The sequence below is a fragment of the Notamacropus eugenii genome, chromosome 6, assembly GCF_028372415.1.
Source record: "Notamacropus eugenii isolate mMacEug1 chromosome 6, mMacEug1.pri_v2, whole genome shotgun sequence".
Lineage (NCBI taxonomy): Eukaryota > Metazoa > Chordata > Mammalia > Diprotodontia > Macropodidae > Notamacropus > Notamacropus eugenii.
The window spans coordinates 200,867,452-201,155,809 of record NC_092877.1 but is presented as its reverse complement, the minus strand read 5'-3'; the positions used below and the strand labels follow the sequence as shown (position 1 = coordinate 201,155,809).

Sequence of the window (288,358 nt, the reverse complement as noted above, 5' to 3'; positions counted from 1 at the left end):
AAATAATATACACTTATGTCACTCTCTGTTGGCTTACCCAATCAGGGTATCAGCTCAGAATTCTTTCCTGTCATAGAAATTCATTCATTGAATCAACAATATTCATTGAGTACCTATATTGTGCAAGGTCCTGTAGTATTAGGCACCATGCCATTCACACTAAGAGGACCTGGATGATGACATAAAATTTCTCCCAACCTTTGGCATTCCATTGTAAATGACAGCTCCCTGAAGAGTTTCCATTCAGATTTGCTTTAACTGGCACGTTAAGACTTACAAATTATTTCCTTTACCACAATCCTAGAGTACAAGTATTATTCTCCCCACTTTATAGCTAAAGAAACTGAGGGCCCAAAGACCAAGTGACTTTTCAACAGTCACACAGCTGGTGTCTAGTTGCAAGTCCATAGACCTTTCCCCTGCCACAACACTCCTATAATCTACAAGGAGAGCACAGATCATCCAAACAGGTTTTCTCTCTTCCCTCATTTCTGTTCTAAGGAGCATAATGCTCTTTCCAGTCTTTCCAAAGAACATGATACTCCTAGCAAAGTTCCATGGAGAAGCTATTTTCTCTAAGCCATAGTCAGTTAAATATTAACTTCCTGTTCAGGGCCAAACTTTAGCATCTTATTTTCTAAGAGGGAAGAAAGTTTGGTCAGTTTTGTTCTAAGGTATGATGACAGTCCTGGCACCCACCCTAAATGTATTCTAAAAAAAAATTGTCCTCCTGAGCAAGTTGCCTCTGTGAAACAAATCACTAATTAGCATGACTTTTACATTAACTTCCTTCACCAAAAAAACTAATATTTTAATGATGAAAGGGCAAGTATGATGGCTTCTAGGAGTATAATTATTAATGGCAAATTAATATGAATCCCAAAGCAGAACTCATCACAGCAGAAATGCATAAGTTACCCTGATGTTTGACATTTGTAAGGTATACAAATGACAGGAAATAAAACGACTTCTTGAATGTAGCAACCTGAGTGACTTGTGGTTGGCTTTCATCTACTCATCCTTTCACAGTGGATGCAATACTTTTCATACAACAATAGATTGGATCCCTAAGATGACATATGATATCATAGCATCCCAGAATCCTAGAGTGGGAAGGGAACTTGGAGATCTCTAATGATGTACCCACCTACCAACATCTGGGCTTTAAGAAGACACAGGGAAAAGCTAAATGATTCCCAAGTGTCCTGACTCTGACTACCTCTAACTTACAAATACGTTGATAGGCTATATTAAAAATGTGTGCCCAAATTATAGATCTGGTTTCTGGAATAGCCCTCATTGAAATCCTTGTGATAAAAACCTAATTATGTATGACTCTTGGACTCTGTGATTTTAAATAACTAAGGAGCACTCCTTGAAAATCCACAAGGAAAAAAACAATCTCACTTTGATTGCCTTTGTAACTCCATAGGATGTTTTTGACCCTGTGTTGTTATATTGGTGCTAGTGAAAAAAGTGAAATTCAACCCTTAAATACAAGCTTGTTATCTTTTCTTCTTATAGGACCTTTCAAAAGACTGTCAAACAAGTTTCCTGGTATGGTAAAAATTCTTAGTTAAGGATGGCTCTTCCTGCCCAAAAGGAGGTGAATAACTGCCCTCTCAATCACTGAGTGATTGTGTTGACCTCTGGGCCACGCTACCAAAGGGCAATTATCATCAGCAAAGAGAGTGAAAAAATAAAGCTGGATTCAGAACAAGAAGAGGCTTTTCCTACGTGATCCTGGGCATGTCATTTAAGCTAATAGAATTAGATATTTAGAAACAGAAGGAATATATAATCTAACCTCTGTCATTTAATCTATGAGGAAATTGAAGTCCTAAAGGAGAGGTTACACAGGTAATAAATGGCACCAGATTTGAACCTAGGAGTCTCCAACTCCAAATTATATTTTTGTTGTTAATTTGTTTCAGTCACTCATGTCTGATTCTTCATGACCCCATTGGGTGTTTCCTTGGTAAAGATACTGGAGTGATTCGCTATTTCCTTCTCCTTATGAGAAAAACTGAGGCAAATAGGGTTAAGTGACTTGCCCAAGGTGACACAGCTAGTAAGTGTCTGGGATCAGATTGGAACTCATGAAGACGAGGTTAACTGCTCTAAGCCTAGCGCTCTAATCCACCTAACTGCCCAAATTATTTACTTTTAAAGAAAAATGAGCGATGTGTCTAGTGAAAGTGAGGAAATTATTACAAGTGAGAAAGCCTCTGTTTCCTCATCTGTAAAATTAAAGTGTTGGACTTCTGACCTTAAAGGTCCATTCTAGCTCTAGAACTATGATTCTACCCCTCATGCTAACTTATACTCTAAGATCAGATATTAAGTCTCAACTCTGCCACTTGTATGAGGCAGCTAAGTGGTACAGTGGATGGAATACTGGGTCTAGCTAGAATTTAAAAGATCTGAGTTCAAATCCTGCTTCAGATACTTACTGAGCTGTGTGACTTTGGGCAAATCACTTAACTTCTTTCTGACTCACTTTCATCAACTGTAAAATGAAGATAATAACAGTACTTACTTATTAGGGGTGCTGTGAGGATCAAATGAGATAATGTTTATAAGGTGCTTGGTATGTGCCTGGCCTGTTTTAGGTACTACATAATGCTAACATTTTACCTTTGGGTGATCTTGGGAAATTCATTTGAGTTCCATTTTCCTCAGTTATAAAATAAAGCTATCATCATATGTCAGAGACAGCCTGGTGCCGTAGATAAGAGTTGACCTTGAAGCTAGCTCTGACATACACTGCCTATTGGTCCCGGACAGGTTACTTAACCTCTCAGTGCCTTCCAGGCAATTCTCCAATACTATGATCAATATAGTGGTACTAACCTGCATTCGTAGGGGAGATTACCTCACCAGGAAGTGTCTATGACAATGAAAACACAGGTCTACTCCTTCAGGGAAAACACACACACACACACACACACACACACACACACATCTGAATTACCCACTTTTCAAAATTATTGGGAAAAAAAGCACATGTAGCAGCCATGATCGTGACCCTCATAGATATAGGAATACCTCACATTTGTACATCACTTTAGAATTTGCCAGAACAACTCTCCAAGGGGGAAAAAATGTATTGATGACACACTTTTAAGTTTAATTTGCATCATGAACATTTTCTCCATCACTTTCTTAAGTCTAGACAACCAATAAAACAATAAATTAAACTGTGACTTATAGTGTTTGCCAATTTCTGAGGTGTGAATACTTGCAAAGAAAATTCAATGGGGAGCCATTTTCAGTCATCCTGATTCATATCTGGCCACTGGATCCAGATGGCTCCAGAGGAGAAAGTGAGACTGGTAACTTTGCATGACCCTGCCTCACTTAAATCCAATTCACTTCTAAATCATAGTATCACCTTCCTGAAGTTATGGTCTTTTTCAAGAACATAGGACAAAGTATAACAACAAGAAAAGTTAACAATCAGCTCAGTTTGAGCTGCTTCCAAGCAGGCCCATCAGGTAACGCAGCATTATTACATTCACTTTGCAGCTAAGCAAAGGGAGGTGTCAAACAATTTGGCCAAAATCACACAACTATTAAATTTAGGAGACAAAACTCAAAGTTAGGTCTTCTTATTCCAAATCCTTTCTACTATAATCCGCACAGAAACTTGAGCTCTTTGCCACTGTGGTTTCTAAACAAATCAATGGATTTATTGCAGAAAAAGACCTTAGGGTTTATCTAGTCCAAAGGAGTCAAATATGCAGCCTGCAGCACTCCTGAGTGCATCTCAAACCAGATTAAAATGTTATTGGGAAAGACTTAACAAAATAAATGAAAATACAACAGAATATAGATAACATTACATTTAAAAACTAAGTCAATATGTGGCCCACTAAGTGATCTTTATGTAAGGATTAGTGGTCCCTGTTTCTATCTGAGTTTGATACCATGGCCAACTTGTCCTTTTACAGATGCGGAACCTAAGACCCATGGGAAGGAAGTGATTTTCCCATGGTCACACACTTATAAATAGCAGAGCAGGAATTCAAGCTTAATTCCTCTGACTCCGGAACCTGTGTTCTTGCTCCTGTACCACTAGACCTCAGAATCATCTACACATAGAAAAGACCCAGAATGTTGCTGGCAAAATGCCTTGACTTTTCCTATGAGGACGTTTAAAAAAAAACAAACCTTCAAACCTATGAAATCCTGACACCTTCTGTACATTGGTAATTACTGTCAGGTGCTACATGGATTTTACTGCTCTCCAGAAACTAGAGTTGAGCACATATGATTAGCTCAAAAAACAAACAGCAAGGTCTCTTTCTATCCCTTGGCACTAGGAACCAGGTATGGTGCCAGATAATTTGAGTCATGTTCCTTTATGCACATCTGGTCATAGTAGCGTGTGTTTTGTTAAGGTTTTCCACACTAGAACCCAAAACCTTGGTGTGTTACTGAGCAACCTTCGCCCTCCTGGTCCAATCAGTTGTCTCAAGGTTTTGTGAATATTCTCAATTTCTACTTTTGGTTTGGGATACACTGCACATAAAGGGGAAGATTGTGCCCTAAGGTTGAGTCCCCCATGCTCTAAATGCTGACCAGGGTTGCCGCTAATGGGGAGTGAAACCAACCCAGTGGAGAGCAAGAAAGAGAGAAGTGAGGCACCCATGATAAGTCCTGATATACCTGATCAGCCTGTGAACAAATAAAAGTTATAATTCCCTTCAAGTTCAATCCAAAGACTTCCTACTTTACAAATAGATGTGGTCCGGCCAGTTGTGGAAGTGTTTTGCTCGCCAATACAGTTATCCTTTCTACACTGTGTGGGTTAGTGGCATGGTGCTCCTCCCCACTTCAATGACCTAGAAAATCCATGTAAAATATTTTGACCCTCCCTTTATGTCAGAGAAGAAGTCTGAATTATCATGGTATTAAAAGATAAAGTATGTTGATATGATGTGATATTATATATATAGTTTGTGCAATCCTGAGTCTCTAAAGTTTTTCTGTGTCATTTGTTGGTCTTTGCTAGTTGTAGGCTGATTCCACAAAATTCCCCCAAAATCTCATTTAATTTCTTATGCCAACTCGCAATATATCAAAACCATGATAGCAAAGTCATGATGTGGAAGGAATAACTGCACTTATTAAACACAAGGTAGGACTTTTATTTGGGGGGAGTGGAGCAACAGAGAAGAGCTAGATGATAAGTGATAATGATAACCCCAAAAAGAAGAAAGAAAAGAATATCCATTCAAATTTTATTTTTAATCCACAAAACAGAACAGGAGGTAATTTAGAAGCAAATGCATTTAAACAGAGTAGTGTTGAAACCTCTATGTAAAATATAATAGGGATTTCACTGGTGTAAGCAACTCCCAGATGTGAAAACCCTCTTTACCATCATAAATTCGTACCATCTCTAAAATGTACAAGTTTAAAGAGATTACCTAGAGAACAGAGAAGTGACTTACCCAAAGGTCAAATCGATAGTCACATCATTGTATTTGTCCTTCGTTCTCAAAGAGGGCCATGACATCAAGATGAGGACATGACTTGCAGTTGATTTTGATTTCAGTGAGGGAGGGCTGTGCAAGGTCACCAACTTCACTTTCTTCTCCTGAGCCATCTGGGTCTATGGCCTGATATTCATCAGGACAACTGGAGATGGCCCAGGATGCAATAGTACACATCAGAGGCAGTCCTTGAGCTCAGGTCTTCCTGGTCCCAAGGCCAGCTGCCTCTAATTAAAAAAGAATGATAAGCTATACCTAACAGAAATTCACAGCTTCATTTAAAAAATTTTTTCTGGTCCCTTTTTTGACATAAGGAAACATTCACATTTCTTTTTTTTTTTTTTTTATTGCCCTTCTTTTTTATTTTTTTTATTTTTATTTTTTTTTATTTTTTATTTTGTAATGTTTAACAATCACTGCCATACAATTGCGATTTTATCCCTCCCCACCTACTCCCCACTACCCTCCTCCCTCCCCACGACTGCATACAATTCTATATAGATTCTACATATACTTTCCTATTGAGTATATTTTCACTATAGTCATGCTATGTAGTCAGACTAAGATAAATGAAAGAAATCGTATAACAAATCAGAACATGATACACAAATACATACACATACACAAACATGATCTGCTACAATATGTGAGTGACTTCCATATTTCTCTCTCTGAGTGTGGCAGGCATTTTGCCTTGAGATCCTCCATTGGGATTTTTTTTTTTGGTAAGAAGTTCTTGTGTTATTACAAAAATCTAAGTCTACCAGAAAAAACTCTCACACACTGTGGTTGTTGCTGTGCATAAAGTTCTCCTGGTTCTGCTCCTTTCACTCAGCATCAGGTCATATAAGTCCTTCCAGGCCTCTCTGAAGTCTTCTTGTTCATCATTTCTTATGGCACAATAGTACTCCATTACATTCATATACCATAATTTATTCAGCCATTCCCCAATTGATGGACATCCCCTTGACTTCCAGTTTTTGGCAACTACATAGAGTGCTGCTATAAATATTTTTGTACATGTGGGACCCTTTCCCATTTTTATGATCTCTTGGGGATACAGTCCTAGTAGCGATATTGCTGGGTCAAAGGGTATGCACATTTTTGTAGCCCTTTGGGCATAGTTCCAAATTGCTCTCCAGAATGGTTGGATGCGCTCGCAGCTCCACCAACAATGAATTAGTGTTCCAACTCTCCCACATCCTCTCCAGCATTTATCATTTTCTTGTTCTGTCATGTTTGCCAATCTTATAGGTGTGATGTGGTACCTCAGAGTTGTTTTGATTTGCATCTCTCTAATCAATAGTGATTTAGAGCATTTTTTCATAGGATTATAGATAGCTTTAATTTCTTCCTCTGAAAATTACCTGTTCATATCCTTTGACCATTTATCAATTGGGGAATGACTTGTATGATTATACATTTGGGTCAGTTCTCTATATATTCTAGAAATGAACATTCACATTTCTTGACAATTATCAAGTTCATAATAATAATATAATAAATTATAATATATATAATAAAATATAATATAATAATAATAATAAATCTGCAATTTAGGAGAACTCTTTAGCTGACCCAAAACTGCCTATGGACAAATATTTCTTACTTTCTTTTTGGTAGGGGAGGCAACGATTAATGAAGGAGAAAGGGAATCTGTTTTCTGTGTGTACTGATGTGTCTATAAGTCTTTTTAAAAAATTTTTAAATTTAAATAGTATTTTATTTTTCCCCAATTACATGTTAAGAAAAATTTTAACATTCACTTTTACAAGATTTAGAGTTCCAAATTTTTCTCCCTCCCTACCCTCCCCTCTTCTGAAAATAGTAGGCAGTTTGACATAGTTTATCCACGTGCTATCATGTAAAACATATTTCCATATTCATCTCATTTGTAGAAAAAGAAACATCTAAAGGAAATAAAATGATAAGAAAGAATAAAGTAAGAGGTAAAAATATGCTTTGATCTGCATTGCCTATGAATATCTTGATACACTGATACCTACAAGTGAGAATGATTGTGTACCACAGGCTGTAACATGGCATCTGGACCGGCAGCTGCTAGAGTCAGCACATCCTTGGATATGTCTTAGACATATGCGACAGATGGCCAGTGAGATTCAATTCAATTATACTAAATGCTTACCATGCAGTGAGAGAGGGCACTGTGCTGGGTATTGATTATACAAATTAAGTTAAATTTTTAAAATTTAATTTAATTTTTAAAAAATTATTTCTCACTTCAAGGAACTTATATTCCACTAGAAAGACAAGGTATACATAAATACATAATATTATATTACTTAATGCATATTATATAAGTGGCATAATAAAAACAAAATCTAGGAGTGAGAACAGCTTGGTTAACAATAATATTAAGCATCATAATAAATGGGGAAGGGGAAGGAGCAATAGTTATTAAGTATCTACCATGTGTCAGGCATTGTGCTAAACAATTCACAAATATTATCTCATTTGACCCTCACAATAACACTAGGAGGTAGGTACTGCTTTGATTGACATTTTAAAGTTGAGGAAGCTGAGTCAAAGGAAGTTAAGTGATTTGTCTAGGGTCATACAGCTAGAAACAATCTGAGTTCAAATATGAAATCAGGTCTTTTTGGTTCTAGGCCCAGTGCCTGATGCTTTATATTACCTAGTTTAACTAAAATGCTCAGGGTAGAGTTGAAAAAACATCCTCCTCTTCCTTGTGACATCATTGTTGTCATCATCATCAATCAGATATTAAAACAGGACATTAACAAGAAGTCAGGAGTATGATGATAGAACTGGATGACCTGTGAAAGAAATACAAAATTAATAAGGATAAAATACAATGAATCCTCTAGTTAAAATACCTAGCATGGTTTAGCAGCACCTATGAAGGTGGAGATGAAGGGGAAGTAGATTCCAGGCATAGGCGAATGACCTGTTGTGAATGCATATAATTAGGATATAGCACGTCCAGTTCAGGAAACACCTGGTTAGTTTGGCTATAATGTAGCATCCATGGAAGAGCTTTATATGGAGCCAGATTGCAGAAGGCCTTAAAAGTTGGGTTCAAGCATTTATAATTTAGAAGCAATGAATAGCCATGAATGGCTCTGAGCAGAATAGTGATGCAGTTAAACCTCTGCTTTAGGAAAATTATTTTTGAACTAATCATATGAGGTCAACTCCAGTTTCAGGAGAGCAGTAAAATCCAAATAGCATCTGACATTAATTATCCATGTGCAGAAGGTGTTAGGATTTCAAAGTTTGAAGATATTTTTTTCAACATCCTCATAGGAAAACTTAGGGCATTGTGCCAGAATAGTCTTTCCTATGTGTAGATGGTTCTGAGGTTTAGTGATATAAGAGAAGGAATGCTGGCTCTGGAGTTAGAGGAACTGAGTTTGAATTCCTGCTCTACTAATTATAAGTGTGTGACCTTGGAAAAGTCACTTCTTCCTTCATTAATTAATTAATTTCTGCATTAATTTCTGCACCTGTAAAATGACAGGGTTGGACTGGATGAATACTAATATCCTTTTCAGCAATAAATTTTCTTGCTTGTTTAGAAAGCACAGTGGCAAAGAGCTCACTTTTGCACTGATTATGGTAGAGAGAGATTGGAGGTAAAAAATCATGGCTTTGAATTCTGCCTCCTAAACTCTTTCTTCATCTTCACTTTCATAGTTGCTGATAAATTCTGCTAGGTATTTTTACTAGAGGACTCCTTGTATTTTATCCTTACATTCATTTTGTATTTCTTTCACAGGTTATCCACTTTTATCGTTGTGCTCCTTACTTCTTGTTAACGTCCTGTACCTGTGGTCACCATCCTGGGATAGTGATTTGCTACCTCCTACAGTTTTATTTTCTATTGGTGTTGTCTTTGTTCCATCATCTCAGTCACATCTGACTCTTCATGACCTCAAGTCAAGTCAACATAAACAACTTAGTAGTTGTGTGATTTGGGCCAAATGATTTAACATCTCAAAATGAGTATCCTAATATCCTGTGAAGGATAGATTTAGATATGAAAAGATCAGGTGGAAAGACAAATCGGGAGGTTGTTACAGGTAAAAAGGCTTGAAATAGGGTGGTAACTAAGTGAAGGTAGAGAAGGATATGGATACAAGAAATACAGAAGTAGAATTGACAAGAATTGGGAATTGGTTGGATATGGGGGTGGTAAGGGAAAGAGAAGAATAAAAAAAACCTCAGGTTTCAACTGGGGTGACTGGAAAGATAGTAATAACCTCAACAGAAATAAGAAGTTTGAAGTAATGATAGATTTAATCAGAAAGAGGATAAGTTCAGGCTTACATATGTTGGGATTTGTCAATAGGACAACCAAGTAAAGATATCAACCAGGAAGCTGAAGACACAGATCTTGAGTTCAGAAGACAGATCAGGGCTGAGTATAGTTGTGTGAGAGTTCCTTCTCTCCTCTCTAAACTATCCTCCATACAGTGGTCCAATTCATATTCCTAAGTATAATTCTGGCCATGTCACTTCCCACCCCAAGAAGCTTTGGTGATTCTTTATTTTTCCTACGATAAAATACAAACTCCTTTTTCTTTCCAGACATTGTTGAAGGTACTCAACCTCGAACACAATCCAGCTGGTCTACTTCCATCTACTGTCTACACACCATTGAACAGATTCTCGCATATTTTAAATACTCTTCCTCTTTACCTTTGTCTCTTGGAATTTCCAGCTCCCTTTAATAATCAATAAACATTTATTAAGTACTCACCATGTGCCAGGCACTGTTCTAAACACTAGGGATACAAATAAGAAAAATAAAGTTAGTCTTTGTCCTCAAGAAGCTTACATACTAATGGGGAAAGACAATCTATAAAAGAAAACTGAAAAGTATGTGCATGCATGAGGTGGGGGTGAGGGGCACGGTACGAGAAGGTACCCTGAACGAGGCATGATGTCTGTGTAGTCCTAACCAAGCAGAGCAGCTAATGGAATGTGAAGAGTTTAGCTAGAGAGTTCTGAGCCCCCTATAAAGTAAGGCTCTCGCAGAATTTATTGCTCCTCCCCCCAGCCCTCTAATCACAGGGAAGAGGCAGCTAAAAGTGTTAGGTGGTATTGACTGGATCCGTCTCCATGAAGGTATGATTTCAGATGACGAGCTTATCCTAAGGGAGGCATGATATTTGTGCAGTGGAAACCAGTCAGAGCAAGTGATGGAAGATAAAGAGCCTCCAAGGCTTATTTCAGGTGTGATCTCCTAAATGAGGGGCCTTTTCTAAGCCTTCACGGTGTCAGTGCTCTTCTCAACTGGTGAAACTACTTCCTGTGTGTGTACTTTGCATTGACTTATCAACTTGCATGTTATATCTCCCCTAATAGAACACAAACTGTCTGAGAGAAGAAATTGTTTTGCTTTTCCTCTGTATCTGACCCTCCTGGCTTAAGAGTGATTATCAATAGTAACTATTGCTGTTTCCCTCCCAGCCTGATGTCTTTCTTTTCATTGCCTCATTAAAGGGGCCATGCCCTGGCTACTTCTTAAACAGGCCTATTCAATGAATGAGCATTACCTCACCCTAAGGGAGTACCTGCAAAGACCTTGGCCTAAAGGGCCCAAGGTCTCCCAGTGCATCCTGGGTCATCTCCAGTCATCCTGATGAATATCTGGTCACTGGATTCAGATGGCTCTGGAGGAGAAGTGAGGCTGGTGACCTGCACAGCCCTCCCTCACTCACAACAAAGTCAAATGCAAGTCATGTCATCATTTCTCTGATAGCATGGTCTTCCAAAGCAATGAAGGGTGAACACAACCCTGTGAGTAGATGCAGCTGCCTGAATGGGGACCCAGCTAGATGGGTAACTCAGTTCCTCCTCTCCTGTCTGCCTCCTCCTCCCCTTCCTTCTCCTCTCCAAAGGAAGGTAAATTTGGATGGCCAAAAGATGCCCAGTTGACTTGGATTTTACTGGCTAGATTCCTTTCCTTCCCTTCCCTTCCCTTCCCTTCCCTTCCCTTCCCTTCCCTTCCCTTCCCTTCCCTTCCCTTCCCTTCCCTTCCTTTCTCTTCCCACTCCAGAACCTTAAACCTGCTGGATTCAGATGGCTCTGGAGGAGAAGTGAGGCTGGTGACTTTGCACAGCCCTTCCTCACTTAAAACAAAATCAAAGTACAAGTCATGTCATCATTTCTCTGATGGCATGATCTTCTTCAGCAATGAAGGATGAACACAACAGCCTAGCACATAGCAGGCATTTAAATACTTATTGAATGGAATTGAAACCCTGAGAACAGCTAACCCTGCTATAGAGAGAGAAGTGAGCCCTGGGTGCATACTTATGCTCGGGAGGTGGGAAATGGATGATGATCCAGTAAAGGAGAAAATAGAAAGAAAAGCCACTCATGTAAGAAGAAAACCAAGAGAGAGAAGTGTTGTTTATGCCAAAGGAGAACAAAGTATCCAGGAGTGGTCTACAGAGATAAAAGCCTGAGAGTTCAAGATCAGTGAGGACTGACAAAATACAATAGAGTAAAAAGTTTTAAGATTATTGATAATCTTTGAGTGAACAGCTTCAATATAGCATTATGTTTATATGCCAGAGTGCAAGGAGTCAAGATAGAGACTGAGTATACGTGAGTTGGTGAATCTTTCTAAGAGTGTGGCAGTGAAAGAGAAAAGATACCATAGCTTGAGGGGACTGCAGGGAATGGGTTTTGTTGTTGTTTTATTTTGTTTTGTTTCATTTGGTTTTAGACGATGGAGTAAGTCTGAGCATATTTGTGGGCATTAAGGGAGAATCTAACGAATGGGGAAAGACTGAACATGGAAGAAAGAGTAAGAAAATAATTAAGGGGGTGAACTCCCAGGGACAACCATCAGGGATGTCTTATGATCAAGGGCACAAGTATAAGGATTAGCCTTGGCAAGAAGAAGGGCTTCTTCAACTTCTGAAATGGGAGCAAAGGAGAAGAGGATGGGTAAAGATTGAGTGTGATTTTTGAGGTTAGAGTAAGGAAGAGAGGAAGTTTTAGATGAATGGACTCAATTTTTCTAATAACGACTCCCAACAATATTATTTTATAAAATTCTTTAATATAATTCTCATTTGTTGAAAGAAGGAGGGCTGTGGGTGGCAGTGGAGGCTTAAGGAGAGAAAAGGTTTTTAATTACTACTGTGAAGACTGTCACAGGGATTCAGTCAGAGAAGAATAGATGTGTTACCATGCAATAGTGTAGACTCAGTTGAGTTTGATAACATTCATTTGGAGAGGACTCACTTAGCACAGTTGTATGACTTCTTCCAGGATTATTCAGCACTTTAGGCATAAGAACAGATAAGGCCATTGGTTCAGGATTGAAGGGACATTAATGACAGTAGGACAAAGGGACCAGAGGTTCAAAAGTGGAGGACAATGTCTTCTTGAACTATTCAACTCTAGTGTAAAAGCTATGAAAGAACATGAGTCAGAGGCATAATGTACTGAGAGAAGAGGAAAGAATGAAAAGACGAGGCTATGGTGAGGATAATATGTAGGTTTAGGAGAAGTGAGGCATAGGGAGAGATCAGAAATCAGAAAATTATCAGAGAGGAATTTCAGAGCAAGTGCTGTTTGGAGTGATGGTGTCTAACACTGTGAACATCCAAGAGAGAGTGGAGATGTAGGTCAAATGAGCTGGATTGGTTGAAAAATTGGAAGGTCAGATTATTCAAAGGGATGTCAATATTAATATTGAAGTTCTTGAGTGTAAGGGCAAGAATTGGATTGGACAGGAAAGCTCTTAGCTAAGTCTAAAATTCTGTGAAAAAAGAAGAGCGATTTGGAAACCAGAATTGAGCAAAGCACAGAATTAAATTAGGACAAGAGTGACCCTTTAAGCCACATTAGCAAAGTCAACTTGTGCCTATAGTTATCTTAAATGCATTCATTCTGTTTTTAAATTTTGTTTTGCTTTTCTTTTTCCTTATTTAAACAGTAAAAAGTCCTTTCCACAAATTCTAAACTTGACTCAACTAGAGTAAAAGATGAAGGGAGACCAAGGAAACCAGGGGGATCAGATCTTCTATATGGAGGCCAGATGTGGTGGCCCCAACAGTGACAGTTGGAACTCCCAGGCAGCTTTGGGCTGCTAGGCCTAACAAGCTGCTAGGCCTAACACAGAGGTGAAAGCAGAGGGAAGGCCAAGAGACAGCTGTGAGCACCATTCCCTTCCTAACTAATGTATTCCCTCATATTAATTTGCAAGGTAATTGTGAAGTTGTGGCTGGCCCTCTGAGCTTTGGGGGACAGAGATTAGACACAAAGGTTCTGGTCATTTCTATGGGGGATTGTCAATGGACTGGGTAATAGATGCCATGAAAATGCATATCAAGCAGATGAGTTGATCCATTAATGGATGGAGAGGGAAAAAAACATTACTAAATATATTTAGATGCATTTAGATTGTTAATCCAATCTGGCAGACTGGATATATATACTGCTCTTTAATTCTGCAAAATGCATTACTCAACCTTAGCAAATGTTAACTAAATAATGGATTCTTATTAAAAATCAGTAATATGCCTCCTCTTTCTCCCTCCCTCATGAATCCCAAGTACTTAAGAGAACATGAAGAACAATTGCTTATAAATACTCATGTATGTAATTATTCATTAATATGGTTTGGTGGGAAAATCCCTGGATCTAGAAGCAGGAGACTGTGGAATTGATTTCCAGCTCTGCTAACACAGTACCTGGGTGACTAACAACAACTCATTTTAGCACTCATTTTCTTTTGTCTAGAGGGACACGAGCTCTTTAGTTTGTTCTAATGCTAAATCCTCTGATCATTTATAGCCTTGAAGACAGTCATCAAGAATCTCTCTCTCTCTCTTTTTTTTTTTTTTTGGTGAGGGAGGACTGAATTTATTTATTTTTAGTGTTTTCCTTTTCTTATTATTATGAACTTGATTCACATCAACAAGCATGAATATTTCCCTACCCAAAGAAAAACAGAAAGAGAAATTTATATGAAACCATGACTCTCCACTAAGTATAGTTTGGCTTTTTGGTTTTTGACATATTTCCACTTTGGTATGGTAGTTTCCACACTAGACCTACTTGTCTGGTCCTTTCTGAATTTCCTTCTGTTTTCTTAGGTTTATTTTTTAATACTTCCTTGACACTCTGTTCCTTTTTTTCTTTCTTCCTTTTTGTCATTATCACTAATCCCCACCACCCATCTTACCTTTCCCTTCAAACCTCTTCTTAAGACTTCCATGGCATCCCCTTTCCCATAGTCTCACCAAAAACTGAAGGCCATTCACCCAGAGTTCCCTCTTCTGTCCTTCCCCTCACCACCGTATCCATTTAACATCATACATTTATTTCTTTCATCACTCCAGTCTCTGATGAAGAGTTTAATCTCCTTAATAAGACCAATTCCTCTACGTTCTCCTTTAATCCCATGTCCTTCCATATTCTCCAGTAGATTACCTGTGCTATAATCCTTACCCTCTAATATTAAGCTTTCCTTATTTGCTTGTTCATTCCCTGCTGCTTAGAAGCACTCCCAATTCTCTCATCCTTGAGAAAAATATCTCAGTAGATCCCACTAGTTATCACTCTATAACTGCTCTCCTCATTCTCACCTAAATTCCTTGAGAAATCCATCTACACTGTCTACATTTCCTTTCTTTTTCTTTGCTTCCAAATCCACTTCTATCTGACTTCTGACTTCACCATTCAACTAAAATTTCTCACTCCAAACTTACCATTGATTTTTTTCATTGCCAAATCTAATAGCCCTTTCTCAATCATTTTTATTCTTAAACTCTTTGCAGCATTGATTATCTTCTTATCTTTCTGCTAATTCTATCCTACCTAGGTTTTCATGACACTGCTTATCCATGGTTCTTTCTACTCATATAACTGCTCCATCTCATTCTCCTTTGTTAGGTCTTCAGTCATGTCATGGCCACCAATTGTGGTGTTTCCTAACATTTCATCCTGGATCAGCTTCTCTTTTATCTCTATACTCTCTCATTTGGTGATTGCATCTGCTCCCATAGGTTCAGTCATCATATCTGTCATCATATCACATTGGTTCTGAAGGAGAGATCAGAGGTGGCAGGTGCTAAGTAGGTAAGCCACTGCTACCACCTCCATCACCAACCATGTTTGGACCATAGTGAAAAGAGGCCTAAGTACAAAGCCCTAGAATCCAAGAATTAGGTGTCCCTCTGACCAACAGTCCTCCTTCATTCCAGCCTGTAAGATTTACCATCCCCACCAATACAACCATCACCAACTGCTGACCACTGATGGGGCAGACAAACATGCCAAACTGAAATAGTAAGGCATACTGAGGGAGAGATAATAAGCATCATATGCCAAGTGGTATTATCATCACTACTAGCTTCCATTGGACCATAGCAAAGACTGCTTGGAACACAGAACCTAAGAATTCTGGAAAGAGTAGTACCCCTATCCTTTGACCACTGCTCTTATTTTCAACCAGACCCCCAAAGCAATCACAGAAGGGAGAAACTCTTGTGGAGATGTGACCTGACAACTGCCATTGCAAGCATCCTACAGAGTCCTTGTTTCCTCAGAAGCCACAGCAGTTGAAGGCCCCCAAAAGAAAATTCTTCCCGCCAAAGTCCTTGGTACTATCAAATAATTCAATATTAAAGACAGATATAGTTTTATTGGTGGAAATTGTATTAAAGTAGATCCATTACCAACTGTTTTGCCACTGTACTCTAAAACTCACTGGGTCTTTCTATCTGACTTGCAGCTGAAACCTCCCATATATATTGTCCCCCATACTAGAATGTGTACATCATGAGAACAAGGACTATCTAATTTTTCTCATTGCATTCTCAGAAGGTAGCAATAGAAAATGTTTAATATAACATGCTTTTCATTCAGTCATTCATTTATTCATTCATTCATTCCATACTGATGACTATCATATCTATATCTAGTCTGTCCCTTGAGCTCCAGCCCAGCCTCACCAGCTTCCTACTGGACATTTCAAACTGGTTGTCCCATGTACAAAACTGAACCCATTATCTTCCTCCCCGCCTTTACTCCCTCTGCCCCAACCATCTCCACTTCCAAACTCTCTTATTACTGTGAAGGGCACCACAATCCTCCCAGTTATGCAGATTTTCAACTCTGTGTTATCTCTGATTCTTCATTGTCATTCACGCTCTTGGTTGCCAAATCTTGTCACTTCTACCTCATGCTATTGTTGTGTAGCAAGTACACAGGTCCCGTAATGAAACCAGAAACGATAGGCTGTCTCAGTCCCAGACACTCAGCTACCTGACTTTGGGGTTTGGGGGTTTCCAGGTCCCCAAAGCAAAAATAGTCCCTGACCTCAAAGATCTTGCATTTTAATGAGGGAGACAACATGTATATAAATAGATACAAAGAAGCAGCATAGAGAGTAGATGGAAGGTAACCTCACAACTGGAAAGACTGTACAAAACTTCCTTCAGAGAGAAGGCATTTGAGATGAGCCTTAAAGGAAACCATAAATATCTAGTGGTAGAAGTAAAGAAGGAGAGCATTTCAGGTATGGATTATGACCAATGTAAAGGAATGATAATGTAAATTAAAGAGTCATTCACTGTGAATATCAACCAGGTCAGCATGGCTACACCACAAAGTGTGTGGAGGAGAGTTATGTATAAGAACATGAAAATGATAAGAAAGAGCCAGCTTTAAATGCCAACAGAGTAGTTTATTTAATCCATAACATTCTCTCTTAGACATTATATACATACGACATCTCTCATATGACATCCTGTAACTCACACACTCCTATAACTCACCAGAAACAACAGTAGTTCAGGCCCTCGTCGCCTCTTGCCTAGACTATCAAAATGGCTTTCTAATTGATTTCCCTTCCTGGTGTCTCATGTCTCCAATCTATCCTACCCACATCTGCTACACCTTTCTAAAGCAAAGCTCTGATATCACCTCACTAATTGATAAACTCCAGTGACTCCTCATTAAAATCAGAATCAAATATCATCAAGGTCCCAAAGTCAGAAAGCTGAGTATCTGAGGCTAATAGTTTTTGGCTTCATCAACGGAAGAGTCTATGTGTTTATTATTCAACATAAGAAATGACATTGTGGGGCAGTGGAATATCTGGAGTTAAAGGACTTGGTACCAAATTCTGACCGTGCTACTTACTACCTGTATAGTCTTGGGCAAGTAATTTTATCTCTCTGGGCCTCAACTTCCTCATCTGTAAAGTGAGAAAGTTGGACTAGGTCACCTTTAAGGTTCATTTCACTCCTAAATCTATGATTCATTATTTAGTAGACTGCCTAGGATATAGTAAGTGCTTAGTAAATACTTTTGATTGATTATAAACCTATATCTTTTTTCCCTTTTGGAGTATCATATTCCAATATTTTCTCTTCTTTATCATAGTTACAACTAAGTCTTGTGTAGGATCCTAACTGCTTCTTTGGTACTTGAACTTTTTCCTTCTGGCTGTTTACAATATTTTTCTTTAATTTATAGGCTCTAGTTTTTGGGATATGACATTTCAGAGGTTATTTTCAAGGGAATTAGCAGATTCTTTCTATTTTTACCTTGACCTCTGACTCTAATAGATCCAAACATTTTCTCTTTTATGACTTCTTGATATGTGATATCCAATATTTTTGTTTGGTTATAATGTTTAGAAAGTCTGAAGATTTTGAAAAGTTATCTCTTCTTGACCTATTTTCCATGTCAGTTGTTTTTGATAGTAACTATCTTATATTTTCTTCTATTTTTGATTTTGTGCTAATATCTTTTGCTGTCTTGTGAAATCATTGAATTTAATTGGCTCCATTTTATTTGTAAGGGAATACATCTTTGGTAAGACTTTTTCACCTTCTCTTCCAAGCTAATAATCTTCCTGTCAATTCTCTCTGCCCTCTGAACTCTAATTTATAATCTTATTTTTGATTATTGTTTTCTTTCTTTCAGCCCTTGTAATAGTCTTTCATCCAAAAAAATTTTTTCCTCTGAGGGAGGCTAGACCTATAGTTGTGAAGTTATTTTGTTTCTGGGTTTCCTCCTTAGACTTTTCCTAACCTATAGTATTTCCTCATTATGTTAGGTGTTTTCTTTTGTTTACTCATATTTTCACCCTCAGTTCTTTGACTGGGATAATGTCCTTGAGCCAATCCCCTCCAGCACTCTTGGATGGATTGGATGGGTCTTGTTTGATCTTGTTCACTTTGTAGTCTGGATGCTGCTACTGTTTTTTTTTTTTAAATTAATTTGTTTGCTTTTAGTTTTCTACAATCACTTCCATAAATCTTAGATTTTCTCCCCTTCCTTCCCCCCTCCCTCCCTGAGACAATGTGCAATCTTACATGAGTTCTACACATACATTCTTACTAAACACATTTTTGCCTCAGTCATGTTGCATAGAAGAATTAAAATGAATGGGAGAAACCATGAAAGAAAACTAAACCAAAACATAACACAAGAGAAAATAGTCTGCTTCATTCTGTGAATGAATTCCATAGTTCTTTCTCTGGGTGTAGATGACATTTTGCCTCAAGAGTCTACTGGAAATGTTTTAGGTCCTCGCATTGCTGTGAAAGGCTAAATCTACCAGAAAAATTCCTCACACACTGTGGTTGTTACTGTGTATAATGTTCTCCTGGTTCTGCTCCTTTCACTCAGCATCAGTTCATATAAGTCCTTTCAGGACTCTCTGAAGTCTTCCTGTTCATCATTTCTCATAGCACAACAGTATTCCATTACATTCATATACCACAGCTTGTTCAGCCATTCCCCAATTGATGGGCATCCCCTCCGTTTCCAGTTCTTGGCCACCACAAAGAGAGCTGCTATAAATATTTTTGTACATGGGGAACCCTTTCCCATTTTTAGGATCTCTTTGGGATACAGTCCTAGAAGTGCTATTGCTCAGTGAAGCGGTATGCACATTTTTGTAGCCCTTTGGGCATAGTTCCAAATTGCTTTCCAGAATGGTTGGATCAGCTCAGAGCTGCACCAACAATGAATTAGGGTCACAACTCTCCCTCATCTTCTCCAACAATTATCATCTTCCTATTTTGTCATGTTAGCCAATCTGATAGGTGTGATATGGTACCTTAGAATTGTTTTGATTTGCTTCTCTCTAATCAATAGTGATTTAGAGCATTTTTTCATATGACTATTGATAGCTTTAATTTTTTCCTCCGAAAACTGCTTGTTCATATCCTTTGACCATTTATCAATTGGGGAGTGACTTGTCTTCTTGTAAATTTGACTCAGTTCTCTATACATTTTAGAAGTGAGGCTTTTATCACAGACACTAGTTGCAAAAATTCTTTCCCAGTTTTCTGCTTTCCTCCTAATCTTGTTGCATTGTATTTGTTTGTACAAAAACTTTTCAATTTAATGTAATCAAAATGATCCATAATGTTCTCTACCTCATTTGGTCAAAAAATTTCTCCATTCTCCATAAATTTAACAAATGCCCTATTCCTTGCTCCCCTAATTTGTTTATAGTATCAATCTTTATACCTAGATCATGTAGCCATTTGAACTTTATTCTTGTGTACAGTGTCAGGCATTGTTCTATGCCCAGTTTCCACCACATTGTTATCCAGTTTTTCCAACAGTTTTTGTCAAATGGTGAGTTCTTATCCCAGAAGCTGGGGTCCTTGGGTTTATCAAAGAGTAGATTGCTATACTCATTGACTACTGTGTCTTGAGTACCTAACTATTCCACTGGTCTACCCTTCTGTTTCTTAGCCAGTACTAAGTGGTTTTGACCAGGAGGATATATCTTCAATCTCCATATTTTGCTCAGTCTCCTAGTGGTCCCCCATATATTTAGAATTCAACTAGACTCTATCTCTTTCTTTGTACAGTGCTCAATCTGAAGTTGGTTCCATCTCCCAGTGGGGATCCATGATCCACCTGGGGAATTGAGAAGTTGTGACTTGTCTAGGGTCACACAGCCAGAATGTATCAGAAGTAGGGCTTGAAACCAGGTCTTTCCAATTGTCTGGCTCTCTCCACTCTACTATAATGACTTTCATACATAGAAGCATATTAAAGTAAATTACTTAAGAATATAACCCCCTCCCGCAACACTGCATAAGCTACATTACCTTATAGCCAAGTTATGAAATAATGTGAATATTTTGTGTATGCTCTGTCTCAACTTGACTTTCTGAACATGCTGCTGTTATGGGTGACAGTACAAAACAAGCAGCAGATGTTAATAGACTTTGAAATCTAAGAACAACCCAACCTGGGACATACCTAGATTTCAATCAAAATGACTTTAAAATGACTGCTCATCCCATTTAAAAATGCTCATCCAGTGACTTCAGCCTTTTAAATCTTCCTTTGAAGGAGCTGACTTGTTCTATTTTCAATCCTTCCTGATTCTTCTGTGACTCCTTTAAACCCCAGACCATTCAATAAGTCAGACATCAATGGTTGCCTTACACTGCCTAATCCTCATATATACGTAACATGTATTCCAAAAGCTACAAAGAGTCTCATTCTTGCATTTTTTTCCCCCTGAAGAGTTCATGAACCCTGATTGCTTTGTCCTTCCATTCCCATAGAACTTCAGAGATTGGAAGCTTTTTAAAACATACACTCCCTTCTGGTGACATCAGCTGATCTCGCTGGTATGTGAGAACGAAGGAGGTCATTGTAAGGCACAGGCCAAGCCGAGGCAGCAGGGATGAGAGGAAGAGAGAGACAAGGCTTGGTAAGAACTGTGAGTGCATTTTTTCCTCTAAAAAAAATAAAACACCAACCTCCTCCTCTTACTGCCCTTCCCCCATTCCTGGCTTTGGCAGAACGTATTATAAGGGTATAAACTTTTCCTCAAGATGAGGCTTATTAATCTGTGGAGCAAAAACTGAACAATACATAGGATTTTTATAAACATTGTTTGTTTGTTTTTATTCTGAACTTAACAAGCAGTAGATAAAATGGATGTTTCCATATACATAGCATAACAAGAGAATTATATATTAAGCTACAGATCTCTATTAGGCACAGCCTATTTTTCTTTTAGATACATAATTAATATTATACAGCAATGTAAATTCAACATTCATATATTGTGTGTGCATATATATATATATATATATATATATATATATATATATATATATATATATATATATATATATATATATGTTAAAGATGCCATCAATTCAATTTTCAAAGCTGTCCTGCTTGCCTAAGATTCTGAACACTACAATTTTCAGAGCCACTCAGTCATATTGGGAAGTCACAAGACTTTTTGGATTAACCACAGATTGCTCATTTAGAAGAAGCCAACCTTCCTGGAAGAAACCAATCTTTGTATCATTAAAGATCATAGGATGATAGATTATAAGCTGGAAAGGAGCTCAAAGACCATCCAGTCTAAGTCCTTCATTCTACACATAGGGAAACTGAGGCTGAGGGAAGGTGTGTTCTACTAGGTCTTATAAATAATAAATATCAGAAGTGAGACTTTAGGAGACTTCTCTTTAGGAGAGAAGCCTGAATTAGCACAAAGTCTGAATTGGAGACCATTTGAAAATAAATACAGAGATTACGTGGCCAGTAAGATAGCTGAATAGATACTTTCTATAAATATCTCTGACCCCCCACCAAACCTTCAAAGAAAGGAATTACATACCAGCTATAATCATTACAGCTGAATCTACAAGATAAGAAAATAAAACTCCTCTCTACAAGGTTAAAACAAAAACAAACTCAAGAATTAACACTGGAAAACTTTAATTCAAGCATCCCTTACCCAAAATCAACTGCATCATGGTAGATGGCAGTGAACATAAGCTAATTCACAGACTTGTGATTCAGGTTCCTTTTATCTTTAACTTCTTTTCTCACTCTTTCCATCTTCTGTCATTCATTGAGACTTGGCACCACAAGCTACACTTTATCTTACTTTTCATTCACTACTCTTGAAGAGGGAGTCAAAATACTCTTTGCTTCCCATTACCATTTCCAGACTCTTCTTCTATCATCATCATCTTGCAACTTCTCCTCCTACAAAATCGATGCTATCCAAATTTGTTACTCAATTTAAGTAGTGCTGGGTCATTATCTGTCCACCCTCAGGTTCTTATCCCGCCGTCTTCAACGAGTCCAGTACTTAGTTTCACAATCTCTTTTTATCCACTAGGAGCCTTCAACATTCTTTTCTGCATCCCCTCAAATGCCCTAACTTCCAATTTCCTTGATTACTCTTTTCTGATAACTTACTCCAACACACTTCAGCTGTACACAGCTGATATTACCATCACCCACAAACATTTCACTTCCATGTTTATACACTCTGAAATTCCTTTTTTTATTGTAATCTTTTATCGTTCCATCTTTCTCTATGCCTTACAAACCCTCACTCTCATGGTAACCTTCTTTCCACCCCTCTGTTATTTTCCAGACAATCACCTGCACTGACTATAGTGTGTGTTCTTCCTTCGTTGCCAAAGAAGACCATGCCATCAGAGAAATAATGACATGACTTGCACTTGACTTTGTTTTGAGTGAGGGAGGGCTGTGCAGGTCACCAGCCTCACTTCTCCAAAGCCATCTGAATCCAGTGACCAGATATTCATCAGGATGATTGGAGATGACCCAGGATGATGCAGTTTGGATTAAATGATTTGCCCAAAGTCACACAGCTAGTGTGTGTCGTGTCTGAGGTGAGATTTGAACTCAGATCCTCCTGATTCCTGCACTGGTGCTCTATCCATTGCACCACCTAGCACTGACTGTATTTTCCTCCTTGACCCCTTAACAAATCATTTCACCTTTATCCTCACTTTCTAATCCCTTGAACTTTTGTGTTATCATTAGGCATTCACTGTCAAACACCAACTCTGGGTTACTCTTACTTTTTTATACCTATTTTTACGCCACTAAACAGGGCTAGAGGAAATTACCAATACATCCTATTCTTTGCCAAAAAGTTATGTTACAAAATCTCAACTGGACACTCACTGAAGCAGAACAATCTTTCTGTACTTGTCTAATCGATTTCTTATCTGACTATAGGGGTTGAGGGAGGATGTTACAAACTTTCTTCTCTTTTCACAAGTCTCCCACAGCATTCCCTACCATCTCATATGAGGACCTTGCCTTATACTTCACCAAAAAGAAGGGTTTTTGAGCTCATTTAGTGCTCCCTCTTCTCTCCTCTTCCTCTCACTTGAGTCAGACATTTTCCCACACTATCTACTCCTTCACTTAGGTCTAAGATGAAGAGGGATCCTTCTCCTTGCCAAGTCAGCTGCCTATACATGTACCCTTGACCCCATCCCATTCAGTCTTCTCCAGTAGATTGCCCCCATTCTCTAATATTTGATCTCCCTACCTATTATGTCCTCCCTTGCTGTTTAAAAATGTACTCATTTCTTTCTCATACTTAAAAAGTCCAAACCCGCCTTCTAATTATTATCCTCTATCCCTTCCCCTTCATAGCTAAACTCACTGAGAAAGCCATCTACACTCAAGGTTTTTACTTATTCTTCTTTTCTCTGTCTGTTCTAAACCCTTTGCAACCTGGTTTTTGACCTCACCATTAAAAAGAAATTACTTTCTTCAAAGTTCCCACTGATTTTCCTAGCTCCCTCCTAAGTCCTTTCCTCTTTCTCTTTTCTAGTCTATCACTTGATGATCTCATCATCTCCCAAGTGTTCACTTATCATCTCTATGCCCATGATGCCTTTCTTCTCACTTTCCTGATTCCTGTCAATCATACTTTTTTATGGTGGTTTTTTTTTCCTTCTGACAATCATCCTTCCAGATTCACATCATCAGTGTTTTCCTTGACTCACCTACACTGTCTCCCCAACCCAACCAATCAGTTGCCAATCTGGTTTCCACAACATGTTTCATATTCATACTACTCCCACAACCACCACCCTTTTACAGGCCATCAACACTTCTTATATGGACTACTGAAATAATATTCTAATTGGTCTCTCTGTCTGAAGTCTCTCCCCATACCGAGACATCCTCTGTAGCTTTCAAAGTGATTTTCCTAAAGCGTAAACAAATAAGGAACCACAAACACCAGTTCCCTCTGTGATCAGCTATATAATATCCTGGCATTTACAGCTCTTTATAACTTGGTCCCTTCCTCCCTTTACAATGCTTTTACACTTTTGTCCAGGGCAGCTAGGTGGTTCAGTGATAAAGCACCAGCCTGAAGTCAGGAAGACTCATCTTCCTGAGTTCAAGTCCAACCTCAAGCACTTACTAGTTGTGTGACCCTGGGGGAGGCACTTAATCCTGTTTGCCTCAGTTTCCTCATCTGTAAAATGAGCTGGAGAAGGAAATGGAAAATCATTCCAGTATCTTTGCCAAGAAAGTCCCAAATGGGGTCAGACATGACTTTAAAATGACTCAAACAACAACAAAAACATTTTTGTCCTCACTCTCTTCCCCCATGCTAAATGACACAGTTATTGGTGACTATTCGTTATTCCTTACACATGCCACTCCATCGCCCATCTTCATATCTTTGGACTGGCTATCCCCTCTTGTCTTTAGCTCCATCCCTCTGTGTTTCCTTCCCTACTTTGCTTCATGAGTCAGTTAGAGCACCACTTTTTACAGAGGGCCTTTCCCACCCTCACCCAGTCATTACTGCCTTCCTTTCAAACATTACTTTCCATTGACACTGTATATAACTTGTAAGGACTTCATTATTTACTTTTCTTTCTTCCCTATTAAAAAGTGAGCTCTTTAAAAGCAAAGGCTATATTTCTTGCCTTTCTCTGTATTCCCTCCACTTAACACCATGCCTGGAACATAATAAATGCTTACTAAATACTTGCTGACTATCTTGCTGACACATGAACATAAGTCAAAAACAAAATCTCTCATTAGCACAAGTATATTTTGTGGGAAAGTGAGAAATGAAGGAGTTGTGGAAGCAGAATATTTATACAGGGCTCAGTGAAGAAAAGGTTGCTACCTCTTTTTGTATTTTTAATTAGGTGGGGAAGGGCTCAGGGAGGAAGTGGGATTTTAATAGCTGTCTGAATGAGGGAAAGGAGGAAGTTTGGTAAGTGTGGGCAGTAGGAGTGGGATGACTATGAAGAAAGATGCAGTGAGTGAATTTGCCTGGGACAAGCTGGAAGTAGGAGGACCAAGGGCATGGAGGTAGTTGGAGTAGGTGGGATAAGAGAACACTCTGTACTTCACCTCCTACTCCCCATACCACTAGTCTCTAGTCATCCTGGAGAAAAATGTGCCTTTGTTGTACTTGAAAGGTGTGCAAGGAAAGATTGATGAAGAGTAGTTAAACAAACAAGTAAATGTTATAACCCTCAGAACCGAAACCAGGCTTGTTGCAACACCACACTGCTGTGTGGTCCATGTGCAAAGGATGCAAGACAGTGAGGGGGCTGTAAAGCAGCTGCTGTCTGGCGTGTTCCCAGAGGGAGAGACTGACTGAGGGGTTGGCTGAAGAAATGCTATTGGGATGCTTCACATCCGAGTTCCAAAGAATGTTGGGTAATCACGGCAGGAGACAGATTGTCACTTTTCAAGGCATAATCTAAGAGCCTCTTGTGGAATCTAACTCTTGTAAGACAGATATGGAAGGCTCTCCCTCCTCCCAGCTTTGAGCCCCTAGCTTTCTCCAAAACTCAATTCAAGGAAACCTCTTCATTCCTAAAGTCGTTCCTGATACTTCCAGGATTACCTCCTAATTACTTTGTGCATACTTATGTGTATATAACTTATTTTCCCCTGATTCCTTGAAATCAGGGATGGTCATTTTTTGACTCTAAATCTGAAATGTCCAGTGTAGTTTTGTGCCTGGCAGAGAGTAGGTGCTTAATAAATGTTTGTTGATTAAATAACAAAAGTAGCATTTATATGGTGCCCTAGGTTTGTGAAGCACTTCACAAGCATGACCTCATTGGATCCTCACAACAGCCCTGTGAGATAAGCACTATGGTTATTACTATTCTCATTTTACAAATTAAGGAAATAGAGGCAGACAGAGGTGAAGTGACTGGCCCAGCTTCAAACAGCTAAGAAGCATCTGAGGTTGGGTTTGAACTTAGGTCTTCTTGACTCTGGCCCGGTGTTCTCTCTACTGTACCACCTAACTGCCTAGTATTGATTGACTAATTGACTGATTGATAAATAGGGTAGCTATATTAGTCTTTTCAGCTATATACAATGCATTTTTAGGAGTATCTGAGAACCATCATGGGGTGGCAGAGAGGGAACTGGATATGATGCCCCAACTCTGCCTAAATCATAGCCTCACTGAGCCTCAGTTTTTTAATCTGTAAAATGGGGCTAATAATACTTGTATTACTTACTTCTTAGGGTTGCTGCAAGGAAAATGTTTTGTAAGTCTTAAAGTTCCAAATAAATATTATTATTATGCACACTATTTCCTTATTTTCTTTCTAGACTCAGATACCAGCTCCTCATGGAACTTTTCCTGTATTTTCCTAAGTAGTTTCTTTGTATTTGTTTATGGCCATATTACATTTCTTTTTTAAAAAATTATTTATTTTCAGTTTTCAACATTTACTTCCACATAATTTTGAATTTCAAATTGTCTGCCCATTTCCTCCCTCCCTCCATCCCAGGATAGCATGTATTCTGATTACCCTTTCCTCCAATCTGCCCTTCCTTCTATCACACCTCCCCATCCTCTTCCCTTCTATTTTTCTGTAGGACAAGATAGATTTCCAAATCCCATTGCTTATATATCTTACTTCCTAGTTGTATGTAAAAACAATTTTTAGGATTCATTTTTAAAGCCCTGAGTTTCACATTCTCTCTCATTCCCCCTCCACACCCATTCTCATTGAGAAGACAAGCAGTTCAATATAGGTTATACATGTGTAGTCATGCAAAACACTTCCATAACAGTCATGTTGTGAAAGACTAATTATATTTCCCTCTATCCTGTCCTGCCTTCTATTTATTCTATTCTCTCCTTTGAACTGTCCCTCTAACAAAGTGTTTGCTTCCAATTACTCCTTCCCCCAATTTGCCATCCCTTCTATTATCTCCCCCTCTCTAATTCCATTCCCCCTGCTTCCCTATAGGGTAGGATAAACTTCTATACCTAATTAAGTATGTATGTTATTACCTCCTGAAGCCAAATCTGATGGAAGGAAGGCTCACTTATTCCTTCTCAGCTTCCCCTTCTTCCCCTCCATTGTAAAAGTTCTTTCTTGCCTCTTTTATGTGAGATTATTTACTACATTCTATCTCTCCCTTTCTCTTCCTCCTATTACATTCCTCTCAACACTTAATTTTCTTTTTCAGATGACATTCAGCTTCATATTCATCTTACCCTGTGCCCTCTGTCTCTCTGTTTCTGTCTCTGTCTCTCTCTCTGTGTCTCTCTCTATGTCTCTCTCTCTGTCTCTCTCTCTCCATATATATACACATATATACACATACATATACATACAAACATATACATATACATAGTCCCTCCAGCTATCCTAATACTGAAAAAAGTCTCAAAAGTTACAAATATCATTTTTCCATATAGGAATGTAAACAGTTCAACATTAGCAAGTCACTTATGGTTTCTGTTTAGTGTTGCCCTTTTCATGCTTCTCTTGATTCTTGTATTTGAAAATCAAATTTTCTGTTCAACTCTGGTCTTTCCAACAAGAATGCCTGGAAGTCCTCTATTTCATTGAAGTTCTATTTTTTCCCTTATTATACTCAGTTTTGCTGGGTAGGTGATTCTTGGTTTTAATCCTATCTTCTCTGACCTCTGAAATACCATATTCCAAGCTCTCCAGTCCCTTAGTGTAGAAGCTGCTAAATCCTGTGTTATCCTGACAGTGTTTCCACAATACCTGAATTGTTTCTTTCTGGCTGCTTGTAATATTTTCTTCTTGACCTGGGAACTCTGGCATTTGGCTACAACATTCTTATGAGTCTTACTTTTGGGATCTCTTTTAGGAGGTGATCAGTGGATTCTTTCCATTTCTATTTTACCCTCTGGTTCTAGAAAATCAGGGCAGTTTTCCTTGATCATTTCTTGAAAGGTGATATCTAGCTTCTTTTTTTAATCACAGCTTTCAGGTAGTCCAATAATTTTTAAATTCTCTCTGCATCCATTTTCCAGGTAAGTTGCTTTTCCAGTGAGATACTTCATACTGTCTTCTATTTTTTTCATTCCTTTAATTTTGTTTTATAATTTCTAAATTTCTCATAAAGTTCTTAGTTTCCATTACTCCATTCAAATTTTTAAGGAGTTATTTTCTTTTGGACCTCTTTTTCCATTTGGCCCATTCTGCTTTTTAAGGTATTCTTCTCCTTATTGGCTTTTGGACTTCTTTTGCCATTTGGGTTAGTCTAATTTTAAAGCTGTTATTTTCATCAGTATTTTTTTGGGTTTCCTTTAGCAAACTGTTGACTTGTTTTTCATTATTTTCTTGCATCACTCTCATTTCTCTTCCCAATTTTCCCTCTCTTTCTCTCACTTGATATTCAAAATCCTTTTTGAGCTCTTCCATGGCCTGAGACCAATTCATATTTTTCTTGGAGGCTTTGGATGTAGGAGCTTTGACTTTGTTGTCTTCTTCTGGTTATATGTTTTGATCTTCCTCATCTCCAATGAGGTAAGAAAATACGTCTTCACTGAGAAAGTAAGAATCTATAGTCTGTTCCTTCCCCTCCACCCCAAGTGCTTATTTTCCTAGCCAATTACTTGACTTTTGAGCTTTTTGTTAAGTGGAGGGCTTCAGAGGCAACTGCCCAGTCAATTATTTGACTGTTGAGCTCTTTGTTAAGTGAGGGGCTCCAGAAGCAACCTCTGCTTCAGCAGTGGCTGCTGCTGCCCTAGGGCTAGTGAGAGACCCTTCTTACTGACCTTCAAAGCCATGGTGTCTGTGTGTTGAGAAGTCTGGAAATTGCAGCTAGCACCAGCAATTTGGTCCCCTGAGGCCTGCTCCAGCTCCTTCCACGCTGGCGTGGCCCATGCTGAACTGTGCTCCCTTCCTGGTGACTTTCCAAATTGTCTGGGGTTGGAAATTTGCTTCAATCTGTCATTTTGTGGCTTCTGCTGCTCTAGAATTTGTTTAGAGTCATTTTTACAGGCTTTTTGAGGGGTTTTGAAGGAGAACTGTAGCAGGTCCCTGCTTCTACTCAGTGTAAAAGCAAGCACCCTGACATACAGAGCAGGGCCTGCTATCGCAAGTTCTTTGATCTGCTTTTCTAAAAAGAAAGGCAACTTTTGAGGCAATCACTTTAATCAAGCACATATATCATTCACTTAGTTTAGGGGAAAATGTCAGCACCCTGAACTTCAGAGAAAAATAGATCACCAGACAGTGCTGCCAGTGCCTGACATAAGCAATACTTACATCACAGATCAACAGACAGATCCAACTGTCTGACCATTACATACATAATTACCAGAGAGATGCACCAATGTCTGGGTTTTCAAACCTGGGGGCTCCTTAGTGGCTGCCCAGTCTCGTCTGGCCAAACAAACATTTCCAATCAGTAAGCCCTGAAGTAAAACCTCACCTCAGAGTATTTATACACTTTTTAGAGCCAGAGGGTATCACAACCCTTCAGAACCAGTGCCTCATTAACAAAAGATGTGGGTCTTCTACAAATCTTCCCCGATCAAACTCCCCTTAATGGGCAGGCCCTTAATTGGTGAGGAATATCTTCTTTAATTACATTATTCAGTCAGAGTCACTTGATTATACTAAAACAAAAAACACACTATCAATACACTCCACCATCTTGGCTCTACCCAAAAGACAGGTTGTATTTCTTTAGCAGAGCATACACTACTTGAGAACTTCCTATTACATAAACTGCCATGTGACCATGGGGAGAGTTAGTCCCCAGCTTCCTTCTCTATGAAATGAAGAGATTGGACATGATAGCTTTAAATCAATCATTAAGCATTTAATATATGTCTACTGTGTGTCAGGCATATATATATGTGTATATGCCAGGACAAAAAAATTATGAGGCAGCCCCTGCCCTCAAGGAGCTTACATTCTATTGGAAGGGGAAAAGAGAGATAAGATACAAGATTCTGTATTAGCAACCACACTAGCACCTGGATTGGGATGCTAGCCCAGGTTCTTTGATCTGTTTTTTAAAGGAGAGACAGCTTCAAAGGGGTCAACAATCTTACTTTAATTACTCAATGCAGACAGATAAGTAGAAAGAAGTGAGTATCCAAGAAAGAATCCAATAGACAGGGCTCCAACTATCTAAACAGAGTAACAGATACCTAATTACCAGACCAGGGAGCGCCAACATCTGAGTTCACAAAGCTAGAGGGCTCCTTAACAATGGCTAACCAGAGTCTCATCTGACCAAATCACAAAGAAACATTCTTCCCATGAGTGAGCCCCAAAGCAAAATACCAGCCTCCCAGTATATAAGGTTTTCAACTAATAGACTGAGAACCAGAAGACATCACAATCCACACGACTCAGTGCCTAATGAGCCCAGTGTCAAAAGGTGTGAAAGGCTTCCTAAAGGCAAACTTCCTTTTAATCCAGTTCCTCTCCTAAGGCAATATAAACCTCCCTAAATCACCTGATGGGCTCTAGGTGACTCAGGATGTGTCACAGCTATGAAGTGGGCTGGAGCTCAAAGCAACAAGACATCTGAGATTGAAATACCTGTGTACTGTTAGACCTGGGAACAGGGCCTATGTTCCAAGGGGAAAAAGCAGCACATGTGGTCATATAGGCCTATTAAGGGACAGGGAAGTTCTTATATTCCATTAACCCTATAGGTAAGTAAATAAAAGATAAATACAAAATAAATAAACACAGTTATTTTCAAACAGTGTGGGGAAGGCCTGGGAAGTCCTCTTGAAGGAAGTAGTATTTAAGCAAAACTCTGCAGTGAGCTAAGTGTTCTAAGAGGTAGAGTTGGGAGGCAGAACTTTGTAGGCTTGGAGGCCAGCCTATGCATAGTAGGAACAAAAGTGAGAGATAAAATGTTTTATATGGAAAACAGGAAGTGGTTGAGTTTGGATGGAATCTAAAATGGGTAGGAAGAAGTAGCATGTATTCAGCTTGTGAAGAGCTTTTGATGCTAAAGAGGTGTTTGTGTTTTATCCTAAAGGTAGTCACCTTGACCTATGTCTTGTCATTGGACTCTGATGACTTTGGAGGAGAGAGTGAGGCTCATGACTCTGCACAGCTCTGCCTCACTTAAATCCAATTTCACTTGCAAGTCAAGACATCACCTTCCTTATGTCACTGGTTCTCTTTGAGGAGGAAGGATGAAACAACAAAGTTAATGGATGACCAGTGAATCCTCTTAAGCATGAGAGTGTCCAGAAATGTCAAACACATAGCCTGTGGGTTGGCCCACAACACTTCCAAGTATAACCTGAATCACTTTAAAATGTAGTCACTATCTGATTTTAAAGTGTTCATCTATTAATTAAAAAAAAAAGAAACATATAAATATGTATGGTTTCCTACGTCAATGTACTGTTGGCAGTTATCTTCATGTACTGTTTAGTGGTTCCCATTTTTATTTGAGTTTCACTGGTATAGTCAGACTTAAGAGTATCAGTTTAGCAGCTACATGGAGAATGGATTGGATCAGGGAGAAACTAAACAGAGGAAAACCATTTAGGAGGCTATAGAAATAGTCTAGGCAAGAGGTCATTTGGGCCTGGACTAGAGCGAAAGGAGGGGCCATATATAATAGAGGTTATGTCAAAGACTCTCATATCTCTAGATATGAGAGGCAGGGGAAAGGAAAGAGTCAGGGGTGATTTGTAGATTGTGAAACTGGGTGATTAGAAGACTGGTGTTACCTTTGACCAAAACAGATAAGGAGGCATTGGTTAGGGAGAAAAAGAATGAGTTCTGTTATGGGAATGTTCAATTAGAGATAGCTACAAGAGACAGCATGACAGAGTATACTGAACATTGGACTTGGAATGAAGAAAATCTGGGTTCAAGTCCTACTCAGACACTTACTAGCTGTGTCATCCCAGGTAAGTTCATTTAACATCTTTAAGCCTCAGTTTCCACATCTATAAAATGAAGTGAACTCAAAGATCTCTCCCAGCTCTAAATCTATGAGTCTGTATTCCAAGTGGAGACAGATGGGAGCTGCAGTAGAAAGAATCCTGGATTTGAGATCAGGGAGCATGGGTTCAAATCCCAGCTCTGCCACTTACTACCTGTAGGGCCCTCCACAAGCCATTTGGCTTTCTAAGGCTTCACTGTCTTCATCTGTGAAATAGAGGGTTGGACTACATTTTATCTTCACAATGCTGAGGAAGGAACTTCAGGGAGTATGTGAATGTGAGTGTGTGTGTATGTGTGTGTGTGTGTGCATGTGTGCATGTGTGTGTCTGTATGCATGTGTGTTTAAAAGGGTGAGAGAGAGAGGGAGGGAGGGAGGGAGGGAGGGAGAGAGAGAGAGAGAGAGATCAGAGACAGAAATAGAAAGAAACAGAGGCAGAGAGAACCTGAAAACTGAGGTGTAGAGACTTTAAGAGAATTGACCCAAATTCCCAGGAAGTCATTGCTGGAGGCAGAAGCAGAATACATGTCTGTTCTAATTGAGATCTTACTTTACTAGAAACGATTTGCTTTGGAGTTCTGCTGGCAAGGAATATGAGATAATATAAAAGATATTTGCAAACATTTGTAAACATGGAACCAGGTTATGCCTTTTTCCCCTCTTTGGTTTTGGGACTTGGTCCTCTGAGTTATCAATCAAGTAAGGCAGCTTGATAGACTTGGAGTCAGAAAGAATTGTATTCAAATCCTGCCTTTGGCAGGAAACCTTGATAAAGTCTTATAATCTCTGTTTACCTCAATTTCCTCATCTGTAAATTGGGTTAGGTAGCACCTATCTCAAAGAACTGTTGTGAGAATCAAATGAGGTAATGTTTATAAATTACTCTATAAACCATATAAATACTATTTTTATTATTTATTATTATTAGTTATTAGTTATTAAGGCCTAATTTCTTTTCATTTAAGCTCTCCTATAAGACTAACATATAGGCTCTTTGTGCATTTTGGGGTATAAAAATCTTCTATTAAAGTCCATTTAACTTTCCTCTTAGAAAATAAAAAAACAACATTCCCAGCAGATAGTATGAAGATTTTTGTAAAGTGCTGGATTAAGGATCATGTTGGTAGCTTATTCACTCATTTATCCTCCCTGAGTGTTTGGAAGGGGAGTCAGGGGTCAGAGCTACATCAGCTGGAGGTGAGATATAGTGGGACAGCTCCAGAAAGGTCATTTTTCCCCACCTTCCCAGCACATAGACCCTATTTTTCCACCACTAATTTTAAAGTGCTCTCCTAAGTCCCTAATTGTGACTATATCCACAGTTGTAATCATCAGGTGTCCCACGATGATGAACTTTCATTTGAAGTTTGGGACTTGTCACCCAGATAGTTTCTTACATTTGGCTCATTTTCTTTTATCTCACCATTTTGACAGTTTGCCGGGAAAAAAAATGCTCCAGTTGTGCCGGAATCTGAAACTTCTGACTGAAATTTCTGACACTGGCATGCCCAAGAGAATTGGAAGGACTCAAATGATGTTATCAAGGACACAGCTGTCACTGACCTCATCACACAAATTCTTCATCTCCTCGTCCTTTGGTGGTCTCTGTTTCTAAATTCTCAGGAAATACTAAACACAGCAAAACAAAGACTTCCCTAGGTGTACATACAATTCTGAGGTGGATTATCATAGACACACAAGAAAAGCTCTCCAGGTGACCAACCCCCTGAAACTTTACTGCTTTACTATAAGAAGATTTCACCAGGTACTCTTGCTCATTTCTGTGAAGATAATTTATCACCTCTACACCTAGGCTATGGGGCAGTTCAGTGGCTTAGTGGATAGTGCACTGGGGCTGGAATCAGTAAGACCTGAGTTCAAATTTGGCCTCACACACTTACTAGCGATGTGACCTTAGATGAGTCATTTAACTTCATGTATGCCTAGCAGGCAGCTAAGTGGCTCAATGGATAGAGTGCTGGATCTGGAGTCAGGAAAACCTGAGTTCAAATTTGGCCTCAGACACTTACTAGATGTGTGACCTTGGACAAGTCACTTAACTCTGTTGGCCTCAGTTTCCTCCTCAGTAAAATGAGCCAGAGAAGGAATGGCAGACCACTCCAATATCTTTACCCAGAAAATTCCAAATGAGGTCATCAAGAGTTGGACACAACTGAATGCGTTATGCTATGAGGGCTAGTTGAAGAACGTCAGCTTGGAAGCATGGGGCATCCCTGTTTGTAAGGACTGTAATCAGCCTTGAACTGTGAAAGGGGTTTAGGGCCTCCTGACAGCTTCAGACTGGAGCTGCTAACTTCCTGCTCTTGAGGATACATTGCCTTGCTTTCCTGTTTGTGGTTAACATGCCTTGTGTGGTTTATTTGAATTTATCAAAAAGAAAAAAACGTTCCTGCACAGTTTGTTTCCATTTGTTAACAGGACATAAGTTTGACTGATTTCTCCCCACTTTTCTTCTGGTTTTGAAATCATCTAGATGTATCCTAAGAATCACAGCCCTCTCCATTAAACCTCTTCCTCTCATTGTTCTGTTATTAATTTAGTTCCTTCCAAGAACAGTCTCTCAGCATTCCCTCTTAAGCAGCTCTTTCCACAGTTTTCTGGACCCTCTGGGATTCCTTGGTATCATGACCAAAGTAAGATAGAGGTGCAGAGCCATACACAACATCCTCCATTTGCCTTCCATCTCCTCTGGTTGTCTGAACGGGGCCATCATCATGTGAATCAGTATCAGAGACCCAGTTTCAGCTGAAGATCATGTTCCAGGTCAGAAAACAAAAGAGCGATTCAGCATGGTGAATGGGAGCTTGCCAGATTTCCACACAACAGATTTCCTTCTTGGAATCTTTTCACTTCTTAAAAATTTTTATTTTATTTTATTTTTTGTATTTAGGATATATTCTAAGAGTAAGGTATTCAGAGGAAAATGAATAATCACCAGCTTTCCCCAGAGTCATTAATCCCCAGTAAGTAAGTGCAGTCCAGCATGAATCTATTAATTCTCCTTACCCAAGTTTTCAGATTTAAAATAAATGTTTGATGTAATACACACGACTACTCTGTTTTAATTAAACAACCTCCCACTGTCTACGTTGGGAAAGTACTTCATCAATCAATACCACCTCCCATCCTCCACAAGAAGGCTTTCAAATTTGTTGTACACACATGGAAACAACCCAAACTGCTCAGTAGTATATTCTTGGCTGCTCCTGGACCTACCCTCAAGTTACAACAGAAATAGCTCTTGCCCTTCTAGTTTCCATTTACAGTGCTGACTTCAGCGGATATAGGATGGGGGAGGGTTAACCTCTTATTATTAATATACTCTACTTACTTCAATTAATATTTGATTTCCTGTGCAATACATGCTAAAGCATCATTTACTTGACAGCCTCAAGGCCCTTTATTTATAATACCTATAGAGATGTGGGCCCTGCTTTCAGCTTATGATTTCAATTTAGTATGAACTGGGCAGGTCATGTCAGCATAATGAGCTTTATCCATAAAATGTGAGGATTATCCTGAAAGTTTCTCCTAGCTCTAACATTCTAGGTGTTTACATTCACCCACATGAAAGCATACTGCCTTCTTAACTCTTTACTAAATAACAGTGAGATGAGTCTTCCTGAGAAAGCTGTTGGTTGGCCTAGAGGATAGATCACTAGGTCTGGAGTCATCTTCCTGAGTTCAAATCTGGCCTCAGACATTTACTAACTGTGTGACTGTGGGCAAATCACTTCACCTTGTTTGCCTCAGTTTTCTCATTTGTAAAATGAGCCAAAGAAGGAAATGACAAACCAATGCAGTATCTTTGCAAGAAAACCCCAAAAGGGGTAAAAAAAAGTCAGATGCAACTAAAAACAGCTGAGCAATAACAATGAGGGAATGAAAGGAAATTGTGTCATCTCTAAAGAGCCAAATACATTGAAAAATAAATCAGTTTTAGAACATGCTTTGACTGTACATCTATGGGACTCCATGTTAGTTTCCAAATTTGTTATTAGGGGAAAAAAGCATCTGGGTAACTTACATGGATGAGTAGCTCAGTCTTTGATATTCAGTTTTTCATCTAAAAAATGGTGAATTATAATACCTACCGCAACCTACCACATAGGGCTACAATGAGATTCACATAAGATAGTATGGGGCATCTTAAAAGTTTTAGTATATTTTATGTGATTTAAGATGTAGCAGCTTAAAATTGCAATGACTTTTGCTGTTATGAACTTAAATAGCTTTGGCTGTTATAGCTTAAATTTCTGAAAATGGCACTAAGACTTTTGGGGTATGCTATGTATTTAAAATGCTTGGCAAAACTTTTAAATGCTATATAAATGTTATTTTGTCCTTTGTTTTTAAATAGGACCAATGACATCACAAGGTGATGTCTTGACTCATTCATGAATTGGATTCACGTGAGGCAGTTGCATAAAATTGTCAGTCTCACTCTCTCTTCCAGACTCATGGAAGTCCAGTGGCAAGACAAAAGTCAAGATGAGTGATGACAGCCTGGGGTACAATGGATAATCTTGGCATCTTGTATGTCTGATCAAGCTCTACATGCTTCAGAGAACCTGCTTCAGCCACCTTCATGGCCTTTGGAACAATTTTTTCCTGTGCATCCATTCTACTGGAGAACATCTTTACATGCTTGGGATAGACATCCCCTTAACTCACTGACAGGTAGGAGGCCTGCTGGTTACCCTCAACTTGGTTGACCCCATCTGTGAGATGGTTTTACCAGAGTGTGGCCACTATGCATGTTACAGTTTTTTGAAATCACCTTTTTGAAGGTGAGAGTTGAGTGACAGGTGGGCAGCAAAAGTGGGTGAGCAGTCCTCACACCAGAGGTTCTTGTCCTCCTTGAACATCTCACACACTCTGTTATATAAATATCATGTGGTATAGGTTCCCAAACTGGTCAATACTGCCCCGCTGAAGGTGCTGGAATGATCCAGGAGGATAGTAGTAGACTGAGGAGCAATGGGGGGGGGGGGGGGGGTATTGAATAAAAATATAGGGGTGGTGAAAGCATAAAGAAAGAAGAAAATTTTGAAAAACTGTTCATACATTTTTCATGTGTTGTGTCACAAAGTTAATGTCATAGTGATTACATTATTTTTCAAACAAACACACAAGCGCAAGCTAAAACTAATCAGTGGTCAAGTGCACCAACAGGTCTTAACAAGCAAGTGTCAGCAGGTGAGCATGTCACGCACTGTCAGGAATTTCAGCATGTGTTGGCAGGAATATGTGCATGTAATGACTTGTTTACAATATGATACAATATGGTTAAATGATGCAAAATTGCATCATCAAATTTCAATGCAGGAAAACTCCCCACAGATTTACAATAAATTACTAAATTTAAGATGCATCATTTTTTAAAAGAATATTTTATATATTTTTTGAAATTACACAAATTTTTTAAAAAGTAAAAGGGTTAAAAAAAAGTAGATTTCCAGGGGGATGCTGAGTAATTGTTTTTTTAAAAGGGAGCAGTAGGCCAAATAAATTTGGGAATCTCTGTGCGAAAACCCATAGGTTGATGACAGTTCTCTTTACAACATCCCTGATAAGTGATCATTCAGCCTTTTCTTTAATGATGGGATTGTCACTCATCTTGGGCAACCCATTGTACTTTTGGACACCTCTTTTAGTAATTGAAGTTCAGATCAGTGGTCTATGAAGTTGGGGCCATGGCATGAACCTAAGAGTGATGGGATCAACCAATCAGAGGTTGAGATGCCACTATCCACTATCTCTATAACTATTCCTAGGACTTACCTCCTTTCATCATCTGCTATACTGCCTCCACAGATGGGCAAACTCCCAACCTCTTCCTTCCTGCCCTATTGTGGGCTCTTTCGGGACATAATCTAACCTCAGCCTTGGCACCTGCATCAGTTGCTGCTCAGGTACCACTGAGAAAATTTCTCACCTTCCCCACCCCCAGCATTCTCACACTGTGTGCTCGAGTCTAAGTGTGCTATGAAATGTTTAAAACCAGCTCCCCTAGGGGTAAAATGTATGATCAATACACTTTTAAGCTTAATCTACAATATTAATATTTTTCTCTATCACTTTCTTAAATCTAATAATCAAATGCTGATTTGCGACATTGGCACATTTCTGATGTATAAATGCTCACACTGAAGATTCAACCATCATCTGATACCAGCATACCCTCAGATCACCTTGTGGCTACAGCAGGCACTCCTTAGCTGGTTCTATGTTCTGGTGCAATGATTAGTGAATAATAACCTACCATCCCTCTTTTCATTTTTCATGGGATAGGTTGAGTCATGAATGGTAAACAGGCATGGATGGGTTTGGATCTGTATAGCATACCTCACCACCTTATTATTTCCCTAAAAGCCACTCCTGCTCTGAATTTCCCTATTTCTGTCAAAGGCACCAGTTCCTCAGCTTTGACGTCATCCTTAACTCCTCATCCCCTCACCAGACAAATTCAATCAGTGTCCAAATATTGTCATTTCTACCTAAAAAAAATCACTTATCACACACTTCTCTCTATTCACCCAGCCACTGCCCCTAATTTAGTCTCTCATCACCTATCACCTGGACTATTCCACGGGATTCCTAATTCTTATCCCTATATTTTTCTCCACTCAAATCTATCCTCCACATAATTGCTAAAATGATTTTTCCTAAGGAGCATATCTAACCATGTCACTTCCCTACTCAATAAACATCAGAGGCTCCCTTTTGACTCTAGGATCAAATACTATTTTACTATTGTTTTGCCCTTTTAAAGCTTATATTCAAAATGTTTTATTTTGTAAACAGATATACTTTGTTTCTGAAGGTGAGAGTTGAGTGACAGGTGGACAGCAAAAGTGGGTGAGCAGTCCTCACACCAGAGGTTCTTGTCCTCCTTGAATATCCCACACCCTGTTACACCAAATATTTCCCAAATATATTATATAAGCAAATATACTTATATAAATAAATACACATGGTATCCCAAAAGTCTTTGTGCAGCTTTAAGCTATTTTTGAGCATATCCCATGTGTATATACTTATACACACACACACACACACACACACACACACACACACACACACACACAATCTTACTCCATCCCCAAAAGTATTAGTGCAGTTTGGAACTATTCAATAGGAAGGAAGAGGGTGGGAGTTTGCATAACTGAGGGAGGCAGGAGAGCTGGAGATTGTGGTTGAAATGAGATAGGCTATTTAATAGCTCTACTAAGACTTTGGAGATATTGTGTGTGTGTGTGTGTGTGTGTGTGTGTGTGTGTGTGTATAAATGTATATACATGGGACGTGATCAAAAATTGTTACCAACAGGGATGTGAGATCAAAAAGTTTGAAGACTATTGACAACAGGAAGACCATCTAGTCTAATTTTCTCATTTTATCTTTGAAACAATGAAAGATTTAATTGCAACAAAATTACAAAGTAAAACAATAGACAAACCAACCCCAGCATTCATTCCTAAATGATGTCACTTTGTCTCTATTTCCCATTTCAGGAGGCCTTAACCCACAGACCATGAACTTGGTTTTAAAAATATTTCAGTAATTGTATTTCAGCATAATTGATACATATTTGGTTTTACAGAATTAGAATAGTATTCTAAGAAGGGGGTCATAGGCTTCACTAGACTTCCCAAGGGGTCCATGAAAGACCCCTAAAAGGTTAAGCACTCCTAAGTAGTCTCCTAAAAAAACTGCTTTTCTAAGATTAATGTGAACCCCTCCTCCCATCATTTTACAGCAAGCAAAACTGAAGTTTAGATAAAATGGCTTGCCCCAAGTCAGACAGCAAGATAGTGGGGAAACTTGCCTTTCTAAGCATCCTGTAGGGATTGTTTCCAGCCAGGTGTGAAACAGACACAGAAGGGAATGATGAAATACATCATCAAGCTGTCTGAAAAGAAAAAAGAGGCAAATAAAGAAATCCAGGTGGTGAATATCCCCTATAATAAGAACCATTTATTTTCCAGAAAAAAAAAATAAAGGCCCCAAACCTCTTTCATGAGGGCTGTCAGGATCCAGTACCAGCTGGCTATGCATTTGGAGAAACTCTTTTTACTACAGACACCTATCAGCTGGGTGGCTACAGGTACATGCCAAAAAACTACGAAATCATCTATCTCAAGATTTTAGAATTTTAGAGCTGGACAAGATACTGGTCTTATCCAATCCCTTATCTTATGTAAACTGAGACTTCAGATTGTCTTCACCCACCAAATCCAGTCGCCAAGTTCTATTTTTTTCCTTCTCATTGTTTTCTGTACCACCCATTCCTCTTACCACCATCTAGGTCCTTATCACTCACCATTTGCCTGTACAGCTACTGCGTCTTCAGTGGTCTCCCCATTTCCAGTTTCTCCCTTCCTCTCCAATTTATTATGTATTTATTATGTCAGACTAAACCTCCCAAAGCACTCTTTTCATCACACCATTTTCCTGTTCCAAACACTTTCCAGTCTCCCTATTGCTTGTCAGATAAAGTTTTGATTACTTAGGCAGTTATAGAGAGATTTCACTTACCCTGGCCTCAACTTACCTTTCCAACCTTTTCCCCCATCACTGTGCTCCAATCTGATCTACAAACTATTCTTGAACATGCTTTGTGCCTTAATAACTCATCTACCAAACTTGGAATGGTATCATTTCCTCCTCTTTACTGGCAGCATGGAACAACGGGAAGACAGCCAAATAGAGGCAGGGGGCCTGGATTCAGATCTTAGCTCTGTCTACAGTTCTGAGACCAGGGTGGGTCTCTTCACTTCTTTGAGTCTCAGTTTCCCCAAAATGAAGGAGTTGAATTAGGTAACACATGAGGTCCCTTACAGCTCTAAATCTATGGTCCTATTATACTCCTACTCCTTTTTTTCTATTGCCAGGTCAAAATCCTGTGGAGAAATGTATGTTGTCTTACAACTCAGAAGTAGGTCAGTTAGTCAACAAGCATATATTCGACATCTACCATGGGACAAGCAGGTAGGGCTGACAAGAGGTGTTTAGGGTAGATACTAATTCTTCCAGAAAAGAAATAGCAAGAGGGTGAACTTTCTATCGAATTTATAACAAACAAATATTTATTATGTTTGTAGAGCACTGTGCTAAATGCTAGGCCGGATACAAAATTTAAATAAGATATGGTTGTTGCCCTCATGGAGTTTGAAATCTAGCACAGAGGGATACGAAGATGCAAAACCAGATAGCTATAACATTAGATTATAAGAAAGGTACAAAACAAAACAAAAAATATTCCATAAGGTCTAAGCAGGAAAGTCATTTATTGTAAGAGGGTTTGGAGATGTTATTTGAACTGAGTTTGAAAGGTCTAATAGGAACTGGGCAGAAACACAGGGAAGGCAAGAGGGTATAGGTTACATTTTGGGGTCTGGAGAATGGTCTAGTTTGCTGGTGTACAGAGTGCAGGGCACTCAGTGATATAAAATAAGGCTGAGTTTGGGTAATTAGAACCTGATAATTTTTGTGTTGGTCTTTCGTTGCCAAAGAAGACCATGCCATCAGAGAAATGACACGACTTGCACTTGACTTTGTTCTGAGTGTGGGAGGGCTGTGCAGATCACCGGCCTCACTTCTCCTGCAGAGTCATCTGAATCCAGTGACCAGATATTCATCAGGATGACTGGAGATGACCCAGGATGCATTGGGAGACCTTGGGCCCTTTAGGCCAAGGTCTTTTCAGGTACTCACTTAGGGTGAGGCAATGCCTATTAAGTGGCCAGGGCATGGCCCCTTTAATGAGGCCAAGAAAAAGAAAGACATCAACCTGATAATTAATTTGATATAAGAGCTACAGAGAGGGAAGACTCACAGATCACTCAAAGGTTTTACTCCTAGGAGACTAAGAGAACGGTGTTGCTATTGACATAAATAATGAGGAGCACCAGGCACAGGAAAAAAAAGCTAGTTTTGCTGTTGGATATGTTGAATAGCTAGGTGGCACAGTGGATAGAGTGCCAGGAAGACTGAGTGAGTTGAAATCCAGGCTCAGACACTTACTAGTTGTGTGACCCTGGGCAAGTCACTTCACCCTGTTTGTCTTAGCTTTCTCATCTGTAAAATGAGCTGAAGAAGGACATGGCAAATGACTCCAGAATCTTTGCCAAGAAAACCCCAAATGGGGTCATGAACAGTTGGACACAACTGAAAGCGACTCAGCTCAACCAAATGTTGAACTTGAGGTGATGTTGAGCAGCAATGTTCTGTAAGCAGTTGGGAAATGTGTGTCCAGAAAAGCAAGATGTTGTCAGACAAAGAAGGGTCTTGCATGTCAAAAGATGACACACTTGACTTAGTAGACTAAAGGGAGCCACGGAGAGCTTTTGAGCAGAGAAAGTCATGGTTCTAGGTACAAGAAAATATAAAAGGGCAGACACTGAAGTCAGGAAAATGTTTGTAATAGTCTTGGCAGGTTTATAATGGGTTACATAAGAAAGGTTTGTAATGGGTATTAGCTGTTGGAATTGAGAGGAGGGGGTGAGTTTGAAATATGCTTCCGAGGTAGAGATAAGACTTGATAATTAGTTAGGGGTAAAAGGTGAAAAAAAAGGAAGAAACAAGTTAATGGTGGGATTTCAAACATAGGAGACTGACAAATGGCAGTGCTACTAACCAAAATAGTCAGAAATGAACGGGACTTAGAGGGCAGGATAATTACTTCCATTTTAGACAGATTGATCTTAAGATGATAGAAGGACATTTACATACAGAGGTAGGCAATTGGAGAGGTTAGTGCTAGAGATGTAGTTTGGGAAGTCTATTTAATTCAATAAAATTCACCAAATATTCCACTGCCTACTATAGCGCAAGACTCTGTGTTAGAACACAAAGTTAAATCATCTCCATCAAAGAGAAATAGGGGCCACTAATTGGTACATAAGGATCCCCATGGGCTGCATGTTAACTTAATTTTAAAATGTAATATTATCTATATTTTATTGCATTTTTATTTGTTAAACTAATTACATTTTAATCTCATTCAAGTCTCATTCAGGAGGGTGGTAGGTCACATGTTGGGGTGGGCATAAATGAGATTGTTAATAGATAGAAATGAAGTGCTAAGGATAGAACCTTGGGGAAAATCCATTTTGAGTTCAAGAAAAGAATGAGAAAGGACAGCTGGAAAGGTAGGAAGAGAACTTGGAAACTGTGTTAAAATCAGTGGAGGATCAATAAGGGTGGAGGCTGAAAAAAGGTGGCCAGTGTAGCTGGGATTAATAAGGGATTAATTAACTATTGGTGGCATTTGAGTTAAGAGACACAAGAAGGAACATAAGGTAGGAGATAGAATACAGGACTTGAAATTGGAAAGTCCAGGAGGCAAATTTTGCCTCAGGCACTGCATGTGTGGTCCTGGGCAAATCACTTAATCTCCGTGAGCCTCAGTTTCTTTCTCTGTAAAACTGGGATAAAAGCTATTACCTTGCATGTTTGTTGTAAGAATCACAGGAGATAATGTATGAAGAAATTTGCCAATCTTAAGGCACGAAATAAATGCCAGCCATCATTGTTATTACCTTAGTTCTTTGTTCACAAAGAACTATTCAGTTTTTCATTAGGATGTCAGTTTTTTTAAGGCAAAGGACCATTATTGTTATTTATACTTACATGGAGAAGGCCACAAATTATGTGAGATGATATAAGAGCATCAGAAGAGTGGCATCCTCAGAGCACAAGTCCCAGGTCAGTTACCCTGCTTGGTAAAACCAAATGTTGATTACTAATAATAACTAGTATTTAAGGTTTACAAAATGCTTTACCTAAGTTATCTCATTTTAACCTCATAACAATCCTGAAAAGTTATTATTATTATAACACCCATTTGACAGAGAGGGAAACTTAGACTCAGAGAGGTTACGACTTGCCTAGGTTTACACAGCTAGTATCTTAGACAAGATTGGAACTCAGGCCTTCTTGAATTTCCAGCTTCAGTACTCTATCCACTGAGCCACCAAGCTACCCAAACTCAACCTTGGAGAAGATATGAAGTGTGGGAGGTTTTTTGTTTTGTTTTTTTGTTGTTTTGGGGTGGAGGTAGAGAACATGAGTATAGAACATTACATGCTCTGTGGCTCTACACCACAATGTCTTGTGGTTTTGCTTGACTGGTTTTTTTGGTTACAAGGATGGGCTTATTTGTCTCATGTGCTGATAATATCTAGAAATGACAGATACATAAGAATAAAAGGCATAGATAAACCTTTTTTGAAAAATAACAAATGTGTCACCCTGTTTTGGCTCTCCCTCACCAAACTATTTTAACGATGATGGGGTACATTTAAAATGCACATAAAGGACAGCCTTGAAGGATGAAAAAACAAGAGACATTGATCCTCCCTAAGAAAATCCCCCAACACACAGGATGACTGCACACAACTCTCAGGTCTTTTAGGTTTTTGTTCTCTCTGTTTCCCTCTTCCTTTCTTCTTTCCCTTTCTCTTCTTTTCTTTCTTTCTTCCTCTCTTTTTTTGTTGTTGACTGTTTTATTTCTTCCCCTTTCTACTGCTTCTGTGATTGGGAGCCTTGAGGGCTGCCTTGCCCTAGAGAGTGGACGTGTAAAAAGTGAGCAGAAATTGACCGAGGGGGATGAGGGGGAATGGAGCAGCTGGACGGTTTACCAAATATGATCAGAGAGGGACCAAATGCCAAGGAGCAGAGCCAAGTGTGTTCTAAAGGGAAGAATGAGTGTGAGAGTCAGTGTGTAACTGGACAGCCCTAGCTGTGGCTGTGGAGGAGGGAATCTGTGCCCTAGCTCCCCTCCACATACACATGCACGCAGTGTGAAAACAAGAGGGTGAGCGCTGCAAGTACAACGTGATTGATTCTTATCAAGGCCCTCCTGGTTGTTTTGTGTCAGCTGCTGGGTTTTTCCATTAGCCTACAGCTTGCTACTGAGATGAATCAAATGTAGTTTGATGAAAGAAAACTGTCTTCTTTATTAGCCCAATAAAATCTTAGAGCTACTCCCTTCCTTCGCTTTAGACCAAGGGTTCTTAACCAGAAGTCCATGAACTTGGTTTTTAAAATATTTTGATATTTGCATGTCAACATAATTTATTTCCTTTGTAATCCTGTGTATTTTACATGATGCATTTCAAGATACTATTCCGAGAAGGAGTTCATAGGCTTCACCAAGCTTGCCAAAGGGGTCTATGACACAAAAATGATTAAGAAACCCCATAGGTCTGACCAGCTATGCTCTGGGCCCTAGGCCACAAGAAGATAAGGACACAAGCCTGGAAGAGCCAAAGAGGATGTGGAAATTGAATGTGGGAACATGTGAAGAAGACAGGCTGGACTGAGGGAATCTATAAGGGATGGCAATCAAAACCAAGAAACAGTTTAGACCCATGCCAGGAAGTGAGGAGAGCAGGAGAAGAAAGAAAACATCATGAAATTGAAGCAAAAAAGGGAGGCTTGCTTCCAGCAGGACAGCTTTTCAAAATCTTCTGGGTACAGCGGGATTCAGGAATGGCAGCCCTGGGCATAGAACTGCTATTAAACTGCTGCAGAGCAGCCAGTGGCCATCCCTAACAGATCCTAGTAGGGGTCATTTCTGATAACTCCATTGATTTCATTTGGTCTCAAATCTCATTGGTTAAGTGACTCTTTTCAGTGAGAGATTCTGCTAAGAGAAATGACTTGGACTTGAACCTGAAAGTGGTTTACATATGTTTTCTCTGCATTGATCAATGTTTTCATTTTGATAGTCCTAATAAGATCTAAACTGCCACTCGATAATAACACTATTGTCCCTTCCAGTGTATGCTCTCATACATTCACTACACTCACCTGCCTGCTTTGCCAAGGTGACTCCCAAGTAATATACACCAACAGAAAACAACCCTTTCCTCCAGACTGCTTTGGCTGGGAGTGGGAAGGCCTGCTACTTCCTTGAGCAAAACAATGAAACTTCTAAGGGGATACAAAAAAAAAAAAAATGCTGATGCCTGAATTTCAGGAAACTTTATACTCCTGCAAAGTGATTGAAGGCACCAGAAAACTTGTCACTCAGAAGAAACAAGGACACTGTGAATGTTTATTTTTTATAATTAACATTTATTTTTAGTTTTCAACTTTCACTTCCATAAGATCTTGAGTTTTAAATGATCTCCCCTTCCCTTTCCTCCCTCCCCCCTTTCCTCCTTCCTCCCCAAGACAGCTTGCAATGTGATACAGACTCTACTTATACACTCATATTAAACATATTTTCACATTAGTCAGAACGTAAAGAAGAATTAGAACTAATGGGAGGAATCATGAAAAAGAAGAGACAAGACAAAGCAATAAAAGAAAAGGAGAGCAAATATAGGCTTCCATCTGCATGTGGACTTCAAAGTTCTTTCTCTGGATGTGGATAGGATTTTCCATTGTGAGTCTTTTGGAATTTTAAAATTCAGGGACACAACAATTCCAAAGATACACAGGGAGGCCAATGAATAAAAATTAATTTTATACAGGATGAATGATTAATGATAGAAACATATAATTTTAAACCCATATTTTACCTTCTTCCAAACAACTATCCTCATTTTGGCCTCTTTCCTCTGACCTGCTCACAACTAATTAAACCCATGACTAGTCACTCCTAATTGAAAGATGGTATCTTTCTTCCCACGAGTGAGGGTAAGGTTTGGATGAGCCATCCTTAATAAGGCTACTAGAGAATACCCAACGCCATCTTCAAGTCATGGTAAGTCTTAACTTTGCCTCTTCTTCCTCACTCAAAATTTCCTGTCATCTGCTAAGTCTTGCCCATGTTATTTCCACCTTATCTCTCTGATCATAAGCTCTCAGGGTCATAAATATAGTTGGAAGGGACCTCAGAGGCCATATGGTTCAAGCTTCTCATTTTATAGATGAGGAAATTGAAACCCTGGAGAAAATTGTCCAATATGACATACAGGTTGTGTGGATTTGAATCCAGGTCTTCTGATTTCAGGGAAAGGGTTCTACCTACTGTACCACACTTCCTTCCTTCAGCACATAGTTCTCAACCATGTTCTTCTCCATGATATCCTCCCAGAGGCAACTTCCTAACAACTTTAAATAGAAGTAGGGAAAAAGACTATGTAACAAGATTCTTGCAAGTGTTACTCACAAACGTATATGCCCAGGGCTCTGGGATTCCTTGTTATTTCCCAGGAACTCTCTTCCCAAAACAGACTTGGAGGAAGAAGGTTCAGAAATACATGATTTGGATAAATGGCATGAGACCAAATCTTATATTATAACTCCTTCTTTAACTCTTCCCTTTACTTTGCCTGCCGCTTCTCCCCTCCACTTTGTCCTTCTCTGCTCACTTTCCAAACTCCATACTTACTTCATTCTCTTTCCCATATCATTCATTCACTCTTTTTCCTCCATCCCATCTTTGCTCATTCTTTCCAAGCTTCCACCCACTACTTCTGAATCATTCTCCTCCTACACTGAACCAACTCAGAAATGCTTAAGCTCACAAAACAAATGCTCTCTTGGCCACCCAAAGTCCTAAGTTTGCTTCACCACAATGCCAGCTCTCTGTCCACTCTTTCCAGCATCATTCCCAGGATAGTTTCCAATTACTCCATGATCAACATCCTCCATGATCTCCTGAACCCTTAAATAGAATGGTAACCGCATGTCCCTTCAGCCTCAGACACCCAGTTGTTACTCCTTCAAAGGCATCCTCAATGTCTGACAACTTGGCATACATGTCCAAGGTAGCATTTGGGGTAATAGTCATTTCCACACTCCCCTCCCTTCTGCCAGTAAGACCTCAACGCTGCCTGTAAGATTCCACATCTCTTCAGCTGCCAAAGGGGCAGGAGCTGATGACCTTAGGAAAGGCTGATGAATCTTGCCTTTCAACCTTCTTCAAGAGCCTGTTTCCTACATTTAATTATCTTTACTGTTAGGAATATTAACTCCCACTATGCAGTTCTGTTGAATTGGTTACCTCCACTTCAGCAGTTTCAGTGCCAAGATGTATCAGCATCAGGTAACCTAGAAGATGTTGCTAGAATGCTAGAGGTGAAATAAAAACTGTCAAGTAAGCAAAGGACTATCCAGCAGCAGTACGCAGGAGAAACATAACAGATATCGATCTATATGAAAATCTTGATGAAGTCCTGAAGTTAAGATAACATCTACTAGATTTTCCCCCAGAACTGGAGCATGCCTAGTTGGTCACCTCTAAGATGGTGCAGTCTCTGAAAGGGCTTTTAAAATATTCTTTTCCTTCTTGAACAGCTGGAGAGCACTGTCCAGAAGGTTAGACCATATGACAATAATCTTATCTAAATGTCCTCCCAACCTCAATCCTCTCCTTATCCCAATCCATCTTCCATGGGGATGCCAAGGGGATTTTTCTTAAATGTAGGTCTGCATCCTGCTCAAAGAGCTCCAGTGACTCCCTATTACCTCCCTAATCAAATATAAAGTACTCTTTTTTTTTTTGCATTTAAAGCTTTTCATAGCTTGGTCTCTACCTTTCCATTTTTCTCACACTACCCCCATCTCCTCCCCACTCTACGATCCAGATGCATTGGTCTATGTAAAGTTTCTCAAATACGATATTCTCATTTTCCAATTCTTATATCTCTGCGCTAGCTGGACTTCCATGCCTGAAATGCCCTCCCTTCTCCCTTCCACCTTCTGTGGCTTCCTTCAACTCACTCAAGTCCTGCACCTTCTGCCTGAGACCTTTCCTGTTAGTGTCTTCCCCTCTCAGATTGCCTTCCATGTACTCTGCATAATCTTGTATGTACCTCATAATTTACACGTTGTTTCCCTCATTATAATATGAGTTTCTTGAGGGCAGAGATCATGGTTTTGTTTGTTTGGTTTTTTGTTTTTGTTTTTGCCTTTGTGTCTTTAGTTCTTAGTACAATGCCTTGCACATAGTTATGTATGCCATAGTAGAGTAGGAGAAAGGAGACCTGGAGTACAATTCCAGCTCTGTCACTTAATCAGCCTTGGCATCTCAGGCTTAGGTTCCCTAGGTCTCAAGATTTTTCATTTTGCCAAATGAGGGGATGGCACAAAATATGCCTTAAAGACTTTTTCTAATATGGTTTACATGACTGCACACATATAGTGTATGTCAAATTGCCTACTGTCTTAGGAAGGGGGAAGGGAAGAAAAGGGAGGAGAAAATTTGGAACTCAACATTTTATAATAAATGAATTGTTTTAACATGTAATTGGAAAAAAATTAAAATACTATTTTTAAAAAGGTAAAAAAAAAAGACATTTTCCATTAATAATTTTTTTCCTCCATATATCAGGAAAAGATTAAGTACCATGAACCAAACCAGTGGATGCTGTTCAGTTGTTCAGCCATGTCTGATGATGTGGACCACAGCACACCAATGCTGGCCATGGGGTTTAAAGATACTGGTGTGGTTTGGCATTTTTTTTTTTGCAGTGGATTAAAGCAAACAGAGGTTAAGTGACTTGCCCAGGGTCATACAGCTAGTGTCTGAGGCCAAATTTTAATTCAGGTTCAATGCTCTATTCACTGAACCTCTGTATCTAGTAGGTGATGAGCATGTAAGAATAATGGTACGCAACTCTTACCTTTTTTAGGTAAGGGATGATTATCCAAAGATGCCTGAACAAAAAAGAAAGTAGAAAGAATACATTAGGATTATTTCCTTATTTCCCAAGCTACAGGATTCATTTCCAAATTTTCCTTGTTGGTATTTTTAATCCTTTGTGCTCCCAACCACTCCCAGAGATGGGATGTTGTTTTCAAGCCTGATGTGTTGACTGGAAGAGGGTATTACCCCCATTCACAGCTGCTTTTTAAATCCCTCATTTTGTGATATAGAGAAAAGCAGCAAAGAAGAGGTCAATTCCCTTTTGGACAGAACCCAAATAAGCATCAGAGCATTGGCCTGACTCTGTAAGAAAGGCTCTGAGCTCTGACATGAGACTGGTGACTTTGCAGTCACTGCCTCTCAACATTTGTCATGAGGGGCTCTGGTGAGGTAAGTGGAGAATCCTATACCTATTTATTGCAGCAGAATTTCTTTCCCTTTTTAAACCTTAAACAACTAATTTTTTTAAATTATCAACTCAACAAATGTCAGCAAACAGGAAAATTTCAATTTACAAAAAACCAGAAAAGATTCTATATGAAATTCTGAACTATTATATGTAATTTTTGAAAAGTATATATCAAAAGTGTATATATTGAAAAGTATATATTCAAAATATATGTATTTTGACAAGTATATATTTGAAAAGTACATATATAATATATCTTAAAGTATATGTAAATATATATTAAACATGGTGGTGACAAAACTGCCCTACTTACCTGTGTCCCCTTCTGAACCTCTTTCTGTTCTCTTCCAGCAGAATTTTCCAGCTTTTTTTTTAAGATAGATTTTTATTTGCATCTTCTGTTTTTAGATCATCTACATTTCTTCGGAGTCAGAAAAACCTGAGTTCAATCCTGGCCTCAGATGTTTTCTAGCTGTGGGACCCTGGACGAGTCACTTACCCATGTTTGCCTTAGTATTCTCATCCATAAAACAAGCTGGAGAAGAAAATGGCAAACCCCTCCAGTATCTTTTCCAAGGAAATCTCCAAAAGGGGTTGTGAAGAATCAGACACAACTAAAAATGACTAAACAAATTCCCCCTCCCCTCTCAGAGAGCTCTCATAGCAGAAAAATAGAAAAACTTTTATCCACACATCAATAGTACATGATATGCATTATCTCACAGAGTCTCTCACGTCTTTGATATCACCATCTTGAACGGTTAAATTCTCCTTAGCAAGGATAGTGCTTTTATATTTATTTGTAAACCTCAGAAGTATCCTTTCCCTCAAACTTGAATTTTGAAACCACAGAAGAGTGAACTGTGAGGGAGGAATGTTTCCCCAGCGCATGGTTTTTAGCTCCTTTGTTTAGTCCAACTGGATTAGTAATGATTGTCCAGGAGGTCTGCCCGCTTCCTCCCCACCACCATCCGTGGACTGGGCAAGGACCCAGAGCCCAGTGAACACTTCCTTCTATTGCCATGATCTCATTAGCCCTTGTTTGCCCCCAGCTTTTCATTCTCATCCCACAAACTAGTGGGAGTTTGAGGTAGAATGATTCTTCCTTGTTCCTCTTCTCCCATCTGGAATGGTTCCAGGAAAGGGCCTGTACCTAACAGAAAGGATTTGAAACGGCTAATAAATGCCCAAGTCTTTTAAAAACCAGATTGCCTGCTGGAGTTACTAATGCAATACTTAGAATGTCACAGCCTATCCAGCTTAATACATTATTCCCTGGTTTCAAAGTATGCCGCCACAGCTCTGTAACTTCACATCCCAATTTCAGGGTCCTGTTGCTCAGTGCTGAGGGTCATCTGGAAGCAGCTCACTAGGGAACACCTCATTTATCTGGCAGCACCAGGGAATAAGTGGTTCGAGTGAATTGTCCAGATAACTGAAACTTACCTCTTTGAGCTCCGATGACTTTCTTTGTGTTAACCGTTGTGGAAGGAAAGCTTTCCAAAGTGGATTACATTACACACTTCCTTGCCTTCTTGATGATTCATAGCCATCTAGGCAATATAAAATGCCGCACTGGGTGGTAATATAGTTCCTGCTTCCCCTTTTAAGTTTCCCTTTTCTCCCCTTGATATTGGGCTGCCACTTGCTTACTTTTTGTGGTTAGTATGCCTGACTCCTTCTCTTCCCACTCCTTTACACCAACTGTTAATTCTGCCACTTCTGTCAATGGGAAGGAACCTTAGGAATCGTTCAGTGGAGTTCCATAACAACATAACATGATAATAGCATTTATATGGTACTTTAAGGTTTGCAAACTGTTTTACAAGGATCTTATTTTTTCTCACTGAAAGGTACAACTATTATCCACATTTTGTAGACGAGAAAACTCAGGCAGATAGAGGTTAACTGACTTGCCCAGGATCACACAACTATGAAGTGTCTGAGGCTGGATTCGAAGTTGGGTCTTTTGGACCCCAGGTCCATCTGTACCACCAAGCTCCCTTGTTGTTGTATTGTTTGGACTATGTTGGATTTAAGTGCGGGAGGGCTGTGCAAAGTCACCAGTCTCACTTTCACCTCTGAAGTCACCTGAATCCAGTGGTGACATATAGATCAGGATTGAAGATAGCACTGGATGAAATGGTTGACCTTGACCTTTTGAAGTTAAGGTCTTTCTGAGTTCTCACTTCGATGGAGGCAGTGTAGTGTAAAGAGAAAAGTCGAAAATCACATAAAATACCTTGAAGGATGTAATAATAAAAATAACCAAGCTCCCTAACTTTACAGCAAAAGAAATTGAGTCCCAGAGAAGTTAAGAACCTTGACCAAGTTTTCAAAGGCAACATGCATTCCACTGTGTGAGATTTTCCAGGCAGGAGAACAGAATGATCCAGCAGTTAAGAAAATGAGTTCAGACTATAATGAGTAATAAAAATTTACTGTGAATAAGACCAACTTTTGCAACATAGGAACTGTGACATTCCAGTTGAATTGTATTTGAATACCATGCATGACAATATAACAAAAATTAGAAGGAAAGCAAGTGACTGAGAAAAAAAATCTTTGTAGCAAATTTCTGTGATATAGGTCTCATTTCTAAAAAATATAGGTAACTGATACAAAGCTATAACCATAGGAACTATTCTCCAAATGAAAATTGGTCAAAGGACATAAACAGGAAGTCTTCAGAGGAAGAAATCTAAGCTATCTATAGCCGTATAAAAAATGGTTCAAATCACTAATAATTAGAGAAATGGCAAATTAAAAACATTCTCAAGTTCTACTTTATATTCCTTAGATTGGTACAGTTGACAAAAAGGGAAAATGATAAATGGTGGAGAGGCTGCAGGAAAACAGGTACATTGAAGTACTGTTGGTGGAGCTGTGACCTGATCTAACTATTCTGGAAAGCAATCTGGAACTATGCCCCAGAAATTACTATACTTTGACACAGAAATAACACTGCTGGGCCTACAGCTCACAGAGATCAAGAGGAAAAGGACCAATAAATACAAAAATATTTATAGAACTGTATGTGTGTGGTGGTGGTGGTGGTGGGGTAGCATGGCAGCAAAGAACTGGAAAGTAAGGTAGATACCCATTACTGGATAAATGGATAAACAGCTAAATTATGGTAGTTGGTGTTTAGTCATTTTATAGTTGTGTCTCTGTGACCCCTTTACTGGATTTTCTTGGAAAAGTACTGGAGTGTTTTATAACTTTCTTCTCCAGCTCATTTTACAGATGAGGAAACAGAGGCAAACACGATTAAGTGACTTGCCCAGGGTCACACAGCTATAAGTGTCAGGCCAGATTTTGACTCAGGAAAAGTAGTATTCCTGACTCCAGGTCTGGCACTCTACCTAGATGTCCCTCAAATTATGGTACTGGAGTTCTATCATGGTGTAAGAAAGGATGAAGGGACATTTTCAGAGATCTGTAAAGTGAAGTGAATAGAAACAAGATATTTTATATCACAACTACAATGTAAAGACAAACTCTGAAAGACTGTAAACGTTCTGATCAATGCAGTGACTAACCATGATTCCAGAGAATTCATGATGAACTTCCTGACAGAGAAATGATAAACAAGACTTGATAAATTCAAGTGCAGACTGAGACACTGTTTACAGACACTGTCAATGTGCCTTTCTTAGCTGTATATGTTTGTTACAAGGTTTTTTTTTTCTTCTTCAATGGAGAGGAAGAGAAAGTGGATTTTTGTTCACTGAAAAAAGTTAAATTAAAAAATATTCTAGAAAACAAAGGCCCTATCATCCTCCTGTCTTTCTAGTTTTCTTATGCTTTGTTCCCCTCCACAGTCTACCTTCCACTGTTGCTTGTCTCCCAGCTGTTCCTTGAACTTTATTTCTGGACTCTGGGCATTTAACATTTTTAAAGTCACAGTGCCTGGCACATAGTAGACTCTCAATACTTTTTTCCTTCTATCTTCCCTTCTCCATGCCTGGAATTCTCTCCTTCCTAATCTCTGTCTTCTGTCTTCCCTACTTCCATTAAGTCCCAGCTAAAAGCCTTTTCTGATCTCCCTTAATGCTAGCAGCTTCTGTTAATTATTTCCAATTTATCATGTATATATCTTGTTCATATATAGTTGTTTAGGAGGCAGTGAATAGGGCACTAGGCCTGGAGTCAGGAATATCTGAGTTCAAATCCAGCCTCACACCCTTGCTATTTATGTGATCTTGGGTATACCACTTAATTTCTATTTACCTCAGAGGCAACTACATGGCTCAATGCTCTGATGTCTGGAGTCAGGAAGACCGGAGTTCAAATTGGGCCTCAGACACTTACTACCTATGTGATCCTGGGCAAGTCCCTTAACTCTGTTTACCTCATTTTCCTCATCTGTAAAATGAGATGGAGAAGGAAATGGTAAACCTCTCGAGTATCTTTGCCAAGAAAACCTCACAAGTGGTATGGTCCACATGGTCATGAAGAGTCTGACACAACTGAAGAACAATAAATATAATTGTTTACATGCTATAACCCCATTAGACTGTGAACTCCCTGAGCCTGGGATCTCTTTTGACTTTCTTATACTAAGTACATAGCGCAGTGACTGGCACATAGTAGGTGCTGAATAAATCCTTCTAAACTGAATTTACCAAGGAAAGATCATATATTAAGCCATCACTGTCTTGGTTTAAGTGAACATACCACAGTAGTGCTAGGGGAACTTAATGTAAGACAAAAGCTGCACAAGATGTACACACATAGATGGGTTGTGATCTGTACTGTGTGCACATTCACAATGTAGTTACTAGTTCTGATTGGCATGTCCCTTCCTGGGAACAACCATTTAAAGAAGGATCTTACCCTTACTTAACCATGTCTGGACTCACTCTCCCACTTCTTAATAGCTAAACTATCTATCCCTGGAGAAATCTCCACCCTAAGATGTGCTCTCCTGATTTGGAAACTCCCTCCTGGGAGGACCATTTTGTTTAGAATCCAGTTATATTTCACCTCACTCACAGGGACTTTTCCTTGCCTGCTGCCTTGCTTCTGTCTGGATATCTTTCTCTAGCCCTGTTAGTCTTGTCGATTTAGTCACATCCAACTCTGTGACCCTATTTGGGGTTTTCTTGTCAAAGATAAAGTGGTTTGCCATTTCCTTCTCCAACTTATTTTACAAAGGAGGAAACTGAGGGAAACAGGGTTAAGTGACTTGCCCAGGGTCACATAGCTAATAAGTGTCTAAGGTCGTATTTGAACTCAGGTCCTTCTGACTCCAGACCCAGCATTCTATTCACTGCACCACCTAGCTGTTCAGCACATGGGTAGTTTTCCCCTTCTGAAAGCTCCTTGAGGATAGGAGCTGTCCTATTTGCTAGTACTGACATTCCTGGTGCTTAGCACTTATTCCGTAAGTACATAATAAACTTAATCTATGCTTGTCAAATGATTAAACTCAATCTATCTACACCTCTTTCTGTCTCCTGTCTAGTATTTGCATTTTAGCTCCAGACCCCAAGTAATGATCTAAGGGAATAATAAACAAGAAAGTGAGAGTATGGCAATTTATAAGGATTGCAAGGTGCTTTACTTGCATTAAGGAAGATATCCTTTCATATCTGGAACACATTCCTCATTTCAGTCTCTGAGAATACTTAGCCTCCTTCAAGACCCAGTCAAACACCATCTTCTATGTTTGGCTTTTCCCAATACCTGTCACTGACCTGCGGCTGTTCATGTCCTCCCTCCAAAAATCATTTTGTATAACATGTATAAGGGAGTGGATAGCGTGCTGGACTCAGAAGTCAGGAAAACTTTAATTCAAATCCTGCTTTAGACACTTCCTTACCTGTGTGACCCTTGGTTAGTCCTTCATCCCCTTTCAGACTAGTTTTCTTCATCTGTGAAATAAGGATAAAAATAGCACCTACATCCCGGGTTATTGTGAGAACCAAATGAAATAACAAAGGCAATGTTCTTTGAAAACCTTAAAGCTCTAAATGAATTCAAGCTATTATCACCATATTGTCATTATATGGTAGATAAGAAATGAATATTAGTGAATCCCAAAGTACCATCTGGATGTCATAGGAAAATTTCATGTTATTATTCACATGATCATAATTCTCCTGGGTTGCCTTCCAGAAGACTGCTACATAAGCCTTTGAATAATCTAGTAGGTTCACAGATGAAGGAAACAGAGATACGTGGACAGGTTGGATGTCTGTCCAATAGTAATCCTTGACCACTTCTAAATGGCATATAGTGACTTTCATTAATTCCCTCCTATGGTTAAAAAAATTTTTTGCTTCCTTAATTTAAGTTTTAAAACAGGTTTCCTTTTCATCATCTTGACAACAATGATATGGTTTGCTTCCTTTAAGTTAGTCTTCAGAGTACTAGCTTCTGAAACAAATCACAGGGTCAGCATTATATTAGTCATTGTTTATTTCTGATTCTAGAAACTTGAATTTTGATGGGCCATTTTATACATATTATATCTGAGAGTCAAGCTGAAGATTGGTAATGCAAGATTTCCATTTTAAAATCACATTTTCCCATTAATGCTTTCTGTGAGATATAAATACACGTGTGAATACATATACTTTTAATGTAAGCTATGTTAAACCTCAAAGATATAATCATGAAATGGGGATTATAAAGTCCAATTATATAGCATTAAGACAATGTTAATATAATTGTCTATCTTTATATCCCCCATGCCTAGCACAGTGCCTTGCATTTCATAAATGTTTAACTGAATTCTAAGAAAAGTTTGACAAAAAAGTCACAATAGAACATAGGTGACATTTGCCATCCTATCTTAATACAGATTATTTAGAGAAATAAAAGACTATTCTATATAACTAGGTAAGTTGAGATTTTAAATAAATGTGGGCTTATCATCATCAAAGATGTCTAATTTCAGTTTCCAAATAGTTGGATTTAATAGCTTATGGAGCTATAATAGCCTTGATCAGGTCCAGGATCTGACTGTAAATGTCTGTACTCAATGAGAAGAGTTTCAGGTGGTAAATGGAGTAAAATAGTGAGGACGTGGAATTCAAGGAATAAATATAGCAGTAAAAGGAAATGTCGGTAGTTATAAAGAACAGCAGGGTTAAAAAAGGTTTTTGTTAATTTTATTTTTTAATCTTTAAAATGGAGTGATCTGAGTATGTTTGGAGACAGCAGGGAAAGTGGAGAAGGGGACATTTATTGGCTAGATGGAGAGGGCTAAGTAACAAGGTCCAAGAAAACGTAGGTGGGCATGGGAAAGAAGGTACAGGTCAAAGGATCATAGATCTATAGCTCAAAGGGACCTCCACCGAGACCTAGTCTAACTGCCTCATTTTACAGATGACAAAACTGAAGCCCAGGAAAAATAAATGATTTACTCTGGTTCAGATGGCGCCAGAGGTGGGATCTGAACCCAGATCTTCTGTCCTCAGAGACAGTGTTCTTTCCACTGTACAAGTGTACCTTTGGAAACAAAGAGGTTAGCCCCCTCTTCATTCTAAACCTATAATCTATGTATGGCTTGTTCCCATCATTCTTGCTGACTTCATACTCTCATAGCCAAAAGCAGTTACTAGCTAGCAAGGCTTGGGGAAGACTTGAGAGGGTGAGGAAAGGTTGGGAACCTAAGGTCCAGCCAGCCCATTGATTCAACAAATATGCATTAAATGCGTCCTATGCCCATATTCTCCAGTTACGCCCAAGGAGAGACATGAAGATGGCTAAACCACAACCAAAGCTCAAGGAAGAATTACGGAAGGGAATCAAGGAACCCCAGAGCAAGGAAGGGAGGGGCTAAAGGTACAAAAAAAGCCAGCGTCTCAAAGGAACGAAAGGCCCTCAGCCAAGAGGAATTTTCATTTTTTGGTGAAGGTCTAGTTCTTAGAAAGTATGATTCCTGTAGAAGAGACTGAACTGAGTAATGGGCTGTAGGGTCCTATTTTCTTAAACTCACAGAAGAAAAAAACATCAATTGGTTTCAAATATAAGTTTAAAGTCCTTCCTTTTTTAGATATCTGGAGGGATAAAGAAAAGGAAGGAAGCAGGGATACCATGGTTCATTGATAAGCTGGAGAGTGTTCAGAGGTATGATAACTTTTCAAATGTTTGAAGGGCTGACATATAAAAGAAGTTGAGCCTTCTTCCATTTGGCCCCAGTGGACAGAATCAGGAGTAAGTTAATTTCTACCAAGGTAGAAGTTGCAAAGAAGCCAATTTAGATGGAAATGCCCAGAAGTAGAATGGACCTCTTCCCCGAGAAGTGCCTGTTCATGACTTTAGATCATCTGTCAATTGGGAAATGGCTCTAATTCTTCTAAATTGGAATCAGTTCCTTATGTACTGGGGAAGCAAGAACTTTTCTACCTCACACCCATCAGACTGACAAAGACAACAAAAAAAAGAATATGACAAATGCGGGGAAGGGCTGTGGGAAAACAGGCACGCAGAGGCACTGTGTGGTGGCCCTGATAACCACTGTGGAAAGCGATTTGGAACCATACACAGGTTATTAAACTGCATACCTTTAGATCAAGTTATACCATGGCTAGGCCCGTATCCTCAAGAGATCAAATACACAGGAAAAGATCCTTATACGTACAAAGATATTTAAAGTAGCTCTTTTTGTGTATCAAAAAACCAGAAACTAAAGGGAGGTCTGTCAACTGAGGAATAGCTGAATAAGTTGTGATGTAAGAAATGAGGAAATAAGTGATGTTAGGGACACAGAAAGACACATGAATTGATGCAGATAAATATGCAAGTACCAGAAAAATTTATACTAAAACATAAATGTTAAAAAAAATGAACCATTTGGAAGATTTTTATAAATTGATAAAAATTGAAATGGGCTGAATTACTTCAGAGGAGAATAATTTCTGCACCAATTTTGAAAGCTGTAAGAACTATGATCCATACAAATGACCATCCATGATTCTAAAGAATTAATGATGAAACATCAATAAATATCTATTAAGCACCTACTATGCACCAGGCATTGTGCTAAACACTAGGGCAAAAGACAGTCCTTGACATCAGGGAGCTTACAGTACTATGGGGGAGAGAACGTGCAAATAAGTTTAAATAAAGCCAACTATATACAGGTTAATTAGGAAATAATAAAGAGGAAAAGCACTGGAATTAAGAGGGTTTGAGGACGGCTTTCTGTAAAAGGGAGGTTTTTTTGTTTTACTTTTTTTGAAGGGAGGTTTTTATTTAGGACTTAAAGGAAGCCGAGGAAATCAGAAGTTGGAGTAGAAGAGTGACAGCATTCCAGGTATGGAGGACAGCTATAGAAAATATTTGTAATGTAAAAACAGAACAAATCAATAAAATTTAAAATAATAAAACTTAAAAAGAAAACCCAAAGCAAAATGGGCTGTCTCAAAGCAGACCCTGGATGGCCACTAGTTGGGTGCGGCATAGTATAGATCTGACTGGATGACCACTGAGATCTCTTCTACCTCTCCAACTTGCCAATGCACCTTTTAGGCAACTGAGGCAGTATGGCACAGTAGAAATACCTAGGTTCAAGTCCTGACTGGTACTCCAGAAGGAGCCGTGTTCCCCTTCACTTATTCTTTTACTCTGATCTCCTTTTCTCCTTCTTCCTCCTTGTCCTGCTCAACCTACTGTACAACCCTTCCCCTTAGCACCCTCTTTAGTTTCCTTGCATGTTACTTTTTCCCTTTAATATGTAAGCTCTTTGGGTCCTGGGACTATCTCCTTCAAATTTGTATTCCCAGCCCTTAGCATATAGTAAATGCTTTTTCTATTAGTTGTATGACCCTGGGCAAGTCACTTAATCTCTACAAGCCTTAGTTTCCTACCTGCAGAAAGATGGAGTTGGACTATTACAGGCAGGGAACCTACGGCTTAGAGGCCACATGTGGCCCTCTAGGTCCTCAAGTACAGCCCTTTGACTGAATCCAAACTTCACAGAATAGGATTTGTTCTGTAATACTTGGACTCAAAGGGCTGCAGTTGAGGACCTAGAGGGTTGAGGCTGCAGGTTCCCCACCCCTGGACTAGATCATCTCTATGGCTATTCCCAGTGCTAATAATATACTGTCAATCACTGAGAGTTAGCATGGTATAGTGGACAGAGAATCAGCCTTGTAGTAAGGAAGTCCCAGGATTAAGTGCTTCTTCTGACACATGCTTGTACTAATAAGGGTATATCACTTAACTCAGTTTCCTCATCTGTAAAATAGGAATAATGGTAGCACCTACTTCACAGAGCTGTTGTGAGGAACAAATTAGATTTTACCCACCCACACCCACACACTAATTCAGACTAAATTCATTAATAAAGACTTCAAAGAATATAGGGTCAGTCATGAACCAACCTCTGCGGCACTCCAGTTACGACTCACCAGTATCTTCAAAGACGTATCTTCTCTGATAATAAGGACTCCCTCATGGCAGCCAAGGTTCTAGAAAGACTTTTTGGTCCTCTGCGTCTCCCTATGCCAGAGAAAGTCATTTTCTGCCCACCAGTGATTACAGTAGTAAAATGGGACAATTAACTGCTTTCTGCTATGAGAATCAGGTGAAGATACAGAATTGTTGAGATAGGCCTTTGTCACCGTTTGTGATAGATGGGGTCTTCTCTAAGATGGAAGAATTCTTTCTTACTGGTATATTATGAACAGTTTTATAAGAACAACGGGATAAGACAGCCACTGAAGGCTTTCATAACCAAATATGCATTCAGTTTTCAAGGTCTAACAATGAAAGTCTGTGATGGCATAGAAAGGAAGGACAGTTATCTACTTTGCAGAGTTCAGACTGAAGGTCTTCAAGAATAACAGGTATGGTCATTCCTGATTAATCAGCTATCATGTAAGAGACCAGTATAAGTCTAACTCCCCTGTTTCATATAACTACAAATTAATGTATCTATGTCATACTGCATTTTTTAAAAATTTTGTTAAACACTTCCCAATTAAATTTTAATCTGGTTCTGCCTAACTTGGGCATGCAGCTGTAGAGAGTACCGAGAATTATTTCTTGGAGGCAGTAAAGTTGTCTATGTTAGGGAAAATTTAAGGGTGAATACTGAGGATGGCTTTGCCTCTCAAGATTCCAGGTTAAGAAGACAGTTAATATTTTGTCTGAAGCAACAGTATTTAACAGTGCATATTTTTCAGGTGAGATGTTTAAAGAAGCATAAATACATGTATTAAATGTTTAAGTTATTCTAAAGTAGGGGTACTCTTTTCCCCACCAAAATACTGTAATCTTGAGAGATGGAAAACTCGGTACCCATAAGACTTTAATCAGCAACCATCAATCAGCATTTATTAACCATCTACTAAGTACTGGGTACTATCCTAGGTGCTGAGGATACAAAGACAAATGTGAATCAGTCTCTGTTCTCAACAAGCTCACTTCCTATTGAGAGAGTTAGGTATGAACCTGACTGATATCTAGATGTTAGATTTGTGGGGAAGGATAAATCTGAAAGAAATCTACAAGAAAGCCAAGTGGTAGAAAGAGCTATTAATAGGTCTCTTCTTTCAATGGAGAGTAGACTTTTCCACTTAATGGGGCCGTGAGGCTGCACTGACCTAGTGATGATGAATAATAAAGTGTTAAGAGGTTATAATTCATATCTGATTACAAATAATTCTATTTTAGTTTCCGAGTTATTTTGTCTCTCAGAATCTTGCTTCCTTCAAGACTCAACTAAAATACCACCTTCTATGTACCTTTCATGATGTTCTTCCCACCCATCCATTATTGCCAGTGTTGTTTAAAATTACCCTCTGTCTAGTTTGTACATATTCTGTATACACACTTCCCCAGCAGAAGGTAAGCAAAGGGCAGAGATGTATTATTTTTGTTTTTCTATCCTCAGTACCTAGCATGGTGCCAAGCACATAGCAGGTGGTTAATAAATGCTGCCTGAAGTACGATGGGTGACTCTTTTTCTAGGTGTCAGAAGAATCTACAATCATTTGGGTGAGGAAGAGACCAGCTCCACCTTATAACCTGTACCATCTTGTAAACCAAGAGATCTACCTAACAATGTCCCTGCATTTAAATCAAATAATATTCTAAATACATCAAATAAATTCACTATTTACAGAAATCCTACATGATCTTGGCTATAAGGCAAAAAAAAGACAACTTTATCAGTAAAACATTTAATCTCAGTTTCCGAAAAGTTAATTAACCATCTGTGTAACAGGTCTTCTGGAGATGCTGTGCAAATCAGGAATGCTAAAGAGGTGTTTTACTTCACTATAAAAGTTCATATGCAGCTATGCTCACAGCCAAGGAATCTTCCATTTAAACACTGATGGTCCACAACTTACAGTAATCATAAGGGAAAAAACCAAAGGACCACAATATCATTTTTACTGGGGAGAATATGCATTAAATGTGAAGTTGTATAACCCACTGAGCAGAGGAACAAGCATTTGTTAAGCACCTACTATGTGCTGAGAATTGTGTTAAGCTCTTTACAAATTTTATCTCACTTAACCTTCAAAATACCCCTGGGAGGTAGGAAAACTACCTTTGGGTAGTTTACCCACTGGGTTAACACCAGTTTTGATAAAATGTCAAATATCTTGATTAGTAAAATGAGCAAGCTTAGGTGATAACTGAGATAGTAGCTTTTTAAAAAATAATTTCACTGTTTATTATTTCAACATAACAATACCATAATCAGAAAAAAGGGCACATAATGTAACATAGCAAAGGCACTAAAACTCTTAAAATTTTCCCTCTGAACCATCCAGGCCCCAAGTAACCGATAAATCTAGTATTCACTCAATGCCATGGTTGACTCTGAGTGCTAAGAGAGATAAAGACACATACTCAGTCTTGACATAATACCTTTTTTATTACAATATCCAAAAAACTGTGTATGCAAGTTTAGGGGATCTCAAGACCCCTTCTTCAATCTCAGGAACGTGCCATCTCAAGACTGTATGAAGTTTAAACGTAAAGAAAAGAGAAAATGTACTTTCTTCATTAACATTCTGTGTGTCTCTTACTACCAATCACATCATCTTTTGTAAACCCTGAAGAATTTTCCCTGTAAAGCAAATAATGTATATATGTGTACACATACATGTGTACATACATATGCATATATACATACACACACACATTTATATGTGTGTGTATGTATATATAGTGTTGGTAGCCCCCCTTCCCCAAAAGATCAGGTTTTTTTTGTAATCATCGGCATTAGTGTCAACAAACAGCTACAGATACGTATTACTCTGAGAATTAAATACATAATTGTTAAATTCCAACAAGCAGAAGGGCAAGAGAAAAAAGGATTATGTGGATGGCACATTTGGTTGTATAGATTACCAAAACCTTCAGTCTTCACAAGTCACGGATTCTCTCTCTTGCAAGACAGCTTTCAAGGGAATTCTCTTTGTTGCAACCACAGACCAAAATACACTAGATAGATTTCTTTTACTACAATCTTACCATAGTAGTTTAAGAAGTCCTATTACAAAATGCTTAATTGGTGTACTCTTATATAGAGTCAAGGAAGCAATGTAATAGCAGAAGACAGCTTTGAGTGCTTCTAGATCCTAGGAATTTTTGTCATACACTACCTGGTAAGCAAAGAGCTGCAGAACTCACAGCCACAACTGTTTATGTCTACTATATTTCACTTAATTAGCTGTAGCTTCAGTGCATTCAAACTGTGCCCAATGTCTCTTAACTAAGAGTTCTGTCAGCATGAACAATTTGAACAGATTAACACTGTCTCCCATGGAAAAGAACACAAGCCAACCAAACTCACCTCCCTCTCTCATCTCCAAATTCTGTAAACTGGGGAGGGGCTCTAGAACTCAGGCATGGAAGTGAGTACTGATAATGGTCACTTAAGTTTTTAACCTGAGGGGAAGCCAACTGAACCAAAAAGAACTGGAAACTAGGCAAATGAACCAAAAATCAAGGACAAACGACCCGATAGAGCAAAGACCTCTGGGAAGCAAGAGCCCTAGGTTTGGGTGTGTATCAGGTAGGAGGTCAGCTCTGCTCTGTGTAGGTGAATGTTGGACCTAAGGCCTGTAGTTTAGTGAGAAGTGGACTAGGCGTTTAGTGAGAAGCGGACTAGGCCGCCTAGCCCTTCTTTAATGTCACTGAAGTGCTTTGACGAGATATAACTTCTCCCCGTGTTCACTGGTGAAAATAGGTGCCTTTTTGTAGTGTTCCACCAATTCATCCATAGTATGAAATCGACGCTGTCCAATGCAATAGACATTGTCCAAAAGCTGCACCTTGAAATGTTTGTTCTTCCCTGATGCTTTAAGAGACACGGAGAAGTCACTGGGCTGTAAGGGGAAAAAAAACACATATATATAACTGGGTTATAACATGATCACACAAAAGGGATGTGGTGGGACTGGTAGTGGAGGCCCACCAAATACCATCAAGCAGCCCCATACTTCAAAACTCACTGTGAAAATGAAAAGAATTTACTTTGACGTAGCAAATGCCCACTTCTCCCAGAGTCCAAACGATCATACCTTTCAGATAGATTTCCTCCAGTACTATAAGATGACTGATATTCATAATAATGACCCTGAGGCACTAGAGGATTCTGATAGAAACTTCCAATCAATAAAGGTTAAATTATGTTCAATATAATTTCAGCATGAATTCCTGTAATGGGATTTCTTCATCTATAAAAAAAGGGGGCTGAACTAAATGATCTTTAAGAATCCATTTCCAGTTCTAACAATTCATGCATGGTAAATAGAGTAACTTTCAGATAATGGGATTATTTAATTAACCATAACACTGCATTCCTACAACAGTGGATAAACTGGAATTTAATGTAAATTATTTACATATTGGCATGGTCAGCGTCTGGAAATGAATACTTACCTGGTACTACCACTCTGTAAAATAAGGAAAGCATCTTTGCTAGGTTACTTAGGGGAAAAAAAAATAGGGGTGAATATTGATATGACCTTTCAAGAGAGGAGGCCATCTTATACAACTCCTTCATTTTACTGATGAACAAATTAAGACTTGAAGCAGTTAAGTGACTTATCCAAGGTCATAGAAGTAGAAAGGAAAAGAACCAGGATTCAAATTCAAGATCTCTGATATTTTCCATTATCCCACCCTGGGAATTTCTTTTCCCTGTGAAATAATGTCTCTCCGTCCCCATGGCTCTAAGCAAAATTTTAAAAAGCTAATTAAATTGGAGCACTATTCTCTTACTTATCATTAATGGGCATTTCTTTGAAAATGGACCAGAACAGGCATGTCACTGGATCTGACCCAAGGAGTCTGTGAATTGGCCAACAAGCATTTATTAACTGCTTACCATATGACAGGCACTGTGCTAAATTCCTGGGGGTACGAGAAAAGCAAGAACAGTCCCTGTTTTCAAGGACTAAAGGGAACAACATTATGTAAATACAGACATACAAGATATGTACAGGAGAGCAGGAAGGGAATCTCGCTGCAAGGGGGAGGGGTAGGAGGGAGAGATGGGAAGGAAAAGGGCTGAGAAAGACTTCCTGCAAAGGGAGCATTTGAGCTGAATCTTTAAAAAAGGGGGGGATTCTAAGAGGTGGACGGAGGTGGGGAGAAACAGCAAAAATAAAAAATAAAAAAAATATCAGAACACAAGAAAGTAAAAGAAGGTATTACATATGTATAATACATATATTTACTATTGTGATCTTGTCAAAGGAAACATATTACATTGAATTTTTAGTACAGCGGCATTAAACAAAGGAAAAGAGGAGCAAGACTCATTTCCAGGTTATTCTGCATTATTTTCAGAAGGATGGCCACTAGAGGGCCTGTCTTGCTTTTTCTTGGGGGAAAATCAACACATTAAAAAAGCATAATAAATAACTACTCTGGGAAAACCATAAAACAATTTTATCCCAGATTTCACCAAGCATCACTACCTTGGCTGGGGCTGCTAAGGAGCAAGTTGAACAGAAGCTGCTTAGAAGACATTTCCTTAGTTATGTGTGTTTTGAAGAAAAAACAAATTCTAGACTACTCTTGACTTGGTTACTCTGTTTAGGATTTTCTCCCCCTAAAACAGTAGAATTCTGAGAATCCAACACAGGGTGGTTGCAGAGCAACATTACACAACAGTGACAGCTACGTAAGAATTTTCTGATGTGGTCTGAAGTTTTTGTTTCACTTCCACATTGTACTACACAAGCAAACTTTTATAATCAAAGTGTGTTCTGGCCTGGGCTTGACTCAGGCCGGTCCTCTGGTGGTCTATATCCAATACTAGAATGAAATGAGACGTGTAGGTCATTCAAGAGTCAACAACAGGAGAACAACTTAGCCATAGGAGAAGGATAAGCAGTGAGGCAGTTAGCTGGCCAAGTGGATCAGGCGCTGGGCTTGGAATCATGGCAGTGAGAGAGGAGAGAAAGGAAGGATATACGGGAGACTGCATTTGAACGTGTTCATGGATACTTTCTCCTTGGGTGAGGAGGAAGCAATCACTGTCAGAAACCTGAGTCCTTAGTCTCAGAGCAAGGCAAATGCTGTTGATAATTTCAATACCTTTTGAGGAAGAATTAGCCTAACTTACAAAACTATCGCTCCCACCAACAAAGAATATGTGTTCATACAGAGAGTCAAGGATCACTACAGGTTTGGGGAATGGTATATAGGCACCTTCTCAAAACCTTGTTCGGATGGCTCCTCAGGCCATGGAGGTTACCTTGGGCTACCAAAGGCTACACCACCACAGTGTAAATTGTGGCTAGTTCTGTTGTGTTGGAAAGGGTTCAGGTGAAGCAACTTAGCAAGTTGGCCACAGCAACCCATGAAACCAAGAAAAACACAAAATGGTTCCATGCAGCCCACTTCCTTCATGACAGTGATAGTGGTCAAAACGCAAGAATGGAGATGGAGGGCATGAAGAATAACTAAGATTTCAGACTATCTAGAAACATCAGCTTAGCCTGGGGTAGAGAAATGTGGAATACCCTGGCCGATCAACCAAAGAACTCTCTTCTGGACCAAGTGTGTCTAATCAGTCAGTCAAGAAGTATTTATTTAGCACCCACTATAAACTAGGCACTGTGCTAAGTGTTGGGAGGTATAAATAAAGGCAAAAAAAAAAAATAATCCCTGCTCTCAAAGAACTCACAAGCTTGATGGAGGAGACAGCATGCAAACAACTAGGTACAAATAGGCTATCTGCAGGCTAAACAGGGCAGGATCTAAGATTAAGCAAGACTGCAAAAAGCTTCTCATACAAGGTAGGATTTTAGCTGCTACTTGAAAGATGCCAGAGAAGCCAGGAGGTAGACCTGAGGAGGAAGAGGGTTTCAGGCATGGGAGATAGCCAGTACAAATGCCAGGTGCAGTGGATTGAAATCCAGGTCTGGAGTCTGGAAATCTGAGTTCAAATTTCACCACAGCTATGTGACCCTTGGCAAATCACTTAACCTCTGCTTGCCAGACTTTCCTCACCTGTAAAATGGGGATAATAGCACCTTACCTTCCACAGTTGTTGTAAGGATAAAATAAGATAATATTTGCAAAGTGCTTAGCATGGTGCCTAGTACGTAGTAATCAATATATTAGTGTTAGTTATTATTATTAATCTGACAGCTCAATGGACTGGAATAAGACTTAGGGCAGAGAAACCAAGCAGCAGGCTACTGCAATAGTAAAGACATGAGGGGTGAGGGCCTGTACCAGAGTGGTAGCAGTGCCAGAGGAGAGAAAGGAGGGATACAAATATCTCATGTGTGTGTGTATATGTATATATACATATGTATATATACATATACACACACACACACATACATATACGAGATATTACAAAGGTAGAAATGATAAGACTTGACAATTGACTGGCTGGAGGGGGAACACTGAGGAATCAAGGATGACAAGTAGGTTGGGAGCCTAAGTGACTGAAAGTATGGCAGCACCCTTGACAAGAAAAAGGAAGTCAGGAGAAAGGAAGGGTTTGGGGGGGACAGTGTGAGTTTGATTCTGGTTGTGATGAGTTTAAGATATCTTTTACAGAATATCCAGTTCAAGATATCTAATAAACAGGTGACAATGTGAGAGTGGATGTCAGAAGACAGGTGAAGGCTGGAGAGAAAGATCTAAGAATTATATGTATAGAGAAGATTGTTGAATCCATGGGAACTGATGAGATCATCAAATGAATAGGATAGAGAAAAAAGCCCAGAACAGGATGCTCTGGAGACACCCCTGGTTAGCCGGTGTGACCTTGATGGAGATCTAGCAAAAGGAGACAGAGAAGGGTCAGACAGGTAGGAGCAGAACCAGGTGAGGGTACGTACAACTACAAAAAACCTAAGAGACAAGAAAGTATAAGGAGAAAAGGGTGACTGACTGTCAAAAGCACTAGGAGGTCAAGAAGGTTAATGTTTGGGAAAAGACCATCAGATTTGGTAATTTTGAGGAAAGTACAAGTTATCCCTTCCCCATTATGGTTTCATTATGTGAGCTGGCATAAGAAACTAAATGGGAATTTTGGGGGAGTTTTGTGGAAGCTGCAGATGATACTCCAAGGCCAGCATGTGACACAGCATCTACACTTAACTCAAATTTTACAATAAGAGTCTATGATCAAATACTTAACCCAAATTTTACAATAAGGTACTGTAAAGAAAAAATCAGACTTTTATGCAGACCTTCCCGATTGTAGGAACACCACACTCCTAAGCCTCATGATGTGGAAGGAATAACGGTAATTTCAGCTGAATAAGGGCAGAAGCCAGACTGAATAAAAAGGAGAGTGGAGGAATCTATTAGATACAGCATCCTGAAGTCATTTAGCCACAAAGGGAGATCTATGGGGTGACAGTCAGCAAAGATGGATGAATCAAGTGAGAGTTTTTAAATATTATCAATCTTGACAGTCTCATAAATGAAACTGAAGATAAAAGAAAATGGTAACTAACTGAAAGATTCACTCATGAGTTCTCCTTGGTAAAGTAAGTAAGAGTTGGAAAAATTAATTTTATGGTATATTCAAAGGCATCAAAATTTCATGGGGTATTTAACAAAAATTAAAAATGAAACAAAAAAAATAGCCAGGAATGACTGTAATTTATATACCTACAGCTGATGTGGAAAATAAGGAAGTAGCAAAATTCTATGAACAACTCTTTGAGATACTCCTAAACTGGAGGGGTATAAAAAATACAGTAGAAATTATGGTTCAAGAATAAGGTTAAAGGCTTCCAGTACAGACTATATGCAGAAGCCTCTTAACTATATATGATGAATAATTACTTCAAGAAAAGAGCAGAAAGGTACTGGACCTGGCAGCACCAAACAGCAAGGAAAGCACTTGTTACTAACGTGGGAATAATTTTTGAATCATCCATCTGTTGTCCCCCTCCCCTCTGATGATTAATACTAATTGAGGAAGAAGGTATTTGCTCATTATGCACAGAAGATGTACAGCCCTGAGTCCAAAGTGAAAGGGGGTCTTATAAATGGTGAGGTCTTCCAGATGTTCCTGTTTGCCAGTGACATTATTTCACAATTACTGACATCAGGCACACCACACTTGTGTTCAGCCTACCTACACAGGAAAAACCAAGTGGATGAAGAATTGTTACTGTCCACACCATCCTATGAAGACGGATGAGCAACACAGCGTTTATCTATCAGTACATATTTCAGGCAGATAATTTGCATGGAAAATTAGCTGGGTGTAGAATTGAATAGGAGGAAGGAAACAGACTAGAGTACCTTTGGAAAATTGTCTTTTAATGACCTTTAAGCTTCTCCCTTGAAACAAAGGTCCGTACGTACATTTTTTAACAATAGAATTCTTTCATGGCTGCCTTATGGCTGTTAGTCATAGTTAGTTATTATTCACAAGTCTGAAAAAAATGAAAGGTAAGGGTCACTCAAAGGCCAGTGGAGAGATACACAGTGGATATGAACAGGCTCTAACATGTCACAGGCAAAGAACTGCAGAGAAAGAGATGGATAATAGGAAAAGGAGGGTCAGTCATTGGTGACAACTGACTAATAACTTATTAGTATCTCTGCGGTTTTGGAAGATGGTCCCCAAAATACTGGTTGGAGAAGATTTACGGGGATTACATAAGATGGGCAGGAATGAATAAGATGTAGTCTGTATCATCAAAGTGAGTGCCCAGATCGATGAGATCACAAATCCCCTTAAGTATTAAAGGTACGAGTGAGTCACACTATATGAGCAAAATAAAATTAAAATCAAAGCTAAGTGGTTAGAATTCCCAAACAAAACTTTATTTTTAATTTAAAATATTTTTAATTCAGTAATTAAATTGTGTGTGGGAAATTGACTGAGGCAAAATGAAAAAACAAATGACCTTTATTTATGGTCAGTGTTTGTATTTAACAGACTTCAAGCGTATGTAAAGTTTTACCATTAAGTACAGAAGATTTTCCCGAAGAAGTCAGGGATATATTACATCCAATACTGCCAATGAGTTTACAACTGTATTTTTTAACACATCATATCTAAACCCCAATGATGGGGAAAATACGATGTGCTTCTTCACTTGGCTCTAAAGGCCAGACTGGACCAGCCTCTCCCCACAGGGCTTAGGACTTCCTAGAGACTTCCCAGACAGTTGTCTCAGTCTGTGCCTACCTATCTCTTCCCAGTACCTCTTACTGGTGCATTATTTTATATCACAGTTACTAGTGAATGTGTTTACCTAAGGAGATTTACCTTGGATTACCAAAATTAAACATTTTTAAGGCTATAACATGACCTCACTTAGCATTAGTCAGCTTTTTAGCTGATTAGATACCAACTTGTTAGCAGCCCTAGTTCATATCCCATTTGCCTCTTATGTTATATCTGGGGACTGTATCTGAGGCAACAATATAGGATGAGAAGAGTAATGAATTTGCATGCAGGTCCAGCATTTACTGGCCACTGGCTATTTCCTCATCTGCAAAATAGAGGTAAGTTTCACACTCCCTAACTCACAGGGATATATTGGAGAAAGCACTTTTTAAAACTGTAAAACATTAAATATTAACTTATATTCTGTATGCTGCTTTTTAAAAATTCCTAAATCATAAATATAACCTGTTGCTAGTAAACTCAGAGAAAACAAATAGAATATAATAGTAGTTTATTAGGCTAAGCAGTCCCATATTGATAGGAATGTCAAGGCAAATTTCATTCTCCCCCTCCCCTCATTGTTTCTCCAAATGCCTGTCTGGTCATGGTTTAGATTTGGGTTGTGGGTCTTGACTTAGTCTAAGGAAGGGGTGGGAAACCTGCGGCCTCCAAGCCACATGTGGCCTTTCTATGTCCTCAAGAATCCCAACTTTAAAGAACAAATCCCCAGCAATCATGTCATATTTGTTTCTTGTCTAGAATATGCACCTTATGGAGACTGGGACACTAAGGGCAGTACTCAAGGTGGCTTTAAACTAAATCAAGAATCCTGGGTCTGATCTAAGGCTGACTTAGGTTCTGAATCCAATTCCAACATGTGTTCACACATGCATTTCCTGAGAACCCCCCCCCAAAAAACGTAACGTGGATGTAGTGAGGTTCTAAGCTGCTTTACAACCATTTTATTTAATCTTCACAACTCTGAGAGGTAAGTACTGTTACTATCCCCATTTTACAGATGAGGAAACTTGAGGCTTAGAAAAGGTAGATATGTTTCTCAAGATCATGATTTGTAACAGTGGGGGAGATGGAATTCAAACACAGATCTTAAAGTCTGATGTATTTTCTACTACACAAAAATGACTCTTCAAAGGGGGATTTTATATTTTTTTATGTCATGGACACTTTAGACCAGGGGTGTGAAACCTGAGGCCTCAAGGTTACATGCAGCCCTCTAGGTCCGTCAGTGCATCTTTTTGACTGAATCCAAACTTCATAGAACAAATCTCCTTTATGAAAGGATCTGTTCTGTAAAACTTGGCCTCAGTCAAGAGGCTGTACCCAAGGACCTAGAAGGTCACATGTGGCCTTGAAGCCACAGGTTCCCCACTCCTGCTTTAGACTGTTTGGTAAAGCCTTTGAACCCCTTCTGAGAATAATGCTTTTAAATGCATAAAATAAAATACATAGGTTTATAAAGGAAAATAATTATATTGAAACGTATTCAGTCGTTTTTCAGTCATGTCTCACTATCTGTTACCCCATATGGAGTTCTTGATAATGATACTAGAGTATTTCCTTTTCCAGATCATTTTACAAATGAGGAAACTGAGGCAAAAAAGGGAAAGTGATTTGCCAAAGGTCGCACAGCTACTAGGTGTCTGAAGCCAGATCTGAACTCAGGAAGATGAGTTTTTCTGACTATCAATGAACTGCCTAACTGAAGTACAGTTACCAAAATATATTTTTAAAAAGTTTACAGATTCTAGGTTAAGAATTCATATCTTAAAATGAATGACAAAAAAAATCCCATATAGAGGAATGATAGATAGGACCACACATATACAGGAGAAGTCACATCCCTTAGGTTTGGCCCCCACATGTAGGGATGCCTTCATAACCAGTTTTCTATGTCACACTTTGAAAATTCAGACTGAAACGGAGTACGCTACAGTCCACCCCCATAATGTAGGGTGCTATGCTAATACTATGAAATGGTAGTTTAAATTTAGGCTTTCAAATACTCTTAACACATTCTCTTTGTATATCTGCAACTGAGAAGCTGGACCAAAACAACGGCCCAGAGTTCCTCCACACGTTTTAATATTGGGCATTATTCACAGGAGGCCTTGAGGAATTTTTTGCAGTTTTTTTGTTCCAAACTCTGTCAACTACTATGTGTCTTTGGACAAATCACTTAACCTTTCTGGGCCTCAATTTCCTCATCTGTAAAATAGGAGGGCTGGACTGCATGGTCTGTAATGTTCTTTCCACCTCTAAAACTATGATAATTCACCATTCTTCAAGTCACATAAACCATTTTTCTACATACATAGGACTTAATAGATGGGAAGACTGGGAGACTGAGGACAGACTGGCAGAAATTAGTCTGACCTTCCAAAATGGGAGAGCAACACATCATTCTAGTAGGTACTTACTGTTTTTGAGGATTTTCAGACACTGGGATTAAGGTGGGCCAAATGATAAGTGAAGTTAATTTAGGAAAAACAGTAAAATGTTACTGAAAAAAATAAAAAGCAGGATGTTAATTTGAGAATGGGTTCTTCCTCACTTTTGTCCACATCACTGTTCTTGATGAACCATATGGGTGGAGGTCCCAGGATGAATTCAATTAGTCCCAAAGCAATTAGAAGGCAGAGGGGTGGGGGCTTGGTATTTGGTATGGAAAGGCATGAGAGGCATTGCTCTCATCTTGGAACATATCTTTTACACCTCTGTCCACGGGATTATTATATGTGGGTTTTAGCACAAAGTCTTCAACATGGGGACTTGCATACATACATGCTTTTCTTTATCTCTCCCCTCCAATCATCATACATGTTTTCTGTATAATGACAGAATATAAATTCCATGAGGACAGTTATGGTCTCATTTTTATCTTTGTATTCCTAGTGCCTGGCACCGTACCTGGTACACAGAAGGTACTTAATAATTACCCAATTGGTTAATCCACTATTGCTTCTCTGTTGCCTAACTCACTTAAAGTCACCTGTAATTTCTGTTTTCTCCAACAGTTGTTCAAATTCTTTAGTCTGATGACTCACACGAGCAAATTAAGCTCTACAAAATCAAGATGATACATTTCTGGGACTATAGCTTGGAGACATATAGTTTCACATTTTCCTCTTCATGGCACAAACATGGTTAGCTATGTTGGGGAAAATAAAATATGTACTAGTTGGGTCCTGACATTTCTATACTAATAAGCCTGGAGGAGCCAGGATAAATCACTAATGGTTCAATCAGGCTTTGTAACTTTAATGAATTTACTCCTCCTTTACTCCTCCTATTCTGATTTCCTCTTCTTACTCTAGTGGTAATTTTAAAGTAAATGGTGTTGCCAAGAAGTTAAAGTCTGTCTACACCCCGGAATGAATTTGTACAAGCTTCTACAGTCTCAGGCACAGAATTATCAAGATTGTTCTCCTTTTTCCTTCAGTGCTGCCCATTTTCACAAGGCCGAGAAAATATATAATTTGTTGGTTAGTTCAAAAACAAATACAAATGTTTGGTAAACAGGTAATAGGGAGATAAGAGGAAGTGGCAAAAAAGGTTAATTTTTAAAACAGATTTGATATTTGATTTTAAGGTTCTGGACACATGATAATTAGTTTCACTTAAATAATGACTTTTGGCTGTTTTATTTCAACAACAATGACATCAGATTCTCTTTAAATTTACTTCCTAAGTTTCCCCCTTTCTAGATGCATTTCCACAGGCTTTATACTTATTTAAACTTTCTCTCTCTAGAACAACACCTATATCTCAGTCCTACCTTCAGTTCCATCTTAACTAAACATTCCCCTCCTCCATTTGGTCACCAAGTTTCTTCCATCTGGTCCCTTTTCTGTCCTGCAAGATTTCTGCACTCCTTTTTCTTTGAGGTCATACATTTATTCTGGATAACTTCACTGTCATCTCTGATGACCAGTCTAACCTCTTTACAACTTCTAACATTTAATGTGGTCTGTAGCTTCAGTTTTTTTCTGTTTCCCACTTCTAAGTCTTACAGGCTGTGTGCAACTCTCTTTCTCTTGGATAATTTTCAAATAAAAATATTTCCCCTCCATCATCTGATATCACTGCCTATTTTTAAAACCTAAGAACAAGCGGTATTGAGCTACTGTATGCATTTATGCAGGTTACGTTTACATATGTTCATACTGACTTCCCTTCCCTCCTCCCCCATGAGAACGTAAGCTCCTTGTAAGAACAGTTTCTCATTCTTTGCATTCGTACATAGAAGGCCCTTAATCCATTCTTTTTTTATTATTATGGACACATGCATTGTTCAGGTGTTTTTTAGTAGTATTCAACTCTCTGTGCCCCCACTGGGGATTTTCTTGACAAAGACATTAGAGTGGTCTGCCATTTCCTTCACCAGTTCATTTTACAGATCAGGAACTGAGGCAAATAAAGTGAAGTAACTTGCCTAGGGTCACCCAGCTAGTATGCGTCTGAGGCCGGACTTGACCTCAGGAAGATGAGCGGCTGCTTCATCTATGGTGCCACCAGGCTGCCCGTTCTGGACACAGCTTCTATTCCTACAGTCAAAGGTTTAGTAAGGCTTTTGAGTGTTCACATCAACATCAATAAGAGAGTATTTACTGTACTATGTAACATGTACGTGTGTGTACATATAAAACTTGTAATTCACTTTAGAAAATTATAGGAAATGCCACTTCTCCATGCCTTTCTCAACCTACATTTAAAGAACAAATATAGTAAGCCATCCAAACGTGCCTTTATCCAATTAATGCATAAAAAAAATCAAGAGACTAAATACTGAGTCCTTTGGCTCAGTACTAGAGGCGGAATATAAAATGCTGAATTATGAATCAAGAGAAGCGGAGTTCAAGTTCCACATGTGCTGCTCTACCATGGCAAGCTCTAAATTTAGGATCTTATGACCTACCTTCAGACAGACATGAATCTCATGAAAGAATAGTCTTTGTGTTTCTAGGGCACCTTTAAACTCTATTGCTTCCTGACAATGGGGCAGTGGGGGGATTATTTATTGCTACTTTCATACTCATTTCACACTCTTTTTAACACTCATACCCCCTTTTTCATACCTCAATCAATCAATCAACATTTATGAAACACCTACTATGTGCTATGCACTAATAAGTGCTGTATTCAGGCTACTAATCTCTTGTTGGACATGTTCTAGTGAGGATACCTTTTGTATAAATGAAGACCCAGGTTTCAAATGCTGTGTCTGTGGCCCCCACCTTATAAACAGGAAAGTGACTCTAACAGGAAAAACAAAACCACATCAACTGCCAGAAAACGGACTTTTTTCCTGCCATGATTCTGATTCATCTCAATATGATCTTCTCTATTTGAATATTTAGACTGCTTTTTTAGACCGATGTTGTTGCACTTCATTTTCCTTCATGTTTCAATCTTGTTGGTGTATTTCTCTTACAACTGTATTTTAAGACATTTACCTAGTTTATAGTCTACTAATACAGCTCATACAGGGTCACAGGCTCTTAGCTTTAGAGCTAGATAGAAAGAAGATTAAGTGTCATTTAAGTCCATACCCTCATTTTAAAGATGAAAAACCTAGGACCTCAAGACATTAAAACTATCTGCCCAAGGTCACATGGGCTACAAGCTGCAGAGCTAGGATCTGGCCCACGGTCCTCCGGATGTAAGTCTGGCACAATCGGACTTTGCCTTTCTTTTTCTCAACCACAAGGATCCTAAGAGATTGTCAAATGTCTTGCTGAATTCCAGACACGATGTCTTCCACTTTTGTAATAATAACTGTCACACACGGATATACGCAACACACTCTTGTTATGAATGTTTGTGGTATAACTTTGCTGTATAAATGAAAGACAGTGTGCTGAATCTCATCTCAAACATTTCTGAGCCAAATGTAAATTCCTTCAAGTATATATGTATGTAATCTATCTGTCTATCTATCTTCTTACCTATCTACCTACCTACCTACCTATCTATCTATCTATCTATCTATCTATCTATCTATCTATCTATCTATCTATCTATCTCTTGCCCTTCTTTGCCTTTGTCCAGTACCAAGCATCAAGCTATGTAATATCAGAATGTTACCATATTAGACAGCATGGTTCACAAAGAGTCTAGATTAATTTTATATTCCAGCATGGCTTAAAGACAATTGCAAACAGGTAGGCTTTCTTGTTTGATTTCAACTGAATACTCTGAATCTATGATGCAACATGCGGTTAATATTTTAGAAAGGAGCAAAGAACCCATCTATTAAATCAGAGTTAAGAGGCAGAATCAGAGAGCAGCTGTGAGAGGTGAAAAGCACGCAATCCCATGGTCTCATACAGCATCATTAGATGTAAAGTCAATCTGCGCTACTGGTAGATTGATGTCAAATAGTCTGAAATCTTAAAGAACATGAGGCAGTACTATATACTTTGTGGATACTAAAACACTGACTGACAGTATTAATCAAAAGCATCCCCAAATTTTCTAACACAATCTAAATGATCAACAGAATCAAAACCACATTTAAAGTGAAATGTACACTGATAGAATAAAACCCTGCAGACAAAGGAAGGTGTTAAACTAAGAAAACTGGCTAAGTAAAAAAAAAAACAAAAAAGCAATACATGGAAATGCATGAACAAGAAAACTTCGATAAGGTGTCCCTAAAGTCTGAGTGCAGTTTTAAGGCACTGAAGCTTTAAAGTGTTAAAACTTAAAAATGCATTAAGACTCTTGGGACATTGCATGGTGATATAAGAATCGTGGTGTGTCTGTATGTGGGTGTACACACGTAGTTTTTCCCATTGGTTACGGATCTACTGGATACAGGAGACAGTAAATATGAAAGTGGCAACATAGAACCTCCCCAACTCCAGTGTGAAGGGGGCAAGAGAGTTGGCTCACAAATGCCAAGGTAAGTGGGTGAAGGCAATACTACTGGGCAAAGAATATACCATCCACATTTCTCTGTGCTGGGTGGCACACATGAGGGTTTCCTATCATCCACCACAGTCAGGAGATACCTAATGCCAAAAGAAAGTTACTGTTGCTTGGCTGAGGAAAAAATGCTCTCCATGTCAGCATGTGTGCTACCAGATCAGTTAACACATATGAACCAGCAACCACCTGATGTTGGAAAACAAATACCCAGAAAAGTGAAATGTACCTCAGCCGCCCTTTCTGTTCCCAACCTAATGACCTATTTATTCTTTTAAATGACTGCTGTCTTCATCAGAACTCTCCGGACAAGAGAGGGTTTTTGTTGTTCTGTTAAAAACAAAAAACAAAAACAACAAATCTTGGGAACAAAAACCCAAACCTAATAAGCATAATTTATCATTCTTCTAATGGGGATAGCACAATTCAGTCAACCACTAGGCAAAAAAAGAAGCATCAGCGCAGGCAGTAGTCACTAATTTGCTAATCCTTGATGGATTTTATTAGCAAGTTCAATAAGTCTCTCCTTTCCCCCCAATCCATTTCCCTAGAAGGTTAGCCTTATCTCTGCTAGAAAGGCACCTCTTCTACAAGATGGCAGAGGCTAAGTGCATAAATATCACTACACGCCAGAAGACATGAATTTTAGTCACAGTCCTTCAGTCAACTAGCTGTGAACTTGGCAAGTCATTTAACGTCTCTATGCCTCAGTTTCATCATCTGCAAAATGAGAGGTTTGGACTTGATGGATTCTAGGATCCCTTGCATACTTAGGCCAATTGGTATGGATTTTTAATAACAATGAAGCCTCACTTTGATGAGGAATGAAGGTATCCCTAGATTTTGGAAAGCAATGATTGAGAACAGGCTTTGGTTAAGTCCAACCAAGCTGGAAAGACAGACTACAGGAGAGAGGTCCAGTCTGGCTAGATGTGGCCAAGACTTATTATGATCAGGAAGTTAGTCATCATCATGTGATGCATTTTTGGCTACAGAGATTAATAAAAATCATCCACCATAATAAGAAGGGAGGATTCATGTTAATGAAATAAAATATCTTTTAAAGCACCAAAATATAATAACAAAAAATTACATGTACAATACTTATAAAAGAATTTTACACATATTAGCTTATTTTTATTTTCACATCAGTGTGGTAAATTGTTCAAATATTAGGATATGCATTTTACAGATGAGGAAACTGAGGCACAGAGTACTTTTGTGACCTGAGGTCCACTGCGTTTTATGTGACTCACCCAAATGGAAACCGGAGGCAAAATCACATCTTTTGGCTCTACTGGTCTTTCACTATAGCACTTTTCACTATAGCTTCCTCCCACAAGACCACAAATACACATCAGAACAAAACTTTCAAATAATATCATCACTACTTTAAGTAAATAATATAGCATAAGGACATAAATACACAAATGAATTATATAATTAATATAACTATCTAATACAACATGATATAAATAACACATGAATTTAGGCTAATAGGCAGCATGTCAGAGTTGATAGAGGGCTGACAATGGAAACAGAGCTAACTTCAAATTCCCCCGTCACATATATTGGCTGTGCAACCTTAGGCAAGTCATTTGGCATCTCAGAATCCCAGATGATTCTTTAGAATTAGCAGTTGTAGTGAAGGTACCCATGTGCCTGGTAGAAGTCCCTCCCCTGCAGCTCTTTAAATGAAGGACATCACAAGTCCAGCTCAAAAAATAACTGTGCATCTATATGCATGGGCACATAGACATACACATTAAATGTTCACAATTGAGATGCTGGAACTATGACAAATCTTAGCACAAATTCTAAAAAACATACTACTCTGAAGTTAAATACTATTCCTGTCCCCCACACCTAAGCCATGATCACTGTCCACACTCATTATAGGTGCTTCTTTAATGTTTCTTTAATCCGTAGCTTCATGTGCCCCTCTGCCAACCCACTCTTATTCCAATTCACAAAGAGCTTCTAAATTGATCTTTTCACTGTAAAAAAAAAAAAAATTTCCTTTCAAGCCACTATTACAAACACTGTATTAAACTCAAACTAAAAAAGGGATCTGGTAGCAAGGCATAACCTTTTCCACTGATCACAGACGTAGAGCTGATTAAGATGGATACTGCTAAATCAGCCGTCAAATCCTGTCATTCTGCCTCCACGTCTCATATAAATCCTCCCTTCTCTCTGCTCACCAAGCCACCATCCTAGTTCAGATGCTGATCAACTCTAATCTGAACTACCGCAATAGCCACCTTCTTGGTCTCCATGCTTTGAGTTTCTCCCTATTCCAACTCATTCTCCACAGAGCCACTAAAATTTTTTTTCTAAAGTAGAGGCATGACCACCACCTTCTGTTCAATAAACTCCAGTGGCTCCCTATTACCTTTGATAAAATAACAACTCTTGTTTGACATTTAAAACTCTTTACAATCTGGATTCTTTTCCTTAACATCTTTCTCTCAATACCAGTCATAGTGGTCTACTTCCTGCTCCTCACACACAATACCCCATTTCCTATAATTTCCTATCTCTATAGCTTTGTCAGTTGGCTGTTGATGGTATCCCTTCCTGCCTCTTGAAAGCCTTGATTTCCTTCAATAGTCATCTCAAGTACCACCTTTTCCTACTTTCCCAAGATGTTAGTGTCTTTCTAAGATTACTTCATATCTATTTTATCTCTGTCTATTTACATGTATGTCTTCTCCATTTGAATGTAAGCTTCTTGAAGGTAGGGAATATTGTATTTCTGTATTTGAATTCCCAGAACTTAACACAGGATCTGGCTTTTGGAAGCACTTAAAAAATGCTTACTGATAGAATGTCTTCAAAACAAGATATGGGTTAGGGTTAGATATTTGTATTGGCAAACAGGCAGAAGTGGCAATGAGACATAACTTGGTTTTTGAAAAAAAAAAAACCAAAACACAACACAACACAAGAAAGATCTGTCCAACAATGGAATGGGTTGCCATGAAAAGAAGTGAGTTTCCCTCATCACTGGTCAAATGACCACTTGGTCAAGGATACTACAGAAAGGATTCCTACACTGAAAGTTGGACTATGTGACCTTTAAGATTCCATCCAATTACTGGGTTTCACTAAGTATATTTGCATTAAACAAATGTAACTTTTTATACAAGTAACTCAGACTATCAGATATCCAAATACAGAGATGCCTCTGATCAAGGTAGAAAGGTTCAGTTTATGAAACAAATTATAATCTCTGAAACTAGAGATATAAGAAATAGATACCTTGGCTCTTGCCTACCTTGGAAATAAATTCAGTCTTTAGTATTAACATACAGCCATATTTATAAGGCCCTCCCTGCCACGCACCCCATAGGCCATGAATATCCTAATTACAGATAACTTAGAAATAACAGCACAGAATTATAAAAACTAGAGCCTGTAAATTTAGGAATCACAATTACTTCAAATTTTATTATTTCTCCATCTTCTAAACAACCTTAAACCAGAATGAAACTATGAGAAACTCAATATCCAAAAAACAGAATTCATGATTAACAATAAAATCTCTCTTAAGTAGTAGATCTCTAAAACAACAAAGGTATTTTAATCAGTTGGATTCTATGGTTATGTTTCTTTTTACACCAGATATGATATTTTCCTGTTCTCTTAAAAGGAAAAATTCAAGCAATGAAGAATTTTGTGCAGTATAAATGTGCTTGAGAGCATGAGGTAGCGGATAGAGTCGGCCTCCACAATGGAAAGATTCAAGGTGCGTGATCCTAGACAAATCACCTAACTTCTCAGCAGCCTACACAACTCTCTCCAAAAAAGTAGCAGAGCAGGCAACCCCGTGCGCAGGTGAAAGAATTTTCTTGTATCAATGAAAATAGGTCTTATCAATGCCTTCGCCTTAAAATCTGCATCAATAAAGTTCCCTCGCTGTGTTCTGTTTTCTTATGCAATCTGTTTTACTGAAAGGTAATGACCACATCAAAAAACAAACAAACAAACAAAACTAAGCAGAAGATATCCTTATAGGTAATGCTACCTTTTTCTCCAAGATGGAGGGAAGAAGAAAATGCAAACGAGTACAACAACATCCCTTTAAAATATTTAATTTCTTAGACTCACTCTGCCTGGGCCCTGAGAGCATACCCTGAAATAACGAGCTGATGTTGCACAGTTACATATTTAGGCTCAATGAATGGAATAACCTTCTAACAATTAGAGCTATCCCAAGGTGAGCCTCAGAGATGCCTTCCTAAGTTAGGATGCTCTGATTCTTGAGGATCAGCTGCTCTGCCCATATATACTTCACCAAGGAAACATATGAAATGTATCGAGTGCCAAATGTAGCAAATATGCCAAACAGCTAGAATAAACGATTTTATAGTACAGCAAATGTCCAGGATACAATGTTTGTATACATGGGAAGACAATTGTTTCATATAAATTCACCATCTCTCGTAAGATTAAAAACTTTATGTTGATGGCTTTTATTGCGTGCATGTTACTGATAATACTTTATAAGGATCATATTTTAATCTTTGAGTATTTTTAGACTAAATGAGGGAGGATGTAGTAGAAAACAGAAAGTATTTTAATGACTGCAGTTGTCATGTATACAACACTTCAGAAGGAATAACAGTGAGCAATTTATGAGCTTCCAGGAAAAAGTAATTTAGGCTAGGGTTCATCTATTTAAAGGCAATTATGTTAATGATGTTATGAATTTCAAAAAGCCAAGGCACTACCTATTCCTTCCCTTTAATCCAAACCAAGTAAGTATGTAGTGTTTGCACAGCATTTGTTAAGAGTTGGGGGTACAAAGACAAAAATAAGCAGCTATGATTAAAGAAAGAAGGACCCTCTCACATCAAAAGTAAGAAAAGCTGAGCAATGAAGAGGAAAAGGTAAGAGAAAACAAGAAATAAGAGAACACAGGAAGAAAGCAGACAACAGCAGAAGCATAGGTGTGGGTCAGAGAACAGCGGATGATGGAGGGCACAGGGAGATTAAACAGTCCTGCCATCTCAGTAAGGCCAGTACTGTGCCACAGAGTCCAGGTCTACTAACTACAAAAGTGGAGGCGTGAACATTCAGTGAAAGGCAAGCTAAGGTTAAGCCCTACTCACTTCCAGACCTCTTCAGGGCATCATTGTACAATAACTGATACTTAGAATGATAACTCTTAGTTGTCAAGAAAAGTCTGTAGTTTGTATTTTATACTATTTAGTAAAGCAGGCAGGAAAGTTGTCCTCCAACATGTCTGTTTGTTCCAGGGTTCAATTTCATTTACCAGGGGGGTAGGGGGAAGGTTTTCCAAAGGCTGGGGTGGTATATACTGTATTATAAAAATTTCAAAAATAGAACACAATTTATTCACAGCATTTTGTTGTTTTTTCATCCTTCATTCTCGATGAGGACCACGACACCAGGAAGGTGATGCCATGACTTGCAAGTGAATTGGACTTAAGTGAGGAAGAGCTGTGCAAAGTCACCAGTTTCACTTTCTCCTCCAGAGCCCACTGGGTCTAGTGGGCAGATGTTGATTAGGAGGACTGGAGATGGCCCTGGATGCAGTGGGAGACAAGTTAAGGTCTTCCTGAGTTTTCACTTTGACTGAGGCAATATAGTTGGCGTAGAGAAAAGGAAATTTCAAGACAAGAATTTAAAACTCATCTATCCACTTAACTCCTTTCCTTTCTGTTTTATTTTCTTTCTTTTTTTCTTAAATATATAATTTATTTATTTTTCAGTTCTCAACATTCACTTCCACAAGAATTTGAATTCAAAATTTTCTTCCCATCTCTCTCCACTTCCCACCCAGGCCAGTATGTACCCCAACCACTTCTTCCTCCCTTCTATTACCCCCTCTTCTTCCATCCCTCTCCAATCTATTTTCCTGTTGGGCAAAATAGATTTCTACACCCCTGTAGAAATACATCTGTACATCTTATTTTTCAGTTGCATGCTAAATCTGTTTTATTTTCTTTGGGGAGGGACTACAAGGTCTTGACATCTATGTTTAGGGCAGAGCTCAGGAATGAGAATGAGCAATGCGGAGGAAACATTTTTTTTTGGCTTTAGAAAGCCAACTCTGGCCTTCAGAAGGATAGGGTGCTTGTGTTACCCATACCCTTCATAGGGACAGAACCAATGTACCAATTGACCCAATAGCATTTAGTGATTAGGATGTACCGGGCACCATGCTAGGTGCTGACAAAATGAAGCTATCCTTGATCTCAAGGAATTTACATTTGTGCTCTGAAATAAAAGCATATAAATGAGAATCAGCATCAGACTGATTAAGTTAGCCACTGGCAGAAAGTATCCATTATGAGAAGGTTCTTAGAAATGTATTACTAAGATGGAGCAGCTTCCCAAATCTCAAGGAAGTTACGTACAAGCTTTCTCCCAAGAAAATTAAGAATTGATATTAGATAAGGTATGACTTAATAAATCTTAGCAAAGCTAAATTAATGTTGTTATTAAAGAAGGATGCTGGTCTGTAGAAACCCTACAAAAGAAGGGGAGGCAAAGATAAAAATGTTGGCACTTAAGAAAGAATACACCAATTAGGGCATCACTAGAAAATATACTCCACAGTGGAATCGAGATAGGACTTCCAACATTTTGGGTGAACTTTCCCTCTAGACCCTCTGGTTCCTTTTGCTCTATTTTCATGCTTTTGACTATAATGTGCATATCATAATATGCATTTAATAAATGTTTCCTGAATTGGTTTTTCCAGGCAGCCTGAGAGTGGGAAAAGAGCTGTAGATATTAAGTATAAGTATTCTGGTATTCATCAGTTATTCTTCATTCTTGATACATGGATAACTCATCTTTTTACCAAGCCACACCCTTCGCTAATGATAGTTGTGTCAACTCTTCTATGGCAGTAGCATCAAACTCAAACAGAAACAGGGACCACTAAATCACATATAAGGATCCCTGAGGGTCGCATACTAATTTTTGAAAAAATCATACATCAACATTACCTATGGTCTTTACCTTTGTATTTATTTTGTTGAAAATATCCCCAATTACATTTTAATTGGATTCAGGCAGTGCCAGGAAGATAGAGCTCATGGGGCGTATGTTTGATATCTCTGGTCTATGCTATTTCCCTGGCACAGGTTCTCATTTGCAATGTGCTGGCCCATTCGTGCCCGCCAAGTACCCTTTCATTGTCTTTTGGCCAATCCTTAATTACAATTCTCCAGAGACTGGTATAATGCATCATATACTATCACAGGAATGATATTAAGAAAGATGGGCTTATTTCAAATAAAACCTTGGGGCTGTTAGGACAACTATGCAATTTCCTAAACGCAATCTTTTTTCTGTTCAATTCTGGACCTGCCCATTGTTCACTGGCAGTGTCTTTTCAAGATATATGTACTAATGGGTAAACTCAATGGATTAATGGATAAAATCAGTGGTATATAATATTTGGACAATAGAGACTCTTCATCCACTTCTCTTTTTCCGTGTGTGTGTGTGTATGTGTGTGTGTGTGTATAGATAGATAGATAGACAGATAGATAGATAGATAGATAGATAGATAGATAGATAGATAGATAGATAAGTCAAACTCTAGAGTGACTTCAGAATTCATTTAGAAAAAGTGGGAGATTGGAAGGGGACAGGGGCAGAGTTTGTTTGGGGAATGAGCATTTATTAAGCATCTATTAAGTACCAGGTATTATGAAACTAAGCATTTTATAAATATTATCTCTCTCATTTGATCGTCACAACAACCCATTTTACAGGTGAGGAAATTGAAGCAAACAGAGGCTAAGTGACCTGGCCAGGATCAGCTAGTAAGTGTCTGAGGCCACATTTGAACTCAGTGCTTCCTAACTCTATTTTACCTATGGAACCACCAGCTGCCTTTTAGAAGGGTCTTCGTGCCATGTCTACTCAAGATATATAGGGAATACCTGTTCCATTTGTATTCCATGGGGACAGCCTCTAAAACAGAGGCAAATTCCTCTGGCAAGCATATGTCTGCCTGCTTTAAACTTTCTTTAATATTAATAAACTGAGGTTATCTTTGTTATTACATCCTTCAAGGTATCTTAAGTAATTTTGACTTATATATGAAAGCTATATTATTAGAATAATGGCTCTCCTTTAAGGCAGACTTTTTTCAACTGAATTAAGTGCTTTATTATTGTTAAAAAAACATAGAGGGAGCTTGTATTCTCTACATTTTTCGGTCAACCGTATGATTGTAAATATGTGGCCAGTTATAGAATGTCATCTGAGTTAGTCTACTGTTCCCTCTCAGATTGATTCATTTATTTATTTACAATGCATATTTAAAATTACACACTAAGAGTCATTCTGTTGTTCAGCTGCATATGACTCTTTGTGACCCCAGGGACCGCAGCACCACAATGGCTGACCATGCGCTTTCCTGGCAAAGATAATGGAGGGGTTTGTCATTTCCTTCTCCACTGAATTAAGGCAAACAGAGAGCTACTCAACCTCTGAAGGCAAATTTGAACTCAGGTCCTCTTGACTCCAGGCCCTACGTTCTACTCACTGGGCCACCTAACAACAATGAGAGCTACAGAACGTCATCTGGAATAGTGTGTTCCTTCTCAAGTTTTCATCAAGGAAATCTTCAAGTGATTAATTAATTAATAGATTAATGATTCTCATAAAATTACTAATGTTATCTATCATTACTAACATTATCTATGAACCTTTTCATTTTTGTAACAACTAAGATCTATATGCCTTTGGTTTCCCACCTCTTCGGAACCAAAGCTTGAACACCCCTTATACTCTGCTGATTCCAGAACCTATCTCCTTGGTAACCTTGGTCCACTGTCCATACTATTCTCATCTTTGTTTTTTTTAACATCATTTCTACTTTCTCATGCAGCCTACCTAAAACATATCCAAATATAATGGGGCTATGTTGTTCTGGAGGAAAGAATATGTTATAAACATGCTTATGGATTTTATTTTGCATTTTTGGTTTTTCCTGCCTTCCAGTTTCCTTTTCAGATGCTATCAGGATGACCACTCAGACAGGTCACTTAATTTAAATCAATAAACATTTGTTAAGTGGCAGGTCTTTTTCTAAGCTCTTGGGATGTAAAAAGAGGCAGAAGACAATCCCTTCCCTCAAAGATGTTACCATCTAACAGGGGAAACAACATGCAAACAATTATAAATAAAGCAGTCTACATACGGGGTAAATCAGAAATAATGAAAAGAGGGGTAACACTGGAATTTAAGGAGAGTTAGGGAGGGTTTCCTGTAGAAGGTGAGATTTTCATTGCTAAATTTCCTTAAAATTGTTTTTCTTTCCACTGATTCTTGTCATTTCATTAGATGATACCACTTTCTGCTGTAAGATTCTTACAAATGAGTTTCTATTCTAAACTTACCAGCTTAGACCCTCTGTGGTCAAATTTCTCTCCACTTGACAAGAAGATCATGTTTTGCTTGTTGGGGCATTTCTAAGCTTTTCTGGTTTACTCATTATGTCATTTGATTTACTCCATATATACTTCTTCAGGAAATGGTTATAATCTGTCAACACCTACTCCTCATTTTTTTTGGTCAATTGTTTTTTGTTTTATATAATAGCTCAGATTAGAGTTATTATAGATATTTTTAACTGCACAATACTTTTTTCTCAATTTTATCCTTTCTTCTAATTTTATGATGATTTTTACCTTTGCTCCAACAATCTGCTGGTCTTTACAAGGACAGGTGATTGGAGAATGAGTGACTTCCTGGTTTTTAAAAATTTGGTTAATGTTATTTTCTTTAAAATGCTGCTTGAAGTTTAGTATGATTAAAGCATCCCCCTAGCTGGCAGCTGCTAGTGAATGAAGCATGTAGAATTCTGGGCATGGGATCAGGAAGACCTGAGTTCAAATTTGGTTCCAGACACTTACTAGCTGTGGGACCCAGGGCAAATCACTTAGCCTGTATTACCCCCAGTTTCTTCAATCGTAAAATGTGGACACAAAATAGCACTTATCTCCCAGTTTTGCTTTGAGGATCAAGTGAGATAGCATTTGTAAAGCACTTGGCACACAGTGTCTGTAGGTGCTTAGTAATAAATGCCTGCTTCCTTCTTTCCTTCCTTCTTCCCACTATTATGAATGTTTAACCTGGAATTTGAAATTTTAAAGTTTAAAAAATGTTCCTCAGATCCTTATCACACTCTGCGTAAACTGATAAAATCAAGTTTCTGAACTTGAAAAGCTAAGTCACAGAATCCTGGACCCATCTTGGTGTAGGCACATTTTAAAGCTCAGTCTGATCAGCTCATAAACTTATTTTTATTCAACTACCATTCTGTTCTGTGCTTTGTTTTTTTATGGTTGTTGAAAGTCCTTCATTTTCTCCATAATGGCTGAGGTTTCTATAGCTCTGAATGTTTACAAAACAATTTATATATGCCCAATTGTTACAACAACCCCGAAACATAAGCCCTTTCAGTATTAGCACTATTTTAAAGATAAGGAAACCCAGCACGGTTATGTGCTTTGCCCTCATGGTCAAAGAGTTCCTATCAAAGGCTGCGTTTGAACCCGGATCTCTGCTGACTGTGAGTTCAGTGCTCTTTCTGACTCTCCATCGAAGGGAGGAGGAGATGTCCCAGGGAGTCAGCTCTACCACAGGCTAAATTCTCCCCCAAAATAAGACTCCATCCACTCTTCCCCAGAGGAAGGGTCCCTGAGCTATCTCTCTTTACTTACAAGTTTCTTTATATCCAGATTTATAGCTGTTTATCTAGATATGAGAATATTTTACATCCATACATTTCTATATCCCAGTGCCCTGGGATACATTAGGTACTGTGCTGTAATTAGGTTTCAAGGTTTTCTGAGTTTTACTTCTAAGGCTAAAAGCTCTACTGTACATGATTTTTGGAGAAGAACATAAAATCAAAGAACTTATATACAGAACCTACATCCCCTGAGAATGATTTAATGGAATGCCCTGCCAGAAATAATACTGGGCATGATAAGAAAATCTCAGAGACTGGAGATCTAGTACGCTTGTTTGCCTGAGCAAAATCTAAGGTGGCTTCCAATTCCACAAAGTTTTATCATTATAAAAAATTGCAGTTTCTCCCATGACATCCTCCTAATGCCTTGAAGATGCAAAAATCTCCTTTTAATAACTTCCTGAAGTCATGAAACTTCTCTTGTTTTAAACCCATGATTAGAAATGTGAAATATTGAATATATAATTATTTGACTCACAGCGGTATTCATATTTTCACGGTAAGAAGTACAAGAACGAAACATAAGTAAATAAACGTAGGATGTTCTACATCTTAAAAATCAATAGACTGAATGGAATTAGAATCAATACACTGAACAGGCAGAATAAATTATGCTAGACTCTTACAGTCAACATTCTTTTTTTTTGGCCTTTCATTATAGATGTCCAAACTAGTGTTAGAAGAAAATGAGACTTAGGAAACTAGCCAAGATGTTCCTTCATACAGTGAATGAAGACAACTTCACTTGTATTATACTGGCCTACACATGGACAAAATTAGCAAGTCATGTGGTATTGATGGGGCACCAGACCCAGTGTCAGAAACACTCTCTGCATTCAAATCTGACCTCAGACACTTTCTAGATGTGTGACCCTGGGCAAGTCATTTACCCTGTTTGCCTCAGTTTTCTCATCTGTAAAATGAGCTGCAGAAGAATATGGCAAACTACTCTAGTATCTTCGCCAAGAAAACCCCAAATGGGATCATGAAGATTTATTTGAACATGACTGAACTGAACTGTGGCATCACTAACATATTTCTGAACACTTGAAAGAGCCACATTTCTTTCAGTGATGCTTATAAATTCATGAAAAGCTATTCAAAGATGATATCTGCAGTACCAGCAATAAAAACAACCTAGGGATGGCAGGACTTAAAAAAAGAAAAATCAACAGGTACTTCCAGAAAGCAAAACTATTAACAGTGAAGTACTCACACCTTTATTTGACAGAGGAAATAATGTATTACTGAATGGGCAAAAGGGAATTATTCACAGAAGGGAAACCTTATGCTGTCAACAGTAAAAAGAAACTTTATTTGTATCTATATAATAGAAAGATAGCCAAGAAACAGATAATAAACTTATAAATACCCTAGTTATCAGAAGATAATAAACATGCAAAAGTTTCTCAACCACCATCCCCCCAAGGAGAAGGAAGGTACTGTGGCGGAAAGAATGAAATAAGCAAAATTATAACAGCAAGGAGGTGACTAACTATTCCTTTAGTGCTCGATTAAATACTTTTCGAAGCAGTTAACATCACTTTCTATACTGTTTCTCCCTCAAACAGAAGCTCAAAAATGTGTCGCATACTCTCATATGCTGCTACTGACACAACATGCATGTCTGTATCCCCTTCCCACACCACCACAATGAAATGAAATCCCAGCAATGCCTCCCTGTTGTGTAGATGACTACGTACCCTCAAATACTATGCCAGCAAAACACAAATCTGGCAGCACTCACCAAACTAAAAGGGTTTGGGAGGGATCAAATTTTGTTTATGTTAATATGTACTTTTAAAAATGGTAAATAATCTATAATTTTATGCATGGTCATTTTTTAATTTTATGTACTTGAACATTTATTTTAATATTTGATAATATAATTCTATATGATAACATAATCTTTTAAAAAGATGTTCAAGTCTTAAATCTTTTGTTCAAGGAGTAGCCTCAGTAAGTGGGAAGACTCAGTCAGAAGAAATTCTTTTAGTCAGAGTAGTTCACTAAGGCACAGAAGAGCAGCTATTTATGTCAGTGGAGGTAGACTCAGAACAACAAAAACCACAGATCTTTGGAAACACTCAAATATTCAATTCTCATGCATTTTTTTTGTCCATGAAAAAAAAACCCAACAACAGAAAGATCAACAAGATGAAGATCTGGAGATTGAGCAGGACTTACCGAAGACTCACTATCTCTAACAAGGAAGTCACCTTCGACACCCCGTTCATTAAGGGCACATTCGGCCTGATGTCGTGTAACGTTCCCATAATACCACTCTCTTCCAGCAAACCGTCCCGTAGAAGATGGCCCCGTATAGCTTATCTGAGGTGGATGGGAAGTGTTCATGGCAGGACCATCGCTTAAGATGACTACGTAGTTTTTAGGAACAAGGCCAATTTGCCCTCGTGAATTTTTACATTTCCACCATTCTGGGTCATTTTCAGGTTTTTCGATGACTTCCATGGTTTCCCCTTTCTCAAAGTTGAGCTCTTCCTCTGTAACAGAACTGAAAGGATAGAGTGTTTGAACAATATGGAGCACTTTCACACTCTGGCCGTTACTCATTGATGCTCCTTTTCTTAAACTGAGAAAACTTGGGGAATCAGCTGTTGCTTCTTCAAGTTCCTCAACAACATAGTTTGAAGGAAACCAGCCAATCTGTCCATTGTAGTTACCTCGCCACCAGCCATCACTACACTTTTCCATCACAATGACCCGGGATCCTTTCACTAGAGAGAGTTCATCCTCCCTCTCTGCAACGTATGCAAATTTAACATAGGCTGGGATGTTGAGGTCATAAATTCTGTCCGCAGTGCTTCCATTGGATGGATACTCTGCATCTGTACTAGGGGTGGGAGAGGCATCTCGTGTGCTTGTCTTTCTTTTTGTCTTACCCAGCCCTGTCAGAAACAAAGGGAAAGACTTAGTGATAAAATAATTAAGCAATAAATATAAAATCAAGCGTTTTTCAAAATATAAAATAGGAAGAATTTGTGGCTTACAACAACCTTCACTGTCAACTTAACAAAAACAATGCACAGAAATAGACTGACCATGTGTGACTATTAGATCTCATGAGGAAATATTAACATGGTTACCCAAAACTACACTTCAACAGATGGCTTAATTAATGCCGATCTCTAATTGTCATTCACTTTAGAAATCTGCAAAGTTACTGGTAATACAGATAATCTGGCCTTAGACAATTATTAGCTGGGCAAGTCACTTAAGTGTTTCCCTCAGTTTCCTCACTTGTAAAATGAGTTAGAGAAGAAAATGGCCAACCATTTCAGTATCTTTGCAAAGAAAAACCAGAAATGACTGAACAACAACACAAATGTCCTTCACTTTGGAAACCTGCAAACTAACTGGTAATACTGGAAAAGCCCAATAAAACAGAGGACGGTGAGCTTAGTTTACTGGAAAGATAAGTAATCTGGAGACAATTCTACATCCCTCAGGTAAACTAAGTATGAGCTCAGAGCACCTTGAGTCTTCTTGCACAGGTGGAAGGCTGGGCTACCTGACTGCTAAGTGCTCTCTTCTGAATTCTAAGGTTCTAGAAATCTTTGAATTATCCTTATTCCAACACATATGCTTATTTTTTATTCTATTAGTATTGTGTTTTAATACCTTGATTTCCAAACATAACCCTTTTCTCCCCGAAGGGCCTTCCCTTATGACAAAAACTAAAGAAAAAAGAAAAAAGTGTAGGTTAGCAAAATTAACCAAGACACTGATGGCAAATGCAAGGTGTAGGTCATACTTCAAGGTACTCAGTACTCTCATGCTGCCCAATGTTAAGTACTCAGGGTCTCCAAGAACAGTACCCTCTTCCAGTAGGCAGTGACTGAGGCTTCTAACTTCTAACTGAATACTAAAAATTTTGTCCCCATTCACACCCACCTGTTCCGTGTTCTAATTTTTGTTCTCCACCAGATGATAAGTGCTAATGCATCACATGATAAACTGCCAATGTTACCTAACATATAGTCAATCCCAAGGTAGTATCTTCTTCAATGATGTCTGAACCTGGACCTGGTTAAGGATGCAGTAGGTCCTTAAGAAATAAAACTGGTGATAAAAATTTCAACCACCACGACAAGTCAGATTCTTGAAGCATCTGTGCTCCTCCTTTGCTACCTCACCAAAACAGGCTTTCCCCTCAAACTTTGAGAGCAAGGCATATCTAGGAACAAGTGACCCACCCACAGACTCCTTGTTAGACGATTTTAAACACGTAAAACATTGTGTTGCTGTTCCCTTATGTCCTATTTTTTATAACATCATTTGGGGTTTTCCTGGCAGATACTGGAGTGTTTTGCCATTTTCTTCTCTAGCACTCTTTATAGATGAGGACCTGAGACAAAGGGGGTAAAGTGACTTGCCCAGGGTCATATAGCTAATAAGTGTCTGAAGCTGGATTTGAACTCAGGAAACCAAAGAGTAGTAAACATAAAGATGCCATTTCTTTTTTCCCCACTCAAGTTCATTTAGCTGCCTGAAACCTATCAGTAGATCTTTTTTGGGGGTCCAGGTCCTTTTGCAGTCCATTGGTATATCAAAAGAGAGGGGAAAAGAGGATACGGAATGATAAAGTTATAAAACTGTGCCCTATTTCCGATAGCTTGCTCAACATCCTTCAGGTTGTACTACCTTAAAGTGTTCAGCGGACACCATCCTAACACAAACATGTCGACAGTTTCCCCCTGGAGCAAGTGGATAAAGGCAAAGAGATGCAGAGATAACAGCACAGCCGTGTCCAAATTACTTAAAGAAGGGGTCCCATAAAAAGAAAACTAAAATGGTAAAGCCAGATAAAAGATTTTATTTTTGTTGTTTATTAACTTATATACCCTTAGAAATATCCACACCATAATTTTTAAAGTATATTACTCAAGTTCACTTCTGTTTAATAGCTATGCTATTTCATTATATACTAAAACATTTAGCTTAAGTGCTTATAAAGCATAATAGAAACAGTCTGGTGCATTCAAATAGATAATTCAAAAAGAAAAAAAAACCTAAGGGCTATGCCACAAACCAGCCAGATTGCAACAGAAGGTGTGAAAGGAATCTGCAGCTTGGAGCCACGATTGTGCTAACTTGAAAATAATGACCTACTTCCTTGACTAATGCAAGAATTCTCAGGGTGCCAGGAGGCCATTCTGAACTGTTCCAAGTCTTTACCCCGTGCCCTCTTATAATAAGCTCATCCAGCCTCCAAGCTCATCTGAGCTTCCACACTGAGTTAATCCTTCCATAATTTTATCATCCTTCAACTGAGCATGAGCAGACAGACTACTTGGAAAGTTGGCAGTGAAGGGAATGACTGTATTGTGTTCTGTGATACAATTATAGGAAAATGGTGCTTGAAAATGGTGCTTAAAACTGCGTGCTCGAGGGGAAGCTGGCAAAGGTTTAAATTCAAATGAAAAATTCTAACATTAGAAACTGAACAATAACATCTTTCAAGCAAGATGCCAACAAGAAAGCAAGAATTAAGGAATATTAAGGAGGAGAGAAAAAATGTAAAGATGCTTGTCAAAATATAAACCAAAAACTAATGATCTCATGATTTCTTCATGTACAATCCTAATGACTGAATCACTGTTGTCTCTCCACCTACAAACCCTAGTAATTCAGATTTTTAAATGGACAGTTCCTTAAGCTTCAACTCTCTTCTCCACCTCTGAATAAATAACTACTTAATCTTTTGGACCTGAGAAACTGAGATCCTAATGCAATGACTCTTTTTAATATCGGTTCTGAAATTTTTTGTTACTAAATTTTAGGTAGTTACTAACAGCAACAATATATATGTTAAGAGAGTTTCATTTTTTTAAAGTTATCTGAAATTCCAAACAGATTTTCCCAACCAAACAGTGCTCTAAATGGTGTACAGGGTAAAAGGAGAATCCACAAAAGCCTACTTATGAAACTAACCAACATCTATATCAATATCTACATGGGAAAATGAATTCAAAATTTCAACTAGGGACAGCAGGAGCATCTTTTCTTTGGTGGTAGGAGAAGTCCTCAGTGATGTCCCCATCACTAAATAGCTCTGTGACCTTGGGCAAGGTCATTCCTGAGCCTCAGTTTCCTCATTAGTAAAATGAGGCAGGAGGTCAGAGGTTGAAGTTGGAGGTGATTTACTTCTAATGCTCCCTTCAGCACTTGGATCCTTTGATATGGTATTTTTCCGCTCTCAATTCCCTCTGTGACTCCTGTGATGTGAGGCAGGGACTCCAAAGGGAAAAACTGGCATGATAAGGGATGAAACCCCATGGGGAGATAAACAGTCACACCAAGAAGATAAGAAGTAGGGAGGAGGAAAATGATGAGGTAGCAACTCTTGGTGAAAAGATGAGCAAGAGGTATAGGGCAAAGGTTGCTGGAAGAGAAGTAAGGCAAAAACATCAGTGGGAGGGATTTTCCTACGCTTTTTGTTTTATTATACTGAAACAGCACTGATGGGGTTAGAAAATAAGTCTCTAGATCTTCTTCTTAGACTTTTTCAGCAGCCCCCCTCCCTCAAATACTCTAGGCTCAAGGCAAATTTATTACGTTTTGTGCAAAGGACAACTTGAGTTACTTTTCTCGTTTTCATCTTTTCTCTAGCTTTCCCTTTCATCGTTCTTCCAATTTCTTCCATGTTGTTTTTAAATCATACTATTTATCTGGCTGAGTTGCAACCGAAAGGAACAAGCAATCTTTGAAATGAAAAGAAGTAAATGGATATCTTTATTATGTTAGCATCTATTCTTTAAAACTTAAGTACTATTTAGAAACGAGAGTAAAATCTCTAAGAACCAGAACCCAACTTTCCGGATCACTCAGCTAACTTTGTTTTCCTCTGTGTAACACTTTTAGGAGAAAGGAAGTCATTATTAGCATCTGCCCTTAAGTCAATGTACATTCAACCCAATGTCTACACTTACAGCATTATATTGTAATCTGAACGAATATTCAATGCTGTGAATCATTTTATGAAATCCTGTGTCATCATTTAATTGTTTAGTGAAATATGTTGGGTGTCTAATTATCTGAGAATATTTTAGAGTCTATCATTGAAGGGACTGTCAGTAAAAAGCTAGAAAGGGAAGCAATGATCACAAAGAACGAGCACGACTTTCTCAAGAATAACGATTAAGCTCTGAACATTGAGAAAATTAAACTGATTCTCTTCCGCCATTGATTTCATTTTGTATCACTCAACATTCTGTGTAACCACCAAAGTCACATTTCATTTGTCTCTGAGTTAAGTTTGGAAGTTCAGCTTTCCTGTAAATCACTCATTGCCTCTAGGTTGTTCAGAAGTTCAGATCTCCTGCTTAATCACTCATCTATTCTTGTGTCAAGGAAAGCTGTTATCCTTGAAGGCCACAGGTAAATGCCAGGGAAGTCGGTCTGTTATCTTTGGCCAGACTGGCAAGAGAATTTGGTCTGTTATCACCGTGACACTAACCATGCAATGGACACTACCAATGAACTTTCCAAGCTACAAGATGGAAGGAGAGGTGGTTGTTAGCTTTGTACTCCAAATTTCCAGCCAATTATGTTATCTTCCACATCTATGATGTTGCAGGTTTTGCAATCAATCACACTGTTTTCACCATCTATGATGCCACCTTCTAGTTTTTGGATGATCCTCCTTATGTCCATAAAATTAATGTGTCAGTTCTCATTCAGGATCTTTTGGCTTGCTGAGGAGCCAAAGATTGGTAATTACTAGTCTTACCAATAAAATGAATATGCTCAGAACTCTGTGCCTCAGTTTATCTTAATTTCAATTGTGACAGACCCCCCCCTCCCCCTTTTTGAGAGTGTTCCTTATAGACCAAGGGAAATTGCAGATATGGTTAACCTGAATTTTAATTACTTTTTTACTAGTCAATAACCTTTATTTAGCATTACAGAGTTAGGGTGAGTGGGAGATGCTGAAAAACAAACACACTTTGCATTAGTAACATTCATCAATACAAATTAAAACATATTTTATCTAAAGTATCTGGCAAGCTCCCCCTGCCATTCCTGTTTAAAAGATGGAGAGGAATAAGCTAGAGAGACAGTATAATTAGAAGATTTTTAGTAGAGCACCTCAGGAACCAACACTCAATCCTATAAGGTTTTAACATTTTTATTGACTGAGGAAAACCATGGAAGATTTTTATTCCACCTAAAAATGGGATTAAAGCCATCAGAGATAACTAACACATGGTATAACAAAGTCAAGATTCTACAAGATCTTGACAAGTTGGCCTATTATTGGACTGAATAATATTATGAGATTTAACAGAGTTGGAACATATAGATTATTATAGATTTATATAGAATTTAAAATCATTCTAGATTTAGAGCTGGAAGACAACTAGGAGGTTACTAACCTTGAATTCCTCATTTTCCAAAGGAAGAAACTACAAAAAAGAAAAAATTAAGTGTCCTGTCCAAAGTTATACCACTAATAAGTGCCTGAGGTGAATTTTGAATCCACATACTCCAAGTTCAAATCCATGCATCATGAAACTCTTACACTTGGGTTCAACAAAGGAACTTAACATATGGAACATGGTGAAGGGGTAGGGAATGGTCAGAGACAACAGCATAACTAGAAAAAAAAAAGTCTGGGAATTTTAGAGGGCAAGGTCAATAGTGACATGACATCCAAGAAGCTAATGTAATTAGTCTACAAGGCTACATTAACAAGGTAGAGTGTAGCATCCAGGACTAGAGAGATCTCTGAATCACAAGAACATAGACTCAGAGTTAGAAGGAACCTTAGGGGCTGCCACTGACTCCAACCCCATTATTTTAGAGATGAGGAAATTGAGGAATAGAATGGTTAAATGACTTGCCCAGAGACACTCAGGTAAGTAACTGTCTGAAGTGAGACAGTACTCCTGAGCTATAAAGTCAGACAATATCTGGAATACTGTCCAGTCCTGGGAGAAATATTTTAGGAAGGACCCTGATAAGCCAGGCAAGAAAGATATTGATAGGCTGGGAAGTGTTGGGTGGAGGCAACCAGGGCATGAAGAGCCTCGAGGTCATGTCATGAGAGGTCTGGTTTGAAGGAATTTCAGGTTTTTTATCAGAAGGAGGTTTGTTTCTTTTTTTAAATTGGGGAGGTATTAGCCATCTTCAAATATATGAAAGGCTATCCCATGGAATAGGTAATTGACTTGCTCTGGATGGCCCCTGGGGGAGAATTTATAATAACAGGCAGAAATTACACAAAAGGAAAATTCAGAGGGGAAAAAACAGCTCTTGTGTTACAAGGAAAAACTTCTTATCAGTAAGGGCTACCCAAAAGTGGAAGGGGCTGCCTCAAGAAATAATGTAAGGGGCGCTTTCTCAGCGTAATAAACATACAGTACTAGAATTTGAACTCTAAGATTCTGTGACCTTTGGCAATTAAAACAAAGCCATCTTATTATTAGCAATCTTTTCAACAAGGCTTGAAAGGAAAAGGGCTGATTCGGAGTTAACTAGAAATAATGGAATTAGAATGTATCAGCCCCAAACAACATAAACTGGGGCTCTGCCATAATTTGCTTTATGAAAAATTCTATAAGGTTCAAGTCTATTTCACCCTAGGTTCTTTATGTCAGATTCTTACAGTTTCATTATTCCTATGGGATAATGTAATCTGTTATTGTACAAGAATGACCTTTCCTCCAGTCAACTCACTATGCGGATAGTAAAAGTGTTAATGAAAAACACATGTGCTTCTCTTAGACTACATTATGTTTCCAACTGATTGAAATTACTGTTGCAAATAGTAATATATTGTTTCATCCATGGACAACATGCTCAAGCATAGTCCTGAGTCAAGCTTTTGCTTCAAGATCCTGACCTTTCTAATATTCTTTGGCTCCTTCCAGATGTCCTCCAATTTAATTTCAATGGAGGTTCAGGGGTGGTAGATGGTTTTCAGTAGGAATCTGGAATTCAAAATTTATGTAAAAATTATGCCATTTAAGGTCCCTTTACAGAAAGGAAATATTCCAAATGTGCTAACTCTGGTTTTTACTATTTCTAAATAAATGTTCTTTTGTGAACAAGTTTATCTCTTTCTTTACAAAATATGTAAGGACCACCACAGCTATTCATCTGAGATAAAACAAAGAGTTTGATTGGAGAAGAAATCTATACATTTTAGAGAATGAGGTAGACACTGTGAGTGATGCATATGGCAGACATACTCTTCATAGAAAGTAGAGTTAAAAGAATGTTTTTAGTTCGTTCTCTTGGCAGGGTCTAGAAAATCAAAATTCCTTCTTGGTAAATGAACTCTGCCTTCTTCCATTTTAGATTATTAAAATGAATTAATTATACCTGCCAAAGATCACAGAATCTTAAAAGAGTTCAGGGAGACCCTAGAGTTGGTCTAGTTTTACCGATATCTGAACAAGAACACAATAATGCCTGTTCCACTGATGGAGGACCCATTACTTCTTGACGTAGCCTCTTCCACTCTGGATAATCCTAATGGTTAATAAGTTTTTCCTTATGACACAAGAGGTTTTTTTCTTCTTTCTAAAAAATTTTCCTTCCATCAATTTTTGCCCAGTGTTCTAAATTCTCCCCTCTCGGTTCCATTTGAGCAAGTCAGTTACCTCTTCCATGTGACAACCCTTCAAATATATTCTACTAAATAGGGGTAGGGAGGGAGGAGAAAGAGGTGAATATCTTTCAACATCATTAGACCAGAAAGGAGGGTTAGTAGTTTCAGAGCTTTGGCTCTACCCTCTCCTGTGGATATAAGCTATCATAGACTTTCAGTAGAGCTCCTTTGCATGGTAGCAATAAAAGTTCCTCATTCTGCCTTTTTTTTCTTTTTTTTTAAAAATTGAATTAAACCCTTTTCTCCCTAAAGCCACCATGGCCTCTCTCCAGTTAACATGCTTAGAAAACTACAAAGGAACAAGTTACACACACACACACTTTCACATCTTAGCAGATGTTCTCCTGGCCAACAGTAATATCCACCAATTTTGGTTTTACAAAGGAAGAGCTGAAGAAATTTGTAGCATGAGTGTTAAGATCAAACCTTGGCAATACCAGCCTGTATTTACTGTTCCACTAAATCTCATTTTCCGATTGCTACCGAAGATAAGGTCTATGAGACAGTTTGGGGGAAACGTCACAGGCAACTCTCTTAAGTTACAGAGCAGGTGATGACCTGCATTGGCAGAGAGGGTTCCCACACTAAGGAAATGATGGGTTCAGTTGAAAAACAGTTCAGGAGACACAGAAAAGTGAGGCAGTTTGTTACTGCTATAAGACACTGAATATATTCTTTTTTCAAAACTATGGAATAGAAGTTGTTTCATAAACAGTCATCTTTGTATATTGAAATGTTCATATAATATGCATATTATGTTTATATTAAGAGTTCACATTAAGAGAAAATTTTAAAAATATTTTTAAAAAAGAAAAAATTCAGATATGTATCTTCTTTTGCATTTCTCACACAAGAATATATTTGTACAATAAATAAAATAAAATTTTATTAAAAAAATTCTATCACATCCATTTGCTGCGGCAGGGTTATTTCAGTCGTGTAAATACACTGGAGGGGTTTGCCATTTCTTTCTCCAGCTCATTTTACAGAAGAGGAAACTGAGGCAAACAGGCTGCCCAGGGTCACACCATAATTTGTTCAGTCATTCCTCAGCTGATGAGCACCATCATGAGCACCAGTTTCCAGTTCTTAGCCACTACAAAAAGAGCAGTTCTAAATATTTTTATACATATAGGTCCTTTTCTTTTCTTATCTCTTTAGGGTGTAGACCTAGTAGTGATATGACTGGTTCAAAGGGTATGCACACTTTATTAAGTTTAACTGTTAAGTCACCTCATCCTTTATCGAAGTCATCAGGTTATACATCTTAAATGAAGACTAACAGAAGCAGAGGAAAAGGGAATCAAAGTGCTATACAAATTAGCACATGTATAAAGATACCAATATTTTATAGTTAAATTGAAAATTTCAGAAATATGAACAGGAGTGAAAAGTCTAAGGATCCCATAAGAGAGAACATTATGATCAAATCTCTTACAGAGATTTTACTTTAATTACATCTCGTTTAGGGCCAGCTAGGTGGCACAATGGATAGAGTATCCATCTATCTATCCATATCCGTGGCCCTGGAGTCAGGAAGACGCATCTTCCTGAGTTCAAATCTGGCCTCAGACACTTACTAGCTGTGTGACCCTGGGCAAGTCACTTCACCCTGTTTGCCTCAGTTTATTTATCTGGAAAATGAACTGGAGAAGGAAATGGCAAACCACTCCAGTATCTTTACCAAGAAAACCCCTAATGGGGTCACAAAGAGTCAGGATGTGACTGAAACAACCACACAACACATCTCATATACAGCTCATATTACTATCTTCCAGAATTAAAGGTTAACACTCAGAAAATCTGAGGTCAAAAGGAATACTCTACAAACATGAAAACAGGCATTTTCAACTTGTCAAAGGCCCCATTTAAAAGTCTCTAAAGAAACCCCATAATAATAGACTTAATAGTCTAGAACAGAGGTATTAAAAATTCTTATGCACATTTACTGGCCCCTATTCCTGTCTGAGTTTCAAACCACTGCTCTAGTAATCCAACTGAAAAATTAAATTCCATAAACATTAAGTGTCTACCCATCTGTGTAAAGGATTATACAAGGTGCCAGGAGAAGATTCAAGGATAAGTAAGGTATGACTCGTGCCCTCCGTAAGTTTATACTCTAGATGAGGAGAAAAGACATATAGAAAAGTAGCACATTAGTGTCTGAAGCTGGAAGAGACCTTAGAAATTCCTGATGCTAACTTTTCTTGCGTATACAGATGAGGGCATTGATCTGACCAAGTTCAGCCAGCTATTTATAGGAATAAGACTTTAAAATACAAAAAGATAAAGAAAAAGTATAACAGAGCTAACAGCTTTGAAGCGGGAAAGGTTTTTCGTTGTTGTTGTTGATACCAATAAGAGCTGAGGGAGAGTTTTGTTAAGCAGTAGAGAAGCAGCCAACAGCTTCTTGCAGGATGGGTAAGAGTTTAACAAGCAAAAGAAGGAAACTAATAACGTGAATGAAAGGTGAATCAAATGTGGTATACATTTTTTTTTACGCTTTGGCAAGAGCCTAAGAAAAGTAAGGAAGAATAACATGAAAAGAAAAGCTGGACCATTTCCAGATCATGGAGGGTCTGGTATTCCAGGTTAAGGAGTTTGGACTTCTTTGGAAACAATGAGAAACCCCACTGAAAAGTTCTGACCACAAAACCGATAGGCAGTAGTGTTGCAACTTAAATCAGGATAAAATTCTAATATCAAATTGAAGGCAAAAATCCCTGTATAATCAAAATTACCTTACCTTCAAACCACAACTCCAATGTGAAGTCTCTGGTTTGTCAGAACAATGTACGTATGGAAAGTTATCAGCCTGGAGCATAACTTCAGGAAAAAGACTGATTCTAAAGGACAGATCTGTCAGGCTCCGAGCTAGAAGCAGGCACCATTTGCCTCTCTTCCCAAGAGGTCCTCTTTTGATGCAGCGGCTAGAGCACTGGGGCTGTCAGTCAGGAAGATCTGAATTCAGATCCTGCTTCAAATACTTACTTAGCTGCGTGACCCTGGGCAAGTCACTTAACCTCTGTCTGGCTCAATTTCCTCAACTTGTAAAATGGGGAAATAGCACCTTCTTAACAGGGTTGTTGTGAGGATCTAATGACTTAATATTTATAAAGTGCTTAACATAGTACCTTTCATATATAATAGGTATTTAATAAATCCATCCTTCCTCACTAGGGGACAGCTAGGTGGTGCAGCGGATAGAGCACCAGTGCAGGAGTCAGGAGGACCTGAGTTCAAATCTCACCTCAGACCCGACACTCACTAGCTGTGTGACTTTGAGCAAGTCACTTAACCCCAACTGCCTCATCCTGGGTCATCTCCAGTCATCCTGATGAATATCTGGTCACTGGATCCAGATGGCTCTGGAGGAGGAGTGAGGCTGGTGACCTGCGCAGCCCTCCCTCACTCAAAACAAAGTCAAGTGCAAGTCATGTCATCATTTCTCTGATGGCATGGTCTTCTTCGGCGACAAACGACGAACATACACCTTCCTCCCTTTTCTTCTTCCTTCCTATTTCATTCCTTCCCATTTTCTCTTCCTTCCTTCCTCTCTGGGAGAACAAATACATTATAATGAGCGCATATATGGGAGAACAAGGGCACCACTAATGTTCATTTAAGAGTACACACTCATTAAGTGGGAAGGAAGGCATTAGCCACATCATTTATGTTATTTTCCTTTTTTGCTGGGTAGATATGCTCGTATCTGTATATGAAGCGAATCTAATACAATCAGCTCTGCGCATAAAGAAGATGAATCTGTTAGCGGTGTGTACAATGGATTGCAGTGGAGAGATCACTGTGCTGTGTTAAATGATCCCCACTGGAGAAGTGTATGGGGACAAATATGGAAGGTATTACAATAACCTAAGTGAGAGATAATGAGGGCCTATATTAAAATGGTGGTTGTAGAACTTGGCAAATGACCAGAAGTAGAAAAAGTGAAAGAATGGGGAGAGGTGAGGATGCCAGAGAGGTTTCAAGCCTGGGTGGTTCTAGAAGACCATATTTAAATGCTAGTAAGTATGCTCGAGCGCAGGGTTGTCAGACTCAAACAGAAATGGGGGAAGCTGCACATCTGACCCCTCTGATCTAGTGGACAGTTCAAATGGGATTCAAGACATCAATGTTTAAACTGAAACATAGGAAGAATAATCTAGCAGGTGTAGGCCTTTTATTCCTGAGTTTTGAAAGGCAAAACAGCATCCTTCCCTCTTAATATGATTCTTCCTCTTGTTTTTTTCTTCTATTAGAATCTGATTTTCACAATCTGTCTCTATTTTCTCTCTAATTATCCTCCTACTAATCTGTTGTAATTTGTTTTGCATTTTTGGTTCCAAATACTTGCACAGCTGATATACAAAAACTAATCCAAGTTTATTTTGGGTTTCTGGCACTGCAATTAGCACAAAAGTTTCCACGTTATGTGGGCAATACATTTGGCAGGCAATTTCCATTGTGAAAATAGACAGGAAAAGACCATGTAAGACATAGAACTCAAAGTAGATTTAAAGAAATTTAAATTATAACATATCACATCTTTATTGTTATATGAATACAACTAAATGATTAAAAAATAGGGAACACTAAGTCCAACATTTTATATCTGGAACTGACATATAAAAGCAAGCATTAATTAAGTGCCTATTATGTGCCAGCATCTGCTAAGCATAATTTCATGGGTAAAAATAAGATTAATTTTGTAGTGTTTTGGGATGAAGTTAGTCTCTTAGGGACCTACTATTTAAGTCATGAACTGAATAAAAATAATATGAAGGATACAACTTTTAGAGAACTTCTAGAGTACACTTAACTTGGTATCTGCCCTAACATATCACCTCTTTTGCTCACTTTCACTGGTAGAAAATCCAAAGTAGAGAAATCAGAGCCTGAAGAGTGAAATTTAGGCAGCACATAGTGAAAATAATCAGGCCTATTTTGCCCCTTTCTAACACATTGTGGGAAAGATGATGATGAGCCACATCATATTTACTGAATACTGAACTGGGCACTTCTTAATATTTGTACCAACTGTACTTTAATTTTTTGCTACTCACAAAATGGTTCTGATTTTCCCAGTAAAAGAATTCAGCAGTCACACACTAATCCTTTATCCAACAGAGAAAAAAACAAGGTCCAGTTAAAATCTATCTTATTGTAGCTAGAAGGTATAATATGGGCATTTAGACATGTTTCTGAACCTTTGGGAAATTTTTCCACTCAAATCACTATATGGTTCCATTAAAGTTTCAGAAGTAGTCATTACTGCACCTCACACCTACTACTATAAGAATGCATTTTAAAAAGCACTGAATAGATTATGTATTTCTCTGTAGTGAGTGTGATATCATAAAAGCCATAGAACAACTCATTCTAAAAAAAAAATGGAGATCATATATCAACTTGTAGCAGGAAAATACTGGAAACCTTTACTTTGAACAAGACTTCAACATTCTGTCATGCTGCAGTACTATTTCAAAGGATGGCCAAATTCAGCTGGGGATCTGGTTTATAGAGGACCATTTCCACCAACAACAATGCTACTGTGGAGCTGGTTTGCTCTTAAAAAAAAACAAAAAACAAAAAACAAAATTCCAAATGCTTGTGAGTAGCTATGAGAAAAGCATTTTGCAAACTTTAACTTTCTCTCTCTCTCTACCTACCTATCTACCCACTACCACTCTTCCTCATCCTCTTCTTTCAGATTATGTTCCACGGAGTGGTGTTAGGGAAGAAAACCAGGGGTCTGCCTAAAGAACCGATGTGCAACTTGAGAACCATCTAAATAACAGATAAGAGGGCAAGAAACTCTTTCCAAGTTAAGAGGGTACCAAACATTTTATCCAACTCACCTGGAGGAAACAGTGTATTTGATTTTAAGTTAAGTTAAATTGATTTGTCCTTAAGTGGAGTTAGGAAATCTTTCTAGGGGGTCAGCAAGATTCACTCAGAGAACTGTTTCCATCATAGGTTTAAAAGGCAAGTGTGTGTGTACATGGGGTATCCTCAAAATCTTAGTGCAGTAATAAGCTTTAGTAGTTTAAAACTGCACCCAGATTTCTGGAACAACTGTGTGTATGTATCTGTGCATGTATGTATATATCCATGTTTTTGTCAGGTGCATACACACTCCCCCCATTCAACAAAACTTCTCTCCATTAGTATAATCAGTTATGGACCCAATATCTCATTTTCCATCCAATTCCTTAGCTTCAGTTTCCTTAGAAAATAAAGATCTTTAAAGTCCTTTCCAGCTCCAAATCCTGTGATGATGGGGAAGCCTCTCAAATCACTTTTGCTATCCTGGTGACTTTTCTGAGGTCTAGTCCTGGAATAACTCAGGATGTGACAAGGGAACTAACCTGGGGATGAGGATGCCTGCGTTTTAATCCTGCCTTTTTCCCTAACACCATCTGTCTTTGTTTCCGCATCTCTAAGATGAGACTTGAGGTTGGACAGTAAGGTCTTCCAAGATGGTCCCTTTGCAGCTCAAAGATTCAATAACCTTTAACTACTTGCTAGACAGCTAAATGTCCTGCTGCTATCTGGAACACAACTGGACTGAATTTGAGCTAGTCATTAGAACAAAAACAAAGCAGCCTCCCCTCCCCTCCCAGTCCTGATTTCTCTATTTCTGCTAACTTCTCCCAGGCACAGCAACCTGTAAGATCTCTTTCTGCAATAAATCTATAAGCCTAAGAGATCACAATATTTCTAACTGCAAAAATAGGAGCAATATTTTAGTAAGAAAGGAAAGGAAGAAGGGAGGGAAATAAGCATTAATTCAATGCCTATTCCGTGCCAGGCACTGGGCTAAGCATTTTATAAATGATCTTCCCAACAACCCTGGGAGCTTGGTAACTAGACTTATTCTGCTTCACCCCAGGGGGCAAAACTGGAACTGATAGGTGGACGTTTTAGGTCACAGATTAAACATAAGGGAGCGCAGCTTAACAATGACAGTGATATGAAACCAGTCTCAAAGAACACTCCTTAAATGTCGCTTATCTGATGAGAAGCCTGCACATCTAATATAAAAATAAATCCAGTGTTTTCTCACTACAACATACATCTTCCCAATCAAATTACAAGATGTTAAACATCAGTTATATAATTTAGAATCTAAGAATCTTAGCATGGATAAGACTTCAGAGGCCACACAGTCCCTCTAAGAACCTCCTCTTTAACATCTCTGACAAGGGGTTATCTAGTCTCTCCTTGAAAATCTCCTCCCTCCCTTTTCTTTTCCTCCATCCCTCACAGTAACAACTGAGAAAGTCAGTTACATTTCTGGAAAGCTTGTTAAGCAGGAGCTCCTTTCGGAAAATGACCTGAAATCTCTCCCCTAACCCAATTGCCTTAGTTCTGTCCTCTGAGACAGAGCAAAACAAATCCAATCCTTCTTTCCAAGAAAGCTGGCTTCTAAAATGAAGAGTTCTACATAAAGCTTAGGCATGACCCCTTCAAAATAGGCCAGATATTGCCAGCAGAAATATTTTATGACAATTGCTCCTTGTTGTATGAGGAAAAATTCTCTTTGACCATTTATGAGCATAAATTGAGTGAGATAATAGATATATTACATAAATGTTTTACCCTTGTGGAAGTCACAGCTTATACTGTTTTATTAAATTATAAATTATTAAAGAACAAAAGTAATGCCAATATTCCTTTCCTGGCAGACTTTCTGTCAAAGGTATTGTGCCTGAAATGACTCAGTACGGGAACAGATAATATGAGAAATCTTCAGAAACATGCTATCATTTTTCATGCTAAGAGCACAATTATGGAAAAGCAGTTAAACTTAGGTTAGACAACAAGCTCGTGAGCAGAAATTGTTTCATTTTTTATATTTGTATTTCCAACCTCCAGGAAATGCCAGGGATATAGTAGGTACTTGTAGATGGGCTGTTGAAATTGGATGTGGTTACAGTTCTACGGAATTGGAATTAATTGGGATAATCTGAATTTCCATAAAAATTTAATTTAAAAAATTTCCTCACTTTGTTTCTCAAAATTTAGCAGAACAAGGAAATCAAAATTCACAGTTGACTAGCTTCCAAAAAGGGCATCTGCTTGTGACATCCTGTCAATAAAGTAAATTTAGAATTTTGTTGAACCATAGTTACTAATGATGTCAATGTATGGTCAACAAGTACAATATGGAGCTCTGATTTTTTCCAATGAACTTTATTCCCCACTGGAAAAATAACTTAGGTAGACAACTTAATTTTTAAATGTAAAAACTAACAGTAATGTGGAATTCTACAAGTGGGTCTGTTAAAACCACAAATTTCTACAGTAACCTTCCCCCTTTCAAAGTGCTCCTTAGAAAGATTTAATTCATTTTTAACCGTGTAAGGATTAATTATACCTTTTCTACAAATGAAGAAATTAAAATGGAGAGATATTACGTGATTCATTCCAAGGTCACATAGCTAATTGATGACACAGCTAGTATGAGAATACATAAAAGTCTATTATTAATCTCTGTATTCCTCTCTAACTGCAACAAAGAAAAGAAAATTTCTGCTGTATTGCAACTGTGGTCTTAGCTGATCTTGGAAGTCAATTAAACTCAACAAATATTTACGTCTGTCACACACAAGGCACTAAGCTAGGTGCTAGGGATACAAAGACAAAATGAAAATTACTATTCCACTTAGGAGACATGCTGAATTTGAAGTACCGGCAGGACATTCAGGTGGGGCTGGAGCTCAGGAGGAAGATCAGGGTCAGATCTGAGAGCATCTGCCAGAGGGACCTTTCTTCTTGAAAACAGAATGACAATGGTATCAAAAGAAAAACAAAACAACCTTTATATTAGAATTAGGGTTGTGGAGAAATGAGGAACTCCTTGACATATCCTTAGCTTTGTTCCTTTCTTATTTTGGTTAAATACACCACCATTCTTCTAGTGACCTAGGTAAACAACTTAGAAATCATATTCCACTCTTTACTCTTGCTCACATCTCAGATCTAATTATATGCTAACCTTGGTTAATTCTATTTCTAGCTTTCTTCAAAGTTCAGCCGAAATGCTACTTCCTAGATTCTCCACCCCACCCTATCCCCAGGGCATCACTGCTTTTTGTATTTATTTACTTATATAACTGTTGGTTCCCCCAAAATAATGCGAAATCTTTTGTCTGTATCTTTAGAGCAAAAAAGAGAGTGTGCCTGGCTACTACAATGCAGTATGTACTTAACATATGTTTGATGATTAACTCATTGATTAGAGCAAATAAGCATCAGAAAATTTATGCCAAGATGATGAGGGATCCTTTTAGAAAATGAAATAAAATATTTTCAGTTAACAAATACTCATCTATAAGATAAACTAAGAAATACTCTGAATTTAAATTCCATCCCTTAAAAAGCTACTTATTAGAGTACAAAATGAAGCATGGATGATGAAAAATGGATTTATCACACATACGTTTTTATTACAAATATAGTGGCTATTTCCATTCTACATATAAAAATTCCATGGAAAACAATGAGTTAATTTATCCTGCAAAAAAGAACAGATGAGGGACACAATAACCATTCCTATATAAAACCAAATGGCAAGAAAGAAACCAACAGATGGAAATTAGAAAAGGCAGAATTCAGCTGATTAAAAAGAGCATGTGAACTGTTACAGTATTTCTCACAAAGCAGTAAACTCTCAAATAGAAGCTGCTGACCCTCTTATCAAGGATACTATAAAGGTGAGTCCTATATTTTCAAGGGACGAGATGATCTGCACGATTCTAAGATTCTAGTGTCCCAGGAAGGACTTTAACTGACCACAACTTAGGGAAAAAATGAAGTCCAATGAGAGAAGTTGGCCATTGGTTGCTCCAGTCTCCAGTTGGAGTCAAAAGATTATCTTCCCCTTAAATATAATTATCTTATATTCCTCTGTGAATACAAATAAACTTTTTTCTAAATTCTTCATTATTTCAGAGATGATGATGATGCAATTTTCTCAAATTCTGCTTCCTGTGTTTTAAAATCCTGTCAAAACCTTCAGAGTATTTAAAGATACACTGACATTGAAAGTAATACACTGACATCTCTGAAAAAGATTGTTTGGATGATGTCTAAAAGTAAAATGAATGAATTAAATGAGATTTCCGGACACTTAAAGCATCTATGATGCTTATTTGCCTCCTACTAATAACTTAAAGTTATACAGACAATGATATTTTCTTCAAATGACACAGAGATACAAGAGAAGAGGCAAAGGAGAAAAATCTAGTGGAAATAAAGTTCCCTGACCTCCTTTAAGTTCCAACTAAAATTCCCTCTTCTTACTGGAAGCATTCCTAAACTCCTCTTAATTTTAGTGCCTCCCCTTTGTTAATTATTTCCTACATTTCCAGTAAATAGCTTGCTTTGTGTATATTTGTTTGCATCTTATCTCCCCAATTGGAGGGGAAGCTCCTTGAGGCCAGGGACTACCTTTAGCCTCCTTTTGCCTCCCCAGCACTTAGCACAATGCCTGACACCTAATAGCCACTTAATAAATGTTTATTAATTGATTGATGATTGAGTGAATTGAGTAAGTATTTAGATGGAAAAAGGATACCTAAAAACTCAGCATCTTTTTAAAAAATAAGCATGATTTTTGTGTTCAGTCTTGTGCCTTATTTTTCTCATTAACATAAAAAGATAGTTAATTTAAGTAAAGAGCTTTGAGTTCCCTTAAAGAAATCAGTAATAGTAGTACTTCCAACATATATTGATGGTAAAAAGATTAGGAATGTTCTACAGTGACATATAAGGTTTGCTGAACGAACCCATCACTTCCAGTTCTCTAACTTTCCCTTTGATTTTACTGATGTGGAGAACTTCCTGGGAAGAAACGCCACCACAGATTAGCATTTACTCAGTAACTTACAATTTTAGAGACTTGTCTGGGGTGCTGAAGGTTTAAGTGGGTCACAGGGTCACCATGTGTCAGAGGTGGAATTTAAATCCAGTTCTTCCTCATTCAGCTCTTTACCCACCAAGCCACACTGTCTCTCTCTTTTCTAATGGTATGTAACCATAACATATGATTATTCCCCCAAATCCATCTCAGAAATCTCACAAGGTACAAAAGGGACAAATAAATGAGAAAAATTAAATTGATAACAATATTGGACTCTCCTGAAATGATTACAATGGAAAATTCTGCTTTTTATTGTTATAGAGTTTAAAAATTTCAAAATAATTTCGGCAGAGTATGTTGACAAAATGACACTTGACTATATATAGGAAACTGTATTATTAAAAGCCCTAAATATAATTATATGTACTACTTGAACTAAATATGATATTCAAAAGGATATTGGATTGAAAGTCACTTTGTATCCTAATAACCTTAAATAACCCAAGCCTGACTTTTCCATATCCTGACTGCAGCTTCAGAGATGAAAGTGGCTGCTGCAGCAAGTAGCACTAATAAACACAAAAATTAAGCCCTAAGCCTCAAATTCCCCAGTATTCCTCATCTCAGATCTAAAATTCCTCTACCATAAGTTTCCATAGCACTTCAATGTCTATCAAGCACTTTCCTACAACTAAACAACTGTAGGAAAATTATTTTACTCATTTTATAAAGAAGGAATCTGAGGTTAAAGAAAAAGTCACTTAGGGCCATGCAGTGTTGGAGGTGACATTTGAACACAAGTCTTCCTATACTTTGAACCCAGTATTATCTTTCCACTATGTTGCCTTTCCTAAAACTATCTATAACTCTAGCTGAAGCCATATTTACATCTGCCTCAGCAAAAAAGACATGGCACCTCAATAAACCAGGACTTCACTGAAGACCTAAAATATATACCACATCAGACATAAAATACTATTCCCTTGTTTCAATTTAGGAAGATAGAAAAGCCACCTGCATTCACAGTTATGTAGCTATTTTCCTTTCTATGAGTAAAGGCCAAATGTATGGGATTTTGCAAGAAAGAGAGATACATGTTTGACATATTGTGGAAAAGATGTGATGGAATGATACAGGCACAGCTGTAGATTTTTTGATGTGGTAATTTTACTTCAGGAGCCTCTTGACTTCTGATTTAAGAAGACAGGAACATGTGCACTGGTCCAAAACACACTCAAGTGTCAAATTACATATGACTATAAACTCACGAATGTCTCTCTAAACTGACAAAAATCATGTTTTTCCATCTTGATCTGTATAATTTTTCGCAGGGATATTGAAAATAAGCTAACTGGAAAGATAACGACTTGTTACTCAACTGAGACCTCAAAAAAAAAAAAAAAAGAAAAGAAAATCTCCTAAATAAAAATTAAAAGGTTTTCATTTTTGGAAAATAATTCAATTTTACATTCTTTATCCTAATGAGCATGTAACACTTACCTAATGTGTCTTTAAGATTTTTAACCAGGGAGCCTTTCTTCAAACTGTTCTTTCTTTCCACATAATTAGATGGCACATATCCTGTTTTGTTGGCTGCATTCCTTACCCTCCACCAAGTTTTGGAATCATCTAGCAACCACAGACGCTCATTCTTCTTGATGTCAAGTTCTTGATCTTGCTGTGCAGTGTAATCCCACTTTGCTATAACAATAACTTCTTCTGTCATCTTTCATGGAGTCCTTCTGCCAGCAAAACATTGGAGATGCCCATTAGACAACTACCCAAAACACCTCACCCATCCTTCACCTCACCTTGAAATCCTATGCATTTGTAGCCTTTTATTACAGCTCTGTGACTGGAAATCTCCCAGTTTTATGGTTAAATATTTGAAACCTAGAGCAATTTTCATTAAATTAACCTCCATAGTGCATTTAAAAACAATGTGAAATTTTAGCTTTTAAAATAAATCCCACACAACAAATGGTTTGTTTTTAACTTGGAATAATGCATGCGCTGTGTCAGGATGTAAGATGCTGATTTCCAACTAATTTTAAACAAACATTATTCATTTACAAGTTAATGATATAAAATGGCCTCACCTTCTTAAGTTTAATACTTTGGAGTTTTAGTTCCTTTATTTTCTCTCCTCAAGACAAAATTATTTTTTATTTAGTATACTGAGTACATTTCCAAACTACTGATTTAAAAGTTAGAACAAATGTCTTAAGTCTATTTGAGCAAATTTGGCAAATAAACCTTACTCAGGAGTAGGAAAATTATGCCCAGGACCTTAAAAATAACTTTAATATTTATTATTTTATTACTTGCTTACCACTTGGATAGAGGGTGAGCTGTATGGTACTAACAGTTAAACAAGCCAACAAATTCTTCAAGAGAACAGGGGGTTCCTAGCCATAAAAGACACTTCAAGGAAGGAATCATAGAATAGTATGTAACTAGGTTTAGTTGTTTTACCAACTGACAGAAAGGAAATGTACAATGAAGAGATTCTGAAAATAAACTTTATCCTATTTCATTAAGAATTACAGGCAAATAACCAGGGGTGTGCTGGTAAACGTTTAACAACCAGATCTCCACTTTTACAGTCTTATTTACATTATTAACATTTTCTCTATCACTCTCTTAAATCTAGACAAATAAAATAATAATTCAAGTCCTGATTTGTACCATTTGTTGCTGTACATAAATGCTCACACTGGAAATTTACCAATTAGCTTTTAAGACCAAGCCTGTAGAAACTGACTCCAACACAAATATCTTATATAAATATTTACAAATATATAAATATACCTTTACAAATACTTAAATAAAGCATGAATTCTTTAGAGAAATGTTTTTTAAAAGTCTGCAAATAACATGACATTTTCCAAACTAGGTATCTGAATTATTATAGAAATAGAATATCCATTTTCTCCATCTCAGGTTATCATACCAAAACCTTCTTTAAAGAAAAAAAAATTGTTTAATAAACTTGTGGGAGATGGGGAAGTTAAAGAATCTTCTTATTGTAAAATATAAGAAACTCATGTAAGAGCAGAGATAGTTTATTTTCAGGATTTTGAAATTATATGACATTTTGTGCTACTCTAGACATATCTCTGTTTAGGACCTATAGAAAAGTAGATTTATAAAAGAGGAACTGAAATAAGACAAAAAAATATGCCATGACTATTAAAAGCCAATTTGTTCATCTTTTCAATACAGAGTTTGTGATGTGCTTTTTTTAGGGGGGACACGTTCTTATCACTTTATTAGGCCAACCAAAAAATAATTTCTGAGTTACCCCTATCAGAAAGTCATAAGTATCCTAAGATTACAGATTTAGAGCTGTAAGGAGACTTCAGGGGACCTCTAGTCCACCCTCATCATTTTACAGGTGAAAAAACCGAGACCTTGGAGGGCTCAGTAACTCAACCAAATCATATAGATATTAAGATATTATGCATCAGAGAAAGGATTTGAACCCAGGTCTTTTGACTCCTAAGCCAGTATACTATCCATTGTACCATGCTGCCTGTCCTCTAAGGTATTGTAAAAAAATTAATTTCTTTTAAAAAGGAATGGCACAATCTCTACCATCAGGAAGTTGGGGGAGGAGCCAAGATGGCGGAGTAGAAAGACACACATATGCTAGCGCTGAACCCACAGCCCATAAAATATCTGTAAAGAAGAACTCCCAACAAATTCTGGAGCAGCAGAAGCCACAGAACAATGGAGTGGATGAGATTTCTGTTCCAGAGAGCCCTGAAAACAGACACCAAAGGTCCGTCGCACACTGGACCTGGAGTAGAGCCCAGCCCTGACTTGGCCGCGAGGTGCCGAGGGGAGCAGATCTGAGCAGGCTTCAGGGACAGAATCTCCAGCAGCTGCGTAGGTCCCTCCACCCACAGGTGGCGGGGGTTGGTGAGAGAGTCTTTTTGGATAGCCCGCAGGTGAGTGGGATGTCCCCATGGCTCGGGCCCCCTCCAGAGGCAGCAGCAGTGGACAGGGGTTCCCAAAGCAGGCAGGAGCTCAGATGCATTGTTGAAGGTCTCCCCATAAACCCCCTGAGGGAACTGAGCCCAGAGTGGCGGCCCTGCCCCCACCCAAGCACCTGAATTTAATCTCACACTGAATAGCAGTCCTGCCCACCAAAGCCCTGAGGCTGGGAAGCAGCATTTGAATCTCAGACCCCAGGCCCTGGCTGGGCGGATCTGGAGGCATGGTGGGGGTGCAAAGAAAACTCAAAAGTCAAGTCACTGGCTGGGAAAATGCCCAGAAAAGGGAAAAAAAATAAGACCATAGAAGGTTCTTGGTGAACAGATACTTCCTCCCTTCCTTTCTGATGAGGAAGAACAATGTTTACCATCAGGGAAAGACACAGAAGTCAAGGCTTCTGTATCGCACACATCCAAAATAAATATACCATGGGCTCAGGCCATGGAAGAGCTCAAAAAGGATTCTGAAAATCAAGTTAGAGAGGTGAAGGAAAAACTGGGAAGAGAAATGAGAGAGATGAAAGAAAAGCATGAAAAGCAGGTCAACACCTTGCTAAAGGAGACCCAAAAAAATGCTGAAGAAAATAACACCTTGAAAAATAGGCTAACTCAATTGGCAAAAGAGGTTCAAAAAGCCAATAAGGAGAAGAATGCTTTCAAAAGCAGAATTAGCCAAATGGAAAAGGAGGTTCAAAAGCTCACTGAAGAAAATAGTTCTTTCAAAATTAGAATGGAACAGATGGAGGCTAATGACTTTATGAGAAACCAAGCAATCACAAAACAAAACCAAAAGAATGAAAAAATGGAAGATAATGTGAAATACCTCATTGGAAAAACAACTGACCTGGAAAATAGATCCAGGAGAGACAATTTAAAAATTATGGGCCTACCTGAAAGCCATGATCAAAAAAAGAGCCTAGACATCATCTTTCAAGAAATTATCAAGGAAAACTGCCCTGAGATTCTAGAACCAGAGGGCAAAATAAGTCTTCAAGGAATCGACAGAACACCGCCTGAAAGAGATCCAAAAAGAGAAACTGCTAGGAACATTGTGGCCAAATTCCAGAGTTCCCAGGTCAAGGAGAAAATATTGCAAGCAGCTAGAAAGAAACAATTCAAGTATTGTGGAAATACAATCAGGATAACACAAGATCTAGCAGCTTCTACATTAAGGGATCAAAGGGCGTGGAATAGGATATTCCAGAAGTCAAAGGAACTAGGACTAAAACCAAGAATCACCTACCCAGCAAAACTGAGTATAATACTTCAGGGGAAAAAATGGTCTTTCAGTGAAATAGATGACTTTCAAGCATTCTTGATGAAAAGACCAGAGCTGAAGAGAAAATTTGACTTTCAAACACAAAAATCAAGAGAAGCATGAAAAGGTAAACACCAAAGAAAAGTCATAAGGGACTTACTAAAATTGAACTGTTTACATTCCTACATGGAAAGACAATATTTGTAACTCTTGAAACTTTTCAGTATCTGGGTACTGGGTGGGATTACACACACACACATACACCCACACAGAGACAGAGAGCACAGAGTGAATTGAATAGGATGGGATCATATCTTAAAAAAATGAAATTAAGTGGTGAGAGAGAAATATATTGGGAGGAGAAAGAGAGAAATGGAAAGGGGCAAATTATCTCTCATAAAAGAGGAAAGAAAAAGACTTTCTAGTGGAGGGAAAAAGAAGGGAGGTAAGAGAAAAACATGAAGTTTACTCTCATCACATTCCACTAAAGGAAGGAATAAAATGCACACTCATTTTGGTATGAAAACCTATTCTTATGATACAGGAAAGTGGGGGAGAAGGGGATAAGCAGGGTGGGGGGATGATGGAAGGGAGGGCATTGGGAGGAGGGAGCAATTTGAGGTCAACACTCATGGGGAGGGACAGGATCAAAAGAGAGAATAGAAGCAATGGGGGGCAGGATAGGATGGAGGGAAATATAGTTAGTCTTACACAACACAATTATTATGGAAGTCATTTGCAAAACTTCACAAATATGGCCTATATTGAATTGCTTGCCTTCCAAAGGGAAAGGGTAGGGAGGGAAGGATGAAGAGAAGTTGGAACTCAAAGTATTAGGAACAACTGTCGAGTTCTGTTCTTGCTACTAGGAAATAAGAAATACAGGTAAAGGGGTATAGAAAGTTATCTGGCCCTACAGGACAAAAGAGAAGATGGGGACAAGGGAAGGGAGGGATGATAGAAGAGAGGGCAGATTGGTGATAGGGGTAATTAGAATACTCGGCATTTTGGGGTGGGAGGAGGGGAGAAATGGGGAGAAAATTTGGAACCCAAAACTTTGTGATAATGAATGTTAAAAGTTAAATAAATTAATTTAAAAAAATAAATTTAAAAAAAAAAGGAAGTTTGTCACCTAGTTGGGGAAATGCACATATAAAAAGGAAACTGAAAATAAAATAACAGTTTAACATAAACTACTTAAGAGGTACAAGGCAGTACAAAATCAATTGCCACAGTGAACAAATGCAACGTGCTTCTAGAGAAAAGACCACAGGTGTGGTTTGGGAGGGATTCATGAAAGATGAGAGATGAGAGCTGAGTCTTGAAGGATGGATTATGCTAGATGGGTTGTATTATGGCTATACTAAAAAAAAAAAAAGAGAGATAAATTGTTCCAAGCTATAGAAAAAGCATGAGCCAAAACATGAAGTGAAAGAGGAGAAGTACAAGTCGTGGTTGGGAGAAAAGTCTGAAAGCAATCTAGGATGAAACAGAGAATTTCTGTTAGGAACAATGGGAAACAAAGATGGCTCTCAATTATGGGAAAGGTTGGAAACCAGGTTAAACGTATTGGACTACATCCAGTAGAGGCAATGGAGAGCCAATGAAGAAGGACCTTAAGCAAGGGAATGAAAAAAAAAATCAAAGCAGTACAGAATTTCAGGAAGGCAGGCTCATCTGGTGGGAGTGCGCAGGATGGCCTGGTGAGAGACTCTCCCTCTTATAACTGACTTAGATTTCTGACATGGAACAGCAACCGCAGAGTTCAAGCAGAATACAAGAGAGGGCATTTTACACTACCCATTGAAATCGGTATGAGATAAAGAAGAGCATTCTAATCTGCTTTGTTCACCATCTATGACTTAAGACCAGACCAGAAGGAAAGAGGTTAGTTTCAAAGAAAAATGTTCATTAGATTAAAATGTTCATTAGATTAACCACTCCCTCCTCGCACTTGAGAAATTGAAAGAAGCATAATTTCTGTATTTAATTAACTTTATCACCTAAGGCAACAATAGCCATTTATCATGTTTGGGGGTGGTAGATGACTAAGAGTAGAAGAAAATGTGAAGACACATATTTGATCTTGAAAAAGGATAAAAATTCTGAATCATAGTATATTATTTACTTTCCTGTTAAGAGAACTGGACTCAGGGTTGACTAAGTAGCCAGATGCCTGTGACTTTATTTGTGGCATTACTTTTTTATAGATAATTTTGAAAACCTCCTACCTGAAAATGCAGGAACTTTTTTTTTTAGAAGAGGCCAGATCCTTTCATGTCAGTATAAATTAGTTTAAGGATTATGAAATGTTAGAGATCATTTTTCTCATTCTCCCCTTCATTTTACAAAAAATGGGAACAGTGATAGCCCTCACCTACCCACCCATGAACTGAGTTATTAGCAGAACTAAAAATCTGGGGCTCTATTATACCTTTTTGTCAGTGAAAAGTGATAAAAAACACTGAGTAAAATACTAAGAAATATTTGAAGAGGGAAGGGGGTCCAGAAAGTGGAAAAGTGGACAAAAACAAACTTCATCTACTTTGGAACCTACTTTAGAAATGTAATTATATCATTTTGTATACAAATCATGAATTCCTATCATGTAATGTACAGAGAAAAACTTGCTAGAAATCTAATGACAACCAACAGGAATCAAAGAAATTCACAAAAAGTGAAAACCTCAAGATTCTTAAAAAGTAGTTCTTCAATACAAGTAATCATCTCGTAATTTCTTTCACAAAGTTTGATTTTGTGCTAGAAAAAAGTACAGCACACTTATTACTCAGATAACAGCACGACCTTAAGTCGTGATGGCACATTCTACTTTTTAAAATTTTCTCCCCCTCCCCCTCCCCAAGACAGCAATGCAATCTTACATGAGTTCTACACTTACATTCTTATTAAAAACATTTTCACACTAGTCATATTGCATAGAAGAATTAAAACTAATGGAAGAAACCATGAGAAAAACCAAACCAAAACATAATACAAGAGAAAATAGTCTGCTTCATTCTGCATTCTGATTCCATAGTTCTTTCTCTTGATGTGGATGGCATTTTGCCTCAAGAGTCCTTTGGGAATGTTTTAGGTTCTTTCATTGCTATGAAGGACTAAGTCTATCAGAAACAGTCCTCACACACTGTGCCTGTTACTATGTACAACGTTCTCCTGGTTCTGCTCAGTTCACTCAGCATCAGTTCATATAAATCCTTCCAGGTTTTTCTGAAGTCTGCCTGTTTGTCATTTCTTATAGTACAACAGTATTCCACTACATTCATATACCACAACTTGTTTAGCCATTCCCCAAATGATGGGCATTCCCTTGATTTCCAGTTCTTAGTCACTACAAAAAGAGCTGCTATAAATATTTTTGTACATGTGGGACCTTTTCTGATTTTTATGATCTCTTTGGGATACAGTCCTAGAAGTGATATTGATGGGTCAAAGGATATGCCCTTTGGGCATAGTTCCAAATTGATGTCCAGAATGGTTGGATCAGTTCACAGCTCTACCAACAATGAATTAGCGTTCCAACTCTCCCACATTTTCTCCAACATTGGTCATGGCACATTTTACTTTTAAAGGCCCTTTTATACACATTCTTTCATAACATAAGGTAACAATGAAAGCTAGGCAGGGCAAGTATTCATTGGCATCATTTTACAGGTAAGGCTCAGAGAAGGTGACTTCCCAAGATTACTCAGCTATTAAACTCTGCTTTCTATTTAGGGGTAGAAGGGTGTAAACAACCACAAACTAGTTGGTAAAGTAGGCTAGCTAGTAATCAGGAAGACTCATCTTTCTGAGGTCAAATCTGACCTGAGACATTTATTAGCTATGTGAGACTGGGCAAGTCTTTTGACATTGTTTGCCTCAGTTTCCTCATCTGTAAACTGAGCTAGAGAAGGAAATGGCATACCACAACAGTATCTTTGCCAAGAAGACCCTAAACGGGGTCACAAAGAGTCAGATAACACAAGCTGGTGAATTCTGATGACTGTGATAATGCCCTTGCCCCTGCCCAGCCCCATCTAAGAACTTTTAGTTTACCTGAAAGTCTGAGAGGAATACAAACTAGTGGGACTAGAGTAGGAGAAAGGTGAAAGGGTTACATGCCTCCATTCCATGCATTTCCCACTTTCCTACCATGACTGAACAGAGCTTTTTTGGTTAGAAACATGAGGGAGCCATTCATGTGGCTAAAATGTCAGTGGCATCTTCCTAGTGCATACTTATCCCAAGTAGACAGTATTGATTTTACGTAGTCCATGAAATGCCAAAATTTAAATGTAACTCCTACCTTCTCTAATTCTCATCTTGATTGTCAGATAAACCCGTGTTCCTAGTTTATTCATTTATACATACATATAAGTTTATAAATACGCATGTTTAAGATTCAAATACTTCTAATAATGGACAAAGGCATAACAGTTTAACTTACTTGCTCTGCTCCTCCAGGCCAGTGGTTCTTAAAATATTTGGTCTCAGAACACCTTTAGAAAGTTATTGAGGATTCTAAAGAGCTTTGTTTACAAGGATTACATCTATTGGCATTCATCATATTAGAAACGAAAATGTCTTTGTATTGTTATGAAAATAGTTTTGACCTCTCTTGCAAACTGTCTCAGGGACCCCCAGAGTCCTTCGACCACACTTTGGCAAACAATGCTCTACAAGATACATTATCTGTACAATAAAAACCTTAAGGATGCATGATGATTTTATCAGCAAGGTTACTTGATTCATTCAGATCTCAATCCCTTTAAATCTCAGTTGAATTTTCTTGAATTGCTGTGGCTGGAAAATTCATCTATGGACAGACTAACGAATGTGCTTCTTACACCTTTGGTTGGCTGGTCCTTAAGATGAGAGACACACTGTTTACTCCAGGGTTCAATCCCAAATTCCTTCCAGCTTTGGCAAGACCAGTGAGAATTTGGGCTGTACCGGTACAACCTGGGAGAACCCAAAATTAACTTCCACAACACAATGAGTCAAGAAAGTAGGAATTCAGTAAAGGATAGGATACAGATTATTAACTACAACAGCATATTTACATAAAGAAACAGTAGTGTTTTTTATATGTGTGTAAATAATAAATCTGCCATTTCACACAAAAAAATCAGCTTAAGGCAAATGAGAGATGTGGTAAGACAAAGGAAGGGAAAGCTTAAACTAAGAGAATAAAGAAACAAATTTTCTCATCTTCTAAGATTTCTGTGCGATTTTTTTTTTAGACTTCTAGTAATAAAAAGGAAAGATGTCAAAATAGTGACATTTATTCAAGCATCAATTTGGGGCACATATTCATTAGAATCACTTTTATAAAAAGTCACAAGTAAACGCATAATTTATACATATTTTTTTCTTTCTAAAATGCTGTATTTTCTTCCTGTATATTCAGAAATATTTTAAAATTATACCCCTACACAAAGGTACAAGATGTCAGTCTCTGTATCAGCAAACAATTCCCAAATGTTCAGTGTAGATTTTAACTTATATTGTTAGGCATATAAGCACTGCTCAGATACCTGCTTATGTTATTCAGAGCTGGCAAAAGCCTACATGTTCTACTAGAAACAGAAATACCACTTGCTAACTTTCTATCATAATTCTACTAATTATAACCACTATATTGGTTATATATAAATATACGTATAATATATATACAATCTATAATATAAATACAAATACATAAAATAATTACCCCCATGAAACTGTCTTTCTGATTGTCCATGAATTAATGCAACAAATGTATGACACAAGTCAAGGCTTTATTCCTAAAAAAAAAAAAATCCAAAATCCTACCATAAAAGCAGAAAATGATGCCAATAGAATTGAATCTGGTCCACTCTGTTTAAAATCTCATAACGAGGTAAAAATTTTTTCAAGAAATCATGTTATACAAACAAGTATGCAGATGAAAGTAAACTGAAATTATACTCTTGGTAGTGAATTAGCAAGGGAAAACAAGTCAAAGAAAATGGCATCAGGATGACCCTACCCTTTCCTATCTGTATTCCCCCATCTACTCCTTTTGTTTCTCTAGATTTCCAGGTTTTTTCCCCCTTATGTATATATAAAAATACATAAATTAGATGGATTTCTTTAAATTGCTATGGACTTCACTGAAGGACTTCTAATATTTTAAGATTCATATAATTAGCACCTCATCTGGAAATAAGAGCATTTGGAGACCCTTTTGTTAGGGCTCTGCTATAAATAGGGCATTTTCCATGACAATGGGAAACAATTTAGGTGAACACCATCTGTTTACAAAATATTTAGTGGAACAGCAATGCAAATTCATTTCTGTTGTCAAATCTGTTTGTCTCATATAATCAAATCATATTATTTGACGAGAGCCTTCAAAAATATGTATTTTGTTCCACTGATTCATATGATATAGCTGACTATTATCAAGAATTCCAGGCAGTATCTAATTTGTGGCAATTCTATGAGAATGTCTACAGTTATTATAGTTACCTGGTACAGGTGAGAAAATTGAGACTCAGAAAGACTTGGTGACTTGCCCACAGTCATTCAGATAGTTAAGTATCTTAAGAAAAAGTGGTTTTGGCCTCTACAGACTGCAAGTCCAACCCTCTTTCTACTACACCACATTGCCTCTCATATTATTTTTAAAGAAAAATCAAGATTTTAAAATACATTTTCTACATCTCTTGGTAAGTTGTGTCTGCAAAGACACCATGTTCTTTAAAAAGAACACAGTATTTTTGTAGACTACAAAATAAAAGATAAGCAAAAAATTTGCCTGTTCTTTTCCCATATTTTAATCTAAGAGTCTCAATTTAGGAGCAGAACATTCCCATCAAGACTTTACAAAGAGAACCAACAGTGCAAATGGGTTGGTTGCTGTTTGTTTTCTCACTGTCTTTTTTTGATTATTGTTTTCTAAAAGCACAGTGCTTTTCATTACCTGGAAAACTCTCTTGGGTTGAAATACCCATAAAACGTTTCCTGGAGTACCTTAAAAACTTGTGCCACATCTATTACATTTCTTCTGTATATACTGTGTGTATTAAAATATTCTGTTCATACTTCTTCTGGATACATTTGGTCTCTTTCCAACTTATTTTCTTAAATCACTACTGCTGTTTCCTCACATAGTACAATGGGTGGCTAAGGCAGCAGACTCCCAAAATGCAGGTCCCATTATAATCTACAAAAATAGATAACAGTAAAATGCTAGTGGATCTCTTCATCTCACATTTCTCTGCTGTCCTCAGTTTCCTCCAAGAGTGCTCTAAGGGTAATCTAGTGGGATCTTAGTCTAAACCTGATGTGGGGAACCTGTAACCTTGAGGCCTTCTAGGTCCCTGGGTGTAGCCTTTTGACTGAGTCCAAGTTTTACAGAACTGATTCTTTTATTAAGGTTAGGATTAGGATTCGAGATTAGGGGTTAGGGTTAGGTTTAAAACTCTATAAAGATATGTTTTCAGTTGAGCTGTTTTTCACCATTTTTAAGGCAACACTGCTTGTAATCTTTCATCATCTTGCTCCATAATGTTTCCCAAATAAGCTTAAATGCTAAACCAGGGCTGTCCTTCATTATGTCTCTTCACTTAGGAAAGAGATTAAATGACAGCTGCCTGAAGTGGCTTCTGGCCTCTTTTGTTCTCTCTATGATGAATTCTCTAAGAACTGACCTTTTCTAAAAACGGTTCTACATGACTAATGTGGAAATATGTTTTACATGATTACACACGTACAACCTGTATCAAATTGCTTACTAGCTGAAGGGAGGGGGGAAGGAGAAAATCTGGAACTTGATTTGTGAAAAAAGGAATGTTAAAAGGGGTTATTATAATCAATACCTTTATTTTTATTTTTCAGTCAGTGACTTGTTCAAACAAATCAGCAACATAATGACCAGTCACAATTCCAGGGGGACTCAGATGAAACCTGCTCCTCACCTCCTAAGAGAAAGGCAACAGATTCAAGGTACAGACTGAAATGTATCTTTTTCAGACATGATCAACTCAGGAAATTGTTTTCCTTAGCAGTGTACATTCGCTACAAAGGTTTTGTTTTCCTTTCTTTTTCTCTGGAACTACGAAAGGTAGGAGGAACAGAGTTGAAAAAAAAATTAATTTAAAAAAAATAAAACAATCAGTTTGGAGCAGCTGTAACCACAAAGTGTCCACTGCTCTTTAACCCTTAAAAATATTGAGCTTGTTCTTTGCAAGTGTATGCAGAAATGATTCTGAAGACTCCTGCACCTATCTCCAGTTATTTGTCTATTAAGATGTAATTAACTTCGATTTTTACGATGCACAGCACTCTGACATCCAATGCCTTCTGACTAAAAAAATCAGTAATGACAGAGATTCCTAAAACTACAAGCCTCTGGCCTCTCCGATCAAGCTATCAACTATCAAGCCTCTGATCTGTATTTTCAAAAAGGTTTTTCATCCTCCTTTGTGACCATTTTGCCAAGGAAGTCACTGTTTATCAAAGTATAGAGATTAGTTCAGAAGCGGTTGCTCAGTTCTTTTAGACTTTCTTGATCCCTTCATCCTGGACAACTGATGCTGAAAGAGAAGCTAAAATTGTAATTAAATACAAATATTATTTTCTCTGTCTTACAACTTAGCAAACAGACTTGGAGAAGTTAAATGATTTCCCCATGGTCATACAATAAATGGTGAAACAGGAATTCAAACCTTTCTCTTCTGATTCTAAGGTGTGAGATATCATATTACCATTTGTCATGCAGGATTATGGGCAAAGTGGCTAAAATTTTTTTTACAAGAATTTAAGTTGTTCTAACATGCTTTTTCCCCCCAGTTTATATTAACACATATTGCTAATGAAACAACGGATTTAATTTAATATATTGCCAAAGAATAGATTTCTACAACACCTGTGTCAATAAATCCACATAACCTTTCTCTGAAATAATTCATAAATAAATTGAAATAGATGATCACTATGTCTTGTTCAATTTTTGTCAGTTCCTTAATCGCAGTTAACAGGATCCTTTCTAAAGTTCTAGAGAAGAACTGGGCATGAATAAACTATGATTCCACCAACAAAGACAACATGGATTATTCTGGCCTTCTAAATATTTTGTTGATAAAGTTCATACAAGAGGGAAAAGGCTGGTAGAAATCATTTATGGGTCTTGATTCATCAGAAGCTAATAAAGTGATTATTTGGGTTTTGAGGTTTTCTTCTACAGATAAAAATGTTTTCTTCCTTTAGATCAGAATTTTTAACCTCCTTTTGTCATATCTCTTTGACTGTCTGACAAAGCTGATGAATCCCTTTTCAGAATAACGATTTTATATTTATAAAAAGGAATAACATAGGATCACATGGGAAACACCAATTATATTGACATTTTTTCAAAATATCAATCCAAAATATCTGTCAAAAAGTTCATGAATCTCAGATTTGAAAACTTCTGCTTAAGACTAACTAATTTACAAAGTTTAAGTTATTTGAAAATAGACAAATCAGAAACTTATTTCTTTCCCTCAAGAGCGAGGTGACCAAGTAAACTTTATAAATTTTAAGTTTTTCATCTTTCCCTGAAGAAAATTAGTTAATTTTTAAAAATCACATTTCACAAATTTCACATTTTAACTACAAACTTTAAGGGTCCTTAAAACCTATAATATAATGTTACAAGTAAGTTCTGATCTGAATACATAATAAGTTTATATCAAATAGTAATAGTACCCTTTTTGTATAAAACAGTGAGATTTAAATGTCATTTCAATTAATTTGGCTCTAGGTTTGATCCCACTGATTTATTTGTTACTCTATTTTAGCTAAATGGATAGAATTTTCTCAGCTGCTTGCTTGGGCAAATTAAAAGGCACACTGTTCATTTTACCTCATGGTAGCCTGTAATTTTAAAAAATAGCTATTATATCAAATCTATTATTCAGCAGAAATTAAAACAGGGAAAATTATTTCAACCATATGTTACATTATTTTTGTTCTCAGATCATTTGACTGAATCTGCTTTCAACTTAGATCCTAAAATACAAATTACCGGGAAAAAACCTACCAGAAAATAAACTTCTCCTTTTGTAGTAATCAATCTACAATCACTCATTTTGGTCTGGGGGAAATTGGTCAGTAATACTGTGCTACCCTAAAAAAGAGAATCTTTTTTTTTCCTTCCTCGGAGGGAGTCAACTGTAGAGGAAAGAAATGCGGTAGGGTCTGACAAAGTGGGTTCTAATCCCAATGTCACTACTACTACCATCTAGGTATCTCTTCAGAGTCTCAACCTGCTCAACAGTAGAATATGGAGAATATACCCAAAGTTGCCTCCTTCACGTAAGTGCTATGACTATAAAATAACAAAGTTTCTCAAAATTCCCTGTTATTCTAAGGCTGCAGCTCTCAAACTTTTTGGTCTCAGGATCCCTTTATACTCTAAAAAACTGAGGAACCTCCAAAGAACTTTTATGTGGGTTATATCTATAGATATTAGAAACTAAAAGTGTTATATATAAATTCAGTAAAAATAACAATAAATCTATTACATGTTAATAGAATACTACAATTTTTATAAAAATAACTCATTTTCCAAAACAAAATAAAGGGAAAAGCAGTTTCACATATTTTTGTAAATTTCTTCAATGTCTAGCTTAACAGAAGACAGCTGGATTTTTATATCTGCTTCTGAATTCAATCCCTTGTGATGTTTGTTTTGGGTTAAGTACATGAAGAAAATCAGGCTTAACACAGTTATGTTAGTTGGAAAAGTGATGGATATTTTAATAGGCAATAACATCTTAGTATTAATATGAAAATAGTTTTGACCTCCTAGACAACATTCCCCCCTGCCCCGGTCCCCCCACGTTTCAGAGGTCAGAGGACCAACATTTTAAGAACTGATATTCTAAAGTATGGCACAAGTACGAGGTATTATCCTAAGAATTTTAGGAAAAAAATCTTAGGAATCTTCTAGGTCAATGCTCTTAATAAATTAAGGCATAAAAGAAATATGACCACGAACACAACAATTCATCAATTAATTCTTATGTGCAGATCACACAACAGTTCAAATTAGACTAAGTGAAATGCACCAAAAACAAACTATTAACTAAAGCTTTGGACAATTCAGAAATCCTTTATAGTCAGTCACATTATATAATAAATAAATCCAAAATATGCTTGGGTTAGTTCAAAATATAAGTCACCTAATCTGGTTAGAATCTAACATAGGTTTATTAACTTAATCTTTCTTAATCTTTTACTGTCAAGGAACCATCTTCCTTCCCAGTCACTTAGGGCTTCCAACCCAGATGTCATCCTCCACTGTCACTCTCATTCACCTCACCTATGGAATCTCTTGTCAAGTCTTCCTGTTTCTATCATCTACTGCAGATCTTCTCCAGCTTACACCTATGCTACTTTAATAGCCTTCTAGCTGGTCTTCCAGTCTCTTCCCATTCCGGTCCATCTCCTACTTAATTTTCCCCCAAGTCTGACTGTGTCAATCAGCCTACTCAAAACCTTGGAGGCTTCCTATGTCTTTTCCAATCAATTATAAAATCTTCTGTATGGCAATGAAAGCCCCTTGCAATCTGGACCCTTCTTTCCAGTGTTTTTACACACGATCTAAAATTCGACACAGAGGACATTTCATCTTCCTGCCTGGTTCTGCACTGGCTATCACCCATGATGGAAGTACTCTCACCCTTCATATCTGCCTCCTAGTTACCCTAACTAATCTTCAAGATTCAGTGCAAGTCCCCACTTTAGTCCAATCCTTTCAATGTACCCCAATGATTTCCCTTTAAGACTACTTTCCATTTACATGGTATAAACCTTGCATGTTCATAAGTTAGTGCATATTGTCCCCATTAGAACGTGAGGTGCTCTTTGGGATGCCCAGCACTTAACATAGAGCTTGGCACACATAAAGCACCTAAATGCCAGCTGACTGATTTCATGACATTTAAGAGTATTGGAACATTCTGAATTCATCAATAACAGAACAAAAACTATGAAAAGAAGAGACAAGATAAACAATCCAAATAGAGGATGGGCTGCTATTTGATATTTTTAGTCAAAGAGTCATGTTGTTTACAGATTATCCCAACCAATTCTTTCATTTTTTTCAGATGAAGGAAATGGAGACACAGAGGAAATAATTTGCTTCAGCAACAAAGGCAGACCCAGGATGGCAGCCCAAGACTCGTAACCTTCAATCTAGTACTTTTTAATTACTGAAATATTGCAAATAATAACAATTGTTATTATCATATACCATACAACAGTGTTTTGCAAATTATAAATAATTCCAGCAATGTGTCCCATGCTGAATTTATACTGCCAATTTATCTCCAAATATCAGAATCTTTGGTTTCCCTCAAAGATCAACAGAAAGGTCACTACCTAAATAAAGAGACCTATCCTAACCCCCTGAATGGGAAATATTTTCTATACACTTACAGGTAGATCCTCCTTTTCAATGTAAGTATCTTGAGGACAGGGCAGCTAGGTGGTTCAGTGAATTGAATGCTGGGCCTGGAGCAAGGAAGTTTCATCTTCCTCATTTCAAATCTGGTGTCAGACACTTACTACCTACGTGACCCTGGGCAAGTCTCTTGACCCTGTTTGTCTCTGTTTCCTCATCTGTAAAATGAGCAAGGAAATGGCAAACTACACCAGTATCTTTGCCAAGAAAATCCCAAATGGAGTCATGAAGAGTTACACGCAACCCAAAACAATTAAATAGAACATCTCGAGAGCAGGATCTTTCCCCTTTTTGTTTGCATCTCTGGTGTCTAGTACTTTGCAGACACTTAAATATTCATTAAATTGTTATATACCATTGAAAAGATAAATTCCATCTCTAACTACTTACAAACTGTCTAACTGTGGGCAAGGCACTTAAACACAATGAGTCTCAGTTTCTTCATCTGCAAAAGCAAAGTACTGGACCAGATGAACTATAAGGCTCTTATCTACTTCTAACTATGCCCTGATAAAAAGTGAAATCAAGCTATTTTCAGAGCTGTGTTGAATAAAATACCCACATGCTAAAAAATCATACAATATCATAACTTCAGTAAAATTATGTTTCATTAGCCATTTAAATATGAGGCTATAAATGATTTCTTAATTAACACATGAAAGATTGTAGCTTCTTATGGATAGAGAACATTTATCATTCACTTCTGTATTCCAAATAGCAGACATTATCCATTGCATATAAGTAGTAGTTAATATGCATAGAACGAATGAACATGCCAGTCACCCAATGGCTCAGGAGTGATATAGGCACCATCAGTGTAAATCTGGTTTACTGATAGAAGATATCTTATTAGTGTCATTCTTTCTGGAGTTGCATTACACTTTGCTGGGGCACTGTGGGGACAGAGAGGTTCAAACCCTGCCTCTAACGTATATTAGCTGTGTGACCATGGGCAAGTCATGATGCCCCAGAAAACAAAGATTTTGAGATTTTAAGTCATACACTGGTTACAAATGTGCATCAATGAAGAGAGTTCCCAAACCAGGAGTTCTCTACACTGATCAAATCAAAGATGCAGATATTAATGCCCAATTAAACTGACATTTTTTTCAATGAAATACATGAAGACAGGTCCTGGAGATGGAATAATACTAAGAGCTAACATTTATATAGCACTTCTTATGTGCCAGGCACTATGCTAAATGCTTTACAATAATTATCTCAATTAAGAATCATGACAAACCCTGAGAGGTGGGTACTATTATTATCCCCATTTTAGGGATGAGAAAACTGAGGCAGGCAGAGGTTAGTTGGCCAAAGTCACACAGTTAGTAAGTGTGTGAGGGCTAGATCTGAACTCAGGAAGATGAGTCTTCCTGACTCCAGGTCTAGCACTCTATATCTACTGCTCCACCTCTCTCCCTCATTTCACTGGTTTCATTGGAATAGGGAACTCCTGCATCAGGAAATTCCTTCCACATACAAATGCAGGTTTGTAACTGATGGTCTTAGAGAACTGCCTAGAGTCCTGAAAGGCTAGACCTTACTTGTCTACCATCTCACAACCAGAAAACATAAGAAGCACGACTTGAACCCAGGTCTCCTTGGCATTAAGGTCAGCTCTCTATCCACTAAAATACACTGTTAAAAATAATTTTAAAATATTTTCTGAACATATTAATATATAATGAACTTCTTGTGTTATAATGAGCAAACGAATTATGACAGTCAATACTGGACCTTCTTTTTTTCTGGGTATTCAAGATTTACGGTAAAATTGGAAAACTTATCAAAGAAGTAACAAGTGAAAAAATTTTACAAACCTGTTCATATTAACCTAGTCTTTCAAAGAATTTCCTAAAATCCTTAGTGCTACAGGAATTCTGCCAGACAACCAAATTTACATTGAGTGTGCCCACACAGATCATCACCCTCATCCCTTAGCCATCCGCAGTCTTTCTACAGCTCTCTATCATTAAATGAAAAGTGCATAAACATCTGTCTACAGTCAACACTGAGAATGCCTACATATAGATTTTGGGGAAAAATATCTGGCAGACTTCTGTCCATTCCTTCTAAATCCCATCCATTTAGGTTCCTTTTAACCCTAGTATCCTATAAAAGAAATTAGTTGCATGGTTTATTGTCTGTCACAACAAAGGCAGTTACATCAAACAAGCCTGTTATGGCGAATGCTACACCTTTCTTTCACAGATGTAGAGGTTACCATGCTTACACTTTTTACAGACATATTCTTCTAATTAAGCAAACAAAAACAATTTGTGTATTTAAAATACTGCCTCAGTGTCTGCTTTATCAGACGGGGAATATAACCTGCTTCTTCTGGTATACCTACAGACCACAGAATATTGCTCTCTGGGCCAAGAAGAATGCTGTGCAAACAAAAATAAATGTTTGTAGAATTGGATTCCTTAAGAGAAACGGGCAATTTCACAATTTTAATAGTCTCCAGAATTTTCCTTCACATGCCCCACAAAATGATCTTGCCTACTATTACCATTTCTGACAAAGCTGAATATATAAAATTCATTAACTTATCTATTCTTCCATCTCAGAAAGTCTCTACTCATACTTTCATCCTTGTGTCTAGTCTCCGGGGAAAGCCAATCCCAACTGTATATTAGGATCTCATACTCAGAACTTCACACAACTTTTAAAAAAATACTCCATGTTGCATACTGAGAGATGTTACATGAGTGAAGGGCAGGGAAGGGAAATTTATTAACGTAACACCACTAATTTCCATCTAAGTAAACATTTAACCATGAAAACAATTTTCTAATTTCTTTCTCCTACTTTCAGATCACTATATTCTACTAGAATTACTGTACCTACTTTTCATGCTGGGAGTTTGACTCATATCTTATTATCTATTTAAATTCCATGAATGGGATTCAATGATTTTCTTGCTGCAGATTTCAAGAGCATCAGTCTCTACCCCCCCCCCCCCCACACACACACACACACTACTGGGAGAATAAAAGCTATACAGTGGGGAGGTGACAAAGAATATTACTCCCTATTAAACATTTAGTGGCAGCATGCCTTCCTTTAAAAAAGTGTGTTTTTTCTGTTCAGCTGTATTATTTTGTCTTCCAAATCCTTATCTGTTTTGGCCTAAGCTTGCTTCATATAAATAAAATATTTTTATATTGACCAAGATGAAGGTTCTCTATACCATTTTATCAATGATCCATTTAGTGTATGTTCAAGGAACTGCATATGCATAATCTATTATCTGGAAAAAATAAATAGTCATGTTACTTGTTTTTCTAACTTTCCAAGAATTGCTTAAGCAAGAAAAATATAAAAATACTTTACTGCTTTCTCTTCTGTGTGGGAACAATTCTTTCACTACATATAAACAGAAAATTTTAAATGTAATCAAATCAATAAATGTCTCGCAAATGTCGATTTTCTATAAAGCACTGTGGTTGGTACTACAAGGGCATAGTAAGAACAGGTATCCTTCTTGTCCCTCAAAGGCAAGTACTCATACCCTACCTTTTAAAAAAGAAAACAAAAAAAAATTGTTTTTTTCCCCTGTTTGAAGTAAAAATCTCAGTAGGATATTTTATCAAATAAGCTACCCTTCATTATTTAACTGAAATGGCTAGTGCATATTTTAACCAGAATAGATCACTGAGGATAATAGAACAGTGAAATCTATAAATTAAGGAAGCTCATTACTGGAGTTCTTTCCATAATTCTTTTCCATTTAATTTTAATGAAAAATCTTTGAAAATATGACATCAAAAGACATTTGCCTTACACTCTTTGGGGGGAGAGCAGGAAGATGTATTTCACTTTGTAGCACCCTAGTTAAGGCTGTGCCTTGGCAAATACCAGGGAAGTAGCTGTGATTTCTTTCCTCCCAAAAGCCTCAGGGAAAACCACTAAAAGCATATGTATTTGACTATGTATTCAACAGTATCAGAGCTCCCGAACTGCAAACTGGACATACTCATATTGCTATTAATTACACAAATGACTTACCAGTAACAGCCACAAGACTGCCTTCAAATCACAGAATCTTAGTGACCATCTTAACCTAACCAAGACCTCACCTAGAATCCCATCTACAACATGAGCAACAAGTTGTCATCTAGTCTTTTCTTGAATACCTTTGGTGAAGGGGGAATCCCTCTTTGCTCAAAGTAGTCCATTCCTTTTTTTAAGATAGTTCTAATCAACTGGGAAGCTTTTGCTTAAATCAAATAAATCTGTCTCTTCCACTTGGTTACTTCTAATTCTGCCCTCTTAACCTAAGCAAAGTAAATCTGTTGTTCAGTCATGGCTGACTCTTTGTAACCTGATTTTAGGGTTTTCTTGGCAAAGATACTGAAGTGGTTTGCCATTTCCTTCTTCAGTTCATTTTACAGATGAGGAATTGAGGCAAACAGGGTTAAGAGACTTGCCCAGGATCACACAACTAGTAGTGGCTGAGGCTGATTCTGAACTCATGCCACTTGGATGCCCTGCAAAACAAGTCTAATCCTCTTCAATTTGATAATTCATTAAAGATCTGAAGATAACTATCATCTAAAGTCTCCCCATTTAAAGTATCTCCTCTAGACAAAATACATCCCATTCATTTTACCAACTCTACTACGATACAAGTTTTAGGTACTTTACTATCAAGGTTGCCCTTCTTCTGAATGTTTTACTGCTTTTCCAATTTCCTTCCTAAAAATGGCATGAAAGAAATATAACATAAATTTCATTTATTCGGGACCTGGGACAGTGAGATCATCACCTCCCTTAATCCCAGCCAATGCTTCTCTTAATGGAGTAGAAGGCCATATTGACTTCCTCAGCTGCTCTGTCATAAGGTTGATCCATTTTTGAGCTTGAAATTCACAAAAATTTCCAAATCTTTTCCAGATAAACTGTAATCTGAGCCTGTAACCATCATCTTGCACTCTGAAGCTGATTTTTTTTAAACTTAGGTACACAATCATTAAATTTCATCTTATTAGATTGGTGTTAACTATTCCTCCCAGTTTTGTGCCACCTTCAAACTTGAAAAGCACCCTATATGTACCTTTCCTTTTATCACTGACTGTTCAATAATCAAGCACTCATCGTTTTAAGTCTTCTACTGGGAAATCTTTTCCCTTGTATTCTTCACTGGTCCTTTTCTCTATCCCTAAGGCGACCCAGAAAATAACTAGTCTAGGTTGGAGGTAAGGAAGGAAGACCCCCCCACTAGGCACATCCGAGCTTCTTGCCCAGCCCAGAACGACAGACTGCTCACAAGGTTTGGATTAAATGAAAGCCAACAAGTCTATTCTTTCCAATGAGAATGAAGCTGTTCCAGCCCTTAAGAGTTCTACCCTGTCCCTGCACTTTTCAGTCTATCAACAACATTACAGACCTAGTTATGTAACCTAAGGACCTCTGGGCCTTACACTCTTAGCACTTCTGGGAGTTTCCAATCTGGCCCATAGCCCTTTTATGTGCTGTCTCATCACATTACAATGTGAATTCCTTGGGTAAAGGATAAAATAGTTCTTGGCACACACTAAGTGCTTAATAAATGCAAAATAAATAATTGAATGCAAAAGTATTTATGAAGCACTTAGTATGTGGCAAGAACTATTAGTACTTATTTGTGCGTATGATTTACTTATCTGTAAATTTATCATTTATTTACTACTTCTAATGCACATCTCTCAATCTAGTACACAATATCATTAGAAACTGTCAACTGTTTTACTAAAATCTAGGCAAATGATAACTAGCACCAGTCTACCGATCCTCTCAAAAAAAAAAAAAGGTCTTAGACTAGCATGGCCAATTTTTTTTAAAATCTTGTATTTATATCTTTTGCTTTTGTATTATAATCATTCCTAAATACATGTGTCCCTTTCCTAATTTCTTAAGCACACATAATGACGACAAAAAAGTTCAGCAAAACGAACAGCACAGTTTACCAGCCTTTCTATAGCTGCTCCAACATTATTAACCATCCTTTGTGTGCCTTAGTCTTTTCCAAGTTCTCAAGAAACCATGATGGCCCCTTATGATCATCACTTTTAGCTATTTCCCAATCATTCCTTTAATTATCACATTCCAGAATTTTGCCAGAAATCAAACTCAAGCTCACTAGACTCCCCTTGGAGGTTCATTAATTTGTTCAGTGCCCAAGTATGCTATCCAATAATAAGGGGCTGTTCTGGTATCAGTAGAAAGAGCAAACTGCTAAGATTTGGGACACCTGTGTTTCTCATTTCTCCAGCTAGGGTAAGTCTCCATGTATTTTTCTAGGATTTGTAAATTTACTACTCTGAAATTCCTCATGGCCAAAAGAGGAAACAAATTAGGCATTTCACTTGCCTCCTCTTTGGCTCAATTTCACCCCCAAAATAGGAATGCTACCCACCCCTTAATTACTTCAAGGGGTTACTACAAGCATAGCAGAGAAAATGAGATAATGGACGTTAAAGTGCCTTGGGGAAAAAAATGGAAAGTCCTCTGGAGATGTTATTATTATATCTATCTATTGTGTGTGTATATAGATAGATAGATAGATAGATAGATAGATAGATAGATAGATAGATAGATAGATATAATAATAACTACTATTTTTCCATAAAAGGTGAATTGGATTAGTTGAATGGAATTATAAGGACATGACAATACATTTCTCATCTGATTATTCCAACTTAGACCCAAAGATTTAGGGATTTAAGAATAAGTTCCCAACTGCTTGGCTCTAAGGGAGCCTGTTTAATGGCGTCTGCTATCAATCTGTCCTATTAACAATTCATGAAGTTAGAGACAATACATGACTTTTCCAGACTGTATTGTCCCAACCAATTGTGGATTCATCGATCACTTAAACCCATATCGTGCTTGTCTGACTACTTGGGGATTTCCTTCCTAGTTTCTCTCTTAATAATTAATAGCAAACCACACATATTAATAATAGTAGTTTAAAATATCTGAAGAATCTCAAGCACCTGGCATAGTAGTAGGTACTTAATAATAAAAGCAAGTTAAATTTAAGAAATTAATATATATAAAATATTTTCACCACAAAACCCCTGTGAAGTACGCAGTGAAACATAATCAGCATTGTTATGAGCCCCATTTTAAGGCGAGGAAACTAAGACAGGCTGGTTAAGTAAGATCACAGAGTTTGTTAGCTGAGTGCCAGGCCTGGGCATAGAACTCAGGCCTTCAGATTGTAGAAAGACTAGTGATTTTTTTTCACTGATCCACAATGTCTTATCATTTAAATCAATTCTCAATTAAACAAGGCTATTATGTTTTTGTGCCACGGTTGCTACAAGCGCAGAGGAAACATATTCTTTGTACTTACTCTGTTTAATCATCTAGGAGAACAACTCAAAAAACGAGGCAGAACAACTCTATCTTCTAATAGTAAAAATGACAGAAACTGGGCAAGTCTTCTGAAGCTCTAACAAAAGCGTTACTGATAGGCTTCACTACTGTAGAGGCAGGATTGACCATATGGCTCCTCTCCCATAGAGGTTCTGTTCACAAGGTTTTGGTCAGTTGTTTTTCAGTCACATCTGGCTCCTTATGACCCCGTTTGAGGTTTTCTTGGCAAAATTCCTTTAGTGGTTTGCCATTTCTTTCTCCAGGTCATATTATAGATGATAACAGGGTTAAGTGACTTGTCCAAGGTCACACATCTAAGTAAGTATCTGAGGCCAGATCTGAACTCAGGACAACGAGCCTTCCTCCTAGCACAAGAGGAGCAATCCACCCAGATGCCCTAGTAGCTATGGTACAAGGGCAGAAATGCTGGAAGATAGTCTGCCAAATTAGAAAATGAGTCTCCCCATCCAGGACTACATCACCTGATGCAGACCATTAGTCCCTAGAACTTTCCAAAAGGCATTAAAGCACCAAGAGTATTGAGCACTGGAAATATTTTTTAAATGCTAAAATGCTAGTTTTGTTACTGTTTTTTTTAGGTAAAGTTTTAACTGAGGCTCAGGGCAGCTAGGTGGCACAGTGTGTCATACTTGGAGTCAGGAAGACCTGAGTTCAAATCCAGTCACTTACTTAGCTGGGTGACCCTGGGCAAGTCACTTACCTTTGTTGGCCTCAGTTTTCTCATTTGTAAAATGAGGGGAAAGACATGGCAAACCATTCCAGTATCTTTGCCAAGAAAATCCCAAATGGTGTCACAAAATCAGACACTAAAACAGCTGAACTAACTGAGGTTAACATGATGCTTATAGTAGGTACACAATACATATTTATTAATTGATTATTAAGAGGCAAATTGGCTCTCTTTACCAGTAGAAATATGATCGTAAAGTATTTTGCAAATGAAAGGGTTACATAAATGATGCTCAACTTTCCTTTTCCCTCCTCAGTGGGATAATATTTCATTAAACAAAGCTCTTGCTGTTACCAGACTAGAATAGGAAATTTTGACATGATGGTAACTAACTGATGGAGAAAACTGAAATGATATTTATGAAATAAAAGTCTAATTTACTTTACTCAGTCCACAAAATTCAAGCCATCTGATACATAACCTCTCTTTAAATTTATATTAGTATCACTTTATCCCCCAGAATCTAATATTTGTTCAATGAAATATTATTTATATCATGAAAGTATAATTCTAAATAACTGATAATATATTCCATATAGGTATGATAATATTTCTGTGTAGTAAGTCCTTAAAATTACAATGTGATCCCAATAGTAAATGGCCAAAGGATTCAAACAGTTTTCCAAAGAAAAATTACAAACTGTTAACAATCACATGAAAAAGTGCTTCATGTCACTAGTAAGAGAAATGCAAATTAAAACAACTCTAAGGTTTGACCTCACACCCAGCAAATATGACTCCCCAGAAACAAACATTAATGTTGGGAGAAAGGGAAGAAAAGGGGCTAGCAAAGATAGTATTTATCGTGAAGGCCGTAAATTAACCCAAACATTCTAAAAAACTATCTGAAATTATGTAAGGAAAGTAACTGAGTGATTCATAAACTTTGATCTAGCAATCCCACTACTTCTAAGGAGGTCAAAGACCAAAAAAAAAAAAAAAAAAAAAAAAAAAGGCCCTATAAATACTCAAATACTCGTAGGTACAACTTGTAGTAGCTCTGCATTTTGGGGAAAAGTAGATGCCAATCACCTGGGCAAACGGCTGAACAAACTTATCAGTGTAGCGGAATGTTACCTTACAATAAGAAAGGACGAATATAAGAAATTCTGATAAACATGAAATGATTTGTATAAAATGATACTGGCTAAAGAAAGCGGAACCAAATGAAATTAAAAGATAATTAAAAAGAAGCCAAACTCTAAGAAACTAAAAATGCAAAATTGTCCTGGAAACCAGATAATGAAACCTACCCTCCCCCTGCTTCAGAGAAGCTTGAGACCATTCAGACACAACATTGCACACACACTGTGGGGCAAAGTTACTTTTTCTGTTAGTACCTATTTTTTGGAACAGCCAGGGGCATTCAGACATGCTTTTCGTTTTTATATAATAGTCATCAACATAATTTTTTCTTAAAGGTCTCTAAGTACCAGATAGAAGTGGCTTCATTTTAGATTAAGTTCTCCCTCAGGGGTTGTGAAGGAAGACGGGTTCCAGTAGTAGTAAGATAGGAAGTAGTAAGTGGCTTCCCCCATGGACAGATTTTTGATAGCATGGGACCAGGGAATGTTCCTGAGAGTTATGGAATGACCAAACGGCACACAATTTAATTATGTGATATCTGACATAAATCTGCAGGATATTCAGCTGGTAGTTTGTTTTGATTCTAATTTGGCTCTTTTCATTATTGCAAACAAAAAAAATTAAGGCTAGCAAGGAAGTGTCTGTCTAATTCTTTTGTCTGGCTTTGTTTCTCTGTAAAATGCAGGTAAATCTTTTTCCTTTGTTGCACTTAATGTTGTTTATAGATTCTGTTACCTTTGAAAATTTCTATGGGGAAAACATAGCCCATCCAGAAAAACTGCTAGAAAGCTGTACAGAGTTTAGAATGCTGGGGAAGATGAATGAATGTTTATACTTTAAGCAGCTGTTTCAGTACGCAAAACTAACTCTGGCTTTAGGTTTTCAGTGGGAGAAGAAGAAAGAACTAGGAGAACAACAGATACAAAGACTACAGCAACATAAAGGACCAGCGAAAGAAAGATGAAATGATTAACTGGAGGAGTTCCAGAGAACAAATAATGAAACATAATATGGGCACCAAACAGTACACAGACTATCTGATTTTCTGAACTGTTTTAGTCTGGAAAAGTCCTCCCTTTCGGACATTCCCCACTTTGAGGTTCTAGGGTTCCCTTCAATATGTAGCTCCCAAGGCCTCTCTTGTTCTTGGACAGTTAGCCATGGCTCGCAGCAAATGCATTTACAAGGGCAGTACAGTCAAAACCATTCCTGTCCCTAAGACACAGCCTCTGACAAATTCAAACCGCATCTGTGAGCAGAGAATGAAGAAACTCAAAGGAAGTGAAGCAAACATGTAGAGAACACATGTGGCCAACGCAAGGACAGAAATCTTCAATTGCATGGGCTTAATGTCTTTCCTCTCTTAAAAAAATATCCAACTCTCTACTGTCAGAGCTAGCTCTATGGTGAGTTCAAACCTCCTCTCTGTTTCCAAGGACCATCTTACCTGGAGTTGCTTCCTCTCTCCAGTTACTGCATTCCTTAATTTATGTCTACTGTCTGGAACATGTGTCTCTACTACCTCACTTACCCTTTGAATTCCCTAAAAATGACCCTCCATTTGCTGAATAGGGTGCCTCTGTTCTGGGTACATAACTTAAATACCTTGGCCAATGGGGAGTAAGAGGAAAATTCCCTTTGGAACCACCCCCCCAACACACACATTGCTTTCCTCACCACAGGGGTGTCCAAAATAAGGTGCCTTGAAATGACAAATTGCCTAATAATAATCCCCCAAAGACACAGCATCTTTCCATCAACAAATGAGATTATCCCTTCTGATTCAAAGTATTCACATTTGTTAAAGGTGAAACTGGGTGTTAAATATTATCAGCTCTGCATCTGTGACTACACCAACTGAGTTAAGGGAAGGACCTCCTCTCTCTAGTGCTTTGTTACAAGGTAAAACTCACTGTGGGAGTGAGGAAAGGAGAATGAAGAAATAATTATGCTGCAAAAAGAAAGGGTATCAATAAAATTATAATAACTAAATAATCACAGGTTAAATTATAGATAATTAAAAGAAAAATTATGCAAACAACCTGTCTCCATATGACTAATATTTCAACCATAGTTAATGGTTTGTAGATGATTTTTCCAGCTGGGGGGAAAGTGCAGAGCCTTTGGTTTCACTGAAGAACTAAGGTAACACAGAATCGGAACTGACAGAAAGGACGCTGAGACTGCCTGTGCTTGCTGTAATGCTGTGAGCTCCCAGGGACACTAGGTCACTCAAGAGCAGGGCTCAACATACAGAAACCTCACTAGGGACGAAGCTGGCCCACACGCCATCAGGACACAAAGCTGAAATGACATAACTCAACAGTTTACACTGTGACGAGGGGAACACAACCGGCATACATATAGAAATACAAGATAGGGAATGATGGGGGCGCAAAGGAGAGATTCAAACAAAGGGTCATAGGAAATTCGATTAGCTTGGGAGCAAGGGAGGAGGAAGAGGGAAAGACCTGAGGAAGAATGTGCTAACTTAGCACAGCAGTTAATATAGAGTTAATATAGAGTCTGAAAATAATGGCAGAATGTGCTAACACTGTCAAAAACGTATCATCACAAAGAACACCCATGGGGAAAGTAAAACACAAAACAAATAAACAAACAAAAAACTCCAACAACTTCCACCCCTGTATAAAATCTGTGATAGCACGTGCATCTCCAGTTTTCACATCCTGAGTATAAGAAAATCTGGACAAAGGAAAATTAAAATGCATAAAGGAACAGAGGCATTTCCACAAAGACAGACAAAAAACACGATGCTTTCCAGCTTAGAGAAAAGAAATCCCAAGGAAGGAAAAGCTGCAAGTCCATCCAAGGAAACAGAGCAAAGGGCAGGACTTCTTTACCAGATATCAGGAAGTTTAAACAGCACTTCGCACTGAGGTGGAAAATGTATATAATGTATATGACTTATTACACCTCCCCTCCCCACAAGGGCAATAGCATAAAAATATTAACCAGGCAAAATAGCTAAGAATATGAACTAGTTGAAGACAGGGTCTTAGAAATTCACTGGAGATAGATTCATAATGGTTTATTAAAAGAAGCCAGGAATAAATATAAACTAATTGGCATCCCTGTCAAAGAAAGATTTATCAGAGAATCATTATTGGTCTGAGCACTGTGGAGTTTCTAACATTCCAATACAAATGTTGAAGAATCCAATGAATTTTCACCGAATTCAACTGCCAGTTACTAATAGTGGAAATGCAACTGTAAATCCTTAACAAAACAATGCTTTTAACCTTTAAAAAGTGTTCATGAAACAGTTTTATGAATACTAAGACAAAACTTAAGATAAGGTAGTTTCTTCAGTCTACAAAGAGGAATTCTGAACCTACAGGTCAAATCAATCCTATCAAATTAATTAATTTAATTAATCAATCAAATCAATTAATTACTCTTTTGTTTTCCCTAAATATGAATCTTATCTAGTAAAACCTGATATAGCAATCATAGATGCTTACTATTAGCTTCAGAAAGAAATGTCAGTCATTGGCTGAGGCTAATAAATCCTTTTGTTACAGGAAGATGCTTCTCACTTTATTTATAACAAATATGCTCTATAACCTCCAGAAACCATGGGCCACATTCAATTCACAGCATAAATATTGTTGACACAAGGGGTTAGCAGTCTTAGTGGACAAAGTAGAAAAAAAAATGTGTCTCTACCGCATAAAAGAAGGCCATTGAAATAACCAGTTGTGATTTAAACATAAAAGAAATGAAAACTTAGCAGTATTTGACAGGGGAAAGAAGACTTAACCTCTATTATTTCACCTACTTTAATATACGTAAAGAAACAATTAAGTTGAACAAGAAAAATAATTCCATCTTAAACCAAGTCTTTTGAAAAATTAAACCTGAATTAACTCAGCAGCTAGGAATCTCAATCATAACTTATTTACAGTCTAAACCCTACACTGAAAAAGTAGAAAACAGTCCTATTCAATACCTTAGCAAGACCACTTAAGTTTTTAAAGCATAATTTGACTTACCTTTGGCACACAGTTACAAGATGTGACTGATAAAATGAGGTACTACTCTTTAATAAAATTATGTCAGAAGATGTTTCAGAAGTTACAAAACTGTAGAACTGTCTTCAGTTTTCACCTCTAGCACAAAGTTTCACAGATGATTCTGATTCAGAATATTTTTATTATGTGGTATAATAGCAGCACAAAATCTATTTAAAAGAAAAATAAAAAATAATCAGAATCAATGAGATAGTTGGTGGTATTCCAGTAGTTATCCTCAAAGTCACTGCTTTAATAGCTAAATTTAACCTTTCCCTCTTAGTCAAAAAACCCAACAACCTTATATGATAGTCAGTTTCAGATTCCATTCTATTTTTTCTATTTTTCCACTAAAGCCTAACTGATACCCTTATGAGGGTGACTTGTTTTTCAACTGTTATGCCACTGGAAAAAATACTCTGCTAGGTGTTCCTAAGATGGAAAGGCTTAAAATAACGATATTTAAATGGAAAAGCTTAAAATAATGATATTAAAATTATCAATCAACAAAAGTTTATTATTAAGAATGTACTATATGTTAGGCACTAGAGACAATATAAAACAATCTCCACCCATATGACTACATACACATACATACACACACATATATGTATATATATCACAGCATTTGTACACACACAGCAAACAGTTAAATGCAAAGTAGTTGGGGGAAAATTAGCAAAGTTTTTGTGCAGAAGATACCTAGGTTTCACCTTAAAATGAAGAGAGGTACTTCATGTGGAACAGCCTTACAATGGCTCTGAGACAGAAGATGGAGGGTCATATGAGGAAGATGGAAAGACAGTTTGTCAGAATTGCAGAGACTACAGAGGGATTAAAATAAGAACAGAAAATAGGTTAAGCTGAAGTTAGAAAGTACCTTAAAGGCCAAACAAAGAAGTTTATATTTTTTCCTAGAGGCAACAGAGGCCACCAGAGTTCACTGAATAGGAGAGTGAGATCATTTGATCTGTGCTCACTTTGGTGGCTGCATACAGGATAGCAACGAGAATCCTGAGACAAGACCAATTGGGATAATGTTGCAATAGCACAGGCAGGAGGGGATGAGGGTCTGAATTAAGCTGGTAGTTGTGTGAATAGAGAGAAAAGATCAGCTTTGAGAAGCAGTGTGAGGGTAGAAAAGGCAAGACTGAACAACTAGATTAGATATTTACAGTAAGGAAGAGTGAGGGATCTGACAGTATGGAGATGCAACACTGAAACTAAGACTGCATACATACTGTAGCTCTAGGAGTCAGATACAAAGAAGGCAGAATTAAAGTCATGAGAGCTAACAAAGTTACCAATAAAGAAGGCACTGAAAGATGAGGACCTAGGATAGAGTTTTGGTAAATAGCTACAAATGGATGGCAATGATAAGCCTAATAAGCTAGCAAAGGATACTGAGAAAGAATGACCAGGCAGACAGCAGGAGCACCAGAAGAAGCCATAATGGAGAGCGTTTCCAGAAGGAGAGGTGGTCAACAGCTTCAAATGCACCTGAGGTCAAAGACCAAGACTAGCAAAGCACATCCAACATGGCAGGTAAGAGATTCCTGCTGTCACTGGAGTGAGGAGGGGCTCAGTTTGAGTGATGACATCACAAACCAGATTGCAAAAGGTTGTGGGATATAGGGGAAATGAGAGAATGGAGGCAATGAGTACAAACAGCTTTTTTTCCAGGAATCTGGAGAAGGAAGGAAAAGAAATACATGGTGATAGTCTGAAAGAATGGGGGGGTCCAGGGATCAGCAGACCACCTGCTGAGATAGCTTCCTCTCCCTCAGCTTCCAAGACACCACACTCCCTAGATTTTTCTACCTCTCTATCCATTCTTCCCTTTCCTTTAGGGATTCAAGGTTGGGTACTATTCCAAGATTCTTCAGTTGGCTCTCTTTGCTTTTTCCCTTCTCTCCCATGGAAATGTCATTTACTCCCCTGACTCATTAATAGAGGGAAGGCACGAACTCGAGTATTAGGAGGGGTTGAGGAAGATTTCCTGTAGAAGGTGGTATTTTAACTGAGACTTAAAGAAGCAATCAAATGATAAATCTTTCTGGTCAAAGGAACTTACTAACTAAGCTACAAAGCAAGGGAGGTTTTACAATCTTTGCTGGTTTAAGTGTCTATATAGATGAAGTCACAAATTCTTGAAGCATTAAAACATCTTTTTACTGATTTCCCACATCCCCCCATATACCCCACCCCCAAATTTCAGCTTTAAAGCAGAGATCCCAAGATATTTAACCACAAATTTTTGTGTGAAGGACATATAAGAGGAAAAGATATGAGTAGAATCCAGGGAATGAGTTTCTCCTCCCCCACCCCAATCGATACACACACTTTCAGCATCTGTAATGTAAAGGGAAAGAGGTTAGTAATTTAGTGAGAAAGCCTACATGAAAAAATGTCAAGTGCATAGTTCTATTTTAAATACTTATACGGTATTTACTGAGGGACGTTGGGTAAAATACACTCTACTGAAAAGTAGCTACCACTAGAAGGTGGCACAATGAATACAGTATTGGGCCTAGTCAGAGACTAATCTTCCTGAGTTCAAATCTAGCCTCAGATAGGTACTAGCTGTGTGACCTGGGGCAAGTCACTGTTAAAGGAATACTCTGAACCTGTAACTTCATAGTCTAGCAGTTTCCAAGGGAAAAGAATGTGGCTTTTGTCACTACCTTGTTCTTCCCTGTCAGGAGGGGTTTGGCCTTTTTTCCACCTTTACGGCACCTTTCCCCCTCCCATGCCATGCCCTTTTAGGTGGAGATTTTTGATATCTCCTCCTTCCTCTATCCTGCTGTTAAAAATGCAAACTTCTGTAGGGACTGTGAACTCTGAGTTCCACATGAAAGTTCATTTCTGTTGTAATAAAACTACTTTTTAAGTAAGTTTTGTGAAGTCATGATTGCCTGTTGACCTCACTTAACCCTATCTGTTGCCTCAGTTTCCTCATTTGTAAATTAGCTGGAGATGGAAATGGCAAATCACTTCAGTATCTTTGCCAAGAAAACCCAAATGTGGTCGTGAAGAGTCAGACATACAGAAAATGAGACAACAACCAGAAAATAACTTGGAGAGAATGTTTCAGAAACACAAAGAAGTCCAACAAAAACAACTGAATCTGACAAAAAGTCTTTGCTAAACAAACAAAAATTATATTCTACATTGCATTCACTATACCCAAATAAATATTTTCAATCTTTTAAAAATATTTTACAGGGTACCCTGAAGTCCACTAATAGCCTGGAGTTCACTGACGTTCTTAATTACAACCCTTGAGGGGCAATCTGATAATTCAGTTGATATTAATTAATTCATTACCATCACAACTGTAACCCAAAATGTTAACACTGACACAGAAGAATCTAGTTACATCCTAGTCAGAGAAAAATAATTATTCAAATAATAATTTAATCAAATATCCCTTTAAAAAACAAGTATGAGCTGATTCAGATGAAAGAGCCTATTGGACTTTTTAAAAGAACAGTTTCACCCGGTGGTCTTGCTTGTCCAACAGTGCACAGCAATAGCTCCAGAGACACCATTCAGGAAAAATAATGATCCAACAATGAAAGCATTTTAAGCGTCAGATATGAAAAAGAAATCTTGATAGAGCCATTTCAGACTGTTCTGTTAAATGTTAACAATGAAATGATGGTCCTCTAAGAGGGTCACCAGGTCCTGGCCAGGAATTTTCATTCACTGCTGGATCATTATTCCCCTCCCTTGGTGTTCTCAACCTGGTGTTCCCTTTGGGTTGTGAGGCTATTGTCAGTTGTCAGCACAACAAAGGAGAATATTAATGAAATGAGCTGTTCGTTTAAACTGGACCCAGTTTAAAAACATTGCATTTAAACTAAAATGCTCACTCATCCGCTGACAGATTTTACTAGAGAGGCCCCTTCTTGGGGAAAGGAAGGGAGTAAGTGTTTATAAAGAGCCTACTCTTACTGTGCCAGGTGTAAGCGTTATGCACCTTCTACTATTACTATGTCACTTGATCCTCAACCCTTCTGTGAGATAGGAGTTATTATCATTCCATTTTATAACTGATGAAACTGAGGCAAACAGAGGTTAAGGAATTTTCCCAGAGTCATGTAACTAGTAAGCGTCTGAGGCTAGATTTGAACTCTGGTCTTCTTAACAGGCAGCTGGGTGGTAGAGTGGATAGACTGCTGGGCCTAGAGTCTGGAAGATTCAACTTCCTCAGTTCAAATTGGGCATCAGACACTTACTAGCTGTGTGACCCTGGGCAAGTCAATTACCTCTGTTTGATTAAGTTTCCTCATCTGTAAAATGAGCTGAAAAAGAAAATGGCAAATCACTCCAGTTATCTCTGCCAAGAAATCCTTAAATGGGATCCCAAAGAGTTGGACATAACTGAACAACAACTTCTTGATCCAAGTCCAGCACTCTATCCACTGGACCACCTAGCTGCTTCAAGAAGATGGCAAGTATTTCACTTTGCCAATGCATGCTAATCAATTTTTGCCCATTTGCAAGTCTATCTCTATCTTCCAATGTGATACTTTATTATGTTAATAAATTCATATCGGATTTTTAAAATTGAAAATAAATAAAAACTAAAATTGTGGGTAGAAAGGAACATAAAATGTGAACCCAGAAAGTAATGTCAATGCAACTGATCACTATTTTTGCTTCTAGCCAATCAACTTAAGGGTTACTAGCAGTCATCTGGGAAGCACATTTTTAAAAGGGCACCCTGAAATGGGTTTTTTCCTGAAAGAAGTGTCATCGTGGCAGTTTGCCAATCCATTTCATCAGCAATTTTATATAAAATCTTGTAGAAATCCATATAATGAACATCTAACTACTTTTCTTTTTAGATTTAAAGGAAACATGCCCATAGCTTACATTTAGTTTGAGGTTATTAGCACATGGAAACTTTCTGTTGAAAACTGCAAAAAGCAATACCATCAAGCAGCACAAGCAATACAGCCAGCCACAAAGTGGCTGAAACTGAAAACTATAATTAATCAAAGAATAAAATTCCCTTAAAATTTTTCATAAAAAAAAAAATTTAACTGAAACATATATAGAAAAATGTTCTTCATTTCTAAAAATCATTTCACTGTTAGTTAAATGTACAGTTTTCTTTAGAAAAAAATTAGATTGTAAATAATATAAAATTAATAATGTTTATTTCTTCCCTCTATTTAGATTTTTATTAAAGATAATTTCCAGTTAAAAACTATTTCATAACAACTGCTTGAACTGTTAGGCTAGAGTTTTCTTATATCCAAATAGGGAATTGAGTCCCGCTGATATTTTGTAATTGTTTATAAAAATCTGCTGTCTATAAAGTCATCTCTTTTAATGGCATTATGAAGAATATTGAAAATCTATTCTGAGAGAGGCAGCATGGAATCCTAGGTTAAACACTGGACTAAGGACATCCAGGGAGGCTTGGGTTCAAATTCAGATGCTACTACTATTGGTTGTGAGACCCTGGCCAAGTTACTTGATGTCTCGGGTAACTCTTTACTATAAAACTGCAGTCAGGTTCTAATCTGCATGGGGAGAGGGAGGTTTATCAGAGAGCATTCTCTATAGCAATGAAATCATAGGTTCACTCAAATGAAAAATGCATTTTAAGACTAAATGCCTTTCACAACTATGGCTAAGGAGAGTGGTGGAGGGGGAACACAGAGGGGAACAGAGATCTTACCAAGCAAAAGACACAAGAGATCATAAAAAGACAAGATTTTACAAAATACAATTTTAAAATTTTTGCATAAACAATGAAGACAATTAGAAGAGAAAAGGTAGTATTAGAAAACATCTGCATCAATTATGACTGATAAAATTCTGATAGCCAGAGCATACAGAAAATTGATACAAACACCAGGAACCATTCTACCAATAGGTAAGTCGTCAAAGTGTATGAATGATTCTTCAAAAGAAGAAATGCAAAGGATAAATGAGCAAATGAAACATATTCCATATCACTGAATTACTAGTGTAAGAAAAATGCCAATTAAAAACACTAAGTATCACTTATCATGTGACTTGGGGGAGATGACAAAAGATGGGAATTGTCAACGTTGAAGGATGCTTTTCCTAACATTAAGTTGAAATGTTTCTTTGAAATTTTTACATCTTTCTCCTAGTTCATCCCACCGGGGACAAGGAGAATAAGCCAAACTATTCTGTCCTGGAGCGTCCTGAGTGCAAATTTGGCTTCAAACACTTAATAGCTGTGTGATCCTAAGCAAGCCATTGCACCTGTTTGCCTCAGTTTCCTCATCTGTAAAATGCAGAGAAAAACAGCACCTACCTCCCAGGTTTGTTGTGACAATAATTGTAAAGTATTTAGAACAATGTATGGCACAGAGTAAGCACCACATAAATCTTCACTAATATAACATACATACACAGCCCACCCCCCAAACACCTGTTCTCAGTAATTTTTAAATGGAAACAACTTGACCAAAAAATCTGTCATAGAATTTTGAGACCATTAAAAGTTTAATGCAAGGGAAAAAATTTAAACCTCTCTAGTTTGTTTAGTTCATCCTCATATAGTAGGGGATCCAGTTTCTTTACTATCCCAGCAGCCCTCATAGTGATGTGTTCTATTTTGTCTTTCCTAAAACATACCTCCCTCCCAAATGTGATGATATAGTCTGATGAGAGCTGAAAAAGGAACTATTACCAACTTCCCCCAACCAAATCTCCCTTAACGAAATCTAAAATTGCATTAGGTTTTTTGACTGCCATGTCATACTTCTGATTCATGCTGAACTTGAAGTCTACTAAAATCTCCAAGTGTTTTCCCCCAAGAGGCTTCGCTAGACTCACTCTTCTCCACTCTTTATTTGTACCAGGGATTTCTTCTTTTTTTCATTTGGATACATTTATTTATTTCATTAGATATTTCCTAATCATATATGCAGTTTTTAATATTATTTTTTAAAAATTGAGTTACAAGTTCTCTCCCTCCCCCACCCCTTGAGAAAGCAAGCTGTATATCGGTTACACATGTGTAGTCACGAAAAATATATTTCTATATTAGACATGTTGCAAAAGAAAATATGTACATGCAAAAACCAAGAAAAATAAAGTAAGTTTAAAAAGCATGCTTCCACCTATTCTCAGAGTTCGTAGGTTTTGTTTCTGGAGCTGAACAGCAATTCTCACGAAGGGTCTTTTGGAATGGTCTTGGATCACTGTCTGGATCAAGGCAGCTAAGTCTTTCACAGTTGGTCATCCTTAGAATACTGCTGCTGCGGTCTACAACGTCCTCCTGGTGGTGGGCATTTCACTTTGCATCAGCTCATTTAAGTCTTCCCAGGTTTTTCCAAAATCACATCCTTCTGAAACCGTGCTTTCAGAACGGCGGTATTCCATCACCATCATATACTCCAACTGACAGGCATTCCCTCAATTTCCAATGCTTTGCCACCACAAAAAGGGCTGCTATAAATATGTTTGTACAAATAGGTTCTTTTGCCTTTTCTTTGAGCTGTTTTGGATACAGGCTTAGTAGTGGTGTTGCTGGGTCAAAGGGCGTACCTAGTTTTATAGTCCTCTTAACACACTTCCAAACTGTTTGTCAGAATAGTTAGACCAGTTCTGTTTCACCAACAGTGCATTTGCATCCAGTTTTTCCACATTTCCTTCCTTACTTGTCTTTTTCCTTTCCTGTCAGGCTAGCCAATCTGATAGGTGCAACGTAGTATCTCAGAGTTCTTTTAATTTGCATTTCTCTAATTAGTAATCTTTTTAATGTGACTATTAATATCTGATTTCTTCTGAAAACTGTTCACATCTTTGAGACCACTTATCAAATGGGGAATGACTTGTATTTTTATAAATTTGGCTCAACTTCCTATATATTTGAGAAATAAGGGCTTTACTAGAGAAATTTGCTTTAAAATTTCCCCCCAGTTTCCTGTTTTCCTTCTAATTTTGGCTTGTATTCTTCAAAACCTTTTTTTAAAAAAATTTCATGTAATCAAAATTATCCATTTTACACAGGAACGTGATCTCCTCTATTTCTTGTTTGGTCATAAACTCTTTCCCTATCCATACATCTGATGTTTTTGTACCACAGATTTTTGATCACAAATGTGCATCTTTATATTTACAATAGGCAGTTAAGTACAGTGGATAGAGCACCAGACTGGGGGTTCAAATCCAGCCTCAGACACTTACTGGTTGTATGACCCTGGACAAGTCACTTAACCTCTATCTGCCTCAATTTCCTCTTCTATAAAACAGACTTCATACCAGTACCTACCTCCCAGGATTGTTTGTGAGGATCTAATGAAATGATATTTTTAAAAATGTTTTACAAATCCTACCATGCTATATGGATGCTACCTCTTGGTACCATTATTCTGGTTCTTATTGAGTTTCCTTTTAGATATGGATTACTATTGGTCTGTTAGCTATCCTCCCAGCTTCCCATCAGCTACAAATCTGATTAGCATGCCATCTATGCCTGGAGTATTTGACAGTGGACATAAACTGAGATAACCCTTAGAGACTGGCTAAAATTTTTCACGATGAAATACCCAGCACTTCTTTTGGCTTCTAATCATTCACTGAAAAGAACAGCTAGGTGATGGTCAGTTTGTCTTGGCAGAGTATATGTAAAAACAAAATCTGTGCCTATTAATACTCTTTGATGCTTTCCTGGCTTTTTATTCTGTCTTCCTACAAATATTTCTGTATCAATGCCTCTTTTAGATATTGAGGAAATCTACAGAGACAAAAAAAGCTGGAGTATTAACAACAACTAGGACTCTGACAATGAAACACTGGCGAACCTATTCAGATTACCAAATCTCAAACAAATGAGATGATAGCTATCTCCAGTGACTTTATCACTAATGATTCTGAAATATTCCCTAATATTTTTTTAAATGTTCCATGGGTCCAGAAAAGTTATAAAAATGTTTAACAACAACAAAAACTCCTAACTGGGAAAAAATAAATCAAACTCTTAAATCTTTCAAATAACAAGACAATGCATTGAAACAATTCCTGCATCTAAACTGGTTTCTGTAAGTACAGGTAGGAAAAGAACACTGCAGTAAAGCAACCAATAAAAAGCTACAATATACATCATTATTCCCTACTAAAAAAACATTTACTGAAAGCAAATATGTGGTGACAAACACCTGCTGCTGAGATGTCTGAGGCGGATGTGAGTTTAGAAGTTCTACGTGGCAGTAGAGCTAAAGTGTCTGGCACCAATATGGTGAGCCACTAGGCTTCCTAAGAAGATGGGAACCCAACCAGGTTGGAAAACAGAACAGGCTAAAGCTCCAATGCTGATCTGCAGTGGGATTTGACTATATTCAGAGGGTCAGAGCAAGGGAATGGAGAAGTAGGGTGAGAGAGGGGGAAGAGGATGAGAGGTAGGGACAAAGAGAAAGAAGGGGGATGATGGCAGAGGAAGAAGGAAGGAATGGTGGAGAAAAGGTGGCACCCTGGACAAATCACTTCACCCTATTTGCCTCAGTTTCCTCATCTGTTAAATGAGCTGAGAAGGAAATGGCAAACCACTCCAGTAACTTTACCAAGAAAACCCCAAATGGGGTCACAAAGAGTTGGGCACGACGAAAATGACTCAACAGCAACAAAGAGGGAGAAAGAGATAGAGGGAGGGAGAGTCCAACCCTGCCTCGGCGGAGCGGCGCGGTGCGGAAAGGAGCGGATCTGAGCAGGCTTCAGGGACAGAATCTCCAGTGGCCGTGCAGGTCCCCCACCCACAGGTGACAAGGATCGGTGAGAGGGTCTCTTCAGCGGGTCGAGAGGGGAGTGGGGTGCCCCCATAACTCAGGCCCCCTTGGGAGCAGCAGTGGAGGTGGGAGCAGGGCTCCCAGAGCAGGCAGGATCCCAGATCCATTGTTGAAGGACTCTGCATAAACCCCCTGAGGGAACAGAGCCTGAGAGGCGGCCCTACCCTGACCTGAGCACCTGAACTTAACCTCACACTGAATAGCAGCCCTGCCCCCACCCAAAGCCCTGAGGCTGGGAAGCAGCATTTGAATCTCAGACCCCAAGTGCTGGCTGGGCGGATCTGGAGGAGAGGTGGGGGTGGAGAGGACACTCAGAAGTCAAGTCACTGGCTGGGAAAATGCCCAGAAAAGGGGAAAAAAATAAGACTACAGAAGGTTACTTTCCTGGTGAACAGGCATTTCCTCCCTTCCTTTCTGATGAGGAAGAACAATGCTTACCATCAGGGAAAGACACAGAAGTCAAGCCTTCTGTATCCCAGCCCACTCAATGGGCTCAGGCCATGGAAGAGCTCAAAAAGGATTTTGAAAATCAAGTTAGAGAGGTGAAGGAAAAACTGGGAAGAGAAATGAGTGACATGCAAGCAAAGCATGAAAAACAAGTAAACACCCTGCTAAAGGAGACCCAAAAAAATGCTGAAGAAAATAACAGCTTGAAAAATAGGCTAAACTCAATTGGCAAAGGAAGTTCAAAAAGCCAATGAGGAGAAGAATGCTTTCAAAAGCAGAATTAGCCAAATGGAAAAGGAGGTTCAAAAGCTCACTGAAGAAAATAGTTCTTTCAAAATTAGAATGGAACAGATGGAGGCTAATGACTTTATGAGAAACCAAGCAATCACAAAACAAAACCAAAAGAATGAAAAAATGGAAAAGAATGTGAAATACCTCATTGGAAAACAACTGACCTGGAAAATAGATCCAGGAGAGACAATTTAAAAATTATGGGCCTACCTGAAAGCCATGATCAAAAAAAGAGCCTAGACATCATCTTTCATGAAATTATCAAGGAAAACTGCCCTGAGATTCTAGAACCAGAGGGCAAAATAAGTATTCAGGGAATCCACAGATCACCACCTAAAAGAGATCCAAAAAGAGAAACTCCTAGGAACATTGTGGTCAAATTCCAGAGTTGCCAGGTCAAGGAGAAAATATTGCAAGCAGCTAGAAAGAAACAAATCAAGTATTGTGGCAATACAATCAGGATAACACAAGATCTAGCAGCTTCTACATTAAGGGATTGAAGGGAATGGAATAGGATATTCCAGAAGTCAAAGGAACTAGGACTAAAACCAAGAATCACCTACCCAGCAAAACTGAGTAGAATACTTCAGGGGAAAAACTGGTCTTTCAATGAAATAGAGGACTTTCAAGCATTCTTGATGAAAAGACCAGAGCTGAAAAGAAAATCTGACTTTCAAACACAAGATTCAAGAGAAGCATGAAAAGGTAAACAGCAAAAGAGAAGTCATAAGGGACTTTACTAAAGTTGAACTGTTTACATTCCTACATGGAAAGGCAATATTTGTAACTCTTGAAACTATTCAGTATCTGGGTACTGGGTGGGATTACACACACACACACGCACATGCACACACACATAGAGACAGAGTGCACAGAGTGAATTGAAGAGTATGGGATCATATCTTAAAAAAATGAAATCAAGCAGTGAGAGAGAAATATATGGGAGGAGAAAGGGAGAAATGGAATGGGGCAAATTATCTCTCATAAAAGAGGCAAGCAAAAGACTTATTAGTGGAGGGATAAAGAGGGGAGGTGAGAGAAAAACATGAAGTTTACTCTCATCACATTCCACTAAAGGAAGGAATAAAATGCACACTCATTTTGGTATGAAAACCTACCTTACAGTACAGGAAAGTAGGGGATAAGGGCATAAGCAGGGTGGGGGGGATGATGGAAGGGAGGGTATGGGGAGGAGGGAGCAATTTGAGGTCAACACTCATGGGGAGGGACAGGATCAAAAGAGAGAACAGAAATAATGGGGGACAGGATAGGATCGAGGGAAATATAATTAGTTCTTACACAACACTACTATTACGGAAGTCATTTGCAAAACTACACAGATTTGGCCTATATTGAATTGCTTGCCTTCCGAAGGGAAGGGGTGGGGAGGGAGGGAGGAAGAGAAGTTGGAACTCAAAGTTTTAGGAATAACTGTCGAGTACTGTTCTTGCCACTAGGAAATAAGAAATACAGGTAAAGGGGTATAGGATGGAGACAAGGGCAGAGAGGGATGATAGAAGAGAGGGCAGATTGGCAGACAGGGGCAATTAGAACGCTCGGTGTTTTGGGGTGGGTGGAGGGGACATAAGGGGAGAAAATTTGGAACCCAAAATTTTGTGAAAATGAATGTTAAAAGTTAAATAAAAAAAAAAAGAAAGAAAAAAGAAAAAAAAGAGACAGAGGGAAACTGAAAAGGGAAGGTGAGAGGAGTGAAGGGAGTGCAAGTAATCAAATCTTTTTCATGATGAAATTTGCAACAGATCCGAAATTTTAAATTGATCTAAAACAGTATTTTAAAAAAAATTAGTCTTATGTGACTTGGTACTTTTTCGAGTAGGCTTTAAAAAAATCAGTTTTAAAGATGTAATGCATGAGTTTTATAAAACTACTTATTTAATACATTAAAATTGTCTTTTATTTTATAAGTTTCATAATCTACTAGGGTACGGAAATGAAGAAATCACTAAAAGACACCTGAAATCAATCCTTAGGGGGGCATTATACTTTGAGGACTTTTGTTGTTACTATTAATGCTGTTGAGAGGGAAAGGAAGATGCTGGAAGATGGTAAGAAGCAATCAAATAAAAAATTATCCTAATGCCTGCCAAGTGAATGCCTGTCTGTGGCTTTTTCTGTTCTTTAGGATGAACATTAACATAACCAAATACATCTAGAAAAAACTTACACACAAAGTTAAATAATACCCGAACTCAAAGAAAAGATACATTACAGCGACATGCTTTGCTGTCAGAAATTTCACCTCAGAACGTAGAAGAAATTTAATTATTAGATACAGGAAAAAATATAGAAAACATAAGAACGCATCGAAACATCAGTAAAATGAAACTATCCTACATAAATGACATCAGGTAAGAAAACAAAATGTGAATCGTAATACTTCATAAATAACAGCTCAACCTTATAAACTGTTCACACAACTTCTTAAAACATCTACTGTATATTAAGTAAGATTAAAATACTGCATCCATAAAGCAGGTTTTCCTTACTGTGGGTAGAGCACTGGGCTTGGAGGCAGAAAAATCAAATATGGCCTAAGATACTTACGGGTTGTGTGTCCCTGGGCAAGTCATTTTAACCTTTGTCTGCCTCAGTATCCTCATCTGTAAAACAACAATAATAATAGCTACCTCCCAGGGTTTGTTTTTTAGCGAGGATCAAATGAGATAATATTTTTAAAGTACTTATTAGCATAGCGCTTGGCACAGAGTAAGCACTATAAATGTTAGCTGCTATGACAATGAAAACCACAAGGACCTGACTCTTTTACATCAGTCAGGGCTGTGGTCCCATTACATTTCCTTAGGGCCAGAAGCCACACTGGGCAGCACACAGATGCAAGGCTCTTACAGTTACCAATTAAGAGCTGTCAACAAAGCTTTACCTTCATCTGACTCATCTCTATCCCAACTCAAGGCTGTACAAAAAAGTCATTTTTATAACATTGGTTTTTTTATTAGCTACCCTAACATGATCTCACTATTTTTCTAACCTTAAAAAAATCAGAATGTTTCACTTCAATAACGCCTGACAATTATATAGCTTTTTAAAGCTGGCAGAACACCAAATTACATGATTTGATCCTCATAACAACCCTGTATGTTAGATACTATATTATCATCACATTTTTCACAATTGAAGTGCAATGATTTAGGAGTTTTTACTCATTCTCCATTTTCTTTTTTTGGGTCCAGATCTACTCCATATAGGAAGGGAAGGAGATAAAGATGGGGGAAGAAGCAGGGAGAGAGAGAGACAGGGAGAGAGAGAGACAGAGGGAGAGAGAGAGACAGAGAGAGAGAGACAGAGACAGAGAGAGAGAGAACACGAACGGTAAACTTACAACACCTCACAGGATTCAAAATGCCTTATTGGCTCTTGCCCCCCTGACAGAGAAAACAAGAATGATATTGTTAGAGCATGTCTGGTCCTTCAGGTCCCCAGATCCATCTCCATCTTGGGCAACAAGCTGAAAAGCGCTCAGGGAGTTGCCAAGCAGCCCTCACTCAACCCAGGCCTGTTGGCTAAAGGATCAGAACGATTGTAAAACCTGGGTGGAAAGGCAGAGACAAAGGTCAATAAATAATAGTATTGATACCTAAACTCTCTCTAGCTTCTCTTTCTAGTCCAAGCCTTGAAGTTCTTCCACCATAAGGTGATAATTTGCTAATGGAGAATTACACATGAAACTTGTTAGTTACAACAGAAAATATCCAAAGCAATAAAAGATTATAAGCATTAAAAAAAACCCACTTCACTGGGCTGTTTGATGAGACTCAAAAGACTGAGACTAACACAGGCGTTTATCACTGTATCTTTTTTGAAAAACTACAAAAAAGGTTATAGAACCATATCTTTATTGCAAACAAGTGAGGAAAAGTAGTATGCTGGCCAGCCATTCTGTATTTTTAAGTAAAATGTTAAGAATTTTGTCTCGGGACTAAAAAAAAAAAAACCAAAACGTCACTTCTCTGAGAGTATTAAAACGTATGAAATGAAGGATCTTTATTACAGAAAAATACATGGAAACTTGTGAACTTAATTAAATTGAATCAAAGAAAACAAGTGAATGCTTAAACAGATCTGTGATCTCATTTCTATTAGTGCAAATCACAAGTAATCTATGTACAATCACAAATAATCCTCACCTTACGTGATAATTTTTTCAGAATCACCCTTAAAGGATCTACCCAAAAAGTTGAGGGTCTTATTGTAGGTGTTTTAACATTCTGTGGAAGCCACTAGAATACTGAGGTTATCCATGGGATCCTGCTCACTCTTGTGCAAGGACCCCAGTCCACCTTTTTTTTTTCTAATACATTTTCTGGTGGAGATTCTTTATGCCATGAGTAATTTTCAGGTGATCACTGGAAACAAACCTTTTTTTTTTTGTGGTTGAAAAGTACTGGAAATAAAGTGTATGTCTGAGAGTGGATAATAATGGAATATTACTGTGCTTTAAGCATAACACAAATGACAAATTCAGAGACTCTTGGGAAGATCTGTGGGAATGAATGCAAAGTATAGGGGATCAAGACAAATCCCATGAAAAGAATAAAGGGGAAATAATATTGAAGGATCATATAATCCTGATCAATGTAGGCATCCACCAATCATGACTTCACAGTACTTCCAGCATTGCATGTCTTTCCCTTCTCAGCAGAAAGGTGATAGACTACCGGTGTGGTATGAAGTGTATCTTGTCACATGTGGCAAGGAAGCAGGGCACAGAGAGCAGTGTGCACTGGGTTATGAGAGTATTCTGTTTGCTTTGTAAGCTGGATTTTCAAGAAAACAAATATGTTTCTCCCTGTTGTCCTATAATTTTAATTCTTCAGAAGTTACAGGGTTCCAGGTATCAAATGGTACAAGTGATGGGAACAACATCCTAGCCCCTGCTCTTGGGCAAGTTAGGATAATTTTTCCATAAAAGGAACCAAAGTTATCTCTGAGACTTGACTGGCTACAGGAACTAAAAGTTCAGGCTGCTGACATCATCTCTTGGTCTCCCAAGGACAAAGAAACCATAAAGAGGTCCAGCTACACACTGAGGCTTGGCTGGTAGACCACAATAGGGAGCTTAGCTCAGCTGAATCATCTCCAGGTGCCCTCAAGGCAGAACCTTGGTGAATATCCTTGTGCTGCTATGGCTTACTGCTGAATGATCTATGAGTGTCCCATATTGTTCCAGTACCAAACAAAGCAGGGCAGAGAGGTGGCTCAATGGATAGAATGCAGGGCCTGGAGACAAGAAGACTCCTCTTCCTGAGTCCAAATCTAGCCACAGATATTTACTAGCTGTATGACCCTGGGTAAGTCACTTAATCCTGTTTGCCTCAGTTTTCTCATCTGTAAAATATCCTAGAGAAGGAGAAGGCAAATCACTCCAGTGTCTTTGCCACGATAACCCTAAACGGAGTTACAAAGGGTCAGACAAGACAGAAACCGACTCAGTGACAATAATAAACAGAAGCCACCAGGGACTGGCTTAAGTTAGTTCCCACCCATGTCATCAGCACGAAGAATACTGTCATTAAAAAGATGATTATATGTCAGGGAACATTTGGGCACCATTAAATACATGGCAGAGCAATGTTGTCCATGACTAAAAGAGCCAGGCAGCCTCACCATCAATAGGGTATCTCTCCTTTTAAAAGACAATTATGGTGCAGTGGAAAAGGACTGAACTAAAGAGAGAGCATGGTACTTAGCGACTGTGTGACAAGTGAACCTCAAGGTAAAAGCAAGAATATTGAACTAAATGATTCTGAAGGTTCCTTCCAGTTCTAAATCTGATAGCACTATGAGCTTCCACAGCTCTAATGAACTGTGGAACACCTTTCTTTCTCATTTTATGCCTCATTACATATTGATCACGCATCAAGCTGGAGCAGTGGATAGAATGTGGAGCCTGAAGTCAGGAAGACCTGAGTTCAAATGCAGCCCCAGCCACCTACTAGCAATGTGATCCTGAAATGAGTTAGATAAGGAAATGGCAAACCTCTCCATATCTCTGCCAAAAAAATCCCAAATCAGATCACAAAAACTCAGGCACGACTGAAACAATTCAACAACAGCAAAAAATATTGGTAATCAGAGTCACTGAACACCTGTTATTTCTGATTGCATTTATCTTAAAAATGGAATCTTGTACATACCTTCTTAGAAAACAGCCTTTAGGAATGTGTTTGACTCTTCTAAGACAAATGTTTTATTTTTTTCTTCTGCAACCAAAGAAAGAGTAGGATCTCATATCCCTTATACCTTGCAGGCAAGCTGTGTGACTGTGGGCCTTATTATCAATGATCTCTGAAGGAGATCTGTAGGATTAGGGAAGGGCAAAGAGATACTGATTTGTCCCAATACAACGTAATCCCTTTTAGAGATAACTAAATTCTCTGAATTGAATCTACCACTGAGTACAAGCTTAATAAAGTCTTGTTTAAATGCCTGATCCTTCTGTCCCACTCTTCCCCTAAAAAGGAAAAGAACATAATCTTAGGGGTCAGTGAAACTGTCTTCAGCTCCCAGTAGTGGGAACAGTAACAGTGAACATTTATATAGCGCCTACCATGTGCCAAGCACTGTGCTATGCACTTTATGTATCTTATGTTATTTGATCTTCACAACAACCCTGGGAGAAAGCACTATTATTATCCCCATTTTACAGATGAAGAAACTGAGGCAGAAAGAGGATAAGTAACATGCCCAGGACCAAACAACCAGTAAGTGTCTGAGGTCAGAGCTGAACTCAGACCGCCTTGTCTGTAGGCCCAGCACTTCATCAGCTATTTCATCTAGCTGCCTATACAACATAATTATTATTAAAGCAATTGATAGTGAATATCTAGAAATGTGATAATCAATTGATAACTGAAAGCTAGCCTGGCTTCTTCAAGAACAGGAGGCTTCTCATGGAATACCACAAAGATGAATTTGTGTAGTCCTGTGTTATTAAAATTTTTATCAAGAACTTGAGAGATAGCTTGGTATAGTAGGTGGAGTACTAGCCATGGAGTCAGAAAAAGCTGGGGTTGCGTCCTGAGCAAGTCACCACATGGCACAATGGATTCGATCTAGTCCAGCTAGCCCTATAGTCAGCTAGACTTGAGTTCAAATCCAGCCGCAGACACTTAGTAGCTTTGTGATTCTAGCCAAGCCATTTAATCTCCATTTGCCTCAGTTTCCTCATCTGTAAAATGGGGATAATAACGCCTCTCATGGTTATTGTGAAGATCAAACATAACAGCACTTAGCGCAGTTTCCAACACGTAGTAAGTGCTGTATAAATGTGAGTTGTTGTTATTATTACTTAACTATAAACTGTACATTATTTAACCTCTGTAAATTATTTAACCAAGCTGTAAATTAAAGATGAAATGCTGAGCTGTACCAGTAGAAGGAAGATCTGGTGACTGGAAGGTCAATGGTAAAATTACAGATCTGAAGTAAAAATAAAAACCATTAACCTGGTATGGACAGCATGCTTGTCAGGTATGTCAAAGGCTTAAAAGGACTGCTGAAGTTCTAAACAAAAGAGGTTCGCGTGTTGGGCCCAATCTAGTACGATGAAATTTAATAGGAATAAATGTAAAGTCTTACATTTGGATTCAAAAAACTCACCCTCCAAGTGTGGCTTCACAGTAGTTTATCTGAAAAAGTCTGGGTGGATGTGAGGGTGGTGGTGGGGAGGGGTTAATAGACAGCAAGCTTAATATAAGTTAAGAATGTCACAAAGTATGCAAAAAAGCTAATTTGTTCTCAGACTGTTACAAAAGTCAGTATCCAAATTCTTCCCGTAATTTGGTCATTCTTCTCCAGGAGCAGGGAGGGTATATGGTCTAGTTTGAAGGAAGTAGGAAAATCAGTAAGTCAAGGTTTTCACAAGAATTTTAAATTTTTACTGATAACTTGGAAGTTCTAACTTGACAGCTGATTTGTGTGCTTTCATTCCAGCACACAAGCTAATTCGTAAGATCATAAACTGAGAGCTAGAAGGGACCTTATCAAACTCCCTCAGTTTTTAATAGAAAACTGAAGCCAAGAGATTAGGTGATTTCCTTAATGTCATATAATGTCATAATATAATAATTCCTAATGTCATATAATAATAAGTAACAGCATTAAGCCCTTTGATCCAAACTTCTGCCACTCTTTCTATAGCACCAAATTTTCGCTTAATTTTACATAAGAATCGCTTTTTAAAAATAGCTTATTCAAATATAACATATGCTTTGATCAGTAATTTGTTATAAGGCCTTTAGTTCTCTTGATACATAGAAGATAAATTTTTTTCACAAAAAAAAAAGAAAAACAAAAGAAACATCTCATCTAAGCAGAAACTTTGCTAAGACAAATTTATAAAATAATCTGGATGCTGCAGAAGCTTCATGAACTCTGTCTACACATACGCATGTATGTTTGTATATATGTATGCTGTGCAGTTGTGTCTAACTCTGTGTTTCCATATGGGACTTTCTTGGCTGAGATACTGGAGTGGTTTCCCATTTCCTTCTCCAGCTCATTTTACAGATGAGGAAACTGAGGCAAATAGGGTTATACAACTTGCTCAGTGTCTGAGGCCACAATTGAACTCAGTTCTTCCTGACTCCAGGACCGTACTCAATCCACTGTGCCACCTAGCTGCATATGTGTAGATAGACAGATGGATGGGTGGATATGTATGTACACATACATATCCACACATCCCTCTACTAACATGAATCAGGACCGTCCAACAGATCCAGGTTTCTTACTTCTTTCCCCCAATGCCTGGTCCTGTTAGACCCAGATAAGGACCTGACTGGTGTGGGAAGGTGACACATTCCTTCTAAGTCCCCAAATAACCCGACCTGTTTTCGTCATCTTCCTGGACAACCCTTCCTACTGTTCTCCTGTTTCACCACCTCATATGTGCCATGCTTCTACGTACAGTGCTGCACTTTGGGATTCTGAACCTAAGTTCACATTAAGACAATATGTTTTTCCTTTTTTTTTTTCTTCTCATATTAGCATGTGAGAAAAACACTAACACAACTTTAGACAAGTACAGGCAGAGGTTAAACAATTTATCCTAGATAATCTACCAAATAAGGCAAAGAGGGAGAGGAAAAATATTTATTAAGCCCCTACTAAGTGCCAGATGCTATTTTTAAAATATTATCTTCACTTGAGATAATATTTGTATCTTAGTCCTAGAAGCCATTTCATCTTATTTTATGGAGATTACCATTCTATAGTCAAAAGAGCTTCTTTCTATACCGTAAGATTACAAAGAAAGACAAGTAAAAAAAGAGACAATGCTGAAACCAGGTAATACTTTGCCTTAATAATTGTATCACTCTAACTTCAATTTTTGTCATTTCAGAAACATTTTACTCATTTTGCAAAACAATTACACTGAACCAATGAGGGAAATGGAATACTTTCAAGATGTAAATAAGGTTTTAAATCATATACTGGACTTCCTATGGCAGCTGTCAAATTAATGCCATACATAAAGCCAATCAAAAGCAGTGTCTGGGCACAAATCCAAATATGTCATTCCTATCTGAATATCCTAAAAAGATTTCTGCCTAGGTTAGAAGTGGAAAGAAGTGCCAGATTAGCTCTGTAAGCAGTTTTTTTTAAACAGCAGAAGGAAGAAAGGTAGGAGAAGGTTCAAGACAAGTACAATCTACTTAGATCCCTGACTATTTAACCAGGAATAAAGAGGAATATTTCACCTCAATGGACACCTGGCAAAAAATCAAAACTAATTACCTCCTCCTACTCTATAGCCTTGTTCTTAGTAAATTTCAAAGAAAAACAATAGTCCACTCACTTTATTTTCATTATAAGACATAAATTTCATTGTTACAAAGGAACTTAATGAATGCGTTGAGGATATACGGTCAAAGAAATGCTTAGAGGCAGTCCCACACTTGCCTGTTTTGAATTTCACCCACTCTGCACACACAATGCCCACCTTATGCATCTTCCCCATGAGACCCACTCATGTCATGGTTTATGAAGCTGAATCCTATGCTGTGCTAGTACATGGAGTGACCCAAGAAGATGAAAACAAGAAATGGTCCTGCCAGGTGGGATTTAAAAAACAAACCCTGAGGCCAGTATGCATACAATTATGCCAACAGAATCCTTGGCAATCAAGGAAAGAGCTGCAATGTCCCTCCTCCTCTTTTCCTAAATGCTGCTTCTCTCAGACAAAACTTCTTTTGTCATTCAAAGTACTTCTCAAGAATAGAACTGCTTTTATACCATATTGATAGTTACATCTATCATAATGTTCATTTTCAAGCAGGTTGAGTTCACAGAAAGTTGGTGAAAAAAGGACAACAGATACAAAAGACTCCAGCTCTTCAAACATTCATGAGTAGTTAACATCTTCAGATATTAAAAAAAATAAGAATGCCAGAATCACTCCCACAAAGAAATGCAGGCAAAGATAAATACATCAAATTCCAACTTTGCTAGAAATCTTTTTGTTGTTGTTAAGATATGTGGGGAAGGCCAATCATCCACATCCCACCTCAAACCTCCCAACCTCAAAATTCTAAGGATTCAAGGGAATGTATGCATTAGAATTTATGACTCTATCTTACATATGCATTTTAAGTAGCTCATGATTATGATGAAGTACAGTTATATTTTTGTGGAATCTATACACATTCATTGCACATTGTGACCTCTTATAATCAACGTGCACAATTTTGTATGTCCTTTAAGCCTATTTTATAAAATACAGAACATAATCTTACTATTTTAAATAAAATAATAGGGCAGCTAGGTAGTGTAATGAGTCTGATGAAAATCTATGTTCAAATCCAGCCTCCAATACTTAACTAGCCATAGAACCTTGGATAAGTCATTCCAACTGGGTCTGTCTCAGTATCCTCAACTACCCAATGGGGGAAATAACAGCGCTTAACCTTTCAGAGTTGTTGTGAGGATCAAATGAGATAATATTTTTAAAGTGCTTATATGTGTGCTTTTCTGACACACTGCTAGTCATATCTATCATTTTGTGCCAAATTCTTGGCACTATCATAATCTCAACATAATTCTGAAGAAGAAAGAAATATAATTCATTATACAGAGCTCCATTTTACAATACAATTTCTAAGGGTGCTTTGAAGAACAAAATGGAGATCACTCATGTATAGCTTGTTACTATCCAATAAAAATAATTGTGTAGAATATTCAAATAATCTCAATCAATGGCTTCAAAATCGTTTTTATATAATTAATGTATAATTCTTGGATAAAAATGCTATTTTCTAACAATCATCTGGAACAGAATCATGGAAAAAAAGAAATTTTAAAATGAACCTTATCTGGCACAATCTCTTTCTCAATGCAGAAAGCCTGCCTACAACATTTAGGACAGACCTTACAACAACCTTGTCAGACTGTCTTTTCAAATAGGTTTCCATATTCATCACCTTTTCCTCAGAGCCTCATCTACTAAAGACAAATATTAAGGATCATTTTAAATAGTGAGATAAATCCATAGTCAAGGCACATCTTAGGTGAGGGTGAGATTCTACTATCAGCATAGAAGAAGGCAGCTTATATTCAAAATTACCCTTAAATAGCCCAAAAAACAATTGGAGTTAGAAAGGGACTACCTAGAGACTCTATAAGAAAAGAAAATCTGTAGCAAAAAAACTGATGCTAGTGAGAGATTTGCTATGAAAACAATGAATGTAAATTATATGTTTTCGCCACATCCAGTGAAGCTGGATCAAGATAACCAAATTAAGGTTTCTCATACATAAGAACATGATTTTTTAAAAACCCAAGAACCTGGATGGCATAAAAAAATGATTAGGGGAAAAAATACAATTGAAGGAGCTTCACACAAGTGTTCTTACATTACAGGGTGATTATATCACTACCTGTATGTTTCTTAGTTCTGTTTTACAATGAGGCAAGAAAGTACACAGCAAAAAAATGGAAAATAGCAGGTTTTCTAGGTGACTGGAAAACGAGGAAGGCCAGTGAAAGGCGTCACTCTTCAGAGCTCCATCAATCTGAGCACAGTAATGGATACAATTACGAGCACGTTCCAGTTAGAATCAGCACCTCTAGGTCTTCACACCAAGCACAAGGGGCGTGCATAAACTGAGTCAATTAAAGGATGGCGGGTTTAGGTCTCTGATCTCACAGTCACTCAGGCACATGCTCACTGAGCGGAAATGCTTTGTCTCGTCAGAATTATTTAAATGGTTTTTCTTTTTCTTATTTTGCTTCAGTGAAGAGTACATGTAGCTTAACTCCTGCAAGTTAAATGCACTTGTAATGCGATTCCATTATAGTCTGAAGAGACTATCCATGAAGGCTTCCTTTGACCAGAAGCATGCTCTTTAGATGGCCAGGTATTCCAACATTAAAAAGACCTTCTTTACATAAAAATTATTCCTTATAATTTCACTCAGTCACTGAAGCTATCATCTGTCAGAATATCCAGAGAACAGGCCTTCTTAACCTAGGTCTTTGAATTTAAAAAAAAATAGCTGATCACTGTATTTCAAAATAATCGGTTCCCTTTATAATCTTATGCATTTTATTTTGTTCATTTAAGGCTATTATTATGAGAATAATAATATATAATATACTCTATAATAATTATAATAATAATATCAGGCTTCACCAGACTTTACCATTTCTTTCTCCAGCTCATCTGACAGATGAGGAAACTGAGACAAACAGTGTTAAGTGACTCACACAGCAAGTAAGTGTTTGAGACTGGATTTGAACTCACAAAGATGAGTCTTCTTGACTCCGGGCCCCACACAGCTCTCTATCCACTGTGCCACTTAGCTGTCCCAAGGCAGAGTTAAAGAACCTGCATTTGAATTCTGGCTCTGACAATGAATACCTGTGGAAAAGGCACTTCATCTAAATTGTAATGACTTCCCCCCTCCCTCACAGGCTCTGTACAGAGTACGTCTCTATATACTTACACAGAAAAATGATATACACCTATACTCCATAAAGTACATAATACGTAGTATATAGAATAGTAGAAAGTAGATGACCCAGTGGATAGAGCACTGGGCCTGGAATGAGGAAGACCTGAGTTCAAATCTGACCTCACACACTTACTAGCTGTATGACCTTGGACAAGTCACTTAACTTTTGTTTCCCTAATCACTGGAGATGGGAATGGTAAATCACTCCAGAATCTTTGCCAAGAAAACCTCACATAGAGTCACCAAGAGTCAGATGTAACTAAACAAAACATAGAAAACGGTATATACCTATATTCTATAAAGTACATTACTACACAGTATATAGAAAATAGCATACACCTGTACTCTATATACCTACTTTCTTGGTGACCTCATGGACTTTCATGGGTTTTCTTATCATCTCTAAACAAGTGACATCTAGAACTAGATATTAAGGTCTACCTTTCTCTCCTGAGCTCCAAATTTACACCCTTGTTTATCTTCTGGATATCCTCTGGATTCACTAATCGTTTGAGTGGATCACACAAGTTCATAGCTTTTCCCTTCCACCTCTGCCCGTCCTCTATACTGCTAAGTCTTCTCATGTCTACCTCCACAGCGGCTCTTTCTATCACATAAGCCACCACTCCAGTCTGGACTCTCACACCTCCGGCCTAAGCTATGCCAACAATCACCTCAATGATCTCCCTAGATCCAATCCATCCTCTACAGGGCTGCCAAAGAGGCATCCCTGAAGTACTAGCCTGACTCCATGGATCTCACATCATTATCTCTCACACACCACAATGGAGCCAAAGCTGCCTATGGCTATCTCCTATACCCTGCTTACATGATTCCCCCAGGTTCCATGCCTAGAATTCACTTACTCGTCCTCCTCCTCGTCCCTTGGGGTCTCTAATCAGATTGCCTGATATTGCTAGTAATAAGTTCTCATTTATTTTGTATGTAGGCATGTAGATGCTTCTTTTTGATGTGGATACATGCACATCATTTCCCCCCATATAAGGTAAATTCCTTAATGACAGGGAATCATTTATTTTTCTCTTTATACTTCCAATGCCCAGCATAATGCCCTGTGTACTCTCAATGCTTACTGAGCATTTGCTGAACGGTCACACAGATCTTGCTTAAAGATGTTCAAAGAGGATGACTCCCCCATATCTCTCCGTAGCAGATTCCACTCTGGAATGGCTTTCATTTTAGGACGTTTGTCCTTACACTAAATTTGCCCCTTTTTTCTCAACTGCCACTCACACTGCTACCCCTGGTTCTGCCCTTTGAAGTTCAGCAAACAAATCTTTCAAGTTCTTTAAATACCTGAAGATAACAACTGACCCCAGCACTTCCAGCTCCCAAGTCTTTTCTTCTCCAGGCTAAATGTCGCCTGTTCCATTAACTAATCATATATAGCATGATCCTTTGATGATCCTACCTGAACTCTTCTGGAAAACCTAACAGTTTTATTCATCACAATAAAACCTGAGATATTCAGAATAATTTATGAAATTGAATTGACCTCTGGAGAATCATACTATTTTTAAAACAAAACCACATCTTACTCCCCAACATGGTTCAAATTTTGAAAAATATCTGCTGAAATACACATCTGAATTTTATGAGCAGAAAAACTGATATACAAAGTCACATAATGAATCTTTCATATCATGGTTCCAGTAAGTACTCCTTCCATATCAACCAATCATTCTTTGCACAATGACAGACACTCATGTTCCAAAAAGCATCTTATGAAGGTGGAAGATAATTTAATCTTGACCCCAAGTGAGAATGAATAAAATTGGAAATTAATGAAAATGTAATTATAATTTAGTCCTCTTAGGAAATGAACTAAATCAGATTAATATAGCTAGCCATCCTTTAAAAACCAGACCTTACTTCCGGTGATGAAATCATTTAAAATTATGCCTAATATTAAAGAATAAAAATTTTACAGATTAAATAAGAAAGTGTCAAAATATACTTTCAAAAAGGCATTTCTTCAAATATAACACATAACTTTTTTTTTTCTAGAAACATCTTGTCTTTATAAGACATGAAAGCTGACAAATAAAAACAGCATTTGAAGGAACTTTATTTTAAATGATTGCTGTTAGGAAAGACTTTGCATCTGCTCACTAAGCACAACCGAGGTAGAATCATGATGAATTCCATTTTTGGTCATGGGTTCATTGCAAATCCAATTACTTCTCTATTATTACACTTATCTTCCATATGGCATGACAGGAAACCAGACAAAATGAGGACGTACACATTTTTCCAACCATCTTGACAGCCCCCATAGATAATCATAACCTAGTAAAATGTAGTAAGCAGTGCCTTCTGTCTTCAATCCGACTGTATACAGGAGAACTGAAGAACTTACCCTCAGTCTCCCCATACAAATCAGCAGGTTGTCACTCCCCACATTTAATTTTTTTTTCATGTCTCAAAACCTTGGAACAATTTTTCTCCCACTTTCACAGAAGTTGGTACTATACTGCCAACTACACCCCTCTTCCTATCCAAAACCCAATGAATTTATTATTTCCTCACAGAAATATGGCAACTTTACTTTCAACTTCCCTGAGACTTTACAATAAACTAAATGAGATTTTAATTCAGAGTAACTTCAAAACACAAGGATTTAAATTAGATGGGACTCAGATTAAATTTAGAAATCTAATTTTAAATAGGAGTAAGGGTGTAAGAACTGAAAACAATGAGGATTTAAAGAAAATGTTTGCTGATTATGGATTTTAGATGAGTAGGAGTTCTATGAACCATAAAGCTTTTCAGTGAGAATTAGTGAAAATTAAAATAAAAATTTAAATTGAGAAAGTAAAGAACAGCAGTCTATGGAGAACATGCAGAAGTGAAAACAGAAGACAAGATTCATTATTTAAGAAATATTCTTAAGAAAACACTGGCAATTCCGCAAGCACTGGGGTTTAGAGCCATGTATATTTCCAGGTACTTCAATGAATTCCAGCTGGATGATAAGCATAATAAAAACTAAAAGATGAAAAGAAAATTGAATAATTTATTTGTCTTAATTGTAGAGGGAAGCTTACTTTATTCCCCATGCAACAATGGAGAGGAAATATTAGCAGATACAAGTGTACGTCTTAAAAGCCTAATAATAAATGGGATTTTACAGTTTTCAAAGCTCCTTCCATACTCCGTATTATTCAATTCTCACAATAATCCTGTGAGGCCCGTGCTATTATTATTCCCATTTTATAGATGAAAAAGCTGAGGCTCAATGTGGGAAGTGTTTTGCCTGGGGTCATAGAGCTAATAAGAGTCTAAGGCAGGACTTGTACCCAGCTCTTCTTACCTCTGCAAACTTTGCTTCTAAGCTGTATAATAAATATAGATAATCAAAAGAAAAATCATGCTTTAGGAAATGTATTTATGACAAATCAAACAGTTAAAAATTTGATATAGAAAATATACGAGCAACTGTTAAAAATTTTCAAAGACAACTCCTACTCTACAATGGATAAGTAGTCAAAGGATAGGAACAATTTTCAAAACGGAAAACATAAATTGTTAATAATCACTTTAAAATGCCTGATTATTCAAAAAACCAAAAGGATGTAAATTAAAACAACTTTTGGATAGTAAGTCACACCAAACAAACTCAAAAAAACAATTAAGAGTCATTGAAAAGCTCATAAGGTTAGGGGCAAATAGGTACACTCATGTCACTGAGGGCACAATTACAAACTTGAAGCATGTTTTTGTACCGCACTATGACAGCACATTTTAAGTTACAGTCATTTACTCTCTGACCCAGCAACAGAATGGCTGACCAATACTTACGGAATGATTAAATAAACTGTGCTGTAATAATATAATGGGGTACTATAATGTGATTAGGGGCAAGAAGTGCAAAAACATACTTCTGGAAACATCTTTGTTTTTGATGTTCATCCTTGCTCTCAAACAGGACCAATGACAGCACTGGACGTGAAAGTCAACCGGATTTAAATGAGGCATGTGTCCATCCTTTGCTGCTGAAGAAGACCATGCCATCAGAGAAATAATGACATGACTTGAGCTTGACTTTGTTTGGAGTGAGGGAGAGCTGTGCAGGTCACCAGTCTCACTTCTCCTCCAGAGCCATCTGAATCCAGTGACCAGATATTCATCAGGACGACTCGACTGGAGATGACCCAGGATGAGGCAACTGGGAATAAGTGACTTGCCCAAGGTCACACAGCTAGTGAGTGTCAGGTGTCTGAGGTGACATTTGAACTCAGGTCCTCCTGACTCCTGCTCTATCCACTGCACCACCCAGTTGCCCTATTTAAATGAGGCAAAGCAGGGTAAAATCATCACTCTCTCCAAGGAGAACAATGAGGTCAGGAACACTAGAGATGGCCCCGGGGAGACCTCAGCCTTTTTAAGCTAAGGTCTTTCCCAAGTATCAGTTTGTCTGAGGCAACACCCATTCAGTGATGAAAGGCTAGGTAAGAACTGAGGCAAAAGTTAACTTAGTTTGCCTTCATAAAGAATCTGGGAGAGGGAAAAACCCTCAAAGTTTCTATCCAGACAGAAAAAATTGCTATGTACACCTACTCTGAGTCATTAAATCCAAACAATGAGCAAGTAAAGCCTGGTCTAGAGCCTACTACTAGCCAATCAGTGAAAGCCAGAGAGATTTGGGTTTAAAGGCAGAGTCCAGTACCTCCATATGAATCACAATGGGCTTTATCAAAGTCGAGTTTTCCAGAGATATATTTCAAGAAATCATAAATGAAAACTACATAATGCAAAGCAAAATGAAAAAACAAACAGAAAAATTCACCTTTACCACAATCTTACAAGAGTAAAAACAAAGAATCCTAACAGTTTTAGAAGGAAATAAAAACCTTTTATGTTACTCCATCTACTGAAATTAATTTAAATGTAAATGGTGATACCAGGAAATTTTACTGGTTGTATTGAGTTTAATGCAGCGTTTATAATACATTTTTTTTAAATAAAGGGAAAAAAGATAAAGCATACCTAGATGGGATAATATCAGACTGATAAGACTGTCTTATTTACCAAAGGGGAAAGGAAAACTGATTATGTTGTCTCAAACTGGAAAAGACTAAAAAAAGAAATGCTAAAGAAACTATGGGAAGACAAATATCCAAATACATTACTGAGAGAGCTGTGATTTGGCCCGACCTTTCTAGAAAACAATTTGGAATTACTCAAGGAAAGTCACTGAACTATCATCCCCCTTGACAATGGAAATCTAATAGTACATACATGCCAAGAAGTCCAAAACCAAAAGAAATACCTCATATATATCAAAATATTCATAGTAGCATGTTTCTGTAGCAAAGGAAAGTGAACACAGTGGCTATCCAGCTGAGAAACTGGTTTAAAAAACTGTGATTTATGAACATACTATTATACAATTGAACAACGTGAAACAAAGAAAACAAAGGAATTCACTTTTATGGAATGATACAGAACTAGAGAGCAAGGATGTTCATGAAAAGAGCACAAGTCAGAAGAACCCGACTAGTGCTCAGCAAATTCCTTGGGAAAAGAAAGACTCTTATAGGGGTTTCTATTGACTGCAGACTAATTCAGCATGTGTCACCTTTACCTGGTAAAACTGCACTGAGTTCATTTTCCCCATTTTTAGTTGTTCCTCTAGATTTTAGGCTATACACGTGTGTTTTAAAACTCCCTGTAAAAAGGATTCGATTCCAATTCAACAACATTCTATTTTACAGGTGATCCTTTAAAAAAAAAAAAGGTAGAATCAGACCTATCAGGTGCTTCTTTAATTTACATGGGCCATTTCCCATGACAAAGGGAGAAACTTGGTGGAAAGGAAATCAGTAAATCTGTCTTAATAGACTGACCCTAAGATCAAACCTCTGCTGTCTGAAGTAGGTGGGTAGCTTAGCAAACAGAGTGCTAGACTTTCAGTCAAGAAGACCTGAGTTCAAATTCTGAGGCATTTACTAGCTGAATGGCCCTGGGAAAGTTGGATAAACTTTCTTGGGCTCAATTTCATCATCTGTAAAATGGGAATGATAACAGCCTCTGTCTCTCAAGACTGCTGTGGAGATTAAGCGAGATAACAAATGTGAAGTTTTGGTAAAATCTATAGTTCTCTATGCAGGCTAGTTATACACATACACACATACACACACACACGCAGAAAAGAAAAATCACACTTTCTCATAAATATCTAGAGCCCTCCCATAGGAAGAGAAATGGGGCTTTTATCTTTTAATTGCCCTGCCTTTCAATCAATAGAACCCTAACCATTTTTTCTTGTTGTTACCGATAAAATATAGAAAAGCAATTGAATGGATGTTCATCAGAATGGACAGTGACACGAAATTTGACCATTTCTTTTCTGAATGAAAGGTTAATTTTTAATAAGATATCATTTTATAAGGTCTAATTATATAAAGTCTAAAGCATAATATCAGAAAAAATTTTCAACTTAAATTATATTTAAATCACCTCCATATTGTCACATTTGTGTACCAAACAAAATGTTTTCATGGTTTTTAATAAAACACTATTTGCTTTTCAGTAATTACATAGTTTCACATTTTATGATTTACATAGTAGAAAATGAACACAGAGGTCCCATGGACTAAGTGATAGTCCTCTTTTAGAAACATGGAGCAAAATTAATCATGGGACAACGATAGCAGGTTCTTCTGGATACTTTTTCCCAAAGAATAACATTTCTCTCAGTATCAAAATGAACAATTTTTCCTGTTAAACAGAAAAATATAAGGAGGGAGTGACAGGGGAGAAGGAATAAACATTTATTAATTGCCTTCCATGTATCAGGCACTGTGGTGAATACTTTGTAACGATGACCTCACTTGATCCTCACCTCAACCCTGAGAGGCAGGTGCTATAATTATTCTCATTTTACAGCAGAGAAAACAGAGGCAAAAAGAGGTTAAGCAACTCGATCAGGATAACACAGCTAGTAGGTATCTAGGGTTGAATACAAACTCAGGTCTTCCTGAATCCAGGTCTCGCATTCTACCTCGCCACCAAGCTTAGCCAAGGGAAGAAATGTGAACTCTGTGTAACGTTTGAAAGGGTTTTTTTGCTAAATTATGCCATTCATATCATTAAATGTACAGATAAAAATGAAAATTCATCAGAGTATAGTACAAGTAAAGCCCAGCTCAAGCAAGTATGGTACTTTAAGTAAACAGAACAGCATCTACTAAAAATAAACTGTAAGTCATTATACAAGCCACAGGAAGACTATAATTTTAACCGACTCAACCAAACTCCAACAAAGACTGTGCCATTTCTCAATTGTTTGCTTTTCTGTATAAATGTTCTGTTCTATTTAAGGGTATTTATTAAAAGGGGGCTACTTATTTTTAGTTTCCAAATGGGCTTTTAGTCCTCCCTCCTCTACAAATATGAAATAACATTTCAAACCCACCAGCAAAGATTAAGATATTATCGAAGATCACAAGTCAATTCTACCTCTTCATGTCCAGCACATGAATATGCTGTTTTTCATTTTTATTCAAATATCCACTCCCAATTACAAGCTGATAAGGTCAAGATCTGGCATGAATTTAAGTGAGGTGACAGAATTTCCCATAAACATCAAGTCTGACTTTATGATTTAATGATCAATTTTGGAATGCAGATGATGTTTAGTATTTTAAATACATTTCAGAACAGTTTTTTGTAGTCCAGAAATCAACCATGTTAAGTTCCTAATCCATGAAATTATTTTCTATTGTGAAAATAAAGAAACTATGACAGAAAGTAATCCTAATTGAAAGGGGGTATCTATCAATTGGGAAATGGTTGAACAAGTTATGGTATATAAATGTAATGGAAGACTATTATTGTACCATAGGAAATGATGACAAGGATGGTTTCACAGAAACCAGAGGAGACTTGTATGAATTGATACAGAGTGAAAGAAAAGAAAATAGGAGGACAATTTATACAAGAACTACATATCGTAAAGGCAAACAACAGAAAGATTTAGGGACTTTGAATAACAACCAAGATTCCAGAGGACTAATGATGAACCATGATACCCACTTCCTGGCAGGTGATAGGCCTATAGTACACGTGTGTATAGGTACATGTAAATACATATGCACACAGTTAACATGTATATACACATGCATGTGTGTATGCACGCTTGTATATGTATGTTTTCAGAGCTGCTCATTCACCTTTGGTGTATACCTGATTCACCCGGAGTTCCAAGAAGCTGTAGCATGGCCACACCCCAGTAAACCATCTTGGGAGACAGGCTGAACCAGGTTGAGGGTAACTGATGGGCCTCAAACCAGCTGGTGAGTCAGGGGGGCACTTATCCCAAGCACGTGAAGGCTTTCTCTGGTAGAATGGACAAATGAGAACAATTTGTTGTAAAAGGCATGAAGGCCTGTTTAGTCAGGCATAGAAGACACCTAGGTCATTCACTGCATCCCAGACCATCTTCAGTCATCTTGACTTTTGTCATCACTGAACTTTGATGGCTCAGGAAAAGAGTGAGGCTGACAACTTTACGCAACTCTGCCTCACTTAAATCCAATTCATACAGAAGTCAATATATCCCAGTGATATCATTGGTCCTTTTCAAAAATGAAGTTCAAACAATATGTGTTTGAGTGTATATATACATGTGTCTGTATACGTACACACATAAACACGTTTATAGATTAGAGAGACAGATCTGGCTTATGTAGGAATTTGTTTTGCTTGTCGATACATATTTATAAAGGCTTTTGTTACTCTTGCTTTCTCAACAGGTTGGGGAGAAGTGGGAGGGACAGGGAGTTTAAAAAACTGAAAATAAATTGAGTACCCGTTGATTGGGAAATAACTGGATACACTGAATAGAATGGAACAGTATTGTACAGCAATTATGCAATGCCTGATTTAAAGAGTTAAGAGAAACATGAAAATTCATATGGTCTGATATAAGGAAACAACCAGAACTAAAAAATGACCACACAAATGAAAAGATCACACACACAAAAAAGGCTGAGTACCTGAGAAACCAAAATCCACTCTAGAGAACAGATTATGTCACACCTCCCCGTCTTTAGAGGTGTGAGATACCACTAGGACAAAACATAACAAACACTGTCAGACCTGGTCACAAAGCACTTTCATAAAGTGGTTTCCTGAACTAGGTTTTCTTTGTTACAAGGGAGGTTTCAGTATGGGGGTCGCAACAGGGGCTGGATCCAGAAATGGCTATTACATAAAAATAAAAGGTATCATAAAACTTAATTTAAAAAAAGAATAAGGAATTTATTAAATTTAAATACATAACCTATCTATACTATTTCTTGAGCCTTATATCACATTTTTTTCTGCTTTCCACTTTAGTTCTAATTTTGGTTCATTTCTGCCTCACTCCCAAATATCTTGAACACCCTCTACATCTCTTGATATGTAAGTTTTCTTCCTATATAGTTGAAACCATGGCCCCCCTCTGGTCAGTCAACAAGCATTTATGAAGCCCCTACAAGGTGCCAGTCACTGTGCTCAGCACTGGGGATACGAAGAAAGGCACAAGACTCCCTGTATTACTTGTTCTATGGTTGACAGCTTAGCTCCTTCTCTGCATTAACCACTGGGGATAGTGAGAAAGAAAAAGGCAATTGCTGTTCTCAAGGAGTTCAGTCTAGTTGGGGAGCCAACCTGCAAACGGGATATATGCAGGGTAAAGTGGAGAGCCTCTCAGGAAGAAGGCAGTAACATTAAGAAAGGCTGGGAGAGACCTCTTGGTGAAGTTGGGACCTGTAGCTTAAGAGATGAGGAGGGAGAGAATTCCATTAATTCCTTTTTAAGATGTCTTAGATGTTCTATTTTTTTCAAACTTTTAAATATTTCTTGTCTCATGGAATCATTATTTTCTAATTATCAGGGAATTCATTTCTTGGGTAACATTTACCACCTTCTGTTCTGAGCTATTACTCATCCACATTCGTTCCTCTACAGCTTTCATTTCATTTAAAATTGCATTTTGTATCTTGTTAATTCATTTAATCCAGGCTCTCTTATGGTCCTTGTTACCAAGTCATCCTTTTCTTTAAGGCTCTACTTAGACTTGCAGAGTTGTTCTTTTTAGGGGTTTGCTTTTTAGACTCCTCTCAAACCATCATATTTACTGTACTTGGCATTTTCTTCTGTTTCCTCTATCTCCAGTCTCAGCTTCTAGATTCAGACCTTGTTCTTGAGCTGAGCTCTGTTCCTTCCTATTCTTTCGGATGGTGTGGGCAGATCCTATCTGGGCCCCTGGATGCTATTAGCATCTTCTCTAGGAATTCCTGAGCTTGGGCTCAGATTCTCCTAATGGCTAACCTTAGGTTTTGTCCCTAGTCCCTTTACTGAACCCAGAGTTGGTTCCATCCTTTGCTGTGACTGACAGATGCTGATGAGATGCCATAAATTACATAGGTAGCTCGCCTTCTGAAAGCATAAAGCACTTTACTTCTGAGGTATGCCCTGGTCCTTTTTCAGATGTGGGCTGCAAAAGTCCTGGGCTGCCCAGCTATGGGTCTGGCCTGATCTCCTGGGGTGTACTCAGGTCCGGTCTGAGCTTGTACGAATGCACAGCCTCTCACATTTTCTGGCCATCTTTCTGGTACAGTCCTGGACAAGAAAAGGAATCATACTTCAACCATTTTTCTTTGACTTTCTTCATCACTGCTCCTTCTGGTGAGTTTTTAGAGCTTACTGGAATATTTGGGAGATGGTGACTCTTCTAGATCCTATCATGCTTACATCTTTCCAGAAAACTTGCCCTTATTTCCTAATTTGTCAGTTATTAAAAAGACAAAAACATTTACTATATTACTGACCAGTCAAGGTAGGCAGATATACTTAAACAAAAATCCCTAGCAAAAATGAAATCATATCTCATACAGATGAAAACATTAATAATTAAGAATTTAATCATCAATTAAACAAACTCAACAAAGCACTTCCTACATGTACGCCACTGCACTGGGTTCTGAGTAAATGAGAAATACTACATTGGTCTCCAACTAAAGGAGTTTATTCATCTAATAGGGAGAATAAAAACAACACCAAAAGCTACAATAAAAGGGAAAGTGGGATTGATGGAAATAAGTCCAGGCAAAGTCCCTCCTACGTGGGGTTTTTCATGGGGCATTTTTTGCCATATTTATTATAAATGAGCAATGGCAAAAAGAGATGAGGTTGTCTGAAAATAAGAGGAATATTAAAAACACTAAGGATGAAGTTGAAAGAATTTTACAAGGAAACAGACATGACAGAAGAAGAAAGGTTAGGGTCTGAGGAATGGAGAAGATTCAATGGAGCCACGATCTCATTGTCGTGAGACTCCTTCCATTAATATGGACTGTGTCCTTTCCATATTTCTCATCCTGCACAATTCCAGTACAAATTCTCTTACTGATTCTCCACAGAAAGTCTCAACGACATGCTGGGGCTTTTATCTATGTCAGTGACTCTTAAAGTGTGGTCCACAGCTGACTGGGGGTACCTGAGGCACTTTTAAAACATCTATGAGGTTAAAGCTACTTTTACAATAATACTGAGAAAGACATTATTTGCCTAGTAAATTACTTCTCCTTTTTCTTCAAGTACTTCAACCAAAATAGTATACTGCAACAGACTGAATGCAGAAGCAAATATGAGCATCCAGCTATCTTCTTTGAAGCTAGACATTAAAAAGATTTGCAAAAATATTGTAATGTGTAAAACAATGCCACTCTCGTGGATTTTTTTTTAGTTTTAAAAAAGTTATTCATGCTAACCTGTAATGGTGTTATTATTATGATGACAGGTTAATAAACATTTTAAACATTTATCAGCTTTAATATCTAACATAGTATCAATATAACTCATATAAACAAAAGCTCTTGGAAGTCCTCAATAATTTTTAAAAGTGTAAAGGAATTCTGAGACTACAAAGTTTCAGAATGGCTGGTCTAAGTCTTTTCACATTTGGTGGGTATCAGCATAACCCCTGACTTTGTTATCCTTTCTACCTGGATCATATCTCTAGTGCCACTCCTACCACAGAGGAAATAACTGGACATATACAACCTACTGCCATGCATGCATCCCCATGTATCCTTTCGTTACCCACAACACTGCTTCTTCAGAGATTGAGATGTTCTAGGAACCACAATCACACAGCAACCATATATCCTCTGCGTTAGGCAATGTCTGACCATCATTAAAAGGACTGAATAATTTATATCAGAACTCTCTATGTTATCTTGATTTTTTTAATGTTTATTTATTTTTAGTTTTCGGCATTCATTTCCACAAAATTTTGAGTTCCAAATTTTCTCCTCATTTCTCCCCCCACCCCAAAATTAACTTCTGATTAACCCTTTCCCCAATCTGCCCTCCCTTCTATCACATCCCTCCCCTTTCCCTTATTCCCATCTTCTCTCTTTTTTTGTGGGGCAAGATAAGTTTCTATACCCCATTATCTGTATTTCTTATTTCCCAGTTGCATGCAAAAACAACAATTCTCAACATTCGTTCCTAAAACTTTGAGTTCCAATTTCTCTCCCTCCCTCCCTCCCTCCCCACTCATCCCTACTGAGAAGGTAAGCATATCTTGATTTTTTTAAGACCAAAAGCTATCACTAACTCATTTTCTTTATTTTTTTGGTAATCTCAAATTACAAAAATTGGGAAAGATTAATTTTTTTAAATACTTGCTACTTTTTATTACTTTATTATGCTATCTTATAGAAATGCTTGTTATTCCATAAATTTAAAATAAATTAAAAATGTGGAAAAAAACACTTGTTTCTTAAAAACTAAATATGATAAACTTATTTTTTAATGAAAGAATGAGAAGTCTGCTAGCAGTTGGCTAGTCATCATTTATCCATATTCATGGTGGCTCTTTGAAAAGCAGGTCATATTCTCTAGAAAACAAGTCAAGACTTAAGGCAAGAGGTTGGTTTGAGGACCATAATTACGGTGATTTAGGAAGAGGGTCAGCCCTAGCTGCTGGGAGCTGAGCTGTGATGAACAGTCCCAAGGAGCTCCATTCAGTGACCTGCCAAAACTAGGGGGAGCAGCATAGGGACACCACAAGAAGAAAAAAGGCATGGTGGCCCTGTTGTCCGAACACTTATGAGTTGCCTGGTTAGAAAAGGTCTCTACCTTTGGGTATGCCAAAAGTCTTAGTGCAGTTTTAAGAATTTTGGGGGGTGAACGCCTACGTGCCTCTCGGCACAGCCACTCTTACCACTGAGGCTATGCGTAGTCATCAAAGAATACCCCCAGGTTTATAAGTGAAATATATGTATGTGTATAATCCCTCCCCCCCACACACCATTTTACAGCTGTTCATTTATCTCCATGAGAATAAATCACCATTGCTTTGAATTAAAAAGATAAATACCAGAAGTTTTCATTCTATCTATTTTTCACTCAATCTATCCCATATGTATAAATGCCACCTGAAAACACTCTTCACAAGTCACAATCAATCTCTCTCTCTCTCTCTCTCTCTCTCTCTCTCTCTCTCTCTCTCTCTCCTCCCTCTTCCCCTCTCCCCTTCCTCCCAGGTGCCAACAGATCATTAGAGTTGCCATAGAAGACCTGTATTCAAATTTCATATTGACTTGAAAGGAGTTTTTAAAGAAATAATTATTAAAGTACTAAAAAATAAGAGGGGCAGCTAGGTGGCACACTGGATAGAGAATGTTGGACAGAGAGTCAAGAAGACTCATCTTCCAGAGTTCAAATCTGACCTCAGACACTTACTAGCTATGTGACCCTGGAAAAATCACTTAACCCAGTTTGCCTCAGTTTCCTCATCTAAAAAATGAGCTGGAGAAGAAAATGGCAAACCATTCATTATCTTTGCCTCCCCCCCAAAAAACACCACCCAATGGAGTCATGAAGAGTCAGAACCAAGTAAAACAAAAACTACGAACGTTCCCTCCTTGTCCTCTGTTCACCCCTTGATGACGTACCTAAAATCCACCTTTCTCTAGCTTCCACCCACTGCTCTTGACTTTGCCTTCTGAGGAACAGAAAGCAAGTCTAATCCCCACTTCACAGTAAAGTCCTTCAAAACCCTGAAAACAGCTTTAACATTCTGCTCCCCAAACCCCCCAGCCTTCCAGGCTAAATATCCCTAATTCCTTCACCTTTGAACATCGCTGTCTTCCTCCTCTGAATTTTCTAGCTTATCAATGTCCTCTCTAACCTAGGGTAGAAGAATTTAACACTGTACTTCAGATGAAGTCTGAAAAGAGCAGCGTACTGCGGGGACTACCGCCTTCTTGCTCTGTCTCTCAATGCAACTCAAGACATCTCAGTAGCTTTTATGGATTCTATATGACAATACTGACTCCTATTGAGTTTATAATCCACTAAAGCCCCAGACAGTTTTCAAATAAACTGCTACCCAACCATGCTATCCCCTCATCTTGAATTTATGAAATTGATTTTCTGAAACCAGATATAAAACTTTATATTTCTCTCTCCTGAATTCAAGACTGATACAGTCATCCAGTGGGTTCCACAAGAGAGCAAGGTATATCAGGAAAAAAAAAAAACCACAGCTATACCTATGTTCTATCTGCTAGAAATGTTTCAGTGCTGATGGTACTGACTACTCCCTAAAGCTACCCGCTCCCCACACTAGTTTGTTTGATCTGAAAATCTGAAAAGCATGCCGTCTGTGTCTTCATCTAAGGCACTGATAAAAAATGTTAAATTATAAAGGGCCGAAAAGAAATACCTTAAGCAGTACAATTCGGGGAGAAATTATGCCAGGCTGAACTGAGCCATTAATTATTTCTCTTGAGTCTAGTCATTCAACCAGATCCAAATCCATCCAACTGTATCACAGTCCCATCCACATTGCTCCTTCTTTTTTATGGGTACAATATGAAATATTTTATTAAGTGCTTTGCTAAAATCTAAGTGAGATATTCAGCTTAGCTCTGATCGAGTAATATAATAAATCTGTCATAAAAAGGAAATAAGAGTCTGACATAACCTGTTCTTGATGAAATTCTTCTGTAATAATGGATTGCTTTTAGAGATGTTTATTAAACAACTCTTTAATGATCCATTCTAAAATTTTCCCAAGAAAAGTCAAGTCCCATTGGCCTATACTGAGTAGCAACTAGGTGGTGAAGCAGATGCAGAGACACATCTGAAGTGAGGAAGACATGAGACCAAATGCAAGTTCTGACATTCAACTAGCTGTGTGACCATGAGGAAGTCACTTAACTGCTGTCTGTCTCAGTTTCCCTAACTGTAAAATGGCGATATTAAGAGCATCTAGCTCCCAGGGTTATTGGGAAGATCAAATTAGACATAACAGGCACTTAATAGATAGTTGTTACCCTCCCCCACTCCCTCCAGATATCATCCACTTCCCCTTACCTTTTACCAAACAAATTTTACAATTCTCAAATAAGCCTACAATGACAATAAAACCCACTTTTATTTTCTTTCAGGTGCCTTCTTCTCCAGTTTCCCAAACTAACTTACATTGGCCCATGTTAGGCTTGAAATATAGTGATCTAACCTGAAAGTGCTTATCCAGATGATATGGAGGTATGGAAAACTCTGGAGAAAAAACAGGAAGAAAAAATCTTTTGAAGACAAAAGAACTGAATTAATTTAGTAATTTTGTCCTGGAAATTTGCCACATGAAATAAACATTTCTATTATCTCCATAATTCATATTTAATATTCCACAGGAAAACTATCAATGGCATCAATATTTTCCTCATGGAACCCTTAATTCATCCAGTGCAGAATTCTCCTAGGACCCAGACAGGGCAAATCCTGAAGTACAGCTACTTCCCTTATGATTCTGATCACAGTGAGGGCTGCTGAAAATTAAAGGCTAACAATAACAATAAATTATAACAAATAACATTTTAGTTGTCACTACATAAATGGAAGAATGAAAAATAATAATAATGACTCATAACAAGACCAGTAAGGAATCAGAGCCTCTGAGGGGTGCAAGAAAAGACTTTACTGGCCCCAGCCAAAAGAAGAATTCCTGGGACTAAAGCCTCCCTTTCGACAAGGACAGACACTTGTTCATGGGTAATGGGGAAATAGGTCTTCCTGAATCATGGAGCAGAGATATGCCTCAAAGATTGACCAGACTGAACCTTGTACACTGACTCCACCCATTCAGGAGCAAGAATAGACAATGTTACCAGAAGCAGCACACCTATCCTCCCCACCTCCCTCAAATAATCTCCAAAGACTCTCAAGTCTGTAGGACTCAGGAGAACTACTGACAGTTTCTTTGCAAGGGAAGATATGGGGATTGAACAGTATGATGGTGGCAGAGATGAGTCTAAATAATTGTTTCAGTTTTCTGGACCACGGTTGAAGGCACCAGGATAATCTTACAAAGACTGAGAAGAAGAATGCATGTGGCAGTAAATTGATATTTAAGGGGGAAGGAGAAAAATTCTGTTGTGCCACAAACTCATTCTTATACACAGCCAGAATTTTGTGTTATTTTTATCAATATTCAAAAGATTTTTTTGTGTTTTGATTTGGGTTTTGAAATTAGGAACATGAACTCTAAGTAAATCACTTCCCTGAAATATAGCAATGAAAGAATATGGCTTTAAAGGAAATGGGTCAATGGATTAATAGTTTATGATCATTCACTGCTTCAAAAAATATTTAGTAACTAGGTCCTTACATTCTACTAGAAAAAAAACACACATGAAGACAGATCAATAAATATGAAATAAATCAATGAAATTTGAAAAATACAAAATAAATTTGAAATATTAAAGAATAAATCAAAGTAATTCCTGGGGAGAGAATTAGTTTAGGGAGATAAGGTGTTATATAGGATGTGGTATGTAAGCTAAATGTTGAAGGAAGCTGGGGATGCTACCAAGAGAGGTGAGGATGGTGTACATATTTCAGGTGTGCCTTTAGCGCTCTTCTCCCATCTTCCTACTGGCTTCCCTGGCTTCCTTCTAGTCTGAACTAACATAGGATCTTCTCCAAGAAGTACCGCCCAACCCCTCTTTATTCAAGCACCTTCTCTCTCAATTATTTTCTATACATGTTTTTCCTGTATGTGATTTATTTACACATTGCTTTGTTGCTCTCCTATTAGGTTGTTAGCACCATGAGGGCAGGGACTGTCTTTCGTCTCTTTGTATACGTAGTGCCTGGGGTACATAGTGGGCACTTAATCAGATAAGGAGATAAAACGCACATATAGGAAACAGTAAGGAAGCCAGTTTGGCTAAAAAATAGAGGATAGAAAGGAGAGTAATATATGTCAATAAGCCAGACTGCAAAAAGCCAGAAATGCCAGAGAGGACTTTCTATTTGATCCAAACACTAAAAAGGCCCTTCTGAAACTTTCCGAGTCAGGGTTGTATCAAGGTTAACTTTGTATTTTAGGAACAGCAAATAAGAAGTGGTGAAGAGAGGATGAAGAGGAGACTGGAGATAAATCAGGAGATTATTCCAACAGAATAGGCAAAAACAAATTAATTAGGAAGTGGCTCACATGCAGTTGGGTCTCAGGACCCTGTTACACTCTAAAGAGCTTCTCTTTATGTACACTGTCTCTATTGAAATTCAGCATATTGGACATTAAAATGTCTAGCGTTATTATGGGAAATGGTTCTGACCTTGTGGGCCTTCTGAAAGGGTCCTGTGAACTCCCAAGGGTCACCAGACCACACTTGGAGAACCAGTGTTAAATAGCAGGGGTGGGGAGCCTTGGCCTGGAGGCCACATGTGGCCCTCAGGTTCTCAAATGTAGCTCTTTGATGGAATCCAAACTTCCTAGAAGAAGAATGGCTGCACTTGAGGACCTAGAGGGCCACACGTGAAGTTTGCATTCACAGGCCTCCAGGCCAAGGTTCCCCACCCCTGCTCTATAAAATACACAGCTATAGATGGAGTTCAACTGGTGGGAGCATACCAGAAGATACTTACGTGTGAATAAAATTACAAACATTCTCAGCCTTTCCAGAAAGATGATACAGATAATGCTTAAGATTCAAAATCAGCACAGGGGCGACTTCTTTCTCCCACTCACCTGGCTTCTAGATCCTGCCCTCTAAGCTACAGAAAAACCCCTGTAATTTTAGCCAGAGCAGTCAAATGATTTAGACCCGGAAAGGAATTCAACAGATCATCTAGTCCACTGTCCTTATTTTCCAGATGAGGAAACTGAGACCCAGAAAAGTTCTCTGATTTGCCCAAAATTACAGAGATAGTAACTGGCAGAGCTGGAAATCAAACTCAGATTGTCCGCCTGCAAATCTGCGGTTTTTCTTATTGTTCACGTTCCCAGCACAAGCTGGTGAAGTGTCTAAATCTTTTATCCTAGAGGACATAGAAACAGCATAGTTCATTCACCTCCCAAAGGATGGAATTTATCAGTAAGCAAAGAAAGTAGAAACAGATCAGGGCAGCCAGGTAGTGCAATGGATAGAGTGCTGGGCCTGGGATCAGAAAGATTCACTTTCCTGAATTCAAATCTGACCTCAGACATTTATTAGCTGTGCAAGGAAAATGATTCAGCTAAGAAAATTGATAGATCAAAACAGGGTAAAGGAAGAAAATTCTTTAGAATGCTATTCATCTAACTCATTAGATTACTGAGTTCTCAGGGCCCCTTTTGCCTCTTTCTGTATCCCAAACACTTAGCACAATGTTTGCACACAGTCAGCACTTAATAACTGCTTACTGACTGACATTTATTAAGTACATAGTAGGCAGTCAGGTCTGGAGTCAGAAAGACTGAGTTCAAATTTGGCTTCAGACACTTACTAGCTGTGTGACCCCGGACAGGTCACTTAACCCTGTTTGCCTCTGTCTTCTCATCTGTAAAATGAGCTGGAGGAAGAAATGGCAAATCATTCCAGGGGTTATCTTTGCTAAGAACACCCCAAACAGGACTGGACACAACTGAAATACAAATGTATTATAACACCAACATGCAAACGTAATATGTAATACACCGTTGGGGAGGAAGAGGGAAAGATACATGACAAACACAAGCAAAAAAGCATAAACTAATGAGACTGAATAAGATTTAAGTGATAAAAAATATACTGCAATTATGAAAATATTATACGCAATCTTTCCCAAAAGGTTTATAAAATTTAGGTTCCCAAAGCCCCAGGCCTAACCAGGTTTTTCCACTGGGGAAAAAAGCCAAGCTGGTAGAATTAAGCACCTACTGTGTTACACACTGCACAATATCTGATATAAAGTTATAGAACTGGGAATGGATAGTCTCAATGGTCCCTTTCACCTCAAACACTTTCACTCAATAAAGGGAGATATAAAATAAAGAGTACGTACCTCTTATGTCTTAGACATTCACAATTTAGACACAGCAGAGCTTTAGAGCCTATACATTTGCTACTCTTCCTTAATCCTGATGTCTAGTTCTCTAATTTATCAAGGGTTTTCATTACAATGGAGATAAATAGTAAGAGACAGTGAAGCTATTAGTTAAGTTTTATAGCAACAAAACTAGCCTAGATCAGATCCACAACCTTGGGATGCTTATCAAATCATAAGAGGCTATTTCAACTGAGGAGAGAGGTGGGAGAGTAGAGAAATACTGCTTCCATTTCAAATGAAAAATGAACATGTCCTTGGAAGGAAACTATGACCAAAAATGGAAAGATTTTTTCTGATGAAAGAAAATGGATGAGAAAGAAATCTTTAAATTCTTGGCAAACATTTTATTTTTGGCTAGAAATGAGCTAGCTTAAAGGATCTACTTTACAAAGGGCATTTAAGTGGGTATTATTTAAAAGATTCTTTTAAACTCATCTTCATTAAGGGGTTGGGAATTAGGGTGATGGGTTTTTTTGGGGGGGGGAGGAGTGAGGAGTTAGGAAAATTCTTTAAAATTCCAAGGGAACTCAATTGTCTGAAGAAAACCAGATGTCAGCTACAGCTTTCGAAAAAAACTGGCCAGCAGGTCCCCACGATGTCCACCATGATATGATGCTGGTTAAAACTCATTTCAGGGAATAAAACAGTCAAAGGCTTTTTGTAAAATAGGATGTTTGGGTATTTTTTTTAGGGGGCTTTGGGAGTGGCAATAAAATATTAGTATCTTCATTACTTCTCCTCTAATAGTTTCATAGTTTTAAATTTTTCTTTAAACTCTAGCCCCAATTATTTTGTTTAATTTCAAATCTTTTTTTCTTTGATGTAAGAAGTTTAGGCCAATACACTCCTGTTAAACATAAAAACAAGCTAATTATGTCAATTAAACTATTCTAACCATTTTTAAGCTACTAAAAATGATTGAGTATCCAAACTGACAGGTCAGAAAAATAAAATTAAACACAACAAAACACAACCAAAAACTCATTTGAATTAGAAAAGATGAGAGGTAAGCAGGGGAAAAAAAACCTTAAAATATATACCATGCTACTTGAAAACTTGAAAATTTAGAGATATCAAACTAATCATCTTACACCCCCCGCCCCCAAAAAATCTGCTCAATTTCTTATGTGTTAATGACAATTACCCAGGCTTACAATTCCAACATTTTCTTGTATTATATTTCTCTTTATGTCCATTTCTCAAATACTACATATCTACCTCTAAAACTTTACTTCTCCATTTCTTTGGTTCTATCTTATTATCTCTCAACTACAATGCAGCCATAACATCCTAATAGGTCTCCCTCTTTCCTATTGTGATATAGTAGATTTCAAGTCAAAGGCCCTGGGATAAAGATTTAGCTTTGCCATTTATTATCTGTGTGACCTTATACAAGTCACTTAACCTTTGAGTCTTAGTTTCCTCAAATAAGAAGAGGTTGAACTAGATCATCTCTATGATTCATCTTTCCAGCTATACATCCTATGCCTATTTTCCTTCCATTCTCTAATCACAAATTACCATTAATTTCTTCCACATACTAGTACCACGTAAAATGAACTACGTAATATATACATATTTTATATATATATGTTTTAACACTGTTTTAGCACTTCTACATTATTACTCAGATTTTTCCTACAGAACCCAATTCTATCTGTTTAAATTATAAATCTAATTCAAAGATCTGTTAAAATATCATTTCCTCCATGACCAACCTTAGTAGTGGTGGACTATGGTTACAGAACACACTGCATCCCACCAAACCACTCCAACCCTGGAGTAACGTATAACTCCACAGATCACTTCTCCACCTCTATCCCAGCAACTGACTTCCCAAAGCTGGCAAGGCTGCTACTTCTTTTTGGTGAATTCCTCCCCAGAATTCCATTTGAGGAAGTACTCATGTCAGTCCCATTCTCTTCCAACACTCCATGCTCTCCCTCCCGCCTGACATTTCTCACCTCCTTTTTATATGCTACCTTCCCCAACTAGAACATAAGTTTTCTGAAGACAGAAGCTGTCTTTCTTTTTACTTGCATTTGCATTTTCAGTACAAATTTCCAGCACTGCGTTGGGCACAGAGCAGGGGCTTAACAAATGTTTTATCTATCTACCTATATGTACCAGACATGGTAAATATGTCATTTTTTTTCTTGACTGTACTTCTTTGTTATAAGAGAATTCTATAGGGGAGGAGAGCAAGAAGGAGTACTCAGCAGATACTCCTAAGTGAAATAATCCCTACAAACTCTCCCACCAACACTAATTAACTTTCCCAGCATTACAGTTTCCTATCTATATCTTTCATATCTTGCGGTATCCAAGTAGGCTGCTAGGGTAGAGGTGGAGAGGAAATCTGGAGAGTTATGGGTTGCTCCAGGCTTAGAAACTTTTGATGGTATACAATTTGTTCTGTACCCATAGGCCACCATTACCAGGACTGGTCACTCATGCTTAGCACTATTTTAACAAGTCTTTGAATTATATTTATTTAAACCAGCAGAGTTGGTTTCCAAAGGAAAGCTGTGAATAATAATGTAAAACCAAGAAATATCTATTTTTGCACATCTATGAGCAGGGATTCCTTCAATTTTATGTCTTTGGATTGCCAATAGCTGGCACAGTAGCCAGCACCCAGCAGGTGCTTAAGAATTCTTGGTTATTAAGGGCCCAGACCAAATCCTTGAGAACCCAGGAGCACGCTTTTTCCAAGGAGGACCTTCACATGTTATTATTTCTTTATTATTAAAGGCACATCAATAAAAGCTATCATTCTAGTAAGCTACCTAGAAATATTTTTTAAAAGAAATCTTAAATTTAAAGAGAAGTCTCTACAAGCAATGCTTTCCCAAAGGGAAGCCACTCCATCAAATCTCTTTTGTCCTTAGCACTGGGAGACAAGCACTTTTCTGCACTATTTGTCACTGGAGAAAGAATCATCTGCAACCTATCAGATCACTGATTCCTCAGAGCAACAGGCATCTTAAACATCATTTAAAAAAATCAAGAAAGAAAAGCACTAAAGACCTTGTCAGGAAAACCGCTCCATGAGGAAGCAAAGGCTCACCTACTAGAATAAAGTCTTCAGTTCAGTGAGAGGAAGGAGTCTGTGACCACTACGATGACTCATTAAGAGTAACCTCAGCTGACACAGCAAATGAATGAATACAGAAAAAAAGCAAAAGGAGGGCTGGAAGTAAGGCTGTGTCAGAAAACAAGGAGAGGTTTACTCAAATCTGGAAAGAATTGTGAAGACTTCATTTCAAAGGGGGAACTGAGAAGAAATGGCCTCAAAGAGAGAGAAAGAAATTTTCAGTTAAGGCTAAGAAGAATGACCATCCTAAAAAACAATGGCAAATATAGACCCTAAACAAGTGCACTGCATCTATAAAAAAACATTATCATGTTTTCCATATCTCCTGCATTAGATCTACAAGTGAGACCAGTATCCCAGAGGCCCAAAGAGAAGGATTCCCTCATGCCATTTGGGGTTAAGAGGGAGTGGCCACCAAACATGTGCAAAGTAGGAAAAAGCTGGGAAAAGACAGAATGCATCCCAACCATTTTAAGGCAGGTTAAGAAACATTACATATGACTTTACACGTATACCTTCTTGCCTTCTCAATGGGTGTGAGAGAGGTGGAGGGAAATAATCTGGAAATGAAAATAAAAATTAGAAACTGTGCATAAGGGAGCAGAGAAAAACTCCAAGAACTATCATGCTTTTGGAAAAAATGGTCCTTAAAAACTTGTCAACTATCACCCATGATTCTCTTCTTTTGCAAATCTATAAATTATACAAATTGAATTCTTCTATCAGAGGACTGCCACCAGCTAGGAAGCAGACAGGTTTTGTGCCAGATTTTCAACCATCAATCAAATATATGCAAGTTTGGCAATTTTTTTAATTAAATTTTTTATCCATATTTTAGTGGCTTTTTTATATCCCTAAAATTTCCCTCAGTATCCTTCCCCTTGGCTTCCAGGGACCCAACCCATATAATAAGAAGAGGAAAAAAAATAATCAAAATTGATAAATATATCCAAAAAATCAGAAAATAAGTGCCTCTACAAAGGCAGGGCAAGGGTGTCTTCTCATATCTCTCCTCTGGAACTATGGCATGCCTGTCAATCTTCAGAAAAATGTAAAGAATATCAAATCCCCACATGCTGTACATTCATGAATTACAAAAGGCTTATGACTCACTGGAAACAACTGCAATACTGAATACCTTGCATAACAGTGAAGAAAATCTAGCATAGCATATGCTTATGACAGAGATAAACATACAAGTGAGAAGTGAAATCAGGTCATCTGCACAACTTTACTGAACACACACACACACACACACACACACACAACAAGGTGACAAGATCTCAAAACTACTCATGACGACCAAGGAGGTATTGTTCCAATACCTTGACTGGAAAAGCAGAATTATGAACACCTCAGCTACTTGCTTTTCAAAGACGATGGAATCTTGGGTGTTGCCTGAAGATGTTCCTCCAGAGTTGCAAGAAAAGCTTTTTCAGCTATAGGAAGGTACGTGAGTTGATCACCATCAAGACGGACCTTCATTAAAAAGAAAGAAAAGTGGATGAGAAATAAACATGTAAGACAGCGTGAATGTTGAAACAGTCATGTTATGTAATATGAGATATGTATACCTTGGTCACCCAATTCCAGGATTACAACATTACGGACTGAAAAAAGGACTGATGGGAGAACAAAAAAGCCCTATGCATTTATGTCCCTATCTGAGCAACGAAGGGGACAGAAATGTGCCTGAAGTCATGAAGATCCAGCACTTACTAGCTGTGTGACCCTAGGCAAGGGAGTACCAGCTGCATGGAGCGACTGTGAATATCTGGGCAACAATATTTAATCCCACAGCATCTATGCCCTGGAATGTAGGCACATAAGAAAGGACACATTCAAATCCTGCGATTCAGTTCAATGAACAAAATTCCAAAGTGCTCCACAGAGCACTACGGTACTAGGCAATGAGGGACAATACAAAATTTGGGATAGACATAGTTCTTCCCATCACGAAGAACAGGCGAGAAGAGAAACAGAACACATCTCAAACAGCAAATACAGAACCAAAATGGAGGCCCCAACTGGGAGGGGGAGAAGGGCACTTAGAGTCGGGAGGGCATCAATTCAAATCTCCTTTCTGGCATTAATCACTAGCTTTGTTATGAGTCACTTGATCCATTAATTGAGATTAAGCCCTTTAATCCAAGTGAGTCTCAGTATCCTCATCTATAAAATGTGAACAGTAACATCTGCAGTGTCTCAGAAACTTGCTATGACTTTCCATTGATTTTTTCTTCCACTATTTTATTTAGAATTTAACAAGTATCAATTAAAATTCACATTCCATATGCACACATGTACACACGCACACTCACACACACCCCCACACCCCCTCACACGCACACACAGTGGAACAGAGATCTAAAACTATCCATCTATTAGGATACTTAGTTTTTTGATATGCTGTCTTCCTCTTTGGCATGTGAACTCCTTGAGGCTGTTTTGGCCTTTATGTTACTGGCCCAGAGTAGGTGCTTACTAAATATCTGTAGCTCTCAAATGAGACCGTGTAAGAAAAATGCTCTGGAAACGTTGAAGCCTTATATAAATATCAACTGCTATTACTGCTCTTGTTCCATGGAATGGATAGCGTTTGAGGTATGTTCTGAAGGATTTCAAAAAGTGGATGATGGGGAAGGGAAAGGCATTCCTTACTTCTAGGCTTAGGGAACCAAAATGAGTAAACGCACAAAGGAAACATGACGGATATCCAGTAGTCTGATCTGACAGGAGCAAAAGGGATGTGGAAGAGTGGCCTGATGACAAAAACTTAGATGTGAAAGTAGGAGGGGCTTAAGAGGTCACTGAGTCCTGCGCCCACCCACTCACAGGAGAGGAAGGTAGAAAGACAAGGCCACTTTAGGTGGTTTAGGGCCTGGAATCTCAGCTAAGGAGGTCAGCCCTTAGTCAGTAAGCAATAGGAAATCCATTAAACTTGGCACAAAAAGGGTTCATCCAAGAGCAGAGAGATGGAGAAGTGCAAAGGGGACAGAGGAAGATGAGAAGAGTCACTAAGACTATTCTAACAGTTTAAGTAGGTTCAAGTCAAAGAAATATTGCAATTCACAATCTGTAAGACTTGGTAACTGACTGGATATAGGAGGTTTCAAGGTTTTAAACATGAGGAACTTGAATGAATGATGGTGCCACTAGTAGAGATTCAGTTATGGAAGCAGGTATGGGGAAGCAGAATCAGGGGCAAGAAGATCAATTTCGGACAAGCTTAGTTTAAGGAATCTGTGGCACATCCTGTAGACCAGGGGCTCTTAATCGTGTGTGTGTGTGTGTGTGTGTGTATGAGTGTGCATGTGTACATGTGCACACATGTGTGCATGCATGTGTGTGAGAGTGTGTGTGTGTGTGTTGATCTATAGGGAATGAAATGAGAAATCATAGATCTGATCAGGCAATCATACATCTAAAGCTTAAAGGGATACCAAAGACCACTGAGCCCAACTCTTATGGCCCAGAGTGGCTTAGTCAAAGGCTGTCAAGGGTACAACCTCCAGATATTTGTCTTTCTTTTCCTTATAATAATCCTTTAACTATGTAATAACTTTCGTCTAGCCTAAAATGTGTCTCCTTACAGCTACAGCACTATACCAAAACAAGTTAAATAAATACAGTCTTTCCCATCTAGAATATCTTTTTATAAATGGTAGGTTGTGGATTAGCAATAAGCTGACCATGAAATGTAAATTCTAAAATAACTTTTTGTGCACAAAACGTACTAATACCAAACACTCCATATTAGGTACTTTAAATATCTCAACAATGAGAATTAGGAAAAAACAATTTTAGAAAATAAGGAAGTTGTATTCAGTATGTAGATTTTTTTTTTCTCCTGAGGTCCTCAAAGATCTTTCAATAATCACAAAATTTCTCTCAAGTAGCTAGGGAGGAAAAACAAACTGAAAGCCCATTGTAAAAAGCACAGAGAAAACAGACAGATGACAAGATTACATCAAGCTTACAGGAAGCAACCAACCCATCTTTGCTGTCTTTTTTCTAACCCTATCTAACTACAATTCTTCTCTGAGGCTATAAACTGAGCATGCCAGGAAAGAAACGACATTGAAGATATTTTGCTTAAGTCCCTGGCATATCATTATACAGTATTATATCCTCTACTTCAGACTTCCATTAGGCGAAGGAGCCATGACCAAAAATTACTGGGCCCAGTGACTATTAAATTGGGAATTACCATCCCTCAAATTACAACTGATCCCTTTGTTCTAGCAACATCTGTTTACTAAAGAGGAAAAGAAAAGCATCTTACAAAATGCTGTACTCCTTTGACTAAGCAAGAAAGGAAAGTTTGGGTTGCTTTTTTCCCCCTCTCTTTAACTCAGCTACTGTCTCTAATATATGATGGTAACAGCTGGACTAAAATCACTAAGACATGAACTTTGGGGTTTTCTTTTCTTTATTTTTCTCCTTGCTGGGTTACAGGTTTCCTTTGAACAATCCGCACCTTTCTCTTGATCAGCAATAGCATCCATTACAGGAAAAGAAAGGATCTAAGTTTAACTGTGTGCCCGGCTTCTCCCCACCTGACTTCCTCATGTCAGTTCTTCCTTTCTTATTTAGGAAATTCAATTATAAAGGAATTATTCTACCACACAAGAACTCTTGTCCTGTCAGTATCAATAACAGGAGTCTTCCCGTGACTGTCCTTCATTACTAAAAAAAAACTACGTAAAAGTCATTGTAACTTTATCAGTTACAAACTGGAGAGGAATATGTCATTATATTGCACTTCAACACTCTTTCCCATTTAGTGAACATTCTTTTTAACTACTAAGGAGATACTGTCACTCGATTAGGCTTATGGGTACAAAGATATCAAGTGATCCCTTTGCTGGAAAATAGTAATTATTTCTTTCCCTTTGGCTGACTGTGGAGTCAAAGGGCCTGGGTTCAAATCATTCCTGACACAATCTGTCTGACAATAAGCAAATCACTCAGTTTTCTAATCGGTAAAATGAGGAGGTTAGACTACATGGACTCTGAGGTCCCTTTCACAGCTCTCCATCTATGAGTGCCCCTCCAAATATGTTCAGCTCTCTTTCTCTGTTCCACCTTAGAATCCTACAGTTTGGCATCTAGTCATTTAATCTACCTCACTATCACTCTGTACTTCTGGCTGGAGCTCCAGGCACCTATCATGACCTGATTGTGCAAAGCTTAAAACTAGACTTACTGTGAGGAAAGCTAGCACCACCCTTTCCTACCCCACCAAAGAGGTTTGTCTTAAAACAGATGCCCTTTCACTCACAGGAGGTTTCAGGAGTATAATCTCCCTAAATTTTGGAACTTAGAAGCCCATTTCATACTTAGCAACCTCCCCCTGCTTATGTGGGTGGGCCCAGCATAAGCCCTTGATCCCAAGAACCAGGTTCTTCCCTCTTCATTCCCCCCAAAATCTCCCAAGAATTCTGTAGACAACTTCCTATAGTTGGGCTTATAATGGCATGACTACCCTGAACACAAATTCCTAGGAATGTGAACCACCTCATTCCTAAGAGGCTTTTCAGACCAACCCTTGGCAATGATGAGCTTTTCCACGAAACAACCATGTGTCTATTTTTTCATACCACAGCTCCTAGGATGATCAATTAGGTCAACTGTAATCCTGGATGACCTGAAAAGCCTGACAATGGACCCTTGTAAGTAAACACTATGAAAAACATCATTATCAATTATTTACATACCAAAAAACAGGGTTTGGCAGGTACACAGTACACAGAGCATTCAACTTAGAGTTGGAAAGATCCAAGTTCAAATCTAGCCTCAGAGACCCTGGACAAGTGACTTATCTGCCTCAGTTCCCCCAACTTCATAAACTTAATAAAAACAGGGATAATAACAGTCATCTACCTCCCAGAGTTGTGGTGAGGATCAAATGAGATATCTGTAAAATGAGTAGAACAGTGCCTGGCAAATAGAAGGTCCTTAAAAAAAATACTTGTTTCTACCCTTTATTTTACACTTCCACTCATTTATTAACTACTGTAAATTCTACAATCTTACTGTTTGCCACTGTCAATTGGGTTTTACCATCAGCAGAATTATGATCACATAGAAAGCAATATGACACAAGACAGCACCAAGGCTTTGTTCAGGAGGATGTTGGAAAGTCTACCTCCTAAAAATGGTCTTAAGGAACATAGATTTCAAAACAGTCCAATCCCACCCCAACAACCTTCTTTTACAAGATGTGATGTCTGAGGCCAAGGGAGGTTTAAGTGACTCAGTCAATGTCACACAGGTAGTTTTCTTCTTATAAATTCATGTTTTGCAAGCAGAGCTTTTGTATAACCACCCCCAGCCAGTATGTCTAAACCAATCAGCAGATACTGAGAAGCCCACAGTGCCTGTATTCTGATACCTGGTGATAAGGGCTTACTGTCAGTATGTTTCAGGCTTCATTTACATTAGAAGCTACTCCTACAATTTACATGGTAAGTACTTCTACAGTCACACTGACTAGGGTCTTGTCTTGCTGCATTATGAATGTCCAATTCGGTGCAGTGGAAGAGAACCCCTAGAGTGCTTCATTACCAATTCCACAAGGATGAAAGTGATTCATCAATACCATCTGAGAAATTCCCCCAGATGACAGCCAACCTTCAATCCAAAAGTGCAACGTCCTTACCAGGCTTTTGATTTCAAATGTGAAGTTTCAACTTCTGACTGAAAAAGCTGCTAAGAGTGCTTTCAATAATTCTTCATGTTTAGTTAAAATCTTCCTCCTAGTTGTGAAGCAGGAGTGATGGCATACGCTTGAGCCCTACACACTCTCAAGAGTTGCTATATAATTCATATCTTTATTTCTCTCCAAGCCTCCTCTCAGACTATCCACAACACTGAAATACCACCCATTCTTCAAATGGTTCCATGAAAAGAATCATAATTGCTAATAGTAATAGCTAATATTTACATAACTTACTATGTGCCAGGAACTGGGGGAACTGGGCTAAGTTGTTTACAATTACTATCTCATTTGATTCTCACAATAATCCTGGGAAGTAGGTGCTATTATTATCTCCATAATACAGATGAGAAAACTGAGGCAGACAGAGGTTAAGTGACCTGCCCAGGGACACAGAGTAAGTGTCTGAGGTCACATATGAACTCAGGTGTTCCTGACCCCAGACCCAGCATGTTATTCATTGTGCCGCCTAAATGACTTTACAAAGAAAGCTTCCTGAGATCAGGCATCACATTTTATTTTTCTTTTGTTTTCTGTATGAAAAGAGGAAATTTTCCTTAGAGAAGTATCCCATGAACCCACAACTCCTCGAAATGCCCCTAACAAGACATTTCAACCACAGGACCTGCTGAGACACCAAATAGGGAAACCAAAATATCTAATTTTAATCCTTCTGGGCTGAACATGTGTTCAGACCTTAAACTGACAAGGGAAACAGGACCTTTATGGCTGAACTACCCTAGAAACATTCCTTACAAAGACACAAATAGCCCAACACACACTAAAAAAATGTAAATGGAAAAATCTGACCATGTTGTACCACAGTGTCTCCTAAACCCATCCCATCACCACCACCACCACCACACCACATACACAGTACTCCAGAAGACAGGTTGGGGTTTTTGTTTGGCAGGTCAGGCATTATAATATTAATGAATTTTAGAATCATCATAGAATTAGAGCTGGAAGAAGCTTTGTGGTCGCCTAAAACAATCTCAAAATTTTACAAAAAAAAGGAAACTGAGGACCAGAGAGCCAAGGTGTCAAAGATAGAAAGTAGCACAGCTGGAATTGGAGGTCAAATTCAGGTACCTCACCACTTCTCTGATGAGCAATGAATCTGTAATTCATTCAAATACAGTCATATACTATCCCTTTAATATGTTAACACAACTGCTACATACAACTGCTATCTGTGTGACCTTGAAAATAGCTTCATTTCTCTATGCAGTGCTTGTACTCAGAGTCAAGAAGACCTGAGACTTATTATAGCTGTGTGACCCTGGGCAAGTCACTTCACCTTGATTTGTCTCCATTTCCTCCTCTGTAAAATGGGGATAATAACAGCACCTATCTACCTCCCAGGAATGCTGTGAGAACAAAATCAGGTAACATTTGTAAAGTATCCAGCAAACCTCAGAGCATTATGTTATCTGTGCAATGACAGTCCCTTCCAGAGTTAGTGGAACAATCTGAAATCACTTCTTCCCCCTAACTTTACGACAGCCAAGTTCTCTCTTTTTCTTCTCTTCTGGAAAGGTCAACCTCGATAGCAGCCATCACAAAGTCTTTTGAAGTCTGTACTTCCCAGGTGACCACATCATGCTCTAGAAAAACAACTAATGTGAAAACTGCAGAAACCTGTCATTATATAACAAGAATATTGTTTACTAGTGTTTTTTCTTTAACTGAAATGGCAGATGGATGAAATGAAGTCTCCTGCATTTTAGGGTGTTTTATCTCTTATCCCCATTAAATCAAACAATAATCCCACCACTCAGATTCTATAGATTCAACATTCCCAATTTTCTTTCTCCTTTAAAAAAATTAAACTGTTTTTAAAATATTTCCTATTGTATTTAGTACCTTGACAATCAAGGCAACTAGATGGTATAGTAGATAGAAAGCTAAGCTTGGGAGTCAGGAAGACCTGATTTCAAATAATGCCTCAGCTATCTATTGGCTATGCAACCTTGAACCACTTAGCTTTTCTGTGTGCCTCAGTTTCCTCATCTGCAAAAGTGAGGGGATAGGGGGAACTGGATGACTTCTCAGGTCCTTTTCAGCTCAAAGCTACGATCCTATGATATATATTTATGCGCACATATGTAACTAATCCCTTGTATTTGCATATTCTTTTCATTTCACTTAGACCATTAAATTTACTGGCATAAAATTGGGCAAAATAACTCCTTATAATTTAATATCATCTTCATTAGTGGTATATTCTCCTTTTTCAGTTTTAATACTAATTACTTAGTTTTCTTTTTTTAATAAAAATAACCAATTGTTTATCTATTTTATTGTTGTTTTCATAAAACCTACTCTTAGTTTTATTTATTAATTCAATGTTGTCATTCTTTTTGAATACAATTTTAAAGCTAGGAAAGTCTTAATATTTAGTACAACTCATTCATGTTACAGATAAAACAAGACCTAAAAAATGGAATAACTTTTTCATTATTTTATAGAAATAAGACCAAATAGTTTCTAATCAATAGAATTTCCTGTTGCATTATTTCTTCCCTGGACCTACAATATGAGGCATATGCAGCAGGAAAATTAACATAATGAGGTAATTTAATGCAGCCTCCAATTACATCATTTTATAAAAAGCAGTGGATGCAATCAGAAAGGAAATAAGGAAATGAGGAGAAACCCTTCAAAAAGAAAATCCATTGGATGAAATACACAAGAACTCGTGTTTCAAGATGATAGGGGAACTTTAGGTTATTATGAATGAATGGGAAAATGATACCAAGAGAAAAATTTGTGTCTCTTGTTTGTTAGTACTGTAATTTCAATCTTCTATTCACTTGAGACTTTAATAAGAGCTGTTGCCAAGTAGACCAATAGCTGATATGTAGTTAGACCAATTTCAAAATAAACATATTTAGTTACTGCTCAGTCACTGTGAACATTTTCTACCAATTCTTTCTAAATAATGATTTTTTTCTCCAACCCTATAATACTATGTACCCAAAGAACAGCAGTGTCTCCATGACACACAAATAGATCACATGGTACCTACACACTATGGCAACTTTTGTGTCAGTCTCAGAATACTGTTACCTCCAGAACAACTGTACTTGATTAGTATCTAATTCACTGTCATTCACTAAAGCAAATTGTGTCAAATTTTATATATCTGATTTGTTAGCTGGTCATAGAAAGGGTGAATAAGCCAGGCAATTAGTACATGACATACTATCGTACTCTCTGTCTACATATGGCATAATTTCCAGTTTATTATAGCAATATATAATGTAGATGCAGACACAACCGGAGGAATATTGGGAGAAGCAGAAAAAGCACTCAATTTTCACTGCATACTTCAAAATTTCGTGGAAATGAACTGAGCAAGGTAATGATCTGTGTAGTTTAGCAATCCCTTTAGAGGTAGGATATGGGTCCTTTGGAAAAGCAGAGTCTCTGCTCTTCTAGACTTTGGACAGGAGAACTAAAGTGAGGCAGGTCTCGCCTAAAAGGTCAGTGAATCTGGCACCCCTGGTCGTGCCTGAGGCAAGAAAGTGTTTCCACTTAGGCATACGTTAAAGTCAATCCTCTGTACCTTGGATCTGGTCAACCCAAGTCCCTATGAAGGTAAAAAACTTTAATGACATAACTGAAATGCCCCTTCTTTTATAACAGCAACTATACCAGCAGCAAAAAAAATGGGAAAAAAAGGCTGATCATAGATAGGGTCAGAGGCAAGTTTTCAAGTCCCTTCCTGGCAATACCTTGAGGGTCCAGGTGATACACAAAAACCTCTCAACAGTTCTCTCTAAAATTATTAGAAATCATCTAGTCCAAGGTGAAGAAGGTAAATGAATCGGGCATATATCCCAAGATGCCTAGCACAATATTAGTAAGTTCTTCATATATTTATGATTGATAAATACAAACTACATCACGTTAACATAATTTTAAAGATCTATGTATAAACTCTGAGGTAAGTCTCCTTAATGTAAATTCTGATAAGAGTTTGAGTCCCACAAAATGCTTCATATGATATTTTTTGCAATTAATTATTCTTCATTTGGATGTTAACATCAGGTTAATACTTGTTATTGGGTCTTTATTGGAAACTTTATTTAATTTGGAGGGGGGAAGGCAAGGAAATTGGGGTTAAGTGACTTGCCCAGGGTCACACAGCCAGTAAGTGTCAAGTGTCTGAGGCGGAATTTGAACTCAGTGCCTCCTGATTCCAGGGTCAGTGCTCTATTCACTACACCACATGGCTGCCTCAGAAACTTTGTTTAAATCCCACCACAGAGAAACATACTTAATATTGAGATGGGAATGGTGAGTGATAAGAATTTTTAAAATGTTCTGAAGACAGCTAAGAAAGTATGTGCCATTGTAATGTGGACAAGTAATAAGGTTAAAAAAAAAGCAACATGAAAACAAGAGATGTAACCACATCTAGTTTCAGATGGTGGGGCATCACAATTTTAACAATTAATTATTCATTAAGTATCTACTGTATCCTGAATGGCTTAGAGTCTTGAAAACAAGACGCTTGACCTCTCTCTACAGAATGAAGCTGGACTAGAACAGTGAGTCTCAGAGTGTGGTTTAGTGGCCCCTGGGGCTCCTCAAACCCCTTTAAAGAGATCTATAAGATCAAAACTACTTTGACATTCTAAATATCGATAGATATGTATAACCTTAATAGATACAAGCTCTTTGGGGGATCCCTGATCATTTTAAAGAATATATAGGGGTCTCTATATATAGACCAAACAGTTTGAGAATTAACAGACTAGAAGATCACTAAAGTCCATTTACAGTGCCATATGTGATATGGTATCATATGTCAGTCACCTCATGGCCAACTTTATATTGGGCCTCTCTAGACTTGGCAAGTCTAGCCCTTCTGAAGATAGATACATTACTTGGTCATGGTCAGACCTCTCTGAAATTCCTCCAATTAATCAAGACTATGTCAGAATTTAGCCCCTGCTGCTGACTCAGGTTTTAAGAGTACATCATCACCTTTGTGTGACCGCCAAGAAACATCAAAGGAATACCTTAGTCAAGTCTCTACATATCATGGAAAACACTGCAAAATAATCTTTGTCCACAAGGAAATGATCCAATTTGAAATTTAGTCTTTAGATAAATAAACAGTCCACTGAAGATATTAGATATTGCCACTTTTACCAAAAAAATTTTCTCAAAAACTTCTCATTAAAATGGTCAACTCCACAAATGGTTATAATTTTCATGTGTATGTGTACATACACATGTATACATGTGTGCACATCTACATATGCATACACACCCTTGTGTATATACCTGCATGTATGTATGTATATGTATATATACATATACATACATACATATATATATGTATGTATACTGTTCAGTTGTTTCAGTCCTGTCTGACTCTGAGGTTTTCTTGACAAAGATGCTGGACTGATTTGCCATTTCCTTCTCCAGCTCATTTTTATAGATGTCAGGAAACCAAGGCAAACAGGGTAAAATGACTTATTCAGGGTCACATAGCCATTAAGTATCTGAGACCAGATCTGAATTCAGGATAAGTCTTCCTGACTTCAGGCCTAGCACTCTACCCACTGTGCCACCTAGCTGCCCCATATGTGTAAATGTGTGTACATATATATATATACACATATATATGTGTATATATATACATTTATAGACATGCACATATATAATATTGGTTGATTGATTAGTTTGACTGTAACCATGGGGGAGAGAGAGACAGAGAAAGAGAGAGAGAGTGAGTGTGCCTGAATGTGTGAGTGATCGATTAATCAACAGTTATTAAGTGCCTATTATGTGCCAAGTATTGTCCTAAAGAATAAATAAATGCAAAGAAATTTCTATTTGTCTCCATATTCAGAATAAATTATCTATCAATCAGTACTCTGCAAAACTATTATATTTACCCTAAATTTCAGAGATAGAAATTTGTTAGACTAAGCCAATAGTGCTAAGCCAACAGTGTCAGGCTCAAATAGAAATAAATCCCTGAGAGACACAGAGTGACTTAGAAAACCACAAATTAACATTATCTATGTTATATTTTTATTTATTTTGTTAAACATGTTCTAATTGCTTTTTAGGGTTTCTGCCTCACCTCAGAGTTTTGCCTGTATCACACACACCAAGTATGACATTTCTGAGCTAAACCCTTTCATTCAGGTACACTTAAGCTTGTTTCCATTCACTGTAACATTCTGATTAAAAAAAAAAAAAAAGACCCTTTTTCACACAAATACAAAAAAACAAGGAGTTTTTAATATATTTCAAAAGATTACTTAATATAGCATTCTTAGTGTCTTTTTCTAATTCAATTAGAAGTTGAACTCTTGGGGAGGGAGAGGATCAAAAGAGAGAATAGAAGCAATGGAGGGCAGGACACGATAGAGGGAGTTATAATTAGTCTTACACAACACAACTATTATGGAAGTCATTTGCAAAACTACACAGATGTGGTCTATATTGAATTGCCTGCCTTCCCAAAGGGAATGGGTGGGGAGGGGGGATGGGGAGAAGTTGGAAGTCAAAGTTTTAGGAACAACTGTTGAGTACCATTCTTGCAACTAAGAAATAGAAATATAGATAATATAGAAAGTTATCTTGCCCTACAGGACAAAAGAGAAGATGGGGATAAGGGAAGGGAGGGATACTAGAAGAGAGGGCAGATTGGTGATAGGGGCAATTAGAATGCTCAGCGTTTTGGGGTGGAGGAAGGGGAGAAACAGGGAAAAAATTTGGAACCCAAGATTTTGTGGGAATGAATGTTGAAAAGGCAAATAAATAAATTATAAATTAAAAAAAAGAAAAGAAGTTGAAGTAGATATCCATTTTTACCTGAAATTTCAATGTGGCAATATTCAATGATTATGTAATAAACAATAACTACACACTCAAAAATTACTCCAGGATCACACATCAAGTAAGTGTTTGAAGCCAAATCTGAACTTAGAAGATGGAGTCTTGCTGACTCGGGCCCAGCTCTCCATCCACCGCACACCCTAGCTACCCCAAAAAAACAACATATACTCAAAAATTAGAGCTCATCTAATGGCTATCCAAGCCCTTCCCCCAAGAAGCTTGTGGTATTTTAGAGGGAGACGAGACACAAACAATACCATAACAATACAACACAGTAAGAGAAGACGTGGAACAGTGAGCAGAGCTGGCTTTGGAATCAGTAAGACTTGGGTTTAAATTCCATCTTTGATATACATTGGTTGTGTGACTCTGGGTTTTCAAGCAAGAATATGAGTTGGATTTTAAAGGATAGACAGAAATTCAACATACGGAATTTAAGAAGTGAAAGAGATGTGAGCAAAGGAACCTAAAAGTGATTATGTACAAAAAATCCAGTTCACTATAAGATAAATTGGGTAGAGACAGGAAGAGTTTTAATATGAACAGACTTTTAAAGTAGTGTAATACAACGTAGATGGTTGGTAGCGACGTGAAGGAAGAAATAAAGCAAAGACAGGAGAGGAGGCTTGTAATAATTTAGGCAGGTGGAAATAAAAATGTAAACTACAATGATGGGAGTGGAAATGGGACTAAGCGGGGAAATGATGGGGAAAATACTGCAAAGGAAGAATGAACAGGACTTTGCAACTGTGTGAACATGAAAGGTGAGGAAGAGTCCAAGAATGACGCAATGGAAACTGGGCAAATGGTAGTCCCATAGTAAAGACAGTGTGTGTGTGTGCACGCGTGTGCGTGCATGTTGGACAACAAATCTGTTCAAATTCCAAATTAATTCCATTTTAGACATGAGAAGTTTTCAGTGCAGAGGTAGACCATCCAGGTAGAGTTCCTGTAGGCAACTAGAGACAGGTCTGTGCCTTGATATAGTCAAAATTCTAAATGACTGAATGAATAAATAAAAGACAGGCTTGGGGATTATCTTCAGAGAAATGAACGAGAGTTCCCAGGGATGAGAGGCTAGAGAAGAATGTCCAGAACAAAACCAGGCAATGTTCACATCAACAGGAGTTGAGAAGAGAAAATAATGAAGGCGGTAGATTGCCTGAAGAGCTACCTAGACAATATGCGTAAGATTTCTGATGCCAAAGGAGGGGAGGGTGTACGGAGGATGTAGGACAGCAAGTGCTGAAGTATCCCAGTGCTTCAGAAAAGTCAAGGACAGCGAAGACTTGAATAAAGGTCATTGGGTCTGGTGATTCTAAAGTCATATTTGACTTCTGAGAGGGGCAGTTTCAACAGAGTTACAGTAAAGAAAGCTAAATGTTAAGGAACTAAGAAGAGGATGGATGAGAGAGAAATTTAAGCATTTGGTGTAGACAAATTTTTTTTCTAATAAGTTTGTTGAAAGAGACAGAACAGAAATTAGATGGAGCAGAAGGGATGCTAGAGAAGTCTTCTGTTTTTTTTTAAAGACTGAGAAAATCTAAGCATTGCAAATCTGTTTCCTTGCTTGTTTAATTATCTTGAATGAGGCTATTTTCAGCTATTGCTTATAATTTCTGTATGACTTACTGCTACTAAAGTGAATATGAACCTTAGTTTTTGCTCAAGTAGACGATTATTTGGAAAAACTGACTTTTCCTAAGGCATTGATCCTTTCCTCATTTTCCCTCTTAGTGGTGGCGGTCCAACTAGCAGTGACAAGAGAAATTAAGATGCAAACCAGGACAAGTTATAATTATTCATAAGAGATAGCATTTATAGACTGCTTTAAGATTTCCAAAGTGATTTGCATATATTATCTCATGTGATTCTCACAACAACTGGGAGGTAGGAACCATTTACAGGTGAGTAAACTGAGCCAGAGGGGTTAAGCAACTTGCCCCAGGAGTCACATAGTAAGAAAGACTCTAAGGGAGGAATGAAGCAGCAGTGAAGTCCAGTGCTCTATCCACTGAGCCACACAGATGTCTACATATTATTAAGAATGTTAAGAATTCGAAACACAAAAATTCACATCACCTGGCAGAGTGAACCAAAAAGAAAAAACATCTGATTTACTTCTATAACCTGTGTGACCCTAGAAAGTGATTTTCTCTTTGTCTCAGTTTCCTCTACAAAGCAATGGTGTTGGATTACTCGACCTATTAGGTCCCTTGCAGCTCTAAAATCCTTAGGTTCTATGTTTATGTTCAGATACGAGCCAAAAAAAGGAGAGAATAATTGCTGAAGCAAAGTCCTTGAAAACGTAAAAAGGGATGAGGATATGATTATTAATAATACAGTAATGGTAATAACTAACATTATAGAACACCTTAAGGTTTGCAGAATGTTTTACATCTATTATCTCACTTGAGCCATGCTACAATCTCATGAGGTAGGTGCTTTTAGTCTTAAGCTGGAATACAACTTTGAGAAAGGGAGAAGAGAATGAGTAATTATATTGAGGAGTTTTAATAATGAAGGTAGGGAATTATCTCAGAATGGGTTCAATCTTCTCAGTAAGAAAAAAGGTTAAGTATATGGAATGCTGTAAGAATGGAAATGGGTAGGAATGGAGTTGAGGACTTAAGGGGAAAAATACTGGTTAGAGTCACTATAGGGAATGAGGAATCAAGAGTCAATACAAGGACATACTGAAAGAAGAATGAATGGAATTTGGTGACTGACGGCCATGATGCCTAACAAAACACCAGGATGATTCCAACGTTGGGTGACTTGGAGAATAATCATCGACAGAAATGGCAAAGTTGGAATCAATTTGGGAAAAGATGAGCTTGATCCTTAACTATTATGTTAAGCTTGAGACAATGGCAGGATGTGGAAGCAGAGAACGTATCAGCCTTCTCTACTCAAAGCAAAAGCTCTTTAAAAATTAAGACCTATAGGTGTTCAATGATTGTCAAGCAATCTATCAAAAATACGACAAGTTCACGTAAGAGGTTAGGACTGAACATTAGTGATAATTCACATTTTAGTGGTATTGGGAGCCATGATTCATTCTCTAAGGGAGAAAATATAAACGCAGAAAAACCAAGGACTGGGGACTAAAAATGGTGGAAAAGCCAGAGGTAAGGGACAAGGCAGCGTCAGGAACTTCCATTAGCACTCATGATTATTAAACAGAGATTAACAACATATTTGATCCTGTCATCTGTAAAAAACGAGGAGGCAGATTCCTCCTTGTAAAAGCACCTTTTCAACCTTAAAGCAATATGTAAATGCCAGCTATCTGAGGACCGTGGTGATGATGATGGGAAGACTCAGTGTCAGCACAGTTTTTCTTAGGTAAAGGAGAACTATGTAAACTCATGGTCCTTGTGGACCTGTTTTAAGAGTTACGGGGCCACAGAAAACTGCAAACACTCCTACGGACTGTTTCTAGATCAAAGGATGGAAAGCTCCCAGAGGCCATCTAGTTTAATCCCCTCATTGTACAGATGAGGAAACTGAGACCCAGAGAGGTAAAGTGATTTGGCCAAGATGGGCTTTGAAACTAGGCCTTTGGCCTCTGATGTCAGCGCTGTTCCGACTATACCATGCTCATATTCTTTGACTCAGTAATCCCATCACGCACACTAAAATATTCATATCAGTGCTCTTAGTAAGTAGTACCCAAAAAATGGAAACAAGTACAAATGGCGACAGTACAATGACTGGAATGTCAAATTGTGTAGCATGAAAAGTAACTGTATATCATGGCACCGTATATATATACATATAATGTGAAAAATGCACACATAAAAAGCTATGAAACGCTGCAGCCACAAGACTAAATGTGACTGCAATAATGCCAATGAAAGATAACACTAAAAGAAAGTGGAAGTTAACTATAATGACCAACCTTAATTCCAAAAGACTGATGATGAAATATAATTCTCCACAGAGAAGGATGAAGTGTGAAGAACACTTAAAATGCTGTCAGGTGTGGTCCATACGTCAGCTGGTTTTGCTTAATTATTTTTCTTTCGTAAAGAGGAAGTTTCTGGGTAGAGGGCGGAAGGAACTGGTATAAAAGTAGTATTTTTTAAAATAAAATATTTAAATAAAAATGCATTATTTATTATTATAAATTATAAGCAATGTTATATAAATATATAATATATAAAAACAAATTACAAATAATTACTCATTACAATAAATAATATTTAAAAAATAAAATATCAACTTTAAAATGGGATTTAAAGGGTTATAGAAATTAAGCAATTACAATATATTAACTTTTTTTTTAAAGTGCTTCCTGAATCTTTGAAAGTTGGAAAGGCTTCAAAATGTTTATTTTGCAAAAATACCTCCCTTATATTTTCAAAAGGCAATGCTTTGTCTTAAAAACCAGAAAAAAAAATTCATAGGTCTACATTTCAAATCTAGACAGTAGATGGTGTAGCCTTCAGTTCTGTATTAAGTAAACACATCTTTATTAAATACAGAGCAATTATTCAAGTTTGAAAACTGAATTGTGATCTGATCGTTTCACAGATCAATGATCTATATTACTAGAACACACTTAAGACACGCTTAAAAGAAAAGATTTGCAGCTAAGCATTGAAAGGCCTTTTCTTCAGGAAGTAGTCATTTTAAGTTCAGTCACTCAGAAAATGCATATGAAAATAACCACATTTACTGCAAACAGAGTACTGTGCTTTGCCATTTCTAATGTATGCACATTTCAATAAAGGTAAAAGAAAAAAAGGAGTATCATTAAAAAAAAAGATCTCATGATTAGATATGACATCAGTAATAACAGCTTGCCTTTGTACAGCCCCAACACTATTTTCAAATTAAAGGTCTCATTTGTCCTTTACAGTAAGTGAGGAAGCCTGAGCACATATTATCATTCTCACTTTACAAATGAGTAAACTGAGGTTCAGAGAATCTGTCATGGGCCCAATATCACAGTTATTAAGTGGTAGAGCTCAGAATTAAACCATCTATTGACTACAAGTTCACAGTTCTTTCCAATACTATGAAGCCTATCTAAAATTAATGAAATAAGCATTTATTAAGCACTCACTAGGCAGAAAGCAGGATTCACCATCTATTTCTTCAAATATATCACTGCCACATTTGCAAAACTCCCTGGTTTCATTTCACTATTGTTAGCTTTGCATTATATCAACATCATATTTTTTAGTGCCATATATCTATATCTATGTATATCCCTGGGTGAATGCGAGGGTATGTACTATAGCGATCAGACCTGTTCTCACAGGAAAAGGCAATGAAAAACAAACCTAGACACTTAGAAAAAAAGTACATTCAAGTTAAAGAGAGGCAGCTAGGTAGCAAAGAGAAGACCAGGCCTGGAGTCAGGAAGACTCGTTGCTCTCTGACACTTACTAGCTGTGTGACCCTGGGCAAGTCACTTAAACCTGTTTGCCTCAGTTTCCTCATCCTCATAAAATGAACCAGAGAAGGAAATGGCAAATCACTCCTGTATTTCTGCCAAGAAAATCCCAAATGGGGTCACAAAGAGCTGTACAAGACTGAACAATACCAAAAAAGTTAAAGAGAACAAACTTAAATTATTCAGACAACATAGTGAAAAAGAAATATAAAAGACCAGAATGTTTTAAACAGAGGAATCATTTCTAGTTCCGTTATATTCTTGTCTCCAAACAAAAAGCTGGATTTCTTTTTTCACAAAATCTTAGTCTTATAAAACTCAAAGGAACTTGATAGAATAACTAGTATTTATGCAAGGCTTTAAGGTTTGCAAAGGTTTACATATGTCATCTCATTCAATACTCAAAACACATTATTATACAGATATGGAAATAAGATCCAGAGAAATTAAATGACTTGCCCAGGGTCACACAGCTAATCAGTATCTGAGGCAGGTCTTCCTTACTCCAAGTGCAGCACCCCACTGCCTATTCTAATTCCCTTTTAACAAAGGAAGCAACAGACTGTCCAATTCAACAACCCTTCTTACTGCGCTCAGAGCATCACACTGAGTGTTGAGTGGAAACAAAGCTTAGTGGCAGTCCAGCATTCATGGAGCCCATGGAGTGATGTGCCCATTTCACCCATATAATTATTAGTGGGGCCACAGACTCCGAGTCCCCTGAGCTTTCCACTACACACACTGCCACCTTTGCAAAACCTTCATTTCCATGCCCCATTTCATGGAAAATTCACAGCTTGTGATGAATGTGACACATGGACATTTTGTAGTTGCCTACATTTTCATTAAGTTATTATATTATCTTTATTATTTTCATTCTTGAAATTCTGTTTTTTAGAGCTTTAGGAATTCTTGCTATATTAAACTTTATGAATGTTGTTACGCAAAGTAGAGTAAGGAATTAAACTAGGCAACGGTGGATCAGGCTGAGATATGATTAGAACAGGAAAAATATGGAGAGCGGATCAGCTACTTTACAGAAAAAGTGGGAAGAGAATATGGTCAAAGGTGGTCATCACCTGTAAACTCAGAAGGGGGAGGGGGAGATGGCTGGAAGTTACAGTCACAGAAGTTCCACACCCTTGAAATTTAAGCCTTAAATTAAAACAGTAATCCTTTTTCCATTTCAAGCTGCAACATATTTTAAAGAAAATGATTTCTTTAAATGCTAAAATAATCTTGAACAAATGATACTGACACTAAGATATGAAGTATATCAATGACAAACCTCTGCAATGAAATGTTCACATCAGGGATTCTTAACTTCGGGTTGATAAGCTTTTCAAAAAATATTTTGCTTTCTATATTTAAACATAATTAATTTCCTTTCATGATCTTACATTTTATTTTATGCATTTTTAAAAATGTTGCTCTGAGAAGAGGGTCCATAGGCTAAGATGGTCACAAGCGTCCACGAAAGGATCAAGAACACCAGCACTGGATTAAGTATTCTCTTTTCTAAAGGGAGGCTATGATATCACCTAAGATTTCCCTTCTCAAGAGTATAAACACCTCTGGTCATCCTTATTTGAAAAACAGAATTTCAGAGTTGGAAGGAACCTCAGAGACCATCTAATTCAATTCATATCTGAACAAGAACATATCTTCTAGACTCTATCTGACAGTCACCCTCATTTAGCATTTGATGGGGAAATTGGGTTGAATTTAGAGAACCTGCATTTGAATTCTAGTTCTGCCACTTCCTACCTGTGGGCAAGTCATTTAATTCCTCTGGGCCTCACCTAAACCGTGGGAAGGTCTGTGAAGCTCTGAATGGAGAGTATTTTCTTGATCTATACCCTCTTTCTTGGTCATCTCATTTGCTCCCTTGACTTTTCTTATCTCTATACAGATGACTTCTAAACACTGCAGGCTACTTTTCTCTCCTGGGTTATAGTTTTATCAGTTATCTGCTAGGCATCTCCTGGATGTGGCATAAGCATTTCAAATTTAACATGTCCAAGGCATGGACATGTTACCTCTAAAACCTGCACTTCTAACTTTCCTATTTTCTATCTGGATTCACTAATACTTTGAGTCTGTCACACAAGTTCATAACCTCAGAATAAACCTTTAACTTCCCTCTCTGCCCCCTCCTCTCTATTTAGTAAGTTGCTATGTCTCCTTAATTCTACCTGCATGACAGCTTTTGCATTCCTCCCCTTAACTCCGTTCACGCAGTCTCCACTACAATCCAAACTCTCATTATTTCTGGACTAGCCTGTGGCAACAACTCAACTGACCTCCCCACCTCCAATCTCTCCCCTTTCCTATCTGTTCTCTATAGACCTGCTAAAGTAACATTCCTAAAGCACCAGCCTGGCTCATCTGCTTAAGCTTCCACGGTTCTCCACGGCTCTAGAATAAAATAAAAACACCTGTCTAGCTAGCCTGGAACAGGCTGGCTCCAACCTGTCTTTCCATACAGTTCTCATGTTACTCCACGGATCTCACACTCTAGACTAGCCAAATCTGTCTACTGGCTATTTCCTATATTGTGCATACATGACACTCACACAGGCCTCATGCCTAGAATTCGCTTATTGCTCATCTCGGCCCCCTGGGAATCTCAAGCTTCCTTCAAAACCCAAGTCAAGTTTTTCTGATATTGGCAATGGTTGGTTTACTACTCTATTTAATCACTTTGCATTTACTTTGAATTTATGCATCTTTTTTTTTTTTACTGACTTGGACACATAAATGAGATTTTCCACTAGCAAACTGCAAAGGTGTCTATGACAAAAAACAAGTTAAGAATTCCTGGTATACAATGTTATCTTCAGAATGTGACTGAAATAAGAGTATAAGTATAGCTGATAGAGAAACCCTGCAATCACACTTAAGAACATCACTTCCTTTAAATGGAAAGGCCTAGTAGCACAGACAGATCTTTTCTATGCCGTTTTTCAGCTATTATATGTTAAAAAAGAAGGCAGTTCTGTAAAAAAGAGGAAAAAAACCCTTATATGCTCAGAAATGTGAGACTGCCTAAGCCCCAACCAAAATAATCTCTAAGGAACAGAAAGAGAAAGTGAAGCACTCTTTGCAGGGCCATTTGCCCTGCACGTATTCTTAAGGTGCTGGACAAAACCTGCTCATGTCAATATGCTTCAACCGTCCAAAATTAAACCAAGGGACCTCGCTCTCCAAAGAACCGCCAGGGAAATGAGATATTGAAGACAGCACACTAACCTCTTCTCTCAACTCCACTTTTATCAGGTTACATCCCCGAGCAAAAACTCCCCTTGGAAACCAGAGCAAAAGAGATTCCTCAGTTATTAAACTGCTTAAGCAAAAAAGAAAACCAAATAATGATTTGATTTGAGCAGGAAAGTCTTTGGTGATGACTTCAAGCACAGAAACAGATGCTGGAGAACGTATGCCTTTCACTGGGGACATGCACTGTCACCTCAAAAGTGACTGCCTAACAGAAGCTTCATGAATGTCTCTACACTTAAGGGAGCATTGTTCTGTTGGGAGAGTAACATGAAGACAATAGCGTAAAGCGACTGGTTTATTGTGGTTCTTATTTAAAACAAAATCTCTAGAACAGGGGTCTTAACGTGTGTGAGAGAGAGAACTGGATCCCCTCTGGCAGTCCAGCGAAGCCTATGGGACCTCTGTTGAGAATAATGTTTTCAAATGCATAAAATAAAATACATAGGAAAGCAATCAGACTGAAACAGTTATACAAATATTTTTTTTAAAATTCAAAGACTTCAAGTAAGAACCTTGTGCTTCAGAATGTATGCACTGAATGTTATTCCCTTCAAAGGAGTCATTTCAGGAGGCATAAAAGCATTCATTTCAATAATGCAAATACTTAAGAATCCCTTCCTTGCAAGCAGTTTACCAGTATGAAAGAGAAACTTCAGTCTAAGCTGTTTATAAGCACGTTAGATCTTAATACTTAAGGAACCATACACTTGAGCCACCAAGGCAGCTTTTGGGACTTCAATATCTATATTCAGTAACATCCTCAAAGTGACAATCATGGCCAAAAAAGTGACTGCTACTAAAAATAGAAGTCAGAGGAGTAAATACTGTATTTGTGCATTCAGTTTACACTGTCAGATCTTTTTATCCTGCAGTCCTGCAACTCTATCTGAGAAGTGAAAAGCAAGTCACTAAGATTTTCCTCTCTTATATAAAGCTCTCTCAGTCACAAGGGACTTACCATTCTATCTTAAGACAATTTTGTGGAGGAAGCACAAAGCAAAATAGCCTGAAGGCTCTTGTGTAACCTCCACAAAGTCAAAGCAATCATTAATAAAGAGGCGACTCAAGAAAGCAAATACCCTAAGTAAAAATACATATTTTGTTGTTTGTTTTTGGCATAAATTTCATTACCTGGAAATAATTGAGAATCTAATATGACCACAAGTTCCAAACTAAGCTACAAGATATATACAGGAGATGTGTGTGTGTGTATATATATATATAAAACATTGCCACAGTCATGGTAAGTTAATTTCTAATTTATATACATATACACACACACACACACACACACACACACACCTCCTTTTACTACACGGACACTGCTTTACAAAGCCACGTTGCCGGTACAAAACCCTCATTACACATCAGTACTTTAAGAATTTTCTCCATCATAATTAGAAATGAAAAAAACTGAATGACAGCTCATACTTTGGAAACACAAACAAGAGAGGAGAGATTTTGCAGATTTACCAAAAATAAGCTATTCTGCATTATACTACAGTAAATAAATAATTTTCCTATGTTAAAAAAATGAATTTTCTCCATCATGAGAGGATATTTTTAGAAAATCCTTGGAAGACTCATATGAACTGAGGCAAAGTGAAGAGAGGAGAACCAGGAAAATAATGTACACAATAACACCAAGACTGTAAAGATAATCAAATGTGAAACAGTGACTCTGACTAATGAAATAACCCATCACAACTCCAAAGGACTCATGATATAAAATGTTCTACACCTCCGGATAGAGGAACGATGGACTCAAAGCACAAACTGATGTATGTTTTTCTCCTTTATTTTTCTTGCTTCCCCTCCTCTCACCCCAAACATGACTAATAAAAAAATATTTTGCAAGACGTCATATATATGATGGGTATTGTAATTCTTGCCTTCTCAATGGTTGGAGGAAAAGGTGAAGGCAGGGAGAGAATTTGGAACTGAAAATAAAAAGAATTTTCTCCATCACAGATCATGAATTTAAAAATATTTCATGGATTAGTTCTTTGTGGCAGACTATACATGTGGAAGACTATAGTGAAAGTCAGGCACAAGCTGATTTTTTTAAAACGCTTTTTCTCTTATGTACCACAGACACACACACACACACACACACACACACACACACACAAATATATAAAAATCTTGGACAAGAACTGCAAAAGGCTAACGAACTGGGTCCAGGAGCAAATCAAGCCAGAGAACATTTGGGAAAATGGACAATATTTTCAATGATTCACAAACTGTAGGACATAGAAAAAGTTCATCTCCACACTTCTGAGCAATGAACTATTGCTGTTATGGATTACAACGATCTTAGAAGAATTAAAATCACAACCTTAAAGGGCACTGCAAAGATGTAGAGTGGGTACAATCAGACTGCCAAGGGCACTGCTGATGTACTCAATCCATGCATTTTCTCAGCTGTGCATCTTTTTTCATAAAAGGAAAGGTTATGGCAGTACAGCTAAGCAGCTTTTCTAGAAGAAAACAGACAACAGGGAAACTCAAGTCTCACAAGAAGAGGATGAATACTCTGGTGGTTAGCCATTCTAGAGGATAGGGAAAACTGGGAATATGGCTCCATATCTAGAAACTATAAAGTTTTGGGGAAGGGGGATGAATAAATCCTATGATTCTGCCAAATTAGCTCGCTAGTTATTCCCTGCTACATTCCATCTCTTTCCCATCTCAGTGACTAACACAAAGGAGGCATTTAAAAAGCTCAAAGCCTATGTGATAGTGGCCCAAGTCACTTAAACCCCTGGGCCTCAGTTTCCCCATCTATAAAATGAGTGAGTTAGATTAGATAACCTTTGATGTCCCTCTCAGAGCTAGACTCCCTATCCTATGATCCTAACAAATGCTTGTAGAATTGTATTGAAGAAAAACGTCCAGGATGAGAAGGTGTTCTAACAGGCTCTGATTGAACCAACAGGCCTATCAATGAAATCCAAGACCAAAATATTTTCTTGGCAACACAAAGATAATGTTAATTCCTGGAAGAGCCATTCCATGGCATCCTTGGTCATGAAAAAGATATAAAGTAGGCTTTCCATGAATCAGCAAACCATTTTTAAAGACTTTTTTTTTTGCAGAGATAAGCAATCTCAACTTTTTAAGTCCTCCTAGGAACCACTACAATAAACACAGTCAATACTCAACTTTTTTGGAGGGGGGGGGAGGGAAGTCCTAGAAAACTGCAAGAAAGTAAAAAATGAAAATGTTGATACAGTGAACCCGGTTAGGTTTCCATAACCACCAAAACCTGCAATCTTTCTCTAGAGACTGATAAAAATACTTTTCCGCATAAAATTCTTTATAACAAAACATTGATTCTAATGATACGTACTTTTCCTAACATTAACCATGAAATAACCCACAAAATGAAGAACACAGAATAAAACTGGTAACATGCAAAACATTCTTTTCTTGCTAGTGATTCCCTAGAATTCTGTGACCTTTTATGCTAACCTCTCAATTTTTAAAAAACATTGATTTCAACAACATTACTTTTCCTAACACACAGAATCTACATAAAAACTATACAGTAAACAAAATTTTTAAAACTAAAACATTTTTATTGTGAATCTTACTTTTCACTGTTTCAGATGCACATGTGAGGGTGCTGTGCTATACAACACTATGCTGCTGTAAACCTCTCTACCTGGGCCACCCTTTGAAAACCAAGAGAGACGTTTCTGGGACTTTAGTCGTTCAGCCTAATTGGCCAGCACCCCAGCATGGTCAGTTCCATGTGCCACCCTGCACCCACCAACCCATTTTTAATCCACTGAGAGCAGAGCCAGTGTCTGCCAAAAAGCTTCCCAGGGAGAGTACCCGCCCCCTCTTAGCTAAGCACCATGTCAGGCCATACAGCAGTGTTCCTTCCTTCCTTCCTTCCTTCCTTCACACAGAATTTGGCTCCAGGCTGAGCTGGGAGGAACAGAAGGAGGTAGCCAAGTTTTAACCCTAGCAACTTCCCCATTTGCTCAGAAGACACTATCTATTGCCCATAGCCGAGAATGTGCAGGTTGCCAAAACTAATACAATCAACGCAAATGCTTGAAGTCATGAAAGTTAAACATGAGATTGACTGTGCATCTATAAGCAAGAACGTAAGTTTCTCCCAATAGTTTTAACCAAAGATCTGTTTAATAAAAATATTAGAATCTTCCATTACCTTTGGGATATGTATATATGTATGTACACACATGCACAGAGTTTACGGTGTTTCTCTATCTTCTTCCCTACAAAAGCCACTCCATTCCTCTCGTACCTCCTGCCTCTCCACTCTGTCTTAGCTGAAGACCTTGCACTCTTGTTTATTGAGAAACTTGAAATCATTCAATCTCAGCTTCCTCTTCATCCACACCTTCTGACTAATGACCTTGTTCTACTCCCTTTAACCCAGTCTCTGACAAAGAGGTGCCTCTCTCCTTTCCAAGGTCAACTCTCCTCTACATATTCAGTTCATCTCATGTCTCCTCCAATCTCTCCCAGCAAACTATAACCTCAATCATCACCATCCCTCAATCTTCAACCTCTCCTCATCGATTGCTTTCTCTTCCTGCCTTCAAAGGTAACCAAATCTTCCCCAGTTTTTAAAAAACCTGCAGTAGATCCTACCATACCTTCAAGTCATCTCTCTCTTCCCTTTGTCAGCCAAGCTCTTTGAAAAAACTCGATCCACTTCTTTTCTCCTCTTCCGTTCTCCTCAAACCCTTTGCAATCTGGCTTCTACCCTCATCATTCGACTGAAACTCCTCTCTTCAAAGTCATCAGGGTTTTCTTAATTCCCAAATCTGATGACCTTTTCTCAGTCCTATTTTGCAATCTATCTTTCAACCTATCTTCTGTATTTGATACTGTGCACAACCTGTATCTTCTTGAACGCTGTTTACACTGTTAACCACCTTTCTTCCTCTGAGTTTTTATAAGGTTTCACTCTCCAGGTTTTCTTCCTACCCATCTGACAGTTCTATCTCCTTTGCTGGTTCACTATCCTTATCATACTCACTAGCAAAGTTTGTTGCAAGGTTCAATCCTAGGCTCTCTAATTTCTCTATGTGGTCTCATTAACTTCCAAGGTTTAATATCACCTCTATGCAAATGACCTCCAATTTGTATATCCAGCTCCATTCTCTCCCCTGATCCTCAGTCTAGCATCACCAACTGCCTTTTAGACATTTTAAACTGGATGTCGCAGAGGCATTTCAAACTCAACATGTCTAAAGCTACCCTCATTTCCCTTCACCCGAATCCACCCTCTTCTAAACTTCCCCATTTCTTTGGAAAACAGAATACTTTCCTATCTCCCAGGGTCATAACCTTGGCATTATCCAAGGAGGATGACTCCTTCTTCCCCTCATTTATCTAATCTATCTAATCTGCCAAATGCTGCAGCTTCTTTCTCCACAACACCGGTCACACCCAACTTCTCTTTATTCACAAAAGATTCCAGCTGACTTCAGGTCCTCATCACTTCTCACCTGGATCACTTATCACAGTTTCTTCAATGGTCTGACTCAAGTCTCTTACCAAGCCAGCTCACAATCACAACAATGATTTTTCCTTAAGGACAGATCCAACCTGATCACTTTCACTCCTCAACAAATTCCAATGAATCCCTGGTGCTACTAGAAGAAACTAGAAACTCTTGTTCAGCTTTTAAAGGCCTTTAAAACCTGCCCCCAATTTATCTTTCCAGTTTCACTAGACATTACTACTTCCCCTTTCACCTGCTGTGATCCCAGCCTCCTATGTGTTCCTCACAAATGACACTCCACCTCCTATGTCCATGTCTTTGCACTGGCCAGTCCCACAACTGCCTTTCTCACCTCTACCTCATACAGTCACTCTCTTCCTTCAAGCAAACTCATAGAACACCTTGATGAAGCCTTTCTGAATCCCACAACTGCTTGTACCTTTCCTCCCCTATGCTATATTATATGGCTAGGGGCAGCTAGGTGGTGCAGTGGATAGAGCACCAATGCAGGAGTCAGGAGGACCAGAGTTCAAATCTCACTTCAGACACTTGACACTCACTAGCTGTGTGACCTTGGGCAAGTCACTTAACCCCAAATGCCTCATCCTGGGTCATCTCTAGTCATCTTGAGGAATATCTGGTCACTGGATTCAGATGGCTCTGGAGGAGAAGTGAGGATGGTGACCTGCACAGCCCTCCCTCACTCAAAACAAAGTCAAGTGCAAGTCATGTCATTATTTCTCTGATGGCATGGTCTTCTTAGGCAACGAAGGACAAACACACACATTGATAAATACTTGCTGATAGACTGTATTGTTTTTAACAGAAAGGGTTTATTTTTAATTTTATAGTTTCTTTTTCTAATTAAGTTTTGATTTTTCTAAATTGAACAGTGAATGATTACAATAATGCATAATATATGTATCATAAATATATATTTATATTATATATAAAATCTAGGACCAAACTTGGACCCAGTTAGGACTGAGAAAACACACTCCCTCCTCCTTTTCTTGAAGAGATTGGGCATCATGGGCTAAGAATATAGGATATGCTATCAGACATGATTGACATGTTTGTGCTTTTGCTGAATTTGCTTTTTTGTTGTCTTGAGTTAAGCTTTACTAAAAGGAAATGTTCTTTTGACAAAAAAAGGGATAAAGACATATTTGAAAATGAAATTGATATAAAAGGAAACAGCATCAAAACTTTTAAAAAGTGTCTCGTTAAAAAAAAATCCACCTTGTTCTGTCTTTTGTTATTATTGGAAAGTATACTGCTAAGATAGCAAAATTATAAAGTTTTCAGTTCAGGTCCACCCATCCACCTAAAACTGTGACCCCATGGAGAATACTCCTGTCTATTTCTTCAGTAAATGAGATCTTCTGGAACATTTTTTCAACATGTATGTCAAGAATACATCCTTCAAATACATCAAGCTTCTGGATGTCTATCTCAAATACAAGAAAAAAAGGAAATTTAAAAAAAAACTGTGACAAGAGAGTAGCTTATTTTATGATATGTGCCTTTTCTGAATAGCCTGTGTTTATGTCACCTTCAAGCAAAATGGTAAACTTTAATAAGATGGATAAAAATCAAACTCTTGATCTAGATCCAAATAACACAAAATGTGTGCATCTAATTTCTTTCAAAGATACTGCCATAATACCAAAGTTATATATGTTTAAAAAAGAAAAAAGCTCCAAGGCATACTAAAGGTCATTACTGAAAAACAGTAAGTTTCAGATATGAGATTAAAGCTTGAAACAGATTTGCAGCAAAGGTATACTTTTTTTAAAAAGCCAACTTCAAAATTTGCCTCTTGGAAAAAAAGTAAGTAAACACATCAGTTTTTGATGTGTCAACTGGCATTTTTAATCCACAATTGATATTACCTATTCATATTCAGAGTATTAAATAATCTGCCTTAAGGCCTTTAAAGAAAGGAGAAATGAGCTTCAAGTTGGGGAGACTGTGTGGGTGCAGTGGAAAAATTGCTGGATTTAGAGACCAAAATCTTATCTCTGCCAATTTCTGCCTTCCCTGACCTTGTACAAGTAACAACCTCTCTGGGTCTGTTTCTCAACTATAAAATGAGGGGATTGGATTAGACAACTAGGAAGGTCCCATTCATCTCTCAAACGAGGGTCCTGTGAAATCAACAAATATTTATTATCCTTCCACAGTGTGCAAAACACTATGCTAGGGCCTAAGTAATACAAAGTTTAGGCAAGAAATCTGGGACAAACTTTGCAACATTAAGATGTACAAGCTAAATGGAAAACACATAAGGTAAACAACAATTTCCCTGCTACCCTGTTGAACTGGTTGACAATCAGTTGCTTTTCCTGTGCAACAAATTATGTAGCTAAAATCAGGAGGATTCCTTGATGATAGTGGATTAGTGACTTCTGGCTTGGTCATAATTATGATAACTGATCTACAACAAACCAGGACTACAGCACAATGTCAGTTGCTATAACCCATAATGAAGAAAAGAATTTTTCAGGGGGAAAAACTTCTTGGATTACTCAAAATATCCTTTTATTTTCAGAAAAGGTCAGGGGTTTATCATTCAAAAAACTGTTTAAGTTTCAAGACTATATTTTATTATATTTAAAAGAACATATTATATGTAATTTGTATATATTACATATACATATTTATAAGAATAACAATGGAGATTTTTTTCTCCCTGATGTTTCTGTTTATTTCAGAGGCACCTAGGTTTGAGTCATCCTCGACAAATTACTCTCCTTCATCCCACGTATTCCTTTAAACATCTTACATCTCATGCCCCTATCATAATGTCCTAGACTTGGCACTGGTGGTGAGACCTTTAAGTCAGATCTAGTTAGATCGAGAAGGTCTACATACTCTTAACTGCTTCATCCTCATGGAAGGTGCAGTGCCTCATACTTGAGAGAGTTCTTGGCTCCTTCCTGATTAAATTCCTTCCTTCTAGTCTTCATTTAGTTGTCTTGATAAGCGTCACTGTGGCTGCTCAATTTGTCTCAAGCCATCTGAAATTTGCTTCTCTGGCAGAAAGAACCCTGAAGTCAGAGAATCTGCATTCAAATCCTAACTCAGCCACTTACTATTACTTATGTGACCTTAGCAGTATCATTTCACTTATTTAAACCTCAGCTTCTTCAGCTATCAAATAAGGGAGTTGGATTCTCTAAGATTCCTCCAACTTACAATTAATATCAGTCATAAAGTGCTGGAAATGTGGGCCATACAATTACCCCTACACCTGAGTACAGTGTGACAACTCAGGCATCCTCAATATATGTCATCATGTTCCAATGGCTATTGCCTTACAAAATGTTTCTTGTTCCAAATCCTAGCCACATCTCCACCCCCACAAACTACCAGCAAAAAGGACTTCTTTACTTAGGTCCCTAGCTTCAAGCCTTGAAATCTGTAGAAATCAAACTCTCTCCTGCCTTTTCCCAGCTATCACTTTCTTCTGGTTGATTTCCCTGAAGCAAATTTTAGTGGTCAAAATAACCACCTTTGTCATGTACCAACACTCTATGTCTGGGTCTCTGTATCTCTTCCCAGCATGGCTCCTTCTCTTAGAGACTTACTGGAGCACCAGTTGTAAATCTGGCTCCCAAGCAGCCTTCTCTTACCTCCCTTTTATTGGCAGAAATGAGCTGACATATAAGTCCTAAAATGCATAGAGACTAGGCATCTTATTTCCTGCCCTCAGCTAGGGATCCAACTATTTCCTTCCATATGATTATTATCACAGAATCATAAAATCTGAGAACTGGAAAGACCTCAGGCAGCTAGCTGGTCCAATCTGTACCCCAAAAGAAAATGTCTCTTGTAAGATCTCCAAGGATGGAGTACTATCTACTTGGGCCCCAATAACCAAGGATGAATCCTGCCAATTCCGGCAATTCTGCCAATTGGAATATTCTGCCAATAGTGCAACACTAATTATAAATGAAAAGAAATATATGTGACTAAGTAATCAGGCTCTGACCTCACTCTGCCACAAATAATCGGGAAGGGTCATTCCACCAAATTTCCCTTCGATGTGGATCTAATACACACATTCATGAGACATAAATTTACCAAATTTTATTTTGCAGTAGTGGCAGGCCTAAATTTCAGTAGTACATGACTCTGGACAAATGTTGCCTTCCTTTATAATCCACATATAGCAAGGAAAAAGAGAAGTGTTCATGTTGTGCCTTCTAATTCAATTGTCTCCTTGTCTGACACATGTCCAGGTTTCCTCCATCCACTGAAAACCTTCATTTGACCCTGCACTTATCATATTCTACTCACTTTTGTAACCAAACTTCAAGAAAGGGTCTCTAAACTGACTCCATTTCATCTCACTCTCCACACCCCTATACTTGTTTCTCAACCCCTTGCAATCCACTTTCTGACCCTACTACTCAAAGGATTACCATATCTCAACTGCTCAATTCAATGCCTTTTCCATCCATCTTGATTCTACTTGACCTCTCTGCAGATTTTGACATGGAACTTCTTTTTCTAAGTGCTCTCTCTTCTCTTGCCACTAGAGACACTGTTCTCACCTCATTCTCCTACCTCTCTGACCACTCTTCAGCATTCGCTGATACTTCAGCCATGTCCTGACCATTAAAAAGTGAGCTTCTCCAAAGGGTATGGTCTGACTCTTCTTCAATTTTCTTTATATAAATGGCTGACAAATCCATACTCCTTACACTCTCTCTCTAGAACTCTGGTATTGCATCACTACATCCTAGACAACTTATTAGCCTCAGTCACCCAAAGGCATGTATGTTCAAAATGGAACTCATATTCCCAATACCCATCTCTTCTCCAAATTTCCGTATTTTGGTTGAAAATACCACTATCTTTCCCATCAACAAGGCTTACAAACTCTTCTTTTCCCCCCTCCTCCATCTAAACAGTTGTCAATTCTTCTGGATTCTATTTCTAGAACATATTATATCCCATACAAGCAATGTCAAGGGTTTAAGCCCTCAACACCTCTCACCTAATACAACAAACTGCTCATTAATTTCTTCTTTTTCAGTCTCTCATCTTTCCAATCCATCCCCCACATAATAATTCAAAAAGTAAGGCTAGAAAGTTAGGTGGCAACAAGAAAGAGTGCTAGGCCTGCAGTAAGAAAGATGAGTTCAAATCCAGCCTCTGGCACTTACAACCTCTGCACAAGTCAATTAACTGCTTTCGGCCTCAGTTTCCTCATCTGGAAAATAAGGATAACGATAATATCTGCATCTCAGCGTTGTAGTGAGGATAAGAAGAAATAATGTTTATAAACCTTAAAGTGTTATATAAATGCTAGCTATTATTAAATAAACAATTCTCCCTTTCAGGAAGGTTTGTCTCATTCCTGAGGCAATCCAATCATTCTGAAGAACAATTTGGAACTGTGCCCTAAGGGCTATAAAACTGTGCATACCCTTTGATCCAGCAATACTATTAGTAGGCCTGTATCCACAGAAATATTTATAGCAGCTCTTTGTTGTGGCAAAAACTTAGAAACTGAGGGGATGTCCAACAACTGGGGAATGACTAAACAAGTTGTGATATATGAATCTAATGGAATACTGTTGTGCTATAAGCAATGACAAGCAGCAGAAAAACCTGTAAAGATTTACATGACCTGATGCAAAGTGAAGTGTGCAGAACCAGGAGAATAGTATACATAGTAACAGCGATATTGTAAGGATGATCAGCTATCAAAGACTTCCCTACTCTGATCATACAATGATCCAATACAATCCCAAAGGACCCATGCCGAACAATGTTCCCTACCTCCAGAGAGAAAACTGATGAACTCTGAGTACAGACTGAAGCATACTTTTTTCCACTTTTTTCTACTTTCTTGTTTGTGTACATGTGTTTTCTTTTACAATATGGCTAATACAGAAATATGTTTTGCATGACTTCACGTGTATAACTGATACATTGCTTGCCTTCTCAGTGGGTAAAGGAGGAAATCTGGAACTCAAAAAAATTTTAAATGAATGTTAATTTAAAAGAATTTTTTAAAGAAATAAGATAGCAAAGATGTATCATTTCCACTATTTTGTGTGAAATTTAAATCTAGACTGAGATATTTTAAGTAACATTACCTTTTAAATACATTTTTGTCCACACCCATAGTTTTATCAATGCAAACAGTTCCCAGTGAAGTATGGGACCAATGTAGATCCATAACTGTTTTACAACTTATAGATACAGAAAGTTACCTAGGGAGCAGAAAAGCCGAATTTTTTGCTCATGGTCATACATTCAACATAGAAGACGTGAACCCACATTTTTTTTTACTCTGAAGATATCTTTTTATCCAATAACATATGGCACCTCTCTAAATTCTTCATTACCTATTTAATATATGCATCATTTAAAGTCAATGCCTAAAAAAGGAAATCTGTTAATAGAAAAAGTATGTCTCCTCAAACCATACTGTTAGCTTGCTATAATGGACACAAGCAGAGCTATCATGATGAGTAAAAATAATTCACCCTCTAAGTACAAATCAATCCTTTGACTTCTCCACTGATTGCTGTCATATTACTGTAAATTTTGTGATGACTCATTACTGTTTAATCTCATATTTAATCATCTCAAACACCCTTCCCCATCATTTAAAGAATGTGATGACTAAAAAGCAAAATTAAAACCTTGGTGGACCACGTCATGACCATGAAGCTAGCAAAAAATATGGAAGCTCATTGTGGGAAGAGCTGTGGGAAAACGGAAACATTGTTTCACTGCTGATGGAGCTATGTGAATCAGTTTAACCATTCTGGAAAACAATCTGAAATTATGCAAGAAAAGTTACTAAATTGTCCATTCTCTCTGACCCAGATATTCTATTACTTCAGCTACATCCCAAGGAGAGAATTCAAAGCAGCATTATTTGTGATTTTTTTAAAAGCCGGAAACAAAATGTGTCTAATGGCTGAGGTGTCTGAATATAATTATGCTACAGGAACTGACTAGGAAGGAATTGAGAGATTTGTCTGAGATGGTGAAAAAGAAAGAAAGCAAAGCCAAAAGAATTATACACTATAACAATGTAAAAAAAGTCAACAGGCAACAAAGCTCTAGTCAATTACAACAGTCAATGCTAATGACTTACTGGCACAGCTAAAAGATTCTTTCTTTCCCTTAATATCATAGTTTTTTTGGAGGGAATGTACTTGACTCATTGTCTGGACATGTGTTGGGTCTAAATAAAATGTATCTCTGCAGACCCTTACCCCCCAAAAAAGAATGGGGTTGGGTGTGGTGGTACAAGCCAGCAATTTCTTCTACTTAAGAAAGTGAGGTTAATGGATCTCTTGAGCTTGGGAGTGCTAAACTGCAGTGGGCTGTCAATCTGGTGTCCCCACTAAATCTGGCACCAATATGGTAGTAGGTCTGGAGTGTGTAGGGACACCAGGAGGAGGAGAAAATTGGAGCAGGACAAAGCTCCTGTGCTCATCAGTAGTAGTACTGGACTCAATGAGTGGCCAACGCATTACCAGCCTAAGGAAACACAGTCACCCCCACCGCTCCTCAGAAATGAAATCTATAATTCCATTTTTTAAAATCAATCATTATCAAGAATAGATGCAAGGACTGCCAAATTTTAAAGCAATATGATCCTAGTGACAAAAAAAAAATAGGTTAGGGTTATATGCTGGAAATAACATTGCATTTGAAGTCAGAGGGCCTGAGTTCAAATCCCAGCTATAGTGTTTACAATTTATATAATCTTAGGTAAGTCTCTGGGTCTCAGTGTCTTCATTTGTAAAATTAAGGGGTTGAACTAGATGATTTCTCCAAAGACTAATCTATTTCTAAATCTTATGAACCTAGGTAGTGATTACCTATTTTGCCTAAGAAAAAATACCAAGTATCTATTCCATTCCCACTATTCCCAATGACAGCATTCCACCCCAAAACATGAAGAGATTACTGCTTCCCTACTAGTGTGGCTTTGCCCTTGCCACATGCCTACACACTTTTTCCACTCAGGATGTACTATTTGTTATGTCAGCCTGCTTGACAGCAAAGACTAAAAGATTTTTCTCTAACCTATACAATTGGTTTCCTTATTTCTTCTAAGTTTCCAGAGCTGGATTTGAACTCAGGTCTTCCTGACTCCCAAGTTCAACGCTATCTACTGTGCCATTTATGCTTCTGGGATGAAGTAAATAATGGAAGGATTGAATGGGGGTAGCAGGAATGGGGAACCTGTGTCCTTGAGATCACATGTGGTCCTCAAAGTGGGAAGTGGGATCAAAAGACCAGGATTCTAGTTCTGTCCTTAACCAGCTGTGCAACATAAGGCAACTTACTCACCTAGTCTGAGTCTCAGTTTCTCCATCTGTATAATGGCAGGTTTACACTACCCTGATCTAAGATCCCTTCTAGCTCTAGCTATCTCAGCCTAAGCATAAGGTAATTGGAATACCTAATTACCATCAGGCCTTTCTTTAAAGTGTTTTGATACAGATTTCTTTTGAATGGCAAGAATACAGGCATATACATTGTGGATATGAAATACTAAAACTAGACAGAAGTAGTAGCCATGAATTTTCAGACAGATTAGAGTTGGAGATGCACAGATTCAAAAACAGAACTGATATAAAATAGGCTTGTTTTTTGCTGATATCTAAAGTCAAATTCAATAATTGATCATTTTTTAATGCTAATCATAGTGATGAGATTAGAGGAAAGTAGGGAAAAGAACAGCAGGTTTAGAGTCAAAAAAAAGTCAGAGGTACAAGTTTCAGTTCTACTACTAGCTGTGAATTTTTGTGCAAAATGCTTAATTTCTCTGGGCCTCAGTTTACTAAATCTGAAAAATGGGGATTTAGAAATATTTACACCCAGCATACATAAAGTATTAACAAACCTACAAGCACTATATAACTGAACTATTAATACTTAACCCATCTCATAAGAGGCAGCACCTATAGTAGAGTGTTAGGCCTAGGGTCAGGAAGACTTGAATTCAAATCTGGTCTCAGACACTACTAGCTGTGAGACCCTGAGCAAGTCACTTAACCCTATTTACTTCCTGTAAAATGAACTGGAAAAAGGAAATGGCAAACTACTCCAATATCTCTGCCAGGAAAAATCCAAATGGGGTCACAAAAGTCAGACACAGCTGAAACAACAACAATATTTCATAAGGTTGTGGTGAGAAGACACATTTTGTAAATTTGTAATTTGTAAAAGGCTACATAATCAACTGTTTTTTAATGAGTTATTAGTATGATCTTACTTAAATTAATTTAAGTAATAAATATGAAATTTCTTTAACCACAACACAGATGAGTGATAATCTTCCAAATAGTGATCTTGGGCAGCAGTATCCTTAACTAAAGACACTACCATGGCTCAAAACATTTTTAGAGCTCCAATAAGCTGCCAAGTCATGTTCTTTGATTCTACTTTCATTTCATATTTCACACTGCTCTCCTTTCAGTTCCTCTGTTCCGCCCAACTTGGATCACTAGGTACTCCCCAAACTTGATATATTCCACCTCCCACCTCCATGCATTCCCCAAAGCTTTCCCTCTTTCTTACAATGTAATCTTTCCTCATCTCCATCTCTGTTTGGATCTTCCTTCAGGACTTAGCTCAGGCACAACTCCTCAGGTGATAAAGCTTTCCCTAAATCCCCAAGTTGTTTTCTCCCAGAAATGACCTTGAATTTATTACATTTGTCTACATGCAGTTTCCTCTCCCTAGAACAACGTAAGCTTCTTTGGGGCAAGAGCTGTTTTGTTTTATTTCCCCAGTGCCTAGCACAATCCCTTACACACAGAAAGCATATAATTAATATTTATTAAATTGAACTTAATTAAAAAATGTTTAATGAATTTTTAAAAAGTAAAATAAAATGAAAAAGAATGTTTACTAAAAAAATAAATAAACTTACCTTCAGGGTCAATTTACAAGTCACAGAAGAAAATCAGTCTAATTTCTTTTCAAGTCATACCTTGTTTCTGATCAAAAACTCAGGGAGTCCCAAAAGCCTTCTTGGAGTTTTAAACTAAGAAAGCTTACAAAGCTTTTAATAAAGTTTGGAGGTGCAAGAAGAAATATCAAGTTTGGAGAGTACCTAGTAATCCAAATTGGCAGGGAAATAGTTATTGTTAGGTTTTTCAGCTTAAATTGGCCACAACATAATTATTATTATTAAGCTTTATTACCTTAAAACTGCACTAAAACTTTCAGGATGTCTGTATCTGTCACTCAGCTTGATCAGCTAACATGTCTTCCACACATTTCCTCTTCCACACAATTTTTTTCCCTTTTTTTGTTAAAAATCAATATACTCTCAAAGATTTATTTTTCTATATAAAAATGCTCAAGATGACACTTTTCCTTTTTTTATATTCTAGCCCACAAACTATATTACCTTGGCACATTTACAAATGTACAAATGTCTTCGTACAGGAAAGACCCCTCAGAGAGACCCTTAAGTCTAACCCTCTCCTGCTACTTAGGAGACTGAGATGGGAAACATTAAGTAACTTTTGCAAAGTTGCACCCCCTCCCATAACTGCTTTATATTCATTTCATATACACTCCATATATATTCAGATGTGTACATGATGTCTAGCCTTAGAACATAAACTGTTTGAGTCAAAGGGTATGAAGGGGCACTGAAAAAAAACGGAACCACCCATCAGCCAACAACCATTTATTAAACAATTACTCTGTACCCAGGTACATGTAACTAAGCCCTGGATATTGTATAGTCTTTTGCCACCAATGAGGAAAATAAGGCAGATCTGAAGTGACTTGCCCAGGGTCACACAGCTAGTAAGTGCCTGAAGCCACATTTGAGCTCAGTCTTGCAGACTTCGGGCCCACACTCTAGTCACTGGCCTACCTAACTGCTCAACAGCCAGAAGACAATTTCTAAAGTAACAATAATATTGGAAAGACATACAATTTTGACAGACTTAAAACAGTGATCAATGCAATGACCAACCCTGATCTCAGCCAGCCAATGACAAAGAACCCTCCCCACCTCTGGGTAGATGGCAGACCAGATGGAGATTCAGATACACATTTTTAGACATTGCCAAAGAATTTGTTTTAGCTTGATTATGCATGTTTGCTAACAAGGCATTGGTTTCTTTTTTTTTCTAATAAGAGCAAGGGGTGGAGTCAAAAGGAAAGAAAATAAATGAAGGCTAATTAAAAAAATTGTTTTAAGAATATAAGCTCCTTACTATGCCCAAAGGGCTACAAAAATGTGCATACCCTGTGACCCAGCAATAGCGCTTCTAGGACTGTATCCCCAAGAGATCATAAAAATGGGAAAGGGTCCCACATGTACAAAAATATTTATAGCAGCCCTCTTTGTGGTGGCCAAGAACTGGAAATCAACTGGGGAATGGCTGAATAAACTATGGTATATGAATGTAATGGAGTACTATTGTGCCATAAGAAATGATGAACAGGAAGACTTCAGAGACGCCTGGAAGGACTTATACGATCTGATGCTGAGTGGAAGGAGCAGAACCAGAAGAACTTTGTGCACAGCAACGACCACAGTGTGCGAGAGTTTTTTCTGGTAGACTTGGATCTTCATAGCAGTGCAAGGACTTCAAAAAGAAAAAAAAAAATTCCCAATGGTTTTCTAAGGCAAAATGCCTTCCACATCCAGAGAAAGAACTATGGAATTCAATTGCAGAATGTAGCAGATCATTTTGTGTGTGTATTATATTTTGGTTTGTTATATAATTTCTCCCTTTTATTTTAGTTCTTCTACACAGCATGACTATAGTGAAAATGTATTCAATAGGAATGTATGAGTAGATCCTATATAGAATTGTATGCCATCTTGCGGAGGGAGGGGAGTGGGGGTGGGGGAGTAAATAGGGGGAAAAAAATCTAAGTTTTATGGTACTGATTGTAGAACATTAAAAAAAAATAAAATGAATATATATATAAAAGAATATAAGCTCCTTGTGGGTGGGGGCTACTTCATTTTTTTGGTTTTGTATCTCTAGTATTTAGCACAGCACATAATAAGCTTAGGAAATGTTTGCAGATGGTTTGGTACTGTGAGAACCTAGGTCTTCTAGCTCACTACTCTATCAGACCATGTAAAAGCTGTTTGGATTTTGGGGGTTTGGGTTGATGGTGTTTTTCAGGGGGGGAAAGGGAGTTGTTTGATTCCTTTACTATCTTACTACCAAAAGTTCAACATGAAACTAAAACGTTTGTCTTAAAATGAAAACGCTGGCTAAAAATACGTTAATACAAGAGGCAACACATCCTGCTGACCATCACTAAAGCTGACTTATGTCTTGCTACTGATGAAGTGGATAGAGTGCCAGGCCTGGAGTCAAGTCAGGAAGATTCATCTTCCTTAGTTCAAATCAGGCCTCAGACCCTTATTGGCTGTGTGACCCTGGGCAAATCACTGACCTCTGTTTCCCTCAGTTTCCTTATTTGTAAAATGAGCTGGAGAAGGAAATGGCAAACTGCTCCAATAGCTTAGCAAAGAAAACCCCAAGAAAGAGCACAAAGATTCAGACATGACTGAAAAACGACTCAATAACAACACATTAAACCCGCATATCTTTTTAATATCTTAAAATATTGGAAGGGAAAGACCTAAGAGTGAAATTCTTTCCCCAAATTTCTCCTTATTTAGGAACAAAGTCTACAACAGAGCAAATGATTGAGAGGTAGGATATAGGAGAGGTAAGATGATATTTATATTGATAAAATTGTTTTTGTATACTTTAAAAAAAGGACAAAACACAATATGAACACTCAAATGACTCACTTTGCCTGCCCTCAGTAGGACTCTGGGGCAATCAACCTTTTTTTCCCTCCTAAAAACATGCACAGTAAAAATTTCAAATGTTAATACAGCCTCATATTTCTGTCTTCAGGATCTGTGTTTAAAAACCCAGTAAGTTATAGGTGAAACAATGTTATAATAAAGTCCTTGAATTGGATCCAATTTATTCCTTTATTACACCAAATTCCAGACTACAGTGGCTCATCTTATAAGAAAGATTTCAACATATGTTCAACTATAACCTACCTTCAAAACCAAAACAAATTGCTGAGTGATTATACCTTTCAGATTAAAATTTCAATATTCTCAAATTAGTTCCCTGAGTATACTAGGTATTAATTAGCTGCTGTGGGTTGCAAGAGCTGTTTTACACCAACCCAAACCACTGAATGTTAAAGGGAATGTATACTGCTCCGTGTGAAATAGAGGGCAAGCCACAAATCACAGCTTTAGCTGTTTTGGATGTTGGCACTAATTTTTTTTTCCAGATGCTAAATGGAACTAAAATGTTAACACTAAAATTAGTAATCTGCCTTTTGAAAATAGCTTCATAATAATTTACTGTCACAGCCATGGTTGTTTAGATACCAAACTATAAGCAAAACTAGTGGCTGATCTACACAATTTCAAGCTCACCATTTTAAAAAATACAAAATAACGTACTTAATAGCAGACAAAAAGAATTTGTTTAAACTTAAAATGGTTTGCAATCTAAACAAAATCCAAGAAAAGTTCATTCCAATTTCTTTACAAGTCTCCCTTCCTTTTCTTGGGAATTCCTGTCTCACAAGATTTAAGCCAGACAAAGGTGAAAGGCTCATAGATTTGTAAAAATTTACAATATTAATAATTTAAACAAGGTACTGGATTTGAATATATCTTTCTAGAATGAATGTGGTGATGGTACAGCAGTTTCAATATTTTAAAGGTAGTTTACAACACCATAAAATAGAAAAAGCAGCTAAAGAATTAGAAAATACTACCTCTGTCACCAATGTTTCATTAACAGTGTCAACAAGTATTTTCATAAAGAGGTTGATCTAAACTTGTTATGCAAACAGCAAATGAAATATATTTGCATTAACTTGTTAAAAAGGGCTAACAATAATTCAAGGCTATGAGATTTCACCTTTGTGGATCCTCCTGGAACCAATATAAACTTTAAGCCTGTTAGAACTCAAGAGATCATCTTTAAAAAAGCCAAAATATTTGTCATCTCAGACAGTAAACCTGGAGATGAATTCTACACCTAAGTTCAGAGAAGCTCATTGCCAGACACCTAGTCTACTATTCCAATTTGGTAAGATGAGCCAGTATTTGCACTATGCTGGAATAGCCTTTGGTCATCCCAGTTTGGGGTGCAGCTGACTGCAGGCCCCAACCCTCTTGAAAAACCTATTAAAATACCTTACCATGAAAAACGAAACAAAACAAACAAGAAAACCTGTAAGTCGTTCGTTATTGCTGCTCTCATTTTCAATATTTATGGGCCTTCCTCTTCTATCACTGTGGCATAGTAAAAAAGAACACAGGCTCCAAAGTTAAAAATCTACTGTCTGGGAATTACTGACCTAGGCCAAGTCATTTAACTGCTCTGACCTCAGTCCTCTCCACTACGTAAGGATTCGAATAAACAGTCCCTCCCGTGCCTTTGAGCTCTGTACCGTAAAATGTACCAAACGGAGAGGGCACCAACCACACACATCTTGGCTTTTCTTCCCCTAGTCCCTTCTTTTTCACCTCCAACACTCAGCTCATGTCTCTCACAACTTCCTTACCTTTCTCCTAAAGCCCTGAGACAAAAAGCTAACTGAAACCACCACGCAACAACAATTTGAATCACATTTGCACTGTTTAGTCATTTTTCACTCATGTCCCAACACTTCATGACCCCAACTGGGGTTTTCCTGGCAAAGATCTGGAGTGGTCTGCCATTTCCTTCTCTGGCTCATTTTACAGATAAGGAAACTGAGGCAAATGGGGTTAAGTGACTTGCCCAGGGTCACACAGCTATTAAGTATCTAAGGCCAAATTTGAACTCGTCTTCCTGATTCCAGGCCCAGTACTCTATCCACACTGTACCACCTAGCTGCCCCATATATTTGCATCTTATTTATAAAGATATATACATATATGTATGTATTAACTCAATAAAATGGAATAACATCAATACTTATCAAAATAATACTTTTAAATAATTTCATATTACATTTCAATCAGAAATTAGTAAAAATAAAGGCATTTTTTTCCCATCCAAGTTCACAGATTCCCTGAAGTTTAAGACTTGAGATCCTTCCAGCTCCAGTTAATGAGCATATTCAATCATCCAGAATGGCCATATAAACTCAAGAATTCCTTTCAATTTTATGATAAAATGATTAAAGACATAACCAGTACAACTCCCTCATCCAGGTCTATGAAAACCCAACGTTAAGTCAAACAACATTAAAGGGGACAATTACACAAGAACTTAACAGCATGACTGGCCAATGAGATCTATCATGGAATTTTACCACTTTATTACAGAGTCAGTTTTAATGTATTCAAGAAATGACTGGGTAAGTGTGAGTGGAGACAAAAGTCCTAGAGTTTATAAGCCCTGAGATTTCAGGTTTATCAGGTTAAAGTAGTTTTATTTTGGCAGGTGGAGAACAGGGCAGGGGCTGCTTGAAATTGAAAAAAAAACAACAACAACAACAAAAAAACCAGAAACCACCCAGGAGAAAAGCAAGTGCTCTGTTCAGCTCTACCAACAGTTTCAACCCTCTCCAACATCTACTTCCGAGCCCAATCCCTTCTCAAGTTGGATGAGCACTATTCTATCTTCTTGTGTCAGCCAGACTTCTCTATGGAAGAGGTCAGTTTCTTTTGAAAATTCTCAGGCTGATATGTTGACAGGTTGAGGGACAAAAGATCAGCAGGGATCAAAATCACCTACCTCACATACTCTACTCTCCCAAAATTTACAAAAGGCAATCCGGCCAATCCCTCTGCCTAGAATACACTGCTTCCTGACCTGTATCTCTCAAAATCCTTCAAGTCTACCAATTCTCCTAGAAGGTCCTCCCCGGATAGATTCTCCTGAGTTGCTAATTTTCTCTCCTTCCTCAAATTGCATGTTTTATACTTGTTGGTACACAATGTATCACCCTAAGCCATCAATTAATAAGCATTTATTAGGCTGCTTATTATAGATCAGGCAATGTGATAAGCCCTAAATGAGCATGGACTTTTAATGTTGTTGTTCAGTCATTTCAGTCCTGTCGGACTTTTGGGGGGTTTTCTTGGCAAAAACACTATTGTTGTTTCTCATTTTCTTCTCCAGCTTGTGGAAACTGAGGCAAGCAAGGTTAACTGTTATGTCCAGGGTCACCTAGCTAGTTGGTATCTGAGTCCAAATTTGAACTCAGGAAGAGGGGCCTTCCAATGTCCAGCCCTCTGTTCAATTCACCACCGAGCTGCCCTCAACTCTAATAGGGATATAAAGATGGACATACAAGACACATATAGAGAAGATGGAAGATAACCTTAAAAAAAGCAAGGCCTGCTTCATTAGCGATAATGAATCAGGTCAAAGGTAGAGCACCAGACCTGGAGGAAGGAAGGAAAACCATGAGTTAAAATCCAGCTTCATACTCTTACTAGCCTAGCTGTGTGAGACCCAGGAAAATCACTTAACCTCGGACTGACTCCGTTTCTTTCAACTGTAAAATGGGGATGATAATAACAGCACCTACACGCAGGGTTGTTGTGAAGACCAAATGAGATAATATTTGTAAAAGCACTTAGCAGAGTGCTAGCACACAGTAGGAACTTCATAAAAGTTTGTTCCTTTTCCCTCCCCTACTGCATTATTGTCTGTATCATGAAAGCCTTTAACAGTCCTCTGCATGATCTTGGTGCTTGATAAAAAGTTTCTTACATTGAAATTGAAAACTGTTTTTGGCCGGGGGGGGAGGGGGGGATTCCAGAGATATGAAGGGATGGGGAAGGTTAAAGCAGAGAGAAGGGTTGGAAAAAGGGGATGGGGATGGGGGCCAAGTAAGGGGGAAGGGTAAAATATTTTTCCAGAGTTGAAACTAGAGCAACAAGTTAAACTGAGAGATTAAATTGCCTGACAAAACTTCAGGAAGATGACTTAAGCTAGGACAAAGAAAAAACCATGATTTAGACTCAGGGATTCCGAAAGATTAATGCCATGGTTTGTCTCCACCCAATAAATGCCAAACTGAGGGAAAGGTGAGAAAGGGAGAGGGAAATGGTCAGGATTAGAAAAGGGATGATTAGAAAAGAGTTAAAGAAAGTGAGGGTTTGTTTTCAAATAAAGGACTGGATTTCTGCAACATATTAGCCGGTCTCCTTTCTTTCTGTCTCTCCTCCCTTCAATCCATTCTGCCTGATGCTGCCAAACTAAACTTCCTAAAATACCATTTTTAATCGAGTCAATTTTTTTCTTAAGAACCAACAAAGGTTTCCTCCCACTGTCTATGTAAGCAGACCAAACTCTAAACTCGTCCACCAGGACCTCTATTAACAGCCCTTACTTGGATTTGCAGGCAGAGGACCTCAGCTTTAATCCTGGCTCTTCCACCTGTAGAATTGTGAAGTCACTTCAGCTTTCTGCGTCTCAGTTCTCACATGTGTAAAATGAGGGAGGTGATGGATCTGTGAGATTTCTTCCAGCTCAAACATTCTTTAGGACAGAGTCAACCCTACCTCCTACCTCTTACTATTCCTTAGGATGAACTCAAGGAGGCATATACAGAAAGGCCCCACATATAACAAAAGATTCTGAGCAGCACTTTCTTGATCACAAAAAAAAACGCAACAAAATAAGAGCTCTTCGACAGAGGAACAGACAAACTGTGGGATATGATCATTATTACACTGTAAGAAACAAATAAATAAGAGCAATTCAGAGAAATGTTTCCAATAATCTGAAAACAAAATAAAGAAAAGTAAAACAGACACAATAACTAGACAATAACAACAGAATTATATTAAATATAATAAAATTATAACAAAAATGTAAATGTAGCTGAAGCAGACTAATTTTAATGACTAATCTCGACTACTAAGAGAGAAGTGAGCTTCTCCCTCCTTCCAGTAAAGAGTGGAGAGGATATAGGTAAAGAATGATCATGGCTAGACACACTGATGTTCGATAAGGAGTTTGGACATCAGAACTTTAGTTGGAGACTTTAAGAGAGTACAGTTTAACCTCTCACTGTACAGCTAAGAAAGCTGAAGTCCAAAGAGATTAAATGACTTACCCCTGTTCAGACAACTGGGAGACAGAGGGAAAAACTCAGGTCTCCTGATTCTCTTTACAAAGCAAGATATCTGGAACTGAAACGTAAACTAGCTGTGCTCCAAGTACTCTCACAAGGACACTTCAAAATTAACACAGAAACACTTTCATCCAAATCCAATTTAGCAAGCATTAAAGGAAGGTGCTGAAGGAAATGATTTATAGCATGAATATAAAGCCTCAGAATTGAATGATATATTTGGACTCTCCATGAGCTTTCAGATAAGGTTCACATATACTTGTACCTTTAAAGCCTGAAGTTTGTCCAAAATATTGCTTAAAACTTACATTTAACGTTCAGCAACACGGGGGTGGGAACTTTAAAGGGGAAAAGAGGAGCTCTTTAATTTTTTCTTTAAAAGCAATCCAAAAGTACATAGAGAGGGACTGAATAGAAAAGGAAGTTGTAAGAAGCCCTGAAATGAAATGGAAGTGATGTGAAACCAAAAATCATTCTGAAACGACATTAAAATCAAAGCTAAAGAACTAGAGTGCATGTGAGAGTTAGAAGGAACCACAGCAACTTGAAGAACTCCCATTTTATATAGGAGGCTAATGGAGGTTCACAGAGGTTAAGTCAGTTAAACATTTATTAAGAGTCTATCTGTTAGGGACAATGCTTAAAGAGAGTCCCTCCTTTCAAGGACCTCTTGGTCTAATGTAATGACTTGTCCAGTCACTCTATTGGTGACTGGCATGCTGGGGTTTTCTATCTCCAAACCAGTGAGGAGCAATGACTACGGGTTTCAAGGCCACAAGTGCTGGTACCTAAGACTCTCGACTCCAAGTCCAATACCCTATCTGCTATATCTTATATAGTAACCCTTAGAATTCTAGGAAACAAAAAAAGACAACATATCTGAAGAGGAAAAAAGAGAAAAATAGCAAGAACATAGTAGAAAACATAGAGCTTGACTGTCCTAAATATTATTCACTGAAAAGTCAAAGGCAAAAACTAACAAAACTAATGCAAATTATAATTTTCCCTTATAGTTATCCCAAGAGTACAGCACTTTTACTGTTTCTACTCTAGAAATTTTATTTTGATCCTTTACAAGAGAGAAAATTAAATATCCAAAGGTCTGGAGATGTGACCAGCTAACACACACACACACACACACACACACACACACACACACAGTCAGAATATTACAATCTTTTGTAGCAGCAAAAAAACAAAAGAATAAAAAAAAAACCCATAACCCATAAACAATTGCCAACTGTGGAGCTTCCAGGAAAAGCACACAGATGGTTGTATTCATGGAAAAAGGAAACTAGGCAAATATAAAAAATGATCCTTTATTAAAAGAAATTAGCCCATTTTTCCTCCTCAAATTATCTCCTTGTGAGTGGGTACTGATGCTTTCAGTCAAATTTCTGCTTGATGTCAGGATGCTCATGGTACAAATCTAAGAGTGTTTTCTATGTTTGTACAACCAATATTTATTGAATTCAACAAATATAAAAGCACACATACATAATCCTTAGCATTAACATGATTTCATATAAAGAAATTATGATCTAATTAGTTTTGGTAAAAGAATTTTCATCTTCATGGATTTAATGTTATAGTGTATAAATACACACAACACATTTGTAAATAGGGACTATTTTTCCATTATCTTAAGGACATAAAAAACATGGAGACTAAAGGATTTTAATTACAAAAAGGTCAGCTGTGTAGAAGAGTACCCATGCTGGTAATTCAAAAGGTTTAACGAAGCGTAATTATAGTCACTATGTACACTTCTAAATACTGGGGCTGAAATTTCAATCTCAAGCCTCTAGATATCAAAAATTTACCTGATGTTCCCCTAACAGAAATATTTAGCTCTACTTTCAAAATGGGTTTGCTTCCACTCCCTGACCCAAGAGAATTATAAACAGAGGCATCCTAACCCAGGCACTGAGATGATGGCTTATCTACTAATCAGATTCAAATTAGAACTCTCTTCAAGGAAAACATTTTTTTTCTCCCTCCAGGGGAGGAACTAGTCTATCAGAGAAGTCAGTGAAAATGGAATCTATTATTAGAATGAGAAACCAGTTTTCCTAGCTGAAGCTTAGTAGGCAGCCCAACTAAATCTAGGGAAAGCAGACCGAGTTTAACAGGGCTACTTAAAAAAAAAAAAAATCCAAGCAGGACAGACTCAAAGAAAATAAAGGCGACCTATTGCTTAATTTCTATTTTGAAGTGGAGAATGTGATAGATAATTCCTATGAAGTAGTCACTGAATTTTGTCTACTGATTCCTAAGAACATAAAATATAGCAAAGAGGAAAGGGACTGGTACCAGTTACCTTGACCAAAGTACAGAAGACTTTTCCAAATGCAGGCAAGTGTGAAAGAGGCCACAGTTGAATACAAAGGAAAGACTGTGCAATGAGAGGTAATGAAAAAAGATGGGGGGAAAAAAGAAAAAACCTCAAGAAAAATCATGCTGTCAAAAGAATGCTTTGAGAGGGACAGACAAGAAATATAAAACTAGTCAAGAAAAATGAGAAAAACTAGAAAGTCCCTAAGAATTGGAAAAGATGGATTCATTTCTGTAGCTGATAGCCCAATTTCAGCCATGCAATTTCTGCCCCTTCTGAAAGGTCAGCAGACATTCAGTTCCATTCTGAAACACTGTCTCCAAAATCATTGGCTATGTATGCGCCTGTCTTGCAGGCATCCTTGTAAGGAGTCTGAAGGCTAGTTATAGGCTTTACTAATTCTGACGTCAATGTTCCCCAACCAGCTTCAATCACTCAAAAGTCAGTGGGGAGAGGAGGGGTCATATCATTTTCAGTGACTTCTGGGCTCAACACTTTAAAAATAAAAGAGGCTCCAGGCAGGCACACAATTTAAGATGATGATTTTCTGTAAAATGAACAAATTGGCAAGATTTCTAAAAAGAATGACTACTTTTGCTATCTCCTGCAGCAGGGACAAGTTATATAATTAAAACTTTTGTTGACTCCCTCAACTACTGGGCCAAAATTGTTAAGAACAGTATTATAAGAGCTAAGACACATACTTTGCAGAAGATCATTATCCTGATTTCTTTTTGTGGCCTTTAAAGAGTAACTTTCTTACTTTTGGACTGCCATCTTTCTCCAACGACAGACTACCTACTCAGCTCTGAACTTAATCGTTCTGCCCTCCCAAATTCCAGTGGTCTCCTACAGATGTTGGAAAAACACAAACACACAACTCTATTTCATGTATCTAAAGCTCATCAGAAAACAATGCTTTCCTTAGAGTCCAACTAATGTAAGAGCATTAGGGCCAATGTCCTTTATATGATGGAACCCCAAAATTCCATTCCATTTACAAAGCAAATTATAAATTATGGGAGTCAATATTTGTTGTTGAGTAGTTTCAATCCTGACTCTTTGTGACCCCGTTTGGGGTTTTCTTGGCAAAGATACTGGAGTGGTTTGCCATTTCCTTCTCCAGCTCATTTTATAGGTGAGGAAACTGAGGCATGCAAGGTTAAATAACTTGCCCAGGGTCACACGGCTAATGTCTTCGACTGAATTTGAACTCAGGCCTTCCTGATTCCAAGCATGACACTCCATCCACTGTGCCATCCAGATGCCCGAGCATACATGGCCTATCACTAACAAAAAGAAGAAAGGCAAGTTAAGTTTACAATTGGGCAAATTACTCTGACAGCTTGATTGTAAACAACCATGAGACAACAATAAAGGACATAGTTTAACAGCAGTAACTCATATCAAGATAACAAAACAATTGAAAATATATTACGTACCCTGGAATAGGTTAAACAATGACTTTGGCACAAAGTGGGAGAGCAAGAAAACCAACGAACTTGCACAATCCTATAAAACCAAGGCAAATCACATTACTTGAGAAGAGCCACAAACACACAGACATGTGTGTCCATACATTCTATTTTCAGACCATTTCCAAAATCACTTCGATAGCCTCCCCCATTTTAATATCTTGAGCATTCTGTCCCATCACACCAGTGCATTTAATTGGCATCTCTCACATACCAGAAATGTAGAGCCAGGGGCATAAACAAGGAAAGGATAAGGGCCACCAAAATTCACCTTAATGGGCTAAAGGCCCACTAAAATCTTACCAAATTACAATATAAACAAAAATAGTGGAATGAAGCATAAACTGCCTATTTCAATTTACAATTTTCAATTATTTTAAAGGTTCATAAGTATTTCTCAAATTTAATATCTTAATGAGTCAAACGTGATTTTTTTTCTGTATTTCAGGGCCCCTCTATATTAATAAGGTTTTACTCTCTAATAAATTTTAGCATTCTGTCTTTGAGCCAGTTAAGTTTAACACACATAGCGGAGACAGGCATTGGAATCATTCAGCACAACAAACAAAATTTAAAATAGAAACTCCAACTTCTCATTTCAGAAAATAAAGAAGCAAATATAAATTCATCTTATGTCAAAAAATTTTCATAGCTATTTACCCTTCTTTGTTGAATCTCAGGGCTTAATACTCTAAAATTATTTGATGTACAAAAAAGTAAGTCAGTATCCAATTCAACAAATACTTACTAAACATGTACTATTTATTAAAATAAGAAAAATATAAAGTTTAAAAAAGACCTAGTGTGAATTTTACCACTTTGAGCCTCTGTTTCCTCATCTGCAAAATGAGTAGGTTGGCCAAGTTAATTTCTAAGATTTACAGCTAGAAGGGACCTACGAGCTCAACAACAGGTCCTTCGTGGAGGTTATAATCTAGTAGAGGTACATGACACATTCACAGTGTAACATGATGGAAAGAGGGCCAAACTTGGAGGTGCCAGGAACTGAGTTTGAATCTTGACTAACCTGCATGACTTCTGCATGTTTTCCTTTTTTACCATCTCTGAGCTTCAATGTGTAAAAGGAGAGGGTTGGACTAGCTCAGTGGTGTCAAACTTCAATAGCCAGGCATACCTACTGCCACCAAATAACTTAGAAAACCAGAAATGAATATCATCTATGTTGTATTTTTAGACTTCCTGATTACATTTTAATCTGGTTTAGGACTCACTTCAGAGTTTTGCTGCTGGGAATTTGACACCTTTTGACTGGGTGACTTCTAAGGTTACTTTCAGCTATCAATCTATAACTCAAATAACTATAATTTTAGTTACTGTTCAGTCATGTCAGTTGTGTCCAACTCTTCTTGACCCCACCTGGAGTTTTCTTGGCAAAGATACTCAAGTGGTTGGCCATTTTCTTCTCCAGCTCATTTTACAGATGAGGAAACTGAGGCAAACAGGGTTAAGTGACTTACCCAGGGTCATACAGCTAGTAAGTGTCTGAGGCAAGGAAGATGAGTCTTACTCCAGAACCAGCACTCTAAACCAGTACACCTCCAATAACTATAGTACAAAATAGATTTTAATCACATAAAAGAGTTGAAAGCCAACTATTATGTAGGCCTAAGAGAAAGACAAAGGTCCTGGGTTACCAGGAAAAAACTTCCAGCCAAAGGAACTACCAGAGTTGAGCCTTCAAAGATTGGTAGAAATTCAAAAGCCAGGTACTTTTCACATTAAGTACTATGAGTATATCCAAAACTGTACTTATGTATCTTTGAGTCACTGCAAGTTCAGAAAATACATGATGATTTAATATGAAACACTCATCCACAAACTGCCTGGAATTTTAGAATAAGGACAACTCCCAAACTGCTTTTCTAGGTAACGTCTGATGGGGAAACACCAACTTTTTTAACAAAGGCTAAATTTAAAACCCCAAACAAATCAAGATCCACTGTATACTGTTTAAAAAAAAGGCAATACATATGTCATAACTGTGCCTCCTGCCTCAATCAAGAATTAACTTCCATTTAAAAAGCACCATACACTTAAGTGAATGGTGAGTGCTTGGTGAGTACATCTGTTTTTAACCATTGTTTTCCATCTAAGCACCTACCTAGAGATTTGGTTCATTCCTACATTCACAATTTACTGGGTACCAAAAATATGCATGGTCACTGTGGAAGAAATCAAAGGGTAAGGTCCTCATGTAATTTATTGAATTATATAAGAAATATATACACATATTAGCTATACATTTGAATTGTCCTAGTGAATTAAGAAAGGTATCCAAAAAAATACCAGGAGAAAAGGAAAACAACACTTCTGGACGGTAGGGAATTATCCATATAATAAGATCTGGGAAGACTTCATGGTAAAGATGGTATTAGAGTATTCTGGGTTGAGTGTTGAAGGATAAGGATAAGGGAGAACAGCACAGGTAAGGAAAAGATAGCATCCGATGATCCCAGACATAAAGACCAAAGTGGCAAGGTGTACTAGGGAAAGGGAGGGCAGTTCAGTTTCCTAGAATACTATGCACAAAAGGAGGAATAATGTGAGATAGGATTAGAATGGTAGGAGGAAGCCAAATTTAAGATTTTTTTCCTGTTGGTAAAAGGACAGAAGGCACCTAAGGGCTATGAGAAGAGTTTAGTCACACAGAACACATTTAAGCACCTACTATATGTGCTAAGTGCTGCAAATATAAAGGTAAAAGAGGTCCCTGCTCTCAAGGAGCTTGCAATGTAATGGAGAGAGCTATACAGAAGAAATTGTAAAATCCCTTCAGCAGAAGGAAAGCACTAGAGAGATAGGGAAAAGCTTCCTTTAGAAGGTGGGAAGCAGAGGGGAGGAGGAAGAGCCTTCCAGACATGGTGGACAGTCAGGGAATATGCCCAGAGAGTTGGTGAGGATCTGATTAGATCTGTGCTTAAGAAAAATCAGTTCTTAAGCCATGCATATGATGGTGTTGTTGTGTTCGTCCTTCATTGCCGAAGAAGACCATGCCATCAGAGAAATGATGACATGACTTGCACTTGACTTTGTTTTGAGTGCAGAAGGGCTGTGCAGGTCACCAACCTTACTTCTCCAGAGCCATCTGAATCCAGTGACCAGATATTCCTCAGGATGACTGGAGATGACCCAGGATGCACTAGGATACCCTGGCCCCTTTAGGCCAAGGTCTACTCAGGTACTCACTTAGGGTGAGGTAACAGCCATTCATTGAATAGGCCTGTTTAAGAAGTAGCCAGGATCCTCTTAGCTTAATAGTGATTATCAACACTAACTGTTGCTGTTTCCCTCCCAGTCTGATGTCTTTCTTTTTCTTTGCCTCATGTATAAGATATATCTGCAGGAAAAGAGTATGCATCACTTAACTGAGGTGGAAGCCACAAGAACATAAAGAAAAGAAAATGCAAGAGGTACTGTGCATGTAGACATGAAAGAACTCAGCCACTGGACTGAGGGGAAAAAAGGACATTCACAAAACAAGGCTGCTCAGATCATGGAAGTAACACTATTTCTGAATGTAAGAAAGAAAAAGGCATTTGAGGAAACTGGGCAGCACCAGGACTAATCCCAAGATTTGAAGCCATGGTCCTAAATAAAGGTCTAAGACCTGTTGATGCCAGTTTTGTCTACAGCCATATCACTTTGAACAAGTCAGATCTCACAACCTAGGAAGGACCTGCCCCACTTAGTACTTGGATGGGACATCACCTAAGAACCCTGAATGCTGTAGGTTTCAAGAGAGGTAACATGACAATGCAGAGACTGGCAGTCTTGAGACCAGGAAGACCAGAGTTCAAATCCCACCTCTGATAAAACACTGGCTGGGCAATGCTGGAAAAGTCATTTAACCTCTCTCAGCTCTCCAGGCAACTCTTTAAGACTCTAAGTGGCAGAGAAGGTGCTAATCTCCATGGGTAGTTCTAGAGTTCCCTGTACCAGAGAAATCACACAATTCAGTTTTTATCCCTAATCTCTATTGACTAACCTAGATTTATATGTTTTTTAAAACTTCTTCAATCCACTGTCTCCCAAACAGTGAAGTCAACGTATTTATTAAGGAACTACAATGTGCCACACACTGTGCTAAATGATAGGGATACTAAGAGAGGCCAAAAAAAACCCAAAACAAAACCAAAACTTAAAAAATAGTCCCTGCCCGCAAAAAGCTCCCACTCTAATGGGGGAGACAACATACAACAACTACGTATAAACAACATTTTGACAGGATAAACTGGAGAAAATAAACTAAATTAAATCAACTTCAACTTCCGTTTTCCCAGTTTAAAACTTTATTCACTCTAAAAAGAGCTCATTCCAAAAGGGGTCTACCATTTAGTTATGACATATATGATGAGTCTGTCTCATTTGACTGATCTCAAAGACCAATTTCTCATCCTATTGATGGAAATAGCAGGACTTTCTGAAATAATGCATTTGGAAAGCTTGGTAACAGAACTCGGAACAAGCTGTTCTCAACTGCAGAGGGAATCTCTTCAGAACAACATCAGATTTCCATGATGAGGCAGGATGGGTGGTCCTAACATGAGTTATACAATCACCTTTCTACTACCCAGTATCCTTTAAACCAGCACTTCTCCACGAGAAATGACAAAAAATATATATATATATTAACTTAAGGCTCTGCAGAATCTTGAAATGCCTCCCGAGTTGGCAAACATTAAATATAAAGCTGATAATATTCTGATTTTATGAAACATATATACCTGTGACATTACTGGCATAGGAAAGCTCTCACTACCAATACAGGTTGGCACCAGCTCAAATGACAGTTTTCTGTGTATGGGGCACACAGATAGGTTAAGTGAGTTACCTCAGGATCATACAGGCAGTATGTGTCAGAGGTGAAACTTCTGGTCTGGCTAACTTAAACTCTCAGATTATACCAGGCAGCCTCTCATTTAATCCACACATGCTATTTTAATTAACCAGAACAATACCTTCCCCTACACCAAGTAAGAGAAAAGAGTTTACTATACTTAAATTCTGAAACCTGTCAAACCACCACCTTTTAAGTATGCTAAATACACATGAGGGATAAGAAACTTACTTGTAGCATTTCACAGGGTAACACTATAAGAAAATGCTTTGCCCAATTTTCCTACTTTGCATTAACTTCTAGAAAGAATTGAATCAGTTTAACAAGTAAAACATTCAACCCACTCACTAGATAGAAGGTTGTTTTTCTTTTCATGACAAATTTTTCACTATGACTAAGAACAGCTATAAGATAAGCAACAGGGATTTTTTTCATTATACAGTCATACCTTTAAGAAAAAAAATCTAGTTTAAAACATGATCCCAGAACAAGTTTTCAAACTTACTCAAATCTCAGAGTTTAACAAAATCTCATAGTCACCTACAAACTTATCTGATATTATTCAGCAAATACTTGAGTACTAATAGCAAATAAGAGCTTAGTAGGTATGCTGAAGTTTTGCAAAGACCTTTGATTCTCACCCTCATTTTATAGATGAGAAAACTGAGGTTGAAAGAAATTAAGTGACTTGCCCTGGCCTGAAGTGAAGAAGATTCATCTTCCTCAGTTCAAATCTGACCTCAGACAAGTACAACCCTGGGCAAGTCATGTTACTGTTTGCCTCAGTTTCCTCATCTGTCAAATGCTCTGGAGAAGAAAATGGTAAACCAGTGGAGTATCTTTGCCAAGAAGACCCCAAACGGGGTCAGAGAGAGTTAAACATGACCAAAAAACAAAAAGGGAGCCACTGAAAGTTTCTAAAGAGAAAAGCTCACAATAAGAGCCACCAAGGTAATGACATATTGATAGTAAAAGAAAAATCAAGGCAGCCAAATGGCACAGTACATGGAGCACTGGCCCTGGAATCAGGATGACCTGAGTTCAAATGGGACCTCAAACACTAGCTGTATGACCCTGGCCTAGTCATTTAAACCTGTGTGCCTCAGTTCCTCATCTATAAAAATGAGCTGGAATAAATGGCAAATTATTCCAATGTTTGCCAACAAAACCCCAAATGGGGTCACAATCAGACATGACTAAAAAACAGAAAGTTTCTAAGGAGAAAAGTTATCATGAGACCCACCAAAGTAATGAGATACTGACAGTAAAAGAAAAATCAAGAAAGAGTTTTTAAGGTGTCTTGATTTTTAAAAGGATCTCTTAGGATTTTTTTTCCTACCTAGTTCTCTCTTTGGGCTGTCCTAAAATCTAAAAAGCTAATGATAAATATAGCCTATTGGCACTGAGTAATTACAAGCTTATTTTTCCGATTTTAGTGGCATGCCAAATAAACAATATGCAGGAAAATCGTAATTCTTACTGAAAGACTGGAGAATACTTTCCAATCTGCAGGTAGATGTGGGTATTTAACCAGCTAAATCACTATGGTCACATATCAACAAATATAATAGCAATTTGCATTTATATACTTGAATTATAAATAAAGCCTTTCACATATATTTTCATTTTGATCTCCTACGGTCATATATTACAGGGGTTCCCTTTCAAAATTTCACAACTTTCCAAAAAAAGAAAAAGAATAAAAGGAGGTGGAGGGACAGCAGAGGTGAAAGCTGAAGGAATAGGAAGAGAAAAGTAAAATTGTCATTTCTTTGGTATTGGGAACCCCCAGGAAAGAAACTCTCTGATAATTAAGATCAGGAATCGCTCTATAACTTAAGGTTTTAAAGAGTTGCTTAGAGCATTAAGAGGTCCCAGAGTCACAAAATCAGTCTACATAAAAAGTGAGACCTAGGTCCTCTTGACAGGGGATCAGTACCAAGCTAGATGGCTTTCAGGAAAGAAACGATCATTACTTTATTAAGGTATTAATTAGGTACCTACCTTGAGCAAAGCATCAGAGAGAACAGAAGAGGTAACTTGTATACTCTGCTTGGCTATCTTAAGAATCTGTCAATACCGTCCATCCCTTGAGTACTGATGCTAATGTTTAGCTTTCATTTATGACACAGTCAGCAGAAATCCTAACAACTTCCATTTTCACTGAAACATGTTCAGGAACCAAATTTAATTCGTATGTGAAGTAAAGTGGTATAGTGGATAGTGAACTGGCTCTGTGCCAGGAAGACCTGGGTTCAAGTTCTCCCTACTGTGTGACCATGGGTAAATTATTAACCTTTCAGGGCTCCTGGCAAGAGCGGAAGTCTGTAAGTTGCATAAAATGTGCTGTCCTATATTGGTGTAGGGTAAGTACTCTCCTGTACCAATGAAATCACAGGTCCACAAAAAATAATTAGAAAATTTTGTACACAAAACTTGTAACTGCTATATAAATATCCATAAGCATAAAATGTTTATTTTTTATAGCTCAGAGTTAATAATTATGCCTTCAGAGACACATCTTGCTACTTTAGTGAAAGAAAGGAAAATTCAAAGTGAAAAAGTCATTGCAGAAGAAAAGAATTATTTAAACTTTAAAACTGTACCACTAAATAATACAGGAAGAAGAAACCACTCTGACTTGCTCAAGCTGCTTACTTTGAAAACCAGTTCAAATGACTTGCCTTGAATGACTCTGGAGCTGCCTGAACCCATGCATCTGGGCTACCAAGCACATTTCACAAATATTTGCAGCTAAAGGCCTTTTAAGCAAACTTTGAAGTATTTCCATAACTCATTTTCAGAAAGAAACAATTTGATGACCCCATTTGCAACCCATGTGAACAAGAACACATTTTAGTTTCCTCCCTTGCTGGAGTGATCTGTGGGTAGTTTCCAGCTCATTTAAGGAAAAACTTAGCTTCCCAGCTCTCAAAACTTCCTCCCCAGTACAGCCAGCAAGCACTCATACTATAAGGTCATTAAATCTCACTTTTAAAGTCATAGACCCTTCTTCCCAAGCGCCATTTCTCCCCCAGTGTTCACTGCAGCTTTACCAATTAAAAGTGTTCCTATCACGCAGAGTTATAGTCAGAGAAAATTACATAAATGCAAAGGACAGAGTTAAAGTAAAAGGTTTCAGGTAGTAGAAAACAATCAAAGAGTCCTTAGGGGATCATAAAAGGTTATATACAATCTATATAGACCCACCAGTATGTCCACTCAGGAATCCAACCAGTGTACTTAGTGCTTATGGATAGTTGATGCCTTGAAGACACCCTCATACAGTTTCTGCCCCTTACTGGAAAACAGCAGTTCCTATAAATGACAGAAGTTCAGAAATTTTCAGAAGCTTAGCACAGGCCAATGACTTCAGTTAGAAGGGTGATTAAGCACCTTCACAAAAGCATAGGATAACCAGAAACTTACCAAAAAGCAAAATTCAGACTAGTGCAAACTGGGTTTTAGGAAGGGTAGGGATTGAACCACCTGTGATTTCATTAAAGTCAAATTCAAATAGAAGCCCAGGACCACTAATACATACAGAAGGATCGCTGGGGGCCACATATTAAGCTAACTTTAAAATGTAACACTATGTTTCACTGTATTTTTATTTTGTTAAATATTTCCCAATTACATTTTTATCTGGCCAAATTCAGCTAGGCTGGACAACTCTGGTGTAGGGAAGTCCAAGAGAAAACCTCCTCTACTACTTCTCTATAACTAAAACTGCCTAACAATGAATGGGGCAATGGTTTTGGAGTCAGGAACTGTGATTTGACTGAATAAACTCCTATTAATGCAGGCCAGCACCTTTTTCTTCAACTTAATCTTAGAGAGCTGCCCAGAAGCACTAAAAGTTTAAAATGACTTGTCCAAGGTCACATAGCTAGTAAATGGGTACAAATGAATGGGCTTCTCTTTGCCAACATACTGTATCTCAAGAAACTATGCCCAGTTTGCATATGCCCAGTTCCACCATGGTATAGTGAATAGTAGCCACAGACCCCAGAAATCCTAAATTCAGAGCTTAAGTCCTGCCTCTGACCTGTCACTTAATCTCCGGAAATTTAGGGAAGAAACAATTTTAGTTAAAGAAAAAGGTGCTAACCTGCATTAATAGCATACTCAATCATCTTTAATGTTTGGTTCAAGAATACAGGCTAGAATTCTACTAAGCATATCCCTTCTGTAACATTAGGGGGCTTTTTGTATCACACAGCCTCTAATTCTTCTTGTTTCTTGCCAGGTTTACATTCCTCCATCCTCCGGAGCAAGTTAAAGATACTGGTCTGTTTGGAAATAGACTAAGAAATTAATGAGCATGTGGAGACGCTCCTCTCAATGTGGAAAAAAAAAACCAGTTTATTCAATCAAACCACAGGTCCTATCCTTCCTGACCCCCAAAATGCCCCATGCATTGCCTCCTGGTCAGTATCTGTAAGTCAGCTATATTCTCAAGGATTGTTAGAAAACGCGATGAATTAACCACAAAGCCAGCGACATGGAGATATGTCGTGTCCATCACAAGCTGGATGAAGTTGTTAACATGCCTGGCTCCTTTATGTCAGGTGCTCAGTATCCACAGCAGAAAGACGTCAGTTCCTCCAGCATTTTTACAGTTTGCCCATTAAAGTGCTTCGCAAGTGAAATCCCTCCACACGACACAAAGTAAGTTGTGTTTCTGGGCAAGTTGGGAGTTCAGACCCTAAACAATAAGGGAATTTTACACGGCAACTGCCTCCAGTAATAGCAGAGAGCGTAAAACTATGGAGAAACTTGAGTCCAAGTAACAAGTAGGACTAAGTCGTCTGGATAATGTGGCCCAGGACCACGTTCCCGAGCCTCTGGCAAACACCCCCTCCAGGAGGGCTGGCAGTAAGGCGGTGGGCACTGCCAACACAGGGGCACGAGAGGGGAGGGACGCGGCTTCCTCTCCATCCCCCCGGATCGAAGGGTCTCGTTCTCTCCCCCTAAGGAGCTCCCCGGCTCGGGGGGGGGGGCGGCTCCGGCATCCTCCCCGGGGGCTCCGGAGCTCGGCGCTTCCTGCCACCACCCCCAGCCCGGACTCCCGCAGACCGGAGCCCCATCGGCCTCCCTTCCCTCCCCGACAAGACCTCCACCACCACCTCGGTCCTTCTGCTTACCGCCCGACAAAGCGGAGCCCAACGCCCGTGCGTGCCACCCCCCGCGTTCCGCCCCACCTCCGCGCTCCTACCCCAAGCAGAAGCAGCCCACCGGTCCGTGCCCCCGCCCCCACCTCTCCTCCTCCCCGGGCGCCCCACGCACTCCACCTCCAAACAGCGACACCCACCCAGGAGGCAAAAGAAAGGAGGCAGGAAAAGCGACCGCCGGGTGGGGATGAAGGGGCGTTGAAAAGTGCAGATGCCTCCGCCAAGGTTGGGGTGCGGGGGCTCCCCGGGCCCCCCTGGGCACCAAGAGAACCCCGCTCCGCGCCAGCGCCCAGCCCGTCCGCCTCTCCTCGCGGGAAGGGGGCGCCCCACATCAACTCCGCTCCATCAGCCCAAGTTTCCGGCGGTGCCGGCACCCCGAGCCCGCGGGCTGTCCCCGTCCCCAGCCCCGCACGCGCGCGCGGAGCCCCTCCCCATCCCGGCCCGGCTCTTACCTCCGGAGCGGGGGCGGCTGAGGGGGAGGCAGAGAGCTCGGCTGCGGCGCCCCAAAGTCCCGGAGCCGGGGAGGCCGGGCGGAGGCGGAGGCGGAGGAGGCCGGGCTCCCCGCCGCAGGAGGCTCCGCTCTTTGTCTCCTTCCCCTCCGCCGCCGCCGCTGCCGCTCCCCGCCCCCCGCCGGCGGAGGCGGACTCTCCCGGGGCCGGCGCGGCCGCCGCTCTCCTTCTACTCCTCCGGCTACTGCTCCTCCTCCTCCCCGGCGGCCGGCAGCGCGGCTCCCAGGCCCCGGATCGCTGGCCTCTCAGGCGTCCTCCCGCTCCGGTCCGCGGCTCCCGGCCGGACCAAGCCCGAGCTGGCGGCGGCGGCGGCAACCCCTCCCCCCATGCACACAACTCCCTCCTCCTCCTCCTCCTCCTCCGGCTCCTCTTCCTCCTCCTTTTCCCCTCCCCTTCTCCTCCTCCTCCTCTCCTGGCCGCCGCCGCCTCCTCGGCTGCTCCTCCCCCGGCCCGGGCTGTGACGCGGTGGGCTCGGCTGGAGGCCTTCTTCCCCCCCCCCCCCCACTCCTACCCTCTACTCCCCCACCTCGCTGCCCTTCCAGGCTTAATGGCACTTGCAGCCGCCCGCCCGGGCAGGGCTCTGCTGGCACGCCGCTGACCCCGGGGCAGCCGGCCGGGGAGGGGCTGGCGGGGATGGTTGGGAAGGGGGGCGCGACCCCGGGCACGGCCTCGCCCCTTTGCACTTACGGAGTTCTGGGTGCCTGGGCCAGGGGGGCACCGGCAGCCTTCCAAGCGGGGATGCGCTCCTCCAGGCAGAGAGAAGTCTGCCGGAGCCCCAGTGGGGGCCGAGGCCGGGGTGCTCCGAAAGGCTGCTCTCACTCTCTCGCCTTCTACCTCTCCCAACGAGAGCCGGGTACAAAAAGACCGGCGGGCTCTACAGCAGGAGGGATAGAAATGGTTCAAGGACTCCTCGGTGAGCTCGGGAAGGTGGCACGCCGCTTAGCGATGGGCAAATACCGCCCATCCGCGGTGGTGGGTAGACGGGGTGGAGGGAGAGCCGGGCTCCCTTGCGACCTTAAAGTGCACGTGCGTGTCGTTGGGGCAGGGAGCTAATGAAAGGAAGGCAGTTATTTCTGCCTTTGACAAAGGGCCCTCGTGGGGGGCCTTTGTTATTTCTTTGATTTCTTATCCAGATACTAAAGCTATTGAGTGATTACCCATCCACCCACCCAACAAAGCCCCAGAGAAACTCGCAGGAAAGAAGGCCTGCGATGGATGACGGTGAAAAGTCTCCCTTTTCCTCCCTAAAGTTGCATTCTGGGGATATTTGCATGTATTTACTTTGACCACAAAATACGTTTTAATTTCAGGTATCCCTCCTGGAAACAATTCAGAAATGGAAGAGGCAAAAACCCGGCCTTTGTTGACTGTGCATCATCTGTTTAATTCAGTCAGGTTCTGATAGTACAGTCTATTGCTGTGAGGCAGATAGCAAATTATTTAAATGTCAGGTCCCACATGAAATTGTCATCTGTGATGCGATTGGTCTTCTCCCCCTATAATAAGTTATGGTTTGCCTGTAAAGAATTCCCTTTACTATTTAACAAGCTTACAGCAACACAAGTTTCACTTTTCACATGGACATCCAGGTGTCTTCTCTCCCCCAAAGGGCTTCCACCAGGCATATAGCTAATATTCTAAATACTAAGCCCCTGTACTCAGTTCAAAGGAAAGCACTCTCCTAGATCCTTGTAAAAGCAACGATAACCTCCACTACTATAGGTAACTTGGTAAAACCCAGCTCGGAAGAGTCAGAGGTCTTTTGCCTATTGTCTGTGTCATTTAACTGAGTAACTACAGTTGTCTAATATCGGTCCTATTCTTGCCGTCTCAGCATCTCCATTTGTGATCTCTGTTTTAGTGTTAAAATCTACCTTTTATCTGTAGCTCTGCTTCTGATTCATGTTTGCCTAGCTGTGGTGCAAGTCAAAGGTGTAACAATGTTTCAAAAAAATTTGATCTGTTAGGTACAGTTTCAAGTTTGTTTTGCAAACCTTTGATCTCACTGCCTTTATCTTTTTTCTCTTCAAATTGGGGACGGAGGGAGATGGGTCTTCATTGTGTTCTCATTCTTGCTGTAATCCCCTACAACTTACATCCAGCTCCTGCCACTCTACTGAAAACTGTTTTCTAAATTCCCCAAAGTCCAGTCCTCTTTTCTGTCTTATCCTGCTAACTCTGAATTGTGACACTTTCTCAAAGCCTCTATTCCTCTAAATTATTGTGGTTTGTGTAATACCTCACTACCCTGGATCTTCTACTTCAGAGCAGTTTTTCTTCACCTCCTTTATTTTTAACAACCAGCCTTGTTGGTGGTAAACCACACCTCATCCATATCCTCTGCCCCTCTGATTGGAAGATGAAGCTATAAATCTCTCCATTTAAGGAGTGGAACAGGACTGACATCTCTTCAGATATCTCATTTCCCATCTTAATCACTCATCTTGGCCTTCTTTGACCTCCACCATACCCCTTTTCCTTCCTTCATAAGTCTCCCTCCACTCCCTTTTCAACTTTCTTTTGTGTGTTGTTTCCTCCCATTACATTGTAAACTCCTGGAGGGTAGGGACTGTCTTTATACTGTTTGTATCCCCAGCACTTAGCAGGGTACCTGGCATATAGTAGATGTTTCATAAAAGTTTATTGACTATGAACTCCTCTCCCTTAATGGTACTTAATCCTCTTAGCTCCAAACTGTGGTTTTTTTCCTGCAACCCCCTTTTCTTTGTCTCTTTACTTTTCTCCCTATAAACTCATTCCCTCCTCCTCCCTCCTACCCCAAAGTAGGGCTTGCCTGTCATACTAGTTCTAGCTTCATAAAGGACATCTCCAATTACATGTAATATCATCTCTTATGCAATACATTGGAAATCATCTTTTGCCTAAAACCAGTTCTTCCCAATTTCTCTATTGTCAGAGATACCCATACCCAATCCCTCCACAAAGAAACTTTAGTTTTATCTTAGACTCTTTCTTTGTCTTTCATATCCAAATTTCCATATCTGCAAAATGAGGAAATTGGACAATATCATCTGTAAGCCCTTTTCCAGTTCCACCGTCCAATCAAATATATAAGTAAATTGTGGGATTAGAATTAACCTCAGAAATCCATTTCCACTTCTGAAATATTAATTATAAGTTCATCAGTTCTTTCTTTAAAATATCCTTCAATTTTGCTTTTTTCTTTCCATTCTACTGTCTCATCTTTACCCAGTCTCGTCATTGTCTTTTTGCCTCAATATTCTTGCCTTTTTGAAATCCATCAAACATAGTCATGGTATCGTGACTTATTATCCTAAAATACAACTTTTGTTTATATCACATCCCTGTTTAAAAACCCATAGCAACTTTCCATTTCCTCTTATGTCATGTCTAAATTTCCTTCAAGGGCAGGGACTGGCTTACTTTTGGATTTGTATCCTTTGTGCCTGATATATAGCAAATTATGTCAATGAAAATCATGAAGTACCTACTATATCCCAGCTGGGATACAAAGAAAGGGATTAAAAAAAAAAGCAGCCCTTGCTTTTAAGTAGCTCACAGCCTAATACCAGGTTGCTTATTAAAATCTTATTGATTGATTTTAAGACCTACCTATCCAGTTTCTTTTCTCCCTAACATTAAAACGTTGCCAATTTCGTCACAATTGCCTCACCACCCCCATCCAAGCCATGTTTACTTCCACTTCCCATGCCTTTGTATATGTTATTCCCCAATCTGGAAATCTTCCTGCCCTTCAAGGACCATCTCAAATTCTTTTTTTCTCCATACATGACCCTTCTTCAACTACTCAGATATCCAGTAATTTATTTTCAAATCTGTATTACAGCATTTACTTGATGCATGCTGCCACTTTGCTTCTTTATTTCCTACATCTATGCTAATAGTCCTCTGACTATATTATAAATTTCTTGAGGGCAGGGCCCATCACAGTCTGAGCAATGCTGAACTCCTGATAGATTCTCATTAAATCCTTGCTGTTTTAAAATAACGTCAAGAGGCACCTAAGCTTTCATTCTAGCTTCGCTAACTGGCCCCTAAAAACGGATGGGGTCACAGAGCTTAAGTTTTTATTTATCTGTGTAAACTTAGAGGAAAAGGCTAAAAAGAAATCTTCAATCATTAAACACCTTCCTCCCACTATTAAAGGACAAAAAGGTGGCAGGATTGGAGGGGTTTTTTTTTTTAAGCTAGAATTGTCATATCATTTTTGCAGAAACTCACCCACTTCCACTGCAGATGCTAAAGCAGCTTGGGGATCTACACAGTTTCTGTGACTTACTCAGGGTCACATAACCAGTATGTTAGAGGTAGGTCTTGAACTTATCTTCCTGACTCTGACTTGGTTCTCTATTAAATGTTGGTCTTGGACCCTTTTTTTTTTTTGGAGGCATTTGAGGTTAAGTCACATGCCCAGGCTCACATAGCTAGTACAGGTCTGATTTGAATTCAGGTCCTTCTAACTCCAGGACTGGTGCCCTATCCAATGTGTTTCCTAACTGGCCCTTGGGGGCCCTTTATATAAGTCAAAGAATGTAAACTACTTGGAGTAGGGATTGTTTCATTCTTTGTACTTGTATCCATGGCACATAATAAACACTTGTTGATTGATTAATTGGTTTTAATGATATGTGAAGATTGAAGAAAAAATACAGTTACAAAAAATTTAAACACATATAGCCAAATAAAACTCACAATACTGTTCCATATGAGTTCAATGGCATTTAATTACTATAGGTTTATGATGTTTGGGTCTTTAGTAAGACTTTATTGGTTGAATTATCTCCTTTCCAAGAGACAAGGAAAAAGAGGTGTAGAAAATCTCATAAAAGTTGACTTCAATTGCATAGGAAAACAAATAGGGGATTGAGCATGTTTAAAAATTACTCATTCCCTTTCTATGTTTATGCATATATACCATGCTGCATAGTAACTATTGACTTCTATTTTTGTTAAGGGATATGAGCCATTTTTAGTTTCCCATACATCAGTTTTAAAATGACATGTCACATTTAGTAAAGACATTTTCTGAAAACTAAGAACAATGCAACCCTGAATTACTTTTAAAAGTATTTACTAGAGACAAGTGGTAGAACAAAATTATTTTATATTGGAGTTTTGTGGGGTTTTTTGCAAAATCTCATAAATAGCCATATTGGTTATTGCTAATTTGCAAGATGAAATTTGCCTTTATGTTAAAATCACAGAGGGAAAATTTCTTTGTCAAATCTAGTTGGAGTCCACTTTCCTTTTTTAATATTTATCACTTCCTAAACTGTGGGTCACTACCCTATATGGGGTCGTGAAAAATTTGGCAGTGGTAAAAGGTTTCTGAACACTTGATGACCAAAAATTAATTGAAAATGAAATGCGTAATGAATTCGAGTTGTTTCTGGTAGTACTTGCCCTGTTGCATTGTGCACCTTCACTGCAGCTTTGGTTCTGAACACAAAGCATGGGCACTTTGCACTGTGCATTCCCTCAGGCCATGCAACACTGTCACAAGAAGTCTGCAGTGGAAAAATTTAAGAAACCCTGATGGAAGTGAATGTAACTGAATCGTTTTTTGATAATTCATCATCTTAAAGTACCCCAGTACTAGTGTTATTAATATTGATCTTAGCAACTACTTACTCATATAGTGCTTTACAATTTACAAAGTCATTTTATATCCAGAAACTGCCTAAGAGCGTTGAAATGCCTAACCAAAGTCACATGGCTTATAAATGTCAGAATTCTGACTTGAACCTGGGCCTCTTAACTCCACTGTTAATGTCCACCTGCCATCATGGTATGTTATAATGGTGAAAGACTGGGCTAGATGTCATATATAGATGTATTAGAATATATTACACTATCTAATAGTGTACGTATAATAGTGTGTATATATAATGTAAGAGTGCATATATAATATAATAACATAGTAAAATATATTACACTAAGAAGTGATAGGGCGTGGTGGAAGGAAAAATGGCCTCCAAGCTAAGAAAATCCAGGTTGAACTTCTAATGACATGTGCAGGCAAATCAACTAACCTCTCAGGGTCCACAGGCAACTCTAAGACTAGACTACAGAGAAATTGATTCCCTGCATTGGTAAATCAAGTATCTAGTCAAGGACTGACTCCCTTTACTACAGAAAAGCAGTTGTACTCTAATAAATTATAAGGAAGTCCTAAGGCTAGAAAACTGCTAAGGAAATAGGCCTTCCTCCTTTCAGTGAAGACAAGAAGGGAAAAAAAAGTGAAGATGTGAAATCCATGTACAGCTATGAGACACATAGTGGCCAGGTCACATGGCTTTGCTTAAATACTTTTCTTTGTTGCAGTGAAGGGTTCAGCACTAGAGAGAAGAGCTGTTAAAAGAAAAGAATTATGATATAAAAACAAAAAGGTGTAATAAAACTTAAAAGTCTGGCAGAAGAGTTCCAACTTGATGCAGTGGGAACCGAGGAATAAAAGCCTGTATAGTAAAAAGAGTTAAGGATAAAGACCTGGGTTCACATCTCACCTTTGACACTAGCTGTGTAGACCTGAATAAGTCATTTAACGCTTCAGAATCTCTTTTTCTTTATTTGTCAAATGGGAGATAATAATGGTACCTGATTCACAGAGTTGTTGTAAAGATCAAATGTCACTATTTACAAACTTTAGCATGTTATACAAACTTAAATTATTATAATAGGAAACAGGGAAAATGAAGGGAAAAGAGCACCAGACTGGAAGACAGAAGACTTGGACTGTAGTCCTGGCCCTGTTACTGACTACCTATGTGACCTTGGGTAAATTATTTCCCTTCTCTTGGCTTCAGTTTCTTCATCTGCAAAATGGGAGGTATTGGATTGGATGATTGCCAAGGTCTCTTCCAACTCTTACATTCTGTGAGATGTTAAAGAAAAACTAATCTGGTAGCAGGATGTGTGATAGGTAGGATGAATTGAAGGTGGTGAGCGTGATTGTTAGAACAATTCAGTTAATCCCTTTTCCAAACTTCCCCATTTGTATTGAGGGCTCCTCCTCTAGTCTTCCAGGTTCATAGTCTTTGAGTCATCCTTGAGTCCTCACTTTTCCTTCTTATTGCCACATCTTATTGATTGTGCCTCTACTTCTCCACTTGAATCCGTCCCCTTCTTTCCACTCATATACGTCCAGTGGAATTCAGGACCCCATCATCTTTTTCATGGATAATTGAAGAAGCATCCTAATTGTGTGCCTCTCCAACCCCTTCATGTAGATGTGAAAGTGATATTCCTAAAGTACAAGTCTGATCATGTCATTCTTTTGCTCAGGAATCTTTAGGATCAAATACAAACCCCCTCTCTTTGGCATGTAAGCCCTGTACTTTGTGCATTTGGTATCCAGTTTCTCGTCACATACTCAGTAGTCCAGTCAAACTGGCCGATTTGTTACAAATGAGGAGACTGAGGCAGTCAGTATGTAACTTGCCCATGGACACAGATGCTAGAACTATGAGGCTAATATATGGTTTTGTGTTTTTAACTTGGTAACTTTCCAAAGGCTGTCCCCAGTTCTTGAAATGTTTTCCCTCCTCACCATTGCCACATCTGTGACTCTCTTTTTCCAGCAAAGTTCTAATTAAACACCACTTCCTGCATGAAGCCTTTTCTGATTCCCTCCCGACTACTAGTACCTCCCCCTGCATTGCCCCACAAATTTGTCTGGTACTGACTTTGTACATATTTTGTACTTATATGTATAAATGATGTTTCCCAAAATAGAATCTAAGCCACTTGAGGATAGGGACCATTTCATTTTTGTGTTTTCATCCCCAGGGCCTGGCACATCATAGGAAGTTCACAAATTCTTGATGATTAATTGGTGATGGAGAAAGGGTAGCATCAGGGATAGAAAGAAAGGATAGAGATGCTTCTAGGGCCAAATCAATAAGACTTGGTAACCACATAGATATGAGGGTTGTGGAGGGAGCTGGAACGGAGAGGGGCATAACATATGCTTTATCTTTGTTACTCTGCTTACCTCAGAGAGAGATGACCAAAAAAAAAGCCTTTCACTTTAGCAAAGATACCTCCTTACTTTACTCCCTGAATGCAGAACTGGTAGAATGGACAGAGTGCTTGGTCTGGAGTCAGGAAAACCTGAGTTCAGATCTGGCCTCAGACACTTAACTAGTTGTGTGATCATGGCCAAATCACTTACTCTCTGCCTCAGTTCCCTCATCTGTAAAATGGGGATAATAATAGCTCTTACCTCTCAAGGTTGGGAAAATCAATTGAGATAATAATTGTAAAGTGCTTAGCAAGATATGTGACATATATGGTAAGCACCATTTGATGCTTATGACCAGTTAGTCATCATTAGTATTGTTATCATTATTAACAGTCCCTGGTTGTATTCATGGTTTTGAAGGGTGACAGCCGGGAGTCCTTGCTTTCTCAGCCAAGATGACTTTCTCGTCTTGCCCTAGTCTGCTACCCTACAGGCCCTGAAAAATTGGTCATTCAACAAGAGACCTATGGAAACCAAATAATGTATTTTCCTTGCTGCCTGGTGATAAAGGTCAAAAGAACTCTACTCTGGGATGTACTGATAGAGATAATCTCCCCAGGCCATAACCTGGGGTGAAGAAAGCTTCTAAGCTAATTCAGAGAGGCAGACCGCCAAGAAGAATGGCAGTCCTTTGGTCAACTGGTGCTAAAAACAAACAAGGCCATATGGGCATAATCAGGCCAGTGCCCATCTCCCTCACACGTCAAGGCAAATTTCCCCCAACCTTTCTCCAGACACACACCCTGCCTTAAGCTGTGTGTTCACCCTTTGGCAGCTTATTTCCTTCTCAGGTTGGCCTCAATATTTATTTTAACCTGATTTCATTAATAATTTTGTGGGGAGAGATATATATTTTATTTTACATATATATATAAAATATATATTTTGTGGGGGAAATATCATTTTCCTTGGACCATACTGCCCTGAAGGAGGGTCCTGGGTACCCAAATGTCCTATGCAAATGCTGTTGTTATTTGTTATAATGTTGTTATAATCCCTTTTGTTAGGGTTAGGACCATGGCAAGAAACACTTCATCCAACATGCTACCTCTACTATTGATAAGAGCAGAGAAAATGTGATACCATTGTTCCCTTAATTTTTAAATTTTAGGGAATAAAGCATTTCCATAACATAGTACAATAAAAAAATATGATTGTACATGAAACTGTAAATCTACCCTGCACAACTTGCTGTTCTTTTCAAATATACAACAGAATTATTATGATTAAGCTGAGCTGAAAAGGAGATGAATTTGCTGAACATCAAATTGAGCTAAACTGTAACCCATACGTTAAGTTACTACTGGTATAACTGGTTTAAGTCACTTAATCCTGGGTTACAGTTTTCTCACCTATAAAATAAGAGAGATGGACTAGACCTCTGCCATTCCTTACAACCGTCAGTCTATGAATGAGCGAGACAAAGGTTAAAAAGAAAAGAAACAGTACTGTGATAAAATGAGACGACCCCCAAGACAGCTTGTCTTACAATGGGGTGGAGAGTGGGGGGTTCCCATTAATACAAAGCTGGCAGGCATCCTTCTGAGCCAATGGTTTTCCCTCTGGCTCTAGGTGCAAGGAGAGTCAAGGTACCATACCCTGGTCCAGATTTCTTGGAAGAAAAGCATACAGGTTTCCTGTCTTCTCTTTTATCCTAATAGCTCTGAAATATACATATATCTTTTAGGGTTTCTGATTCCTTGTAACCAGAGGGGCTTAAAATAATCAAGGGGGAAATTTGAAAAATCACAGGAAGTCTTCAGTGCTAACCCTAGTCTTACCCTACTAAACGGAGAGAGACCCTGGACCTTCTTAGCTCAGTTCTTTTTAGTGACACGCTTTTTTTAGAGTTTGGAGTCAGCTGCCTTATTCTGTTTGGGTTGGAGGCCAGTCTCTCCAGCCTCTGATCTGAGGTGGATATGGGTTGGCAAGGTCCCTCAAATCTGCTTTCTCAGCTTCTCTCTGGGTGTGGGGCCCCAGCTTGAAAAAGGCATTTCCCTATATGACACCCTAGTTATTAACCCCAAGTTTCAGTTTGGCATGCATTGCCTTAATGTTCCTAGCCTGGTTGTCATGGGGATGCCACTTTGCCCAGACCACATCAGCTGGCTTGCCTCAATAAATGGTAGATCCAGTTTGGGAGGGGCAGGGGAACAAACAGAGGCCATTCATTACTCCTACTTCCTTCCCAACTAAGTCCATTGAGTACGAGAGTTCTTAATAATTTTTGTGTCTTGGATCCCTGTGGCAGTCTTGTGAAACCTGTGGACCCCTTCTTGCAGTTACTTCCTCTAGCTCGAAGTTTCTATGATTCCAACCTGAAAGTTCTAAGCCCAACTTCCTTTTCTCCTCCTCCCCCCCTTTTCTTAGTTGATTTGCCTAAATCAGATTTACTAGTTGGGAGTTAAGGTTGGTTCTGCCCCTTTGGGGAAACTCAGTTTCCTCATCCTCTGTTCTTTGGGTAGTTAGTTTGGTGGGTAGTACCCTGGTAACAGAGATTACTTCACTTTTATCCTTTGATCTCTAGAATCCATCATAATAGGGTGCTCAGACCAAACATTTCTGGGACCAAGCACTAGAACAGGTGCCTACCATTTATCAGGAGCTCAATAAATCCTTGGCAATTAATTGATTGTGTGCAAGGAAGCAGCCTCCTCCAAAGGTCAGGAACCAGTGTAGATTAAGGATAGGTGGGGCCCCGGGGGCAACTCAGGGATCCTTAATATATCAAAACAAGGCAGTAGATTTCAGAAGATCCATGAATTTGGTTGAGGGAAAAATTAGATCTTGATTTTCACTAACCAGTAACTGAAATTTAGCAATTCCTTCAGTTATTTAAAAATAATACTCTGAGAAGAAATCCATAGATTTCACCAGATTGGGAGGGGGACCGTTGACATAAAAATGGTTAAAAACTCCTGAATGGAGTTTGGAAGTATGAGATGGAAGTATGAGTGATGGATGAATTCTTCCTGTCTCCTTGTCCCTCTCAAACTGAATCTACCATTTACTGGGGCAAGCCAGCTATCAGCCCTGTTGTGATCTGGGCAAAGTGGCATCCACATGATAATCAAACTAAGAAAATCAAATCATCAACCTATTCTCCTATGTTAGTGAGGTCAGGGGAAAGGGACGTGTTCAAATCCTTGTCAGAAAGTGTTCCTCCATCTTTACAAGGAAGCTGATGAAAATGACCAAGGAAATATTACTCCCAGAAAATTTGAACAGCTACTTCTCAGGGCACATTCTTCAGCAATTCTACCTGTCAAAGCAAAGGCTCCCTAGCCTCTACCTGAGACTTCTGGTCTCCATCTATGGGTAAAGGCATTTTATCTGATGTCCAGGTAGCAAAGGGTGAATCTAAAATGACAGAACAGGGTGTTTCCCCTTCCCAGGCCTATTTAGTAGATTAACTAATAAACTAAGGGAAAAGATTTGGAAAGAATCATTTCCTTCCCCCTCTCCTTCAGAAGGAACATTTCAGGCCTTGGGCCAAGTACTCCTTTTTTTGACATTATGTTAATTCACCTACAGTCAAGAACAGATTGGCCTCTCATTAAATTCATGTTTCCTGGCAATGAGATACCTCTAGCTCTCTGCTGATTTGCAGAGGTAAGATGACTGGCAAGGTCCTGAGTTCAATAAAAGATCAATAAAAGGCTTTTCATGGTTCAGGAAACTACAAACCTACCCCACCCTACCCCTCTCTGCCAGGGTCTGCTGCATAGAATCATATGTTTCAAATCGACCACAGGAAAAATGTCAATTCCTACCACCATAAGAAAACAGTTTTTGTCTGTTTGTTTTGTCATTTAACCCCAAAATAGAAGGCTTTTCTAAACAATTTCTATACCACCTATGGTTTGAGTTTAATTTTTTTTTTTTTTTTTACTACTACCACTTACTGGTACAAAGTTGGAAAATTTCTCTTTGAAAAAAGGTGCCACCAGGTTAACATTTGTCTTCGTTTCTCTCTTTTTCTAAGGCATATCACCTGAGAATGCGTAAAGGCACTTTGGGTTGCTCTTTCACTTCAGACTTCCTTTTTTTTTTCCTACCTAATTATGTATTTGTTTACATATACAGAAAAATCTTTCTGTGTAAATAGTGGCTTTTCAAACTTGCAATCTTAGAAACTAACACTACATTTTTATTCCAATAACAGTTGTTCCATGGCGGTAGTTATATGTCAGTCATTTCACAGACTGTAATTTACAAATTTTTACTACAGTGCAAAGGGATTCCAAACTAAATTCTAAATAGTTGAAGTAAGTTACAGCCCCAAATCACTGTTGATCATTTCAACCTGAACATCCCATAGGCATCTCAAACTCAACATATCCAAAACAGAACTCAACTTTCCCCCCTAAACTCAATCCTCCAAACATAAGATCATAGATTTAGAAGTAAAAGCCATCTAGACAAGCTCCCTTAGTTTTTCAGGTGGGGAAAGTCTTATTTCCATTGAGGGGTACCCATCTTCAGTCATCCAGTTTCAAAACCTTGTGTCAGTAATGATTTCTTGTTCTCCCTCACTTCGTTTATCCAATCAATTGCTAAATCACATACTTCTTTTTATCTATAACACTTCCTTTATCATAGATTTAGAAATCAAAGGGATCTTTCAGATCATGTACCATATTTCACTGCATAATTTTCACAGATTTTGTGCCAACTTTTTGCTGAAAGTGGGGCATTACCATTATGTGAAGCTTTTAAAAATTGTGACGGTATTAAAAATCATTTATTATTAAACTGTCTTTGGTGCAAAATTAGGATGCACAGAACACTCATGAATACGTTAAAATTGAGAAGATGCAAGTCTTACCATATCATGTGACTTACTCTTGGCAGCTTTACCTGCCCCCTTCACTCTCCCCTAGTGCCTACAACTCTTCATTGGGTTGAGTGACAATACCATTAGCACTACAGCACTCTAAACAAACCATGCAAGTCCACTTTCAGAAATACACTTGACAATGCACCAGTCCTGAGAATTCTAGGCTCATGGCTCACAATACCCAAGAGTTAAATGGGTATCCATTGCCACTGGTGAATACATTGCTGCCCTGTTTACTTTTAAGCAGCATGATGAACAGAATTATACCATACGGCAATTATGTGTTGAAAGGCAATAAACCAATTTTTGGACTAGGAAAAAAACAGGGTTCAACAATTATGTGGTGAAATATGGTAATTCATTGTTGTCAAACTCAAATGGAAACATCCTTTCAGCCACATATTGACTCAAAGAACCACAAATTACCATCTCGGTATTTAATTTATTTTATTAAACTTTTTCCAACTACATTTTAATCTGGTTCTGGCCTCTGGAGGTTTGGACTTCAAGTATGACATCTCTGATCTAGTCCAACTTCCTCATTTTACAATTGGGAAAACTGAGGCCCAAAGAGATGAAGTGATTTTTCAAGGTCGCACTGCCTCTACCAAGCAACGGTTCAAGCTGTTTGGTGTTCAAAACCCTTCATAACCTAGCCCCCACCATCTTTCCCGTCTTCTTACATCATACACTCTACTACGTACTTTTCCGTCTAGTGACACTGACCTCCAGACTGTTGAAAAACAAAATGTTCCATCTCTAGGCATTTTCCCTGGCTATCCACATATGCCTGGGATATTCTTTCATCTCTACCTCTTGGCTTCCTTGACTCCCTTCAAGTCCCAGCTAAAATTCTACCTTTTCCACAAAAAGCCTTTCCCAAACCATCTTAATTCTTTCACCTTCCATCCATTAATTATTTGTTGTTTATTCTGATGATAACTTGTCTGTAATGTATTTATTTGTTTGTCACAGTTTCCTAATCGGTCTCCCTGCCTGAAGCCTCTCCCTTTCTAATCTATCCTCCATTAAGCTGCCAAAGTGATATAACTAAAATACTTAACTTACTCTCTTAGCCAAGAAGTTCCTTCGGATCCTTATCACCTCTAGAATCAAATACAAGCTCTTCTGTTTGGCATTTCCCACCCTTTAGAGCCTGAGTCCAATCAACCATTCCATCTTTCTTATGCATTGCTTCCTTCCTTGCATTCTTCAATTCAACTTAATAAACATTAATTAAGTACCTGCTATATCCCAGGTACTCTGCTAAACCCTAGGGATACAAAGAGAGGCAAAAGATGTCCCTGCCCTCAAGGAACTTAAATCTAATGGGGGAGACATGCAAATAAATATTTGCAAAGCAAGCTATATACATGATAAATAGATAATCCACAGAATGAAGGCCCTGGTACAAGTTTAGAGAAGGCTTCCTGTAGAAGGTAGAATTTTGACTGAGAATAAAAAAGAAGCCAGGAATCTCCAATCCAATCAGACTAGCCTTCTTACTGTTTATCCCAGGTGATACTCCATATTTGGAATACACTGTCTCCTTACATCCATCTACATCATAGAATCTGTGGTTTCTTTCAAAGTTTAGTTCAAATGCTACCTCCTATATGAGGCTTTCCCTGGTTTCGAAGTTCCTAGCACTTCTCCCCTCAAAATGACCTTGTACATATTGTATGCTTCATATCTACATATTATGTATATGTTGTCTCTCTCTGTAGACTCTTATTTCAGTGTATCTTCATATTCTCAGAACCTAGTAAAGTGTCTGATGCATGGTGGGGAGGAACTTAACAAATACACTTAACAAATACTTGCTGACTGATGTATTCATAATTTCACTTTTCTCATCTTGCTTGGTGTATAATTAAAATATTAAATAAAATCTATGCATTTTCTGTCACCACACTCCTGCTCAGTTCCAAGACCCATCCTCTAATTCTTGATACTTTAGACACCATTCTTGCTAGCTTCCCCTTTGCATCCCCTGGTTTAACACCAAAATATCTTTTAGCTATTTTATGTTTCTTTGGGTACCCTACAGTGCTTAATAGTACTTGATACTTGACGTTCATACAGTGCTTTAAGGTTTGTGAATTGCTTTTATATCAGTTATCTCATTTGAGCCATCAAGATTGGCATAATTGTCCCCATTTCACAGATGAGGAAATTAAGATTCAAAGACATTGTCACTTCCTCCATGGTTACGTGACTAATGAGTATCAGGGGGATTTGAACCCCAGATCTTCCTGCCTTGAAGTCCAGCACTCTGTAGATAGATAGATAGAGCGATAGAGAAATGTGTGTGTGTGTGTATATACATACATACATATAGATAGGTATAGATATTCTATAGCTCTTAGGAGCACACAATAAATTTCTTTTGATTGATGTTGGACTCACTGCTTGACATGGGAAGGTGAAGACAGATGAAAGAGAGAGGATACCCATGCTAATGAGACTGCAGATCTAAGTAGCTAAATTAGCCTCCCATGGGGTAATGGAAAAAGCTCTGAACTGGGTTTTAGCCTTGCCAACTATGCTTTTTTCTGTGTTCTGTCTCTTTCTGCCTTCCTCTTGAGGGTTTTTCTAGAAACCTGTTTCTTGGACCTCTTTACATTGGATCAGTTCACCATTCATTCATGTCCCTATTGAAAACCATCATTTCACTAAGAATCTCTTGGTTCTTCACAAAACTATATTCTCTATGCTTTTCTTAGACGCCTAGACTAATCTGCAGTCCCCTTCCCCCTTGTAGGGGATCGCTATATTCCCTTCTCAGGGATTCCCACCATTTAAACACGTTCGCATGATAAAGACAATCATCATTTTTGCCCCAAGAAATCCCTCTCTTCCCTTCTCTGCAAATTTTATAATACTCAAGACCCTCATTTACATTTTATCACATCTATTTCTGGGTTGTATTTTGGAGAGAAGGTTATTTTTATAGCATCAAGTGAGTCAGTTTGAATGGGAACCAAACCTTTATGTTTTCTTTAAATAAATAAATTTATTCACTTTTTTTTACCAGCGTTTATTATCACTTCCTCCAACTTCCCCCATTGAAAAAATTTAGCTCCTTTTCTGTTCTCTCCCCCAAATAAAATCCTAATAACGAATATGTATATTCCAGAAAAACAAATTCCAAAAATGTATGTCTCATTCTGCACAATGAGTATTATTTCTGTAGCAGAAGGTAAATGTGTGTAGTTGGGTAGCATCAGGTCATTTCTTGTTTAGTTCCCTGGATTAATGAAAACCTTTATATTTTCTAAAATGATTGAATGGCTCATTGAATTGACCTTCTGTAGAGTATATATGGCAAATATATGTGTGTGTGTGTGTGTGTGTATGTACTTATAATCATTAAGGAAGGCATGGATACGTTAAAGTCATGTACTGGACTATGATTAAAGTCCTCTAATTGTGGCTTCTGAAAAGCTCTGCAACTCTAGCAGTTCCTACCAAATTGGAAAGACTTCAAGCACAGACTTTATGATGTCTATTCTTTGAGGAGCAGCCTACTTGAAGGGGAGGGAAACAGAGAGAGAGGGAGAGAGAGAGAGAGGGAGAGGGAAAAGGGGAGAGGGAGAGAGAGAGAGAGAGAGAGAGAGAGAGAGAGAGAGAGAGAGAGAGAGAGAGAGAGAGGAGAGAGAGAGAGAGAGAGAGAGGGAGGGAGGGAGGGAGGGGGAGAGAGAGAGAGAGGGAGAGGGAAAAGGGGAGAGAGAGAGAGAGAGAGAGAGGGAGGGAGGGAGGGGAGGAGAGAGGGAGAGAGAGAGAGAGAGAGAGGAGAGAGAGAGGGAGAGAGAGAGAGAGAGAGAGAGAGAGAGAGAGAGAGAGGAGAGGGAGAGGGAGAGGGAAAAGGGGAGAGGGAGAGAGAGAGAGAGAGAGGGAGGGAGGGAGGGAGGGAGAGAGAGAGAGAGAGAGAGAGGGAGAGGGAAAAGGGGAGAGAGAGAGAGAGAGAGAGAGAGAGAGGGAGGGAGGGAGGGAGAGGGAGAGAGAGAGGGAGAGGGAAAAGGGGAGAGGGAGAGAGAGAGAGAGAGAGAGAGAGGGAGAGAGAGAGAGAGAGAGAGAGAGAGAGGGAGAGAGAGAGAGAGGGAGAGAGAGAGAGAGAGGGAGAGGGAAAAGGGGAGAGGGAGAGAGAGAGAGAGAGAGAGAGAGAGAGAGAGCTTACCATTATATATGGCATCCAAAGGATTTTGCTCACTGTAATCCTAGGAAGTAGGTAATGCAAGTATAATTATCCCCATTTACAAATAAGCAACTGAGACTCAGAGAAATTAAAAGATTTGTCCATAGTCATGCAACTAAGTGACAGGGCAGGAAGGATTCAAACTCAGGTCTTCCTGACTTCTAAGTTCCTTCCTTAAAACCACAGAATTTCAGAGTTGGAAGAGCCTTCCTGGCCATTTGACTAGTCTGACCCATAACTGAACAAGAGGTCATCTTGTCTGACCCCTTCATTTTCCTTCTTTGATCTCAGAAGGATCCACAATGATAAAATTATAGATCTTTTGAAATATTGAATTGAATACTGAAATATTTTGCAGATCACACTTGAACCTAACAGATATTCCTTTTGTTATTTTCCCTGAACTGAACTCTAGTCTTTTGGAATCTATTTTTAAAATTATATTCTTTCATAATTATGGAATCACATGGAACCAATTCTTCTGATTACATGGCTTGTGATTTTTCTCAATCCTTTCATCTTAGGCTACCCTTTTTCTTTGGTGTTTGGGGGTGGTATTTTCTAGCTCATTTGCATTTTATCCCAAAAAGGCACAGGGGAAATAAAAGGAACTGAGATCCATTATAGCTAGTTTGGCACAGCTTGGAATAATTGAGGATTTTCTATATCTTTCAATCAACCATGCTAGCATCTAAAAATATTATCTTTCATCAGGGTATTCCTAGTAACTGAAGGAATCCCACAACACAAGTCAAGTAGCTCCTGATCTTGAGGTGATCACAAGGAAATTAATGAAGGTGCTATAGGAACCTTTGTCCCTGCTCCCACAGCCTTCAGTCAGGAAACAAATCCACTTGGGCACATGCTTACACTTACTACCTATTTGGCAGTTACCCAAACTACTTATAGTCACCTCATTTCTTTGAGCCTTAGTTTCCTCACCTGTCAAACCAGAGACTTGGACTAGAAGATCGTTTCTAAGGTCCCTTTTAGCACTAATTCTTATGTTCCTGTAATAAACAAGACAAAAAACATATAATATGGGGAAAACCATACGTACACATACAAACTAAAAAACCTCCCTGAATTCTAGGATGGCCATGGCAGCTGCTATTTTGTGGAGAGAATAATGCCAGGCTTTTCAAATCCATCTGAGCCAATACACAGGGAGCGTTGACAACAATAGTTTGTGAAACAGCTGCTACTTTCCCCCCCTTGATACCCGGGAAGTATATGGCAGGCTTCACTCAAAATCATAACTGATGAACACAATAAAATTTGCAGTACACCACAAAAAAGATTTGGACAGTCCTTTATTCTATAGTTCTCATCAGATTGTTAATAATTGTTATGGCATGTAAGTTGCATTTTAAGATATTTTTGAAAGTATTAAAAAAACCATTTGAGGTTAGCTGATAAAACAAGTTCTATTTACAGCCAAAACCTCTCCGCCATGATTCCTGCATACCACTGGCTCCAGTTTATCAATGGATGGAGATCATCTATTGTCCCTCTTTGTGTTCATACTATTGCTTAAAATAGCACCTGACATCCCAACCCACTCCAGCTTCTGACCTATACATTAGCAGCTGCTTAAGTAGCGGGCTGTGGAGGAAGTTCTGCTGCCAACTGGCTGCCTCTGCTATGAGTAGTAGTGCCATGATGGTGGTCTACTCAAAGAGAAAAAACCCATAGAAACTTGAATTATTTATATGGCAACATATATGTTAGGTCAAACTATACTTGGCAAAAAGAAAAAAAATAGAAAGGAATATGCTATTCATGGAGTACCTAAGGTTTCCCTCCTCCTTTACCCCAGGTTCTATGTTCTAATCTGTATATACCCAAAACTATGTGCCTCATGAGCCCCTACCAATATATCTACTATTGATAGGAGAAACATTAAATCAAACCAAATGCATTTATTTAACTAGCTTCATAAGAAAAGTAGCAACTCAAAATTTCTAATATAAATGTGGGATACGTTCTTCCATGTGGTAAAAATGGACACACAAAGGAAACAGACAGGACACATAGGAAACCAGATATCCAGGGCCCTCCTATGAAGGGATACAAGCAGAGAACACAAAAGACTAGATCCACTTCTGGAGAGAACTCTCACCTGATGCTCGATGCTCTACAGCCACTGATTTCTCCTGAGAATGTCATCACACTGCTGTTTCTGAGACTGCTGTCTTTATCAGACACTGCTTATGCTGGATGCATAGGCTCTGCCAAATGCTACTCTGCTAGATGCATAGGTTTTCACTCATCACTTCCAGGCATGACTTCACTGGGCATGTGGTTATAGACTTCTCTCGGTTTCCAGCTTCTATCTTTAGCTAAGACATTGGCTTTGCTGCTATCTCTTTCTCATGAAAAAAGCAGGCTTTGTCATGCTCTTTTAGCTTCAAGTATTGAAGTTTAAAAAAAAAAAAGCAGCAGCCCTCCGTTATGGTCCATCAAGAGTCTTCCCTGGGAGTTGAATGGGGTGGGGGACTTTCCCATCATTTTATGTTTCCCCCCCTTTGAAAAGGGTAATTTGTCTGCTGCTTTCCATAATAAGGCAGCTAGTGGCACAGAAGATAGAGGGCTGGACCTGGAGTCAGTTTACTTTATCTTCCTGAGTTCAGATGTGACCTCTGACACTGACTGCATGAACCTGGGCAAATCACTTAACCTCTCTTTGCCTCAGTTTCCTGATCTGTAAAATGAGTATAATAATAGCACCTACCCCCCCCCAAGTTGTTTTGAGGATCAAATGAGATTATATTTGTAAAAGTATATAACACAGTGCCTGGCACATAGTAGGTGCTTTCTAAATGCTTATTCCCATTCCCTGGTGAGAAGGCCTTTGGTCTCCAACAAGAGAGTCTTTGCTTCAGGTACTAAGCATATTAGGAGAAGGAACAGGATCCTCCAAGACAGTTTGCTCCACCTAGTCTTAATTTTTACTTCCTTCAATGAACTTTGGTCACCCTGTCAGAGGCCCTCTTTTGGGGGGCTGGCATTCCACATTCCCTCACCATAGTTTTAACTGCTACTAACAGACTATACTTAGTCATCATGCAAATAGTGGGTTTTTCATAACTGTAAAGGGCTCTGTAGTGTGGGGTCCTAGAATTTCCTGCTCTACTCTTCTGTCCATATGGAGGGTAGGAATGCACAGAGACAAAACCAAGACTATTCATTTTTCTTCCTTTCATTTGTATAGGTTCTAGGTTCTGTTATAGGTTCTAGGTTCTATTCCCTCCCTCCCAGTTGACTGCCACCTACATTAACAATTTGGGAACTAGGCTGGTATGGCATTATCTACCAACCTCTCTGGCCTTATGAATTGTGTCAATTAAAATTACAATAATGACTGATGAAAAAGTCCTACTTTGTGAACTGTTCCTATAAGTTGAAACGTCAAACTTCTGTAGAATTTATGGAAATCAAAAGCACTTTGTGAGTTCAGGTAATTTATTCTGAACCTTAAAACATGGATTGTATAGTTTTTGCCAATCTTTAAACAGACATGGGATGCTTCAGCTGTTTGTCTTATGACAAGATGCTTCTGAGCATGGTGATGATAACGATGTGATTTTCTTGTATCCAAGGCTGTGAATTATACTTCCCTTCAGTACAGCTTGCCTATTTCTGAGATGAGCAGGAAAAGATTGTCTCCAGGGTGTTTTAGGCTTTGTAATTTAACAAAAGAGGTGAAATTATTTTTAGCTCAAACTTAAAGCTTTTTATTTCCTTAAATATAAAAACAGAGGGACTTGGAAATCTGTTTTGCCCTTCCATGTTCCCGTAATGATTCTCTTACACCTTTTCCAGATAATTCTTCAGCAGGGTTCAGAAATATGGTTAATGGTTGTTCACATTACAAAGCGCATGTTCAGTCAACCACATCTCAATAGTTTCTGAAGTTGAACTAACGGGCATTAAACATCTTCCTTCAGCAACTTTTCAAGCATGCATTAATATATATTTTTGTTTTCAAATTTTCTTTTTTTATTATGAACTTGTCAAACATCAACAAAAAAATGAGCATTTTCATATACAAAGAAGAATAGAAAAAGAGAATTCTATGTGAAACTCTGAATATGTTGGGTGTCATAAGGTGCCATCCCAAGGAGCACAGGGACTTTGTGCCCTGTATTTGGCTAAAGGCAAAGACATAGCATTTTCATATATGACCAGATCCAAAAAACTTCTCAGACTTTTCTGATCCCCGTGAGAACATCAAGAAGGGATGCTGTGTCAGTGAAAAGAAGACATAGCTTGTGCTATCACCTCTGAGGGAAAGCATGAGTTCAAATCTTGTCTCAGTATTTGCTTATTATCTTGATGACCTTCCCTGACAGGTCATTTAACCTCCATCTGATTCACTTTGTTTAACTCCAAAACTAATAACAGCACCTACCTCATAAGATTACTCTTAGGATCAAATGAGATAATATTTGCAAAGTCCTAAGAATGATGCCTGGCACATAGTAGGCACTTTATGAACGTTTGTCCCCTGTTCCCTTGTTCCTTAGCGTATTTGGTCCTGTACTCTGTCCCTAAACATGACATAAAGGTTTGTGGGGGTAGGGGGGAGGATGGGAGGAGGAGGAGAGTGGTTTGGGATTCTTTCATCTGTCTCCTAGGTCATCTCTTCAGTCTTCCACTGCCTTTTGTATGGCCCTCCAGCACATTAGTAGAGCCATCAAGTCCTTCCATTTCACTCATTCTGTAATTCTTCCCCTCCTGAATTTTGCACACCCAGTTTTCACAAGTTATTTTTTTCTCTGAAGATCTTTGAAAATATCTTAGATTCTTAATATGTCCAGGATAGCTCAATAACCTATGTGAAGGCAGCACATTGGATTAGATGATTCTAAAAAATCCCTATCAGAAGGATGATTTTTAATGGCATAATGATCCTTATATGTATTGTGTTTTCAGTAACTTGAAAAACTGAGACCATAATAGGATTGCAGAGTAGATTTCTGAGGTCATATATACCATTCTAGTAATCTAACTTAACTACCTTTATACAGGCCCTCATTACCACCTACTTGGATTATTATAATAACTTCATAATAATTTTGATTACATTAAATTAAAAAGGTTTTGCAAAAACAAAATGAATGCAGCCAAGATTAAATAAATAAAAATTAAATTAAAAACTGAGAGGGAAATTTTTTTAAGGCAAGTTCCTCTCATAAAGGTCTCATTTCTCAAATATATAGAGAACTGGGTCAAATTTATAAGAATACACATCAATTCCCATTTGACCAGATGATGAATGGTCAAATGATATGAACAAGTAGTTTTCAGATGAAGAAATCAAACCTATCTATAGTCATATGAAAAAATACTCAAAATCACTATTGATTCGAGAAATACAAATTAAAACAACTCTGAGGTACCACCTCATATCTGTTAGATTGGCAGATATGACAAAAAAGGAAAATGACAAATGTTGGAGGGAAAATTGGAACACTGATGTACAGTTGTGAACTGATTCAGCCATTATGGAAAGCAAGTCAACAAGGGTATAACATTATGCATACCCTTTGATCTAGTAATAGCACTACTAGGTCTGTATCCCAAAAAGATTTTTTAAAAAATGAAAAGGACTTACATATTCAACAATATTTATAGCATTTCTTTTTTTGTGGTGACAAAGAATTGGAAATTGAAGGGATGCCCATCAATTGGAGAAGGGCTGAGCAAGTTGTGATATATGATTATAATGGAATATTATTCTATAAGAAAGGATGAGTAGGATACTTTCAGAAAAACCTGGAAATACTTATAAGAACTGATACAGGGTAAAGTGAGTAGAATCAAGTGACCATTATACACAGTAAAAATGTTGTATGGCGACCAAATGTATAACAGCCATTCTCAGCAATAAAATGATCTAAGATAATTCCAAAGGACCTATGATGAAGGATGCTATCCGTCTTCAGAAAAAGAACTGTTGGAGTCTGATTGCAGATTGAAACATACTTTTTTTAACTTTCTTTATTTTTCTTTGTTTTTTTTGTCTGTTTTCTTTTACAGTATGACTAATATGGAAATATGTTCTGCATAAGTGCACATGTATGACCTGTATTAAATTGCTTGCCTTCTCAATGAGGGGAAAAGGAGGAAGGAGTAAGAAAGAGAATTTAGAACTCAAAATTTTTTTAAATGTGAAAGAAATGTATATGTAATTTGAAAAAAATAAAATAATTTTAAAAAATGCTTCATAAGTAGTCTCCCTTTTTCCAATCTCTCCCCTCTCCAATTGATACTTACAGGTACCAAAATAATCTTCCTATAACACAGATCTAACCGTGCTGCTCCTTTGCTCAAGAATCTGCAGTGTCTCCCTATTGTTTCAGAAAAGAAAAATACAACCTACATTTATCATTAAAGCTCTTCACAATGTGCTATAGTCAACCTTTGTAAGCTTATTTCACATTACTGTCCTTCAGGCACTCAGTGTTCCAGCCAATCTAGTCTACTTTTTGTGCCTTAAACTTGGCTCTGAATCTTTGCACAGGTTGTCTGTGCAAGGCCCCTGGGTCTTGAATTTGTGTCTTCCTCATCTCTCCCTCTTTTCCTTTGAAAGGCTTTTCTTAATTCCCCTTCAGCTCCTAATGTCCTATCCCTCCTGAAAGTGACAGTATTTACTTTGCATTGGCATTTGCATTGGATACAGATAAGTATCCACATTGTGTTACCCCAGTAGGATATGCCCTTTTGGAAGGTGAAGTACTACTTTTCATCTTTGTATGTATGCCCCGCACCTAGGATAATAGATATAGAAGTGAAATGGACCTCAATGTCCATAGAATGTAAACCCTTCATTATACAGATGAGTAAAGTAAGGTCCAGGAAAGCTAAATGAATTGCCCAATGTGATGCAGGTAGTAAGCTGTTGACAAGGGATTTGAACTCTGTGGCTACCAGTACAATCTAAGCACAGTTCAAATGACTTTAGGACCTTTGTCCTTTGGCCAATAAAGCCTCCTTCATTTTTTGTACTTTATAGATTGTAGGGGAGGAAGCAGCAGAAACTGTGTAGTGGCTAGTCATCGGACACCTGACACATTAGTCTTTCCATTGAACCACATGTTAGGTACTTGAATATTTATTGAATTGAACTTAGAAATCAAACATTTAACCTTTAGAAGTTATAAAAGTATTGTACTCTTTTGGACCTTTCTCCACATCACCAAATAAGCCACATTACAAACCTTATTCTCAATGTCACTAATGAAAAACTTGGCAAAAATGGTAAGGATGAAGTTTTCCATGAGGTGTGGAAAACATTACCACTGGAGACCCACATGATCTAGAAACTCTTTACAGAGAACAAGTGAAGGACACCTTCATTTTCCCTCACTTTACAGTTTTAGGTCCCTTGTGCTAATAACATCATTGGTAGAGCCTAAGAGTCCTACATGATTCATTCAAGAACACTTTTGCTGAAGAAGAAAATTAGAAACTTCTTTCCTCTCACATAAGTAAATTAACTTAACCTAATTAGATTGTGTATGTGCTTAGATAGCCTTGTGATAGGTTTCTTATCAATGTAACACAGGGGGTAGATTGCACAGTGTCTACTCTGTACCTGGACCCTCAACTTGTCTGTGGCTTTTTTCTCTCCTGACAATAAGCTATATAATCTCAAAAGATTAATTGATACTGTAATACCTATTGAGATTCAATTAATTTTCCTCCTTGATACACATGAAGCAGGTAAATACTTTGCTCGTCAGTATTCAAATCACTTCATTGAGAGGGTATGGTAGTAATAGGATATTACATAATTTGGAGAATAATAAATCAGATTGGCAAGCTCTATGCTGTTTGGATTATAAAATATGTCAACAAAGAATTGCAGTAGTGTTATACACTGTTATTTTAATATGACATTTATTAAAATAAATTTTTAGATGTCTGCATTCTTTTAAAACCTGGAAGGGCTAGACAGGTATGAATTATCATTACTAAAGCCTTACTTAAAGTAAATATGAAAAATAAAATTTAAATGATATAAATGTTTGATTTTAGCTTATATTTAGCAGATAAAGATACTTTTTTAAAAGTGACTCCTGTTACTTTTACTTGCTTACTATAAATACTGATAGATTTGTAAGCACTGTCTGTATGATTAGGAATACAAAGTAGTAGTAGTGAGCTTTAAGCAAAGCCAAGGCTCATCTAGTTATAGTGCCTACCCAGTGAGTTCAATTTTTACTTTTATCTTTAGAAAACTGTTTGCTATGTAATTGGGGAAAAAATAAAATATTATTTAACATTTTAAAAAAGTAAAGAAAAATAATTTTATAGAAGTGATATCATCACTGAAAAATTTTCCAGTGAAGTATTAATGGTGATTTCCAAATCCAATTAAGATTTTTCATTTCTGGATAGGTTTCTAGGCTATTGTATGTCAATCAATAGTAAAATCTAGAAGACGCGATGATTTGGAAACATATTTTACTCTTCCACTAATTGTTATTAATGGACAAAATAAATATGTTTAATTAAATTTTTAAAAAAAGGACAGAATGTTCAACATGTTTGAAAGGAAAAAAAACTGTTGCTAAGTGCTCCTCTGGACAATAATGGAGCAGTGCCTCCTTTTCATTTGCATATATGTCAACTCCTGTTCAGAAAATCACTCAGTTGCCATCAGTAACTCGCACAGGAGAAAGAATAACCAAAGGGTGTGCAGCAACCAGCTCTTACCACCTGGGAAGGCACATTATTAAATTTTCTGTGTGAACATTTACACTTTGGAAATGAAAGGTACAAATCAGGGCTTCATTTATTATTTTGTTGATTGCCTAGACTTATGGAAGTGATGGAGAAAATGATACTAATACAGATTAAACTTGAAGGTACATTGTGCTTTCTAGAGAGATGCTTGTTAAATTTTGCAAATGCACTCCTGAATTTACTTCACCATCATGTCTCTCTTTAGAGAGGTTTTGAAACTGTATGACTGTCTATATACAGGCTCAATCAAATTCACAACAGGTATTTATTGAACACCAATGATGTACCTGGCACCAAGCTGGGATCTGTAGGAAATCCAAGGAAATTACAAGACTAAATTGATGCTTTCAGTGGCCTTCTAATCCAGGTGGGGAAAAGAGACTAACACCCAAATGACAAATTAATTGTAACTTATTATAAATTGTTTTCTTCATTTATTGTTTCTTGTGCAGTTTTACCAAATCACATCTTCTGTGGACCTGAGTTTCCTAATCTGTAAAATTAGGGGTTTGGACCATATTGGTGTCTACTAGCCCAAGCTCTACTGCAGAACAGCAAAATATATAAACTCTAATAGAGATGCTCCATTCATGTCGAATAGATCCTAGGTATTGAGTTTGAAGGAACTTTAGAGATCATCTCTTCCAACCGCCTCATTTTAGAGGCGAGGAAATTGAGGCCCAGATAGGTAAAGGGACTTGCCCAATGGTACACAGGTAGTAATAGCAGTTAGGACTTGAACTCTGGAGTGATTTGATTCCAAAGCTGCATACCTTACAGGCATATAAGATAGAGCTGAGAGTTAGGGGGAAAGAAGGAGGAAAGAGTAGGAGATGCAAGATGCAGAACAAGGAAGGAATCTAGTTCTTAAGTTTAGAGGTAAGAAGTAAGGCCTTTGGTAGCTAACACTGTGTGAGTTGATAAAAAATTCTTAGGCAGTGGTTGTGGCATATATTGAATGAACATCTTCTAAGGTCTCATCCAGGTTTAAAGTGGTATAAATATCTATCTTCCCAACTAGATTATGAACTCTTGAAGGATACAGTTTTAGAATAGGAAGGAACATAAGAGTTCATCTAGTCCACCTCACTCATTTTACTGATGAAGACACTAAGGCCTAGAGAAGTTTGGTGACTTGGCTGTGGTCACACAGGTGGTGTTGGAATTTGACTCCAATTCATGACGCCATACTGACACTCTTATTGGTCTACTTCTTTTAATTTAGATTTCTTTTGTCTTCTACATAAAATAATGAGAGGCAAAGAAGAGGCTCAATAAATATTTCTGAATTGACCAGCATAGTAGGGGACGAGGAACACACTAGGAACTCGAAGAAGTGAGAGTCCCATTCAAGTGGAAGCAATTAAAGAAATTTATGGAAGAAATGAGACTTGAGCAGAGCCTTGAAGGCCAGGTAGGATTTGAGTAAACAGAGAGATTTAGAGTCAGATTATGGAACTCTTTTGACCAAAGGAATGGCATGATGAAGACATGCTCCATGAAGATGGTGTCCAGAAGATGGATTGGGGGAGATGAAGAAAGGCTGGAGACAGGGTAAACAAGCTAGGAATCTGTTGCAACTTATGAAGTCCTGGATTCATGGTAAGGCATTGGGAATAGAGAAAAAGGGATGAGATAAGAATCATTTGAAAAGAAAAGTTAATAGGATTTGGAGATAGACTGAACTTTAGAAGTAATGTAAAGTGAAACAGCAAAGAGCAAATATCAGCAAGTCTAATCTAAATGCTGTTGACAGGAATAGGGAAGTTGGAAAGAGGACCCAACCCAATTCTTCCCTACCATGAACTTTCTGAGGAAGTTATTTGCCTAGGAAATACACAGGCAGAAATGACTGGTAGTCATTGTTTAACACACCTTCACCCCTGGCCTGTATTCCCAGAATTAGATTGAATACTTTTAAGGGTTTTTATATTCTTAATGCATTTACTCTCTTTAACTCTGAATGAAATTGAAGGCGCACATCAAAGAGAAAACATATCCCAAATACTCAATTAGTTCCTGCTGAGTCAATCCACTTACATAGGCTTATGCAGTGTTCCTAATTCAGCCTGACCATAACCCAGCTATTTTTCTCCCTTCCTGTGTGACTATCATACTTGCAATGACATTCGCAAAAATGAGATGTAAGAGAAAAACAAGGATGTTTTTCCTTGAAGATAGAAATATGTCCCAACTATCAGAATTAGTTTATATTTACCATCTTTCATCCTTTTCCTTCATTTCCATCATTCATACTTTGTCAGCCAGCTCACACACTAACTTCTTGCCACTGACTCAGTCAGAAAACTCGTCAATGCTACGGTGTATCACACTAACAGACAAGTTTCATGATGTCAGGTTCAGTGGTTTTATTCAGACAGGTGCTACCCCTTCTCAGACCTTTTTAAGGTTTTCAGATGTTGAGGCACCATAAGCACTTTGCTGTCACTGATGTCTGACTGACTGACAATTGCCTTTGAATCTTGTTTCAACATCAGAATCAGTCTTTGTTATTGTTTCTGGCACCCAAGATATTGTCAATGAACAGCATGAATCAGATGGCTTTATTGTAAATCTCAGTGTAGATTGCTCTTGCCCTGAATCCTGCATAGACACACAATACATTCCCACAAATCCACACGTACATATGAAAAAAAAAAAACTACAGAGACTTTTTTTCCACAATAAAATTGACTGGCATTCCTCGAAGCTGTCATGTAGTATCTCTTCAATAAATGCCAACACTATGAAATAGTGTGTTACAGGAAGTGACTTGTAACCAGTCAAGATTGCTGGGGCATGCAAGCAGGAGGAGAATAATTATTCAAGTTTAAATTTGTATCAGAGTTAACACCCTTACACTTGTGAAATGCACAGTGGGATCACAAGTGGACAAAATCAGTTGGAGTCATTGATAAGGTGAAACAATGAAGTCAGCTTACAGTAAAATACTAGCATAGTCAGCAGTGGGGCAGGGGAAAATGTTTATTTGTTGTTTTTCAGTCACATCTGACTCTCTGTGACCACATTTGGGGTTTTCTTGGCAGAAGTATTGGAGTGGTTTGCCATTTCCTTCTCCAGTTCATTTTACAGATGAGGAAACTGAGGCACACAGGGGTAAGTGACTAGCCCAGAATCACACAGCTGGTATCTGAGTCCAGATTTGACCTCAGGAAGAGGAGTCTTCTTGACCTCAAGCCCAACCCTCTATCTCCACTGTACCACCTAGCTTCCCCCAGTTGCTTAAAGAGCCCCCAAAATGGAATGGTGACTGTGACTCCAACCCAGCTGATATGTGGAAAGCTTAGGACTATACAAGCTGCAGTACCCGCTACCTGACACTTTGGAGAAACAGTTTAGCTTAGTGGATACAGTGTGTTACCTGGAGTCAAGGAGAACTGGGGTCAAATATCACCTCTAACACTTGTTAGCTATATGATCATAAGCAAATCATTCAACTTGTCTGAACCTTAGGGTTCTTGCCTATGAAGGAGGGATTGAATTATTGTGAGATTCAACTAATAGGCAATTTGGAATGTTCTTTGCAAACGTAAAGCTCATGTAAATGCCAGTTACTATTAGCCCTCATTGAGTTAAATAAAGCCTTGTATACTGGACAAGTTTCTTCAGACCAACTTTGTATCATCCCCTGTACACAGATAACTAGGAATGGAATATCCTAATATCCTTGTCTAAGTCATCAGCTGGTATTTCTTAGCTTTACTTTGGGTGTTAGCATGGGATAACGTCGGATCAGGTACAAGTTTTGTTCATTTATTAGATGGGAGATTTTTGGACAACTCAGCCCCACTGAGTCTCAGTTTCCTCATCTATAAAATGCAGTGACAGTAACTGTGCCTTTTTCAGAACACTCAAATGAGAGTACACATGTGAAAGTATTCTACAAACCTTTATATACCATACAAAGTAAGATATTATTGTTACTAAATTTGACAGTCGCAATATATTGACTATGATTCCATATTAATTTTGTTCATTTCAATGCAACTCAATTCAAGAAATGTTTCTTAAGTGTGTGCCATGAAGCAGGCACAGTTTTAGTTTGAGATACAAAGACAAAAGTTTCTGCCCTCAAGAAGCTTATGTTCTACTAGGGGATATCCTGTATATACAAATAAGTAAAAGTATAAAACTTTATACAAAGCAAATTAATTTCAAAAGGTAAAGGATGCTAACAGCTAGGGGCATTGTGTGAGTGGTGTATCTTGACTTGTGCTTTAAAGGAAGTTAGGTGGATGTATAGTAAAGAAAACAGTATATTCTAAACATGTGCAAAGGCAACAAGGCAGAACCTTAAATTCCAAATACAGAAAATGGCTAGTGGAGCAGTTTGACTGGACATAAGACCAATATACAATAAGACTGAAAAAAGTAAGCAAGGTGCAGATCGTCATTTTTTAAAACCTTATCTGCCAAGGCTACAACAATAAGACAGCTCAGATTTTTGTCAAAATGATATTGAGCATTTCACATATATCTGGCACTTTTTATTTGGCCAGAAAATTACCTAATGGGTGTTAATGGCACATATGAAATGTATCTCATATATTTCTAGCTTCCAGTGATAGATCAAAGGCTTGTTTTTGGCATTTGCAAATAGTATGTTTTCAAGGCCCTCCAAAACTATAGTGTCTACTTATCTTGCTACCAAGCCTGCCCCTAGACAATTTCTCCTTATAATTTTCAAGAAAGAACTGAGATCGCTCCTGTAATGATTCAGCAGGCATTCATAAGAACAGAGGTCTAAAAATATGTCAGAATCCTTGCCCATCTCTATCATCTCAAACAATTCCACATTCTGTTGGACTGAGTTTCAGAGTGCTGAAAACAGTAGTCTCAAAGGTTTTTCCCACAATAACTCATGATGCAGCTGAATCCTTGCTTAAGTAGCATTTGGGAACCTTCACTTTACTCCCCTAGTGTTGAGTTAGCATCTTCATAAAGTGTGAATGCCTGGTCTACTACAGGGATCCTGCTCAAGGAGTGACTAAACCAGGCCTTCTCATACCTCAGTGCCCAAGCAATGTTAGCTGGCATTATTATGTGGAGTGTTGCAAAAGTCTTATGGCAGTTTTAGGCTATTAAACCTTAAGGCTTAAAACTGCACCAGGACTTTTGGGACACCCTATATAAGACTTTAAGATTTACATAGCAGCTTACATATATTATCTCATTTGAACTTTGCAATACCCCTGTGAGATAAGTACTACAGGATAGTATCCTCATTTTGCAAATGAGGAAACTGAGGTTTCATACTTTGTTTCTTGCTTTGTAAGTATCAAAGGCAAGGTCTGAAGCTAGATTTTCCTGAGTCCATTTCCAGACTTCTTTCTATCCCTTATACCATACTGCCTTTCTAGAAGCAGTAAGAGGAAGGATAAATGTAAACAAATGTTGCTCCTAGAGATCTAATGGACCTACAAGGTAAGGTAAGAATACCTTAACCACAACAATCAAGAACTTTTTATAGATTTTATAGAAAAGAAGGTGACTAGTGAGAAGCAATGGGAAATTGCTTCATTTTTTTCCATGGAACTCAACAGCATTGTTCTCATATTCATCATCAGATGTTATTTCGGTTCGTTCAGTATATGGGAACACTTAAGATTAATAGCATGGAAAGACTCTTACAAAAGATATTTGAAATGACTTGGGGGAGAAAAAACCTGAAATCTTTCCATTATGTCATTTCAGGTAGACTATATTCCTTAAGAGACAAAATGATAACTTTTTTCTTTTAAGATTCTCAGTACTCCAAATATTCAAAATAAATTCTGTGATTTTTATCAATCCAATAGTTCTACCTAATACTATACCTATACAGCCCAGCAGATCCAAAGGTTCAAAGTAGGGGTGTCCCCCCAACATGCTGGAAGCTTCAGAGGGCCCCTTCCCAAACCATAGTCTGCCTTGTTGGAGACTAGAGACCTGGGCTATCTATAAACTCAAGATTGAGATTATAGGTCAATGGATCTGAGGACATTTGGGATACAAAATTGAAATCAAGTTACCACCAAAGTATCAATATTCTCTGGTTAGTGACCAAGCTGATTTATGACAATCAAGAATATTCTGGACAGAGGTGGGAGTGAGAATCTATATTTGGTCTAGAGCTGAGGTTGGTAAACTGCAGAGAAGGTCAAATCTAGTTGCAGCCTATTTTTGTATGGACCATGAACTAAGAATTTTTTTTACATTTTAAAATACAATAAAAGTTTATTTAAAAGTATAAATGCCATTCTTAGATTAGGACCATACAGAAATAGATGTGGCCAATAGCTGGCCAGATTTGGCACCTGGGCTATGGTTTGCAGGAGCCTGGTCGATAACATACAACTTTGCTATAGGTGCTATATGTTATATATTGCATATGAGTTTTTTATTTGGTACACAATCTTCAGTCTTGCTTGAGTGCTGCATATCATGTGTCTTCATTGTACCTATGTGTGTTGTCTGCTACATAAGACTTTAACGTGGATGCTATGAACTCTATAACTGCATGTTCATTTTATAAAATATTCTATATTTCAGTTGATGAATATTTATAGCCTTGTTGTTTATCCTTTGTTCTTGAAGAGGACCAATTATATCAGAAGAATGAAATCTTGACTGGCACATGAATTGGATTTAAGTGAGACAGAATTGCACAAAGTTGTTAGCCTCACTCTTTCCTCCAGAGTCATCAAAGTTCAGTGACAAGGCAAAAGCCAAGACAATTGGCATGACCTGGGATGCAGTGGATGACTTTGAACTTTGTAAATTAAGGTCTTTTCCAGGCCTCAGTTTGTCCAAGGAAATGCCCGTTCAAGAACTAAGGTCTAAGTAAGAACTGAGATAAAAGATGGTCTAATTTGCAATACATAGCACATAGCACCTATAGCAAAGTTATATGTTACAGACCACAAAAAGTCTGGAATGGGAAGACCCTCAAAGTTTCTGGCCTGAATAGAAAACAATCGTTATTTACACTCATTTTAAGCCATCAAAATCTAAACAATCATCCATAAAGGCTTGGGCTAGGCTATTATTGGCTATTCAGTGAAAGTCAGAGTGATTTGGGATATATGTGTACAGATATAGCTACATACCCCATGTGAATCTCAGAGACTACTACAAAAAATTTTTACAGGGTAGGGGATGTTATGAAGAGTTAGCCCCATGAATAGATTCTTTGCTTCCACAATGCTTGGAGACTAATTCTTTGAGGAAAATTCTCTGGTCTCCATTTCCAGAAGGCTGGGCATGGGAGCATAATGTAGCAATGTCACCCAGCACAGACTCTGATATGTAAGAGTGCTTCCATTTTGAGCAGTTTAAATTACATTATGAGAGCTTCACCAAGGGGCTGAAATGTGTGGTAACAGTGTAGAAGTAGAAGCATGATTAGAAAGAGAGATAAAATGAAATGGTAGCCATATCTAGATGAGATTGAAGGCAGGGATATGGGCTGTGAAGGTCAGGATGACACGTCAGAGACTGTGAAGATGGCCAACATGGAAGGAAAGAGATGCAAGCAGCACAAACAGGCTCTAAACATAATGAATCTCTAATTCCTGAAAGATAAACACTTGTGAGAAGCTGCACCAAGAATGAAAAGGAAGTGACTAAACAAAGACTGCTAATCCACAGCATCATGCTAATATGTCACTTCACTGTGTCCCTTTCCTGCTGAGTCAGAAAAGCAGAATTTAGAACGTTTATTCCTTGATTCAATTCTATGTTATTTATCATGTATTCTGTTTTAATTAAATGCCTTTTGCTTTGATTACATGAATCATCTGACATGTCATAGCACAGAATCATTGGTAAGGGCTTAGGGTGATGAATTTTAATAGATGATAAATTAAAAAAGAATACTGAACCTTGGAAGTACACGAAGAAAAGCTGTGCTTTAAGTGATTTAGTGAATATCCAGTCAAGGGACTCAGTTAAGATCTCAGAGTTTCTAGATCTGTTATAATGAATGAAGACTGGAGATAAACACTATTCTGCTAGTTGCTTTTACCAACTACAGTCACTTTGAGGTATCTGAGCCAACAAAACAAGTTGCCGACCAATAGACACTTGGCTGGTTTTCCCCAGAGATTCTATGAGAGCAGAGAAGATGAACCATGTGATGAGCATTTCAGAGAGAAATGAATCAATATGGAAAGTTGAATGGGAACCAGGGGCATAGTCAGAAAATGATCTGGGTTGAATAAAGTTATCCCTTCCACATTGCAACTTTCCCCATTGTGGTTTTGATAGCAGATTGGCATAAGAAATTACATGGGAATTTGGGGGGAGTTTTTCGGAAGCTGCAGATGACACACAAAAGCCAACAGAAAACACAGACAATGTTTAGAAACTCAGAAATGCACAAAATGTATGTATGGTGTTGTATAATATCAACATATTTTATCTTTTAATATCGTAATAGTTCATACTTCTTCTCTGGTATGAAGGGAGGATCAAAAATTTTTATGTGGATTTTCCAGATAGCAGGGGTGCTGTGCTCCTAACCCCCATGATGTGGAAGAGATAGTTCTATCTCATTTGCTTTGGGACAGTATTGGAAGAGGAGAAAAAGGATGTTTCTGTGCAAGAATTGGATGATCTATCTGGCAGTGAAGTATTTCAAAGGATTCTCTTCTTTGTAACTATTCCCTTAATCAATGTAGACAGCAACTCATCCATGCCTTCTTTTCCTGTGCAATAATGATTAAGGATTACATAATAACTAGCCTTTACATAGTACTTTGAGATCATAAAATCATAGGTTTTAGAGTAGTAATGGACCTTAGTGGTTACCTACTTCAACCCCTTCATTTTACTAAGGCTCAGAGACATTAGCTGACTTGCTGAAGGTCATACTGGTAGTAAATTGGAGGGCCAGTAGTCAAATCCAAATCCTCCAGGCAACAAATCCAGTACTTTCCCCCCTATACTATCATGGGAAGAATAAGGGATTTTTTTTTTTAAAGAATGGGAAAATAAAGTTTGAGAGAAAATGCTTTGAAAGAAAATTGGCAGGAGATGGAAGGATATCTAAGGCAAAATCAGAATCAACTAAGTAGTTTCTCTCAGTATTTCATATCTGATAATCTGATACCATCTTCTGTTTTATTAATGGTGACCAGAAGCAAATGCATCCTCCCCTGACTTAAACTGTATCTATAAATATCAACAAATCAATATTTTTTCTTTTAGTTTTCACACTATCTTTGGGGATAAGACTTTCAAGCTATCAATTTGTACCTGAGGCTTGATGCAGCCAGCACAAAGTTATGTCCAGTGCATAGAGGTGTGGAATAAGCTGTGTTGTAGGTTTTTTGTTTTTGGTGCATGGGCACTTGATAAACATATTGTAGCAGTAGGGGAAAAGGTCTGGAGGACCTCACCATCTATAAAGAATCTCTCTTCAACTTCAGCTCTATGCTGGATCTTCCTCATGACAGTGGTGGACAACTTGGCAAGAAAGGATCTCCCTGTTTCATGATTTACCTGATGGTACTGATCAGAAAGTCATACAAGATTATCACTGTTTTTTTCTTTCATGGTATCTTGCACAATTCTAATATATCCATGAAGGACAACTTATTGACAGAGAGCTTAGGGATTCATTGCTGAGCCTCCTGGACAAGTTATATTGCAATTCAAAAGAATTGTCTTAACTATTCACAAAGGAAAAACCAAAAACTGATAAATAGAAGTATGTATAGAATGATTTTACATATACATATATATGTATATATGTACACATATATGAATATATACACATACTTATTTGTATCTAATGGTTAGCCATCCCTAGGGTGGGATGGGGGGGGGGAGAGAAGGGAGAAAAAAAGGGAAAAAAGAGAAATTTATATGATAACTTTATTATATATTTAAAAGGAACAACAAGTTGTATGTAATAGATTTGCAGTTTCCTATGCAATCATCTTTTTTTATTATACTATGTTATGGAAATGCTTCTTTTATTCCATAAATTAAAAATTGAATCTTCTTTTAAAAAGGAAAAACCAACCAGATGAAGAATGCCTATTATGCAGTTATGATATTTCTTATTTTCTCAAATAAGGCTGGAATAAAAGAAATGTATGACTGAAAAAGAGAATTGTTATCTGCTACAAGTAGGGGATAACCATTGGAGAGCCTATGAATACCATTGGTGTCCTTGCAATGTTCAGAGAAAGTAAAGAAGTTCCTCCTCTTCCAGCATAAATAGACCCCCTTTGGTAAACTGAAGAGAGGACATGAACAAGAGTTTCATACATATAGCAAGCCTAGAAACACTGACCTCTATATCACTGGAAAGAACCTCCTTCCATTTCATAGCAATGAATTCACAGATCTTTTTGAGTATATTTCCAAATTCATCCCTTTGCCTGCATGCCTTTAAATTATTGTTCATAACTATTCTCTATCCCATCTTCAAAGGAAGTCTTGAAGCAGAGGATAAGAAAAAATAGTGATGGTAAAGAGGGAGAGAAGATAAAAGTTAGGAGGATAATGTATGTACTACAATACTTAAATGAACCTGTGATATAATCTAGGTATTTACTCTTTCTAACAGGGCATATCTCAGCCTGCCCACACCTTTCCATCCTGTGCAACTCTCATTCATGTCTTTTCATCAATCCTCCATCAAGTATCCATCGAATACCCTGAATACCTTTAGCTAAGTCTTTTACTATTCCATGGGTACCAGTGCAGTATATGGGCTGTTCATTTGTTATCACTCCTTCTTGCTATGTGGACAGCCCATCTTTTCTAATCATACATTTGTAAGATAATAATTTCTGTGCTACTTATTGTATGAAAATTATCTGTAGTACTTCACCGATTTATGCCCAGCCTGTATCTCTCTGCTGTCTTTTGAACTGCTTTTAATTTAGATTTTTTGAAGGCTGTGACGTTCCATGATTTGAGATGTACAGCATTATAGGGGAGGTGTGATTTAGTCTAGATCTGCAATTTCATCAGTGTAGAAACTCCCTGGAAAGTAAAATCCCTCTACAAGCAGCTACTCCACAGTTCTTACTATTGTGAGCTGTTTGGGTCATTGATCTGTTAAAAGATTTCCATTGAGTCTTACAGCCAGAATATGTCAGGGATAGAACTTGAAACCAAGAAGTCCTAACTCTGAGACTACTTACTACTTGTGTGACTCTGATACTACTTACTATTTGTGTAACCTTACCTTTTCAGGGCTGCTCATCTATTTTTGGTATCTGCCTTCACCCAACTCTCACCTGTGGCTCCAAGAAGCTGTAGAATGCACCGCAGCCACACCCCAGTAAAACCATCTCAAGAGACAGGCTAAATCAGGTGGAAGGCAACCAACAGACCTTAAAGCCTGTCAGTGAGTTAGGGGAATGTTTCACCCAAGGATGATGGAGACTTCCCTGCCAAAATGGGTGGATGAGAACAATCCAACAACCATGAAGGTGGCTGATGGCTGAAGCAGGCACTATGGAGTGCTTAAAACTTGGTCAGACATCAAAGACATCCCAGGTCATCAACAGCCATACTAACTTTTGTCTAGCCACGGAACTTAAGTGACTGGAAAAGAGAGTGAGGTTGATGATTTCGTGCAATTCTTCCTCACTTAAATCCAGTTCTCCCATGAGTCAAGATATCACCCTGTGATGTCATGGATTCTCTTCAGAAATGATCAATGAATGACAACAACAAACCCTGAGATCTGTGAAATTGCTTCTGCTCCCCTCCTCTCATTCAGTTCTGGACTCAACCATTGTCCATTTGCAGTGACTGTCCATGATACACATGCCAATGGCTAACTCAGTGGTCTGTCCATTCACCTGTATGTCTTAGTCTAGAAAATAAGCATTCTTCATTCAATAATAAGATTGTTTTTCTTCTATGTGGATGTTTAGGTGAACTCTGTTTACAGGTTATAGATCTAATTAAGAAGGTTTGGCAATGTTCTGAGACTTGATGCAGTCAGCACAATGTCATCCACAGCCAGGAGCACCGGGAAGATCTCACTATCCATATAAAATCCCTCTTCCAGGATGTGGTTAAATAATTAGAGGAGATGATACAAAGACAACTTAAATCAATCACAAAAAAACCATCTGAAAGAAGGATAGAACAAATGAGCTTGTCCATTCAAAATGTTTCCTAAATAGTCATCTACTTAGTGAAACTTTTGGTTCAGGGATAGCTAGCTAGAGAATTTATTAAGTCCTTTTTTTGTGTGCTATGTGTTAGGGACACATATCCTACTATACTACTATGTACTATATACTATACTACTATATACTGACAAAGAGCTTACATTCGAACAGAAGAAATCAACACATAAAGAGAGCTAGAAAGTGGGGGAGAGGAAGGCGACAATAATAAGCCGCTGTGCTAAGAACTTTATAATTGTTATCTCATTTGATTCTCACAACAACTCTGTGAGGTAGGTTGTATTATTATCCCTAGATTATAGATGCAGAAACTGAGGCAAGAAAAAAAAAGATTGGGTAACTTGCCCAAGGTATATAGCTAATAAATGTCTGAGGTTAGATTTTGTTATGAACTCAGGTTTTCTTGACCCCAGGCTCAGTGCTCTATCCAATATGCCACCTACCACTCAGGGGCTCACTTGGGGAACGAAAGGAGATGGAGGACAAGAAGTTCAAAGAGTAAAGTGCGGAATGAAATGGAACATTTTTGTTGCCCTTCCTGAGATAATGTTCTGGGCAACAATGACCAATCATTAGAGTAGGACCTCTGGGCAAAGACAAGGAAGCTAACTGGGAGAATGAAGAGAGAAGCCTGGAGAGGAGAGTCTGGTGTGGAGTGCAACAGTTAAAAGATCTGTGAATTCTTTGGTGTGTGTCTCCCTCTACAACACCCTTCTATGTCTTAGCAAATGTTTCCTTAATTTCTGTGCCTAAAAGGCTCGTTACTGGTGACTTACCTTCAGTGATGTTCTTCTCTGAATTGGAACTAGGTGGTACCAAGGAGACAGATCTCTAGCTCTTCACTTGCCCAGAACTCAAAGACTTTTCAACTTCATGACCCCAAGATACAATGAAATATTAGAGCAGTTCTGTAATAGCAAACACAACACACATGGCAAGATAAACATTGGCCGTTGCCCTCTTAAAGCTCATAATTAGAATTTATTTTCCTTTGGTCTAGCCCTGTGATTTCATCAGTATAAAGTACTCCTGGCATGGATGCCAGTCTGGCAGCAGAGATAACAGATAACACCTTGCTGACTTCCCTCCCTTCCTAGTGTGGATGCTGATTAACCACAAAATCGCTCGTTTAGACAAACATTTTGTGCTAACTGGTTGTTATCTCTGTTTCCAGATCTGTGCTTTGGGATCTTTGTGCTGAGTAATTGCTTAAAGGGTAAAGGAGGAAGAAAAAGACATTGGGGCAGGGAGAAGTCTGACTCACCCCATGGCTAGCTTCACAGATTTACTAGACTTTTTCTCATAGCTAGGGTCCTGCTCTCATGGCCTTGGCTGCACTCTGGGAACATTAATCTGTAAATTTCCCAGAATCCAGGGGCTTACCCCTCTGCAGAGGTGACTGTTAGCTCATAAGGAACTTTATGGCAAAACATAGAATAAAGGCTCCCTTCTATTTGTTAGTGTTCTGAATCTCTCATAACCCTCCTCTACCCATCTCTACACTCTAGTCTAAAATATGCTATGGTGTGGTAAACAGGTTGACACTCACTTGAGGCTTCTGGTTGAGTACCTCATACATCAAGGTGTCTTACATATAGATAGCAGGCAGTCCTGGGAGACTAGAAAAGACTCTACAACATGTGACTTGAGTCAAGGTCATTCTGATTCCAAGGCTGACTCTTGAATGACTTGGCCAGGCCACCTCTCCAATTAGACCTTACTGCAAAAGAAATGCCAGACAAACAAACATTAAATACATTAATATTAAGATGCCTAACAAATACTCAAGAAAGAAAAAAATGCCTTTAGTTAGGGGAGGCCCTTAATCAACAGCCATCAAATAAAGTCTTTAGTCATATTGTATATAATGATTCAGTGGCTTGACTTAATGGAGGTTATGATCACTTTCTTTTTAAATAAGATTTTACCCATTATTTTAAAAGGCATAAAACCCTGGCAGTTAGTTACATAATATGGTCCCCTTCCCAGCACTTTAAAAGCCCAGTTAATGTTAACACTTAAATGCTGGCTGTCGTGACCAGTATAGCGATATAATATTAATGACTACACATAGTTTGAATTATGAGAAAGCTCTGCGGTAAGGGAAAGCAGTCAATTCAAATGTAAAAGTGAAGCGAGGGCTTTAAGTTGGAAAGTTAGGTTTCTTTTTGTTTTGTTCATAAAATATGGATTATGAGATATAGTTTGTACTCACCTGAGCCACTTCTGATTTTCATTATTTTTAAAAGTTGCAAAACAGGAGTTAAAAAGGCTTTCCTTCCCCCAAAGATAGTGTGTATATTGTGAAGGACTCTGAGAAAACCCTGAAGTTTCCCTGTTCAAATCTAACTGTCCATTTTCATAGACAGCCAAGTGCTACGGGTCCTTGACTGATTACAGGGCAAGGCTGAGGTTGCTTTTAACACATAAATATGTGTTTTGAATGGCTGAACAGGCACTTGGAAAAAAAAGAGGAGGGGGGAGGAGAAAGATGAACAAGAAGGATCTACGACTGGCCCAGGTAGATTGGTGAAATTCAAGTAAAAAGAGCTCATTCATAATTATAACTGAGGCAACAAGGATAAAAAGATATAAAGCAGAGAGGGATTGGGAGGTCTGATCCAAAATTCAACGTCTAGACTCAAGGGAGCCCTAGAGAAGGTCTGTCAAAGACTGGAGGAAGAAGATAGGGAGAAACAAGAAGTCCCAGGATAGAAATCAGAAGGGGGCTGAAAGAAATCTCAGTTTCCCCAGAAGCAGAAAAAACTAAAAGAAGAGCTAAAAGTAGTTCCTGTAACTAGAAACTGGAAGTTAAAAGAATTAATGGTTAAAGTGTTCA

At 38.2% G+C, this 288,358-nt stretch overlaps 1 protein-coding gene across 8 annotated transcripts; it reads right to left on the bottom strand.

Annotated features, from left to right (window-relative positions):
* Positions 1 to 63,373: 63,373 nt before the first annotated feature.
* Positions 63,374 to 248,312, bottom strand: NCK2 (NCK adaptor protein 2). 8 transcript variants are annotated; one of them, XM_072621768.1, is made up of 7 exons: positions 247,478 to 247,614; positions 188,636 to 188,789; positions 187,826 to 187,870; positions 141,298 to 141,485; positions 111,843 to 112,084; positions 91,024 to 91,745; positions 63,374 to 64,851 (listed from the first exon to the last, which is right to left on the bottom strand). In XM_072621768.1, the coding sequence occupies exons 5-7, from the start codon at positions 112,066 to 112,068 to the stop codon at positions 64,657 to 64,659; spliced, it is 1,143 nt and encodes a 380-aa protein (XP_072477869.1). In that variant the 5' UTR covers positions 112,069 to 112,084; positions 141,298 to 141,485; positions 187,826 to 187,870; positions 188,636 to 188,789; positions 247,478 to 247,614; the 3' UTR covers positions 63,374 to 64,656. The 8 variants fall into 8 exon arrangements, with proteins under 8 accessions (XP_072477869.1, XP_072477865.1, XP_072477871.1 ...); XM_072621764.1 differs by lacking the exon at positions 187,826 to 187,870 and adding an exon at positions 245,062 to 245,169 and having other exon boundaries at positions 247,478 to 247,601; XM_072621770.1 differs by lacking the exon at positions 247,478 to 247,614 and adding an exon at positions 204,806 to 204,963.
* Between the last annotated feature and the right edge of the window lie 40,046 nt (positions 248,313 to 288,358).

Excerpts from the sequence above, each read along its gene's own strand:
- NCK2 (XM_072621766.1), bottom strand. The coding sequence starts at position 112,068 with ATGACAGAAGAAGTTATTGTTATAGCAAAGTGGGATTACACTGCACAG. Across the intron at positions 91,746-111,842 it reads AAATCTTAAAGACACATTAG|GGCTGGGTAAGACAAAAAGA; the intron begins GTAAGTGTTACA and ends TGTTTCTGACAG. Across the intron at positions 64,852-91,023 it reads TTAGAGATAGTGAGTCTTCG|CCCAGTGACTTCTCCGTGTC; the intron begins GTAAGTCCTGCT and ends TTCCCCTTACAG.